This window comes from Bombus fervidus, chromosome 13 (genome assembly GCF_041682495.2).
Source record: "Bombus fervidus isolate BK054 chromosome 13, iyBomFerv1, whole genome shotgun sequence".
NCBI lineage: Eukaryota > Metazoa > Arthropoda > Insecta > Hymenoptera > Apidae > Bombus > Bombus fervidus.
In genome coordinates, this window is record NC_091529.1 from 6,874,601 (window position 1) to 7,122,958 (window position 248,358).

Genomic DNA, 248,358 nt, shown 5'->3' on the forward strand with positions numbered 1-248,358 from the left:
GTCGCGGTCAACTTTGACCTAAGTACGAATTATGTTATTTACCGCAGTAATAACTTTATCGCATCTAAAGTACCAAGTTTAACAGTACACGTAGTAATAAATTCATTATACCAATTAATTAAAACGTTGCAATATATACGATTATGTGATAGATCTTTCTTTTAATAACGAAATAAATTGAATACAACATTTTACAATCAGATATACAGTCGTTTACAGTGGAATCTTACAATAGTCTTCAGGATACTATAGTCTTTTTAAAAATTACCTTGAGATGTACTGTTCCATAAGTTGAAAGAACCTCATTGCACGCTACAAATTTCGATTAGATTTTTCACAGAGAAAAAGAATCTCGTTTGGCTATTTATTAATTGATGCAGAAAATGTAATTAATCCATTCAATGTGTACTCGAACAAAGGGATTACGTTATTATTTTGAGGAACGTGAGAAACAAAGGCAAATTAAGTTTGCAACAATGTTTCATTAGAATGTGACTTCAGTTGCAATTTTTCAGGCCAAGAATTTCTAACTATAAATTATGTATAATTTTTCATCTGAGTGAACAATTAACGTTGCTTTAAATAGCTATCAAAAAAGATTATAAAGCAAGGGATTACATAAAATTGTATGTGGATACTGTGACGTAATAATGGATGATTATTCAACATCATCCCCCGGAACAAGCGAATTTTACAAAACGCCAATTGCAACGCAATTCTCTCATCGATGCAGGCTATTAGTTTCCGCGATCGATCCGTGTCACACGACACCGCCGTTCATGGTACACCATTCATGTATCCCGCTGTAAAAAGAGAATACGTATCCGTTCGTCCACGAAGAAAAGGCTCGACCCTGTCTAGGTACGATGAAACGGTCAGAACCACCACACCTACACAATCTCTGAACCTCGACTAAGACAAAAACAGTATTATCCAAGGAAGGAAGTTAAACAATAGTCGCAGGAAAGAAAATTGGAAGAAAGAAAACGAAAGAAACGTAAGAAAGGCTACATGAAGATGTTTGTCAGTACCACGGAAGGATTTAAGGGAAGAAAGGTAGTAATTATAGTGCGATAAGGATAAAGAGTCTAATCAATCAAGAGAACTAAGAAATTGCAGAGAGGATGTTAAGGAGCAGGTAAGAAAATGAAAATGGTCTAAATTCTAAGGAGAAAAAGAGAGATGAACAAGAGAGCACTAGTCGACGAATTAATGGTAAGAAACGTGTAAAACAATATTAACATGTAACAAGATCTAGAAGGGCAAAGATAGAAGTTACAATGTAAAGGAGAGAGAAAGAGAAAGAGCTGAATGTAAGAAACGAGCGAAACATGATAGAATGTATCTAAGAAACTATCTCAGTCCGAATACAATGGCTGTAAGAAAGTACTGTTACACCAATGTATTTATTATAGCGTTGCTAATTAATTAGATCCAAGTATATTAAATTTCCTATTATTCGTAAGTATCCTGACTTCGACAAATTTAATATTACAGAATGAAACGTATAGAGGTACGATGGAAAAATGTTACACCGAAAGATAAGGCTACGTACTACTGTAAAGAAGAATATCTTAGACAAAAAAAAAAAAGAAAAAAGATACAACACTACGTACAAGAAAAGCAGAACAAAGGAAAGAACAAAAGCAAGCGGCTCGTAAAGATACGTATAATGTAAAGAAGAAACGTAAAGAGATAACAGGAGAGAAAGAAAGAGAGTGCGAGTATAGCAGCGCTTGATGGCACACAGGTCGGCAACGAGGGGGTGGTTTCGAGACGTCGCGTTGCGGGGCATCGATTTCGGGCCAGGCCGATGGCATCGGCGGGGTATCGAGGGGCGTCCCGACGTGCTGTTGGAGCGCGTCGCGGCGCTGCTGTATACCCGAAAGTACGAGTCGACCGACAGAGCCGCGCTTCTCTCCGTTCTCGAGCCATCTCCAACTACCACCAACGATACATACACACTCCAACCTCGAAACTGTCTATCCTGTTTCATCTTACCAAGTCGGAGGGAGAAAGAACGAAAGCTGAGGCGCGCGCGCGCGCTCGTGTTTGCCGCCTGCGCGCGAGTCGAACGTGTGGCCGAAGAGAGCGTTGCGGGCCTCGCACGAGCTCGCCACGGACGTAGCCGAACCGCTTAGCAGTCGCGCGACCAGAGACCACCGCGTCGTGGTGCTGCCAGCCTCGAGTGCCTTGCCTGGCTCAGACAGCGACAGACTTGGCCTTTACTACTGGCTGGTACTGACGTTGCCGCACACGACACGACACGCGGCCAGTGTGTCCACACCGGCTCAGTACACTTGGAAGACTCCGCCAGAACGGATCAGGCATTCGTGTTTCCCTTTCGAGTCACGATTTCGAAGTTCGTCGAATTTCTTTCAATAAAAATATACACGTGTTTATATAAATATAGCTATAAACGTATGAAACAATTGGTATTTCCGAGGCACACGAGCTAAAAAGGAAGATACTATATATAGAGATATTTAGAATAATCGAACGATAATAGGGAATGAAATGGCAAAGTGAAGCGGTTTTGATCAATTAACAAAGTGAAGACGTTAGACACGAGATAGACACGGGTAGACGTGACTTGAGTTTCGTATACGAATGCGTGGTGTATCCGGATGCGCCGGTGCACCACCAGCTGCAGCTGCCAGTGCCGCTACTACCGCCACTGCTACCAGCACCGGCGGTGCTGCCTAGCGCTGCCGCCGTCGTCGTCGCCGCTGTCTCGCTGGTGCTGCTGCCGCTGGCAGAGGCTCGCAGAGGTGTCCACCTCGTGGCAGTCGACACTTCCTGCCGGACGGTGGTAGTGTCCAGGCGCGCTGGACACACGACGAGCCGCAGCCGGTCGCTGCTGCCGTTGTTCGAACGTTGTGCGGATTAAGACGTGGAAGAGCCGGCCGTGGAACAGGAGACGAAGGAAGAAAGAGAGAAAGAAAGGAGGGAATTGATAAGGGAAGAAGGTAGAAGTGTGTGACAGAAGGTGATGCGTGACACACACGGTGCTCTGTGAACCACGGCTCTCAACTGTACGAGAAGAACGTTTTTTTTTTTTGTTAGTGTAACAGAGGAAGAGAGAGGGAGAGAAAAAGAATTCGCGTGGGCAACGAAAAGAAAAGAAAAAAGGAGAGGAAGGAAAAAAGAGGAAAAAGGGTTTGACTAGCGAGTGCGACGAACCCTTTCGCTACTCCCTTACACGCACGGGGCCGCACACTCGTGCACGTATACCGCGAGAGCCGCGACGTGTCGCCGGTAATATAGCGTGTACGCTTTCGTTTAGAGGGTTTCTTCCCTCCGACGTCGACGCGCGTAGGAGTGCCGGGTCGCACGCGGTGCCTCCTCTTCACCGACGTCGAGTCCCGTCGGGGTGTCTACACCTTACTTCCTTCTCCATTCGTGTTTCCACCGATTCTCTAAGTGAAACCAACGTATACGTATACATATACGCGAAAAAATTACAAAAATGAAAGCACCAGTGATCCATCTCGAACACCCATAAGAATACTAAAACTCAATCTATACATATATATGTATATGTATGTATTCCGATTAAAAAACGTATATAAATAACCTACATCAAAGAAGCATCGAATTATTTGAAAAAGCGATTGAAATACAAGTTCACCGATTAGATCCTAAACTGTAAGAACGAAATTCACAACGAAGGAGGAAGGGACAAGCTTCCTGTAAAGATTCTCAAAGGAAAGAAGAGGAAGAGGAAGAGAAAAGGATCACGAGTTGGTGGTTGGTGCCGGGTGTGCTGGTGGTGATTCGGCTTGCGCCAGGTCGTGGTGATGCCTCGCGGCCGCGGATCCTTGAGATCGCTGGGTGTCGTAGGTAAGGACACCGCTGGTGCTTGCGGAGCCGCAGTCCCGGTTTCGTACGGCGTCGTTGCGACGAGGACACGCTGACGAGTGCAGCCCCCGGTGGCACGGCAGTGGTCGCTCCTGCAGGCCATGTATTACGGTCCGGTAATTGACCGTACAATCGGCAGCAGCTGCAGTGCCAGCGACCTTCAGCAGCCGCGATCACCACGGCCACGACGACGTAGACGCGTTGCCGCGGCGCCCGGCGTCGCGGACGACGCCGACAACGAGGACGAACTTCAGTATCACGAGCCGGCGTACGTTGTCCTCGATGTGCAATCGAACGAGAAAAATGGTCATCGGATTGGTTGTCACGCCGCTCCGAGGCCTGGCAGAAGACGAACCGGCGGAAACGCGATTAGGATACTGCTACTCGCCACTGCCGCTGCCTTCTTCGCACTCGCCGTCTCTCCTGGTAAGTTTTAAGATTATTTCAACCACTGGCTCTTTGATTTCGTGGAGACTCGATTGTTTGTTCAGATTGATTCTTAGTAAGTCCTGAGAATATTTGTGGTTCCTTGTTCTATGATAATTTGCTTCTGAAAGATGGAACAGAGAAGAGACCGGATTTGTATTTTATATAGTTAGTGATTAGACGATTACGTTGGATAATTTAGTATCCGTAATTCAGTGAAGAATTTTTGAAATTTTAGTTACTTGTGTTCCTTAAAAGGAATAGTCGTATTGAATTAATTTTGATACAGAGGAATATGAATTTTTATCTCGTTGCTAGAATTTAATGGAGAATTTGAAAAATTCTGGTATTCGAGGATTACAACGAACTCATGCGTAGCGTTAAATAGAGCAGACGAAGTAGCTTGCTAGATACGAAACACGGAGTATCTATAACATGACAATATAGTCAAATTATGAACAATTCTTAAATGTAGATTATTGTAAATTAATTAGGATGAAACGTTGAATGCTACACGAATGGGTTAAAAGGTGTGGAGTAGAGTAGAACGCTTGGAGAATCGGTGAGACTATAGTCTCTGCGGAATCAATCGGTGCTCAAGGCCGTTTCTCCCTCTAGGGGGTCGCGACCCACCTCCAATAAGTTTAACATGTTTTCTGCGAAAGTCTTGCACCGGAGTTGGCATGTACTTTTACGAAATATGTTTGACATCGATTTGGATGTAACTTAGACTTTCAAGAAAGAAACTTTCTTCTTCTTGACAATTGATAATACCATGATCCACAAGAATGAGACTTGCAGGATAATTTACAGATGAATAAATTTTATAAATCTAATAATTTATTACACCACGCACGTGCAATGAATGGTAATATCTAGTTTGTATGATCTTACGAATTATATTTGATAATGTTTTTACAAGATTAAACGATTCTATAATCGTATAACTTTATTCATCTTGTCGTCATATTTGCTCTTCGACACGAAAGTAAAGAAGCTTCAAATATGCTATTTTATATAATTAATCACCGTGTTTATGGAGTTCATTTGAGGAAATTACTTGTTAGAATATAACACTGTGACTAACGAAAATTTAATCAGCAATAAGCATATTAAGATAACAGAAGTTTCTGTCTTTGAAATAAGACTTTTTCAAAGACCGATGAAAGGTATCATTCATTATTACTTTACCACGTTTATCATCTTAAATATCAATTACTTCGAGACGCTTGAGTTTGTCTCGTCAAAATCAATTACTTTAATCTTCGCGAATAATTTATTTCTATTTCTAAACGACGTAAAATACCGAAGGTATTATCAATTATCGTTCACTTAATCTTTATCATTTGAATGAGGATATTTATGCAGATCCATCGCTTTATGAATGTAATTCAAAAAAGTGCAACATATTTATCGCATCAAATATTTTTCGTACCTTCGAATTTCCTGTAAATGCATCAAAATTCTCAATCTATTTATCACGATGTCAATCTATCGAGTTATAATTAATTCCTATCCTATAAGACCGTTTCATTTTTCTTCTGTTTCTCTTACTAACCATCTTCTAATCATCTATCGTCTTATTTCGAATGAACATTGACATGGGAACATACCGATTGTTTCAACTCGAAAATTACATTCGTATTTGTTCCGACTACAATGACTATACAAATACGAAATACACATTTGTACACAGCTTTATTTTCCAATCAGGCTCTTTCTTATCATGCGCATCTAATTTTCATAGCATTAAATACTCGTAGTCATATGAAAGAACTGTCAGGTAATACGAAGCACCATATACTTGGACTTGATTTAATATTAATATTATATAAATGCTATAATAAGTGCAATGGTGCAAAAATACTTCTGCTGTTCACTGTATATAATCTACGTGACAACGTTTTGAAAGTGTCGCGAGACTTGGCGCATTATTGCGGATTATCTAAGGGTAACCTATTAAATCAACGAACTCCTACATAGCTTCATAGTTATTGTCAAAAAGCTCGAAGCACGCTGACCGGCTGGTCGAAATACGAAAAGTAAACAGCACGGCCTGTCCGCCGGGAAAATAAGAGAAATATTCACAGGCATGTTGGCGCCTGCAACGTCTCCACTCGAGCATGCAGATACGTGTATTATTAAAATGCTGCTGCTCCGTTTCGTGATTCGTTACGCGCCTCCCTCTCTTCTCGTTTTTTCGTTCTTTTTTTATCCGGTTTCTCCTCTTCCCTTTTATTTTTTCTCTTCTCTCCTTTCATTCATTCGTCGTGGAAAAAATCGGTGAAAAAAATCGGAGGAAATTAAGGAAGATTAATTGAAAGAGCGAAGGGAAGTGGAAAAAGAGGCGCGGATGGGCCAGAAAGCTAGGTGTGCATTCAGAGCTTTTTAGGTCGACTTTTTCTTCGACGAATAGTCAAGTGGCAAGTGGTGACAGTAAGCATGTGACGCATTGCGTCAAAATCCAGTGTCGAGGAAACTGTTGCACGAGACTCGCCCTCTGCACATTAGTTTTCGCGATTTTCGTCGATCGAATCACTCGACCATCTGCTTATTCAGCGTTCGTCTTAACACAGGGTGGAATTTAAACGTGCAGGAAGCTCGGTCGTTGATTTTAGTCCGGTCTAAGCGAACTTTAACATTACTCTTTCCAACGACGAATTCTTTTTCGACTAGAAGAAACTTCTTTTTATCGACTGTTAATATTTTTATGAATGCAACTGAATAGATAACATTTCCATAGAGATTTGTTTTAAATTGTTAAAAATTATAAGCGGTGTGATCTGTTTTGTATATATTATATATTCTTGCATATTCCGTCGATTTTTACACCTTGAAATTTCTCACAAACGTGATAAAAGTCCGCACTAACGTCTATTAGTCGTTTTAACATATGATCCACGTAAGTAACTGCAAACCATGTTCACAAAAATCATGTTCTAAGGCACTGCACAAGCAACGGAACCGTTTAGATACACACGTTTGGATGCATTGTACGAGACTGGTGAATGCGACAAAAGACGGTGAAAAAGCGATATTTTCCGTGGAAAACGTGCAGGCCGTTCGACGGCCACCTCCGGCTGTGTTTTCCTCGGCTCCCTCTCATTCTCTCGGTCTTCGTGGCTGACGCGTTCCGGTGGAAACGTGGCGTGTGGCCCGTAGACATCGGCGAGCCGCACCCACGCGCGCTATTTATCTCGTCGTCTGCCGAAGCCAAGTGCCAAGAGTATATTTTTTCGCATACCGTTACCTCTTCGTCGCATCTCTTTGCCCTCCTCTTCATCTCGTTGCCCCGCCATCCATCTTCCTTCTGTTCGTCTATCCGTCTATTTCTATCTTAACGCTACAACTACCGACGATTAAAATGCGAGACTCGTATCGAAGAAATCAAAACGGACGATATCCAAGAAAAAGAAAGAAGAAAGAAAAAGCAAGAAGATACATAGTTGAAGGTAAAAGGCAAACTTTTGTTCCGTATAATTTGCAAAAGAATCGTTTGAAATTTCCAAAGCTTATCGCCGTAAATCTATCAAATTATTGCGAAAAATCACGAATCGATCATTCTGGTCATTGTTGCTACCTTTAGCGTTAATCGCCGCCGCCCACCTTTCTTCCTTCTCTTCGTCATCTTCTTCTTTCGAGCTGTTGTCGTGTTTTCCACGATCTAGAAGGAAGCAAACGGTCGTGGTGCACGAATCGTATCGAAGGAAACGGTGGTGGTGCCACTTCTTAAATTTAGATATCGTAGAGAGGAACGATCTATCGCTGTCTCTCTTTTCCGCACGATCCTCGTGAAGACGGATATAATAGATATTCTGCGTCGTTTCTCGCGTCGTCCCCCGCCGACACCTGGCTGCGATAAATTTTTGCTCGTTTCTTGGTGATTACCGCCTTAAGGCGAACCGAGCCGAGTCTGCTCGTTGTTGGGAATAGTCGAGGGAGACGTTGGATCACTGACACGGTTGTGGGCTGCAAATTAAAAGCCTTATTGCGGGATACGAGGCGGAGAAGTTGAGAGAAGTTTTACGTAATGCATCATTTTCTGGACGGCGTCTGATCGATAGCCACACTGTGGCGTGCAAAGTTTGCAAAGCTCTGCTCTGGAGAGGGGATACGTCTATATGGAGGACAAACTAACGTTTCTTGACCGTGTTCTCTTTTCTGCGTTTCTATTGGGCGAGCTTGGCCTCAGGGCGGAATTAATGAAACGAGTTTTTAATTCGTTGTGTTTGCTTACAAGATACTGAATATTAAGATAGAGATTAAAGACCTATTAAATATTCGTTTTTAAGACGTTTTTATTGTCTGAGCTTCTTGCAGGGTGGAATCAACGAGATGAGATATTTCCTTTTTTCTATTTGTCTATGAGCTACTAAGTATCGATTAAATATTTTTTTTTTTTAGGAGTTAGTAGTTGCTAACTTTTCGTTCGTTTACAATGCATTAAAAATGTGTAGAAGCGTTTGATGAAATTATTATACTTTCAAGAAAAATATATCGACAATTGTGATTCTTCCCAATATTCTTTGTTTCATTTAATTCGGCACAGTATCTTCATCGAATACTCTAAGAAAGATCAACGAAAGAGATCTTCGGTATCTAATCTTTATCAATATGGAATGAACAGAAAAAGTTTAAAGAATCTTTCGAATTTATTAGATGCAGCGCAAAGTATAAATAGCTGGTTGTTCCTTCAAATCTGTCATGATTCCTATTAGCATTGCGCAATCGAAGAGAGTCTAAGTAGAGTCCCTTCCGTCTCATGAGCTCCCATGAGACAAACGCGACACGGGTAAATGTAGACTTCTAAGAAAAACTCAGAACTTCTATGAGAGGAGCATTCGATGCTCGTAATTCTTTCTCACCAAGGGTGAGTCAGAGACCATCACCGCTCCCCTATCTTATGAGACACGAGCCGGTTTCCCGATTTTACTTTACCGTAAATTAGATCCGGTCCCTTTTCAGATCGATACCTTTCCATTCCATGTCCCTATACATATCACCGTAATTAACGCATAATTTTTATTTTCGTACTATGCCAACTTATAACAACGTACGTATTAATTTCGTACTCTAGGTATAACGAAAACGAAGATACTTACTATATTTGGAGAGAAGAGTTTCTAATTCGAAGCTTGCAACTACGCCAATTACATCTTTGTCCCTATACGTGTTCCTCTAATCAACACGTAATTATTAATTTCGTACTATGTCAACCTGTAAACGCATAAATATTAATTTTGTAGTTTAAAGGAAATAAAAACAAAGATACTATGTATTTGCAGAGAAGAGTTTCTAATTCGAAGCTTGCAACTACGCCAGTTACATCTTTGTCCCTATACGTGTTCCTCTAATCAACACGTAATTATTAATTTCGTACTATGTCAACCTGTAAACGCATAAATATTAATTTTGTAGTTTAAAGGAAATAAAAACAAAGATACTATGTATTTGCAGAGAAGAGTTTCTAATTCGAAGCTTGCAACTACGCCAATTACATCTTTGTCCCTATACGTGTTCCTCTAATGAACACGTAATTGTTAATTTTGTATTGTGTCAACTTGCGAGCGAATAAATAAAGTACACAGTGAGTGAATAAATAAATAAATAAATACATAGTCTTCGTATGATAAAGAAGGAGATACATTACTTGGAGGATGAATATGTTGCCAACTGCACAGATGACACTTACACTTCGCTATATTTCACTATGAATTCCTATGTATTTTATGTAATGAGTTCCGAGAAATACGACGTTACGAATTATTAACACGAAATTAGGAAATCGAGATGAAACGATGCAACGAACAGTTGACGATGACTTAATTTCTAGATCGGAGGAACGGAGTCGGCAAAGTTCTCGATTGTCAAGGTCGACTAACTGCACGAATAAACTCGGTCGGAATAGATTATTCGTCCATCACTTGTTTTTAGTCGTTTTTAATTAAAATATAATAATATACATTTAGTATATTTCTGCAGGATACTCGAATAAAATTGCATACAAAGTTTCAACGTTTCGACGTTCTCGATTTTCTCTCTCTCTCTCTTTCGAGGTGCTTTACCGCAGTTGTTTTGCATCCATCATCCCGAAAAGTTCAGCGTGGCCTCGTTCTCGGCCAAAATTCGACGTGTTCACGGAAATTCTGTTTTTCCACCGACTGGCTCGATATCATTTCAAAAATGTACGTAAAAGGTGCACACAGTATTTTTACAGATCGTTTACCTGCTGATTTAATATCGTACAAAATTTTATCAGAAAATTGCTGTCCGACGTGAATTAATCCTGGAATTGTTTTCCGAGCTACCACGTAAATTCATATTCAGCTTTGGCGTAATTTTCGCGCACTTTGAATACCCGAAGAACATTGAATAAATTCACTAAAATACCTTCAAGCAATTTAAGAACAGCTATGGGATATTTCTATTTGCAATTATTTTGCGATGCTGTAACCAAAATTACTGTTCCGCTGGAGTGATGAAAGGTTCTGGGTTAATTAAAAATTGGCTATCTAATATGAACGAAGCAGATAAAAATTTACTATCTAATAGAAGGAAGAAAAGAAGGAAAATTTATTATCCAATACGAATAAGAGGAGTAAAAAATATTGAAAAGTACGTCTTCGATTTATCACAGTCATAAAACTGTGAAACGAACTTGGAACAATTATGACACGTCTTCATAACGAAATACACGCCATTAATGTCGTAAACATAACCATAAAACGAGTAAACAAATCCATGTTTTTCGTAAATTATTAGTATGTATATCGTGCAAGTAATTGGACCACGATTACTAGCAGTCGTTAAGTATCTGCGACAGTGGACAAATGTTCCTTGTTCTTGAACTTTTCCCGACAAGCTTAAGGGCGGTCTTTGTGAGACCAGGCGCCAGACACCAGCCAATGGGACCGGTTTATTGTAATGGTTTCGTACATTCACAGTATGATCATTGTACTATTCCGTCTCGCGAGAACAGTAAAATCGGTGAACGAGCATAATTCAGTCGGCAATAATAGGCGCGATTAGATACGAGCTCCAAGTGTGAATACACCTTAATTTCGCATAGAGGCAACTTTTACACAGAGACGAAATGTTAGGTTGGTACAATGCAATATAGAGATACGCTTTATCGTAATATTGTTTCTAGTGATGGGATCTGAAATACTTGGAATCGCTTTGAATCTCAATTGTATAGATGGCGAGAAATTCGGAATCACTTGGAACGTGATTCGAGGCTTAAAATTCTTGAAACTCTTCGCGAGTCTTGGTAGAATCCCGAGTCTTGAAAATCTTAACAGTTTCGATATGTTTCGAATGTTTGCTGAGTATTTACGTATCCTACAATCTTCTCGATCGATCTTGTTCAAAAGGTATCATCGACGTAAAATATCAAAGAAAGTTTAGAACGATCGAGTATCCGCGAAGACATCTCGATCGAGAGAAGACTTTTCAGGACTTTTAAAGATTAAGACAAGATAAAGAATCAAGGTTTATCGAAACTTTCAATAGTTTTAATACTTTGAATCGTGTTGCAAATGCTTCGAATTTTCTGCCATATATATAAATTCGAAACGATTCCAAGTGTTTCAGATTCCATCGCTAATTGCTTCATGGCCCATCAAACGTGCCAATGCGCTCGCTCTCTGTCGAAGTTTCAAAGACAAAGGCGCTGTTTAAAATATTCTTCGCTACGATTGTTTCCACTGTCTCGGAAAATCTGGCGTATAGTTCTAAGTAAATGAATGCCAAAGAATGGTGATAAAGAAACATGTGTGCATATAAACTTAGAGAGTGGAACGTTTGCGAGATCGTTGAGTTGAGAATTGTTTCGTTTGATGATAAAAATCTTGGCTAGGTATCGCGAATTTTTGCTTGTAAAATGGAACAGCGTGATAGTGGTATTGGATATCAAGATGGTGGTGAAATACTGTTTCGCTTTGAACATTTCCGGGGTTGCTGTGCTTCCTCATCCTCTTTCGACCCCATCGTACTCGTACAATCACGTATCACAAGCAACGAAGCACGCACGCTTCCCACGCCAGGATTTCACAATCGCGGTGTCCCTTTTAGTTCTTCATAATGGTATTTTCTTATTTCCCTTTGCGTTTAACTTAACTTTCCTATGTGTTTTATTTATACATTAATAAAAATATAATAATACATTAATGTTTGTAAATATAGACTTCTCTATTTATAAATCAGCTTCATTTGTTAAATAGGTATAATCAATTTATGTAGCGAATATTATATGAAAAATCGAAGATCAGGAGTGAGGAATTTTCTGGCAAAAATGGCCCTCGAAACAAAATGGCTAAATGAGTAGATTATTTTAAGGGTTTTAATTTTAGATTTTTAACGTTAGCCACGTTTAAATTAAAAACAAACCTCGCTTTTTCGAGTGCACAAAACTAATGGAAATTCCGTAATACGAAAATACGCTATGGATCTATAGGAATTTGTTTTTACAAAAAGTGGAAAACTTGTGAAAATTGAAAGAGTATTAAGAGAGGATAAAAGGAATCGTAAAAGTAAATTTGCTAATAAAATTTTTTCATTCGTTACGTTTGATACGAAGGTGAATTAATATCAGCGAACGTGAGGGTTTCACGTGTTTCAGTTACTGCGGATGAGCGAATTTTTGTTGTATAATCAAGCTGATCTGGACGGCACGCGTTTCTCGTTCAGTTACTGTGTCAGCAGGCGTCACTTCAAATTACGTCAGGTCGGCTGGAGCTTAACTTTCAGCGATTTGTCAGCACTGCCAGAAATGTTCGACATGATTAAAATAGCTTTTCCATTGATGATTGAAATATCAGTGTAACGTCTTTCAAAGAAAAATATTCGAAATGTTGCGATTCTGCCTTCTCTCGTTCAAGATAATTTTAATTAATTTTCCACTTTATCGATTTTATTTTATCAACGTCAGTATAACGTGAGAACATAATTTTTGTTGAAAATAATTGAAAGTATATTTGCATTTTATTAGAAAAAATAATCTTGAAAAATAATCAGAAATCTATTAACATATTACGTAATTATAGTACGAGGAAAATAATTAACGACTAGTTGAAAGTACAATTTCATTTTATTAGCATTAGCGCGCCTTTTAAAAAAATAATTTTTTAGTAACCGAAAGTATTGTTAATTTCGAATATATTGAGCGCTAAAGTTGAATGAACGTAACGAATGAAAGTTTTCCCTCGAGACTATCCTAAAAATGAAAATATCTGTGCCTTGGGATCTTTGTGGGTGGAGTAAAAGCGCGTAACTTTTGTGGCACAAATAAGGGCTACCACTCTCTCTTAAAGAGGCATTATCGTACCTGTCATCGCGGTTTTCACTCTATTCGAAAGGGATACGATTCTTCTTCCATTGTCGCGCCGCTCAGGTCTCCTCTGAACTGGTTTCAAAATAATAAGGGGCAACCCTTTTCGCCTATACAAAAGACAGTGACCCAAATTCACCAGTCGAATCGTAGGTTTACGTGGCCTCGAAATGGAAACGCTGCGTGCATCGCTGGCGGGACCTCGAGTTCAGCTCATATTCTAAGAATTCTTCATCGACTCTCGAATTTTTTCTTAATTTACTAACTTCTTCAAGAAATAATCGACAATGTTTAATGGTAGATTTTTTAATCTCTCGTAAGTTTTCAAAATTAATTTAAAAGAAACCTAAGATAAATTTCCCATTGGTGCATAAATATTCTGCTCTACTCATCACAGAAATCTAAAAATCATACCAATCACGTTCTAAAAATCATAACCAATATTTTACATTGCATATTCTGTCTATGTACATTGTCATTTTCTATCAGTGCACAAAATCTTCCAAATCATCTTATTCCAAAACTTTCCATCCACACCATACAATGAAAGCACCAAACAATTTGAAGCAACGATTCAGCCCCACCTCTCCATAAACGGGCCACTTCCCATAAAAACAATCTACTTGAAAAATCGATGACCATAACACTCTCGAATCGTCGAGAATTTTAACGTAGATGCGGTTCGCTGTATCATCAGAATAAACGGGGGTGCGTAGAGCGGCGAGCACATGGTCGAAGCACCAGCCGTGACAGCAGCTGTCATATACCGGTCGTGCCACCGCCATAAACGCTCTCACACACCATACGAAACCCACGATCGCCTTTTCCTCTTGCAAAGCGCTTCTCGTTGTTCGCAGGTGTTGGCCCCCTTGCATATCCGCCCCCTTTGATATGCGCTGCCTTTCTTCCCACCCTATATCGCCTGTGCTGTTCTTTAATTAAAGGTCATTAATTAACGACAATGTGGATACACCTTAATATTGGGTCGGCAACTAAGTGATTGCAGATTTTGTCAATACCACCTAATGACAAAATCCACAATCATTTAGTTGCCAATCCAATAGTTCATACGTACAACCACGCTTGCTGATGCTGATTACAAGTTCATTCACTTTTCAGCGATTTTGTTTTTTAGTTATTTTCATCATAAATCTGTTATTTCGCGTCGTATGTGGTGCAGGTACTTCTTTTAGTTTTGCATTGATAAACAAAAGCAAACGAATAAACATAAACATCCTGACACTGATGGAACTTTAGAATCTTTTGCTATTGGATTCTGGGACAGATTCTAGTAGCGATGTGAAAGAATGTTACTTTTGAGAAAAATAAGTTGTAAGACTGAAGAGTATAGACAATGCAAGAGTTCTGACGACGTACAAGTGTATAACAATATAACAGCGTTGTCAAGATCAGTTCAGTTTTACAATTCCACTTTCTGTACCTGCACGATCATCCTGAATCGAATATTATAATTTGTATGACTTATGTTAGAGTCTTCAGAAAATTTCAAGTTGCCAAACATGTACATCCTTTGATTTTTTGTGAAATTACAAAAGTATTGATCAAACAAAAGAACAAGAACGAGGAGCCGCCGTAGGAGGACGTCACGTAATCCACGTGACATTTCATTTGCATAGACGAAAAGATGTTGCACGTATCGAAACCTTGGTGTCCCATATTCTCACCCTTTTCCTTCTTAAATAAACCAACTGTGTTTGTTATAGTTTACAAACAAAATGTAACGAATTGGTGATCACATACGTATTTACGTATGGTAGTGTACGCGTAAGTTCAAGGCCGTCGCGCGTGAATCACTGGCTAATTGGGAGCGAGAGATACGATGGCCCCTGGGTCGATAAACGCGCTGCGACAATTGGGGTGGAAGATTATTCTTTGGGGGCAACACCGCGGGTAATTAAATGGAAGCGCGTACATGATCCCGGAGATTTATGGTGCCACCGGTGAAAAGTTAGGGGAGGGTTTTTTCTTTCGAATAGCGTGCGCTCGTTGCTTTGGAAGGGTATGAAAGGGGGATGAAGGTGACGCTGCAATGAAGGTGGATGTTTGCGCACAGACTGCGTGTTTGAGTTGGATTAGAGATGGAAAGATTTGTTGTTTGGACAGAGGGTTAGTGGATTTTGGAAGTATTCATGGGGGCGGGTAAATATTGCCAGGTTATAAATTACTGTTTGTCTCCGGAGATAGAGTTTTGGGTTGGAAAAATCCAAAGGGATGTTGGAAATTTATGAAAAATTTTTTCGCAAGCTACGAGGGTTTTCGGCTGAGTTTCTTACAGTGACATTCTGTATGGGTCGTTTATATGGAAAAAGTGGAATTGTGTAAGTAAGTTCGCTCATCCTGTAGGCTTTTCAATTCGAACCTAAGAAATTCTGTGTTCTTTGACACATGTACAGTGGTCTTGCCAAAGTCATCATAGAAAGTCGAGATTTTCTTACTTAGTTTTAACGATAACTTCGATCTAACTACATATACGCAGGTTTAAATCGGATCTGGGCAAAGAATTCGTAAATCTTCTCCAATTCCTAGGTCTCGCGCTACTTTTATTATAAATAGCAAATTCTCCCCTGCGCAGGTTTTTCCAAATTCCAAAACACTGAGCTGCAATAACTTTCCAAACTCTAAACTCTAAACTCTAGCAACTTTTTCAAAGCAACGCTTAAAAATCCATCTCTCGCGATCGGTCGAAGCAAAACGATCCTCCAGAACGAATTCTCACAATGTCACAGATTCCAACGTTGCAACCGAGAAGAAGCAAACCAAGTACTCCTTGTACAACCCTTGTACTCTTCAAAATCCACCCCTCCACTGAAACAACTCCCTAGCGTCAATTTTCACAAATGTCGCAATCACAAACGTCCCGATATTCAAAGCAAAAAGAAGAGAAGTTACAAGCAACCCTTGCGATGGATCAGCGGTTCGAGATGAACGTATTTCGACGAATTTCGAGGATTACTAGGTTGGCCAGGCGATCGCGTCATAGCTAAAGTTGCGGCTGATGGTGGTGATGTTTCCGGTGGAGGCGGTGGTGGCGGTGAAGGGCGGTTCTCGGTGGCCGCTCCGGGAGGGTTGCATAATACACAGCGAGCATCGAGCTACCAGGGCGTTGACTTTGCGAGGCATTACGTTTCTTACGCTATACTTCCTCCCCCATTGCTAATATCGCGCCCGTTGCTCGTCTCTTCGTTCAAACCCTCGGGATTACTCAAGGAACTCGTCCGACCGTGCATCTCGTTCCTCTTCTCCGATTATCGCGTGGTACGATTCAAGTACCACTCCTTTCTCGTGCTCGTACACTATCGTTCATAAGCAGACTACCAACTTTTATGCATTCGCAGAAAATTTGCAAATGTAGAATTGCACAAGATACAGGTAATATTATTCCTCTGTGACCCATGCCTTCTGGCTTCTGATTACATCTTCATTTACGATATCTCTTCTTATTTTACGTACCATTCTCGTCGTAAAACCTACCCTTATGGTCTCGTCAGATTAGGATTCAAACCAAAAGTAAATTTGACATAAATTGTACTTTGAATTTAATTTAACTTGGACATATCAAATATGAACGTGTATATATCTTAAACCTATTCCTTTTGTTGTATTATAATCTAACATATTTTCATTGCAACATGAAAAACATATATAAAATATCCAAAGTATGATAACACATAAAATAATCTTCCACCGAGATTTTGTTTTTTTTAATTTCATTCTCGACGATATGAATTTGTCGGGAAAAATAATATTCGCAAATATCCGTAGTTTATTCACAGGTATCTGCACGCTTTAATTGATCTGCAGAAATAACGTTAATTTTAGGAAAATGTATAAATCAGTGGCAAAATAGTAATTAGGACCAATACTTAAAACCTCCAGTCTACAAATCGAAGGTTTCTATTGAAAATATAACCATAACGAATTTCTTTAGTCGTGTCCGTGAAGATGTAAATTTGCATAAAAATCTGCAGTCATCGAGGTCGATCATAAAGAACAACGTTGTTGTAGTTCGACTCGTATATCCGGAGTTTTCTGATTAAAATCCATCTTGTCAAAGATAAGCAAGTGTTGCAGATACTTTTGAGCGGCAGTGTACGCGCTAGAATGGAAAATTGCTCACAGAGAAAACCTAGAAATTCAAGGGAAATTGCGAGGAACGTGAGACGGTCGGGGGTAGTTCGTGAGCCTGAATTTGCGGCCTCTTGGGTTATTGTTATTTATCGAGGGATGCTGGAGAAATTAATGGAAGCAATATTGTCTGCTTTTGGTAAATTGAAGCTTTTCGTGACTCGAGGGCGTTCAGGGAGCCGAGCGACTGGAAACGTGGTTTCTTTAGGTCCATTTCTCGTGCGTTTGATTCGTTCATGGTAAATAGTGGACGTTGCTTTCTGTTTATTTCCTTTCTCTTTTTGATAGTATTTTCTATACGAGGAATTGTTGGATAATTTGAATAAAACGTGCATAGATATCTTAGAGTTATTGTTCTAATTTGGACAAATTATTCGCGCATCTGTTTCGTATCTATTAGATACTATATTGTGATATTAATATATTTATACTGTAAAAAGTGGATTTTTATAATCTTAATCATAAATAATTTTAATCTAATCGCGCAGTTTTATCTGTAGAAAAATTTCTGTTCACTGAATCGAGGTCAGTTGCTTGTTAATATTACTCTAACGACTTTTGGCATTATTCCTGATGATAACGTCAATCTACTATCATACGTTTTTCAGCTTCAGATCAAGTTTAAGTAAAAACTCTTCGATTTCAACTCGTTTATTAACTTAACCGTAAAAGATCAGTAGACTGCTCGGAGGAATTTTCTCTCTGTCATCAATCTCATTTATTCCTAACGACAATCTCCATCTAATCTCTAGTAAATAGTAAGTAAATTAACTGTAAGTAAATAATAGTAAGTAAATAGTAAAAATGAAGTAAATTTGTTGTAGTAAATGCCAATGTGATCTCATACTTTCAGGAGCTTTTTAAGAAACACAGAACTTAAATAGAAATTGGTTATACTCTCTGAACGTTATAACGAGATATTTTGCACGCTTCAGATACCTTAAACGTTTTTACCTCTTACGTGTATTCTGTATATCTGTACGCTTTAGCAATTTCGCATAAATGCATAAACGTTGCAGTCTACTGATCACAGATACTTAATTTCATATCAAACGTAGGTAAACAGTTTCGCTGTTCCGGTCTTTTACTCTTAATGAGTCCGATGCCATTTTTATTCGTCGCGAAGAATAAAATACGCAGACAATAACCGAGCGTATTTGAATTGCAACGAAGTTACATCAGCAGAGGGTGGCGATAACGTGGCTGTTTGTCGAATAAGGGTTGTATAACGAGCAATGAGCTTTCAGCTATCCGTTTGTTTCCTCTATTCTCCCCGCCGTCGTTTCTTCTGTTTGCACACCCTTAATGCACTTAGCGAACGCAAAGACACGTACATTTATAACTCTTCTACACGGAACCATTTGAATGGTCAGGAAGAAAGGAACGAAATTCATTGCGCATTTACCATTAGGATCGTCTGCTTCTTTCACCTGTTTTACCTCCAAACGATTTTTCCCGACAGGGAACAATTTTTTAGCCTAAAGATGATCGTAAAATAGTAAAAGAGTATAGTATTGTAATTAGACTAAATTTTTACGTATTTATGAGAAAATTCTTAGATATGAAGTAGATTTATTGTTTACAATTTCTTTTATACAGTGCCATTTGAATAGCTACGAAGGTAAAGAGAGGAACGAAATTCGTTGGGCATTTACCATTAGGATCGTCTGCTTCTTTCACCTGTTTCACCTCCAAACGATTTTTCCCGACAGGGAACAATTTTTTAGCTTAAAGATTATCGTAAAATAATAAAAGAGTATAGTATTGTAATTAGACTAAATTTTTACGTATTTATGAGAAAATTCTTAGATATGAAGTAGATTTATTATTTACAATTTCTTTTATACGGTGCCATTTGAATAGCAACGAAGATAAAGAAAGGAAATTCGATCTTCATTTACGATTACAGCTGCTTCCTTCTTTAAACAGTTCCAATTTTGTTCGTTTCGAATTTATTGCAGATAATAATCGATATCGGTAATTTACATTATCGCTGAGAAACTTCTAATACTTCGATCTACCATGGGCAACAGTCGTGGAATCCTGAGCCCAGGCGTATCGATCGACGATGACGCTGTAGTTGCTTTTATAGCACGATAGAACTAAATTTCCCTGGGCCAGGAAATCGGTATGTCCATTGAGCTCGCGTGACCTGTCTCTTTTCCCCGACCTGAACACCGTATCGATGGAACCACTCATTTCATCCCTTTCCAATTGCAATTGGGTGAAAATCGAGTATAATAGTAAATCAAAAATGAAAGGGAGATGAGATTATTATTATACAGTCATATTATACTACCACTTTTGTTTTATATTTGTATATTTGTTTATTTGTCTATTTTGTTCTGTATTTGTATTGTACTAATATACTGACTGTAATAAATGAAAAAAAGTAAAAAAAAAAATAAAAAAATAAAATATCGACTGCACGTGCATATTGTGCAGAATATAGCAATCTTTAAGAAACAAATTTGTACATACTACAGAGTATATTATTAAATATTTAGAGCAAAGATATCTAGAATAAAAGTAAGAATAATATAATTCTGTGGGTAATGGGTTGAACCGATGCAATCGAAGCTGCATCGCCAGTTAACAGGAACTAATCGATTGAATACGTTCGTTTCATCCCTTTGAGGGCGAGCTGGTTTGCGTAGCCGAGTCACGGGTTGCGAAACGTGATATCACACGGTCGATTTACAGGCTCAGAGGCGATTTGCAAGCTCGACGAAGTCAATGCCCTTCCGATTACGTTATACAATCGCGTTCCTTGGAAAGGAAGTTACGTAACTAGGGCGTCATCTATAGTAGAAGATCCTTAATCCTTACGAGCACGATCTGCTGTTTTCTTAACCTCTACGAACTGTCGAGAAACATCTTCTTCGTTCTTTGTATTTTTCGATCTATTATTTTTTTGTACAGTGCTAACAATTTCAGGGGTTAAGAATGTTGCAGTTGAGATTGATTGATTGAAGAACGAGTGGATGCATTTCTAATAGAAAACTTTATTCTTTTAGTGTTATTAGACAATAGAAAGATAGGGAACACATTGACATATTTACAGCAAAAGGATATTACCAAAAAAGGTTAAGCTTGTAGCTTTAGCTAGAGGCTACAGAGGACATAAATAGGAATCTGTTTATTAGTTCCTTTGTTCCTTGACTTTACAACCCAAAACATAATGTATATACAAGGGTATATGTTTCTTTTCTTATTTGGAATATTTCTTCATAATAGCAGTTTCTAGGTCACGGATATACATAAATAAGGATGTAGAGTTTTTCTTGAAGTAGTTCAACGTTTTTTAATATACCACGATATTTATTCTAGAATCGCAAATTTTATTTATTTAACGTATATTTTTGTGCGCGTGATAGATGGAACAAATGTCTATCTAGTCACAGAAGTATGACTTTACACGTAATTAAAAATTAATTCGAATTTCTTTGATTTAATTTTAACGCAGCTATTTATCGGAAACAGGCAGACGGGATACGAGGGAATAATAATTTTGAGTTTCTCAAATTTATTCGACGAGTAGCGTCGCTATTGAACGCGCGGGAATAGCAAAATCACAGAGGAGATTTTAAAGGAATGCCGTATTTCAATTTCCATTACCAAAAAAGTTAAGTTTATAGCTTTGGCTAGACACTACAGAGAACATAAATAGAAATATGTTTATTAGTTTCTTTGTTCCTAGACCTTGGAACCCAAAACATAATGTATACTCAAGGGTACAATAACATACACCTTTCCTTATTTAGAATATTTCTGCGTAAATAGCAGTCTTTAGGTCACGGATATAAGTAAATAAAGACGCGGAGTTTTTCTTGAAGTAGTTACTTCAACAAAGAAGAATTTAACAATTTGCTAAATGAAATATTTAGACGAACAACTTAATTTTTTCACTTCAATTAGATTTAAAAAATTGCTTGCAATTGTGCTTCTTTGTCTTTCAAAGAAGAAATATTTCTTCTAGGTTCTCCCAGGTTCTATAACTTTCGACCACACCCTGTGACTAGAGGGTGTGCTCGAAAGCATATTGAATATGAATTATCGAAAGGAGGTTTAATTACCCAATACTTATCCAAGAATCTACATCCCCGTCTTTGCTATATGTCATCCAGCAAATTTGATTCAACGAGCTGGAAAAGTCAAGATAGAGCGGAAGGTTGTTTGGCCATAGTGAGAAACGATACGGACGGTAAAAGACGAAAGTCATCGATGGTAGCAAAACTAGGGAGAAGAAATTTATTGGTAGGTCAATCCTCTTCCCCTTTACGATAAGAAAGTAAGATTTTCCCCTGTGGTGACTCATCTTCTCGAAAGAAAAAGTATTTTCATCATCGAAATTTGTGGAAAAGTACAACTTTTGTACTTTTCTAGTTTTGTTGAAATTATGCCTAATTTCTTACAATTGTTAGCTTCGATGGAGAAACAGAAAATGATAAAAGAAGACGAAGAAAGTATCTTCTGATCGTTTCGTCGAGGAATAAAATTCTTTCCCTCGATGTTCCATTCCAATACCAACTGTTCTAAATTAAATTAAACTGTCCAACTATCGTACACGTATATTCTTCCATATTATATGCACTGTGTCCAACCTGGTACTTCAAAATGTCCTATAAATGCATAGGAATCGTAGTCTAATCACAAGCAACTCGTAACTGACGAAATGATCGAGACAGTGCAGTGGTTCGAAAGCGTCCGAAATCGAATCGATGATCAATCCAATATACCGGGGCCAGGTCCGCGAACCTTTTGAGGGGGCACGGAACGTGGTGTTGTCGGTTGTTCTCACGGGCTGGCGAAATTGCCAATATAGAAACGCGAGATGACGATGTGACATCATCAGCGGGGAATTCGAATTCGAATCGGGCGGCGACACACGCACAGAAAGGGGGCTTGATTCACCGCCAGGCCGCGTTTGATCTGCTGCCAAATCAACCGGCCAATATTACTTCCATTTAAGCGGGCACCACCGTCATCATGGCCGTTCCACGTTCATCGGATTCCTTCGATATCAATAAGTAATATGACATCCAGGCGAGGACGTATATATACGCCATGGGTCACAGGTCCGACACAAAGGTCGATTGTGCGCGTCTGCCGGCGATTTTTCGATGACCACCGAAGTTTGGCCCTCCTGTTAAGCGGTGCAATTATCGTCTCTTGGCCACACACGTAGATCTCGCCTTCTTCTTTTGTTTCGTCGTCTTTCATACAGAGTCGTTCACCCAAGTATTTGAACGCTTGTCATCGAAAATCTTTTACGTAGATCGTCTGTGTTGTACAAAACGTTCTCATTGGCACCATAATGAGACGATGATGAGGTTAGAGCGAGGATTATCGCATTGATAATATTTGGAAGCAATCTGATAATGAACATACGAGTCACAAGATATTTATTACAAACAGGTGATTGATAAAGAAATTAATATGCGGCAGAGATAGTCACCTGAAACATGTAACAAAAATATGAATTTGCAAATGTTCGTAGGCCAATGATCACTAACAACTAGTGATCTGACAACTCTAAAAAGCAATGTACTAATAATGAAAAGAAGGTTCTTGTTTCTAATTCAAAGATTAATTCGAATAAGAATTTCACCTCCTAAACAAGGGTTAATAATATTCGAGCAGAAACGTCTCGTTCTCAAATGCAAAGATTAATTCGAAGAAGAATCGCAGCCCTTGAAGATAGGTTAACGATACTGGGGCAGAAAGATGTTGTGGTTCCCAAATCAGAGATTAATTCGCAGAAGGGTCTCACTCCTTAAAGGATTAATAGTATTCGAGCAGTAAAGAACTTCTGGTTCCCGAATTAAAATTAATTCGAGAAGCAATCCGATCCTCTAAGGAAGAATTAACGATAGTCGAGCAGAAAGAAATTCTGATTTTCAAGTTAAAGATTAATTCGTGTGAGAACCTCACCCTTTAAAGAAGAGTTAACGATATTCGAGTACAAAATAAATTCCAGTTCCCTAATGGAAATATTAATTGGAATAGGAATCTCATCCTTTAAAGAAGAGTTAACAATAGTCGAGTAGAAAGAAATTCTGATTTTCAAGTTAAAGATTAATTCGTATGAGAATCTCACCCTTTAAAGAAGAGTTAACGATATTCGAGTACAAAATAAATTCCAGTTCCCAAATGGAAATATTAATTGGAATAGGAATCTCATCGTCGTAAAACGAGTTAACAATATTCGAGAAAAGATGTTGTTGCCAAATCAGAAAATTAATTCGGATAAGAATCTCACTTCCTAAAGGAAGGTTAATAATATTCGTGTAGAAAGGAATCGCATAGGCGAGGTGTAGCTAGAGTCGAGTGACCTGCTGCCCCCGGCCTATCACCCCTTACATCCACCGTTCTCCTCGTGGCACCCTCGTGGCACACGCCCCTCTCCACCCCCCGCGGCAACGCCCCCTCCATCCCGATGCCCCCGCCGCAAGCCCAGCTTTTTCTCGGGGGTTCATCGATCGCCCCCAATCACCCACACCTGCCATACACACATACACACACACATATACGTACACCATCTTGCCTCTTTCCATCCCTTAAAACTCCGAATGCTTTCTTACCTCGACACTAGCTCTTCTATCTTCTTCTTATAACTTTTCTTCCTTTCTCTTTTTCGTTTCCTTTTACTCCTTCGCAACGATCCAACGAAGTTTTTCTTCTTTATCGGACTCTTACCACGTCGCGGAAGCTTTCTTTCTCATTTTTTCTTCTTTCCTGTATCTCGTTACCGTGATTTTTCCTCATAGATAAGTTCTCTAATTACTGGAAATGGATATATTCAGAACAAAGTCGAAGCGAAGTAGGAATAGGATAAAATGGTGATTGTCGATGGTGGTAATTTGAATTCTTCTTTAATATGTTTGTAATTAGAGTGAGCGATGGTTTAAGGTTAATTTAGATTTGCTTTTAAGAAAGAAAGTAATAACGTCGATAGGAGAAAATTCCAATTGTTGATTTACGCGGGTATCGCCATAACGTCGGAAAATATTATTTTAAGCCGCGAGAAATTAATATACGGATCGAAGAATATTAACAAATGGATTTGTATTTTAGAAGAATGAATAGATACACGTTGATGAGTATATCAATAGGAACATCCTCTTTTCATAATTTGTGTTACATCGGTCGTGTTAAATGAAATATATTTATTAATATTTTATTGGAAGCTTGAAACTGAAATTTTAGAGTAACAAATAAATTAGAAGAATCTCGTTTGTCACTCTGATTTAATACCTAATGTTACGTTATTTTTAATGTTGTAGGAATTATTACTGAAATGCTTGAATTCACATTCGGTGCAGACTTTTGTCGAAACGCCTTCATTCTCGGCATTCTTTCAGTCCTTTGAACATCCAAAACCTCGGTTTGCCCTTTATCTCGTGCAAACAGCGAGGTTTCATTTCACGGCTTTGTTCTCCCCTCATCCCTTATTCCATTTCCGGTATCTGGCCGAGCGTGAGTCTACCTTACTTTCCATCGAAATTAGTTTTTCTTCCAGATCGTTCACGCTCATTCTCTCTTGGGGTGAGAAAAACAAATGTTTGTTTGCCTTCTTTCGCTCTTCTTCGCTTTAAACCTGTGAAACTCGTTGCAATTACGAAAATTCTAACGAGTCCTTATTCAAGCTTCTAATATTCCAGCCTAATTTACTCTTATAATTTCACAAAATTTTTCGCGAGATCCTTGTAGTTCCAATTTTCAGATATAATTCCTTCTAACAATTCTATAATTTTTTCTTCTTTGCTAAAAAACAATTCTTTCTTAAAGAATTTCATACCGATATTCTACATAGAAGAATTATATTTAAAAATTATATAGACAATCGAATTTGTACATTTGATCTCCATACATGTTCTTCGTACACTGTATCTTCTCTAAAGAAATTTTCCACGAATTTCCAGATTTAAAAGCCTGCCAACCGCTATATGCAATTTTCATCTTACTCACGATTCTTAAATTTCACTCCTCTATTGTTCATCGAATTTTTAAAATTAACCGGTAAACGATAATTTATTCCAACTTATACAAAAGTATGCTGTTGCGCGTCTAGCATTTACTGTCCACGTTTACTGTACACAGAGTCTTCTTAAACCGTATTTCCAGATTAAATATTCCATCGCCAACACCACTTGCCCTCCGAAACCCTTGCGCACGCTTTGATAAATTATAAAAAAAAATTCCTCCCCGAGGAGACGTTCTCAGCATCCCAAAACGAAGATCCATCTATTTAGCAATACCAGGCCGCCATTAGTTTCGCGGGCGCCGTCAAAATTACGATCGATGGGGCTTGTAGAGAGAGCGGGCGATCCCGAAGGGTCACCGGGTCTGATATCGATGAGCGGAATATTAACGTCGGCTGGTCGGTGATGGCAATTGCTGCTAATTAGCGGCACGCATCTTCCTCAATTGAGGCTCGTTTCGGCTGCCACCATTCGCCATCGTGCTTTCAACACGCTGTTCTTCGGCCCACACACGCATTCGGTAAGGTCACGGTCGTCGCGACAAGAGCCTTAGAAATTTCAGCGGCAAAGTATCTACAACCACTCTTGTGCAACTGCTGCCGCTCCATTCCAACCCAATTCCTTTTCTTTCATAAGCTGCTCGCGACCGGCCTGGACGATTTCCAACAGGCCAGCCGGAAATTAATTTTCATGGGGGGATTCGGAAACGCTGACTGCACAAGGAAATGGAAACGTTATCGGGTTGTTTTTATCCGATAAATGGGAAGAAATATTAATCTCATAGGTTTACATTTTCTTTTAATTTTCTCTACAAAGATATATATAACGATCGATTTTATACATTTTCAATATTCGTCTCTTCGATAGAAGGAATAATTGCTTCCGAGGATTTTCTATTAAATCGTTTCCCTTCGTCGGAGAACAGAATGGAAAAATTGAAAATCAGTTTTAGAGATTTTTTATTCTCTTAATTTATAGATTTCCTGCGATTCTCGCTCATTTATTTCACCGTCGTATATAATAGATTGTCGGAAAAGTTTCATTCGTTTTATAAGGAAATAATAGACGCACGACGTTTCTTGTTTTATATTATTTTCTCGAATTACGTACGATCCATTTTGTTCTGTTGAGATATACACCGTGTCATTTCAAACACTTGGTTTCACCTTTGTATTAAGGTGTACTGTTGTAAAAAACACGTCTGCGAAAGAAAGACAGCTTAATATATTCCCCAATAATTTTACCTTTTTCAAACTAATTTTATTTCTTTCTTCTTTCTCAATTATTCCACACCGTTTACAAAGTTTCATCAAAGTTATCAAAGCTTCATTGTCTACATTTTCTATCTCGATTCGATACCGAACGACTTCGATGCCATTGTTACGCGACAATTAGATTTTCCAAGTTTCCTCCGGCGTTTTTCCTAGAAGCGCGCGTATGAATTTATATCAATTCGGCGTATGTCACGATGAATTTCCATCGTATTCACGCTTGCTATACATTATGCAAGCGTGACGTATAAGACGATCGATTCGAAAAGGCTATCGAAACTGGAACATGATCGCATAAAATCGAACGTGAGAAAGATGAGAAGCGGAAACGCCACGGTACCGTGATAACTCCTCGCGTATACACGTACGTAATACACGTAGAACGTTTGCACGGGCTGTCAGCGTATCGTCATATCACGGATGAGGGTGGTGAATCTACATTTGCATACCGGTAAATATCCTGTATCTGTACTACATTTTTCCCCCCTCCCAGTATTGTTAGATATGCAATATGCAAACGATTTTCCAACATATGTTACACGTTTTTATTGTCGCTTATCAGGTTGGAGAACTTCATTATCGACGTCTCTTCCGTTGTTGCTGGTTCTGGTCTTTCGACGATCATGGTTCTATCGTTTTGAAATTTCTTTCACCTTCATATTCATCCACGCTATTTCATAAAATTCGTCGAAGCTTTTATCGATTTTCACTAACCGAAGTTTCATCGTTTTTCTATACAAGTGATCTCATTTCTGTTCTTCATTTATATTAGCTGTACACAATGATGGCTGGAAAAGTTCTTCGATTGGGATGCAGTTTCGTTTCAGTTTATAAATTATGTATCGATAGAATTGTTTGTGTAATAATTTTCACGATATCGTGTTTCGTGTTCGTGGTATCGTCGTTATCAGCTAATCATCAGACTGGATCAGCGATTTTCAAGCAGTGTGCGGCGAGAATTTTGAAAACACTTGACTATAATATTTAATCAGGGGCACTGATCTCATTTCCGTTAGATCGTCAAACAAGAAAATGACGACAGCTGACACAGCAACAATCGTCCGACATGAATGTTCTATTTTGAGCTAAATATAACATATTTTTTGGCCAACTGCAGAATTTTAGTGATTAGTTCGCGTGTTAGCTGTATGTCAAAAACATCCAAGTCGTTGCATTAGACCGAGACTTCTTCTTAAACCGCTGATCGCGCAACGGAATTATGTGAACGGGGATTTTCTATGCAAGTCATTTCATTTCTGTTCTTCCTTCATATAGCTGTACACAACGATGACCGGAAAAATTCTGGAACGACCAGATTTCCACGGACCAGTGAAATGAAAAGCGTGAATTTTTCCAAGGATCAGGAAGAATTCGCCGAGCTATGGTTCTTCATAAATAGAAAACACCAATTTTCTAAAAAATTGTTTAAATGGGATGGGATCAGGGCTTAGAACTCCCAACAGTTTGCATAATGGTCTTAAGCACATTTATAACATTGTCCACTCCGTATCTATTGCAAAACCACGTCATTTGTCACTGACGACTGTAAATATCGATTAACACCAATTAACGTCGAAGATGCTCTGTTAAATATCATATCGAATATTCAGTCGAGACTTTCTTTACATAAAAATAAACAAGCACGTTGTTATCTCATGGAAATTTAGTTTCGTCATCAGCGCACTCGTTTCATCAATATGCAAATTTAATTTTGTCGTAATAAGCGGTAACGAGCGATAAGAATTATAAATATAACCAGGAATTGTTTAAAATTAAGCTTCTTCCATTTATCATTGGTTAATGTTTCATTTATTATACGTAGCTTTTTATATATACAACTGGAGTTGCGTACAATTTTTACAAGCAAAATGGGAAACGTTTAAGAAGCGCTGCGCGCTCCACTATCCACGATCCACGCTAGTAATTACAGATCGTTTATGAATGACGATTGAAGCCTGCGTTAAAAAGCAGAGTGTTAAAGATTCATCTTCTCCTCGTGTTATTAGGGTACTCGAAGCGATATGTCGATCGGAAGAGAAGACGAACGAAGAAGAGAAGCGTTGTTCGATCTCTTTCCAGTGAACGGTCCGCGGAAATTCGCTAATTATAGATCGACTAGCGACGAGGCGAACGCGTAGCCGTCGACGGCCGCGCGACGACCACTCGCTTGGACTTGAACCAATCCTGACCTTCCCTGCTGCGTCGTGTCGACCTAGAAAATTGCGTGCGTCGTATCCGTCTCAGCGTGACGGACGTGAGCCATATATAGGGCCGCGTCCCGCCAAATACTGCGACCGGAAGTGCTAAACGGCGTGCCGCGCGCTGCACCATACGCCAAATCCCGACTACAAATTTCCAAGATATCTAGTTATTCGATTAGAAATTCCAGAGCCTTGAATTTTCCATTCAGGACTCAAGAAACCTGTAATCCTCGTTTCCAAGTTTAAGAGATCTGTCATTTTCGAGAAATCTCTAATCCTTCGCACGAAGTTCTAGAGATTCGTAATTTTCAATCGTCCGTTCAAGAAATTTCTAATTCTCCATTTGACAAGTTCGAAGAAGTTTGACAGATCTTCAAAAAATCTCTAACTCTCTCGGTCGGAATTTTGGGAAACCTTGAACTTCGTATAGTAAATTAAGGGAATCCTTGTCTCTCGGAATCGAAGATTGGAGAAATTTATAATAATAGAAATTCCTGATTCAAGATCCGAGGAATTTCTAAATTTCCAAGAAATCTTTGTTTCTCTACTGTGATTGGTTTATGCGTGTCACGAAATGAAAAAAATTGAGGATCACTGTTATATGATCTTGTTTGCACATGTGACACTTCCTGCCAGTGTACGCGCATGTCTCCCTGATTCTTTTGGGTCTGACAGAAATAACTAAATCAGACCAACATTTCTTTTGTCTTCAGTTTACTGTTGTACTAGTTTCCCCGAGAAAAATCCTGTGTGTATATGTAGTTCTCATCGTCGTTACTATGACACCATATGCATCGATGTGTGCTCGTTCTCGAGAGTTTCGCTCTCAACGCCCCTTCCTCTTGCCCTAGGCAGCCCACGCTCGCGATGAGGCTCCGCAGGTGGCCGGATGCCTCGAAAACGGCGCGATTCTAACGCTTCACCCTCCGATAAACTCGAGTCTTCGTGAAATCGCGCTTTAATCTTGTTGCTTCCAACTGACATTTCCTGAACCGTTTTGGAGATCGTTGCCGAAGATCTGTTGAGGCTGATTGCTTGAAATAAAATGCCTTCTTCGAACATTTTGCTGTAGAAATGCAATGCGTTTTATTTTTCATAATTACGTTAATTTATTAAAACAACGAACTGCTTCTCGAAATGATTTGGTATTCTAGAATCTTGTAATAAACGATAACTTAATGTCTTCTTCTTGAATTATACAGATAATAAGTAATATTTTTCCAACTTAATAATAACGTTGTCGTAATAACAATTTACGAGGAAAATAAATTTCACTTATCAGCGGGATGTATATAATAAATAAAATCGTAGAAATTAAACTAAATCATCCTTTGTTTATTTAAAGTTTAGCCAACAATCTTATTCGTAATACTCGAGTTTACAAATACCTCATTGTGTCTCTAATCTCGGAAGGAAAAAGGTGGAAATATTTGTAAAGGGAGAGGAGTTATTTTAAGCGGCAGTCACGTTAAAAATAGCCTGAAAACCGCAGAACAATTTGAGAGACGCGTCGAATTTCTCTTTTTGCGCTTTTTATCTTTCCTCCTTCTTAAAATAAATATGGAGTAACAGAACTTAAGGAATCATCGAGTACGAGGTTTCGATTTGCGTTTCTAGGTTAGTGTAGTATTTATCATAGCAAAGTATGAAGAATGCAAGTCTTTATGATACGTATTATCATTTTACGATAGTGTCACAGTATCGTATGCAGTATCGTATGTATTCGATTTTATAGGAAGTTTTTTTTCATATTGGTTGAAGTATGAATTACAATAACATTGTCATACCGGAAGTCTCGGTTGTAACCAACAATACGTAAAGTTTTGCGCGAAAATGTCATTTCACCATAACATTCGACTTCTGGCACGGTCGTTTAGCATCGAACATTAGAAAAATCCCGCCTAGCGCTGTTTCAACCCACGTGGTTTCCAGCTAGGCTAATAAAGTACCGGTAATAGAGCTGGCCACCCCGCTACGTTCTTTCAAATACTATTTCTGAGAACTCATTGTTTTCTGGCTTGCTGTTATCGTGTCAAGGTAATCATCGTGTACACGAACGCGATGACACGATAAAAAAGGAAAAATAATGATATACACGAAACAATCAGTTACGATATACAGAAGGAAAGATCAATAACGATATACAAATAATTTAGTTTGTTTTACGAGTGAACATTTCATCTTATAAAGTCAAAAGGTAAGAGACAGTCGAAGGAATATATAGTTACACAATAATAAGTCACAAATAATGTATTTTATTGCACAATTACGAAAATAAATAGGAAAAGGAAATATGTATTTAGATTAGGTTATGTTCGTGTCTCAATTCGTCGTATCAATATGACCAAAACACTATTTTTATGTTTTACTTCAAGATCGTTGAGTTTCGCTCATAAATATGCCCGCGTATTAAATTTACACCCCATGGAAAGTGGAGGGAGCTTTTTCAATTTACTTTTGCTCTTATTTCACTTTTACTTTCGTCGAGCGTTTCAATTTGACGCTGGAGAGGCTGTAACGAGGATTTCGATATCGCTGCGTTGGTGGAGAGCACGGATAATGAATATGAAGCAGCAGAGCTGAGGAAATGTGGGGAAATTATGCCTCTGTTCTTTCCTTTCTTTGTCTAAGCGGCTGTACTTCAATTTGAGGGAAAGAATACATGCAGATTAAAGTTACGCGTGGAAACGAAGTCGGGCTGGTACGTTTAAAATATTGCCTATAGGAAAGAGGGAAGCTAACATGAAGCGAATAGGTGTGAAAATAACTCTCGTTTCAGGAAAAAATGACTACCATAACGGAAAGCAAATTTCAATTATTAAATAGACTTCATTGATTTCTTTGAATGTTGTTGAATTATGAATAATTATTACTAATCTTTTTTATCTTGTTGCGTTTCTAAATTAATTACTAGGATTACTTAGCTTTTGTTCCAATTATGAGACAAAATTTTGATCATTACATTGTCCTTGCAATTAGTTGCTAGGTTGATTACCATTAATTACCAGATATTGTTTGTTTCAATTATGACAGATTAAATTCTTTTTTCAAAATTCTTATATTCAAATCCCTCATAACCTATTAAACATAATCACGAGTCAAATCACGTAGCATAATTGCAATGAACATTGTGCAACAGTAAAACTGAGATCTTGATTCGTAGAAATTGAATGACCATCATTTCGAACCTCCCTGCTGCGAATCCGGCCGTATCCAGCGTGCAATAACTGGTAGACGAGAACGTAAAGTAAGACGAACAACTTACTTCTCGATGTTTCGTACATTCGCAACATCTCGCTATTAGAGCGAATGTCAGTTTCGAAGGATGTGTTTCGAGGTTATGTCTATCGTACTGTAACGTTCTGCAAAGAACGCTGCGACACGCAGAGGACGATTGAAGGACCTCGTGACTTACGTAAAACCCTTCGCGCTCGATCGAATTTCCTGGCCACCCGGCGACGGCATATACGACCGTGTGCGCCTATTACGCCGCTTTTACGATCTACTCGTAAACGTCCGGACCCGCGAAATTGATAGACCACTACGTTACACGCACGTACACACGCGTTCACGCGATAGCCACATCGTGGCAGCACGTTCGATGTCTTCTTCCTACTGGCCACGCCGCAATTTTCGATTTCTTTAGTACAAGATCGATAACCAATCGGACAATCGATTTTTTTTTAACGAATCGAATCCGACTCGTGACAAACATGGCGACTGAAATGACATTTCGCGTTGCAACAAAAGTTCTTGTGGAAGTGTTACATGGATAGATGTTTATTTTATGCATTCTTCGAATGATATTTAAAGAAATATGTATTATGTCAGTTTCTTAACCTATCATTTTATTATTATTGAAATGGCGTTTCGTGTTGCAAAAGTTCTTGCGGAGGTGTTACATAGTTCAATATTAGTAGTTATTTATTTTCCCATTTCAAATAATCTCGAAAGAGACCTTAAGTTACAAAATCTGGTGATTCGTGTAAAATATTTTAGCAGATTCTTCTTAACTTGTCGTTTCTACTACACAAGCGAAAAAGAAGTATAGCTCGATTAGAGAACCGATAATCAATAGGACAATCGACTTTTTTAATGGATCGAATCCAATTCCCGACAAACATGGCGACTGAAATAGCGTTTCGTGTTGCATAGTTCCTGTGGAGATGTTAAATGAATAGATATTCATTTTATGTATTCGTCGATGATATTTGAAGAGATATGTTTTTTATCAGTTTCTTAATCTGTCATTTCTATCGATTTCTTAATGTGTCATTTCTATCGGTCTCTTAATCTGTCACTTTATCGTTAGTGAAATGTCGTTTCGTATTGCAAAAGTTCTTGCGGACATGTTGCATAGTTCATGTTATTTGTTGTTTCTAATTTTAAATTATTTCCAAAGAGAGTTTAAGTTACAAAATTCTGATGCTTTGTATAAAACTTTTTAACAATTTCTCTTTAACTTGCCGTTTTTATTATACAAGCGAAAAAGAGGTGTACACGGTCCATAACTAATAGAACAATCAATTTTTTGAATAGGTCGAATTCGATTCGTGACAAACATGGCAACTGAAATAGCGTTTCGTGTTGCGATAAAAGTTCTTGTGCAAGTGTTATTGATGGCTAGATGTTTGTTTTGTTATTTCGAACGATATTTAAAAAGAGATTAAGATTTCTTGTTAATCCGTCAATTTTATCGTGCAAACAAGAAAGAAGTGAATCATGTAAGAAGAATTATGGTGGTAGCTGTCATCTGGTTTAAGGTAATTTGTTTTTTATGTTATAATAGACGATATGACGTGATCTTTAGATCAATTATATCGAAACCAAATTGACGACAAAACAGTATGAGAGAAAATTCTAATACTTTATGTAAAATATTCTGCTCATTTCATGTTAATCATATATAATACAGATATACATTACAATATCGAATCGAAATTTAAGTAGAAACGAAAAACAAAAATTTCGTTGAGAAATATTGTAACAGTTGATGCAAAATATTCCGTCAGTGCCTCGTTAATCTGTTAGCTTTATCATGCAAACGAAAATTTCGTTTGCCAAGGGAGAAGAACTGTATCATCGATGACAGCGTCATACATCCGACAACGTTACAATGAAGCTCACGAAAATGAGACAACATGAAAGTCGAGTATCGTAAAAAGCGCGTAATCATTTCAACCGGCCAATTCTGTGAGCGACTGATGATTTTACGAGCGAGACGCGACTCCAGACGCCGGCCAGACGCGAATGGTTCAGCGCGAGTAAATCTAACCTCGCCTACGCGAGCTGAAACGGCGCCGGTGTCGCACCGAGTAAAAATTATTTGCTACTAGTAGTCGACTACCGTTGGCTGATTTAAAAATACGACGTACCAACTGACCGATTTCGTGACATGGACCACCCAGTATTTTTCATGGGAATATATATGTAACAGTTTTACAATATAAAACTTCCCATTATGATCATTATGATTATTCTTCGTGCCTTTCTTTCTATTCTTTAACCGAATATTTAGAACTTTTAAATTGCTTCGTGGTTACTTTAATTGTTTATCACATATAACAAACAATATTTTTAATTAGTCAAATTTTACAAATTTACTGAACTTATCATCAGTCATAGAATATATAAAATATATGTAGATAGGATTGCTATAAGTAATATTCTTAATTGATCAAAATAATTTTGATATTCCTATTTTTATCGATAAAAAATTCAAATCTATTCAAATATTTGTATTTCGTTATCTATTAATAACAGTTCAAGAAAGCATTTTAACTATTCGCCAATCGCACGAAAGAACACGGAGTTGCAAATTTTAATTTTAAACTTTACTTACATTGCACATTACGAAGAGTATGTGTAATTGAATTATTAAAATTCTTTATAAACAACTCATCGACATTAATCCGACAATTAATTACATAATAATTCAAATTATATATGGCGTCGGGTATAATGTCAGAAATTATAAAAAGTCACCGATGTCCTAATCGTTCAATAATAATTATCGAGTGGCCCATAGCGATCGCACGCGCGCGAAATTTAAATCCGCCAGACGTTCCGTGGTAAGAAGACAAATAAAAAAAGGTTGAAGAGATGACGGGGAAGCGAATGAAGTGGCAGACGACGCGGACGACAAGAAGGGAATTGTAAAGTCGTCATAATTGATTGCATCTTTCGCGAGTAGAGAGGTGAGGCCCGAAGAGGAGGCTGAAAGGAAGAAGACAGTGGAAGAGGGCGAGTGGCTCTCTAGCTGATACAAGAGCCGTTGACATTACCACGTTGCTCCTCGTCGCGAAACCACGCGCCACCCACCCAGCACCGTGATTTTTATTCCAGCTGGCAATAAACAGATCCATCGTGACTCTTTCTTTTTTCTTTTCGTTTCACTGTTTTATGGTCTTCTCCTCTTCTTCTTTTTCGTTTTACTCTTTCAGAAGGATTGTTCCTCGACGACTGGAGGATTTTATCGATGAAAAGTGTGGTGAAAAATGCTTTATTTGAAATAATTAGAGTATCTCTGCTTATTTGATTATTTCACATATAGTGTTTTATCCGTTTTAAGTTGTATACACTGTGCTTCTAAATCGACACTAATCTCTGCTATTCTTCGTATTAATTTCCTAATTCTTATTGGTCACGTTGCATTCGATGTACTAGTGCATTTCATAAATTTAATATTTAACGAACACTTGAATATGGTATAAGGAAATAAACGACCTAGATCAACGATGAAAGCATTAGAAGGTACAAAATTTTCGAAAGAAATTGCCCACGCCGAAACCAATTTCTATAAATTTTCGTAAAGTCATTATTTCAATTGGTGACGGGGTGCAGCTTAAAATAGTCTCGTCGAACGTTATTTCGATGTATATATATTTCCACCGATTTTCATCCAACAACGTCCGCCGAGGTGAAACACGACGACCGCTGCCTTCGAACGTGCGAATGTCTTCGTGGCGTCGCATCAAGGACGGTTCGTCTCGTTCGAAGTATCTTCGTGAGACGAATTTCTGGAACGTTGTCTCGGTACAATCGCGCGAAAACAAGAATTTTTCTACTCCCAACGATCGACACTTACCAACGTGACATGCTCGTCTTAACACATTCACTGCTACTAAAATACCTATTCTTGGAATTGCATTCTTTTTTGCACCAGAAATGTCTTCATTTTAAGTAACCATCTTTGCTTCAGCACTGTCCGCTGCTTTTACTATGTTATTTCTCCAAGACGTGCAAAAATTAAACGTACCAATTTTAAACGATAAAATACAAACAGTTTGAATATCCATACCTGTAGCTATCTCGAAAAATTGAATATTAATAATCCACTTCGATATAATATTTTATGCGCCTAAGACAACAATGAGAGAATTTTTAAAAAATTCGATTTGTTAAACACTCCGGGTAGTGTACCCCTTTAAATAATTAGATCGACGTAACGCGTACATCTTAAAAATTAAAAATTCCCTAGATCACGAACGACAGAAATCACTAGATACAATATTCAGAAAATGACATGTACTTGCAAACGACAGAAATTATTAGATGCGACATTCAAAAGATAATACTTTCAAATGACAAACGTTCAGTTTATGAGTATTTACCTTGCCTCGTCAAGTATCTGTAATACAAGAACCTTAATCAAAGTCGACAAAGCTGCGATAATATCGGTAGCCTTGACATTCGTATCGTTTTCCCTTATTATGGCCGACTAAAGGAATCGTTGGAAATCGTTGGAACTCGTTGGAAGTTTTTTAAGGCGGAACCCTTCAGAGAAATGGCTATGATTGATGTCAAACACACAACAATCACCCTGGGGGATCGACGATCTCGTTTCACCAGCGACCTCGACTCATCAAGGACGATCCATATCGTGGTAATAGACGCGAAGGTTTTTCGAGATTTTCGCATCCTGGAAGAAAACAAAATATAAGATGAATCGACAGGATCCACCGAGAAAATGGGAGCATCCTCGTCAACCACAATTTTCCATCGAGTTCTTCTTCTTACTGTCAAGGTCGAAGTAGCTTGTTTCAACGAGAACAGATGATTGTCGTGTATTGTGGATGGGATCTGCCGACTACTGGGAAAATCTTCCCGAAGGGACGCCAGATCGTCGCGGTTGTTATTCGAATTATCATACATTTATTAGATGAGGTTTCTCTCATGGAATTATAACGTTTGAAGGTTAGGTTTGCATGTAACATAGGTGAATAAATGTCACAGTATTATTCCAGTTTGTTTTTAATTATTAAGAATGATTTCGTTTGAAAATATTTGACTAGTACTTCGAAGTGTATTCAATGATGAGTTATAGTTACTCTGGTCTCATTTACAAAGATTGTAGGTTAGGTTCGCATGCAGTCTAGACGATTGGATGTTTTAGAATTATTTAAGCTTTCCTTTCATTATTAAGGACTATTTTGAAGAATTTTGCTAGGAATTTTGAAGTGTCCTTAGTGAGTAATTATAATTATTCAACTCTCATTGCTTTGTTACTTTGGCTTGTCCCTTACGGTTGCCATTTTATTATTTCTTTAAATTCTATATAAGTAGAAAACGTTATCCTCTTTTAATATTTCAAGAACTCGCTGATGGTATAGATTCGAAGAAGAAGATCTAAAGAATACCGCCAATCTCGTCGCTTCTTTAACATAACAATTTGCATCTAACATTTGCTGGAATCATCCACAAATCTAAAAGAAACGAAAGCACACAGACTCTCTGGTGATGCGTGGTGAAAGGGGGAAGAGGCCGGTACGAAGGAAGATGGCCGCTAGGCAAATTACGGTCGAACGAAAGCGAATGCAATTACGGGGGCCGTGGAAACGGGAAATAATGAATTCAAGCCCCGTTTCTACCGTGTGCTCCCGGGGGATTACCGTGTTGGCCGTACGATTCGAGGAAAGAGGGAAGGTGAGGATTATTCCGGCCTGCAAAGAGAATCTAGAAGCTATGACCTACTTCAATTTGCCTTCTCCACATTCGTAGGCACTCCACGTTCTTGACTTTCGTCGTAGTCGTTGGTTGTCGTTCGCCTTGTTCCTCTGTTCTTTCCTTCTTCCTTTCCCCGCGGCACTCGCGGCCATTTGCCATCACGAAAGAAGAGAAAACTTTCAACAGAAAGAGATAGAAGAAGAAAAAAGAGACGATGGCATCGAATAAATTCGAGGGAACATTATTTTTGGCTCCCAGTTTCTCTTCGCTTAGTCGAAACTCTCTTTTCGCCGATTGTTGCTTTTAGGCTTGAGGGCTTGCTATATATGCGTTTGATAAATTGAACTCGATCCTCGTCCTTGTCGGCGTTTTCGGTCTACATACTTTAAACTGTTTTTCTCGGGATTCTTATGGGGTGTCTGGAAGTTGCACCGTGGGGTTCCTTAAAATAGCCGAATTTATCTTGTTTCGAGTAAATTGTTGACAGATGTCGGGGACATTCGTTCGAATATCCGAATCTAATTTGTTTTCGTGTTTTTCTTTACGTGGAAAGGAAAGTTCCAGGTTGGGTTTGGAAAATATGCCAACCTACTGCGTTGCTTCGGGCAATTTCGAGTTTTATTTTCTTCTTTAGAAAATTATTCCTTCGGTGCGAGAAAAATACGAAACGATCGTGGAATAATTAGGAAATTATTATTGAGACACGAAATATTTGCGACAAGGTTAGGTTTGTTTGTTTGTTGGTTAGCGGAAACGTCTAATTTATGTGAATTCCGTAAGTAATACCTCCCGCGAGGCAGGTGTTGCAAAAGGAGATCGCGTAGCAACACCTGGTGCCCCATACATTCCCCATATGACAACTTCTCCCCATCCGTTTACCGCTAAATATAACAGGAACTAATATTTCTGCCTCGTTAGAACTCTAATTACGAGGAAGACTCTTATGTCTTGCTGAAAGGTAAATAAAATTTTCGGCTGCCATAATTTGGCCATGTTAGTCCTTAAATCAGGGTGTACGAGTACTTCTATAAATAAAAGCTTTTAAAGCGGGTGTTAGAGGAGAAATATTATTTTGCAAGGTCGGTAGAATAATCGTTTCTATTTAAATCAGCAGAACATCAATAATACACACCACATGTATAACTTGTATCCTATGTATATATTTTGTCTGGGTCCTTTTTAGAGCCAAGATTCATCGTGCTTACATAAGATTTATTATTTTCTCTTTATTATATTACTTCTATAATTCTCTGAAAGTATTCTCCGACGGCCAGGCTTTTTATATATTTTGCAAGCTTCTTCGCCACAAGTTGCTAATTTTGTTCGCAAATATTTATTCACAAGTATTCACTCGTCGTTCGTTTATAGATTCTCTAATCCATTGTGTTACACGCGATCGCAAATTAAATAAGAAGACGATAAGTTAATTCGACGACGATAGTAAACCGATGAAACTGCGAAATTCGTTGATTTAATGTTTCGAAAAGAGGAAGAGTAAGGAGCCAAGATAAGAGAGAAATAAGGCACAATAAATACACGTATAAGGGTGTAAATTTGTCCTCGATCAATTATCCTCGCTATCGACTGTTACAACGAGAACAAAAAGAGAATTCCATTGGCGTAACCGTAACTGGTGCCACGGAAACACTTTCAGTCTGGCTGGAACCGCTGCAGCCGCAACAATCGCACAACGACTGATCCGGTAAAATTGTTTTCGACGCCGTTTTTCAAGAGAAGATGCCCTAAAATCCGGCAACGATCGGTCGCGTTCAACCTGCATCGCTCGAGGAAGTAGGTTGATAGTGCGGAAACGAGGACGAGTCCTGGAGGAGGCTGCATCCGCAACGGAAGAATCGTAATTGCAGCGAAGGAACGAGGTACATTGCGACGTTGATGGATGATGTAATATAAAATCGCTCGTAATAGGGAATTTTTCGTTTTTCCCTGTTACCACGAGGATATGATAAATTTTTGCTGCATTCATCGTTCTACAATGGCCAGCAAAATAGTCAGCAGGATAGAACCACATATATTCGATAAAATAACAATATTCACGGTGCAGAGGTTAAAATATATAACGTAAAGTTACTTGTAACAGGGAATTTTAGTTTTTCATGATATCTGAATAAGTAAAATATATTTGACAAACATATATCCTACATAAATTAGTTTTCGAATTACGAATGATTGAAGGAAATGTTCCAAGTGTCCGCCTCGTGTCTGAACATCGAGTTTCGTACTCGCTCGAAAGTACCAGGTATTCTTCGAATAGCTTAATGTCTATTTTGTATCCCTTCTCATAAATCGTGTACACTGTTCACTTACGTTGAACACACAATGTATCTTGAATGACCCAAAAAGAAAGACCCAATAGATCTGGATCATGATAGCCATGCAACGATCCTATCCCTCCCTGTTAAGGGATGTTCTTACTGCAAAAAGGAAACGAGGCGGAAACTTCAAAGGCTTTTTCTTTACGCATCCGTAACAGGAAAATTAAGGTACGCAGGACGTATGTTCGTTGGACGTTTCCTGCTTATTTTCAGTGTGTAGATTCATCCCATGAAGAATGGCTATGCATTTATCGCATGGCTCACACGGTATCGTTTTCTATGCCACTCGAACGCGCCTAGAACAGCTTGCTATATTTCTTGCATGAAGCATAGAAGAGATAATAGATCTGTGAAAGGGTATTTCAGCGAGTGAAAGATACGGGCGGCCGGGTTGTGTCCGGATTTTGCCGAGTTCACTGGCGCAATGCGGGGCGGCCAGACAACATGGCGCACCCTTCCCCGGCGCGTTGAATCACACGTACGCAGCCGCATACAAACATGTACATAAGCATCCAGTTGGTTTTTAGTCACCGTACATTGTCGATTGGTTTTTGGATTGTTCGAGCGACGACCGATTGTCAAACGCGTTCACGCCTCGCGTCGCTCCGTTTGCCAAGGTTCGGTTGTTAGACTCAAGATTATAGTTAACGAGGCATTTATTAACTAAAAATTTCTATACTTATAGAATTAATAGTTTGTGCACTAATCAACTGTAGTTAAGCCGACTTTAGTCTTTGTACATGATACGATGATGTTTACGTATCTATTTATTTCAGCCAAATGGTCCAGGAATTGGACTTGGTTCTACATATCTATGAACATAAACGAAACTAAAGCTGAACTTATGGATAACTACGTTCACATCAACTATATCGATTCTTTCGTTTCCCCTTCGTTTCGTCTTTAAATACAGCACTTGGAACGACCACAAACCAGTCAGAACGATGGGCTTCAGACTTTGTAATCAATCCTTGCAATCGTTAACAATATGAAGGGATTTTTACCAAATTAACGTTGAATTTTATCGATACGTATATATATGTGTAAACTCCCTAGAGTTCACGTGGGATAGGAACTCTTTTTGTTTTACGGATAGCACGACTTTCTTTGTTTCACGGACAGAGCGACCTTCTTTTGTTTTACGGACAACCATTTTGAGAGACACTCATTTTCCAAACGGACGGACAGAGAGCAACATCAGAGATAGACAAGATCACAGAATAATTATTTAAAATATCGAAGATTGACGGAGAAAGATCGGTAGCTCAGGACGTTGAAAATCGATTCTCGATTTTCAGGCAAACATTGCACAGAACTTGTTATTTATTGTTTATATAATTTATTGTTATAGCTTGATATCAATTGTTGTTTACTTCTGCATTTTATTCAAATATTTTCACAATAAATCTCGATTTTCAGACTTCAGAATCGATCGACATATAATCTGTTATGTATAACATATTTTTGTATCACGATTTTGCCTCTTAAAAAAATGTTAGTACAGGCAAATTAATTACAGCTAGCTATCGTTTAAATTATCTGAAAAAAAAGAGAAGAAAAAGACACTAAAAGAAAGTTCTTTTATCATACTTTTTCAAGTTATACTGCTAAGGAAATTATTTTATTATACTTTTATAAGTTCTTGCAGATATAATAGGTGCTTATATAAAATGTCTGAGGAGAAATGACGCAGAATAAAGTTTTTTTTTCGGGGGTTCCTCAAGAGTCTCTACAGCTATCATTATTATGATCGACGATCTAATGTAATCCGTGATCACGAGTGCCAGGGGATCCAGCTTTACGCACCGTTACCTTTCGAGTACTTTTTTCTCCTTGGCACGTGCCTGATGGGACCCTTCATTCCCTTCCTGTCACGAATCCTCTTCCTTACGCGCCACTGTAATTCGGAACAGGTGTTAAGTCCCTGTAAAACGGGTTACTCACGCGTATTAATTGGCCTCTCCTCCGCTCACGGCGAGTCAACACTGCTACGTGATACGAAACTCGAATTTCGTATTCTGTAGTCTGGTGTATCATTATTTCTATTAGCGTTACAGAGATTTTTGTCAAACTATGACAGGGTAGGGACTTGAGTACGTTTCTGTTGACTTCTTTATTTAATATTTGATATTTTATCTTCTGTGTAACTTTAGGTTTTGTTTACTCGAATTATAAAATAGCAAAAAGAAGAGAGGGAACCTAGACCCTAAAGTCTAAATGTGTGGTTGTCATTTTATAGAAACAGATATTATTACATGGTATGTAATATTTTTTAAGCCACAAGGAGGATAGGAAAATACACGTTTGGCCCTAAAATGAAATAAAAGGACGATTTTGATAACATGGAAATGTTAAAACTGTTTTCATGCAGTCAGATGGAAACTATTCGTTTCCCTGCATTTCTCATTTTAAATCTATGTTGCAATTAGGCTGGGAAATTTTATTGGCAATTTAAATGCGAAAAGATTGTACAAGGTACAGATACATAACGATTATTCACATAGATAGATGCAGACAATCTTCCTGATGAAATTTATATTATTTTCCATCAAACAAATGATTTCTGCTTAAAACTCTTTCGCCATTTAAGTTCTACATAATTATCGTTGCTCGGCTGGAAAGATGTATAAATACCTCAAATAAATCTGAAAACCACGAGGATGAGAACTCTTATAAAAAAAATCAGCGACTTACATTCCGAGGTTTAAGCGCGAAACGGATTTCAGGTTAGGTGGCGAACAAAATTCGCGAGGAGTAGCGTGAAAAATTGAAGAACGCCACTCCGCGTCCAATTCGAGTGCCACTACCCTAAGCCTGGGTCAAGGTCGAGGTAATTGGTTAACACGGGTGTTCGTGATGAAAAGGATTCGAACTGCTCTCGATAATTGCGCGCACAGGCCTTTTCAGCCTCGCAGCAAACGAATTTTCTCGTTAAAAATCTCGTCGATATGGATATATGCACGTGCAAAAGAAACGAACGGGAAACTCGATTTTTACCAGAAGCGAATTATCTTGAAACCAGTTCAATCGTACGCTGCATAACTTTCAACTTTTCTGTCATTTCTAATTACACTTGGACAGGTATTTATGTAAGTACAAATTTTTATGAATACAAATGAAAAAGTAGAATCGAAATGGCGATCGTTTAAACACCGTTATAATAAACACCTTATTTTCAATATTTTTAGTCATTATCAATTTCAATCTATTGACACGTTAATCACGCGTCACAATTAATTGTATACGTTTTTCGTTCGTGTAGAAAATTTCTACTTCTGACGATTACGTAATTTATCACTTCGACTCTTCAACTATGATTATATTGGAATTTATATAAATTGAATGTTCGAATTAAAATAAATATTAGAAATTGCAATCATTACTGCACAACATGTACAACAATTTTATTACAGTCAATTCAACTAATAACCGTCGATCGATTAACGTTACTTTATTATGTGTAAGAACCGTGATATACTTGTGATATTTTAGTAATTCACGATGCAACTCGTCGAGTATCCTTAGTTCAAGTTCGCCAATTGAAAGCAAGCCATTACGATTTCACGCTGACACTTTTAGCACATCAGGGTTAATTCGGTCTCGTTGAACATTTTCTGTGAACGTAACCACCGTGGGGGCGGCATTGATTATTGAAGGGACAGGTTTGTCGATTATTTAAAGGGCGAGTCGCAGTGGCTTCGTCCTCGAGTGTCTCGTCGACTGTCCTCGATCAATTTTGAAGTGTGTAACATCGACTATGATTGACAGCTAATAGAAACCGGAGGAACAAATGAAATAAAGACTATTTAATTGTCGTTGCTCGAATGTAAAATTCGTGTTGAAAGAAGATTTGTGATCATTGAAAGTTAGATTGATGTACATAGATTAAACAGAATGTAGAGAAACGACGTTCTTTTCAGAACTTATTTTATGTCTGTCAGTGATGAGTCTTTCATTGATTTTTATCGGGGATTTACTTGGAAACGGGCCTTAATAGTTGAACACGTTGTTTTCTCTTGAATTGTTTAGTAGATTTATGAAATGTGTATCGAGGGAAAGTAGAATGTGTCACGAGAAACAGAATATTCAAATAAGTTTCTTGGATGCCTATATGTCACTCGATCATACAGTTTATTTTGCTTTACGTTTTAAGGCTTGGATATTTACCATCATTTTATAAACTTCTTTCGTTATAGTCCAGAGAGGAAGAAAATATTTGCGTGGCTGCCGTCACTAAGAAAAAGTATCATTACTCCCTAGAAGCTTTTATCTTACCAGGATAGAACTTTAACGCTATCCATCTAATGGGATTCTCGTTGATTTATCGAGGTTTAGATAGTATCATCTGTAACGAAACCCTACACCTTTTTCCAAAAAATATAAAAAATGCCTAACTCTGTGTAATCTCCAAAACCAGAACACGCGTAATATCCAGTTCTACTAAAAGCTTTGTACGAACGGTTTCTACAGATCCTTCGCTTCAACCGTAAACAAATGTACAGGAGAAAAAGGATGTAAGTGACCCTAACTCCCAGAAACTCTTGCCCCTATCAAATATCTGGCAGGACATAACCTTTAACGTTATGAGCCCACCGGGGATTCCCAACAATTTGCCAAAATTGAGAAAGCCTCATTTCAGAGAAAATTCTACAAATCCTTCGCTTCCTTCCTACCTTCTGAATAAAACGGAAGACAGACAAAGAAACCTAATTCTCTTTAATCCTGAAGTCTCGTTTCTACCAAAAATCTGCCAGAAAATAACCTCTGCCACTATGCATCCACCGGGGATTCCCGCTGATCCGCCGAAATTCAGGCAGCGCCGCCCCAAATGAAACGAAACGAAGCGGGCTAACGAACATACGGCGGTTCCAGGAGGAGCGTCAGAGCGTCACAGGAGGGGTGTGGACACGCGGCACGCGTCAACCAAGGGCGGCACAAAAGGCTGGGAAATGGAGAGCGAATTGCTCATTATCGAGTGGTCAGGGCGCGTCGAGGGGGCGCTCGAGATTTCACCGTTGTTGCTGGAGGAATAAAGAGAGCCTCTGCTGGCGTTCTTTCTCTTACTAGCGGCAAGAGGGGCTGGAGAAGCCGTGGATTCGTCAAGGGAAGGAATGAATCGCGCGAAAATTGTCTCCATCGCTCCCTTTCTCGCGTACGGTTGCTTCTTCCATGGGGATTTTCTTGAAGGGTACCTTTAAGCGACGACTTCCACTTTGTTCATCCTACGGGATCAATCGAGCCACCCCCCTCGAACAAGTCTCACTCCCCTATGTCGTTTCGATACCGTAAATACGAGGGTGGCAAGGCTGCGGAAGTGATTCGTACGAATTTAGGAAAGAAACCGCGTGAATGATGCATCCTGCAGTACATAGTGTAATCATTAATATATTTGAAAACCACGGTGTTGGATAGATTATCATTATTATTATTATTATTGCTCTATCATTTTTTGTTCAGGTTGAGGTTGACTGATTGAAAAACGAGTGGATGAATTTGTAATAGAAAAGTATATTGAAACAATTAAAGGTATAAGTTTATGCTGATTCTGATACTTACTCTCTTAGTGTTACTAGACGATGGAATGATAAGAAGCACGTATATATTTATAGCAAAAGGACATTACCATAAATGTTACGCTTATAGCTTTGGCTAGACACTACAGAGAACATAAATAGAAATATGTTTGTTAGTTTCTTTGTTCCTAGACCTTGCAACCCAAAACATAATATATACTCAGGAGAACCATAATGTGTACATTTTTTTATTCCGAATATTTTTGCGTAATAGCAGTCTCCAGGTCGCGGATATATATAAATAAAGATGTAGAGTTTTTCTTGAAATAGTTCAACATTTTTTAATATACCACGACATTTATTCTAGAATCGCAAATTTTATTTATTTAACGTACATTTTTTTGCGCGTGATAGATGGAACAAATGTCTATCTAGTCACAGAAGTATGACTTTACACGTAATTAAAAATTAATTCGAATTTCTTTGATTTAATTTTAACGCAGCTGTTTATCGGAAACAGGCAGACGGGATACGAGGGAATAATAATTTTGAGTTTCTCAAATTTATTCGACGAGTAGCGTCGCTATTGAACGCGCGGGAATAGCGTAATCACAGAGAAGATTTTAAAGGAATGCTGTACTTCAATTTCCAAGCAGGCTTTTAGCGCGCTTCCGGATTGACTCCTTCCCCGGAAGTGCTTTCCTTTTACGCCACGAACAAGTTCCAAATGGCCGTGCTTCAAGTGAACTGCTTTCGAACACACGTATCTTTTCACGTACGAGTATCGAGTATACTTCTACCCAGAGAGTGTTGCTATCGCGATAGTATATCCCGTTCAGTGTACCCTCACTGAGGAAGAAAGTAATTTGTCATCGTCTAGCTAATTTTGCCAGTGGGAAAAACGCATTTATCAACTTTGTATACTTAATAACGAACTTGATGCTCGAAAACGAAACGAATTTACCTACGAATGAATTTAGGTTGTGTTTCACGCTTTGAAATATATGTACGTGAATTAAGGTTACGCTATTTGTCACCCTATCTACATCAAAGCTGTGTTTCATCGTGATTATCATTCTGGTAATGTCAAACGCAGTGTCTATTGCGTTTGCAGAGGATAACGATGAGCTATGTAGAAGCTAAACTGATCGTTTTCTTTGAAGTTAGCCATTTTGTTTCCTGGAAAGAAAATAATGCGAAATATAAAAGATAATCTTATTAGGCGGATAACATAAAATAGTATATTATTAGTATATATCAGTATACATTGATAGAAACAAATGTAAACTTTGTAGAAGTCTGATACTTATAAAAAATGTTACAATTTATTGCAATTTGTTAATGTAATCTGGAAAATAGGAACTGAAAATTAAAAAAAAAAATCATTTGATACCAACGATAGTACAGTCACGAAATAAAATTTGAAAAAATTCACACATATACTCATATGATGTCATATACTCGCACGACTCTCAAGTTACATAATCTTACAGGAAGTCAACCAACAAATAAAAAATATTTGCAAAGTGAGATTGATCAATTTGATTCGTAATTAGATCGAATAACTCTGATACAAATTATTCAAGAGAACAGAGAAGATTTGATCTCTCATCTTCGTACGAATATCTTCGTCCATTCTGAGTGTTTCCACGTTTCACAATTAATGAGACCGTTCTGTCACTAGAAATCTAGTTACGAGATAGTGTTTCAACGCGAGAATGGCTCTCGTATTTCGTGCAAGGCCGTGGATAAAATCGGCGCAACTGTCGGACTTCCATCGTGGTCGTCGATACGCGTTACGTATGCTGCACGATTAAATATTTGAGAGGCGTTTAAAAATTGACCGATAGAAATCGATCACTGTGACGAACGCTTCGATTCCGTGGCTAGAGGACTATTTAAATGGTTGAAACCGCGAATTTGAAACTCCGCCATCTATACAGAATTCCAAAGCGTCTTTCGAAATATACGAGATATTTAGATTGATTTTTTATCTTTCACGAATGAAGTCAGAGAAATCCTTGTTTAACTTCGATGCCTCTAAAAGTATTTTATCTTTGTTCCCATTGAACATTTTATCTTCTAATATTTGCAAAATAGTAATAAGTCGAGAAATAGCAAGTCGTATGTAATTTATTGACAGATACCGAGAATATTTATTCGTTATCGATTGATCCATTCTAACGTTTGCGAAAAGAAGTCACTATTTTCACGTTCCGACAACGAGTTTCGCTTAATCTCTTATGGGTTGCTATTAATAAGATGCGATAACCTTCGCCACTTTAAATACAATGAACCCGTTATGACCCCATTAAAAGGGGTCTTTTTATATCTTTTTTCTTCTCATTGCTCTCGCATAAGAAACGATTTTTGGTCAATAGCCATCCCTCTTTATGATCGACGCCAATATTAAGTTCCACTTGTCGCCTGTGTAATTCATCGATCTCATAGGAAGTCTAACACGAGTTAAAATCGATGAAATTGTAGCGATTAATCTGATATAAAAGATACGACCATCTGAAAATCAGTGTATAGCTACAAAAGCTATGATCAATTTTTACCTGCTAAAATTCGATTATTATTAATAGATTTTATGACAGCTTAAAATCATTCCCTGTCGTACAAGATTTTATTGATTGACAGTACGATTGGAAGTCAATGTCTTGTTATGGTTCCTCGTCACAAAACCCTATAAAATATTCCCGCGATGTCGATCGTTCGGAAGTGAACGACCTATTTCGAATGCCTAATAAAACCACACGTCTCGATGTCTATCGCCTTCATATTTTTCCTCCTAATTTTATCCTACGCACGCAGTTACCGAACACCTCTATCAAGGAAATCATAAAACCATAAATCACCACTTTACCGTTAATAATCGTAAACTCACATTCCTCGCGTTATGATCTGAGAAATTTGATAAAATTTTATTCATTCTTAAATCGATAAATTCAGCAAATTCTGTTACGTACCTCCAGTAAGAAGAATTTCATTTAAATCTTATCTAAACCTAATTCGAGTCACGACGCGCTATAAATTATTCTTACCAACTAGAATCTCATATTCCGCGTGTTAACAGAAAGAAGTTATTTCATTAAAATTCCTTCGCTTCTAAATTTGCAAATCCAACAAATTCTCTAAAAAAGGTTTTCAATAAGACTAGTTCTACGCTCCATCGACACGTACCAATAACATGCATTCTACATTGTCCAATTAAACGAAACGTCAACGTTGATACAGGGCAGGAAAAAAACGACTGGAGAAATCGCGTACACTGACGGAAATGAGAAACGAGGGAATAAGGAAGGGATTACGGATACAGAGGTGGTTTATTCGTTGTCGGTGACAAGCTGGAATTTACGATATCTCGTTGCTATGCTCGTGACAGAATTGAGATCCTGAGGGTAACGCAGGCCAGCCAATTGCAACGGCACGTGCGCCTGACGCGAATTATGGATCGCTGGTGTGTATGGATCGTTGGGACTCGCCTCTGATCTTGACGGAACAAGAGTACCGATAGAATCGACGCGATATGGTGCCTTTGACATAGTGTAGACATTCGAACGACAGTTAAATCCCTTCAGCGTGCAAAATTCATCGAAGAAATTGTGGTTTCTGGATAATCAGGACCAATTGAGACGCTAACATGGAGAGCTACCTAATGAACCTAACCTCAAAGTTAACTGATGATAAAGTAACTTCTATTTTTGTAAACTTGAAACACATGCTGCCTTATGATATGCCAATCTATCTTCATCAATTACAAGACGATCTTTCAATGTTATGCACACTGACAGCAAAACTAAATACATCTAATAACACTATACAGGGTGTATCATAACATGGGGGACCCACGTCAAAACCGAACAAGAGGCACAGAAGTAACGAAAAAGTTCATAAGAACATGTATCCTTGTTTCAAAGTTGTAGCCACTTTTGTGTTTCAATAATCTGCAACTGCTTACTCTTCATAGAAGGTGCGCGAAATGGCATTGGTCTGTGCATGCAATCCAGTAGTCGTCGTGTCAAAGAATCTCGCAATTTTTCAAAAATTTTAAGCGTATGTCGAATAATACAAATCGTGGGTGGCCATTTCGAGCACCTTTTACGGAAGGTAACCAGTTCCGGATTATTGAAACACAAAAATGGTTATAACTTTGAAACAAGGACACAGGTTCCTATGAATCTTTTTCATTGTTTCTGTACCTCCTGTCTACTGCTGAGGAGATTATGATACAGCCTGTATATCAACATATGTAATGTTAGAAGATTTGACCAACCGAACGAAAAACTTCGGCGTTAATTGATCGAATATGTTAAGAGGCACGGTATTAGCTCAATCGCAATTCAGTTATCAAGATCACGGTCTTATTTACTGGGTTTTCTTTTGAAAAAATCCGACATCCAATGATCGAATTGCGCATCTCTCGATACCGTATTAATTCCAATACAAACTCCATCAATATTCATTGGAAGTGCAAATTGCTCTAATCCTTCAATTCAGACGGTTGAAAACATTTATAAAGAGAAGGAGTTTCATTTATAGAAGGTTAGAAATGTTCTTTCTGTACGATAAATCATGTACGTGTTTATATCGGTGCTACTAAATGCCAAAAGATAATGCATTTGCTCCAGATGTGAATCCATTCTAGAAATATGTAGATCAAAGGTTGCAGGGATCCACAAACTGACAGATTGTACCACGAATAGTAGCAGAATGGGAAAGGGGCGTGCGTTCTCTCGTGTCGGAATGGTTTCATTTTGGGAAATAGGGAGGAAAGAATCGCGACACGGCCGGTGTTCTGTGTCCTCTCGTCAAACGACGCTGTTCGACGCTGGCGCGGTCGCGCACGCTCCTCGAAAATAGTAGTCGGCTCGTAAAGTCTTTTGTTGCGCCTGTGAAACACGCATTCTCATCGTCGTCTCTGTCGCGTCTCGTCGCCTTTCTTTTCTGTCTGACGGCCAGCGTCTCTGCCATTGGCGCCACGGTGACTTTGACCTTTCAACCCCTTCGAGGAACTCGCGACTCTAACCCCTTTATCGACAGAATTTTATTCGTCGTTTTGATTTTGACGATTTTATTAGTGGCACAGTGATTTTCAAAATTATGCCGTGTCAGGGGAATATCGATTAGATTCGTAGAGTCAGTACGATACGATGGTAGCAGTTTATAGGTTAGGGTGCTCCTAATTCGAGTTGGCATATATTTGTACGATATACATATCAGGTTACGTAATAAAAGCAAGAAAATGAAAAAAGAAGCATTGTAACGATGAATCTCTTAGAATAGCCGAACTTATTAACTTTTATAAATTCCTCAATTTTATCAACTCAATGCACGATTAATGTTTAACATTGACAAAATAAAAAAAGTCGCTTCCATAAAATTATCTATCGTAAGAAAGTTGCACGAACAATAGTCGATCCCTAAATAATATTTATAATATCCTTTCTTGTTTCCACTTTTGAGGTTATATAGTTGATCAATATGGCTACCGAACGGATTATCAAAATTTATGGCTCGTGTGAAATTTAATAATGTAGGAATAGATGTTAAATAAAAATCATTTTTTATTCTAGATAGTAAAAAATCATGAAAACAAAAAGATTGTAGTCTCATTTTGTTAATCTATAAATAGTGGAATAGTGGGAAATAAATGTAGATTTGATTCTTGTAGGAGATAAGAATCTAAACTATTACTATGCGATCTTAACGGGGGTTTCGAGGCAAGTTCTTTCCTGTATGGGTATTCCATCGATCGTACAGACAAAAATACACCGCTGATTTACGTAACGACGTGTCATAAATTTTTCACACACAAAGTTTTCGTGTTACTCTTTAACGTAAACGTGGCACGCGACCGCAGAGTGGATTGCGCGATAAAAATTCGACTCTGACACACGATGTTTCTCGAGCAGCCTTGCCATGAATTCAAGTCCAGTTTGAACATTTTTCCAACAATGTTTATGTATTCTGCCGTATTATTAACCACAAATTGCCACCGTTGGGTTACAGGCCGCTGCAATAATTTTGGGACGTGCTTGCCGAATTCTAAAACACGTAGTTTAACTTTTTATTCTGTTCTACACGATAGTTATGATTCGTGGTAGTAACGATATTTGAACAAATTTAATTAGGGCTCCAATTAACATCATCATAGTAAGTAAAGTAAAATTATACTAATGTAAAAGAAAAACCTGTATAACGTATCATTTTTAACTATCTTTTGTCTAGCTCTTTCGTAACGAAATTTTCTAAATTACATATCATTAGTCTCGTTTGAATAGAACTTAAACAGATAATAATTATTTTACGTACTATATATTTTACCAAGTATTACGCTTTGTATATCATTGTTATGTCTCGTTTATTTGCATTTCTACATGTTTTCGCTTTCAAATATTCCATAATCGCGTAAAGATCGACAGTCTATTACTAAACCTTGTTTAAACTTTCGTAATTATCTACGAACCAACGATATCAGTTGAGAGTTAAAGTAAAACAAGCGAACCGAAGCACGCGAGAAATCCACGAATACTTCGGGAAATCTAGTTTCTCATTACCTTAGTCAACAGTTCAGTCAAACATATTTACTCACACGCCATTTGTATGTAACAATTTGTATCGCTTATTCAAGCAAAATAGTTCGCTTGGAAGTAACCATAGAAAATGTTGAGGTTAGGTCGTGCAATGGCTCGAAATGCCATGAAGTCCAACACCAAAGGAACGACAAAGGCTGAATTCCCGCGCGACTGGCCGATCGAGCAACACCTCCATTAAGAATAGCACATGGTGGATTTAAATATACGTGGGGCCTTCGTCGTGGCGCAGCACCTGACTGAAACTCGCGAACACACGTTCGACCACGGGGTAAAATAGCCTAATCTCTTTAGGCAAACGTGTACACAGGTGCCGATTATCGCCAAATATTGACACGTCAAGTTAAATACCGCTCGTCCGACCGCTGCAACGGACCTGTATAACATGTACCTGTTCCCACACCTCTCTTATCTTTCGTTCTAATCTCAAACCTCTGTCTTAAAAATCTGGCATCGAGATCCTTATCGTATTCTGGTGTGGCTTTCGTTAGATAACGAGCCTCGAAGGTTGATAACGTCTTCTAGGTAAAAGCAAGAAGGTCCTTTTCTTTATTATTTGACTGTTAGACTTTTCGTCTTTCAGGCTATTGACCATCGGGCTACCACCTTGTTCGAGGAAACTGGAATTAGGTGCAGGCGTGGGAATTCTTTCTAGGATTTATTTTAGAGGTTTCGTTGAATATTATTGAAAAATGGAGAGCGGAGAATATCATTGAACGTAGGATAATATCTTTTGATTTTTAAAATGTAATTGGAATTATGGAGTAATTAATTTAGTTTGGGAAGGAAGGTGGAATAAAGAGAGAGAGAGAGAGGGAGAGTTGTATTGAAAAGTTTAATGTTCGGTCTTCGATTATGCAACGACGTCTTTTGTTTAAACGTCTTTGAGTTCGACAATTGGTGAAACGGCGTCGACAAGGCCACTACCAACTGGCACAACCCTGTTTAATCGCCTTTGCAGCCTGAAAAAGGCCGCCTTAACGTTAATACTTTCCTCAATCACGGCGCTTTTGTGCGGCGCGGCGCGATCGATCGCCGCCATCGCGGAAACATGATTTCCTTTGTGTTAATTTCACGCGAGCTTGCCAAAACTTCCGAAATTAACGCCGATAATAGTCTTCAGCTGAGAGTATTCGAGTTCCAACTCGCTTAAAATGGTAAAATATCCATCGACAAAATGTACTAAAATACATAAAGTAATTTGAATAACATTCGAATTTTATAAAAATATATCAACATCAAATTATCCTTCCGAGCAAATTTTTATTATTTTTGTCTTTTTATTACTTTGCTTCCATTATGAAAGGGTTAAAATTCACATTTCTTGCCACACTATAAAAGGGTTGATATTGATATTCATGGGGAAAACCATAATGTGTGCACGAAAGTCGTGTGGCGCCGCGACGCGAGTAATATTCCAAGACTATCGACCATGACTAGTTAACCACAACGACCTTGACCCTGGTCACCAATGATCGAACTTCGCTAGTTCTCACGAGGAGGCCGATTTTTGTCAGCATTACGGTATCCTATGGTTAAATTCCATCGACGTTCAAGAATATCTTATATCCACCCTCCTCACGTTGCGCCCTGTTACGAGAAATTTCAATGATCTCGCGTAATCCTACGCGTGAAATCACGCCACGTTAAAAAGAACAACGCGTGGTCTCGAAATCCGATCCTGGCCGCCGCGTGAAACGAAAATGTGGCGCGTGCTGCTAGCAACCTGGGACTCCCCATATTTCGATGCTTGATCAGTGTCGCGTTTGCCACGAGAACGATCGCGCTTTGGTTATGTCGATCTCGTTTGCTTTGGTAATTTGTGCTTCCTCGTGCTGGTTATTATTATTACCAATCGGTTTAACGCTTGGCGGCGCGCAGGGCATTCTTTGGACGGTTAAGGGTAAGTACTTGAAGAATTATAGAATATAGAAGATATATCGCGAATTTTGACGCATTTATAGGAAATTTATAAAAATGAATTTATCGAATTGGCAGAGAAATAGAATTAACAATTAAAAGACTAATACTGAAACTAATTAATTAGGTAACCAATATACTGGAAATGATAGAAAATAGTTAGGAGCTTGGGATGGACGAATTTATAATATTAATTAAATAACTGATATAATAAAAAATGTTCTGTTTAAAACACGACTAAATGATCGAAACGATCAAACAACGAACGCCTATGCGTTTGCTCGATGCATTGAATGGCTCGTCATTGTAACTGAGTACTACTGTACACGCCATAGTTGTGAATAATTGAAAACTATTGAATGAATTGCCATCGTGAATAGGAGTAAACTCGAATCGAACGAATTTCCTCGTAACACGAGCCATTTAACAATTTATCGCCTCAAATAATCGTGCAAACTTTTAACAAATCGTTGTTGCTAAGTAAGTTTTACTCGTACGTTAGGTCTCGTACAATTTTCATGCAATTATCACGTCTGAGAACGATAATCGACTTCTTCAAATTTGCGTGTCGAATATACGGATCGATGCACCTGTACAATTGAACGAATTACGTTTCATCGGTTCTTCCAAGAAATTTCGTGTTCGAATAAATTGTGCTTTCAATTATTATTCCTATCGACTACATGAAACGATAATAGGAAATCGCATAATATGTATACATTGCGCATCTAGTAGTAGTAGCGTAATAAACTATCGAAGACACGGTCAAACATTCAAGAGCTCGATTAAACTTTCGGGAAATTTCATGTCATTTAGAGGTGTATTTCAAATTTTAAAGTTGAAGACGTATCCAATACAGCATTTTCTTATCGAGTATTTCAATCGCAGATATTTTTTTATCGAGGATATTGGAATTTTATTAACATTTACAGAATATTAAATTTTACTGAATTTCGTATGGAAAGTATCAACACTTTGCGTCGAAGAATCATCGCAATCATTGCAATAATCCTCTTATACACACTTCTCGTTTAAGAAAAAGTCTAATCCTCCTCTTCTTCAAACTATACTCCTTTTTCACCTTCCAACACCCAAAGACACCAAAGGACATGAAAATCCCTAGAAACGTCCGCTCACTTTTCCCCTGTTCAGTCGTTTAATTTTCTTATTACACCAAAAATCCATAGTTGCCCGATTCTCCGTCGATACACTGGCGCTAATGACGATAATCACCGACGTCTGGCAGTCGCGTGATCGAGGGTATGAGCCGTAGGTTCTAGGAAACCGTGAGCTTGCCAACGACGAGTTTCAGGAGCGTCCAAGCCGCGTGACGCTCGTATCTAGCAAAATTCATCGACGTTTCCGGGGGCTGCGACCCCCATAGAGTCGGGAACCGCTTTCGACCCGTGGCTGATGGATCGATGAAACAGGTCGTGGAACAGTATCGTCGCCGGACACGATGCTTGACCGCCGTGTGATATCGATTCGACGACGCCAGTCCCTGGCATTCGTCGACGCGTTTCGTTTCCTTATGACCGGTCTACTGTGAATGAAAAATGCGGCGCGCGTTGCACGCAGCCAACTTAAAATAGAATACCACCCCGTGAGATTGATGATTCGAACCTGCCATTAGCCTCTATGGGGATTAGACATTTCGTACATGGTATCGATAATATGGGAATCGCGTGTATTACGTTTGGTATAAAGGTGATGTTGGCTGGGAGTTTGGAGAATTTTTCTATTGTCTTTTAGCGTGTCTTTAAAATGTTGTATAAGACTGCAGCTTTATTGAGTAAAATGAGGATTGTATGCTACCAATCCTGCCAAAGGACACTCATTCGTTTTCAAAGAGTCGTCTAAGTCTGTTATACTTTAAATTCGATAAAGATACACCCTTTATATTAATCAATATGATACTGAAATTAGTTCAAAAGTCATTTAAAAATCTCTACAAATCTCAAGAAATATACTTAACTGCGCGTTTAACGTTTTACTTATAAATGAGATATCGTTGTTTATAAGCTATGTTATACTCATCGGTTTCTTTTCTGTTGCAAGAAAATATAAAATCGAACGCAGCGTATATACATATATATATATATATATACCTGTATAAGTGGGCCTTCAGTCCCATGTAACCAGTTAGTGCCGCTATTCGATAATTTTATTTACGACCTTGCTATATCGTAACCCGTATAGCAGCTATCATCGTTGCGCTACCACTTCATTTATCTAAACTATGGAATTTTAATTAACGAACCTCTGTTCCAATCTACTTACCTGAATGTGAACTAACAGGCTTGGAATTAATTATAAGTACATAGCAGCGCTGAGAATCAGTAGGTAGTAACGATGTATTAGACAGCAGAGAATTATTGTTTGCCTTTCGACAGATTCAAATAAATGGAATTCTATCTTCTTGGGCACAGTACCAATGTAATTGAAACGAGCTATAATGAAAATCCGACAGTTTCGATGTCTTTTCTTAATTGTGTTTCGTTAAACGCGAATGGTACTTCTACAGATTAATTCAACGTAATTCAATATTGAATCCAGTGTTAATTATTTCTAGTTGTATATTTGTCAACGGCGAATGAATCAATATCCAAATTTATACGTTAATCTGGTGATTGGAAACGAAGCTTTAATTTCGATACTAAAATCTCGTTTACACGACGGTTGCTGTATTGGACATTGCAATCGCGATTAAAACGACACGGATTAATTCGCGGCGTGTACCAGTTGGAAAATTCGGTAACGTTAATAACGATTAGGCGCATGGATTGTATCGTAAAGGGAACGTTATGAATGATAAATGTGGGCGTTACGCGCGCGAGAACGTGGTAAGGTCATTATCCTCGCGTGTGGAACATGTTCATTAAAAGGCATTCGCGCGGTTCATTCGGCTCACGTGTTGCAGTATTGTTACAAGTTCTAATAATATATACTCTCGAATAATAACATTAATAACGAAGATGATGATGAAGTAATTTGATAAGCTAACACGTGACTGTAACATTAAGTAAGACGCTTCAGTTTCGATGTATCGTTAATTAATCTAGGGACATTTCGCATTAAATAATTTAAAGATTACATCACAGACCTTTATGTCAAAATTTATTTTACATAATTCTAACTAAAACTTATCAGAAGCTACCTTAACTTTAAATTTAACGAAAGATGATTTTAAGATGATTGAAAAAAAAAAAGGAAGAAACCTATTGTATCTAAATTGAACCTAGCTCACGATTGGATGCATCGTTAATTTGACCGGGGACATTTTACATTCACTTCTCGACGTCCAAGCGACCTAAATAAAAGAATTGACAACAATATTCATCAAAGACAAAGATAAAATTCCATCTAACTACTTGACGCGCGCGAAAGTCCTACAAAACAGAAGTACCACTTGGCCAAAATAATATACGACCCTCGTACCACTTCATCAGCACCTATTCAATCTCAACTACTACCGTTACTCGTTCTAGCAACACTTCTTAACAAAATAAAGAAAAAGGAAGGAAAGTCCTTAACCAAGCAATCCTTAACCAAGCAATCCGTAACCGCGAGAGGATCCTCCAACTCTCTTAACTGACGCCTACAGAAAGTCGCGTGATTTTGACACGGCCGTTAACATCCGCAGCGACATCTACTTAGACAGACGACATCGGTGACGCGGACCGTTAAACGATCTTTCTTCCAATGTCCAAAAAAACCTTTAGTAAAAAGACAGATACCTATAGTACCGAGAGAGTAGCGGCCGAACGGAACGACACACGATCCACGGATGCCCATTCAGACTCATCAGTGCACACTGAACTTGACACCAGCACCACCAATCATTCCCTAGGCTCCGAGTCGATCTTCACACGGAAGTCCCGTGTAAGGTGCACAGTCGTAAATATCGAAGGAATCCGTGTGGCCAGGCTCGTTAATCATCATCACCGGCATCGAGACATTCATACTTGCATCTGGCCTGTGTGTTTGACCGTGTGGGAGTCGGTTTACGAGCTGTGCACATCCTCGTGCTCCACCCTGCTCTCTCGTCCCGTCTCTGTTGCTCGAAGAGAACGATAATGCCGCGTACGGTTCGATAGCGGGCGTCGCGACGCCCGGCAGTCTGCCACCGTCGTTCCATTCCATCCAGTTTCGTTCGGCGTCGGGTTATCGCGCGAGCGCGCGCACGTACACACATGCACACTTATATGTATGTATATAGATGTATAAGGGCGTACAGACACGTACACAGGCGCACGATAGCGCGTGTTTTCGGACGCAAGAAAGCGTCGTCGCTCTTAGATGAGCATTGGCGTCGCCCCACAGAAATTCGCTCGGTTCGTTAACCCTTTGCGACAAATCGATGGGGCTTGCACCACTTTTCTGTTTGCCACGTCTTTATGCGCCCTACCAGTGGGTTGTAGGGGAATTCGCGAGCTTTGGAAGTTTTCGCGTCGGGATTGTTACGAGCGATAGTTGGCAGGAACGTTCTCCGCATTTATTTCTCGCCGTGGTACTTGAGAAATGTAGTGGGAGACAGGTTATGAAAATTAATTGCATTCGTAGGATATATTTAGTTTTTTTTTTTTTTTTTTTTTTTTTTTTTGGTGGTTAAGTCGATTTTCTAATGATCAAGTTGGGTCGAAGAATCTTGGAAAGGTGGTATCCCTCTGGTGACGAATTTTGGAAACTAACGTGTAGATTACCTTCTAGGTTGTTCGTAGTTTAAGGACATGTAGTAAATTACCTTTTTGTTGCCAATTTCGAGAAAGTAATTTATTTTAATTATTGACAGTAAAAATGTGTATGAATTTTGATTTTTAGAAACGAAATTACTAAGGAAAATCATTAGAGAAGGAATACGAAACATTCTAACCCTAAAATAGAAAATGATTGACTGTCACGATCTCCAGTCAGCACGCTTCTAAATTTCTAACCCAAAATGAAAAAAAAAAAAAAGAACAACAATGGAAAGACTTTCAGTTTTGAAGTTCAGGATTTCTGTAGGATTAATGACGAATTCACACAAGTCAAAGGGACTTTTTAGTCTGGAAACGCAAAGTAAAGCGTGACAAAGAGAGATACGCCAATGGATCAAAGACGCAGGAGGCATGCGTTTGGCGAATCGGGCCGCTTTTAGACACGAATGCTGCCGTACCAGCAGCGCCATTAATTTAGCGGACGATTTGCCCCGATTAATGTCTGCGGCAGTGTGTCTCGCGCGCAAAATCCTCCGATTGTGTTTCCTACGCGGATGAAAGGGAAATGCTGATTTTCCACGGCGTCTCTTTTCACCGTCCCTCTCGTTACGCAATTAAAAAAGTGTTCCTCCACTGAGCAAACCGATTCACGGACCGTTTTAGAAGCATTCGCCGGGTGTTGTTTACGTTTTGTTGGTCCCGTTCCTCGCAACTCTTCAATGGTCCCGTTGATTCGTCACTGAGTCTTCCCAGTCAATTAGCGAACGAGCCTTTAGAATTCGAGTTGGAATTTTTAAGTAGCTCGTTTTCTTCGTCTCTTTGTATGCTTTTTCCCTTCCTCTTTCGTGCTCTTTTACTTTTTATCGGATTTTCCTTATCGAAGAGGTTGATCGAAAGTATTTGATGCTTTTTGAGGTTGGAATGCAAATGAGAGCTCATCCTTCTGTTTCACGGTGGAATTAGCGGAAAATGAAAGAATGATCTTCGTATATTGTAAATTTTAATAACTGTTTTTTATATCAAGTTCCTCTCTAAACCTAAGTCTCTTATTACAGCAGATAAATAAATAAATAAAAAAAGCAAGAAAGGGTGAGAGTAACAGAGAAATTAGTCTTTATTTTGGACCACGCATAATTTTGTGTCAGTTAAAGTTGACTTAAAAGTTATGTAATTATAATCGTAGACACTATTTCGTAAATATAAATGTCAACATACAGGAATCGAATTGGACTCTAAGATGGAAGGTAATTTAATGCGAACTTCCCAGATTTGTTTACGATCCAACGATACAAATCCGAAACTGGAGAACTTGGAAAACTGCATAGAACTACCGAGGAAGTATAATGTGAGAACAAAAGATTGTAAACAACAAACAAAAGTGACAATCATAGCACGGCGCTCTAAACGATTATATTCTTAGTTTCATCAAGTTAGTTGGGTAGATTGTCGTCGTTGATAGGTTAGCATCGCAAGCGCCTGTGCTATAACCCATGTGGCGCCAACTTTCCGGTCGTACATTGAGCATCTATAAAATAGTCGCTGTGTTGCTCGACTTCGAGTAAGAATTTTCTTTTATCAAAATTGCCGTACCCTGTCTGAAATATTCTTTTATGCGAAATAGTCCCCCCTTTATTATATTTATCCACCACTCTCCTATGTATACTTTCTTCAAATTTATTTTCCTACTTTTATTTTATTTCTGTCCTACTTACTTGTATCCTAATACTTCTTACTCCTAAATTATCTCTTTGAATTTGACGTGGCATGTCTATTAAATTATTTAATGTCTCAGTCGTAAATGGCTATTTTCCCCAACTTTCTATACTGTTTCTACTAAATTACTATTCTCCTAACCTTCCATTTTACTTATGCTTGTTGTACCACTCTTCAACTCTAAATTACTATTTTTCGCAACATTCTATGACCATCTTTACCGAACTACCATTCTCCCAACCCTACTTTACCTCTACCCTATCTTCTTTCAACGTACAATTTACCTAGCCTTAAATCAAACCTACGTTACCCTCCATTTCCTGCATGTCAAACACAAAGCAGCCGGAAAGACTTTCCCGATTTCTCTCGAGCAACATCTCATCAAAGTTAGAACACGACGAATCGACAGCCGAATGCAAGATTTCAATAACTCCGCCTCTTAAATGCTCCATTTCCCGGTTGCTTTGTAAAACTACAGAGAACAGTTCGATATTCCCTCGCCATTTCGTCTGGAGAAACGAGCCACGTTTCCGCGGACTCCTCCACTCGAACAGCAATAAAGTTCAATGGTGTATTTCCACTCACTGTCCTCTGAATAATGTTGAGAGCCGTTCGTCGAGCATCCATTCTCGAGGCGAGAGAATACTAAAGAGACGTGGAAAGAGAAAAGGAGACAGACGAGAACCGATCGAACGGAAGAAGCTGAAAGATAAGGAAAGGATAGGGAAAAGAGGCGGCGAGGTAACCTCTCGAAGTAGCGTGCTGGTATCGATCGACTCTTCACGGTCGACGCTCGTTATCGGTGTTTCTACGCTTTTTCCCGTTCCCTTCGGCTCCCCATCCTCGATCTCCTCTCGCCAAACTCATCTCCTCCTCGTTCTCGTTCTACCACTCGTAAACAGCGGATCGTTTCGCTCGAGCTTTATATGAAAAATCCATTTTGCTGAACTATGACAGAATCCTCTGTGGAAAAGCCTTTCACAAGTTGATTCTTTTCCTCTCTCTGTCTTTCTCTTTTGGTTGACGTTTTTGGTAGACCTGTCGATATCCTTTTCCCTCGATCATGGGGAATGGCTAATAAAAGTGTCCTTTTTCCATGACTGACCGTCAGAGGGCAGGAGGAGCGGCTCGTTTGGGGAATTGAAAGTTCTGGCAGGTGGCTGACGGGTGGTTATTTTCTTTTTCTCCCTGATGGTTTCCTCGTTTGACCAGCCACATGAAAGGTTGTTGCACGGCGCGTGTGCTGGTACTGTACTGGGTGTTTCAATCGCGTCGTTTAGATCTGCGGTTTTCGATGTGAATGGAGCATCGGTTTCGTTTGAGGGATTGTTTTTTTTTTTTTTTTTTGAAGCTTTATAAAAGGATTATAAAGTTTCGTGCTGCTGGGATAGGATTTTTTGCGGGTTCTACAAACGATGAACGTTGCTTTCTTTGCAAACGGTTTTCAGGGTTCTTGAAGTTATCGGTATTTCTTTTAGAAGATATCGAACACTCTTCTTCTTGGAATTGGTTCTCTCTAAGAACAAGTTTTAAAAGGATATCTTTCCTTTGTAGAGGATTCCTGTGCGGAAACACTTCGTTATTATACTTTAGGACAGATTATTCAAAGTTTCTGATGTTATATCTAATAATCCTTTTCGCAATCACTTATTAATTTTCTCTTTAGGGATTGATATCTTAAACATTCCACAATTATCTTCCTTTCTCACAATCACCGCTCGCTTTATAAACCCCTTTTGCAAACAATCCTGAACATACGATGGCTATCAAAAATCCCCCACCCCTAACTTCCAAAGGCCTATTCATCAGTGGCTTTATAAACGATTATATACAAACGATCAATTCGTTCTGTATGCACAGCGAACAGCGATGAATTCGTTCATAAATCAATTCCATGTTATGACTTGCCTTTGTGAAGTGTTGGAAAACGTTTAACGATCGGTTTGTTTTACAGTGTCTGGCACGACAAACAAGAAAGAGGAAGAGACGGCGGTGGCCACTGTTGGTGTCACAGAGGAGACTACCGATGTCCTCGGGACGAGATCCAGGACACGAAGCGAATCTGCTGGAGGCATAGACCTCTTGGAAGCGTTACAGCTGCACAATACAACGCGGCAGGGTGTTACACAGGTGCCAGGACTGGTTAGGTTAAAGCCAGCCTATTATCTTCAGGGTGAGTGTCGTTTACAAATTGTTTTGTCATTCGTGACAGTTTCTTGGATAGAATCGTTTCAATGGTTTCAAAGATTGTTTGTCAACATGTTTTGTATTGACTATGATCTTTATGTATCATTCACTGTAAACTGTAATCTTTGAACGAAATTGTTTGAAGAAAACAATTTATAATTATTTGAAATTAAAATATTCTTTTACGTAAATTGCAATGTGAATGTGTATAGTCAACGTCTTGATGTCATGCAACATTGTATACTTCAGTATAAGAAATATATGACGAGCCAGAGACGTTATTTAATGCCAACGGGTTAACAGTCTATTCCGTTTACGTCAAGAGATCAATTTGAGAATCACAGTTTAAAGGTCTAGCGGAAAATCTCTAGGAGAAAGATAATTTTTAAGGTTAAATGACACTTTTAACACGTCGTTGTACTGAGAATCGCATGACGTATCAGATAAATCTTTTATTGTCCAAAGGTTAAATATGTTGGAACTTTAAGTATTATTTTCATATTTATCTTAATTTTCTCCAATATACTATACAAACAACATACATTACTCCATTAGAGAAATAAAAAAGACCATCAACTATTTTTAACTCGATTTTACTTCGAACCAACAGTAACCTAATTTCGTCCAAAATATTCCACTTGTCTCAATGTTTATCATATATAAACAACATACATGCTTTCATTAGACAAATAAAAAACGCCTGTCCATTTTTTAAAAGCAATTTTTATTTCTTCCGAAGAAAAACTTAAGCGAAGAATTTGACGACTTGTGTCAATATTTGGGACATGGCAGCTCGAAATATGGGTGAAACGAGCATAAATCATATCGCGCAATTTACACTGGCGCACGGTATTGCGTGCAGATTGCACGGGACGCAGTAAATTTCACGAGTGGTGCAGGAACCGAAACGGGTATCTGTAGAAGGTTCTCTTAACCCGAATATAGCCCTGTTTGCATATCGGAGAGCCGTTTTGTCCGCGTGCTATCTTCCTATAGAGTTTTGCGACTGGTAATCATCGTCAGTCATAAAGTCGATTATTACTTCTTGCGTATCGCGTGTTACCTCGCCCTCCTTTTTTGTATTCGCCATTGAGAATATATGTAGGTGCTTTGCGATTTTATGTATATATCATTGAAGGTTAGAATTATATTTGTGGAGGGTCAGAGTTATTAATGTGTTACCGTGAGGTATAATAAAGTTACAGTCCTTTTATCATTATTTTGTGATCGAAGATGAACGATCGATGATTAGAGGTCACAAAAATGTAAGATCATATCCTTTTAATGTCAAGAAGTTATCGAGGTTCAAGAACATAAGGTAAATTCTCGATTAAACTTTGATCAAAATTGAAATATGTTACGTTAATAACAAAAATTAATTTTAGTGCCTAGGTAATATAAATTACGTTTTTTCCGATCACCGTGTACATGGAGACTTGAATGGAATTAAATAGCGATTATACAGGAAATTTCGTTAAATTTAATCATGTGTTCATTAAGGAGCTATTTTCAGTAAAAGTATCTAAAAAAAATGAAAAAATTTCAAAATCCAGAATTAAAACGATTTGCGAACAAGTCGGAACAGAGTAAAGGGTGTAGCCGTATATGATCTTTGAGGTTATGTAATGAGTTAATATCGCAAATAAAAATGCTACATTCGAAATAACACGGTATTTAATTGAATCAGATTTAGTTAAGGGAAACTCATGAATTTTCTATTCTTTTCAAGTTTTATCTCGCCAATGAAGTTTTTTAATGTATGAAATTTTTCCAATTACTTTCGAAAAAGCGTTTTAATCGCTCGGAACGGAACGAATTCGTGCTATACAATGATCAACTGGAAAAACAATTGGCCCTGATCAGTTGAATCGTGATGGTTACATAACGACTGATTAATCGATATTGTGAAAGGTCAGTTTCATAGCCGCGTCGTCTCCATTGGCAGACCTCCGGAGGGAATTCCCTCGTGGTCTACGAGTATCGATTGTCCTTTCAAGTTTCGAGCGAATTGACCCGGCATTTTCGCGGCATTTCCGGCTTTTAACTCTATGAACATGGAACAGCAATTCTCTTCTTTCCATCATGCGATAATCCTTTTTAAGGTTATGTAACAGTTTTTAATCAGTTAATGTATACGTTTGGTCCGCAGGCTCACGATATTAGATAATATAATCTATCTATCATATTTCTAATATAACATATCTTACGCTATTGTTATTGTAATATTTTTCATATTGATACGACATTTGATCCCATGATTGCCTTCGTTTAAAACTGACGTGTTTGAGTTCTATGAGTCAAAAGGAAATAGGAAAGAAAATAAGTCAATTTAAAGTCCCCTAAAACGAAGTTTAGTTCCACGTTCTACATGAAATCGAGAATATGCTGACACCCTGTATAGCGAATAAATACCCGACCTCCCCTTCCCCCGAACATCCGACGTCAGAGAAACGTGCACACAGCCGTGGCTAAAAGCGTGGGCGACGGTGCAACGTCCGCGAAAAGCGAGCATAGAATGGGGGGTGGTTGGCCCAAGGGCGACAGCAGGGGTTTCCCCGAAAGAAATTTCAATTACCGGCCCGGTCTGCACCCTCAGTCGATGGTTTCGCGGAAGTAACTGAACGTTCTTTGCGGTTTGCAACGTCGAACCAAAGGGAACCCTCTTTTTCTCTTGCTTTCCTTTCGTCACTGCAACCCCTTGCACAACCCTATTTTCGCTCGTTTCTCTGTCTTCGCGTGTGAGCGTTTTTACGAGTCGAAATCGTTCATGTTATTCGACTGAGACGTTCCTTGCCTCAGTATGAGTTCTTGGCAGGCGATCATGATTGTTTTTGAAGTTCGCTTGCATTGGGATCCACAAGATGGTTTATGGAATTGCGAGTGGTTGTAACGGAGAATCTTAAAGAATGATGAATCATTTGATTATTCTGCTTGAGTCAGGAGTGTTTGGTTATAGTAGTTGTTCTTGGCACAGCTGAATCTGAGGTACAGTTATCACAGTTGATATATGGGACGAATGAATCATTTTAGTGTTTTGATTAAACCAATATGGCATCAATGAACTACTTTATTATCTAATTTGAATCGGAATAGATAATTGGTAGTACATATTTCTGAGGTTCAGATACGATATGAAGAAATTGTATAGTTACTTAGTTTGAGCCAGAGAAATTAGGATTGAATGAGGTATGAAGCAACTATTTCGTTTAGTTTGATTATAAAAATGAGGTTATGATACTGAATTTAGCAATACAATTATGATTGATATACAGGATAAATGACCTTTCTGTTAGTAATCAATTTTATGGTATAGTTAAGATTAGGTATTATATGTCCAATTGCTTTGATATTGACTATCGACTTCAGTTATATATTTCTGTTTCAAATGCAAGGTGAATTAGTCATTTTACTATTTACTTTAGGTCATAAATATTTGTTCATAATAATTAATTTTCCTGTACAGTTAAGGTTAGGTTCTTCGTGAAGATTTTAAATAATATCATATGGTAAAATCGATACTTCATCGATGTTTTATTATTTTTCCATTACACACGTGTTTGTTCACTTAATTCTTATTTTTCTTGTCACGCGTTAACCCTCGATAAATATTCTTTTGGGCAGTGGATTGAGGAAGAGGAAGCATCCCCGAAATTCAGTTCATTCAGTTCGTATTGGGAGACCATTGTAATCACTGAACAAAGGATTCGAACGATATACACTGACACGTGTCAGAGTTTTCTCTGAACATGGAAAACAAGATTTCATGATCCCCCTTTTGTAGTTCGATGGGGAACCAGAACCACTCTGGTCCTAAAATTGCTCGACCCCATGTCTATCCCATCTAAGGGGAATACCCGATCTAATCTATACGTTGTTTATTTGCGAAACGAATAACTTTCTCGCCGAGTATCTTCGCAGATGCTAAATTATTGCTGGCTACTGGTTTAGGATTCCTCTTTGATCATTCTTCTGTGTTATCGATTTCGGATATGGGAATCTAGCTGAATTAGATTTGTATTGGCGAATTGTATTTTCATCTTAACGTGGAACATTTCGTAAATTCTTCACGAATTTTGTATTTATAGACGATGTTTGGTCTTGAGTAAATTTAAGTGAAGTAGCATTTAGTTAGAGGTTAGGAATTTCTATAGGTTTGAGTTGCCTAATTGAAACAATCACGCTGTTCCAATCACAAACATTTTGAAAACCAGTGAGATGAAACATTGCATGAACACTCGTATAAACATTGCAGCTTTCATTTTTCGTGTTCAACATAGATGAATCACCTGCCATGCACGTCCAGAGTATAATAGTGTAAATTCGCCTTAATCTACCTTCATCTTCTACATCGCCCGTTCAGTGTCACCGACCAGAAGTCATCGATACGTGTGCCAGTTGGTGCAAAACGATTACGTACGGCTTAAAAGGGTCTGTTACGTGCACTTACCCGTTAACAAACCATGGACTTGGATAATTGAACGTGGTATAGCGTTCGATGGCCCTCGGGTGTACATTATAGGCCCTTGGTGTCTGGTTACTTTTTATTAAGGCTCGCGCGCCGCGTCTGAAACTCGAGGCCCATGCGAGAAGCCTGGCGCATGCGCGCTGCATTCATGCGTGGCGACACACCGATCCTTAGGGCAGACGCGCAATCGCCGCGGGCCCCGTCCGATTACACGGTTCGCTGGCGAGGCCCACGCGAACAATTAATTCTGCCAGTGCGCTTAATCGAACAACGAAGGATCAGCTTTGCACAGGAACCACGCTTTATCCCGCTTCCAGCGAAACTTTATCGCTCGTGCCTTGTTCCAGCTAATGAGCCATCGTACCGTGCAAAAGGTGTCGTCTTACAGCCGGTGTAGATGGCGTGACTAGGGTATAACTCTAGTGGAATTAATGGGCGAATATGTACACGCGATATGACCTTTTTCTCTTCTATTTATATCATGATTAGAAACTTATGAGAAGTATTATAGAATTTGAAGTTTAATGTTAGGTTAGAATTTAATCAAAGTTTCTTAAATGTTTTAGATATGTAGAATAGTAAAATTAAATTTGCAAGTTAAAGACCGACTTTCTATTGGTTTTCGATTATAAATTTCAGATTATATAGGATTAAATAAGATAATTGATATAATATTGCGTATATTATCTGATTTCTATGAGAGGGATCGTACAGAAATCTTTGAGATAGAGATATTAAAGTTTGTTGGAATTTTCCTGGACGTAACGGATGAAGCAATTGTGAGCAATCGAATTCCCATGTCCACGGGATTACGTAACTATGCGAGCAGGAACCGTGAATGAGACTAATCGATGCAACCCACCAAAAATTTCGGTTGACCTACATACGAGGTCTGTGAATCCTTCCCTTGTCGAGCCGAACAATGTTCGCGAACTTCTACCAGTCCTATTCTATGATGGATCGTATCTAGCAGACTTTACAAGTAGTTTTATCCATTGTTGCCAACTTGCAAAACTCTACTTAGGCGGCAGCACTGGCAAACTTGGCCAAATCCTTACTATAATCAATATCAATCATTCCGGTTTCCTTTATTTCTTATTCCGTTATTTTACCACTATATTTACCACTATATATTAATTACAAACTTTTTGTCTTTGAATGTGCACATCACTCGCGCTGCAATATATTATATTATACTAGAGACAAAAGAAAAATTGTTATTAAGTAAAATAATTTTACTTAATAAATCAAAAGTTATATTTTATTTCCTGTAGCAAAATACAGAAATTATAATTATGAAAATGTCTACTACAAAAGTTACTAGCACTTGCTTTAAACTTTTCTTTATCTAACATATTTACTTTCAGAATTTAATTCTATTTGAATTACAAACTTTCTTACAAGCCTATATTCGTGCATAATCGTTTTCTTGAAATGAAATTACATTGTCGGAGTTATTAGTAGCGATATCACAGAATGGCAGAGTGGGTCGCAGGAATGATTGAGTTTTACTACTTCAGGCGAGGAGAGGGAGCTCCGACTGAACGAGGCGAGTTTCAAACAAGCGGCCACGCTACTCCGGCAGGTTCCGGAATTCACTATAGCCGCCGCTCTGCGACAAGAGGAGGCCAATTCCGGGACGATCGTCGCCTTTTCACATGGGAACAATAGGTAGGGATCACGTGTAATTTCGTTCCTCTCATTTCATTCGCGATTCAAAGCGACCCCATCGTGGTGGCGTTCATGCGATGCATAAACAGAGTATGGCGTTAAATCCTTTTATTTCGCTTATTGACGCTTTTATTCCGCTTCTTTTCACTTTTTCTGTTTCTCTTTATGGAAAAATTAAATGTTATCAATTCAAATGATGATCCGAATTTACATCGATCAATATTCTTTTCTTTTTACGAATCAGGTTAGATACAGATAAATTATTTAAGAGAAATTTATTTATTTTCATATATGTGTACAGTTTTCATTGTTTCGATGTATATGTAACCCTTATATATTTTGGTGCATTCTATACATATACCTTCTATCTTTTTTTATTATTTTATATTTCTTCTAATCTTCTCTTTCGTTTATTTTTGGAACGAACAGCTCTAATTTGAAATAGTCAGTTACTTTTCATCAGGATTAAAAATATCTTAGTTAAAGAACTAACTTTATTTTTAATAACATAACTCGCCTTACTTTTAATAGAATCTTTTAATAAACTGGAAGCGAGTCTTCTGAATACTATTTTGTCCTGCCTACTATATTTTTACTCTCTTAAAATAACGAAATAAAATGAGCGAAGGATGTTAGCCAGAAATGGCTGAACCTTCCATTTTGTTCAAGTCGATTGAAGACGTATTTACGATAGGAAAACGAGTTAGCGGCGTCTAATAGAATCGACCAACTGAAAAAGGTAGGAAGACACATTCTTAAGGAAATTACTGTGTCAATTGTTGAGCCGGGAACGAAGGAGAGCACTTAACCTCAAAGTAGTTGCACCCTCTGTTGGAACGCGAGTAGCGCAGTCTAGTCGTTTTGACCTGGCTGACACAAATTGGATGCATGCACCTACGTGTCTGCGTATTTAGACAGTAATTAACACACTTCGTCAAGCAGAAACCACTGTCAGAATTTAAGCGGAATTAATTGTTGATTTGATGCCCCTACGATTCGTAAATCTGATCTAGGGATTTTCATGAATCAGAGTTTAACCTAAATCTATAATCTTTTACATATTTTATATGATATTAAATATTTCCTAGAACTGGATTGTCGATTACATTTATTATCAGGGACAGTGTGCTAATGTCGATGTGTTCCACATTAGAGAGCCCGTTATAGACGATAAGCGTGAAACAGAAATTGCGGTACACACACGCTATCAACTCCATTCTGATTCAATCACGTATAATCTATTTAATTCCGTGTACACGTTTCAATTAAGAGGCTGCAGCTGATTTTAATCGACCTACAGACGCGGCTCGTGTACCACATTCTGTAATTGCATTATTGAACCGCTTGGTCTGCTAGGTTGCTATTAAACAATTTCATGCGATTAAGTAACCAGTATCTAGTAAATTTCTAGTGACAGAGATTTAATCTCATAACCCGAGCCAAATCCAATTATACTATAGCCACACACAATTTATACCAAATCCTAACCTAAATCAGAAAAAATATCAAAACACGAAGTATCGCTTTAATGAATGTTAAAATAATAAAATATCCCCAGTGAAAATTCATTTGAAATTATTCTCATAATCGCTCGATAATATATATGACTAACTACTTAAATATTTACTATTAGAATAAAATAGAATGGCCAGTAACTTCAATGACTTGGGATTCGATCAAACTGTTTTCTATGAACTCGCAGATATTTGGAGCTGCAGAGCAGCGGCCGTAAGGACGAGCTTCGACTTCACTACGTATCGCGCCGGGACGGTAGCGTCCACGTGGAGGCGTTTCCTTTCCGTCTGGCTGACGCCGCCTGGCACAAGGTCGCCCTCAGTGTAAGCGGCTCGCAGGTCGAGCTGCTCGTCGACTGTCATCCCTTGTACAGGCGGCTGCTTAGGCCTGGACCACCTGACACCAATTTCACTCTGCCACAGCTTCAACTTTGGGTTGGACAGAGAAACGCCAGGCACTTTCTCTTTAAGGTACGGCCTCCTCTTCTTCTTAATTCTGTTTCTCTTACCCACATTCCCGTCCTAAAATCTCAAGACTTAAAAGTCTTATCTTTTATTTTTAGCAAGACTCAATAAAATACAAATATAACCTTCCTAAGATCCTTCAGCGAGGTTATACTTTCCTTCGATACAATTCTAATTACTATTCTAATTGATTAGAGATGAAAAATAAAAAACGGAATGTAATTATACTCTTTTAAGAATTTGAAATTTCAATCAACTGAGATAAATTCGTACGATTGTCGCGCCACAGGGTGCTTTGCAAGATGTGCAGCTGATACCAGGCCCCCATGGCTACCTGTCACAGTGTCCTCAGCTTGATTCATCATGTCCCACTTGCGGTCAATTTTCTATATTACAAAACACGGTGGAACAGCTGATGCATAACCTTAACGAGCTGACGCATAGGGTGAGTAGTCAGCAGTGGTCTGGTTAAATTTGTTACAATCATGACTGGACTGCGGATCTTTATACGCCTTAACATTACTGAATATAATTGAGGATCTTTCTGGTCAAAGAAATCCTCCTATCCAAAGGATCTCCTATCAGAGAAAGTAGGAAAAGTTGAGTCAGTTACAGATTTAGTTTTAATTAGTAGGTTGGCTTTTAAAACTTTTCTATAGATATTTAAATATCTACCTAATTTAGGGGTTTACTTGAAAAGTCCCTAGACAATCGTTGTATTCGCTTATTCACGTCCTTCCTTTTAGCTAGCCGCTGCAGAGGGCAGGATAAGCAGAGTGGAGGAGTGCGAGTGCCAAAAATCATGCAGGGCAAACGGCACCGTCCACGAGGATGGTGCGACCTGGGAGAAGGGCTGCCAACAGTGTTCCTGCGTCCATGGGGAGATCGAGTGCAGACCGACACCCTGTGCACCTGTCACCTGCAAGAATCCTGTCATTTCTCAGGGACAGTGCTGTCCCACTTGCTTAAGTATGTATTCTACTACACTCAAATGGTAATTCTAATCTCTGCATAATTTTTAAATTTTAATTAGCAAATTTTTAAAGATTAATTTAATTGCGTAATTACGAAAGTTCAATTCCGTATAATTGTCAAATCTTAATTTTCGTATTATCTAAATTGTGGAAAAAGCTTCAGAGTAGTTTGCAAATTTATTTTTCGCCTATTATTTACTAATGTTCTCTGATTAATTATTATCCTTAGAACAATGTTATTTGCACGGAGTTATTTACGATCACGGTGAGAAAGTCTCGCCGAAACAGTGCGTAGAATGTGACTGTTTCGACGGCAGCTTCACCTGTCAGAGGTTCGATACGGAAACAAGATGTCCGCCACTGCCCTGTCCACCGAGCGAGCAGATTAGTGTGGCCGAAGAATGTTGCAAGTTCTGCCCAGGTACAGTTATCCAAACAAGCATATTTCGAATAACTAAATATTTTATGGTACTTATTATATTGATCAATATTCTTCGCTGTTTATGACAATTCATGAACGTCCAGCTGACAGTAAATCACGATCGTACATGTTTAGCGGACGATGATAATATTTAATTACTCAGTGACGTTTATTTTAACATTTTAATAAAAATCAGTTATAAAATTTCGCTTGTACCATACAGTATTCGATTAACCTACTAATCGTACAATCCGTGGAGAAAACATTGATAGTATTAAAAATATTGAAAGATACTAGTTCTAGTAATATAATGGAATTAAAAACGATAATAAATTAATTAATGCCAGAAATTTCTTACTTTTCACGCTTCCTTAATTTAAATGTTTTTTACGTAGTCATAAATCAATTAAAATTTTGCCAAGGATTGTACTCAATGCTGTAATCCAATCATAAAATAACACTAAAACCCCATAACTACTAGTAAACAAAACGCTGCATGTCATTCCATGGTACTCACATTATATACGAAAATATCCCTAGAAGAAAATTTCGCTATATTCTGCTTTCATATAGAAGCATGTCGAATGGCATGTAAGGCGAGCGAACTAAACTGAGCCTGAGGCCGAAAAGTATCTGATCCAATGCCAATAATCGAATGTTCTAACTGTCTTTGCATCCGCCTGGCTAACCCAATTTAACCAGGGGTGGACTACTGCGCGAAGGGCCACAAGTGTCACGCTAACGCGTCCTGCCTGAACCTGCAGACAACGTACGCCTGCCACTGCGATATTGGTTTCCAGGGGGATGGTCATAACTGTCACGGTATCTAATGCTTTTCTAACTTCTCTCTCTCTCTCTCTTCATGTTTCTATTTCTCATGCTCCTTTTCTTTATGTCAACGTTTGAAGCAACGTTCAAATTAGTTAAGTTGCTCGAATTCAAGCTATTTGATTCGAGTTGATTGACTAATCTGAACGGTGCTTGAAAACCTTCAGTTCGATCGAACTTACCGAGATGGCAGGTTGATCGCGATGCCTCGCGTCGATCGATCCTCTGCCGTAAAATATGTAGAGGATCGATGTTGGTGCACACGTGGCCAATCCCAACATGTTTGCTTACTCGTGGCTTTGTCGATGGTCACGTCGAACAGCCAGGTCGTCGACGATTGCGGTTACAGAATTGCGGTAACATGGTTGCGTTCATGTCTCTGTTACAGTCAGATTAGAATCGTCTTTCGCCTTATTGTCCATAGATAACTACTCGCAATTCGTGTTGATAGGCGGTTTAATGAGTTTCAAAAGAGCATCGTGCGACAACGTGTATTCATAGTTTACGTACGCATTAAAATAAAGTACACGCAAACGTCTTCGCAATTCTATAATAAAAATAAATATATCCATCTCTCAAAGCTATTTTTTGGTCCTTGGAAGGTTATCACCATCGCTTTGAACTTTAAGTGATCTTGAAGAAAATGTTCACAAAATTACTAAATTAAAGTTGTTTATAAGAGTCCATCACTCAGATGGTTTATTAAGTTACAAAGTTACTACTAAATTCGTTTATAAGCTATATTTGCTCAAGATCATCTGAAAGTCCACCTAACAGAGGAAATTAATTTAGAATAATTAAATAAATACTTTGGCACCACAGATATAGATGAATGCAAGCAGCAAGGTGGTTCTGAGGGGCATCACTGTAACGCGAACACAAAATGCGTGAACGTAATCGGTTCTTATACGTGCGAGTGTCTTCCGGGTTATCACAGAGTAGACAAGTTCAACTGTGCCGAGTTGGATGAGTGTGCGACTGGTCATCATGCGTGCGACGAACACGCCACCTGCGTCAACACTGCGGGAAGTTACTATTGCATCTGCAAGGATGGCTACACTGGCGATGGTTACACGTGCAAACGTATGTTTGTTTCTTTAACCTCCTTCTCATTTTTCTGTGTTATGTTATCCTAAAGATTTTCCCAGTTTTTACTGCAACTGATTTTGGTCAAATATGATTAAGCAAAGAAAAGGAGATAGGAAAATAAGGCAAAAAAAGAAAGGCAAAATAATTCTTATACATCATTATAAGAATTCTTTGTTCTTTTCAGCTGTCTGCAATCAGACCTGTCAAAATGGTGGCGAGTGCGTGGCGCCAGGAAGGTGTTCTTGTCGACGTGGTTATATCGGCAACAGTTGTGAACTAGATCTTGACGAGTGTGCGAGTGATTTGCATCGATGCCATCAGTCGTCGACTTGTTTCAATATGCCCGGTTGGTACTACTGTCGTTGCAAGCCAGGTTACAGAAGCGCCCTCCACGATAGTACTCAGGGTACGCAATGTGTCGATATCGACGAGTGCAATGATCAAACGATCGAAAGGAGGCACACCTGTCATCCTAGTGCTAAATGTGTCAATACCGAAGGAGGTTATGAATGTGTTTGTCCAGTTCAGGAAGACAATCGCACTATGGAGGAATGCAGGCTGAGTAAGTGTATATTTTCGCGTAGAAATGTAATATTACATCTTAATTTATTTTACCGTCTTATTTTAAGAATAGCTTACTTTTCGTCAAGTATGCAAAATACTCGTTGTTCATTGAACTTCAATGAGAAGAGTTCAAGAAATATTTTAAATAGAATAAAAATGCTTGTATCTTTAACAGGTTGCTGGTTCGAGAATCGAGAGGTGAGAAACGCAGAGACTCTAGCGCCAGCTGGGAATCCCTGCAGAAGATGCACTTGTAAAGATGGCGTCATCACATGTAAAGATCCTATATGCGACTGCAGCGCCCCTGGAAGTCATAGGGACAAATGTTGTCCGCAATGTGATCCTGCAGCCTCTTGCAGACATCAAGAGCTTCATCACCTAGTCTTCAGAAGTGGCGAACGATGGATATACCAGTGTCAGACTTGCGAATGCCTGGTAACAGCGCTAACCTCAAAAATTGCTAACCTAACCCCTTATTCTTTATAGAACAATTATTATCAAATACAATACATATTGCTCAAACAATAGATAAAAGCGGATCCCAAATGATCACGAAATTCCATCTTTTGTAGTGTAATTAAATTCAGTGTCATTTGTTTTCGTTGACGATCATCTCAAATGAACATGAATCTTGACAAAATCACTATCTGATATGTTACAGTATGGCGAAATAGACTGCTGGCAGATGGAGTGTCCACCAGTGACCTGCTCGAACCCTGTGACAGAAGATGGGGATTGTTGTCCTCGTTGCGAAGATGATCCCTGCGCGAGAGAATTGCCTGGAAATGGCACTTCCGTCTCAGTACTAACCAGACCACGACCCTGTAGCTACTCCGGAATTATCCATGACAGTGGCAGCTCCTGGCAGGATCCCAATGACAAGTGCACCACGTGCGAGTGCAAGGTAAGGAGGACGTTTGGCCTCGGTCACATCGGGGGAACGAAGAATCATCAGTATCGCAGGATAGAATAGGGGGGTCCGTGAGGAAAGAGATTCGCGAATTATAATGGAGGAACTATGGCCTAGATGATATAGCGATGAAATTGTTGATTTATATTAAATTTTCGTAGGAGTATTCTTTCTTCTTTTACTTTTTTTTTTAATACACTAATGTCTCCTATATTCAATAAAAATTGGTAGTTTATAACAAGATACTGTTCAGTGAATTCTCTTCTGGTAACATATAGAGGACGTTTCAAATATGGCGCTTTAGACAAGCATCGTGGCCAGAAGTTTCTATTTACCGCGCTCTCTTTTCCCGCGAAATCAAGAGCTCAAGGTCAGTAAATAACCAAAAAACTAAATGTCGCCTTCATTTAGCCGTGATTCTGTCATGCGTTTAATCAATTACGTTCACTATGTTACGACGAGGCGCGACCAGTTGCTGTGCGGCAGGCGATCATTCTAAAAACATTGATGTACATAACACACGTGGCGGATTAACATTTTCTTTAATATAATATTCTTCTTTTTTTCTTATCTCTATTTCTGCTTCAGTTGCAGTAAACTCAAACGCTGAACTAACATCGCTTGCATTTTGCATGAACGGTCATCAGTATTGATGTGATTAATTTAAGATACATGTAAACCATGAAATAATTGTAAATATATTTACTAATATTTTTTAATTAACTAGAAAGTATTATTTTATTAACTTTGTGTGCAAAGTATATAAAAGAATAATCGTAGCTGATAATTTTAATTGATTCAGAGATTCGAGCTTCGCAATATAACATCCGCCACGTGTTTAATTAGAGTCACACGTGTCAGCATATATATATATATATATTTATTTTTCTCTCACTCTTTTGTTTCTCTGTTTTCGTCTCGCTGTCATTTATTTACAGTGTCAGTAGGTAACCCTATAATACAAGGTACCTATATACTGACTGTCATTTATTTCCAGTATGCCATTTATTTTTGCGGTGTGTATAACGCGAATCAACTTCTTGCAAGGCTATCTGCGCTAATAAAATCTTGCTCTTTCGTACGCTGAGAGAAAAAAATTTCATTAAAAATATTCCACTAATTTTCGTTAAAGTCTTTGAAGTATAAGTATAATCTACGAGTTCATGAGTCCCATAACCTCACTTTGTCATAGATATAGTACAGTCCTAGCTCACACAAGACTTAGATTAATCCAGCTTAGTCACACACTTAGACTAAATCCAACTAATATTCAATTACAGCTTAGTTAAAACGTAAATTAACTGTTATATTTAGATCTAACTTGGAATTAGTCTAGATGTAAGCTGGATTTAGAGTACTTAACTGGATTTAAAATTTCTTTGAAGCTAGCAATTAGTCTAATCTAGAATTTAAAAGGAGAAAGATTCGACCTTAATGTAACGTAACTTAGGTCTAAGGCTAACATAATCTAGAGTAGATGAAAGTATGGATTATCGACACCCTGACTTCAAAGGCTGAACGAAGTCTCTCTTGAACAAAATTTCAATTCTTTAAATATAAGTTCTCTCGGCGTGAGCTAACTATTGCGTCGTGCTATAGTTCTTGCCATTATGTGAATTGTTTAAAGCTGTGTTCACCATATGTAAATTACTTCAATTGGATCTGTCTGTTCTGGCAATACCAGCGTACGAGACACGTTCAGGGGCGTCCCTAAGTTAGCCTAGACTATTCTTATGTGTAATGTTTTTTCGTTGGCTGCCTTGCACGCGGCAGTGTTCATTATTATTATTACTAGTCCTTCACTTTAAATAAGAAAGACGAGATTCCTAATTCGGCACCGTATATACATAAATGTATTTACTATGCATGTTTATTTAATGATCAGAGTAATCACGTGCTGTACGTAACGTAGAAACGAGAATCATTATTAATGTTAATGTTATCGTTGTTATATACTGATATATATATATACATATATATATATATATATTTATTTTTGTAGTAACAGTTGATTTGATCAATTGTATAATTATTCTTTTTTTTTTTTTTTTTTTCGTTTAACCCTCGCTCACTGTATAAACCAGATGCTAAATAGCTTGAATTATTATAAATATATACAAATATGTATAGCTTAAAAATTGTTTAAGAAATCTATGGAATAGATTTCGTTAAATAAACAGTTAGCTTGCGTTGAACTTTAGCGATGGTGTTTTAGGTCTCACACAAATTGAACACTGCCGCGAGAAATAATTCAAATCGCGCGCGCAAAATGTTAAGCTCTGATCCAACTTTCGTCCGATTCTCGTGAGATTCGAACTGAAAACTTTCACTGCTTCGGGTCGGCCCTGCATGGATTCAATACATATTCAATGCGTATTCAATACATATTCGCCTGACAACGACTAATCGAGAGTGGATCCTATATCTCATTGCGACCGAGTGTAGCATGACCTCGACCTCGTCGATTCATTAGAATTTATCTTATTAAAAAAGCAAAACTAACAACATTATAATACCACAGTCCTTAATATAAAATATATTTAACGTAATATTTAATATAGCTTGATAACCTATAATTACAAAAAAAAAAAAAGGGAAAAGGAAGAATCAGTAAAAGTAACTAGAGTGATATATGGAGCTTTTCAAAGAGAATTCGTGGTTAGGTTGGTTATGTTTAAAATGAATCGGCGAGGAGAGATGAGCTGATGTGTTGAGCAGACACCTATAAATTAACATGGAAAGAACGAAAATGTATGCTGTGTAATCATGCTGCGAAAATTCTTAATATCCCATGCCATTTCATAACATACGTAAATACACACATCGGCCGTGAATGACTAACCTGACTAGCCTAACGATGGGTATCCTTGCAGGTGCCGTACTGCGCCCAATTGGTGAGCAATAGCGCGTGTTGTGTGCATCGGTAATCACGTCACTTCTACCTCACCTATAATCTTCTCTACCCGCCTCTTCTTTTTCTTTTTTATTTATTGTTAATATCTTTTTCTCTCTATCTTCTTTTTTCTGTTTCTTACTTATCACTTATTTAAGCGCCCACGAGCTCTCTCAAATGCTTTCGTTTTCCTTCTGCCTGCTTTATCGAATAGCACATTAGTAACTTTATTTCTCCTCTTCCACTCTAGCTGTCGCTGCCCCAACCCCACTCGCTTCTTATTTGTATCTTCGTTTGAAACTTTACATTTCTCTGTGTTGTAACGTTCGTTTAGAATCCACTAGAGGGAGTAATCTGGTTCATTCGTTCATAGAGGTCTCTTGCGTTCGTTGATCGCCGCACGCTGGTCACCAGGCTTCCAATTTCTCAACTTTTTCTTGCGTTGGGTTACACCCACTCTGGTCGTCTATGCCACGTGTAGACTTGCAACTCTTTAGAGATGTGAATCAAGTTGAAATCAGAATAATTGTGTGACGATGTTTCTATTGGTTATTCGATGACTTTGCATTAGTACTTTTCTGGGCAAAGTTGGTACAGCTGATAAAGCACTCGCAGATGAGTATACTTGGATGATCTATATGACAGCGTGTGGCATAGACGTGTGGCAAGAATTTCTAATTCTCAGGGTGAATCGCGAGCACGTACGCATGTTTTGTATTAAAAATTGTAATCAGAATTACTCTTGATCGATCTGAGGACCATTTATTATAAATATGAAATTGCCTTTGACATGAATAAAAATACTATATTATTATCTCGTAATGTTTATAAACATCAATGCCAAATATTGTAAAATTACGAACTCAACCAAAGTTAAATTTATTCGTTACAAAAAAAAAAAAAAAAAAGAAAAAAATGAAAATTAGTTACTCTGAATGATAAAAATATACAAGAATAAATATACAGAGTTTTAGCTACATTTGAGTTAACTTTAGTATTATTCAACTGCATATTTTACGAGCAAAGAAGAATATTCAAGCTATTATGTCATAATTGTCGTAATTAAAAAATTTATTGTTGCGTCGATCGGTCGATCAAGAAATGTACGATCCTCGAGGTTAATTAAGGTAGTCAAATGCACGTTTACAATGGATACGCATGCACCGACTCACCCCATGTTATTTTCTAACTAATTATAATTCAGTTAACGTCAAAATCACTCGATTCAAAGAGCGCACATTTGAAGATGCATTATCGTTAAATTGAAGAGAAAGAAATCGAAGTTACCTACATATTTGGTATCGGTCGGGCGCACGACACACGTGGTGACAGACACACGCGCACACACATACAGATACATGCACGTACACACATGCGGACGCACACACACACATACACACACAGATTGCATTTTGATTCGTTTTTGTCTTTCTGTTGTTGTTGTTATTATTATTACTATTATTATTATTATTATTATTATTATATTATTATTATTACTATTATTTATTATTATTATTGTTTCGTTACACTTGAGCCTCTTTTGCACCCTTCTCTGATCTGCATTCGAAATTCGATAGAAGCACCAAGAGTCTCTTTCTCTCTGTCTATCGAGTGTTGTCCTGTAACGATTCTGACAAACAAGAAAACGAAATTAAGAATTAAGAAATTGAAAAAAGGATGTAAGAATAAAGAAGGTCATATATGATGGTTTAGGACAAACTAAATTTATAAGTTTCACGCGACCGAACCTATAATTTTCGAATGATATCTTCAAAACTATTTCTCTTGATAAGCACATTTTAACAAATTTCAGATTTATTTTGAAACCTCTTACAGTGTACGAAAAATGATAAAACGTAAGATTTGACAATAAAATTGATTTCTGTCAGAATCGTAGCTGGAAGTAGTGGTAACCTAGACACGATGTCGTCAAGGTGTCAGATACATACTATGGAAATTCATTGTTTTGACCCCCGAATGTCAGAGCATGATTGTCATGAGTCGAGTCCTTGTAATTTGTGCTCGTAAAATCCAACATTTTTACCGATCGTGCACGGTCGAGAGGAAAGGGCTGTCGAACCTGGGTCATCTGCGAATGGAGGACGTGGATTTTCACCACAACAGAACGACGTATGCGGTTTCAATTAAACAATGAATTACATATTATGTGGAGGATTACCTGAGTATCCCCCCAAGCGACGCGAAAAGTCTTGGATCAACGTCGTAAGTCGACCAGGGTGACATCTGTAACGACTTCTCTCAACTCGCGCATTCATTCGTTATACGCTTCTTTCATGAGAAATTGATGACGAATATTCTCTTATCGATCTATAAAGTTACTTCTAGCTGCGTAACATTTTAACATCATGACGTAGCTGTGCACACGTTCACAAACTCAGATTCACGCCGAAAATAGTGCACCGTCTTTCAAAATCTGCAAAAGACACTTGCTAATCAGACGAAAATGCAACCACAACGCAGGTAGCAGAATCCCCTTGCTCAATTTGAATTTCCCGCTTCTGGTCATCCTTTACACCGCACCGCGCACCTGACAGATGGCAGCACGCACGCGCGTGCCAAGACTTTTCACGCGGACGGGGGAATACCCATGTACGGATACTGTGTAAAAATGAGAAAAAAAAGGAAAAAATAAAAAAAAAAGAAAAAAAAATGAAAAAGAAACGGAAGAGGGCGAAAGTCAGGCGAACACGATACAGTCGCTTGGTTCGTTCCGCCGTTGGCTAACCCAGTATCCAACGAACCTCTCCGTAGGACGGGCAGCTATGCTGCAGCTACGATTACGGCTGCGCTGGCGATCTGGGCAGCAACGGGCAGCAGCAACGTCCTCCAGTCGTTGTTCCTGAGCCTGTCATACGCGGTCTACCGAGCCCTGCGGGGTCACCGATGGCTGACGGTACACCGGAAGCAGCTCTATCAGCGGTTACCGCTTCCACCTCCGCTGGTGCAACATCAGTCACCAGCACCTACCTTCTGTCGGCCTCGTCTTCTTCCTCGTCTGTCAACAACGTCGCCACTGGTGGGTCTACCATCAGAAAAGATCACTGGGCTTTGCAGAACAGCCTGCCAAGTCCATCCCAACAACACAGGGACGATCATCGCGCCAGAGCGCAAGTACAGCAACAACAAGTTCTACCGACAGCCAGGTACCAGCTGGCCTCTGGAGCAGCGACGACGTCGTCGACACCTGAACGCGTTACACCCACGTCGACGTCGTCGACGACGACGATTAAGGCTTCGGTCAAGCACGAGGCCAAGCCACAGGCGTCTACGTTGCGACGTCAACGTACCAAGTCGTCCAAAGGTCTCGGGAGCTTGCGTCAACGTACCAATGCGTCCTCCACTTCCACCTCCTCCTCCTCCTCACCCTCGTTGTCGTCGCCTTCGTCGTCCTCGCCATCTCTCGCGATGCTGGCTCCTTCTAGCGCCAGCCTCGACCCACAAGCGGACAGTGTCTCGACTAGCAGCAGCGCCACCAACGAGAGCGTGGTCGCGAATAGTGGTTACCGTCAACCGCCGCCGACGGCAGGACGCCACCGGCGCAGCGAGGCCAGGCAGCCTATGGCGCGCGACAGTGACGCCACCTGAGGCTGACGTTTCTGTGAACAGCTAGAAGAGAAAGAAATAAACACTGGCAACGCATTCCAGATGGTGTAGCACGGCAAATGTGGGCTGTGGCCCGACGTAGGAGCGAGTTCGGAGAAGTGTTCTCTATGGTCACCTGATCGCCTGATTGAGGGTGTCGTCGAGGGAAACGAGCGCACTAAACGGGACAAGAGAAAACCGACTACGAGACGAAGTAACACAGAGGAGCATAACAAACGGATTCTAGTTCTAAATCCGTTTGATTTGTCGACGATCGTAGACAACGAAGATGACGATATTAGGGAAGAAAACGTCCAGTTTCCTCGACGAGATCGATCCTCGTCCAGCTTCCAGGGATCGCCGCGTATCATTGGATCGTCTATTAATGGACATTTCCCATCATCCGTGATCTGTGGTTGGCTGATCTTAGTCACGACAGAAAGAGGCTATACTCGAGCTTCGATAGGTCTAGGTTAGGTCTGCCAAGCTCGACGCTTCGAGGACACGGTGTTCAGCGAGGAAAACGATCGACCGATTGCATTTTTGGGGAATGTTAGGTGTGCCAAAATCATGAGCTTGCCAACATCAGAAAACTTGTCGGATCTTCTGTTAGTAATGACATACGTGGACCCGACTCGCGCTCCCTCTGCTTGGTTTCTTTATGTTTGTCCTCGAAAGAGATCGAACGACAACATAGGGTGAGTCCATCGTTGTCGTTGGTCGTAGATCGGACGAAGCGTCTTTCCTCGCATCTGACTAAATGGGTCAAGCATAACACATAAGTGAGAGAGAATCGAGAAACTGAACCCATGACGCGCGGTGTCCTCCGGGGCGTTCTCTCAACACAAAGCAGCACCGAATCACACGCTTTCGTGATTCCTTTTCTTTTCTCCTTTTTCATTTTTTTCTTTTTTTTTTTTTTTGCGTAATTTCCATGTTGAACAGGTAGCGCACAATATTTGGGCCTTATAAAAGTTATAAACAGGAAAAAGGAAAAAAAAAAGAGAAAAACGAAGAGATCTTGTCGTCGTTTCGCCAGCGGGAGATCTAATCTGTAATTACGTAATTAATGTAATTTAAATATCGTGTTTCTGCTTCCACGGCGAAGCGAAAGACGAGGAAAATGTAAAATGATAGAAATTAGTACTTTATCGTAAGGAATTGAATTATCCCAATGAGAAGAGCAAGGATATAATAATTGAACTAAATATAGAAGAGCTCCGTAATATACTTATTAAGATATACTAATATATATGTATATGTATGTATATATACTATATATTGCTATTAATATATACAAATATATATATATATATACGTGATGTATATTCGATATACGGAATCACGCGTGAAATATTGACGATTCTATTTATAGAGTGATGTGAATCGAGATCGATCTTGTCGATTATAAAAATGCACGTACGTATACACGTAATAAAAAAAAAAAAAAGAATATTCTATGGATCATATCTCGTGACGCGATATACAACCGTGGGTTGTTGTAAAGCTATCGCATGGATATTATAGAGCTCCTGTTTTCTTCGCGAGGATGAAGACGATTAATTAAAGGTAAATGAAATGGACATAAGGAACGTCGTATAGTCTTTACGCTTGAAACGTTATCATTTAAGAGTCATCGTTATGTATTAGGGTAATTCTGAGATTCCGATTCTCGCGGAGAGAGAGAGAGATAGCGATGTCATTTTTTCTAAACAACCATTACAGGCCGGTTCAGTTTCTCTGGTTCTAAAACGCTGATTGGTTTATGCCTGATCCACACGCATTGAGTCATATAGAGCGCAACCTGTGCCTCCGCGGATTCACTATCCATTCAACTTTGGCTCTATTAACGCGATGAAAGATTAGACGTGTTTATCTACTTCTTCCAGTTTTAAATTCTTTCACTTAATACTTGATGATTAAATTTCGTATGAAACAATTTTCATGCTACGTCTGTGTTATTCAATAATTTTTAATAATTTTGAGTCAAATGAAATAAGTTCATAGACTTCTTAAATGAGACAAAAGGCGGATTAGATTATCTTAAGCTACAATCTTTCATTATTAAATTTTTTACTTACGCATTCGTTATTTTAATATGTCGTTTCATTTCCACTGAAAATAAATTACAACACATTTCTGTTTCGCAGAATTAAAATTAGAAATTGGATACTTTCTCTATATCAACTACTTATTTCATGACTACAGGACTCTCTGATTAAGGCATGATCCGGTTAACAGGTTAGAAACGTTCGAGGTTAGGTTACTAGTGACAAATCGAAGTCAGGTCGATTTAGATCTATTTCAAATAGTCCAATATATGTAGGCATTTTCGCACATATTTTGGAATTAAAATGGAGAATACATGTCTAATTTTTCATTGATGCAATTGGGTTTCTTGTTCAACTATTAGTTTTACACCGGACGATGAACGTGCCGGCTCCCTCGAACGATTCTTTAGCTCGCTCAATCCAACGCGACCACTACGACTACATTCCTCCTTGATTAACAATAAGTAGGCACTAAAATGAGAGAAACACAAATATATATATAAATATATAAATATATATAAATAAACGAACAAAGAAAGATGTGGATAAATAATTAATTAAAGAAGCAAGAAACGAATGAAAAAATAAATAATTAAAATAAATATACAAATATATATACAGTATTGTGCAAAAGTCTTAGATCATCTATCAATTAGAAGTGTTTTGTTTCTGTGAATGAATATAAGAATATTTGCTATTATTTTAATTTTTTGTTAAGTTATTTAAATTAAGAATTAGTAATAGTAATTATTAGCAATTAAGTTTCAGATTATTCCCATAACAATAATAGTTATTTTTAAAAAATTAATTCTCACTTTTATATATACATAATGTCATTTTTGGTGTTTTGAAATTGTGCAAAATATGTATGTTCTGTAATATTCTAAATTTAAGACAGAATCATTAACTAGCAATGTCATGAAATAAATATCTAAAAATCCATTTTCATGTAACAACATATATAGGAATTACTTCAAGGTCAATAACATAGATGGTCTAAAACTCCTGTATGGTACAGTATGAAGAGGAGGCAGGAATATACATATATACACATGTACGTATACATATGAAAATGAGAGAAAAAAAGTGAAGCACTCGTGTAAATTAATTAATTAATAAATAAACTCCTGGCGAAGTATAAAGCGTGCTGAGAGGAACTCATATAACGTGCATTCGTAATCGTTTGTTCAATGTGCAATAACATATGGCTTAATTTGTGAAGAAGGCTCCTATTAGTCGCGCGGTATCAGTGCTGCTCCACGTTTGAAGGAGGATTCTCATTAACCTAAAACTTACACGAGTCGCGTGGCCGCTGCCCTCTGTCATTCTATTTATCTGTCATTCATTAATACGGATTTCCTCTGATTTTCCTTTTAGAGTAGATATCCTCAGCGAAAATTTTAAAGAATATTTGCAATCATAACAATGAAATTTAATTGAATAAGGTGGCCATTTTGTATCTCATTGATCACGTGACACAACGAACTCGTCGACACAAAATGGTGGCTAGCCACGCGACGTCAAAGCTCCGAGCACGTGTACGAAGTGGCGACGATTCGTTCCAACTTTTTGTACACAAGAATGTATAGTTTCTCCATCGTGGTGCCGAAATGAAAATGAGAAGATCGCTATTAGTTCCTCGAGATAAAAAGAACTGGACAACGAGCTTCGTGCGCTTCGTCGCGTGCTATATAGAGGGGTACATAATACTATACACTTGCATAAACGATAAATGAACGGAGAAGCGTGCATTGGGTCGAGCAAATCGTAAATTAATCGTCATTGTCGAGCAACTGATCGATGAACACACTGCGTTGCTCTCATTGTATATAGGATGTGTATTGTTAGAGTGACAAACCTATTAGTGAGACGTATTATACATACATGCATACACAATATACACAAACAAGTATTATACAACCGAGGCTATTCGCCGTGCGATTTCAATTACTATGAATTAACATCTTAATGACACCAGTACTAACATTTTTGACATGAATCTATTAATGAACGACGAAAGGATGATAAAGGATGATGAACGTCGAAGAGAGAGAGAGAGATTCGAGGCATTAGTCCCCAATTATTTCAATCGAAATTCATAACTATTATCAACTTTTCCAAAATCTAGACCAAAATTGTATTTTCTGCCTTCCGTCTCTCTCTTTCTTTCTCTTTGAATCGGTCCAGAAATTATTATATACATACAAACACACACACACTTACTCTTTCTCTCTCTCTGTCTCTGTCTGTCTCTGTCTCTTTGTCTCTCTCTCTCTCTCTCTCTCTCTCTCCCGTTTGCTTCGTAACGTTCCTCAGAGTTTCGAAGTGAGAACGGGACGAAGAGATCGGCGCGTCGTATCGTAAACTAGCATACAATTAATTGATAAATAAATAGAATCGTATTACCTATTGTATTATCGATAAATAATTGTGTTAAGCATTTAATGACGAATTAATATCGAGGAGCGGGGAGAACACGGGGAAGGACGAGCCTAAATATTACATATAAGATGGAAATGCGTTTGGCACAAAAGATGGTGAAAAATATCCGAAGGGGATCGTCGATTATTACAGACGATACTAGTTATTAAAGATGTAACTTCGTTAGATGTAATCCCGCGTGGCCAGAAGAGGAGAAGAGGAGAAGAGAAGACGAGCAGGATGCCACGTTGCCAGTATTTGTTCCAATGATATTTTCGTATCCTGGTGTATCGTAGTCTAAGATCGTTCGAGAAAGTCTGCTTGGCCCGATAGATCGCAAACTCTAAGTTTCAGCACTTTGGAAATTTCTTCTTTAACCGTGCAATGCTACATAACCGCTCTAACGTTAAATATGGCGTGACTAGAAACCAATATTTCGATCTTGAGAATCAATAAAAATAGAGGTTAGACGTAAAATATTACGGGCAATGTTTCAAACTAAGTTCAGATTATGGAACCGAATAAAAATAGAGATTAGGTTTACAAGATTACAGCATTCATTTGAAACAAATCTATTACAAAATAGTTTTAGTCCTCCTACTTTAGAAAATTATACGCATGACATAAGTAACAAAGAGGTTAGAATCTTTTTAGGAATAGCTGAAATAAAAATGAGTGGGAATGCAGTATTTCATTATAGTATTTCAGGGTTAACTGACAGGTTAGCTCACTTCGTCTTTTACATTTCACCTTCATATGATGGAGAAGAACAAAATCAGTTTGGCCTAATTCATCAAATAACATCTATTTTACAAAAGTGTTCTGAGGTATCTCCAAGTTCTAAGAAAGAGTATTTTTAAAATCACTGAACGCCATAACGTAATCATAAGTATCTCCTGAGGAATTGACATTAAATCTGGCAACGTGGTATTTGTACACCATTATCCGCGCGTTGTCCTTCGTTCGATTAGGCAAGATAGCCAAGAAAGACAGGCCAGGTTTCGTAATGAGGTAGATAGGATAAGTAGAAGATATAAGTCGGTAGATAGGTAGATATCCGAAAGCAGGGCGGCGATAAGCAGCGTTAATATCGCGTGCCATAGTGAATCTAATTATATAGTGTTCACTCGTTGCTCTTCGTACTTTGAATGAACTCGACCCCCCGCCCCACACAAAAAAAAAAAGAAAAACACAAAAAAAGAATTGAAGCGAAAGATCAGCAAGTGGTAACGATGGTATGTAATTAGACCTACCTTCAGTGGACAGGATATAAAGGGAAGTAAAGAAGAAAAAAGAAGCTCTAAAATGAACTACGGATATCCTCATGGAAAGAAGAAGAGGAAAAAAGTAGTTAAAAAAAAAAAAAAAAAAAAAGAACAGCGAGAGAAACCAGCCAGTGGACTTCTTTTATAGTGTTACCTAATTATTAATAACAGTTTACCATGTTACTCCTGACTATCGTTAGTTAACGCCTAATTACTTATTACCGAAGTAACTAACTACACAACGACTAACTAGTAAGCGCTTTTAAATTAAAGGAGAATTAACGAGGATCTAAACTACAGCCAGCCTAGTCCCAGTTTTAATCTGTGCTAACACGTAGAATGTTACTCTACCGTTACTACCTACTGGCACTAATTGTTACCGTCATCGTCACTATTTCGTTCGATTTCGTCGTGTGCGATCGGTAGCATCTGCATCGCCTTCCGTGGCCTGTATAAAACCTACGTAAAAGTAAGTCAAACGTGACTTACTAGAAGTATCCACCTGGATACTTTCCAAGAAAAGTTTCAAACAAGTCGCTTCGAGAAGCTGATTACGTCGAAGCAGCATTTTTTTGAACTTCACATCTTTCAAAGTATTTTCTCTATAGAATGAAACATTTTTTTTTTGTAACTTTCGCCTTTCGTATAATCGCACAGATTTATAATTACCGCGTTTCGCGGCCATTGGAGCGATCGCAGCGCCGCCGAGCGCCAGTCGAGTGCAACCACACGCGACACCGAATCAGATGAGCCAAGCGAACGGCTGCTAGTGTTACCTTTCTCGATACACGTGCTAGTGGCTGGCGCAATCGTCACTGCCGGGACTATCATCGTCATCTTCGTTCATTCGATCATCCGATCAGGAAACAGGCGACCGACACGTCGAGTGGACGTCAAGTTTCTAATTATTAACTACAAGCTCTCTACTAACTAACATTGTAACTCGTCTATTTACTACAAAAAAAAAAAAAAAAATCTTGTTGCTGTCGTTTAGACGGGCACAATGCGATATCGAATGGGGTCCGGTTATTTTAGTTGACATTTCTGTTCATCGTACACATCGATCGAGATCGTGGATCGCGGATCGAGAGACAGGCATCGAAAGGGAACGAAATCGAAAGCTTGCGCCTGCGCCGCCCTTTGCATATAGGTGTACGCTACCTGGTGATGTGACGTCGGTAAACGAAGTCGAACTATACGAATGGGAAACGTAGAACCTCGTTCTTCCAGTGTGTACCGATCACCCTTCGACTGCCGTACATTCGAGTCCGCTGTTTTCATCGAGTCGACTTAGACAAACGTGTTAGGGGTGGACACAATCTCTGAGTTACTTTCTGAACGTTACTTTGGCTTTACTTGGCTATATGGAATTGTGAATATGTACGTCACAATGGTACGATCCTTTATACTCCATTGATTGATCTACATATGTATATTTCATTTGGTGGAATAATTATAGGAATCGTTGTGGACGAAATTTGTGTGAAATATAGATTAGATCGATGTAAGTTTATAGACGAGTATAAAGGATCAGAGAGGTTATCCTAAGACGATAGTCTCAAAGATCTCTGACATTCTACCGACTTCACGAAGTCATGTCACTAACATTAGGCTCATCATCTCTACCTATTTTGTCCTTCCTCCCCCTTCCCCCTATTCTTCCTTCAGTCGCCAGTATCGAGTCTCCTCGACGAAACGTTCTCTGGCCGAACTGAAGAACATTCGTTTCTACCCATTGCTCACGATTAACCCACGTATAATCATGAGACTGCTCTGACCAATGCGAAACCGATCGTGTCGTCCAAGGTGATCGACTGACTGAAAATTCTTGTTGGCCCTCTATAGACCATAGTTCCTAGCTCAACTTAATCCCAAACTTAAAGACACCACACTTAGTCTAAGTTTCTCATTCAGACTCGAAACGAAAAAGGTAAACGAAGACTTAACTCAGGCCTAAACTTAATCCTATCGCGATTATATACATAGCCTAAAAGAGAGAAATGAAACTTAATTCACCCTAGAGTTCAGATGAAATTTCACTTATAGTTCGGTATATAACATAACCTTAATATTAAACGAAAGTGTTAACCTCGGTGACTTATTAAACGGTCCTGTGCTAGTACAGGGCCTAGCTTTAGTCTCGATTATTATAGCGTTGATCTAACATTTAACGACTGTAAATTAAACCTATAAAGGGTTAAAGAAAATACGATCAAGGGTTAACGGAACAACGATTCTTGGGCCCGATTCGTTTCCTGTTGGTCGTGAAATCGCTTGTAACAGCGTGTAACGATTATCTCGAGCGTTTTACGTCGGTCGTGGACTGAGGCTTGGTGCAGAAAGGAAGTGTAAACGAACATTATGTGTAAATCTCGGATTCTTGGAATCTAGAAAGCTATATGGTAAAAAGAAAAAGAAAAAAAAAAAAAAGAAAAAACGTGTTTCGAGCGTCGCCCGGACAAATAAAAAGCAGTTACTATAACCACAGCTTTGTTTTCTTTTTATCTTATTGATGGCTCACCAAATTCTTTTATCCTCTCGAAAATCACTATGTATCAGTCTAAACGTTGAACATTTTCATTTCTAAAAGATAGTTTCATAAAAATTTGATTAGTGGGTCATCCAAGTCACGTTTAATCAAAAGAAGAAAAATGAGGGCGAAGAAATACGAAACGACCTGTATTAGCTTATCAAAATAGTTGGAAATATTCCATGGCGACGTCCATCACGTGTTCCCATGCTTGTTGTGCGACGAATGTTTCTATGTACGTGTACAACTTTAACTTGATAGCCTACGAAATAGGGACGGATCCAATTTCGTGATGACAAAGGCTGGAGGGAATGGTAACTTAATTTTTCAATTTCTACCGTTATACCATCGCTGAGTCGCCATTGACGCAATACAGTCCCGATTATACAGAGTAATTAAATTTAATTAGTTTTAGCCAATAAATCTTATTATCATTTTGAATACGCCAGCGTTTCCCGCCATTTCTCTCCACCATCGAATGGATCCGCCCTCGCCTACGAATTATTGTACGGTAACGCCGTGTTAAGAGCGCAAGGAAGTTGATTTTCTAGTCAGGTTATGATTATACACAATTTTACGTTGACAGATATCATATTTCATCGTTGTGAATATGTAAGATGGTTTTCCTCTTCTCTACTTCGTATCTATCTCTACCTTCGTTTCGATCCATTCTTCCTATATTTGGCTTTTCGAGTCGAGCGTGGCTCGCCATCGTACGATCAACATCTAATCATTAACAACGTGTCAAGAAATGACAAAGACGACGATTATAAGATACGATTTCGAATTAATATATTAATTATTATTATTATTGTAATTCTTATGTTATTAATTATTATTATGTATTCTTATTATTATTATTATGATTACGGTTATCGAATTGATTGCTACCATCGTCGATTTATTAGTAAAACTACCACTACAGTCATATAATACCTTTGTAAATGAGAATCAAGACACCGACGGCTAGGGAAAAAAACTTAATAAATTGAAATTCTATTAACCCAAACGTGTTCAATTGTTATTCCAATCCTCCTCTTGTGGGTGTTTCGTCTTCTATGCAAGTACATAAATTTTCTTACGTTTTAATTTCGTTCGTTTTTCTCTACGGTTAACGATAGTAGAACGAGGTGCTTAAATTTTGTCCCTCGAAAGTTCTTCTACCATTTGTCCAAGACTAAATAAATTTTTTCATTTAGAAACATTTGTATAATTACCTTGAAAGTTTAGTAACAAGTACATATAATCAATGTTTTATAAAAGTTCATACAAACAAAGCAAAAGATACATATACGATGAACGACCAGAAAGCATGTGTATATATAGAAGTCATATGGAATTATAGAATGTATTTATAGAAGTTCACCTAGTTCCATTCATGTATTGACATATGTCACACAAAATTTTGTGCTTAAATATTCAATATTGTTGTTGTATCTAAACTGACAATGCGAATTGAAAATCTCGCCGATAACGCTTTTACACTTTCCGAACGCTGGAAAAATTCTACATTTATTAGTGTATGCACACGTTACAAGTTACAAGTTAAGAAATCATTTTAAAACGCATTCGTATTGTTCTTATTTCAAACCCGGTATTACTTTCTGGTAGATCCTCGTAGAATGATTTTGTCCCCTAAAATAAATATCACGTTTCATATTCTCTCTATGTTTCTCTCAGATTTCATAGGTTTAGATTTTGTAAGTTGGATTAAGGACTATGACTAATTTAAAATATATATTGCATCGCATACGTGATCATCAGCGCGAGCGGTGGCGTGATCCGAGCGCGGTGTGGGTCGTCTCCCCGAGAGGACAAGAAATTTATGCTAGGGCAGTGAGTCTTTCTTCAAAAATTACACCGCATACATCTTAAACCCTAACGAATAAAATCGTGAATTCAACGAACATTGATAAACATCAAAAGTTAAGATCTCGGCGTTCTATCCATTAATCTTCGGATTAATCGATTATTGTATCTTCCGACACGATGTAGTCCAACACTATCTGTCGACGCAATAAGTATTGTAGGCTGGTTAAATACATAGATATAGATTATATAACTGTGGATTCCAGTTATATTAAAAACCAATTATCCCAAAAGAAATAAGGGGATCGCCCTGCTCGTGGTGTCGATTCGTGCAATCGTAAGGGGAATTTACGACTCCCGTTGACGCGCTACAACGCGACCGTGTTTCCCCGCAACTGGACGAAAATACAATATAGAAGCATATATTTGATGATAAAATTTGAAATTTTCGAGGTATGTTAACTTTTGCCCCATAATTTTTGATATCCAAGCTGTTGTAAGTTCGTGACAAAAGATCGCACATCAATTATTATCGAATCAATAAATATTTGTCGAGTTCAAACACAGCACAGATATTGACAAATATTTTTCAGGATCCAAATCACCATAGATTTAAAGATGGAAGACAACGTCCTTTACAACGACAATAACACTGCTGCATTAACAATAACGGCAATAACTAACACTGGTTTGTTTACATGCCAGTTTAAATATCAAAGTAATTTAACAGTAATTTAACATGAAATAACTCATCGCTTTAAAATAAATAGCTTTAAAATCGAATATTATATTTTCTTTATCCGGAATATATTAATAAATTTTAGTTTCTTTGTGACTATGACTAGGTAACACGTGTCATGGCCTTATTCAATTTGTGAATTCGCGTCTTTTGACTGTCGAACAACGGACAAGAACGCAAACTAGACGCTAACTCGAATCAATGACAGCTGAAGTCAATATAAATTTGTATTTAAAGATCATAGTATCTACATAAAGTTATAAAACTTAAATTGACTGTTAATGTTTTAATAATCGTTACTATAAATAATAAATGCTAAAAAATAAAATACTAAAAAATACTAATAAATTACGAATTGACTAATTGCTAATTATCAATTACTAATTAAAATACTAAAAAATAACAATAAATTAGCAAAAGAAGACTTTCTATTTACATCAAACCTTTGCGATAATTTAATAATATTTTATTTTTAGTATTTTTATTTAGGCTAATAGATCCAAATTTCCTTTCTCGATCATTCTTTGTCGTTAAATACTGCAGCCTGTAAGTTGCAATTGAGATTTGAATTAGATATGCAGCTACTTAAATGGTAGCAAAGTGGAAAAAATTCGTCATTTCCAGTAATGCGCACTATTTTCCTTCGTATATTCTTATTACGTTAAATACATGCTTCGATATTTTGAATGATATACGTTACTTAGTTGATTATACTTGCCAAGCTTAGGAAACCAACATTAAGTCATGATTTGTCATTATTCATGCATATTTTTTTCTTTGCTTTATTCAGAAATTTTCCATGTGTACAAAAACGTTAAAAATACATGTAAAAAGTCATGTACGGTATGAGTATTATGTACTGGTGCCACGTGTGGCACGAACATTTTACATATTTGGGTTTTGGTGGTGGCTTGCTGATAGTAGATTGTTTTCTCAGTAGAGTCACAGCGAGCATTCGACACAGTCCACGGCGAAGCTCTAAACTTAGCGTGATACACAATCACAACTAGTTGTCAGTCACAGTCACAGTCAGCAACCAGTGTCCAAGAGATTGTCATGGCAACCAGCACAATAAACTTGGAAAACGGGAGCGTAGAGCAAACGCGCGAGTTTTTAGATTCATTCGACATCGTTTTATCGGATTGCGATGGCGAGTTCCCACTGTTTATCTGTCTCATAAGTATTTTACATTGACATTTGTTTTTCAAGTTTTTCCAATATTTGTCGTTTACAAGATTCGTTACGATGCAACGGTTCCTAAATTCTGTTGGCTTTGTAGCTTTGCGAAAGAGACTGTGCACCCTCATGCACTAACATTAATACGTCTCGTATTAATTGTCGTCAGCATCGGAAATTACGTATCTATGTATATTCTTGTCACGAGAAATACATCCGCATACATACACATGCACAAGGTGCTAAGTATCATTTCCATAAAAATATTCGAGTATTTCGAGACGAAGAATTTGACAACCACCTGTTTACCAATATGGCGAATCACAGACGGTTATATTAACTTGACGTGTATCATTAGGTGTCCTTTGGTATCTTGATAAACCGATCCCTGGTTCGGCGCATGCGCTTCGAAAACTACAGGAGCTAGGCAAGCAGCTGTATCTCATAAGCAACAACAGCACCATAAGCATAGACGAATACCGCAAGCGACTAGATTCATGCGGACTAGATATCAAAGCGGTGAGTGTTGTTTTCAATACTATTGACGGCAATTTCTATTTGCCAGTGCGCGAAGAAATCGTTTATCGAAGATACGTACACGGAGTATACGGATTTGTAGGTAAAATAGATGTACGGGAATATAGTAGGTACATTCAGTATCGAGGGCGGGCATTGTAGATAACTAATTTATGTATGTATGCACATATTTGAATACCTATAGAAACTTTTTCTGGATATGTTCGGTATGTTATACGAAACAATTGTACAATAGAAATGCAACGAAACTCTTACTCTCGAATAAATTATTTCCCCTTTAGAATTTTCTGTTCTGTTGCATCCTGTATTCCGTTTCATGGCGAATGTTTTACAGAAAGAAATAATAAACACCGCGAAAACGATCAGCTGGTATCTGAAGAAGATTCAGTTCACGGGCGAAGCTTTCGTGATTGCTACGACACAATTCCGACAAGTTTTAATCGACGATGGATTTAAACTCGTACCACAGGATGTGAGTAACATTATCAAAGCTTACGATTAAGATATACATTTCTTCGAATTATTTAGAAGGAAATTTACGAAAAATATATCTCACTACCTATCGAATTGCAGATTTTTATGTATTTATAGGATATACGAACGTGTTTTGTACAATGCAGTCACGAAAGTTAATCTTTAAAATTCACTTGCAGAAAACTCAGATCCTAGAGCATAAACGATACGAAGGACTAAAGTGTATCGAGGATGATCCAGCTATTAAAGCAGTGATAATCGATTTCTGTTTCCTCTGTGATTGGACAAGATTAGCATTAGCCATTTCTTGCTTGGATAGAAAGGATGTTCTTTATATATGCGGCTGTAGAGAGGAATGGCTCCTTTACCATGGCGATAAGAAAATTTTAGGTATTTGCGTACATGTTTGAGCAAATTTCATTGACATCTTTCCTATTATTTGCTTATTCATCTTTTTTTTTTCAGCTGTAAATATTAAGATAAATATCTAGAATATAAATCGAACGTTTTTAACTGTTTTTAATTACTAATTATTTTATTGCGATTTTGTTATTCCATTTACATCACGCGCACCTTTTAATAAAGTAGCATCTATTAGGTATAAACATAGGTAACAAATTAATTAACAAACATAACGGATTTACAACAATTACTTTATTCGCAGGTTCTGGTCCCTTGATCGATCTAATTAGCAGACAGAGCAGACGAACACCGTTAGAATTTGCCAAGCCTAGTGAAAATCTAAAAAATTACATTTTTGATATATGCAGCATAAAAGATCCAAGCAGATGTTTAATGATCGGCGACTCGTAAGTATACTTTCGTATAATCCGTGTCGATACAAAGTTAATTCATTAAGAGGCAACGTTGCGTTAACATTTTGCACAACATTTCATTTGGACACTTGTTCAATTAATTCGTGTCATCGAATTCTGCTTTTAATATCACAAAAGGGAAGTCCACGAAAGGGAATTCCAAGAAATCGATTAATATCCTTCCCCGTCTTTGTTTCTTCAATCTAGTTTTTACAATTTTCCAAAGGAAATTTATGTTGCTTCTAACGTTATGATGAATCATTGCTCGGCCTTTAATCGCCTAATATGAATCGTTCTCTTTCCTGTTTCAGGATAAACACAGACATGAAATTCGGTGCTATGTGTGGATTTAAAAAATTGTTCGTCAACACGGGCGCAGACAAAATAAACGAAGCGACGATGAACAACGAGTGTTGCCCAGATTTCTATATTCCGAGTCTGGCGTTGTTAAACCCCCTTATCGATTCGCTGCAAAACGAATCAGCCAACTAGAAAAGTCGAGTTTCTCATGTTTGTGAATAATTGTAAATATGATGCTAATACCCAATGAAACGAAATTTTATTTAATCGGTTTAATTTGCATTTCTGCGGAGAATTATTGACAAGGCGAAGATTAAATGAAATATGCTAACTTTTATCATTTCTGATGTATATATTATTCAGCGAAAATTGATGGCACGTTCGTGTACCTCTATATTCAAATTAGTATCATTATCATAATTGCTGTATTAGGTCATATATCTAGAAACTGAAGTTTCGTGAAGTTTTTATATTAACAGTTCCTGACGTGTAACACTTATATAAAGTATATCAAATTGTATCAACTATGGGATCAATTCAAATAAAGTGAAATTATATATCGTGAATTTTTTATAAATTTTTGCCATAAAAGTTACAGTAGAACCTCGATTATCCGCAATGATGCGGCTATCTCGGAAAATACGATAATGTTTATCAGTGTTCGTAAATTGCACAATAAAATAATAGAAAACATTTTGATAACGTCATATTGTACACGAGTTTAGGTTTAATTAATCGTTTAATCGATTGAAAGTTTAATCGATTGCTTTTACATTATCAGACTATCTTTGCTTTCTCTTAATCTTTGTATTAATATTTCGGAAGAAGAAAAAAAGAAAAAGCAAGTTATGGTAAAAATTAAAGAACTTCGGTTAAACGGATTTCCGACAACCGAGATTCCATTTTCCATCTTGCTATGTAATTTCTGTTTCCAAATTTAGCATAAAATTTGCATACATATTAGATAAATGAGAATACACTATATATCACATAAATATGTAAGACAAACCTTTTTAAGTTTCGCGATATAATTATCGTATTGGTTTAGCATTATTCTAATTCATACTAAAATGATTGAAACGCATTGAGTCATCGATGCCAATGTAGCGTCACTCGCGCTGCAATCTCAACGTTACGTCGTTACTAGTCGATGTATTAATCTCGATGTTATATCATCATTGGACTATGGATTTTTATATATTTCTAGTTAATTAACAAATGCAAAAATACAGTATATAAAATATCCTAAGTATGGCAACTCGTTACGATGTTCAACGAGCGAAAGAAATCTCTATTGAGATTCTATTTCTCGTATTCATAAAAATCTAAATTTAAATCGATATTTGTAACTCTAACGACATGCTAATTCTAACCTAAATATAACCTAACGCTAGTCGGAGCGCTTTTGGGAAATGTAAGGTTTTAAATATCTACAAAAGCCACATAACATATAGAAATATATAAAATATCTAAAGTGAAGTACCTATTGCGATATTTAAAGAATGAAACAAATTCCTATTTAGATTTCGTTCATAAATCGTTCATAAATTTAGATTCTTTCTTCAGTCTCGTTCATAAATATCTAAAGTTCCATAAACATCCGACAGTATATTACTGTCACGGTAATTCAAACAGGTGTATCGGGTTAAGAGGTGGTTTCAAGAAAAATAACTTTTAACACCAGTCATCGATTTCACATACATCACATTTATGATGATGATGATTTATGATATCTTCCGTTTCGAGAGGAAAAATTTCTTCTTTAATATATATATATATAGATAGATCTTGTAAAGATATATATGCATAACAAATAACAATAATTAATATAAATGAAATAATTAAAAAATATAATAAATAATAATGATATACATATAATACATTTTATTATAAAATAATTTATTACTAATATAATAAAAATATAACAATATATATATAAAAATAAACTATTTTCCTATTATTTGGTAGCAATGACTGAATTTAAGCGAAAGTTGTAGATACGCCCTTTCGATTTAACATGGCGGAATAAGCACAGCTAAAATTTTTTGTCTCTTGATTCAGGCTGTTCTCCCATGGAAAAAGTTATCGGTCGACTCATGAATTGCAGTAAAAAAAAAAAAAAAAAAAAAAAAAGAAAAGAATAAAGGAAGACATTCGTCACGTACGAATCGCCTTTGATGCTTCCTGGTCAACGACTGACGCGTTCACAGCGCACAATCGGCGACACCATAGACCTGCGCCGATAAGAAGTGGAGAAGGGGAACACGCAGCCGGGCCATTGCATAATACAATCAGCAGCGACGCGGCACGGATACTCCGGAATGAAGAAAATACGCCTGTGAGACCGAAACGACGGTTTGCACGAGTGCCAGAACCGCGAGGATCATGCAACAACACCCGGTATGTACTTATTGTGATAAAACACCTTTCTTTATTCCATACGAACACATTGTTGATGAAAATCGAGGTTTTTCATTTCGTAAGCATCAGCACATTCTCCAAAAATGTTTGAGAATCGTATAAATTTCTTTCGCACTATACAATGTGTTAATGTAGAAACTGTAATAAGCTTCTCGTTGATTAAAGTAGAATTTATTTTCAAATAAACATGAACGCAGCGAATTGCTCACGCGATGCATATTTCAGTTTTTCATTCGACGATAAGAGAAGACGTGAATCAACGCTTTCGTAATAAACGTTAACATATTTTATATAAACATAGCAAAACATATTTTACAATGTATAACGTGTTAACATAAAAGCTAATAAATTTCCATCGATTAAAATAAAATTTGCATTCGAATGTGATTAAGCATAGCGCATGGATTATACGATGCAGATGTTTCTCATTTGACGACGAGAGACGTGAGTCGATGTTTTTCAAAAAGTATCGGAAAATTATAAAATCGATTCCACAGACACCTGCTACTAACAACGTGTCAACGTAGCAACTCTGATAAAGATTTTCGTTGATTAAGATTGAATTTGTTCTCACATTGAAGAGAATATATATATATAGAGTGAGTGATACCTGTGATGCAGACACCAAGTTAGAGAATTTGAATACGATATTTGAAGGCCACGGGTCGAGCTGAATTAGAAGAATTGATCTTTTCGATTGATTGTGAGTATGGCCTTGTTTGAACCGATAATTGTATTTTGATCTCTGATGAAAGCAATGTTTGAAAGTGAGTAACATAGATGAATTTTAAGCGATATCTTTGAGAATGTTAGTAGATGAGAATTGTCTGGGACGATCAAAAACTACGGGGAAACACACCGCGCTAAGCCTCTTTGTAGTAGGAATTCGATTAAGAAACAATGGCATTATGTGCTCGATTGTTACTGCACGTGTTCGACGTAGCTTCGACTTTTCGGATGACGAGCATTGTTTTTAGACGGCCGCGTGACTCTAACAGCTACGTGAATTTTGGATATAACTTGTTACATAGGCCAATTGTAAAGTGATTCGAGAGAGGTTGACGATTAGTCGATGCTTATCTAATCTCGTCGAGGAAAATTACTGATGCTCTTCTTGTTACAATAAGTCTTTAGATAAACATAACATAAAACAGTGACTAAAGCACGATGCCAGAATCGTAAAAAAAAATGTTATGTTCGTAGACAGCAGATAACAAGAAAATGAATATTTTACTGAAACGAATTAGCGGACTTTAGGAATATGGAAGCGAGTTAAAAATCTAGAAATTTGTGTTTCATACGAGGTGATAAAATCTAAATTATTATGACGAGCTAAGATATAATAATAGAATTACACCGAGCCTTTGAGTATATGGAAAGGGAAGTTCATAAATTTAATAGATAATGAAATGGATTAAGGATTCTGGATTTTTTTTAGCATAGTTTCAATCGAAGTGGAATTGTCGTTTGAGCTCTACTAAAAATCGTTGATAAAAAGATTTCAATCAAAATTCAAACCTTCAAACCTTCGACAAATTCTTATCATTCTAATTACATTTCAATTATTATTTCTATTCTATGAAAAATTATGCAAGAAAAGATTTTGATCGAAATTTAAGTCAACATTTTAAATTATACAAAATAACTTCAATCAAAATTCAAAATTCCAAGGCTTCAAAAAATGTCTATTCCAAATTTTAGAGTATTTTATCCAAAAGTATTACAACTAAATTTAAACTATTATTTTTCTTCTACTAAAAACATCCTTGAAAAAATTGTTTTCTTATCAAAATGCAGAGCTTCGTGCCACGAGCACTTTTTAGCAGCCATCCGATTAGACCCTGTTCCATTTTAACTCAAGGTCGTATCTCTTTCTAGTACTGGCGCTCAACCATCGCGATAACGTGCAGTGTCGTGGTCATCCTCGCGGCTGCTGTTTGGACTATAAGGAAAACTTCTCATGAAAAACGGAAGCGGTCTCGAACAAATGATTCAAAAGAGCCAGACAAAGTGAACGCGAATGTTAATAGCGAGAATAACATAAATAACAAGAACGAAGTAACTCGCGAAGAAAATGTAAATGTGGAGGAAAATGAAGAAAGAAACGACAAACAATCTCCAAACGACAAGGAATATCCGAACGATGAGGAACGTCCAAACGACGAGGAACGTCCAAACGATGAGGAACGCCCAAACGATGAGGAACGTCCAAACGATGAAGAACGTCCAAACGATGAGGAATGTCCAAAAGACGATACGATTGCCGAATTACCAGATCCAAAATGGGAGAAGGTTGGCCAGATTCAAGAGCTATATATGTATCCATTGAAGTCTGGACGTGGAAAGAATGTAAGGGAATGTGACTTCACCGAGTATGGAATGAAATTGGACGATGCAGGAAAGTTCACCCTCAGGGACAGGTAAGCAAACTTTTTATGATAGTTCTCCTAGATATGATCTTCAATTCTAGGGAAAATTTTATTTGTCAGTAATTTTCTTAATGGTTTCATGTACCTTAGTTTTGGTTTTAATATTAAACACGATATATCCATGGATATAGTAAAAATATTATTTATCGTGTTTCAGATTAGTTACGCTGTATTATATTAAGTTTTTTTTTAGGTTTTTTAGTTCTTACATTTGCTTAAGTGCATTTTGGTTTTGATAAACGATGAATTTTTTGTGTAGAAAATTTGTTTGTCATTTATTGAGAATTAATTCTATTATAGCAATTGCATTGTCGGATAAATATGTCAAAGCTTTTGTAAAAAGATAATGTCCAGTATTAGGATCATTCTTCAGTCATAAAACTCATCCTAATTCACGTTCTCCAGTGATTATCCCACAGAACCTTTAACACGTATACTATGAAAATATTAAAAAACAAGGAAGCATGCATTATTTTCATTATATCATTAACATTTATACTTCTTTCTTCAATGAAACTTCATCAAACATCTTCAAACTCCCTTCACAATATTCTATTAACATTTTCAACTCTTTCAGCTCCGTTTTAATAAAATTATAAAATTCAATCATGTACTTCCACTGAAACATCATTTATATTCACTATACAGAAATTTCACTGCACTACAATAAATTAGCTTCGCTATACGAGAACATTGTATTACAATACATATAACTAACAACAACGACATATAACTAAATCCTACAGACCCCTTCCCAAAGGAACCAAAGATGAATCCCCTGCTGTTCATCAGAATGTTTCTAGTGTACAACGAGGAAACTGGACGCTTCCAAACCGGAAGACAATACCCAACCTTGATCCTAGTGAGTTTATCGGCGGTGGATGAGAACAAGGTGAAGTTGGAGGCCGTAGGGATGCCCAGTGTGATCTTCGAGGTTCCAAAGGACTTGAAGAACGCGTCTGAAGCCGTACAGTGCAAAATGTGGTGGGGAGAGCCGGTGAAGTGTATCGATTGTGGCACGGAACCCGCCGAATGGATATCGAGGTTCGTATTTGCATCTCTTCCCTTTCTACTTCGTAAATAGGCCACGAATTTTTACGTACTTGTAGGAAATTTGAAAACGTGAAATTGTTGCTCTTAATACGAAGAAATATAAATATTACTAAATATAACATAAAATATTACCAAAATAGAATGGTGTCTGCAATACTTGGAAGATGAAACAATATCTTGAAAAATATAAATTCGCACAGAAATTTCTCGATAAATCTTATTTGCCCCCATTCCTCCATGATAAATGCGTTCTATTGATTTTTAGTCGGATAAATTAATTCTGACTTGGCTTCGAAATTGATAGAGATGAAATATGGAAATTTGAAAAATTAAATTGATGGATTTCTAAATTTTTATTAACTTTCATTATTGACATTGATTTGTAATTAATTCATACTGATTTTCATTAATAAGACTCACGCTTCTTTGAAGATTTCTGACTGGAACGACTTCTGGTCTTCGATTGGGGTACACGATGATGGATAGAAGAAACGTTTTCGTCGAACCGTGGAAAAAATTCACTCAAGTATATCGGACACTTAGAAGCGAAGATACCGTAATTATCTCAATTTTTGTCTTCCTTTTATCGAGAAATTCATACATTTTGCTGACCAAAGGGATGTTTCCTAGGGGTTGTTCAGTGACCTGGCCAGTTATATGTTAATGACCACAAGCTCCGTTGAACAACTGAACGAGAAATTAGAGACACCAGTGTCTTCTCTACAATTCCGTCCAAATATTTTGGTCTCCACGCAACAACCATTCGAGGAAGATGAATGGGAATGGATTAAAATCGGTGAACGCGTCGTGATCAGGAACGTCAAGCCGTGCTCACGGTATGGTAAACATATTTTAATTATCATGCGCCCTTGAGTGGTTAATTTTATGTGTCCCTGATATCATCAAAATATTACAATTTAAAAGAAATATTTAGAAGAACGACGAGTAAATTTGTAAAATACAGGACGTTTCAAAGTTACATATTCCGTGAATGATTCATTTAGAACGCTATAACAGCGAGTTTCTGTTATGTTTCTAGGCGAAGATTCTTCAAAGATTCTTACCCGAAGAAATATGTACAGTTTGCATTAATAGTTAACACATATAACACGCTAATATACTCTGCTAATGATGTACGATCCATAAGATCCTTAACATCTTAACAATTTTAAATGTAACATTTATCTACTGTTTCTCGAAATGGAGAATTCAAGTTACCGATTAATTGAATAATGCAATTCATATTTCAGGTGCAAACTAGTGGGCGTGAATCCAGAAAACGGTGTGATGGACACGGAGGAGCCGTTGAAGACTTTGAAATCGTACGACCAGATACACTATCTTCATCGAGCACGTGGATAAACCAAGAGAACTCACGACTACACTGGTTGACAAAAGTCTTTGTACATATAATTGGTTTTTTCTGTATATTGTGTGTGTCATATAAAACATTTTGAAATTGCAAAATGTTTCACGTAGCACGCGTAACACGTTGATTGAAAGTGTCCATAAGTGTACAAACAACTTTCGTGAGCCACTGTACGTCAGAGATTCGCCTTTATTGAATCAATTTCTAATCTTCTTCAGTTTCAGGGAACCAACTGACCCGGAACGAATCTCGCTGGAGGGCAAGGCGCCAGTTATGGGGATATATTGTGGACTGTACGTTACTGGAAGAGTGAAGATCGGCGACGAGGTGTTCATTCATCGATCCAATGATTCGTCGGTAGAATTGAATCATCGGGAAGCAGAAAATCCTAGATAGATAAGAAATATATTGAAAACTAACTCGCTTTCGATGGCCTTTCCATTTCAAAATAGATAAAGTTCGTGCGTTAAAAAAGATACCGATATATGTACGTTCACGTTCGACGAACAATTATGGAATATAGTATTTTCAGGCGAACGATTCAATCGAGTAATTCCTAGAAGATTCGAAAGACTTGAAGACAATATAAATGCGCCATTTGTACCATCAATTCTTGTCAATTCAAAGCTATGTAATTGTTATACATTGTACATGTATGTTAGGTGTCCTAAAATAAGTGGCACTGGTTTGCATCCTCGATTCATGTATTTTAGGGCACTTCAGAGATAATGTTTAAAAAACGTTATGCTAAATAAAGTTTCGATTGTTATACAAAGTCCATGTCTATTATTTGCTTCTTTTTTTTCTTTTTTTATGAAACCCAAGCTAAGTTTGAAAATGATTTTACTTGTGATTTTACCTTAAAGAAGAATTATCTATTTTAGGAAGGAAATTAATACAGAGATATAAATTAATTTCCTATTAAAGACAATACAGTACATACTAAGAAGCTGAAGATTTAGAGAAACAGCAGTTAACGTTCACAAATTTCACACAACACCATCACCTTTGAAACAACTAAGCGAGCATTTTTTCATTTACTTTCTTCGTTACTCTTCTTTGTTTTTAAAAAGTGTATACAATTTTTCATACTTATATCTTCCAAGTAGAGAGATCTTGTAACAGTTTGTAGGTCAGCTGAAAGCTTATTTCGCGAGTGATACGAACGAAGACTCCGAGACGAATGGCGTATGGTCGCGAGAGTAATTGCATAGCAGATAAATGGTAATCGGAGGCCATGTTAGATAAAGAGAAATGGTAGAAGAGTAGGGAGACTATAAATAGTAATACGTTCACAAGTACCATCTCTTTCAATAGTTCCAGTCTTTCAGACACGACACGTTCATGCATCATGTTGATCCATTCGTTACTCGCGTCCATCGTTTTTCTTTCCGGATCTCTGACAGTTTTCTGTCGCGATCCAAAGCCAGACGGTAAGCAGAATCTTTCTTCATTCTCCTATTCCTATAATCGTCATATAATATGTAAAATATAATTACAGTATAAAAAGATTAAAAAATGAAAATTTGAACAGCGTTTCAGAACACTTTGGGTCACATTAAGCCTCAAACTTCACCGGAAGTGCAGGCTAAGGCTGCCAGAGGTGTTGCTGAAAGATTATTGGGACACGAACGTGCTGCAAAATTCCTAATGTCGGTGAATCCTGATCTTGGTCCTACTGGATTAGATACCTTCTCGGTAACTCGTACATCACGTTATAATTGTGTACAGATAAGCACAGTGCCGTGAATAATTGTAAATACAATTGTGTTCCTAGACTTTTCACAATATCGAAACAACAGTTGACAGGATCGTTCGTATAATTTCATGTTGCGATACAAACCGAATCTGAAGATACGATAAGCGAAAATTTTCTTCTTTCGAACTCTGGAAGAAATCACATTTTCTTTTAAACTTGCGTTCTCGGCTATATAAACTCTCTGTTAATTTCACTACCTTCTCATTCAATATTTAGAGCATTTTTCTTTATTTCTCATTGCTTTTGTTAATCACAGTGTTAGGCACACTATCCAATAATCTTTTTATCCGGTTAACTGCGGAATTTAGTTTTAAAAATCTCTCGTGGTATTAGGTCGTGGAGTGCGTAGATAAATACAAGTGACGACTAGTATACTCGTCAAACGCAGTTAACCGGTCAAAGTTTCGTTTTGAATATCCACCTACCCGGGTTTTATTCTTTTTTTTTTTCTTTTACGTTCAACGATATTTTCTATAGGTAGCTTCTTCTGATCGTAAACTTTTTTGCTAGAATTCTCCGCAGGATTGAACGATGACCATGATAATAATCCTATTTCAAAATCTTGAAACCATATTTTTGTAGCAGCTGCCTTCTTGAATAGGGGCATGGTCTTGTTGAAAAATTACCTTTTTGCCGTCTACTTCAGTTACAGAAGGGCAATAAGATCGCAATGTAAGATCTTCTGATCTATAGTGTACAATTTACATTCACAAAAGCGAGTTCACGTAACGTATCCAGGCACGAGCAATGTTTTCTTGGAAATATTGAAGAAATAATGCAAAATACTCGTTTTGGTTTATAATTATTCACAGCACTAGATACGGATAGATATTTGAGTCCGCAAGCTTCCAACCTACGCTCCCAAGTTTGATAAAGACCACGACCTTGCACTTGATACTGTATGGCCTTATTAGTATAGATATATAGATATATATCTATTATATATAGACATACAGACTATATAATATGGAATTGATATAATAATGGTAATTCCAGAGTTATGAATAGTTTGTTCTACTATAAGTGTTTGAAACAGCAAAGAATTGCAATTCTTTGGTATCCTTGTGCCTTCAAAATTCCCATAAATGCGTAAAAATCAGTAGTCTACTTGTTGCGCAACCGCAAATTCAACTTAATTGCCAGATCAAGAAAAACTCTTTGGATCAAGTGGAGATCTTTGGCAGTTCCGGCGTGGCTGTAGCTTGGGGCTTGCACTACTACCTGAAGACTTATTGCAACGTTCACATTTCATGGGAGGGGAATCAAATCGAACTTCCTCAGAGTTTACCAGATGTTCGAGTAAAAGTCACGTCCAATGATAGGTACAAAGTTTCAAGCAAAGAAGATGAAACCACTCGTAAACCGCAAGGGAAGAATACGATAAGTCATATTTTGTATGAAGCAGCAATTGCTCAATTCACTGCAACGTCAATGAAACCTATATTATCAAACTATGTTGCAATTTGGTTTCCGGATAAAATATATAATCAACATTTTAAGAACATCGACATAAATACATTTGTCAAATCCATTTGCTCCTGTGTAATCTTCATCTGTCTTTCTCTTCGACACTATTTAATTATTGAATTAGGCTTGGTAGAATTATTTATATATTATTAGATTTAGAATTATCTAGTATTATACGTATTGCACATTTTAAGAACATCTGAATGTCACAAAGCTAGTCGTCAGACTATTAAAATTAAAATTATTCATTAAATTATATAACAGATTGCTCTTGTTTCAACCATGTCACGCTAAATGTAACATGAGAATTCGAAAATCGACAAAAATTGATTTATCTGGTCCTTCTCGTGTAATCGACAATTGTTTCTTTCCTATGCTACTTAATCCATGAATCGCACAGGTTTAGGTACTATCAGAACGTATGCACTCTGGGTTACTCTTTCGCATGGTGGCAATGGGATCACTGGGAAAGAAACATCGACTGGATGGCCCTTAATGGAATCAATTTGGCTCTTGCTTTTAACGGGCAAGAGGCAATCTGGCAGAGAGTATACCTCCAATTGAATTTCACTTCAGACGAGATTAATGAGCACTTTGCCGGGCCAGCATTTTTGCCTTGGTAACCCTTACAATGCTTTTCGTTACAATAATCCTGACATTCATAACGTAATTCCGAGTATACTTCTCAAGTATATAATGAATTCTGCAGGTGTTCATTTAGAGGTAGACAGCGTGTCTTTATGCAAATTTATATCTTTGTGAACATACCTAAAGATATGAAAATTGAATGGCAGCTTATTTCATTCATAAATTTTATTAATTCAGATTTAATGGAAGTTGTAACTATTACTATAATGAATAATTTTGCATATTTTATATTTTTATAGTTTCTGAATTTTCAGATTTTCTATAAATCCATCAATATCTGCAGTATATTGATGAAACATTTCTTTATCTGTTTGTTTATCTCACTTAGAACATCTGCTCTAGTTATGAAACTGTTTGTATTTAACTGTTGATTTCCCCGGAACAGAAAACATTGTAGAATTATCGATAACTTTCTGGTATTTTGGAAGATTATCTATTTGACGAATCATTGAAGAGACACTTTCTCCGTTTACCTTGACTTAGCGCAATCAATAGGTCCAAAGTTTCATTTGTAATTTTCAATATCTTATGGTTACTATACAATTTCTTCAATCATGGAAATTATTAAGTTCTCAATTATTTGTTGGTTTCTGAAACTTGGTTCTTCATTCAAGATTAATTGTGCTAAATTTGTCAACCACCAAGTCTGAAACTTGATTTTGTAAAAAAAAATGAGCCGAGATCAACTTTGCTAAATCTATAAAAATTTAAAATTAGCAGAGAAATGGAGAAGACTTGACATCTTAATGTTTTAGAATTAGCTTCTAATTCTTCTTGTTGAAACTTAATCTTTGTATCAAAAAATTGATTTAAAAATTGTAGTGAAAAGAAGATTTCAAAGTCTTCAATCTTCGGAATTACTTCATTTAGGAATTCTATAAGTCAAAAGAGAATTAAATGTGAGAAACTGATCCACCGCAATTTTTTAAACGACTGGTTAGTTGTTCTTCCATGCAATTTTCATTCTAATCCTCTAATTAGGTCTAGAATGGGTAACATTCGAGGTTTTGGCGGTCCTCTAACCTCAAGCTGGCACGAAAGATCGCTTCGACTGCAGCACAGAATCCTTCAAAGGATGAGGGAATTAGGAATAATCCCTGTTCTTCCTGCTTTCAATGGGCACGTTCCTAGAGCTTTCCCCAGACTATTTCCAGGAGCCAACGTGACAAAAAGTGTGACATGGAATTCGTTTTCAGACAAATATTGTTGGTAAGAAAAAAAGAATTTCTTATTAATATAATCTTATGTTACATATCTATCATCGTATTATTGAATTTTACAATTATTGATAGTATTTACTTGATCTTTAATTTTTCAGATCGCAATAAAAAATTGCGATAAACTGTCATTTTTTCTTTCTTCCAAGCAAACGAAATTTTGATAATAAAATAGTTAAGAAACAATGTATACTTTCTTTGTGATATTTTGGATATAGATGTACATAATATTAATTAATCAATGATAAGATGTATTGATACGTTACTCAATTTGTATCACCGATTAAATCTTGCTTGCTTGCAGCTTTATCGTTCAGAGATAACGGATTGCTATTATTTAGAGAAAATGATAAGCTAAGCCTCCACTGTTGTTGCACTTTAAACATTGTCAAGATTATCATTTCTTACTTTTATGCTATATCTTACTATTTCTGAATGAAGATACAAATCTATTTTCAGCCCTTATCTTTTGGAACCTACAGATCCCCTGTTTCATAAAATTGGAGAACAATTTTTGAGAACGGTAGGTGAAATCTAAAATTCTTCCAAAGGATATTTCCACCTCTGTGTTCGTGGTTTCCAGTATATCAAGGAATTTGGAACCGATCACATATATAATTGCGATACTTTCAATGAAAACGAACCCCCCACCAGCGAGCTGAAATTTTTGAGGAACGTAGGACATTCGATTTTTCAAACGATGCTCAGTGTTGATCCACAAGCGATATGGTATTACGATATATTATATTAATATTATATACTAACGTATATTAACATATATTAATAATCTGTTAATAAGTTTATTAGTGTAATCATTTATTAATCTAATAATAATAATTGGTAATTTACAGCTTCGATGGAAAATTTGAAATAGCTTCCTCCATTTTACTGATATCTTATTTCTCCTAATTATTAATTGGAAATTAATTTTGCAGATGTTAGGCTGCCAAGAGTCTGAGTTGAAATTTTGTAAATTGTTTTAAATCTTTGGAAGATATAATAATTCCAATCTTTTAGTCAGTAGCATGTGTAGATATATATTACATTAATAATCTTTTTTATGGGATAATTTGCAGAAAATGCAAAGTAGTATTATAACGAAATTGGAAACTATTTTCCGATACACAAAAGTGAAATTATTTTTCAAGGTTGATGCAAGGATGGCTCTTTGTTCACGATGCTGTCTTTTGGACAGAACCGAGAATAAAGACTTTCTTAACCTCGGTTCCATTGGTGAATATGCTTAAAACAGACATTTGAATGAATCTTTTAAAAGCTCATACAATACTTATCTTTTTTCTGATCCTCGTTTTTTAACTTAGGGAAGACTGATAGTATTGGACCTTCAATCAGAACAATTCCCGCTATACGGTAAACTAAAGTCCTATTATGGCCAGCCATTTATTTGGTGCATGTTGCACAATTTTGGTGGGACTCTTGGAATGTTTGGTTCTGCTCAAATTATTAATCGCGTAAGTTTTCTACAAAAATGTACTCTCTACAATCTTCTACTCTCAAATTTCATCACTGGCGCGCACGTACGCCATGTTCTGAACGTTCGTTCACAAAATGGCGCTCTCTTTTACCACCTTACATAACCTCAACACGCGTAAAAAGAAGATTCGAATTATATAGCGATACAACACTATAAGATATTTAACATTTGAAAAGAGTGGAAGATTTCTTCAGTCTTGACTTGCCAAAATTAATTTGTAATAGTTTTTTAATTATCTAAAATTGAATTTTTCATTAAAAAAATTCAATCGCGATTAACTAACAATGAAATAATTTTGTTGCGTGATTACCGATTGTTTTTCAGCGAGTTTTCGAAGGAAGAAACATGGAAGGAAGTACAATGATCGGGACAGGTCTGACACCAGAAGGCATAAATCAAAATTATGTTATTTACGAGTTGATGAACGAGATGGCTTATCGTCGAGAACCTGTCAACTTGGATAATTGGTGGACAAATATCTATTAATTTTTCCATTAGAAAAATAATTGCGTACAAAATTACATATTCATAAATTGTAACATTCACTGTTTCAGGTTCGAAGATTATGCTACTCGAAGATATGGAGCATGGAATGAGTATGCGGTTGCAGCATGGAAGAATTTGGGTAGTACTGTATACAATTTCCGAGGCATTTCGAAAATTAGAGGGAAATACGTGATTACCAGGCGACCGAGTTTGAATCTCGCTCGACTGGTGAGCTTAATTACTATTCTCTTTGAAGTTCTACCAGATTTTTCCCTATACTATTCCAAAGCTGCAGCTATCGTAATTTAAAAGAGAACAAAGTTCTGCTAACATAAAGGCAATCATTATTTCATGTATACAATTTCGATAAAAGTTTATCTAATAACCAGAACCGGTTAGAAAATTAATATAATGTTCAATCAACCCATTAAGAGTCAACGTTGTGTTAACTCTGATAAAAATGATCTAGTCTTTTAAATGATTTATTAAATGTGTATAATATGGTACATTGCACAGACTTGGTATGATCCGGAGAAGTTCTATTCTACTTGGTACATATTCCTTCAAGCGAGGCTCGGAAGACGAAACAGCACCCTCTACCGACATGATGTGGTTGATATAACTAGACAAGCTCTTCAACTAAAAGCGGATAAAATTTACTCTACTTTAGTCGAATCGTTTAATCAAAAGAATGTGACAGCATTCAAGTAAGTTCTGGATTTGAGATTACTGAGTGGATTAAAAGTTCTATTATCTGCGGTAGATCATAGGTTGAAAGTTCTATTACCTACAACAGATAGTACATGACACCTACCTACAATAGGTATTAGATAAATTCTAGCAATTTCATAATTCATTAAATTTCAAAGAGATATATTATTATTATTATTATTATTATAATCTTCGTATCATTTCAATATTATTAATTATTAGATTGAGGATTTTTATGCGTTTATGCGTTATTTAAAGATGTAAAAATAGAATTTGCATAATATGCAGAAATACACATGGAAACTATCTAAGGTAAAACAGTTTTGGGGATCTATAAAATATTCATAAAAAAATGTTAAAGAATAAATTTACTTAAAAAAGTATAAATTTGCATAAAAATCCCTAGCCTGAAAATGTGTTTGATTTATTCTAAAATTATAACTGGTCATACATATAGATTGCAAGCTGATCGTCTATTGGAACTGTTCGATGACCTCGAAGCCATCTTAGCATCCAGTGAAGACTTTTTATTGGGAACATGGCTAGAAATGGCGAAAAATCTGGCTACTGACGATGCGGAGTCGAAATTGTATGAGTACAACGCGAGGAATCAGATTACTTTGTGGGGACCACGAGGAGAGATTAGAGATTACGCGAACAAACAGTGGTCAGGAATTGTCTCGGATTATTTTAAACCTCGCTGGGCTATTTTCCTGGATGGGCTTAGTACTAGTCTAACAAAAGGAACGAGCTTGAATATCACGAGGATCAACGAAAGGATTTTCAAAGAAGTTGAAAAACCGTTTACGCTTTCCAGAAAAATTTATCCAACAAATGCGACAGGTATAAGATAATTTGCAATCCGGAAATTTTTATAGTTTTCTTCTTATTGAAATTGTTCAGTTAGAGCTTTATAACATTAAATATTAAAATCTAAGTTTCTTAATATAGAAAATTTAAGGGTCAAGCTTATACTGTGCTTTTGAATGTAGAAATTTTTGGCTCTGAAATATTGAAATCGCTAATTTTTGATACCGGAAGTTTGGAATCAGAATTTTTGGCCATCTCGAATTTACAGTACTTTAATTTTGACTTAGAAACGTTTTGTTCACAGGAGATTGCATCGACATAGCAATGCGAATTTTATCCAAATGGTGTCAACCGTCCATATTTGATTTATTCAGATTCATGAAATATTTAAATGTTAGGAAAGACAAAGGAAGAATGTAATATTTCAATTATTATCGTTCAAAGTGATTTAGCTTGTTACTGGTCACATTCATCGTAAAAGTTGTTAAAAGTTGTTAGTAAAAATTAATATTGTTGTAAATGATAAAACGCTGTGAATAAAATGCAGAGATTCATAAAGAAAACATAGAAACTTAATACCATATGCAACTAATAGTTAAAAGAAATGTATGTATATATGTATGCAGGATGTTTAAAAAATTGTACATAAAATATTCATTATGAATATCAATGAATCGTTCATTTCATATTCATTAGAACATTGGTTAAAATATGGGAGCATGAACTTTATAAAGATCGTTATTATTGACAAAAGGACACTCTACAACAGTCGAATAAAATTACAGAATTGGAAACAACAACGACAGATTCGAGCCGAGAGCAAAAAGGGGGAGAATCGTAAATTCGCCTAAGAATTATATAAAAAGGAGTTACACACGATTCACAAATACCTGTCCACTGTACCAAGTACATCGGCTAGACCCGTGAATTATCGATAAAAGTACTACATAGATACATACTTCGCTCCTTGCTCGTCTTCACTGGTCAATATTATGGCAGTAGACGACTAAACGTAATCACTTCCGACCGACCGACTGTTTTTTCTTTCGTCTATTAAAAATAACGAACCAAAATCGCCTGTGAGATTGATTGTCGAGAAAATCAATACACTAGTCGAAAATGTTAGCCAACTCTCGCTTCACTTGAATCGCCATGTTGGATTTGGTCACAGCGTCAGTTAACGACCTCTCGCGGTTTCAACGATCGATTTTTCTTTCGTTTCGCGTTAGATATCGATCACCAACACGATCGCCTATAATCGATCCCTCAATTGGCCAATTTATGACGATCGTTTGAAATATTCTCGTTCTCAAATGGAAAATTTACGATTTACTCTATTTATAATAGACTTTCAAAGATTTCGAAATTTATCTGTTTTAGATTATAAGCTATTTAGCTGTCTCTAAATGAATTACTGGGTATTTTCATTGCTTTTGTTTGGGTATCTAACTCGTCGAGTGAAATTGACTGTCAATTGAGGGCCAATCCTACTTTACACGTGATTTGGTTTATTTTATTACAAGTAGATTAAGAAACATAGTGCGCATCTAATACGAAGTACAAAATATCTTGTGCATTTCGTAAGAATATTTGTAACGTGTGAGATACATCCATTATCATACACGAAAGTGTACCGCCGTGGGTAAAAATGTCATCGAAACCTGAGCCATTGAATAACGTTTAGGAGATTTTTATCGACGACGGAAGAAATATTTCTGGGGATACGTAATATTTTTATTCGAGATCAGTGGAAAATTTTTAAATATTCTTAATAGTAATCTAAATCGAAATTCTCTAAGCTCGAGGAGATAATGATAAAAATTCGTATCTTTTTTTTTGTGTGTTTTTTTGTTTCGCTTTTAGATTATTACATCATGCTTCGAGGTAAAATTTCAAAAATTTTTTAGGGTAGAATCAAGATGGAAGAAAGTGTAAGCTTTGATACATAGAAAGCAAATTATGTTTAGAGTAAGATTGGATGAAATTTTTCAGCTCAAAATATTACATACCATCAGAAATATCGTAAATATAAGATTCTAGTCTTTTTATGATACACATACCCGTAACAATTAGACGCAGAAGGCCTACCGATGCACCACATGTCTTTCTTTGAGATCTTCTTAGTGCGAATGCAGCGCGATCTGAAGTTTAACTCTTTAAATACAAACAATTCGTCGTTCATGTTGCCTCACAGTTAAGAAACATCCTCTATACCAACCAATATCATCGAAACAGGTATTTTACAATTTTAAGTGGCTTTACTTTCTTCATTACATTCTTCTATCTATTTATAAAAATATATACTGCACTACAGATTATTTCAAAATTTGACGAATAAATGAAATATTAGCCATCGGTAGACGATCTATTGACGTCGTTTTGCTCTTACAGCTACTGTTACTTGCTAATAAATAGACTGCGAATATTTATACAAATTCATATTTTTATAAATATCATTGAAAAAATGGGAGCTAAGAGTTCCAGCAGAATTGTTTTTTTTTCCTCTTTTATTAAACAACGGGTATTATTATTAACGGCTATTTAAATATTTTCTATATTATATGTATTTTTGTATATTTTACGTGCATTCTGCGCATTTTTGTATGTTCGCGTTGCCCATAAATGCATAAAAATCCGCAGCCTACTGATAAACGTTGATAACACCAGGAAACGGATGTCTAGTCGCCAACGTGGGCATGTTTGTGAATCCTGTCGTTTCAGGAGAATTCGTGAGATCAGGACATGATATGATCATCGAATGTATCCGGTCGTGAGGTTCGACGGTTATCGATTAAATTCAAATACACATTTGTGGTCCCCCGGATATCAGTAAAGTCCAACGAAATCACGAATCTGACTTTGGTTATGTTCGCTTGGTCGCGTGCTTCGCACTATCCGCGAGACTTAAGTTTCTTTTTATATACAGGTCACATCAATTTGTTCGTGGCTTCGTTTTACTTGGGCTAGGAAAGACGATCTTGCGATTCGAGGTTAGAACTTACGATCAGCTGATTACATTAGGTAAAGTGGTATAATTTTAAGGGGTACTTTCAATTTCATTAAATTTAATATTATTATGCTATATGATCATGCTTCAGAGACATTCTGTGTATTAATCCTACCGCAATCATCGAATTCTTCCACGTATTAATAATGATTCCATCTCAATTTTCTTAAAATCAAACATTTCTTAACGATAGAAGAACACAATGTTCGGTCGAAAATGGCCCAAAGAACACAGGAGGGTTAACGTGCTATGATTTTCGTTAAAAGATCGCACGATCGTTCTTCCCGATTCCGCGTTGAATTTTTCGAGGATACGTATATAAACAAAGGCAAACCACATATTATAGAGCTTAAATAAGAATACGTAAAGGAACTGACATCCTCGTAACGAATAGAGGTTAAAACGAACATAAAATTACAATTTTTTTGGAAACGTTGATACCTAAACCGTGTGTTACGAAAAAGACTTTTATCGAATCGCTTAAATCACGTAGAAGTACGAAAATTGCACGATTGCATCACAGAAGAATAGAAATAAAAAAGCTCGTCGAGAATCAATGTTCCATTCTCGCGATAACGTGAGTGTAAAACGATGTCGTTGTCTCAACAGGCTATTCTTTCGAGCCCCTTACGTTCTAACGTGGATAGAAAATACGGTTAATTCTATCAGCATTCAGCTGGCAAAGTTCGCCCTCTACCTAACGCTACTTACAATTAGTTAAAGTTCGTAAGTAAAACGCCATCTGGCTTCCAAGTGTCTCATTAACCTCTTCAGACCAAATCCTTTACAATTTAAACGAACTTCCTATTTTTTAAATTGGAAGTATAAATGAGAAAAACTTTTTCTATTTTAGAAATCTCTTGTATCGTTGGGTTAATTTTCTTATTTTAAAAATTAGTTTAATGAAGTATGGTGTGTCAATTGATTTGTTAAAATAAACTAATTATTACATCCAATTGTAGTCCTCAAACTCAGTCGATTAAGATCATCGGAAAATACAAAACAAAATTTAGAAAATTTTAATTTAAATCGCAATGAAGTATCAGTGATTCAGATTTTTAAAAAATGTAACTTTGTAAATATTTCCAATAATATTTCAAATACATACATATTCATATAAGAATATTTTGTAGTATCCTAGTTATTTGCTATTTATTAAACCAAACAGAAATAATTTTGTAAATATTTTATAACATTCGAAGAGTACACAGGATATAATTAGTATTTTAAAAATGTTCTACAATACCATATTTATTTAAAGACTAGAAATGAACGTCATCTGAAGAGGTTAGCAGACAATTGAAAATATATTTATCATATATTTAAGTTCCTTCTTACATCTACGTTCGAAAATTTGGTTCAGCCGAGAATAGTCCAACCTAGTTTTTATTCTCGTTAATTTGACCGTCTACGCTGACAGTTTCATAGCGTTTCCTTAAATTAATTTCAGCTTGTCTTTTCTCCAGCTGTTTTCGAACTGTAGCAACGAGTTATTTCTAAATTCGTTACTTTCAGGTTTCACAAATCGAGGAAGTACCGTCTGGCGAGTTTAAGGCGAATTCGCAAATGAACGCCGCCTCTAAACAGGCCGTCTGTCGACTCTAAATCGTACAGCCGAGTAATCGGCTTTGGTACATGATCGACAAATTATTTTATAATTTTTAATATTCGCGACACGTTGTTTTTGAAACTAACTGTCCTCGCGAAAAGTAGCCGTTTCCAAGCTATTTCAAGACTTTCGCTGTTTTTTTTTTTTTAAATTTATGTAAAATTGTGCCATTAAAATATTTTGGAACAACGACTATCGAAAGAAATTTTTAAAACAATTTTTAGCTGTTCAAAATCCTAAAGAAACGTTCCAAGTCGAAAATATAATATGAATCTTGCACTAGTTAATTTTACTACATCATCGAATGTTAAGTCGGCTCATACCGTGTTCACCAACCGATTGGTTGAACGTGATTTCCTTCGACGTGTTGATCCGATTTGTTTAAAGATATCACCGTTTTTCGACCTCCGTTTCTTGGCTGGATGCTTCCGTCACCGGAGGCAGAGGACTGTCTATGGATATTTGTCTGAAACTTTTTTCAAAAACACAGACGAGAAAATAAGAATAATAAATTGTCATACATTTCAATGAAATTAGGACAATGATTTTATAAATAGAGGCAGTTTTATTTTAAACTAAACGAATAAATGATAATTAGAGAGATCGAGAACCACTGTTTCAACTATAACCTTTTCAATTATGAGATACATTACGGGCGTAAATTAGTACAACCACGAAATTTTCCCCGAAAATTATGAAATATATCCAGTATCGATCGATAAAACAGAACAGTCATTAAATAAGAAATATATAGATAGGAAACATTGATATAAAATACCATTATTCAAGAACAATCAATTAATTTTGGATCACAATCAATCAGGTTTGGAGAACTTGGAGCTAAGATATCGAAAAGATTGAATCGTGAATAATTTACCTGCCGTTTGTTTGCCAATCGTAAGAATCTGGCGCGGAATTGCTTCTACCCGTTCTCTGAAATCGTTCCGACTTTGCATTTCTTATGGCTTTCCTCCCTGGTGAGGTCTCCTCAGCTCTTCCTGATGAGGATAGTTCTATGCTATCCACCGTTGCATCGGTACCCGCTGTTTTCCCACTTTTTTTCGGCAGGAAGGGATTCTAAACATCAGAAAACAATCCCTGACAATTTGAAAATGACATTATTCAAAAATATATTCTTCAGAACGATCAATTCTATCGATCAATATCTATCAAGCGTCCGGATACTTCTGAGCGCTAGTGTACCAGAAATAAAGTCGTGACAATTTATAGAAACAGCGAGAAAATCAGAGAAAAACGTCACACGCGAATAGATAATCTTTTCATGCTTCGATCCTTTCGCAACTTCACTGAACAACAACGTTTACGAAACGTGAGCAGAAATAAAAAGGATCTCTCGAGGAGCAGATAATCCTTCGAACGTTTAATTCTGAATACCATTGCTCGAACATTGTTCTCGATTCTAAGGGTAGGATTTCAAAGGATCTCTTGTGAAATTTTCGCGAATTTCCGACCTATTTTCGCGAGATCGCTTGAACCTTTGGTGAAAGCTGATAAGAGAAGAGGAGAAAAAACAAAAAAGAAAGATAAGAGGAGGGAGAAAAATAAAGCGAGAAAAACGCTTTACGCTTTTATGACATCGACACTCCACCGGCGTTATTGCCGTGTTTACGGAGCCGTCAACCTTCCTTGAACTCGGCTGATATCGACTGACTGTGCTCGTCAAATAATAAGGCCAGAGACGTGGCGCCGTGGCAAGAGCAGGAGGTAACTTTTCCACGCTACGGGAGCGGCCAGTATCGCGTCATAAACAGAGAAACAGAGAGGCTTGACCTCCCGTTGCTCGCCGCCCCAAGCGCAAGATCAAATGTCGGTCGCAATTGAAATTCAATGGCCGATTCTTTTATCCTAACGGAGACCGAACTGCTCCGAACGATTCTATGATACTCGATGCACAGTCTATTTGTGAGAAAGAACTCATGTTCTGGTACAACAAGGTCTGATTCAATTGCCTAATCGCCAATTTGCACTGATCCTATAGCTGGTAACGAAGTTTCAGGCACTCAAAGTCGCCAAGCCATCACTAGAGATTAGATTCCCATATCTCTTGTGTAACTGTTTATTGCTGAGCTTTTGTGATGATTAGGACTGAATTGATCCGAATGACTTCATAGTACTCAAACTGAGTTCCCTATAAAAAAAGAAACTAGTTTCTAGATTTAACAGATCGAAGTCACTGAACTACTGTCTTCACCACACTTCATATTTCATAGATTTCTACTAACAGTTTTCTATTATGATCGCGATTGACTGTTCCAAATGGCTTAATGTGCTCGATGAAAAGTCTCTATGGGAGAAAAATTTCATTTTCATGCCTATCTGAATCTGGCAGTTGCCTAATCGACGACGTCTATCTATAGCTCGCGACAAAGTTTCAATCGTTCAAGATCGTCGAGCATTTGCTATCCCCACCACATAGAATTCTATACGCCCTTTCATAACTTTTCACTGACGACCATAAAATAGGGAGTTCGGAGGCAATAAAAAGATTTGGTACTTACAATAACCTGACTATTGCAGAATTCGCAAGTTTCTGTAAGTCGAGATTCGAGTTTTCATAGTTATTTAATAAAAACATTAAAAATCGATTTTTATTATTTTCTAGCGGGGAATCGTACATATCTTCGAAATCTTTCATTCGTTAAAGTTAATCGCAAATGGAAAAATAAGGTCTCACAGTGTTCGGACGATGTCTACCACTTTTTTTCGTATTTTCTTTTTATCGCTTCATTTGCAGCCACGAAGGATCTATGTATTTAGTCGACGCGGGATATTCGAAGAATCACGAACAGTCAAGTGAATTTTTACGGTTGGCTACACTTTAACGGCGAGGTCTACGTTATTCCGACTTTTATCGCATCGACGTACAGTTGGCCATGGTGAAGGGCGAACAATCTCACGCGAACGTAAAGGATCCATTTCCCTTTAATACAATTATACGGGACAAGCTGGCAATAACTAGCGCTTCGTCCTAATATCACCCAAACTACGGTGAAGAGATAACCAAGGAGGGGTAAGAAAACTGCCACGGTATATAGAACGGCACCTTAACGACCTCGAGCATTAAAGTGAAAGGAAAGAATGGCAAAAAAAGTTTTACAAGTTGAATAGAAAAGTTCGTCAATTGGGATCATCAATAATAATTCACCTTCTAACCTTATCCTCTTAGAGAAATTAGCTAATAGTCGAGCATTTGTCAGGACCAATTTATGTGCGCGTCTCTCTACTGATATGAGAGTTTAAAACTAAGTAAGAAACAGTTTCAAAGTAAGAAACAGCTAAAAGATTCGTCATAACTCTTTTATTGAAAAAAAGAGAAGAAAAGAAAAATAGTTTCAATAACATCATAAAATATATTATATTAATGAATTCTATGATATTATACAGACGACATCTATGTTAGAATGTTATAGTTTAACATATAAGTACCTTATAATAGTGAATATAATTGAATATCAATTCTTTGTACTTTTAAAAGAGAGAAATGTTTATAGATGATTTAATACGAAGTTTAAATAAATGAACAAATGCATAAAAAGTTTTTAAATTTACATGAAAAGGTATATGAGACTTATGGACGATCTCTACTTTACCGATAGGCACGAGTTAGATGATATTTAGACAGAACACTCGTGGAAACAAAGGGTATTATAGTGCGTCAGATAAATGCAATTTATTGCATGATTTTGTGTTCGAGTAAAGCGGAGCATATATAAACTATAATTGGATTGTCAAAGGCCAAATCAGTAGCATAATACTTCAAACTAGTTGTGGGATTTATTAATTAAAGAGTGGTACTGGTTGCCAGGTCCGCGCCACAGCAGTTTTCACTTTACGAGCTAGAACTAATCTACAATTTATCGAATATCGATAATTGCTATTCACAAATTGCGAGCCAAATTATTTTAATAGTGTATTAATGGCGCCAAATATAAAATACTAACCCCCTCTTACTATTTTTGTAAACGTTAATTATCGAATTAAATTATTTTCTTTTTCTCAATCATACTAAGCAAAGTCAGCTATACCACGAATAATTCATACATAATCGTGAAATTTATTTTTATTTACATACAATAAATAACGTTAACAAGTTACAAATGGCGGCAAATTTAAACGATAGAATTCCACTTACCTGGAAACTGTGCTGTTTCAACATAGTTTTGATAAGAATCAACGTGTCGAGTTTGGGTATCCTTGTGACCACTCGTTCTACTTCTTCGTCTGTAACGGTAACCGGAAGTCGACAGTTGTCAGCCTCGCTTGGCAGTGGTTCAGCGCCACAATTGGTCAGCCAGGCATGTTCCTTGATATCTGATAACTTGATTCTCTCAGCTGGGTTTTTCGCCAGCATTTTCGCGATCAATTCACGAAGATTTTCCGAAACGACGGGTTTTTCCGGAAATTTTAACGGCTCGCTGCGTACCGCCGCTTGGACACCAATTATACTCCCAGCACCATCCCAAGGGATTTTTCCGGTCACTAAACAGTAGAGTGTCACGCCCATTGACCATACGTCGCATAACTGAAACACATGAAATATTCGTTTTTAATGGAAAATTATCTTAAACGCTTCCAATTTTTAATTCCACTTTTATTTTACTTTACATTTATTTTTCAGTTTTTAGAGAGGAAGATTAATGTTGGTATCCCCACTAATTTATTATCTGGAAGCTTTCCATGTTAGAGACTCATAAAATATTTTCACTGGCTCTTTTTACGACAGACTTGGTAAAGTTTCAACAAAATGTGGATTATAAATTGTTCCGGGACAGCGTGTCATAAAATATATATTTCATGCTTAAATATTCGTAACTTTCGAAAGAATTGCCTATCGTATGGTTGATTAAGCTTTTTTCTTCAAATATTACAATTCTTCCTGATTGCTCGAAGAAAACATAAAATGTGAATTCAATTTTTATCAAACCATTGAAATTCTCTCTTATCTTTAGGACGAAAGAAAAATTCCAAGATCGTCAGTTAAGAAACTGATTAGTAATTACAGCTCTTGAACAGCTAATGAACTGGGTAACGCGTCACTCTCGTGGACATTGAATTTTCCACAACTCCACTAGCTAAATCGATCGACTTGTCGATAAGGTCACGCGATACGTCCCCGTTGTAATCATGGAAATACACATGAAAGGGATGAAATTACTCTAGTCTACGTCAAATTACACGTTCGGTCGTCTGTATGACAGACGGCGTAATAATGTGTTGTGATCGTTAATCCTATCTTACTGTTTAAATTGAATCAGATATATATCGTTCTCTTGTATCACTACCGTTCTGATTTTAGCCAAAGATTAACAACCCGTAGCTAGTTTAAGTACGCCTACACTGCTTCAAATTAGGTTAATTATTGGTTATTAAAGAGATTCGAAGATCTTAATTCCACTTAAGTTCGTGGACCTGATCTGGACGAGTCAATGGTATTAAAGACGTTAGAATTAAAGTTAATACTTTTGTAGGCGGTGATTTATCCGTTTCTTGAAAATTCGATAGGTTTTCAAGAGAAATATTATGTTGTATTTAATAACAATATCGATAATATTTTATTACGTTTCGTTATATTTAATACGATTTTAATACAATAATTTATGATATTATAATTTTTATGTTACACGGGAGAATGTTACAAAAACCTATCAATGTTTCAATTTATAGTAACTCGAAGTTTGATCGTCGAATGTAGGTGGAATGAAAAATTAATCGAGTTAAAAATACTATATCAACCGAACTGGACTCGACTTATCAACTAGACTCAAAGTTAATCCAGGCACGATTCAGCATAAAAGAAAGTTAAATTAAACTCCATGTCACAGTTGTTACGTCGAACGTGTCACGGTCAATCTAAGTAAAATGGCGTGGCCCTATGTGACCCAACTTTCTTATCAAAAAGTTTCAGGGTACGTGTAACGTGGCCACACATATACAAACGGCGAGTCAACTATATATTTACTACGTGTGTGTACATCGTTGCTTGTGCAATAAAGAATGCCATCTTTTTTATTTTATGCACGGTTACTATTTTTTGCTTTTTTTTTTTTTTTGAACCAATATTTTTTATACATTTTTCAAAATCCTTTACTGACCGCAGCGTTTTCTTTTAACATGTTAGAAATCATTTCATTTTCCTTCAAAAAACTTTGTCCCGTTTACGTAAACCTTCCCGAGTTCACGTTTAAAGGACCGTACTTTGGAGGGGTGAACCGTAGTTTCACCCCTTAAATTTGAGCTACCACAGCTATAAAAAAAAAAAAAAAGAAAAAAATACAAATCTACTATCTATGATTGTTTGGTAGCATATCTATGATTGTTAGGTAGCACGAGTGACATCGATCTTTTATACTGTTCGTAAAATATGCAAGTGAACTTGAAGTACAAAGAAACGTTTCCGGTTGGACAATTAGGCCAAAGCTTGATCATGCGTTTCAGCCTATGCATTTAACGTGGTATCGAGCTATAAACCTATGAATAATTTAACATTTCTTTTTTCGCATTTTCTGACAGTGTATATGATAATTTTAGAAATATACACATACACAGAATCCTATGTTCGAACATGTTATATTAAAGAAATGATATCTGTATGAATTAAAAATTTAAGATCGTGCTCCTGTTAAACTACATTTTACAAATTGGTTTTTCGCAATATCTTGAAATTTAGTTGTTGCTTACGATCGATAAATTTTGTTGACGAGTTCCAAATGATGATGACCCAGCAGAAGACTTATGACACGTCTATGGAAGATTCTATTCTTTCTTATTTAAGCAGTTAAGCGAATTCACTTGAGATTCGCGTGTTCGCTGTTGCAGTTGTATTATGTAAATTACGTTACATAATCAGATTCCGAGAGTCACTTTCCTCGTATGCGAGGAAAAAGTATTCCTAGTTTTTTTTTTTTTTTTTTTTACAAATTACACATTTGCATAAGCACGTGCACCGTATCATTTGTAAAACAAATTTCGTCTCTTCTTTTCAGATTTAGTTTGCGTACACTCGTGCATTTATGTCAAACGTTCTTAATTAAAGTTGGTTTGTCTTCATTAACCGTTAATTCCGCGATCATACAAGTTTTTTGCTAATACGCTAATAGGTAATATGGCATAATCGATATCGCTGTTAGCGTCATAATCTAATTATGTCAATGCAATTAAAAAAAGGAATAATTTTAGATCAGTTACACAAAGATAAAGGTTTATTTTAAAACTGGACAGTAGATGTACGGAATTTTACAAAAAGACACAAACATTATAAACATATTTTTGAGATGTAATCAACAGGACGATAAAAATGCTTAACTCCAAAAGTAAATGTTTGCTTCATCGATCAATTTGATGCTCAACGACAGAGATCGTTAAGTTTTATTTGAGGAAGAGATAAAGTGTAACCATTTGAAACAATGAATCATTTTAACCGCACAACTTGTTGTATGTTTATCTTAAAAAGTCGTATCAACTATGAGCAAATGGAAAGAAAACAATTTTGAGAGCAAGCGTTGTCGTATTGCGAAAAAAATGTTTGTTATTCAAATGCGTGCGAAATACGACATTTAAAATGCAAATTATTTGTTATTTTACTTAAAACAGGCAATTCTCTGCATAACAGTAGCCTTTATTTCAAATAAAATTTGCACGGACAATTCATTTCAAAACTCATTTGTCTCATTTCAAATAGAGTATCGCACTTCGCACTTAATTTTTAAAATTTACTACAAAACCAATTTTAACAGCTATTTAATAAAAATCGTGCTAGAAGGCCTCTCGAACGACCCAATGAAATTACACCAAATCCTACTACGAACAACCGAAAATGTGACTTATCATATCCTTTTTCCTATGTTCACTTGCTAAAGAAGATCGGCTATGGATGTCCTCCATTTACGATCACAATTGGCATCGCAAAATTCAAGTGGAACAATGGCACCCAAGAATACCGACACGACTGAACTGAGAGAAAGAAAGAGAGAGAAACAGAGCCGGCGTCATAATTCTCCGCCGCCTATAAATACGGGGCGAAATTGAAAATCGATCAGACGATAGCCTCGTACGCCGATGGTACTTACCGTTCCAGAATAATGGGCGCCAGGCGTGGTTGTTTCGGGTGCCGCGAACGCTGGAGTCCCGGCTGGTCCGGACAATAATTCTCCGGATGCTCTCAGTTCCGCGCTGACACCTAAATCCGCGATCTTGATGCGACCGTCGCTATCTACCAACAGGTTGCTCGGCTTTATGTCACGATGGACTATCCTCTGGTAGTGCACTAAACAGCAACAGCAACAGTGACAATGCAAGGTCAATGAACTTTAAAAACACCCACGCGATATATTAAATATAATTATTAAGCTAATTATAACTATTATAATTATTAAACATAATTATTAACCCACTGTCCACGAAGCGTCGCCTCACAGAAGTCTATTCGAAGTTTATTAGTGTTGAGGTTGTTGGATGTATTTGGATACGAATTGTATATATATATATATATATATTGAATATTAAAGCGAAGGTACAAAGTTTGGAATACGATGTGAGCTGGTCCAGATCCGCGCGCTAGCAGTGTTACCCTAAGACTGAGAAAACCCTGAAGCCAACGTTGCATGTGTACCGAATATGGTTTGCCTTCGACGCGGTCTTTTGTCTATGCGCTGTCGATGGCTTCGGTGCTTGAGAAAACTAAAGACCAGATGTAGAGTTCTCTTAGAAGTGGCGACCGCTTCAACAACTAGACACGGCGATACGTTTACGCCACAATTGTATTCCAATTGCTGATGTACAAAGCGTGAAGTAAAATACATTTTGTATCGCTGTGAAAATATCAAACGATGACGAGGAAGCATTGACTCATCACCACGTTTCATTGTATCGCTGTAGCCTGCGTCTCGCCACTGACGTCGTGTTATGACGCGAGGTTACAACGTACTGACGTAATGTTTAAGTCACGATGAAGACGGTTTCGCTGTGGTTTCGTGGACAGGTGTGCGTTAGAATGACCGCTGAATGGAAGCGTGTCTACTCTCAGCATCGTTGCATCTAATACGCGTGTACGAAGCTTAGCCTCGTGGACTGTGGGCCTGAGCCTCGTTTCTATTGAACCGACACCGAGCAACTTTCTGTTGTTGCTTCTATTTCTTGAGAAGATAGCCGCTTGCTCGTTGCTTCGGTGTGGACAAAATGTCTCTGTAGGTTGCTGTTCGTTGGAAATTTCTTGCAACTTGACACGGGCAGTAACAAGAGGCGACGAAAGGTTGCTCGATGTTGCTTCGGTGGAGACGAGGCTTTAGATTGCAGATTTGTATGCATCCATGAATAATTTGAATGTGTAAAAATATTCAGAGAATGTATTCTGTAAAAGAGCAGACAAAACATGCAACGCAAACTTCCGACTGTAATATGTACACGTGAAAGAAATCCTCGCTTAGGTTTCGCTTCGTTAGTATTCGTAACAATGTAAATTTGCATAAGAATTCGTAATCTAGTAATTATACTGGGTGTCACAAGATAATTAGGTGGTCGATTTGAAACATTGAAACAATGAAAATAATTCTTATACGAAACTATCTTTCGAGGATTATTTTTCAAGTTACAAATAATTGTGTTTCACGCTAGAAATTCGCGTGCTAAGGTTAAAGTATTTGATAAAGTAAGAATGTGACATATTTGAATAAATAAGAAAATAAAACACTTGAAGCATTTTTACCAAATTTACTTAAATTTAAATAGTTTCTTAGATTCTCTGTCGTTAGCCAACGTATTTAATTAAGTCTTCATAAATGACTTACGATACTCGACGCCCATTACAACGTCACGAAAATTCTTCCTGGCAGTTTCCTCGTCGAGTGGTTTATCGGTAGGTACCTGAAGTACCTCGCCCCTCTGGACCAATTCGAAAACAAGGTAAAGGTTGTCCTCGTCCGGGTCGTCGAGAACCTCCACCAGTTTCACGACATTTAGGTGATCCAATTTCTTCAACAACGCGATCTCCCTGTAGACCTTCGCCAAAGGGTTAGCCGCACCCTTCTTCCCCGGAGCCATTCTACCGAAGATTCCCGCCTTCTTCATCAGTTTCTTCTTGCTGAGAATCTTCATCGCGTAGTGAGTCTCGTCCTCCTCGTTGTAAACTAGTTTTACGATCCCGTAGGAACCCTATAACATGAGAAATAAAATAAAATAAAAAAAAAAAAAAAAAAAAGAGGAAGGATATGAGATCGTCGGCGCTAAAAAATACATGGAAACGAAAGAATTTAAATTTAGTGGAATTTCTTTTTATTTGACACGATTTTGCTGTTGCAGAGGATCGTACGCTGTTCTGTGCTACGAAAAGACACGTTCTTTTTATTTTAGCCAATCGATGGATTAAAATTTTAAAAGAATCTTAAAGAACTGATACAGTTTTTTATTATTGCAGATACGATTATGGTTCTGTGTTTCGATAATCGTTTGTCTTTTTAGTAAATTGACATGTAAATATTAGAAATTCCTGGAACAAATTTCTCCTGGTTTGACACAGTTTTATTGTTGCGAAGAATTATACAATTCCGTGTTCCGAAAAAATTTGTTCCTTTTTCTTTTAGTAGACTGATAGGAAATTATTAAAAACTTCTGCAAATGACAGGATTCAAATTTATAGGAATTTGAATGTTTTCGCGTCTCCGGGAGTTTAAAGAAAATATTTACGGTTAGTAAATTGAAAGACGATTATTGCGAGTACTTTAACTAATTATTTGTTAATTTCTTGGGACGAAAGGATTAGAATTTAAACGAATTTTCTCTTCGTTTTGTTTTTAAACGAAATCCAAAGAAAGTATCAAAATTACTGAATTACAAGATAGCTCCTGAAAATTTGGTAATTTACTCTTTCAAAATTCCTGAAAGAGGAGGGACTTTCATTTAAACGAATGTCATTTCGCTTTCGCTTCACACAGCAGTTCATACTTTTCCGCGAGAAATCTAAGGAAATTACATTTCTTTAACAGGTTGACAGTTAATTATACAAAATTCTTAATTAAAAAAAAAAAACAATCTTCCCTATTTGAATGTCGCATTCACGAAATAAAAAAAAAGAAAAAAAAAAAGAAAACGTAGTTTACAAGACAATACGAGTTCATTAAAGTTAAATCCTCGTCTTGTCGACGTCCACAGAAACTTTCTTTTCACACCATCTTTCTTTTACCCTTCGTTATTTCTTCTCCCATGGGAATATCAAAAGAAACAAACTTAAAAAAAAAAAAAGAAAAAAAAAAGAAAGAAGGAGAAACAAGATACATCTTCCGGCAGAAGTGCTGCTTCTAATGGAAAACACACGATGTACCTACACGTTCCGTAAATTTTGTACAATATTTTTTCATTTCGTTTATTTCACGGTTTAGAAAAACAGCGGTTGCAACCTCAAAAGTAGATGTCGACGAAAAACGAACATTGGACAGAAAAAAAAAAAAAGAACGACAAAACACAATTGTTTTGCATGGACCTGCATCAAATTACAAGTAACGTTGTTGCTTAACTTCCACGGTATCGTGGCTGTTGTCTCGCAAGATTTTTATTCGCCGCTACCTTTTCTAGTTGGCTGTTGCCTCTCCGGTTCGACTTCTATGGCGCAGAAAACCATGGTACGTTCGAAACAGTGGCTTTCAATCTTCGATATTAATTACAGTCGCAATTAACGATTTCTGGAAGTGCTGCCACAAGTGCAGTCCTTCTTAAAGTCACAGGGTAACCAAAAATTGGATTTTAGTGATAATCGTAGCTCGACGTCTTCAACGCATCGGAGAAGCTCGAATGCTTTTGATTGCTTTGAAAATTCTTTTTTTTTTTTTTTGGAGGGGGATGATAAGAAATTGAAGATTTTTAAATTTACAGATTCCAATTTTCAACACTTAGAACGAGCAGTTCTTGGAAATTTCAAAGCCATTGTTAACTAAAAATTATATTGTAAGTTCTTCCCTTCAGAATCCTTTTTACTCCTTTTGGAAATTTTCGATAACAAAGAATCGCAGCTTTATATTTACACGGAGCATCCAGTTTCAAATTCTAATTACGTCCAGAGCGACCAGTTCTTGGAAATGGAGCCACTGTTAAGTAAAAATTAGATTTAACTGACGATCTTCCTTTGACAATTCTTCTCGTCGTCTCGAAAATTTCTTTGTCGGATAAAGACGAATTGGCGGTGCGTGTTGAAACACAGTGTTTCGATTTTCAACGTTGATTAATTGAACGAATGATTATCGATTCTTGGAAATTCTATAACTCGTCGTGAAGCCATAGATCAACAAAAATTAGATTTCGTTAGCAATCTTCGATCCTAATGGAGAATCCTTTCCATTGCTTAGGAAAATTTCGCGTCTGCTGGACAGGAGTTGATGCTCGAAGGTTTCAATTTCCGATATCAATCGCATCCGTATGATTATCGATTTTCAGATATTTTCTGACATATACGAAATAAATAATCGATCGCAAACTATTAAATTTCATTAGTGACTTTCGCTTAAAAAACCCTTTTTCATTAACCTAAACAATTTATTGTCGAATAAAATATACACGTAGGCAAATTTAATAAATATAAATAAATAGAAACAAAACGGTACGAATAATACGAGAAATAATCTTTGAAAGCGTTCTGTGCAGATTTTCTGTGAACTCAGTTATTTATCCGCATCTCTTGAAAGTGATATCATTGATATATACTACTGGTTTCCGAGAACTCGCAAATTGTATATCGTGTTCCACGAAACGTTCGTAGGAATGAAAAAAATTTCATGAAAATATTCAGATAAATTAATTAAAAAGTTTCACGTATTTTATTCTTCTCGGCGATGCTTTACTGCTTGTGGAATAAAAAAATTTCACTTCTGTTTAGTCTCGCTAAATACGCAGTAGTATTTTATATTAATTGTCGGACATGTTACGAATATTTCAGACAATCTAATAATTCGTGAAAATCTGTAAAAGCAACGGGAAAATCATATGTATTTTATAAATTTATTTTTCATTGCTTTAACTAATTATTTTTTATCAATATACTTCTTCATTCGACATGCCGAAATTGTTATTATTATTCTCTTAAAAAACAAGACGATCAATCGATCTTTTCGAACAATGTCTAACTCAAAGTTGCAATTTTCTTTCATCATTGTACTTTTATCATTCTCGTCGGTCTTGTTAGTGATATAATTGACGTTACTTCGATCGTCATTAGCAGCTTTATTATTTCTCGTTGTCGTTAGAAATTCCTCTGAATTAATAATTTTTATCATTGTTCGTATCAACATTCCCAATATCGTCACAAAATAGACCAACGTCGCATAAATATCGCTCCATCAAACTCGACAAGCTCCATCGTACAATGTACACTTGAAATATAAAATTTCCAATTTGCCAGGTTACAGTTGGCCGAGTATCTGGCAGAAATTTGATCTCGATCTGCACTTTGTAGCTGAAAAAGAGCAGTAAAGTGACCGAGGCGGAGATCGAATCGAAACCGACGTTCAGCTTAAGAGCGTGAAACGACGTTTCTCCCCACAGAGCAAACTCTCCTTGCCACCTCCTTTCTACTTTCTTACCTCGATCCTAGGGATTCCTGGCATTCACCTCGCTACACCGACGAACGAAATTTTCCAACTTCTAACCAAACCACGCCCCGTTCTGTCCACTTCCGTCTAATTTTCGCGACTTTCGTGTCGTACGAAGGATCGCGCACGAATGAAATTCTACGTTCGATCCATGAAAATCAGTTTTTCGTCGTGAGGCAAACGACGGCTACTTGTCGATCGTCACTGACTACTTAGGATCCAGCATAAATATGTATATGGAGGGAGCATTGTTTGGAGGGGCAGAAAATTGAGGAGTAGGAGCGAAGCGTGCAATTTGAAAATGGTGAAAATTCTCATTGAAACTGGGCGCTAAGAAACTATTAGAATATAGATGCAATAAAAGTGTAGGATCTACGAAGGTGATAGGTCGCAGATTTTTTGTTCTTCCATTTACTCAACCCTTTTCCTGTGCTGAATTGTGTTATTTTTATTTTATTTGAAAAATGAAAGAACGCACAATACGTGCACTTTGGACATGGTGAAAATTCTCATTGAAACTGGATGCCAAGAAACTTAGCAATGAAAGTGTAGAATCTACGGAGATGATACGTCGCAGATCTTTTATTCTTCCACTTGCTCAACTCTATTTTTGTGCTGAATTGTGTGGTTTTTATTTTATTTGAAAAATGAAAGAACGCAGGAAACATGCAATTTGGAAATGGTAAAAATTCACATACAAACTGGGCGCCAAGAAACTGTTAGAATGTAGGTGCAATAAAAGTGTAGGATCTACGAAGGTGATAGGTCGCAGATTTTTTGTTCTTCCATTTACTCAACCCTTTTCCTGTGCTGAATTGTGTTATTTTTATTTTATTTGAAAAATGAAAGAACGCACAATATGTGCACTTTGGAAATGGTGAAAATTCTCATTGAAACTGGGCGCCAAGGAACTGTTAGCAATAAAAGTGTAGAATCTACGGAGATGATACGTCGCAGATTTTTTATTCTTCTACTTGCTCAACTCTATTTTTGTGCTAAATTGTGTTGTTTTTATTTTATTTGAAAAATGAAAGAACGCAGGAAACATGCAATTTGGAAATGGTAAAAATTCACATACAAACTGGGCGCCAAGAAACTGTTAGAATGTAGGTGCAATAAAAGTGTAGGATCTACGAAGGTGATAGGTCGCAGATTTTTTGTTCTTCCATTTACTCAACCCTTTTCCTGTGCTGAATTGTGTTATTTTTATTTTATTTAAAAAATGAAAGAACGCACAATACGTGCACTTTGGAAATGGTGGAAATTCTCATTGAAACTGGACGCCAAGAAACTTAGCAATGAAAGTGTAGAATCTACGGAGATGATACGTCGCAGATCTTTTATTCTTCCACTTGCTCAACCCTTTTTCTGTGCTGAATTGTTATTTTTATTTTATTTGAAAAATGAAAGAACGCACAATACGTGCACTTTGGACATGGTGAAAATTCTCATTGAAACTGGACGCCAAGAAACTTAGCAATGAAAGTGTAGAATCTACGGAGATGATACGTCGCAGATCTTTTATTCTTCCACTTGCTCAACCCTTTTTCTGTGCTGAATTGTTATTTTTATTTTATTTGAAAAATGAAAGAACGCACAATACGTGCACTTTGGACATGGTGAAAATTCTCATTGAAACTGGACGCCAAGAAACTTAGCAATGAAAGTGTAGAATCTACGGAGATGATACGTCGCAGATCTTTTATTCTTCTACTTGCTCAACTCTATTTTTGTGCTGAATTGTGTGGTTTTTTTTTATTTGAAAAATGAAAGAACGCACAATACGTGCACTTTGGACATGGTGAAAATTCTCATTGAAACTGGACGCCAAGAAACTTAGCAATGAAAGTGTAGAATCTACGGAGATGATACGTCGCAGATCTTTTATTCTTCTACTTGCTCAACTCTATTTTTGTGCTGAATTGTGTGGTTTTTATTTTATTTGGAAAGTGAGATATTTTTATTCTGCCTGGCAAGCGATAGAACGAGCAATTTGGCAAAAATGAAAATTCAAACTGGATGCCAAGAATCTTTTTAGATGTAGGTGTAATATAGGATGATTTTGTATTTCTCCACTTATTCGATTCTACTACGACCTTCGAATCTTAACGAGATAACATTGAAACGAGAATACGCATCAACAATTTTTGTCATTTTGTCCGAAATGAAGATACTTTTTAACGCTAGAAAAATATAAATAGGTCGAAAATGACCGAAAAATCTGCGTGTAACGCAACATTCTTACTAGAGCTAAAACAATCAATTAACTGAAGCAATTTCTATTGACGTAATGGCAAGTTCAAGTAAGAAAATCTAAGCTCTGTGGCAATATATTCATCGGCTGTTTCTTATGCAGAGAAAGAATTTTATCACGAAGCAAAAGCAAGTGTAATGGAAGGGAGAACGAATGGTAATTTAGGGAATTGGAGCAATTTATGCGATGTCGCGACACCATCTCGAAGTGAAGAAGAGGAAAAAGAAACAGAAAGTAAAAGAAGAAGAAAACAGATCAAACCACGATCCTCTCTGTCTTTACCATGTTTCTTCTACGTCTATCATCAATTAAAAATCATTTGATAATTACATTTATCACGTTCGGCAATCAGCCTTTTCAATGATTTCGAGTGAAATAAATGTAACAAATGTCATAATTAATTTTTGATTAATGTGCAATAATATCGAATAATAATCGTAACAACACAGCGCGACGTTATTGAAAATAATAAATCACGCTGCAAAGTAATCTCGTGTGATCGATCAGAATATTTAATCGGTTTCGATGGCAAATAATACGCTAACACGTGATTTTCCACGCACCCGCGGCACAGTTCCCGATACTGTTCAATTAAACGCGATTAAAGCGAATCGCCGTGCATCGAAACTGGCCTCAAAATTTCTCGCGATTAATGAGTTTCACCGGACTAAACTCCCGTGGGAAACGGAACACGTTTTGCCAGGGAAGAATAAAAATTACGACCGATCCCGTTGGAGAATATTTCATTTATGGTTGCCTCTCATTTACATATTCAGTTTCGTTCTATTACAGGTACTTTACGTGGGTAGCTCGCGATAAGGGCAAAAAGTAGAATTTCCTTTGGTGAATATTAAGGAAGGTATTCGTCTGGTTGTTCTACTAACGAGATATGTATAAGTGAGGTTGAATTAAAAATTCCAAACTGCAAGATTGCATAAAATGCATATTATTTTTAAAAAATGTATGAAAAAGTAGCCAAAGAGTAGTGTTTCTATAGGTAAAACAAATTTTCCATGACGTTCTACTTTCTTAATTATATTCTCACAAATATAAATTGGTATTACATACGTGAATTCCCATTTACCCTCAATGTTAATAAAAGCGAAACATATTGGTGTTTTTTTAAAGCGATGAACTTGGAAAATTAAAGAATTAAATTGGTAGACTTTTGGAAAATATTTTAATTAATTACCAATCTCGTGGATATTTCTATGTTACGTTTGTAATTCATTTGGTGACGCGAAGACAAATCTATATCTGTGTTTGTTAATTGGTTACATGAATTAATTCAGAGTTGACTTTGAGATTAATAAAAACGAACTATATCATAAAGCTTCGAGGTGCAGTGAACTTTGAAAATCTTACAAATCATAGAAACAGTCGCATAATGGATAGAAACTTACCTGGCCGATATTATCCAATAATTTATACTGATTCAGCTGAAGAGCTCCCTGCCTGTTATCGATAGAAACTCTCCTACTCTCTCTCAAAGGTCTCCTCTTATTTCTGGGACTTCCTTGAGGACTCCCATAGGGCGAGTAAGGACAGTACGGATAAATAGGTCTCGCAGACACGTTTCCACTATCCCCAAGGAACCTTTGACTCGTCCCAATTTCTCCAGGAGAAACTGCCTTCTTCGCGTTGCAGCTGTCAACAGCTTCACCGGATGTCTGATTATCTCCAGAAACGCTGCTTTTCAACGTGAAGACGCTCGAAGACTTGTTCAGAGACGCGTTCATTGATACCGCCGATGACATCATTGTTGCAGCCACGTCTTCCTGCTTTGAGATTTGAAACGATATCCTTCTGTCCAAATGCAACTCGCCATCAGATCTATCTTCAGATTGGGTGGATAACAATTGATACATCTTGATCGATCGTGGAAGAACATCGAATTGGACGTCGTTTTTCACAGATTGTTGTACCATCTCCTCTCTGGTTTGAAGAGCGGCGAGCTTATTTTGAGATTCTACGTTGACTTTGGACGCGCCAGTTTTGTGTCTTTCAGCGTTCGCGTCTTTTGATTTATCAAAAGACTCGTCGGATTTATTGGCGAGCCTGTTGATGTCTCGTGGACTGGAACTGAGAAACGCTGGTGTTGTGGAACGTGCGACTGGTTTAGTCGGACTCTTCGAGGTTGGAGATATCGAGAGACGGTTGATCGAGTCGCTGAGAGAAGAATCGAAGGGGGCTGACGAGTCTTGGTGTTTGATGGTTGATATGCCTGACGTGTCTTTTGGGCAGATACGTTGATCCGCAGAATCTCCGAGAAGGCGACAGCGCATGGAGAAGTCTTCTGATGAACAGAAAAGAAGATGTAACTTCAGATGTAACTTATTTTTGTACGATATAAACACATAAAATATTACAACTTAATAAGTTATCGCGAAAAACTATAAAAATATAAAAGTACGAAAATTCTATAAGCCAAGCAATCGTTATGCACCGCTACTTACCCGAGCTAACCCTCTTCACAAGACTACAAAGATTATCCAAGCTCTCCTGTCTGGAAGGGATCTCATCCCTAAGAACCTCCCTAACCTCCTCGATATTCGGCATCTCGAGTCCAGCCCCAGATAGCTTCCTGTGAACTTCGGTCGTAGGCATCCTTCCAACTTCACCGTCTTTAGTCAAACTCTCCTCGGCTCTGCCCAAAATCACCCTCGAGTTCAACCGTTTAGGACCGGTAGAAGATCTTCGTCTCTCTTTCAAAAACGACGACAAATCTTGCAAAACATCCGCGGACGACGAGTTTCTTCTATCCTCGTCAAAAGTTCCCAAATTGCTTCCGTATCCGCTACTCTCTCTTCTAGGTCTGACGATCTTTGGACTCTTAGACTTAAGGATCTCTCGAAGAGTGGGCAGACCTTCAGGTTCCTCCAGGAACAGAGCACTGTCCTTTCTAACCTCGACGATTTCCTGCTCAGAAATATCTTCGGGGCTTGATGGAATTCTGAAGGAATCTTCGCGATCTATAGACCTCAATGTGGCTTCTTCCGAAGGTAACTTGATGGTCACTTTGTTTTCCAAATCTGCGAATCCTTCTGGTAGTTGTTTGTCCAGGTCATTTAATTTGTCTAGATGTGGCGATTTTTTTAGTAGACCTAAGTTGTCGATTGGTAGAGTGGTCTGTTCCGGGGAACAAGAGGATTTCTTGACAGTGTTTAGAGATTGAGAGTCTCGTTTTATCTGTGGGCATTGAAGCCTAATAGGGTCGTTGGCTTTTGTTTCGAATCTTCGGATCGAAGAATATTGGTCGGTCGAAGCGCTGGAGTGTAATGGGAAAATTTGTTTGATGTTTGTAGATGTACCCAGAGGAACGTCGAGCGAGGCGTCCCTTGGAGACGGCGTGGCCACTGTCAACGACTTGGTGATCGAGCTTGGGGATTCTTCGTCGATCGCGCTGTGTCTGAAAAATGAAAATCTCTTTGAAGCTCGTTTTTGTTGGCGATTATATTTTTTTGAAGAATGAGATGGATTTCAATGAATCGAATTATGTTGCATTTTTTCTATTCTCTTGGTAGTTTCCTTCTATTCGTTGAAATAATTAATTACATCAGAATTTTTATCTTTTGTACCTTTCGATTAAAGATGGCATCATTGAGTACTAAGTCTCATTAACATAATGAATAACTGATCGTTTAAATAATCTTACAACGTATGCACTTCCGTCAAATATCTTGCAATTTCTTCTATGTACTCGAATTTGTCTCAAATCTTACAAATACGATTATGACTGTCATTAGAGTATTAATGAAATTGTAAAATATTTCGTCCAACGCATATAATATATTCGCAAAAGCTGTGTACGACTATTCTTTCAATGCTTCCGCGAACCTGTGTATATTTCTAATACTTATGAATCGAGGTGTATATATTCGAGCAAATAACGTTGAACGATCAGTGGCAAATACATATAAACGACACGCGTGGGTTCGACGATTTCAATCGGTTCGAGACCTCTCGTTTTACACGATCGAGAGAAGCAGATCGCGTTTTGAACCTGTGACGAGACTGTCAACGATAGGTACTAGGTTGAATTGAATTTTCCTCGAAAACCAGCCTGGCCAACTTTTTCGAGCATTCGCTCCAAAGTCCACCGAAACAACAATCCGATCTGCGTTTGACATTTAATCGCCGCTTCGAGCCCGGCCTCGCCTCGTTTCTCAACGCTATCCTACTGATGGAAATGCTCTCGCAGCAAATTTTTACCGACCATTTCCTTTTTCCTTTCTCTTTTACTGTTTTTAGATGCGAGAAACCATAACAGTGATTTTTCTTCGTTATCTATTTGCATTATATTATTTGTGCTATATATTAGATTATCTACTCTGTTATAAAATCACTGAATTGCTTTCCTAACTCAAATAAATAACATTTTTATCATTTTTCTCTTCTAGCTTTTCTATTCTTTTTTTCTCTCTTTTTTTTTTTAATGAGTTAGTTATTTTATAAAGAATCACAAAGAGGCGAGTGAAAGAATAATTATTCGATGGAAACTTTCAAATTTGATTATTTTGTATCAAATAGAAAAATATATATAGAGAATATATGGAAGCAAAAGTTCCGCAAGTTCTCTGTACAGCTTTTCTCTGAAAACCATTTCACAACATAGCGTTTCCAAGCGACCGGACATAGAAAGAAAATAAAATTCTAAAAAAGGCAACGCTCTTCTATCAAAACCGTGAAAATATAACAAAAATATCAAGTTTCTGATAGAATTGTACCGTATGTCCGAAAAGCAACGATCATACCATTGGTTTCTCTAACAATCCAAAGAAGTTTCAGTCTCCGGGGAGTGTGAAGCTCATTAAATCCGCAACGAGAAGATTTGTGTCGCCCCGGCGTATGTTCCTTAGAGGGTCGGCGATTTGCAATTGAGATCGTACCGGTTAAAATGACGAAAATATGAAATTTAAATGACGCTCTATACTATTGGCGACGGAATTGTTTGAAGCTCGACGTACGACGAGCTTCGAGAGCAAAAGACATTCTCCCTTTGTCTGAGACGAATTAATGTAGTTCTTCAAAGACTCGCTACGCTCCAATAGCTATGTTTTTCAATTTACTTTGAATTTTTAGACATCCCGAATTTTACATTTTAATTCTTACAATACTTTTTCCTTTCACAATTGCTCGCTTGAACGAGTATTTCGTACATTTTTAAATACATCAACCAACAAGCTTCGTCTATCTCCTAAACAGCGGACCGACTTTACTTTCAATTTTAAACGGCAAAAGTGTTGAGCGACTGCTTTAAGAGACGATGAACCAGAAAAACCCCGTTCTTTTTTTTCCACCCTACACGTACAAAAGCTCGATCTGACTTGGAAATAACGTCCGCAAGGCGAATCAATTGTTCGGTTCGAACTAGGCCAATGAATACGACTGACAACGAGATCTGCATTCGCGGAGGATCGCACGGTTATATATCAGCTTGCTCGTTCATCACGCCGCGTATCTAGTTGAATTAGAACAGCTTTGAACTCGCTGACAATTAGTTACGGCCACTTCTCCATAGCCAATTGACATCTCAATCGCGTCAAATACTTTGAGAAGCTGTATTTCCACGATTTGGATAATTCAAATTTCAGGCTGCCGCCAAATGTACGTAATTTAGAAGGCAGGACTTGGTTTTGTAGGTCTTGGATTTGTAGCTTGGCTTTTGTAGCGTAGTAGATACCATGAAATCCGATTCATTTTGCTGATGTGCGAGCGTGAATGATGGATGTATGAAGTGAATGGAAGGAAGATGTTAGGAATATTAATATTTAGTAGTATTTTATATGTTGTATGGTGAATAGATTTTGAAAGACGGTTATTATATTAAATTGAGTTTCTTCCGTATAATATTACGGTATAATATTAACACATTGTTATCGGCTTATATAAAGCGCTTTTTCTTCTCATTTGACCCTGTCAATACACAACTATATTGTGCAATGTATAGCATGTTAAAATACAAGTAATACACTGTTGTGTATAATAATAATAATGTTTAGTACAGTAGAAATATGTATTTCATGTATGAGAAGCTTAAGAAATGCTGCGATGATTTTTACGAAGCTTTCGATTCGACAACAAACTTGAAAATTGAAATGGAATAACCGACGAAACAAGCGAAATCGAATAACAAATAAACGAATGAGAAATTGAAATTCGATAACGAAAGATTGAATCAACAACTAAAATTTCGTTCTTTACTTTTACAAAGATTTATTCGGCCAAACTGAAACACAGCGAACGAGATCAGAAACGAAAAAGATTCGATCGGCTACGCGACGCACGTATGTCTCGCGTAACTGCATTCCGTTGTAACATGAAATGCGCCAGTCGTTTCGCGGTTTTTGCACAGTTACGACATATAGCTTGCTAAGGTAAATAATACACTGTCGCGATCAAAAAATCATCACGTTGCCTAAGCAAGAAACGCGGTTAATACGAGGGAGAAATCGAGACGTTAATTTGCCGACAAGTTATCGACGATCGACACGAGAATACACGACGATCTTCCTCTTTACTGTTCCACATTTCTTTTTTCATTCGCTTTTAATTGCTGTAACGAGGCTTTTTCTTCGTTAGATCCGCGTACATGCGAATGGTATTCATAAATCAGACAGGTGCAAAGAAGTCGTGATGCACATTCCGTGTCCGTTACGTGCTCGTCGTACGTAAGTACAAGCTCGACCAGACGTTTACGCTCCTTTGTTCTTGCGACCGACGTTGTCTTTCTCTTGGAAAATTTTTCGCAATGACGTATAGTACCGATGAAAAGTTTCGTGACGCTGCCGGATTTTTTTTGTATTTTTTCATTGTATTAGGTCGTCCGAAAAGTTTCTTTCGTTTTATAAAGAAATAATGGATGCACAACATTTTTCCTTTTACATTATTTTATCGAATGACGTATGATCCATTTTGTTTTATCGAAATAAAGATCACAGCGTTCGACAGATCAGGTTTCACGTTTGTACAAAGATGCGTCGTTGTAAGAGACGTGTCTGTAAAAGAAAGACACTTTTCGGACAACCCTATACATATTCTATGTATATATATTGGGTTGGCAACTAAGTGATTGCGGGTTTTGTCATTACCACCTAATGACAAAATCCGCAATCACTTAGTCGCCAACTAGTTTCTCAAGGGAATTTTTTATACATCCAATGGACGATAGTTGCAAGTTTCGTATCGTACACCTTTGAAGCATAACATTTTTTGTTGACATTGACGAAATACTCGTTGAGGAAGTTAACAAAGTATGTAAAATTATACTAACGCGTTCATTGCAATTCCATCTTTCAAATTCAAGAATAAGAAATCATGCAAGAAATAGTGCACGAATATCATTGTGCATCGCTGTTCGCTCGAAGAAATAAGAAACAGGAGGAACTTTTTCCTAGGGAAATCCTCTTCGAACTATATCTATATATAAAACTGTTTCCATTCCATCGTTCAAAGCCAAAAATAAAAAATTATTCAGAAGAAACTGTTCTGCTTGTTTTTATATATTATTTTATCGAATTGCGTACGATCCATTTTGTTCTATCAGGATAAAGATTATAACGTTTGACAGATTAGGTTTCATATTTGTATAAATATGCGCCGTTGTAAAAGACGTGTCGGTAAAAGAAAGACACTTTTCGGACAACCTAATAATTGTTGGATTTTTCCTTCTGCTCGTATCTTTTATTATAATTTTTATCGTATGTAGATATGGAATAATTATACAGCCATTTTATTTCATTTGTAACTACGACTACTTAAGATCAATTAAAAACAGCCGCATCTAAAACACGTCCGTGTAAAATTCACGAGAAGATACATAACTTTTTACAAAAGCAACAAAGTCGTTTGAACAAAAAGCAACGAATAAACTGGACGCGTTCGGATAGTAACTCATTAGTTCGACTAATTAGCGTTAACAAGTTTCTTTGTACATCGCTCATGGATTGATCCAATCGATTAACGTTTCTGCTGTAAATCATCTTCCATTTGCAGCGTTTGTCAAGGAGGCGAGTGAAACGTGCTGCAAACGAAGACCTCGAAACAGGCGCGCAAACGTCTTGTAGCGGGCAATTCCCTTTGGGGAATTGGTTCCGTGTAAGTACTGTATATATAACGATAATTTACGAAGCCCCTTAGGAAATTCGACGGTGAGTTCGATGCCTGTGCTTACGATATCCGCCGCGAAATACGATCCGATCGGTTCCGAGTATCTGACAAACGTGATCTTAACAAGCTCGTAGTATTCGAAACGAAGGTGACATAAGTATCGAATAGTACGGCGGATAAGATAGAAAATCGTTAAAGAGGATCGTTAAAAATAAATGGCGTAGAGATTGAAATTACATAGGAAATATGGAAGGTGAAGACTGTAAGGGAAGAACGCGATGACTACAGCTTGCGTATCTTATCATTTTCACTCTGCTAACCTTTGTAAACGTCGAGCTTCGTGACATTTTCCATAGCAATAAATTTCTATTACCGTGTATCAGCCTACAACTTCGTACGTACGACTATAAATAAAATTCTAATTGCGAGTTGTCAGCGTTTATTTCACGCAACACATAATTCAAAAAGTTTCCACTATGGCGAGGCGAAGCATGTCGTAAAGTGACGTCGCTTTTCTGACCTCGTTCACGCCTGCCAGAAGCTTCTGCCGCGTCACCGACACGTAACCGAGATAATTTCTAACGATGGAATAATAATTAACATCGACGTCAACAGTGCAGATACGTTCGGACGTGTCGAATAATTTAGTCGAGCGACGAGTAGCCAATTGCTGTTGCTAACTAAACAGTTCAAGTACATAGAAAGTGAATTAGTACATAGTTTAATTACGAGTTTAGTTGGTTAGTGATAAGGTAAAAGAAGAAGCCTGGTGAGGTAGAAAAATTTAATGAAATCCAACTATCCGATTAAATTGTTTTACTACAAACTACTCGATTCGATTTTCACGTTCATGGCAAATTTCTAAATCGATCGTCTTTAAGCGATCTCGTTCAGACGCCGAACCACCATCGATTGATCCGATCGAGTGACGAGCCAATTACAATTATAAACCAACTACTATTAAAGTTTAGTTAGGTACTGGAGTTTAGTACGTAGAAAGTAACTGGAATTAGCAGAGTTTAGTAACAAGTTTAGTCGGTTAGTAGCGAGTATGATGGAAACACCCCATACAACCAGGCAAATCTAATCAAATGGATCTACTCGATTAAGTCGTTTTATCGATCTACTCGACTGAATTTCAGCGCCCACACACAACAAGTTAGCAAATTACTCGCCACTCGACTAAACGATTGCACGCGTTTAAACGAGCCTTAACGTTTGACGTTTGAATTTGACCTCCTGCCTCGTGTGGACGTGTACAGACAAACGAGACAAACAAGGCGATATCGTTGCATGCGTGGGATTACGCGTAAACATGTCGCAATTTCGATTAAAAAGAATGTCCGCCACGGCCTTGTCAGCCGTCTGGAAATATCACCGTTTAATTAATCGACGTGCTCGTGGGTGGTGACGCCGTGATCAGAAAGCTGGATCACTCGCAAGGAATACCAATTGCAGGATGTTCGAGTCGTTCTAAACTGGACACTTCGATGATCTTAGCGTAGAAGAACATCTATTTCGTTTGCTATTTAATTTATTATTTAATCCTTCAACACCTACGTTTCGTTTTATAGCTACAGATAGTAAAATGTGGTAATAAAATATAAACAGTAAAATAGACTGCGGATAGTTACGCAAATTCTTATTTTCATAAATGCAATTAATTAATAAAAATTGAAGTTAGGTAAACGATTTATGTCATAAAGGAAATGTATATAGGAACTTTGCACGCAATATGAAAAAATACATAGAATATCCAAAGTGCAGTGTAATACCAGGTGAAAATAGGTATATAACAAGGTGAAATAATTTTCTACCGAGACACCACTTTTTTGTATCCTTCGAGATATGAATTTGCATAAAAATCCGCAGTCTATCGATTATAGTGCTAATGAAATTTCAAAAGTTCCCTACGACACATCGTACGTAAAAATTCTATTGGATTGGCAACTAGGTGATTACGGATTTTGTCAATACCACCTAATGATAAAATCAGCGATCACTTAGTTGCCAATCCAATAACTTCTGACTGCTCAAATACTATCGTGACGTAATGCACACGAAGCTACTGTATGGCAAATACGCAAACACTTTCACGAGCTGCTGCATAAAGATAATGGGGAATAGAAAATTCTGCTCGATTCTCATCGACCAGTCATGTTTACCAAGTCCAAGTGGATCGCTTTATTTATACAAATTGTTCGAGCCTAAGGGACAATTTTCCTAAAACGTTCCAAGAATTCAGACGATATTTTCTTTTCTTATTCGCACTTCGGCTCGAGAACGCCCACGAACGTATGGAAATTTCAGTATTCATAAGCACGGTCACGATCGATCTTTTCTCCAACGAACACGTGTAACGTCCATGAGGCACTTACTCGATTCATTTCTCCGATGTTTCTTTTCCTGCACTGACTCAAGTTTAAGTACTATCGTGACATGAAATATCGAATTTGAAGAGAAAGCCGAGGGTCGCGCTAATTGCGCGTGTTTCCGCCGGAAACTGCACGACCTGGTGCGCCAACTATGCGAGGAATCATGCAATATAAGGCTGTACGTGATCCATTATGTCCGTAGAAATAGAGTTCTTCTTACGATAAAACGTCTCGTCCGTGGTTTTCGCTATCGCGTTATTACAAGTGTATTCGAATAATCTTGTTCTTGCGAGGAGAAGAAAAATTATGAGGTTTACGTGATTATCTCTTTCTTCGTCGGAGAAGAAGGGAACTAATTCTACGCGAGCACGAGCTACGACTCCTTTGGAAGATGAAAAATGGATTTGAAAAAATTAGAGAAACAATTATTCTGTGTGATTACAAATTGCATTTAAATGTAATCTTCTTGCGAAAAAGAAGCGAGTCGTTTTGTGCGATTATAGGTGGCACTTAAGTAATTCTTCCAAGCGAAAAAGGAAATCGATTTTAATCCTCTTTCTTTGAAAAAAGGCGACATGCTGCCATAATGACCGAGATTTCAATAATCTTTTTGCGCAGAAAAATAGACAGAATTTTGTGGGTACAACCGTGATCGAAGATTCAAATAAGAATTAGAAATTAGATTATTCGTAATACGGAACATTGCCGATTTAAAAAATTGTATTTTCTAACTAAATATTCATTTTCAGAAGCGTCGTTAAACATTATGCCTAATAGAAACGGTACGAATAACACGACAAACGATAACCTCGAAGCTGTAAGTTTATTATACGGGACGTCGATAGCGCTTACGAAATATTGGCAAAGGAAAGCGTGTCTTTCGACGACGTTGACATCAGGGAATGTCAAATAACGTCCATCCTCGATTGGACACATTTTGGCGATATTACGTCATTAGTGACCTTGATGCTTGGTAGATTGATTAATGTCGCGTCGCTCCAAATAATGGAAGGCGGCCGGTGATCCAGCAAAAATGATAACGTTAATGGTCTTCGGCATGTAATAGTCTTGAGGATTATTATTAACATAAGCGTTAAATATTCCAGTATTATTAAAATTAAATAAATATTAAAAATATTGGAATATTAAAGTAATTAATAAAATGTTAAAATTCAACGAGAACGATAAATAACTACAATAGTTAAGATTTAAACGTTGGTAAAGTTGACGTGTCGTGAGGTGTTTAAATACAAGACGATAAATTATGCATATTGTCCTAATTATACTAAATTAAATGAATTAACGAGTAACTGCCAAATTAAAGGTTAAGTGTTAACAAAGTGAAACAGCATCAAATAGAGATAAGATTGAAATTCTCGAAATCTTGATGACATTTATGCTACGTGTATATAATAATTATTCATTCTGACATACAGGAATTAGCCACTGTTGCTGTTAACCACAGCTAGCTACTAATAGTAACAACTATTAATTATGATATACACACAATCGTGTTTCCACTTGACATCAATTTTCAGCTTAAAAATCGCTGGTATATTTTTATCAATTGCCAAAATTAAAATAAAAAATCCATTACTCTTACTACATACGTAGTTTGGAAATCTAGCGACGAATGATACTGTTGATTCGAATACTTTGGTCCACGCTTATGCCCTGAGAAAACAAATTTCGAGGAACGCTATTGGTTTAGAACAATCTGTCAAAAAAGAACAAAGAATTTGAAGAAAAAGACGATGCCGTCTCGTCGCGTACGGTTCTTGTGAACGCGACACAAACGTGAAAACGTGCAAACATGACCGTTTTTCTTTAAACCCCCCATCCAACCCTTTCGTTTCTCTCCGGCCGGCTGTCGCATACAGGGAGAACTCCTGGTGCTCCTGTCCCGGGAAAAGATTTCTCTATCCGAGCCACTAAACGTCCTGCGCAATACTTTCAAATTGAGACTTCGATATTTTGGAGCCAGTTTTGGTTCTGATAACCGTAGTTAACACTTTGACTGCCACGTTGATCATTGATGACCAGAGCGCTTGAACTTCTTACGATTGTAAAGATTGTATGAAAATTGACAGTTGGGGCATTTTGAATATAACCGATAAATAGAAAATACTTTGAAATAAAAAGTGCCCCATTGAATGATTAAACATATTTATTAGAACATGAATAAAAAAGAAAGAGATCAAATCTTGCACCTAAAGGTGCACTGTGTTTGCATCCATATCTTTGAGAGGTAATCTACGAATATCATTATAAACACACCTTAGAAAATAATCGTAAATGCTGCTTTATAATCATATCATTGAAGTTACAAGTGTGCACATATCTTACTATTATATATACAACGAGCAAATATCGTTTACTAATATCTTCTACACGTTTCAACAATATATTCTGCACGTTTTGCTTACGACGAAATAACGAATGCGAATGGTTCGTTGAAATAAACGAAGCCTTGTTATAATATGTCGCTATCAACCGTTACCAAGGCGCCACGATGGTCACCCGTAACCACCAATAAGATAAACGATCCATTGGGGAAGAATGTTGTCTTAGATCATCGATTTATTATTATTTTGCCATTATATGCTTCGAATAATAAAAATACTCCCGTGGCGTCCTCAGCGAAACATGTGATTTTAGCGTGGCAGTCAAAGTGTTAATAACGTTCAAAATCTAAACGAACTATTGGGTTGGCAACATTAGGTGGTAATGACAAAATCCGCAATCACTTAGTTGCCAACCCAATAGAAATTTTAAGCTTCTTATGATTTTAAATTTGGATAAAAATTAATAAAGGAAAGGAAATCTCTAAACGCGTGTATTGTAGAAAAAGAACAACCTATATCGTGATAATAATTGCAACAAAAGATGCCATTATGTGCTTTGAATAATAAAAATACTCCCGTGGCCTCCTCAGAAAAACATGTGATTTTAGCGTTGCAGTCAAAGTGTTAACGTTAAAAATGTGAACGAACTATTGGGTTGCCAACCCAATAGAAATTTTAAGCTTCTTATGATTTTAAATTTGGATAAAAATTAATAAAGGAAAGGAAATCTCTAAACGCGTGTATTATAGAAAAAGAACTGCCTATATCGTGATAATAATTGTAGCAAAAGATGCCATTATAGGCTTTGAATAATAAAAATACTCCCGTGACTTCCTCAGCGAAACATGTTATTTCGGCGTGATAGTCAAAGTGTTCATATATAAATATACAGAGTTAATACAAGGCAAAAGTGTCCATAAAACGTAACGAATTATAAATAAATAAACAAACAAATGTACATATGAATAACTCTGTATACCGCATATATAGATATATGAATAACTTAAGAATCCTTTTCAATATCGAGGCTGCGGAACACAGGCTGCTTCCGCATATATGAGAAGCGTGTCCCGATATGTGTCTGGTATAACTGCGAACGTGGCCTGAAAACTTGCAAACGTGCCCTTTTGTCCCGAATCCTCATTCAAATGCCGTACAATGGAACGTGAAAATGTGCGAATATGGCCCCGTGAACGTGCGAATCTGTCCTGCGAACGTGGTCTGCCAACGTAGCCCGCGAATTTTGACTTCCGTCGCGAATCCTCGTTCGAATACCGCGCTGTGAGACGCGCCATCAACGTCGAGTTACTAGAATATTGCGACAGATACTGACGCAAGAGCGGCCCCTATGGGACACGCGTTTTATGGCGTCGCATAAATTCCAACGGTCGCTTGTAACGTCTGAAAACGCTGACGGGAAAATTGATTCCAAAGGAAACCGTAGATAGCCGGGTTTACACTTGCCAAACGGTTTACTAAACAGACAACTAGATAGATAGAGCACCGTTTAAAGTTCTGACTTATACCCGTGGGAATAATAATACCGTCAAGCCTTAAAGGCGTTAGCCTTGGTGTACTTAAGCGCGTTTAAACATTTACGACACGAACTCTATCGCCGTAAAGGAACAGACAATTGGACGAGAAGTTTTTCATTTAATAATATTCCTTTGACCATGTTGAAATCTTAGGCTGCAGTTAAGTCGATATACAATGACTCACCAATGTATTTGAACAGTTACGGTAGAAAATTTTCGCGTATAGATCGCACGTGTTATAGAAAACATCTTTGAAATTTCATTGGACTTGTAATGAGATACGTCTGTCATGATTATGTTGCTCGAATTTCAAACAAATCTGAAAATCTACATAGAAGCTACAAGATATTTGCTCCGCAAACGTACACGACGCCTTGTCTTATCCTTATGTTCCACTTACAGCGTTTTTCCATCGGGTTCTATACACTTCATTTTCATAATGTCAAACCTTCATAGTTGCATAAAAGTACTACCAGAAAATACGAAACTTAACACTGGTCCTGTTCAATTACTATATAAATGTTCTAATAGGTACAACGTTGTGCTAATATTTTTCTTAAGCACTATACATAACGATTGTTAAAGATGATCTCGTTGAATATCGAGACTTACCAGTATAACGGGTCATCGACAGTTGAGACGCATTAACAATCTTGCAGCTTTGACGTTCATCCTCGCACTAGTTCCAAACTTTACCGCTACGATAAACACGAGAGTGCTAACAAAATCTCAAAAACGCGAAGCTACAACACATCGTGATACATTCGTGAAAGATTTCATGTATCCTCATGATCCATTGTGAAACAGTACGTGAACCTATAGCAGGATGGAGGACAGGAAGGCGAGAAGAAATTATAAGAGCACGTTGATCAAACTTAACACGCGGCCCCTATAGGCATTAAAACCCATTCCGATAGTAAGAGAGCTAATTGCCATCAGTCAGTGTTACCAATGGCAGCCTTGGAAAAGCACGCACGTGGAAGTTCGCGGCCAGCCAACCCATTATCCGACATCCCCGGCACCGAGAGAATTCCTGTCCTCCTATTGTTAAGAACTTGATATACGGCCACTCGGTGGAAGTGGTGCAGCTGTTCCAGCTATTTAGACCGTCTAAACGGCGGGATCCCACCGAGCGTTCAGTTGCAACCAACTTCCGTAACTCTCTCTGCTTGGCAATAAACATTACTCTTTACTATGGTCTGTGTAGCGGCAGCGCTACTATTCTCTAAATAAACGAATTTCTTATCCTTAACAGTTTCTTATCCGAGCGAACTTCACCGAGTTTGACTTGCGATTGCTGAAACCAGACCTCGGATGACGGCCACTGGGACTTGTTGTCTGCACGGTTTATGGAGTGTTTCTGTCGTTGTTCTATTGGATTATACGGGATGCTGTATGCGATTGGGTTAAGCCATGATTTGCAGCTGTGAATTATGCTGAAATTTAAGCCTCGCCACCATTCTTCACGCTTTGTGCTTCGATCTTATTTTAGCAGACGAAAAGTACTTGGTAATAAGACAGACGAGTAAATGTAAAGAAGGAGATTTATTCGAACGCGTCCTTTTCTGAATATTTCTGAAACTCAGTCCGTGAAATCCAATTTATGTATGTAAAATTCAACTGGAATCTATGGAATGATATAGAATTTCGATAAAGATTTGACAATTCTTGCGTTGATGTTGCCGCGATCTTGTAATTTTAATATTCCGACCTCGCTCTCATTTTATGAAAGGAATTCGTAACGTTTCGAGGATGTTTAAGATCGAAGCGATAGATCGTGTACACCAATAACATCTTTTTTATATTTTGTTCCGGTGGAAGATATTTTTTAATGTTAGAAAATAAGCGAGAGAACATGGCAGGATGAAGAAAAGTAAGGAGATCGATATCGGTAGAAAGAGTATGGACGAATGTACTTTCTCTCGCGGTTTCAGCAGTTCTTATTCCTGTTTCCAAAATTAAACTCTGTGCATCTGTTTCAGGCCTGCATCTCAGCGAACACTTATCCATGTTACGATACAAGCGATCAAACGCATTAAGACGAATCATCGCGCACTTATCGACCGCTCAACTTGAGATCCAGATTTAGAGCCGACATACAAACGCACTCGAGAGTATATCCGCTGTCTACAAGGATGAAATTCCGTGCGCACTCGAAGACGTACAATTTCTGAGTTCTATTTCAGCGCTATAAGTAGCTTCTATTTCTGTATTGCACTGTTTATCGCTCGAGTTTCGTGAAAATAATTTTGCATTATTTTCTGATATTCACCTATTCGGATTAGCTGTTAGAATAATCTTCGTTACACACGCACAAGAAATTTTCTTTGTGTATGTATTACGATACGATTGATTTACTGCTATTACGTTTAACATTAAAATATACGTCAAAATTATCGCAAAAAAGACGATAAGCTCTACTGAAAAATTTAATTCTGCTGAAATATAGAAGAATATTCGACCAATTTCATCGCTGATAATGGTAAAAAAGAAAATAGAAGCAGATTTGAGAAATACCTTCAGAGATGTTATACGACGTACGTACAATATCAGACGTAATTTGTGAGCTCTAGAATTATTAAATTCCACTTTCGTTTATATAAATACTCTGCATTGTGAAAGTTTCTGTATACCTACGGAAGAAATAAGATAAACTTATGCCGCAATTTCACGAGAAGCGTTCCGCCAAGGATCATCACATTCGGTATAATATTCGAGTGAAATTTTCCACCAGCATGATCATTTCAATTCTCTTCGCATTCATCGTTGAACAATTCCATCAAAATATCGTTCTCTCTGTGCAAGAGATATTTTTGTCGTCAGCGATCTTCTTCGTCTGACAAAGAACCAAGTATTATATCGTTTTCTATCTGAATTTAAAAGCGAGATGCATAGATGCGAACGCTAATTAGCAGTGTTAATTGATCCGGTTTCCAACAATTAATATCACGAAGTGAAGAAAAAGCGTAATAGAACCGCGACGCATTCGCCATTTCTCCTCTATCTTACACTAATGAATTATCGATCTGATTGTTACCGAAGAGGCGCCGATGTTAATTAGTTTTGGTGATTAATCGCGTCGCGGTCAATTTGTCGTTCGTTGGTAGACTATGGGAACTTTAGAATCATAAATCTTGAATTCTGAAGGTAGATAATATTACACAGAATTCTAAAATTCTCGAAATTTACGACGTACGAATACGTAAATTTTAGAAATCTGATATTGGGAACTCGAGAACTCGAATTTTATAACCATAGAGTGCTCTGGACGATCAAACTCGATAAGTTACCTCGGAACTCGGGAACTCGAACTTTGGAACTCTAGAGTGCTCTCATCTATCGAACTCGAAAGTTCAGAACCTTAGAACACGAGCTTCGCAATTCTAAAGTGGCCTACATTCTCGAATTCTGAAATCCAGCACTTTAGAACTCGAATAACAAAGTTCTGTACCGTAAAGAGCCGGAACTTTGGAACATTGAAATCTTCTAAATTTGGAATGCGAAGAGTTTAAAAATCAGAACTCTAAACATTGTTGTTTGGGAATATTAAAGTTCTAGACTTTGAGAACTCTAACAACCAAGTCGCGATATCTCGGAAGTCGGGAACTCTAGAACCGTAAAACGTCTAAACTCTAAAATTCGAGCGTTCTACAACTTTAGAATTGAACATTCTAAAATCCGAGAATTTTCTGCGATTAGAAAATCCTGAGACTCGAAAAATATTAATTAAACTCTAGAATTATAAAGCTACGAAACTGCAGAACTTCAGAATTCTAGAGTAAACCATTTGAACTTTCGAATACGATAATTCTGGAACTCCAGATTAGTTGGTCACTAACCCGTCGACTGTCACACGCATTATGCTCCGATTTATTGGTGCCGTAATAAATCACGGAATGGCGATAACTAGCATAGGCAGACCGACGCGTATCAATTAAGTATGTACGTGTGACACCATTTGTCTTCCCTAGCGGCATCGTGCCCGGTATGCGACGCATTGAATAACGTTCAGTCAGTGAACCGATTAGATTGATATCGATGCACACGCTACTTACCATTTCCATGTATTATGCATGAAATTTCACCTCGCAAGAACATCTTCTTTCATACAAAATGCCATACTTAAACCAACGTTTCCTAGAATAATGTTCGAATGCTGAAATGTAGAACAGATTCGTTTCATTTATTTTTGCGCCTGTCGTAAATATTTCACAAACATGTAAAACGGATGAAACGGAGGATATCTTTGCATTTCAAAATATTTCTAAAATCCAAATAAATTGTTGCTAAGTTTCGATAAAGTTCGAAGAAAAGGAAATTCATTGCGATTGCGAGTTGTTCAGAGACTCGTAAAAAGTCGAATGTTACTTTGTCCGTTCGAGTTGCATCTAAATCTCGTCGAATTAAAATATCGGTTTGCTTTATAATTGGAAGACTTTTTCTATAAAAACATGATTTATTCGTCGCAACAGACGACTCTGTTTCATAGTCTAATCGAAAGATTCGCGAGAGGACTAATCAACGCGGCGGGTTCGCCGGAAGAATTCCTCGAGAAGATATCGTATTATCTCGCGATCACGTTTTCGTTTTCTACATTAATTAAAGTCGGAGAGCGCGTCTGAAGGATCCACGGCTGGTGACGCTAATTTATCTCGTCTTATTTATATGTATACCATCGATTTATATGCAAAGATGTTTTCCGTCCTTTCAGGCCGTTCAACCTTCCGGCAATGGAAATTTCGCGTCACCATCTTCCTACAACGTTGAATACTCTTTAAGGTAATATGTAAGCTATGAATCTTCCTAATATGAAATTTCATATTTTAAAATCACGGGACACCGAGATTGCAAAACATTCAGATGTAAATCGGCATTTCATTTTGGGCAGCATTTCATGGGTGGAAAAAGAATTCTAAAATTACGAGAATATAAGATCGTTCTGACTCCGTAAAACTTTGAATTATCACATCGATTACAAACCATTTTTCCGTGAACAAACAAAAGCGCGAAAATTAAACAACAAGTGAACTATATAAATAAATCCACCGTGGCAAAGTTCAAAAATCACTAAATTTTCAAGGAAATATTATCCACGTTTAAGCTGTCACAATTTCGTGACGAAGAAAATCATACGACGATCCTCGGGTACAATTTTCACAAAGACGCTTTTCTACGTCGTGTAGCCGATCGGAAAGTGAAAATACTTCTCGAAAGTTGTACAAGTCCAAAGGTCTCTGCGGACATTGAAAAATATTCTTCATCACCGTGAATTCGAAAATCGAAGCCATCCCCTTAGAACGACTTCGTCCAACTTGATGTACGATTTTCTTTCGTCGTTCTATTGGAATTTAAATGAAAAGTCTGCCATCGACAGACTATAATAATCCAAGATACATCGTGATCTTTTTTCACGAAATTCTAACGATCTTCTAGCGATCCTTTAATTTTGCTCGTCGACGTGCAATGATAATAATCCAAAGGTACAAATTCGTCGCGACGACATAGCGATCTCACGTCACGTACACGTCGAATAACGATCTTAATTAACAGTTTCAGAAACAACGATTTAAAAAAACATCTCTGCCAGCGACGAAATTTTCATACCGCGGAAATACCTATTTTTCGATTTACTCGCGCGTAGGAACTCGTCAGTTAGTATCGTACCAATTGCCCACCACATTACCTCGTTTTCGTTCCATTAGGTGGCAAAGTTCGTTTTTCTCTCGCATTCGTACCGGCCATCGATTACACGTGAAATTTGCATCGGTTCGTTGCGAATATCCGCAACACGTGTGTAAACGTTCGCGTTATATGTTAAACACAGCTGGGGAAACTAAACAAACCGACAATATTTCGATATCAATTTAGTGACGTATACGGAGTTTATTTAATCATCGAAAATTAACGTCCAGTCTGACCCAGTCGAATATTTTAAGCCATTCTATCTCTCGTTTCTTTTTTTTTTTTTTTTCGTTCCTTCTTACTCTTTCTTTTCTTTTTTTCCTTTTTTTTTTTTCGTTCCTTCTTACTCTTTCTTTTCTTTTTTTTCAGAATTCGCGATAACTCGACGAGATAAAATTGTTATGACGTTTGACATCTCAAACTGACGTTCAACGTTTCGGATTATCGCAAATATTATTCGTCACGCTTATGAAATAAGCTGACGTTTCTATTGCCAACATCGATCGTGCATTCGACTCGTCAAGAATTTCAAAAGGAACAATAAACACGAAAAGAATAATATACGCGTTTGTGGCTTCGGGCCTTAAGAAATCTCGACGAGTGAATTGAAATTTCAAATCGATGCGAAGATATATATCTGGTGAAAATTAAAATTTTCTGGATACAGAATTCCTAATCGGACTTTTTTTAGTCGCTGAAGTTCAATGGACTGTGAAATTTATAGTAATTATGGAATTCTTTATAGTAATTATCGACGTCTACTCGATAATATTTAAACCAAATATCAGCTCGCCCGTGTTCTAGGAATTATGATGTTTACCTGGCCAAATAAGTTCGGGGAAGAGGAAAGAAATGCCAAAGATCGCGCGCCAATATTCATCTTTCGTTATTTCTAAATCATACTTTATAATCAGGCAAAAACAAAAAATAAAAAAAAAAAGCAGAGAGAGAGACAAATCCAGATCGGACATCAAAGTTCATGATGTTTGTTTGTTTAAATCACTGTGCGCTGTGACACCGTGACTTCGTGATAAACGAGAGTCGACATCGATCACAGAAAACTGACCAGCGTTACTGGACAAAGTTCAAGGTTTATCAGATTAGTCGCATTTTATTTCGACATTTCCATAACATTCCATTCAGATCTGCTATTGTTTTTCTTTGAATATCTATGTATTTTTATCCCAATTATTTTCGAAGAAAGATTCGCTTTCTTTCGACAGTTTCTTTCCTGTCGACTCGAAAAGACGAGTTAATTCGTCGTTTAGATTGCCAATGACTTGATTATGCGATGTATATTGTATTTCACTTAAGTTGAAATTAATTTGCTTTCCTGAATTTCTGATCCTCTATCCAACTATCTCCAAAAGCTATATAATTAAAAGATTATAAAGAATTTTCGATTATTTATACCTTAAAATAACCACGACTGTGTTCTTCTCTGTTTTTCAAATTCGTCAGCTTCTTCTGCAATTTTCACAGTGTATTTTTCATTCTTCTGCCTAAATCACGATACTCGTTTGTTCTTCGAGATTCAAGGTCTGCCGGTATCTGCCTCAAATTAACATAAACAATCTTCTTCGGGGAATCTTCTAATTGTTCAAGATCTGTTTTACAACTTTTCCATGCAACGTTTCAGTATTCGAACATTTCCATCCTTTTTCTTCCAAGGTAAAAGCGTGTACCTCCAAATTGAACACCCACGAGCGATCACATTAAACTAAGTCAAACATTCTCAGACTTCTAGAGAATCCTCTAATTGTTTATATTCTTCCTGTGGAATCTTTTAATTGTTTACATTCTTCCTAGGGAACCTTTCAACTATTCCACGTCTTAAACAAACAGACACTTATTCAAGAAGATCAGTGAGTTGTTTAAACTCCTCTTTCGTCAAATTCTAGCGTTCACATCGAACAAAGTGAAACACTCTTCTTATTAATTCTAAGGAAAGAATTCAGTAACTGCTAATATATTAAAAGATGAGATTCCGTTCCAAGAGAATCCTTGTACCATTCTAAATCCTCTATCAGATGCCAGGCTGTACAAACAAACTCAAACATTCTCCTAGCAACGAAAAGAATCCACTTAATGTCCAGTATTTTAAGAGGAAAGATTCTCAAATTATCCAAAGTTTGACTTGGTTGAAAAATCCACTTCGAACAAACTCAAACACTGTTCTCCAAGAGTCCACTAACTGTTCAATATCTTTCGGAAAACGATTCTCACGCAAGGAGATGCTCCAACTGCCGGAAATTCCTCGTCGGCAATCAAATTCCAGCGTCCACCTCAAACAATTTCAAACGTTCTCTTCACAAAGGGAAAACGTTCACCGACTGTTCAGTATCTTAAGAGAAATAAAATCCTCCAGCTGTCTGAAATTCGTCGTCGTCTGTCAAACTCCGATGTTCACTTCAAACAACTCCAAACGTCTTTCTCGCGAAGAAAACGATCCACTAACCGCTCAACGTCTGAAGAAAATCGTCGACTGTCTGGCTGATACCGGTGAAAACACGATACACGTATCGTCGACGTCGAGTGACCGGATCCACAGTGGCCACTTCCGGCCAGCAGTCGCATCGGAGGCAGACTCGTGGTGTTCTTCTCCGTGGACTACGTGCCACCACGCTGTTCGCGTAGCGGCCGCGTGGCTCGTCCCACCACCTCGTTTCTCGATCATTGCCGTCCGTCGAAGCTATCGTCGCGTCTCAACCGAGCCTCCTAGAGGCCGATTACGTAACAACGGAAAGGAAGGAGCGGATGATACAGCCTCGACGATCTTTCTCTGCGTTTAAGTAAGGTCATCCTATCGACCTGCGCTCCCTCTCTCTTTTTTTTCTTTTCTTACTAAGATGGAACGGCCGTGGAACCCACCGTGGACCATCTACCGGTCGGGGACAGACTGTGATCAGGGTCTCGACGTTAGGAGAGTTGGATCATAGAGATTTAGAGATTCTCCTAGAGATACTGATGAATGGTTAAAACATGACGTTTTCTTTCCAAGATTTGGCAAGTAGAATGTGTCTATGAGAAGACGATAGGTGGCACAGGGGCGAGCGGACTATTTCCCTTCCTCACGGGATTAACTAAAGCGTTTAGCTTCGCTGTTTGACATTTTAATGCTGAAACTTGTTTTATACGATTTTATCAATCGTCTCTGCTTCTTGTTGCGTGGGGCTAATAATTCTTGCAGCTAGACGAGTCGTGTGTGGTAAAAGGGGGCTAATACATAGAACGTCGCGTGGGCTTTCCATTCAGAACCATTGTAGAACAAAACTCGATCGTGAAATGTTTCGGAATATCATAGGTCGATGTATAATCTTCCTATATAAACCATGGCTTACACAGCCTGAATGAAAGAAAGCCACCAGAAAATGATTTGGTATTTGACGGGTTAAAGCGCAGAAAAATCGATTTCACACTTTGACTGCTCTGTTATGGGCGAAAATATGTCGTTTGAAATGAGACTAAAGTCAATTTCCTGGAATAATTATTATCGACGTGACAGTTAGAATCGAAGAAGAAGAATTTTCTCTTCAACTTGATCTAATATTTGAATTTCTAGCTTCTATTCTTTCAAATTTTCGCGTGAAAAGGAACATGTATTTTTATTGTCGATGCTCCTTAAAATGTGACTTTAGCGGTGATTTTTGTGAAAATGTAGGAACTTCGATAGGAAACAGGGTTTTGTGCCAAGTCGACCGGATCCAGCTGCCATTCTCGCTATTCACGAGCCGCGCCATAAGCTCCGCCGACGTCAGATTCGAAATATAGGATTTGCAAAAGCTGATTCCCTTCGAACATCTTTAGAAAATTCTGGAAAAACACCTACTTACTCTAGGCAGAAAAGTGACTTTTCTTGTTATATGTATATAAATATGTAGAACTTGGATGGAAAACGAAGATAATCTAAAATTTGCTAACAATGTTTGTTTCCACGAAAAATGTCCACCGAGGATTTAAGGAAAATATAGAGTCTTGAAGCTATGGAACACGCACTATATTTCTTCTATTCTACGGATAGAAAAGCGTTATACATTAAGAAGATTAGGGAACGAAAGCTTTTACTAGTCTAAGGATCTTTTGCTTCCTTTTAACGCTTTCAGATGCTACAAGTATTTCGTATAAGTACAGGAATAGTATAGAATAATTAGTAATGTTTTTAACAAACGTAATATAGCGGGCAAAAATTTTAATAATTCCATAAAGGCGATTAATTATATTTTCTGAAAATACAGCGAACGTAGGAAGCATGTGTAGGTGTGGCATATCTATTCTGTGAATTGAAATTCTTATTTACATTATAGAAAAATGAGAAACGAGCTAATTATAAAATACAAACCACTGCAATCTTCGGTATATCGCATATTATTATGGCTCCTTCTAACTCGTCTTGCATGTATCTTATAATTATATTTAATCAGATTAAATTATGTTTATAGTTACATTCATAACTATTGATATATGATATCGTTTATAATTATATTTGAAGCTTAATTAAATCGGATTGTGTCTTATACCATTTCATTTACGACTATAGTTTTTCTAGTATTTCTAAATAGAAATATGCGTCATATTAACTGGAAAAGACAAAAGGAAATTTTAACACACAATAGCGGCCAGCACATCAGCTTATTTTCTTAAATACACACATCGATGTTTACGTTCTAATTATCCAAACGGTGCTAACTACGATTCCCACGAAGTGAATAGCGAGAGCTTTTCGTGAAACGCTGCTCGAAAGCTTTTAGCTACAAAGGAACCGTAAATCTGCTTCACGATTTACCGCCAGTACTTTGAAGTAGTCGTATCACTACACTGTCAGACGTTGTCTTCGTTGAAGACCCGTAGGGAATTAAAGTCACGTCCAAGAAATGAATCGCGTGGCGCGATCGTAAATCGTGGAAAAGGTTCGTCGTCGGTGAAAAAAAAAGGAGAAGAATTTACAACTTCGACCCTGCTGGCCACGTGCCATTGCACCAAAGCAACGTCCATCTACCAACTTACTGGACCATGACGCGTTTATTCCAACGGTCTATGCAACTTTATCGGGTATTGTTATTCCTGCAGCTTGTGAGTTATTTTCGAAAAACAATAGGAATTGTTTTAGTTTGTATCAGCATCCACGCAACCTTTCCAATTTATTTTATGTATTTCACTCAGTTACTCTTATTCGTTTGCAGTGGTATCTTGTTGGCCGTTAACAGCTATTGTTTGTTAAATTGGCCAGGCAATCAGTGGAAGCATAGAAAAATCAGCTCTTGGAAAACGATATAAATTGATGAAATTCACGTGTTTTTTTTTTTTATTATAAAATTACCTGTATATACTCGCATATATAACTATCGTATAACTAAGTAACCAAATATAATTATTACTCGCGTACGTTACGATGCTTTTTCTAATCTATCGTTAGTAATTTTTTACTTTACACTTTACTGATCATTAATCGACAGAGCAAACAGGAAAAACACGACACGTAATAAGATCTCTGTCTGGAACACGTGTTCTCTCAACAATTTACGCAATCGGATCGTTTTTAATTAAAATGAAAAAGACAATGTACGAAAGGCTGAATTATAAAATTAATGGTTGGTGTGATTTCAGGGTGCGATACACGGTGCATGGTTTGAATGAGCGTTCATTTGCATAAGGAAGGAAGGAAATTGCGATGGAATTCGCACGAGTGTCACGCAAGATGCAAATTCGCGAAATTTCACGTATTCCGCTCGATCTCGCAGCGTATCTTGATCGGCCACGAGTTCGAGTTTACGGTGGCTCGTAAATTTTACTGAATTATCCGGCAGCGTCGTATTATTCACTTAGACGAACGTGTGGCTAGCCGTGAAGGGTGTTTAAATTTCTTTTAGGCCATTTTATCGCAGCCAACGAGCCAACCAGTCGATTTATCGACGCTTTTATGCGTTTTATGGCTTCATATACACGGCAGCGTTTTAATAAATTCCTCGTAATTTTTATTGCTTTTAATATTGCGTATCGGCATCTAGTGGTTGGTTTCTTCTTATTTGCGCGAGCATATTAGTTGGCAGATATTATGGCAAGTGGCGCGTATCTGTGTCACTTTACTTCTCTTAAATACCTGATCTTTGAAATATAATAATAAGTTTTTGTTATACATCGAGGAACTTCACATTGAACAAAGAAAATCAGAAATTTATGAAAAATGAGTTAATGTATTCATTATAATTAAATAATAACACGATATTCTAGTAAATGTAATTGATATAATTAGGATAACAATAAAGAGTATTAATGCAGTAGTAACCAAAGCAAAATAAGTTTTTTCCACGTTACTCGTCGCGTTAACCACCAATCATAATATAAACGTCGTTCTTGCATATAAAATTCTCCGGATTTCATTCGAAATCACATTTTAGAAGGTTGCTACGATATCGAAACATTACATCAACACGCGAAGAAGCCACGTACAAATATTGCTTTGTCATGCAAAATTCTTCTGACATAATTTGAAATCGCGTTTAAAAAAAGTCTGCCACAATATATGGAACTATGGACGGTGTTGCACAGCAAACAGTAACCTGATAACCAGGGGAAAAATATTGTTACGTACGTAACAAAAATGACTGACAGAAAATGCATTATCCAATTAACTTCTCCTCTGTCCTGCAACGTTACGCTTCAAACTTCAAACCCTTGGTCGCTATTACAGAAATTCATGATACGATAACAGGGAATTTGATCGCACGAGTGTAACCTATCGATTCGTCTCGATCAAACGGAAAGACAAGCTGCATGTGACAACTCGTGAATACAAGGAAAAGAGATGGTGAAAGACAGAAACGATGCATCCAACGTAGCTGGAACAGGATTTACTTCGCGTATGAATGAACAGGTCGGTGAAAAGCTCCCTTTAACGCGGTCCAGCGAGCTGGAAGCATCACGAGAGCCAATGCAGGGTCGACCAAGCGCACCTTCACCAAGCTTTCAGCTGACAGAAAGAGAGAAGAATACTTACAGTGGAATGGTACGATGATTAAATAGATATACCGACGAAAGTATCGGGTGGCGATGTTAGAAATAAGAAGATAGGAAAAATAGAGACATATCAGGACGATGAGAGCTTATATGGAAGAGGAGATTACGATATATTAGGTTGTCCTAAAAGCTTCCTTCGTTTCATAAGTGAAATAATAGATGCACAACGTTTTTTATTTTATATTATTTTATAGATTTATGTACGATCGATTTTGTGGTAATAGAATAAAATGGATCAAACGTAATTCAATAAAATAACATAAAACAAAAAATGCTGTGCATCTACTATAATTCCCTATAAAACTGTAAAAATATAGCAGGCATTCGGAAATACAAATAATTTACTTTATTCAGCATACAACAGTTATACATATATCTTATACTCTGAAGACCTCGTAAACCTACTCGCACGCACGCTTGTTGTCAACCGACTCTTTCAGATGCTTCTAAACGACTGACTATCGTCTTTTGTCCCAACTAAGGCCTGGACGCCCTCTGACGCTTACACACACATTCACATGTACAGTGTAAATGTATCATTTTCCTAACAAGACCGAAAGGAACTTTTCGAGCACATAACTTTTATTATCAGCGTGAATATTGTTGAACTGGTCGCCACTTCTAAGAAAACTCTACATCTGGTCTTTAGTTTTCTCAAGCACCGAAGCCATCGACAGCGCACAGACAAAAGACCGCGTCGAAGGCAAACCATATTCGGTACACATGCAACGTTGGCTTCAGGGTTTTTTCAGTCTTAGGGTAACACTGCTAGCGTGCGGATCTGCACCAGCTCACACTTTTTACTTTAATATTCAATATATATATATATATATTTTTTTTTTCTACCTTACAATTTATCCACGCGTTTCTTTGTATCCACATACATCCAGTAACCTTAACAAATATAAAGTGTAAAGAGAAAGGTCAGAAGATTCGCTGAGACGTGTGGATTCCAACTGAATCAGTCAGGATCCACTTAGGGGTATGTATTTGCCTCGGGATAGACGAAATGGGCACGTTTTACGTTAAGCCGAATTTACACTGTTTCAGTTTGCAGAAACAGGGCGGATAAACACACTGCTTTCGTCCGAGTATGAAACGAGAACGAAAGCGGCGTTTATCCGGCGTGTTCCTGCAAAGTGAAACAGTGTAAATTCGGCTTTACGCAGTGCAGGCCTCGTGAGGGTCTCCACTGTCCCTATATTCCCAGAGAGGCTAATTGGGGAAGTCGTAAACTAATCGTCTACGATAGATATATTAGGACATATATCGCTGCTTCACATCGACAGTGGCACAGCTTGAAGAATTTCAAATTTCTCTTTTATCGGATAAAAGCTGTACATTGTGCTTCTATCGTTATCGTGTGAAACGGTACGTTTGTAATTAGCTTGTCTTTCGTTTTATAAGGAAATAACAGACGCACGATGTTTTTTGTTTTATATTAGTTTCTTGAATTATGCAGGAACGTAATAATAAAAGTAGAACGAAATGAATCATACTTAATTCAATAAAATAATGTCAAACAGAAATTGTTCTTCATCTATTATCACCGTATCAAACGAAAAAGAAACTTTTCGGACAACTGAATAATTCTATCGGGATTTAAAGGGTCAGAAGGAAGCTGGAGACTGCAGGAAATTCCATGAAATTCCATGCCAAGTACAGATAGTTTATAATTGAAGAAATGGCAAACGTAGAAGTTGCGAAGATAAAAGTAGAGGAGTTTCGAAATCCATCGATACAAATGAAAGTTAGCGAATCGACAGAAGGGAAGTTCTACAAAATTTAAGAAATACGCGCGAGCTTGACAATGCACGATAAACTGAGAACCTTAAAAAGTTCCTGAAACCTATTACAACGGTGCAATCAAGGGACAAATGAAACACATAGAAAGAAGTAAATGGCTGCAAAAATAAAAAGGTCAAGAGTAATGGAAAACCACACGAGAAAAGATAAAAAGAGGGAAATTGGAAAAAAGGAAAAAGACACACGAAACGTATACGGGGTTAAGCTGCGCGTATCTCCTTCTCCCTTCCATTTGTCCCTTCCGGTTGCTGTTCGTTTCCTGATTAAAACCATCGCAACCACACTAACTTCGATAACCGTGTACAATCGCGTAACAACGCGTTATTATCTCTGTCGAGGCTACATTATATGGACGTACGAGGAAGAAGGAAAATCCTTGAGACAGAAATGGAATATACAATCGCTTAGCTATCGAAAACAGCGATGAAAAGCAGGTCGAACGAAGAAATATCTTTGTTCATTCGCCATTAATATTTTTATTCCTTTTCTCTGGTAAAAATAACGATCAACAGAATTAACTACTCCCGATTCTTTGTACTTTTGTCGTTTTGGATTTGACGGTGAGAAGTGACCTTGAGCAGTTTACCGGTTCGCAACTAGGTATGGCAAGTTCTATTCTAGAGAAATTGGTTCATTTATGGATGAAAGATTTCGAAAGATTTTTAAGACTATTTTATCGTCCATAGTACACATTTTTATTAGCTCAATTATCTTTCGTAGCTTTTGTTATCTTTACTAGCGTCACTTTGTTGCTTTATCGCCACTGTGTATTATCCTTATTATCTTTAGTATCTCTGTCGTTTAACTGTTCTCGTCACTACTGTATTATCATTAATATCTTCGGTGTCTTTAGTATCTTACACTATCTATTTAGTATCCAACATATAAATATGCAATTTTTATTTATCTATTTGATTTTTATCCTTCGAACGTCAGATTTCGACCAATTTTTCAATTTAAAACTTGCTCGATACGCTTATCAGAAACGGTGTCCGCTAATTCGATTAAAATTATTCCAAGGTCCCGATTACGGCATATAAATTCCTGGAATTAACCTATTAAAGAAAATACGGGAAAACTGAAAGAGAAATTTCTACGCCGATAAAGCCACGCGTACGCTATAAACAGAGAAACTTTTAAAGAAAATTTCTTAAGCCAAAGAAACCATAGGTAATACTATTGTACTACAAATACGAGAAACATGAAAGAAAAATTCCTGAAGCGAAAGAGCATGGATAGTATACTAAGGGCAAGCAAGCTTCGCCTAAAGCTTCGATTTCTCCGCAACACCCTGAAATCGATACACGAAACAAACCCCATAAACACGCCCCACGCACGGCAACTCGGTTCGTATCGCGAGCAAGTCGCTCGATGGTAAAATTTTGACAAATTTGCCCGCGTTTTAATCGCGTACGACGCGAGATATCGTTTAATCATCGCGAGGTGACAATTCGCTTACTTCTTCCGACAATTTCCCAATAAAAACTCTTTTCTTCTGTCGATGGATTCACCGCGTGAACGTTCGAACGTTGAATTGCAACTGCGATGCATCGCATTTACGAAACGATAATTCAGGGCATCGAGTATCGTCGAACGTTTCATAATTCAGCGTTCGGAGGCGCGCGCTCGCAAGAAGCGGCAATGCTTATAAATGATTTCGCCGTAGCTACGCGATGCATCGCGAGACGCCGAATTATCGATCCTTCGGCTTTCACCGCGTGTTTCATGCTTCGTCGCTGCCGGAAACGGTCGTTGAATAACGATTTCCAGGTTTTCTTACAAATTGTGCTTCCGCTATATAGTCGGTGCATGCACTGGCTAGCGAAAGTATTTGAACATTTATCACGGACAACTGTTACCTTTGATTTTATGGAAAACTTGAAGAAAATTCTCACCGTTTTATGAGAGAATTATACGAATTAATTAGATGAAATAATTATACGAGGAAATTGATCGTAGAGTTTTATCGAAGTTTTATCGCTTAAATTATGAAAGAAAGAAAAATTTCATGGCTAAGTGGTGAAATTATTAACAGTTCCCCATTTTTCAGAAATTTGCTTAAAAATTTACTTTCCCAATTTCTGTGATTCTTCTACGAAACCAGTGATAGATCGATATCCATCAAAATGTAAATTGCCGCAGACATTTGTAGTCTGCGTATAAACACGTTTGTCCCAGATGTATTATTCTTAACTCGCATTTTATTTCCACAAGTATTAGGACGTCCGAAAAAGTTTCTTTCGTTTTATAATAAAATAATGGATGCACATTTTCCGTTTTATATTATTTTATCGAATTATGATTCATTTTATTTTATCAAAATAAAGATCACAATTGGGTTTCACGTTTGTATAAAGATGCATCGTTGTAAAAGACGTGTCTGTAAAGGAAAGACACTTTTCCGACAACCTAATATATTAATAACAATCATTCTCGACGAAGAACGAAAAAATGACAAAATAAATTATCGAAAATTCCAGAGTTTGGCTCTTTTTCCGTCCGAAATCATTTTTCTACGCTCGCCCAAACAATAATTCAGAATTTTCTATCGAACAACGAATCATGATGGATCGAAAGCGACCAGTTTAAACGCCGCTGATCGTGCAACGGGGGTGGCGAAAAAGTACGACAGATTCGGTTGAGGGAAAGTCGTAGAAGAAGGCAGTCACCTACGGAGTTTCCTATCGTCGACGAACGAAGGGGAAGAGAAAATCGTTCCGTGGGTATAAGAAGAGAAGAATATCGGAATCTTCGATGCAATCGTGAAGGAACAGAAGCGTTTCTGCGGTTGACGTGGCATCGGGGTGGAGCAATTATTTAGACGAGTTTCGTGCCGCCTTCGTGGCTATCGATCGCTTTCAAGACAAGGTTAAAAATATCTATTTGCATGTCGAGATGCATTATGGTAGATTAGGCTGTGCGGCTCCTTGACTCTTAGTGTCGCTTTTTTTCGTGTCGTCGTTCCACAGCCACAGGAAGGTTAATGTTAATGGAAGCGAAATTTGTGAATGAAAGGCAGATTGCTGACTGCGATTCGATTACACGGTAGAACTGCATTTACCTGAACCAGAGTTCAACATTATTCGAATTGTTTACAGTAAACGTTTGTCTAAGATAATTACACGAATAAATTTATCGTGGTCGAATATCTTATTCGCATGATAATATCACGCGTGATATTACAGAACCGAATTAACCGAATAAACCGACTAAATTCATTCCGCTGGAATAGTTTATCCACGTAATAAATAAATCTGATGTAGAATAAACTGTTTTATATTTGATGTGAAACTTGATTAAGTGATCTTTAGAAACATGTTATACGATGAAAAAGAAGCAATTATGAGCTAATAATAAGTTAAGCTCGTTTATCCTATTAATACTTTGACTGCTACGTTGGTCATATTGAACTTCTGACGATTATAAAAATTGTACGACAGTTAAAGCATTTTGAATACAACTGATAAATAGAAGATACTTTGAAATAAAAAGTGCCCCATTGAACAATTAAACATTTTTATTAGAACATTAATAAAAAAATGAGAACAAATCTTGCATCTAACGGTGCACTGTGTTTGCATCCATATCTTTGAGGGGTAATCTACGAATATTATTATAAATACACCTTAAAAAATAATCGTAAATGCTGCTTTATAATCATATCATTGAAGTTACAAGTGTGCACATACCTTACTATCATATCTACAACGAGCAAATACCGTTTACTAATATCTTCTACGCGTTTCAACAATATATTCTGCACGTTTTGTTTACGGCGAAATAACGAATGCGAATGGTTCGTTGAAATAAACGAAGCCTTGTTATAATATGTCGCTATCAACCGTTACCAAGGCGCCACGATGGTCACCCGTAACCACCAATAAGATAAACGATCCATTGGGGAAGAATGTTGTCTTAGATCATCGATTTATTATTATTTTGCCATTATATGCTTCGAATAATAAAAATACTCCCGTGGCGTCCTCAGCGAAACATGTGATTTCAGCGTGGCAGTCAAAGTGTTAATAACGTTCAAAATCTAAACGAACTATTGGGTTGGCAACATTAGGTGGTAATGACAAAATCCGCAATCACTTAGTTGCCAACCCAATAGAAATTTTAAGCTTCTTATGATTTTAAATTTGGATAAAAATTAATAAAGGAAAGGAAATCTCTAAACGCGAGTATTATAGAAAAAGAACTGCCCATATCGTGATAATAATATAGTAAAAGATGCCATTATATGCTTTGAATAATAAATATACTCCCGTGGCCTCCTCAGAAAAACATGTGATTTCAGCGTTGCAGTCAAAGTGTTAACGTTAAAAATGTGAACGAACCATTGGGTTGCCAACCCAATAGAAATTTTAAGCTTCTTATGATTTTAAATTTGGATAAAAATTAATAAAGGAAATGAAATCTCTAAACGCGTGTATTGTAGAAAAAGAACAACCTATATCGTGATAATAATTGCAGCAAAAGATGCCATTATGTGCTTTGAATAATAAAAATACTCCCGTGGCGTCCTCAGCGAAACATGTGATTTTAGCGTGGCAGTCAAAGTGTTAATAACGTTCAAAATCTAAACGAACTATTGGGTTGGCAACATTAGGTGGTAATGACAAAATCCGCAATCACTTAGTTGCCAATCCAATAGAAATTTTAAGCTTCTTATGATTTTAAATTTGGATAAAAATTAATAAAGGAAAGGAAATCTCTAAACGCGTGTATTATAGAAAAAGAACTGCCCATATCGTGATAATAATTGTAGCAAAAGATGCCATTATGTGCTTTGAATAATAAATATACTCCCGTGGCCTCCTCAGAAAAACATGTGATTTCAGCGTTGCAGTCAAAGTGTTAACGTTAAAAATGTGAACGAACTATTGGGTTGTCAACCCAATAGAAATTTTAAGCTTCCTATGATTTTAAATTTGGATAAAAATTAATAAAGGAAAGGAAATCTCTAAACGCGTGTATTATAGAAAAAGAACTGCCTATATCGTGATAATAATTGTAATAAAAGATGTACGTTTTAATAATGATGCGAGTAATACGCTCAACGCTTTTCAAAGGCTAAAAGCCGAGTTCCGATCTTGATTTCCAGTGGCATATCGTGATACGCGAAGACTGCATGCTTTTTCCGGGATCAACGTCGATAATTCTCGTTAAGCGAAAAATAAATCGTCGGTGTAGGTGTAGGAGAGAAATCAGATATCCAGGTAACGCAGAGCTGGTTTTCCAAATTTATCGGACTTCGATCCGATCTTTAAACGATTTGTAGACGAATCGACAGTTTTGTACGCCCAAAGGATTCCGAAATCGACGCGCAATTTCAATTTCAATTCTGTGTTTTCTCGTTGAAAGAGAATATTCGCTTAAAATAGCGATTACCGTATTGCTATTTCTATCGCAAATTTTTATTCTAAATATTAGTTGGAATGAGAATTTCTAAATGCTAGTTACAGTGAGAATTCATTTTTATAATTGAAAATAGTTTTGACGTGCGTGCATCTGAAAATCTGCGTTTTCCTTCTTATGTTTAGTTTAAAAAACGAGAGATGGAGCTTTTTAGGATTTTTTTTTTGGAAAAAAGTTAGAGTACTCACTTTGGGATGTCGCCGATCTTCGGTGGCCGACATTTTCGCGCAGGAACGTCGCCCCATATGTTGTACGCTGCAAAAAAAAAAAAACAATATTTTTTAACATTATATCCGCATGTCTATTCATAATATTCTACTAAAATTAAAATTAATTGGGACTGCAAAACTATAGTATTTATAATACGCTATTTGTGTCCTTATTTATTTATCTATTTCCATTTTGCTATTTTTATAACTAACTACGATACTCGAATGAAAATGAGGCAATTGAAATTGTAAAAATATATCTATTTTTAATTTGTAACATCAAACAATTTCTAACAATGAGAAAAGTCGATTGGAACTGTACGACTACAATATTTTACCTCTTTGCTTTTCATCAAATTTTCTACAAGAATTTCAAGCACAAATTGGAACAAATAAGCTATCTGAAACAATTTAGAAAAGAAGCTGAAATTCTAAAATGGGTTCGAATTAGCTTTCGTTATGGAGTGAAGTTTCGATAATCGAGCGGCTCAGCCTTAACGAGTTCTCAGCTTCTGAATTAACACGCGGACTTTTCAACTTTGCAAAACTTCAAAGTTCCTGTCAAAGTCTCCAAGGTATGCGAAAGTTAGACGTGCAGACGTGTCAGCAGCTTGAAGGGATTTCGAGACACAGCCGAACGAAATTTCGAAGATATCCAAATTCAGCGAATTTCCAAAATTCAATTGCGCCAAGTTTCAACATTCTACCGATCCAGAAATTGCCTTGAAATTAACATCGCGCCGTAATCAACTGCGATAGATTTCTCGCTAAAAAGTATTCTCTGATGAATGAATTCTAAACGAGAGAAGTTTGGTCGTTAAAATTTCGTACACACTGTATATACCTGTACAAGGTATCTATTTATTTAAAACTAGAACTACCGATCGTTAACACGAAGCTATTTCTACCAAAGCCAATCAAAATGACTGGTCTTTAAAAGATACGTAATAATAGAATATTTGTATATTTATTGATTTATTACTTTCTTGCAGAAGGAATTCCATGTTATGTAGTACATTTTTGGTATTATTAATCCATCTGGGATCATCATCCCTGAACGAGGATTGGCACATGTATAAAATTGTCCAGATATTTCTAGTGGTATCATCTAGCGATCGATCCGGAATTTTCCTGATAACTGATATCATCATATCGAATGATACGCAATAAAAATGTTAAAAACGTGTGGCGAGTTTTGTACAAAACGAGGAATTTTGGCTAATTGGGGTTCGATAAACAAATTGCAGGACCCTTTTACACTTTGACAAGTACCAGTCATTTTGAATAGCTTTGATACAAAATTATTTTGAATTTAAATACATAAAAAGCAAAATAAAATTCATTATATTATTCTTTTATTTTAATTTTAAAATAAATTAAAATAAAATTGTAAACCCAGCCAATTTCACTGGTATGGTAGTTCTAGTGTTAGTATTCTCTAGATGTTAATACAATTATGGGAGATTAGAATGTACAGGTATAAAATATACAAAATATTCAATATTAAGAACTCGTTTGAATAATTAAGGATGGACGAGATCACTATTCCACACTATAACATGAAGTAGGAATTTTAAAATAAAATTGTAAAGCCAGTCGATTTGATTAATGTGGTAGTTCTAGTGTTAAACAAGGCGAATTTGTTGCTACGAGACGGAATCAAACATACCCTGGTATATAGATATATAAAATTAACACTGGTGTTATTAATCCTTATTTTATATAAATAAATAAAAATGACCATTCAATAAACCTTCCTATGGGAATTGAAAGATAAAAGAAAGCTACTTGTTTGTGGTGATGAATTTTTTAAAATAACGCTACGGTCCAGTTATTTCCCGATCGGCTCTTTCAACGTAGGATAATTGCTTGTTTGTTGTCGATGCCATTGAAAATAGGATGAAAATCGAGGCGGACGTTGACGTTGAAAGCGTTCGATTCGAAAAACTGATATATCCGTGTTAATTGTGCTTCGTTGTTACACATCAGCCCTCTCATTCCCTCGTCCCCTACTCGCTTGTTCAACTTTTATTCCTTTCATCGATCGTTCATCTCGAAAGACATTTACTAATTATAAAGTTGCCTGTTCGCTTTGAACACATTTGCGATGCACGATGTCCACTGTCCGAGCTTCAAACTCTAAACTCTGATTAAACTGCAACCCTTCATTTTTGATGCTTTAACTCCTCCATGAAGAGTTAAACATCGCATCCGGTCAATTTATTTCCACTGCAAATTAACTTGGCGATGCTGCACGGTGCAATATTTTTCTTCAGCAAGGTATTCACGAATTAATTTGTACACATTTCTGTGGAAATGCTACAAATGGGAAAGTATATGAAAATTAAAGCAAAGCGCGTACAATATGAGCAAATATACGAAACGTATGAGAATTGGAATTTTTAGAAAGTTTCTATTAATTAAAAGATAGCTTTCTTACGTCTATATATGTTTCTTCATTTTAAATATGGGATTAATATAAAATGATGTAAAATTTAAAAGATAAAAAGGTAAACACCGCAAAGTTTATCAAACAGAATGGGTGGTTATTAAAATTAAAGAAAAAATGAGACTAAAGTTAATTACGGTGAAACTAAGAGAAAGTTCAAGTAAAATTATTTTCTGGAAACTGTACGCGACACATACGTCCCGTCAGGGATGAGAGGATTAACGCAAAATGTACTCGTCACTGCGACAAAATTTCTTCTTTTGTCATTTGAAAAAGTCTCATATCCCTTTAAATTATGCTGTGCAAGCGTAAGCTATGTCACGCACAAAATGTTCTTCACCGTGGAAATATTCGATGAAAAGGGAAAAGGTTAGGCGTGATTCAAAGAAAAGCTCGCAAACAACACGAAATAAAATTTACACTAATTATAAAGTTAACCTAAATTCGAAATAAACTCTTGCATTTAATCTAGAATATTAAATATTGCTTACAATAAAAGAAGAAGATAAAAATTCAACGACTGAAGAAAATTAGCTGATGCAAATCACATTTTTGTTTAAGCTTAATTGTTGCTTGTTTTAAGCAGAAATCGTGAGATTTAATCTGATTCTCGGCTGCGTATCATCTTTTCGACTAGTAGAGCATTTCCAGTTATTTCGAATTTCGTCGAGGTAAAACACGATTTATTGCTAGAAGTTGGAAAGTTTGGCTTTCCGCTCCGTCGATGGAAAGCAGAGGTATCGTAAACTCAAAAGTTTCTTACAGGGCACAGAAGGCGAATCAAGTTATGGCGATTCTTGGAAACCGATCTTGGAACGAATCCAATCGTCACGAATCTGCTCGTTATCGTACGTAAAATCCAACTGGCGTACGAAAAATCGCGAACGAGCCGGCTTCCATTTAGATGAAATTCCATAGGCTTGAAAAACAGCCAAAAAATGGTAAATACTCGATAACTCGAGTTTAACAGGGTTACGTAAGGGAAACATGTTATCGATAACAATTGATTGATTTTTTAATATGTACCAAGGAAATGTCAATAGACACGTTTTAGAAACGTGTTAAAACATTTCGTCGGTTCAATGTTCACCCGAAAAAAAAAAAAAAAAAAAAAAAATAATACCTGTACATAACGTGCACACGTGTACATAACGACCATGTATATTAATAAAAACAATTGCGTTGCGTTCTTTATTGGAAAAATAACAGTGTACATATGCGGAGTGTAGAGAAAGGTTGGGAGTAAACTTTAGGAACGCGAGTACTTGGATAGTTTTGACCAGGTTTCCAAAAATACGAAACATAGTGAAACGATTTTGATACTTCCATTTCTCGTCACTCTTTCCGATCTACCAATTTCATTACATTCGCATTCCATTTCAACAAAATTCGTATTTCTTGCCTGTGAATTTTACTTTTTACTTTTAGGAAGAGCAAAAAAAAAAAAAAAAGAAAGAGAACATTGAGACTTGTATTACGTCTCGCAATTGAGGTCCTGGGCTCCTTATTAACTGGCCACCGTCACACTTCTCCGCTATCGCTAAGTTTCGTGCCCTTAAGGCCTCTTCTCTAACTGACCGCTGCATCGTAATTCAGGTAGCTAAGAGGCTGCTTTTCTATATATATCCCGAGGATGCCTCGGGAATTAATCGAAAAAATTCTATTCTCTTGACAAATTGAGCGTGAAATCGCGTCAACATTAGCCACACAACATCGGCCACATACCTCATCACCAGCTTTCAACATTACGCTCAACCAACACACCATAACCTTACGCACATTTTCAGAAAAACCTTCAACCGAACAGCTTCTCCGAATAGTCGCACATTGACGAAACAGAGTCGTATCTCTTTAGGTTTTGTAAAAAAAAAAAAATTTATTTTATTTGTGATAATAAGCTTTTGTTTTTTATATGCGGGGAAATCTTCATGGACAACCACCTCACCCACTCTTGGAAGCGGCGGGGTAGTGTCGGAATTTATGACAGTAATCTAATAATGTTTTATTTAAAATAATTCATCTTGTGATAAAATTTGAAAGAATATTCTCCTCGTATATAAAACACAATATGAACGTCTTGCAAGTGCGAATGGTTATTGATCAATAAGTTTGAAAGCTCCAAGTGGAAAATGAATGTCGATGAGATTGGGGTTCGTTGGCCACGATTAGTATCTGTTTTCAATCATCGGCTTGATTTCATCCGTGATTTGATTACTTCCGATAAATTGACTTAATAACGCGACAAAGCATCTTGCCACGCTTGGATTACTGATCCGTTGTCGATTTTTAATGAGCAGGGGAATTGGAACCGTGGTTGTTTTTACGCGAACTTTACCATCTGTCGTTTTTATTTCCTCTCTGTTTTCCTTATTTCTTCCTTTTGCCTCTTTACGTTTTACGCGAAATATCGAACATCTTTTTTAGCAAATGAAAAAAGGTGGTGAATTATTCGAATGGAAGGAACACGATGTCAGGTGACTTGACTAATGAGAAAACTCGATAAACTCCAACTTTTTCCTATTAATATTGAGCTTTTCAACGCAGATTATTTACTTCCACAAATTTATTTAATGCAAGAAAATTACATAAATAAACGTAAATTCGGTAGAAATCCTTAAAGAATCGTAATATTCAATTTTCTCTACTTCTTAATTTATCCAGTTAATCAATATGGCTTTTGAGCAATTCATGCTTCCAGTAAATAACAGATTACTTGATTAATTTGAGAACTATTAGTCCTGGATTGATTTACAAGATAGAAAACAAGAATATTTTAAGATTACAGTCGTTCGAAGGTGATACATCATCGAAGTGCATTACAAATCGAACAGAAAATTATTAGGTTGGCAACTAAGTGATCATGGCTTTTATCAATAGGTGGTATTGACAAAATCCGCGATCACTTAGTTGTCAATCTAATATTTGTGTTTTAGTTCTATTGAAAGTCTTCAATTTTCATATTAACGTAGTTTCGATTTCTCAATTTCCCTAGCCACATAGACATGGAGATTCGGCACCTAAGAATCGCTCATTTCCTCCTTTTATCCGCGGTTTCGTCGCCCTCTGTGCACCGATAAACTTCGTTACCCCGTTATTGCACTCGGCGAGCGATAATTAATTGAAAGGTCGGTGATCAAAGCCGGACAGCTTTTCGTCCGATTGGAAAGAGGCGATGGATCTAAAGGAAGCGAAGGAAATTAGATGAAGCACACGATGATAGATAAGAATCGACTTCGAACTTAATTACTTTCTCCCAGGACAGCTTCGGAATATTTTGACAATATCAATTTATGTCATCATAAAACTGTTTTCTACGCTTTTCTATACGTACAGCTTCCGTTCTACAACTTGATTTTATAAAGTCATTAAAACTTCTAACGCTACTCGCTGCAGAGGCAATTAAAATTTAAAAGACCAGGGGCAAAAAGGTTATATCTCTTCAAGCTCTAATTACAAATACCTAAAGTGACATGGATTAAACGAAATTAAAAAGTTAATACAATTATAGCAAGAAATTAGAATAAACGAGATAATTAAAGGAAAGATTGGATGCGAGGAAAAGCGACATTCTATTAATCGTTTAAATAATAATACTTTAATTCAAAAGTCAATTTTTCTAGCAAGTTTGTGCGATAACGAAATGAAGGGGCAAGACAGGTGTGAATTTGAATTCACACTTTGCTCGTTAATATGACTCGACTGGTTGCTAATTCGATTGATAGCCATCGGCTTCTCAGACGACGCCATCCGACTCAAACAAAATTAACCTTCCGCTGAGATTCATTAACTAACTGTATTAAAAAAAATTGCCATCGTCTCTGGTCGGCGTCCTTCCTCCTGCCCCTAAGGCTAACCTGTTGCCCCGTTTCCCGTGAGAAATTTCGTTACCGCGCTGATGCACCCGCTAGACGATAATTAAACGATAATTAATCCCTCCGCTGCTAGATTCGACCGAGCATGGAGTCATCGTATTTTCCGTTATCAAGAATTCTGTTGGATTTTCTCGTCGACAAGAGGGATATCTAGAAGCTAGAAGGACATACTCGTTTTCCAGGTATAATATTGCGCAATTTCGCCAAAGAAATTGCAATCTATCTTTTTATATTTTCTTATTGCGATCAAACAATAATTCAAATGTTTCTAACGTTGATTTCAGTGGTTTATTTCAAGATCGATTCTGAATGTTATATTTGTCTATAATTATCGTTTGTATAAAGCTGCTGTATTTGTTTTTTGATAGACCCGCGAGATAATAACGAGAATATTAACGTTTTGTTAACGCGAAACCTTCTTACATTTTCCAATGAAACCCTGGGAAATTGCTAATGTTGACTTTAGCCACAATTGGCAGTTTCTTAAATTAATCCAAACGTTCAATCGACGACTATTGAAATAGAAGGTATAAATTAAATAGAAAATTGCAAAATTCACATCAGAAACCTTCTTACATTTTCCAATGAAATCCTAGGAAATTGCTAATGTTGATTTTAACCACAATTGGCAATTTCTTAAATTAATGCCAATGTTCAATCTTCCTCTATGTTTTTCAATCAACGACTATTCAAATAGAAGGTATAAACAATTAAATAGAAAATTGCAAAATTCACATCAGAAATCTTCTTACATTTTCCAATGAAATCCTAGGAAATTGCTAATGTTGATTTTAACCACAATTGGCAATTTCTTAAATTAATGCCAATGTTCAATCTTCCTCTACGTTTTTCAATCAACGACTATTGAAATAGAAGGTATAAACAATTAAATAGAAAATTGCAAAATTCACATCAGAAATCTTCTTACATTTTCCAATGAAATCCTAGGAAATTGCTAATGTTGATTTTAACCACAATTGGCAATTTCTTAAATTAATGCCAATGTTCAATCTTCCTCTACGTTTTACAATCGACGACTATTGAAATAGAAGGTATAAACAATTAAATAGAAAATTGCAAATTCACATCAGAAATCTTCTTACATTTTCCAATGAAATCCTAGGAAATTGCTAATGTTGATTTTAACCACAATTGGCAATTTCTTAAATTAATGCCAATGTTCAATCTTCCTCTACGTTTTTCAATCAACGACTATTCAAATAGAAGGTATAAACAATTAAATAGAAAATTGCAAAATTCACATCAGAAATCTCCTTACATTTTCCAATGAAATCCTAGGAAATTGCTAATGTTGATTTTAACCACAATTGGCAATTTCTTAAATTAATGCCAATGTTCAATCTTCCTCTATGTTTTTCAATCAACGACTATTCAAATAGAAGGTATAAACAATTAAATAGAAAATTGCAAAATTCACATCAGAAATCTTCTTACATTTTCCAATGAAATCCTAGGAAATTGCTAATGTTGATTTTAACCACAATTGGCAATTTCTTAAATTAATGCCAATGTTCAATCTTCCTCTATGTTTTTCAATCAACGACTATTCAAATAGAAGGTATAAACAATTAAATAGAAAATTGCAAAATTCACATCAGAAATCTTCTTACATTTTCCAATGAAATCCTAGGAAATTGCTAATGTTGATTTTAACCACAATTGGCAATTTCTTAAATTAATGCCAATGTTCAATCTTCCTCTACGTTTTTCAATCAACGACTATTGAAATAGAAGGTATAAACAATTAAATAGAAAATTGCAAAATTCACATCAGAAATCTTCTTACATTTTCCAATGAAATCCTAGGAAATTGCTAATGTTGATTTTAACCACAATTGGCAATTTCTTAAATTAATGCCAATGTTCAATCTTCCTCTACGTTTTTCAATCAACGACTATTCAAATAAAAGGTATAAACAATTAAATAGAAAATTGCAAAATTCACATCAGAAATCTCCTTACATTTTCCAATGAAATCCTAGGAAATTGCTAATGTTGATTTTAACCACAATTGACAATTTTTTAAATTAATGCCAATGTTCAATCTTCCTCTACGTTTTTCAATCAACGACTATTCAAATAGAAGGAATAAACAATTAAATGGAAAATTGCAAATTCACATCAGAAATCTTTTTACATTTTCCAATGAAATCCTAGGAAATTGCTAATGTTGATTTTAACCACAATTGGCAATTTCTTAAATTAATGCCAATGTTCAATCTTCCTCTACGTTTTTCAATCAACGACTATTCAAATAGAAGGAATAAACAATTAAATGGAAAATTGCAAATTCACATCAGAAATCTTTTTACATTTTCCAATGAAATCCTAGGAAATTGCTAATGTTGATTTTAACCACAATTGGCAATTTCTTAAATTAATGCCAATGTTCAATCTTCCTCTACGTTTTTCAATCAACGACTATTCAAATAGAAGGTATAAACAATTAAATAGAAAATTGGAAAATTCACGTCAGAACGTTTCATTCGACTTCTCAAAGATCTAACCACAGCACTGGCTGTTTATCGACGAGTAAAGGATTCCCAATAAACCTTAGAACGTTAATCGTTGGCGAAAATTTGAAAGGAAGGAATTTAACGTTAAACGCCGCAAGGAATTTGAAAGGTGGAAATTGCTGGTCTTCTCTCGATCGGGCAAGCGAACAATACGATCGGCGATCGTCCGTCGAAGGAAGAATTGAATGGGGAAAAGCGGTATGAAGAGCGGAGAACGAGTCGCGGGTCATTTCCAATTACTCCGCTAGACGACTCGTAGGCACAAGTCAATTGTTAAATCGCCAAGGGTCCACGAATCGCTTGGAGCCGGATCTGTGTTCGTATTATCTCGGTCATATCCTCTTTTCCGTCCATAACTAGTCCCGGCTAACTCTCTGGCTGCTCTTAGCTGGAATCGTTCCAGTCACACACACACACATCTATATACTACACACGTGCAGAGATATCGATCGCGATGACGATGGAAAAATAATTGTCAAGATTGCGATCGCTCTACTTCACGTGCACGGCTTCTGCTCGAGACGTTTGTTCGTTTCGTTCGTTCACTGAAATGGGCAAACAACAAATCTCATCAGTTTTCTCTTGATATACTTATGTCACTTATTTATCTTGCCTGTTGCGGGGAATAAAAAGATAGCGAATGGATTTAAATCAATCATCATTAATCTGTGGATTTTTGTGCACTTCGGGGAAACTTAAAGGTGCGTAAATCCACCTGAGACACAAAAATATATAAAATATCCGAAATAGAATATACTCGTTATGATATTTAATGGACAAAACAAATTTTTTACCTAGGTTTCTTTTTTTTTTCAATGATAATATAATTTATGTTATATGAATATTAATTTGCATAAATATACGTACTCTGGTTACGTACGGTGTATCAACGAAATGAAAAAATGAGAAGATCTCCCTCTTGATATATTTGCTTCATGCATTTATCTTGCTATTGGCGAAACAGTAGATTAGATAACAAGAATTGTTTTAGTTATGATATATGAACCAAGCGAGTAAATAATAAATTTAAATACTGTTGCGAAAATAAATGACGAACAACGAAAGAAATAACCTAAATACTGTTGATATATTTTTTTTTTTTTTTCTTTCTTACGTACTTGGTATCTGTAAAAATATTTAGTAAATAAGATAAGGAAGAGAATTTGGCTCGATCATGGTGTATCGAACGAAATGAGCAAATAAGAAATTTGAATAATATCGATGTAGATATTCGTGTGAAGAAATGGACAGTTTGAAACGTTCGTAAATCATCTGCTCGCCATTAAGTTTATCGTCGACTCGGCACGTGGACTTTTCCAAATCGAACGCCAGAGCATTTGCGCGAGTACGTGTGCACAGCACACACATCACCTTGACACACTTACGGAATTAAAGGGATGCGTGTACGGCAACGAATACGCGAGCTCGTTTATCATCCATCCTACCGGATGAAATATTTTCGCAATTATACAGAGGCATAACTGCATCTCATCCGAGATTTCGTTGCTTCAAATTATCCGATTGATATACCCACGATACGAAACGTCGTTTCTGTGAACAGATATCGTCCATCTAATTTCGCCTTACTATCAAAACTTTCGTCAACTATGTCGAGAAGGAGAAATTTGATACAATTTACGTGTATTGAATATTGATAAGATTAAACGTTAATTTTGATTCAATGAATGAATTAATTTTAAAAAATAAATGAAATAATTAATTTATGTAGTTTCATTAATGTAAATATTAATTATTAAGAATTCACTATTAGTTGTTGTGAACAATTCGGATATAAGACATTCCTGTATTCTTAAATTAATTTTGTTTATACTACTATTGTACTAAATCCCTACTTTACTGCATTCCTATATTCTTAAATATCATAAATACATTACTATGTTTCTATTAGATTGTCTGAAAAGTTTCTTTCGTTTCACAAGGAAACAATAGATGCGCAACATTTTTTCTTTTATATTATTTTGATTCATTACTTTTTTTATTTTACAATTTACATCGTATGATCCATTTTGCATTACGTGCAGTATATTAGTACGTGTAATGAAATATAATATAAAAATATTTCACATCTATTGTTTCCTTCTAAGACGAAAGAAACTTTCCAGACAACCTGATATTATTCTTGAATTCTATATTCCTAAATTGATATACTATTCACACATTAGTAAGTTTCTATGTCTTTAAATTCCTAAATCGTCAAATTTCTAAATTCCAATATTTTTATACTTACCATATTACTCTCATGAAATTTATATGTTTCCAAATTCCTATATTTCTAAGTTTCTAAATTTCTACACTTTTATGTCCCTAGATTCTTAAATTCCTGCATTTTCAAATCCCTAGATCCCTAAATCCCTGCACTTCTAAGTCCTTGGATTCCTAAATGAGTGTATCTCTAAATCCCTAGATTCCTAAATTCCTACATTAGTAAGTTTCTATGTCTTTAAATTCCTAAATCGTCAAATTTCTAAATTCCAATATTTTTATACTTGCCACGTCTCTCTCTTGAAATTCATATTTTTCCAAATTCCTATATTTCTAAGTGTCTAAATTTCTACATTTCTATGTCCCTAGATTCTTAAATTCCTGCATCTCCAAGTCCCTAGATCCCTAAATCCCTGCACTTCTAAGTCCTTGGATTCCTAAATGCGTGCATCTCTAAATCCCTAGATGCCTAAATTCCTACATTAGTAAGTTTCTATGTCTTTAAATTCCTAAATCGTCAAATTTCTAGATTTTTAAATTCCTGCATTTCCAAGTCCCTAGATCCCTAAATCCCTGCACTTCCAAGTCCTTGGATTCCCAAATGCGTGCATCTCTAAATCCCTAGATGCCTAAATTCCTACATCCCTATATTGCTATACACATCTCTATGTTTGAAATCCCTAAATTTCTACATTTCCACGTTTCTACATTTCTGCTTTCTTGCATAACCAAATTCCTACATCTCTGAGTTTCTACATTCCTGTATTCTCCAATTCCCATATTTCTACATGCCTAGATCTCTCCAAATCCCTAAACTCGTACATTTTGCAATTCCTATATTCCTATGTTCCTCTATTTTTCAAGTTTCTACGTTCGAAAAATGCATCGACGCAATAGTGGGATAATTCCATGGAAACACGAGCATCGAATCGTCATCGATATCGGTGTTTACGTGCTTAGGGCGAGTTTATCGTGGCGCTTATATCAAGGCCTGGCTGTGATCGACAGTCAGCTCCATTAATCAACGTAAACTCGATTAAGAGTCACGAAGCAACCCTCTTTCGACCCTCTGCGACCCTCCTGCTGGTCGAACCCCGAGGGCACGCTGCGTTTAGGGGTTGAAACCAACGGCCACAGCTGCTATAATTGAAATCTACGAATTTGCTGAGGTTTAAGTTGTATATAGGAAGGTTTAGAATATATCGGGTGAAATTGATCGAGAGATTACTCTTGGCACAGCAATTTTCAGTTCATCGGGATACCTAAAATTCACTAAAATTGTCCATCCCTTCATTTTTCTTTTTACTGAAATTCTCTGATAGCCAGGAAATTCGTTTTTGCATAAATGTAGAAATTGTTGATCGTAAACTAATTAAGGATATTAACTAAATAAGAATTTCGTTCGTAAAATACATCAGGATGTCCAAAAATTAGACGAAATCGGAGAAAATCTTTCTTTACTGATTTTTAGAGAAATCCTTTGATGATTAGAATACCAGCTTTACAGAGGTGTAGATCCTACTGATTTAAAATCAATCAGAAAGTTATTTTCATTTTAGTAAGGAAGTTTGAGAGAAATAATGAAAAATGTAGAATTTTTTTATATTTTCAATCGAATTCAATTTGATGTGTAAACGATCGATGATTAATATCGATATTATTGGAAGACGGACGAATAACGAACAAAGAAAGAAAGTAAATTTCTTTCCATCTTATTTGCATATTAAATCCTCGTCATAATTTTTATTCGAAATGAGAATCGCTGATATGCGACAGTGAACGCCGTTATTATTTTACCAGAGGAATGATAGAACAGATACATAATAAGTAGGCAAAAGCATGCGAATATCGTTTCTGTTTCGAATCGAACTCGATTTGAAAGGATATAGGATAATGGACATTAGGTTATTCAAATGTTAGTAGGAAATTGTGTATTTCTAGGAAATGGTTAGAGGGAATCACGTACTTCCGTTTCCATTTCGCGAAATTATCAGAAAATAATCAACTGCGACCGGTTGGATCCGCATTGCGTTGGTTCATGAATGTGCATGAACTCGTACGTAATGAAACGTCGTTATTGATTACTGATAATCCAATCAACGGCGTGTATTACTCCTCGGCATGTCGATTAAATGGTATTAATTAATCCAAAGATAGAAAGAGAAACCGAGATGATCTTAACGAACCCGGTTCTCTGCTTTCGAAATCTCCTGCTCTCTTTTAAAACATACGCACGATAAACTTTTGAGTAAATAGAAAAATATCAAAACAACTTGTTTGATTATGTTAACTAAAATCATAAAACTCGATTACTTGCTCCAGGATAATTAAACAAGAAGATAGGAAATGTATAAAAAAAGAATTAGAAGACGGTAGAGGCGACTTCTCTGGAATATTTTCAAATATTTTCATTCAATTGTTTTTTTTTTTTCTTTTTTTAATAGCAAAGATGGAAAAAATAATAAAATTTCTTCGACGTCAAAAAACGAAGGCAGACGGAGAATGAGAAATCGCTGTAGTTGAATAATTCCGTTTGCAGGAAAAATTGTGTAGAATTCTCGAGCGAAGGAAATCAAGACAAACGGTAGAAAACAAGGGAACGTTGAAGTTGGAATCGTATCATCTGATCTCGAAACAGTAGTCACGTCTCGTATGTTTCTGCCAACGTTTCGTAAACAGAGGAGTTTGCTTCATCGGAGTTTGCCTGAATATTTGGCTAACGAGCGAGAGTATGTCAACGAAGTCTGATGAGGCAAACTGCGACGATCGTAGCCTGTCGACGAGGAAACGTGGCCACATTCCGGAAATCAATAACAGCGAAACAATTAAGAACGAGTTGAATAGCAAGCAACCGCGCGTCCTTTTCTCAATTTAAAATTGATCAAAAAAGAAAAAGAAAAAAAAAAGGAAAAAGATATAATATGATTGTCCTTGTCGCTAACAATGTCACTTTAAATAAAATAAATAATAAGAGTAACGATTGTCCCTTTTATCTTTGTGTATTCTGTCGTTGTAATTCTTGCACTCGACGTCCAAGGGATTTTTTGTTTTTTTAATTAAAGATAAAAATTATTACAAGTAAAGGAGAATAATTGAAGTATAAAACGTTAAAGAAAAAAATGTTTCCAAATAAGAAACATATGCAAAAATATGTAATTCAAGGAAGAAACAAACTGTTGTTTGAATATTTAACAAAATACCGTAGAAATAAAAAAAACAAAGGTTCTATGAATTTTTTGAAACTCTTCATAAACACGAAATTCCAAAATGAAAAATTACATTACACTGGTAGTTTCACGTACATCTCTACATCTATCTATATATATATATTTTTTTTAACGTTCTATTAATCAATGCCTTTGCATTCCACGACTACGTGTTAGTTATTGTCTACGCTTGTGTTTCCACTCGCCATCAGAAGGCAACCTGACTACCAATCCACATTTAAATTCAAACAAATTAGCTTTGACAATAAATCTTTCCAAAAAACAACTATACATATTCTGATGACATTTTCCAACAAATAATTATAATTTTATCTTTATCGTTGCTTACTTTATCCCAAAAACCAATCACTCGACAATAATTTATGACAAAATTTATGACAAAAGAAGAAATTAGAATTTTTACATCATATCCTCCTTCATATTATTTCCATCTATGATATATCTTCCGTTTGACATTTAAAATATCATTTCCACGTTCTGTCAAACTATTCTCTACTCTTTGCGACCGTTGCCACGCGACCATCACCTGGTCAAAAGAACACGATCCAACTCACCTTCCATCGTTATATTATCCCCGAGCTTCATTTCGGTGCTCAGTGTGCTCACTGTTCCGGATGGTCCCACGTTGTTCCAGCCGACTAGCCGTCAATCGAAGCTTCCCAAATCGCTCGATGGAGACACGAGACGATTATTCTCTGGAAATGTCACTTTCTCTCCCTCTCTATCTCTCCCTTTTTCTCTCTATTTCTGTTGCCTGTAAATCGCAGGTATCCAATTACCAGGGACCTCTAGACAATCCCTTTTTTCCCTCGACGAGCTTTCTTCGTCCTCGTTAAGCGACCAACCAACGTGCCGACGATCGCACGCCTTTCCCACGTCATGGTCAACGTGTCGTTGCGCGATTAGACAATCGAATTATCAAAGGTTTCGACAACCTGCTGATGCACGGACCAGTCGATGAGTCGCGAGATCCCTCGATCACCATCGATCGCGAGCCTTCCGCTTCTTGCAAGGTCATCGTATCTTCTTCCAAATGCAAAATCTTCCCTTTGATTCTGTCGATGGAGCCACGATGGATCTTTGATTCGGTTGTCGTGCAAGAGCCAGAGCAGAGTTTACGGACACTTGGTGGAACTGTTCATTGTGGACCTGCGAAAGAAAGAAACGATTTATTATTATACAGTGTTATAGTATAGTTATTACATTGTATTTATATTAAAATTACTGGTTGTTTTTCATTGGAAAGAAGAAATACGTATAGCAAGTGGAAAAAATATTCTGACGTAGAATGGAGACCAGCATGAATGGAGGAAGCATGATCGCTCAATGTCGAGGTCACCTATTTCAAGCTTCTGCATTTGAATCGGTTTTTTGACAATCTGCTTTTCATCATCGTTTAGTATTTTATCAGCAAGTATCTTAATATTTAGTAAATAAATACGTACACGAGTCTATCGGAAGATCAACTTTAGTTTCTCTTTGCAAGAAGATAGTAAATTTTGAAATATATTTAAAGAATGTCCGAGTCTTAAAAAGGACACGTTCGCGTACGTAAAAGTTAAGAAATGAAATTACAGAGTGAAATTTAAAATTTGAGAATGCAATTTAATTTACTTTTTATTCGTCTTACGCATATCAGACGAGTTAGATGGTTTTGATGAAAACACCTTTTCCCATCAGCTACAGTTAAAGTACACGAATAAACCATGTCCTCGACACACTTCAGAAAATTTCCTCAAAGGAAGAATATTAGTTTTATTTAAGCATTAAGACAGCAGCAAGCCACTAGAACGTCTGGTCCAAATTGATATTCACAGGAGCGTCAAAACTTTGAATGTTCCGCGAGACACGCGTTCCCGAAGAACGTACGAGTTCCATAGAATTTTAATACTTCGCCTAGACTTTGTGTAGCGACAATAACGTTAAAGCAGTGCTTAAAAGATCATCTTGTAAACTTTCTTGCGTGCAATCGCGAATCAAGCCGTTTAAGGGTGCAAAAGCTTAAAAAAGTAGGGTAAATCTAACATTTTTTCTCGCCTACAAATATTTGCTAAAGGATCAAGATTTTTATAGCAAATTTCCAACGACATTTGAACTCTGTATTCGTATTTTTTCGTATTACATAAAATTAGAGAACGACGGTGGTGAAAAACAGATTATCCACGATGTAGCGCAAAACTTTTTCATAGCTTGGAAAAATAAAGAAATGGCGGCTTGTTAAGGAAAACATTTGATTTCACGCCGAGGAAAAGCAACTTTAAACGTTTGAAAAAATTCAGAGAAAAACGTTTAAAAATTTCGTGTTAATCCAATGGAAAGTTTCGGAGATCTACTGGCAGCAAGGTCGAAAAACATAGTTTAGAGAAAAACGTGTTTGAAGTTTTAAGTTAAGCTTCCTCTAAAGTAAAAGAATGCGTTCGTATTCAGCGTTGCAGCCTCGCCATTTTTCAAAATTTCAAAGTATCCTTTTACCACGGTATTCCAGATATACCCAGCTTTAAAAAGGTATAAAAAAGATTTAGACTTCTTGAAGCCGATATGGTTGCATGGCTTCTTAACTGAAAATTCCTAAATGTGGTAGTATTGCCAGAGAAACTTTGACAATATTTGCAGGAGACGTTAGGATGACGATATTACGTGAACGTATGCAAGTTAGTAAATAGTTTAAATTTATAAAGAAACCTGAGAGACATTCTATCAATGAAATCCCTAGAATCCCAAGGTTCTTAGTTAATTAAGCTTCTATAACCAGAAGCTTGCTCGTTTATGAAGGAAGAAAGGAAGAATTGATCTCAGTTCCTTTTTATTTTTTTTTATATACGAAAGATGTTTTCAAACTGCTACTAGTACAATGAAACGTTACTAAAAGTATCGATAGAAATAGGCCTGTGGTAAATAAACGAAACAAGACATTGAAAAATCCGCCACGGTAAAATTTCATTTATCTGAATCGTGTTTGAATATAATTTGTCTGGTTTATCGTTTGAACCGAGTACAATTTATCTGGCAAACGGAACAGAACTAACTCAAAGACCACGCGTCGAGCGTTCGCTAAAACTTTGCTCCAATAAACACAGCTCTGCCGTATTTTATTTAAAAAGCATAGAAAATTGAAAGCACCGTGTCTGGAAAAAACTTTAAGAATTTTAGATGAAAATTCATCTAAATCCGATGGAGGTCGTAGGTATTACGTTACACCGGCCTTTTATTCATTTCTCATCGATGAGTATCCAGGCAACTGGGCCACAGGAATCCAATGGACTCTCGGTTCGACCAAAAGGCACGGAACCATGATCCAGGCGCTTTGTTCCAAAGGAATTCCGGGAATTTAGTTCGTTCGTCGTGTATATCGACGGGATAAGGTGAATCTGTCCAGGTTTACGTCACGTATCATGCACATATAATTTCTGATGCGTTAGATTGTGCGCACCGCGATGTGCATAATGTTGATTGACGAGGATCGATGCGGCTATTAATACAAGGGACTTGTCAACGCTTCAACATCGAAAGAGACTTCGTGATACTGCGTCAAATTCTAGTAATTCTCGTTTGCCTACGAAACTTGTAAGAAACTCTTACGAATATTCTGTGTTTTATGCCGGAAGCCTAAAAATTGCATTGACGATATAACGAGACTCAGCTATCATGATTTTATTCGTAAAGCTTGAAACAAATATGAAAATGCTTACGACAAACTGCAAGATACATATTCGTTGTATATATTTGGTAGAAATTATAAAAATAGTTAATTATAAATTACATTAACAAACCTCAATATTCATCGAGGCTAATAGTATACAGGATTAAGCTGGCTACTCATGTTGTATACTAATTTTATACTAAATACCTTATCATTTCCGTACATATGTTCAGATTGATTTCAAACGATCGATATAATCACGACAGTGTGTTTCTACAGAGCAAATGAAATTTCCAAATCTTCTGTGCAATACATACGACATGGACATAACACTTTTCTGTGATAAGCGCTCAAATACAAATTAGATGCGATAGAAAAATTATGCGAAAAATTCTCAAACTCCAAGCACATTTCCTATAATTACCTATCCTTGCACATTCGTTATAATATTGCGCTAAGCATATGCACGACTACAACAACCATCAAATCATCGCTCGATTGTAAGATCGCTGTAATTTTAGTTTCGTCGAAAGGAAGCAATTGTGATCAAACGCTTCTATCGTAAATTTTCTATCTATTTTCTTCGATACACGAAACGAGATTTTCCTATAAAACAAGTCCATTTTTTGTTTTCATTGATCGTTTGAAAGGTGAAAAAGCAGAAAAACCAGAGGCAAAAAGTAACATTTACAGACTATATTTCGCTTTAGGAAATAAGGGAGAAGGAAAGAGCGACATTTACGGTGATATTTTCAGTATTCTGTGTACATTTCAACGAACGAGGATCCGAAGCGCGTGTCGCGTAAAATTGGAAAGGCTTTTTCGAGTCGTTAAGTAAATCCTGATAAGCGGAACATCTAACGTGGCTCGTTAAAAGTGTTCCGCCGGTGTTCGAACGATGCTCATCGTTTATTATTTCCGGACGTGACTTCGCTTCCGCTATCGGTTCTCAATGAAAGCGGTTAAAAATATACATTTTGAACCGCTATCGCTTAACGATGATACACGTTTTGCTGTAAGCCGTTGAAGAAAATAAAATATTTAAAAAATTTGTAAATTCCGGGGATCGACGCTGCTACGTTCTTTGAATTTTTATGTCTCGATAATTCGTAATTTTTGTAAGAGGAATATTATTATCATTGAGAGAAATTTGTTTCGTTAAACGAACTTACAAATTTCCAAAATGAACCCCGTTACTTTCTTTGAATTTCTATATCGGAATCTGTATCTCGTTTTAAGAAACAAAAAGATTTTTGATATTTCGAAACACAACGAAAAATTACTTTATATTATTAACTTTATATTGACGTAATAATTGTTTTATTTTTCCCTAAATCTGAGATATTTGTTAGTGATAAAAAAAAAAAAAAAAAAAATGATTCGAGAAACACAGGAGAGCGAAGAATTTTACAACAAATGTATTTATATGTTAGAATTATTGGAACGAAAGATTTGTAAACTAATATTCTAACAATGTTTCTGATATTTTATTTCGTTCTTCTTGATAGAAAGAAAATTCCAGGGACTTTTCTTTAAATTCAACAATAATTCAGACGTAAAATATAGGGCTAGTATTTCAATGAAATTCCTTACATTCTATTCTTCGTATCGATTTGATGTCCCCAGAATTTGGATACTTTTTTTTTTTTTTATTAAAAAAATCAGAATAAAGATTTGAAAGGTTTGGCAAACGACGAGCATTTCATCTTTTTTTCTCCCTTGTTTTGGAACGTCCTTTGCAGAATGATAAATATGTTGAATTTCCAGCAGACGGTAAAAGCGCTGGAAAATTATGTGATTTTATATCCGACTCTCAAAAATGCTGCCGCAAACCGGCATACATCTCCGTATCGCATAAAATTCGAGGCTATCTTCGCTCGATATCCAATTTTTTGAGCCTTTATACATTGACCCAATTCCTCCTCAATACAGTAAAAGCATGGTGATACAATAAAATATTGCAATAAAAATATAAGCAACAGGAGTTAAGAGAATGAAAAGAAAATAGCAATGGAATATAATATTCAAGATCTTCTCGTTAGAAAATCGCCAATTAACACAAAAATTCATCGAAGCTCGATCTTCGCTCGATGTCTCCAATTTTTGAGCCTTTACACATTGACCCAATTCTTCCTCAATACAGTAAAAGCATGGTGATACAATAAAATAGTGTAATAAAAATATAAGCAGCAGGAGTTAAAGAAAAAAGAAAAGAAAATAGCGATGGAATATAATATTCAAGATCTCATTGAAAAATCGCCAATTAACACAAAAATTCATCGAAGCTGGTGCTATCGAAGCAGGCTCAAACTAACCCGGATTGGGTCGCGTTAATTGAGCCAATATTTATTTTTAATCGACCCCGATAATACGAATCGTCCTACCATGCAAATCCCTTTAGTGAAACTAACCAAACCTCGATTTCCGCAACACCAACTTTCAAAAATGTTAATCCCGCATAAAATATAGAATTTCGACAATAACTTTTATTTTATCCATAGACAATCCTACGTTGAAGTTGATGAAATAATGCAATTTTTTAGATGCGTTTTTTTTTCGATCAGACCATCGGCTGATTGTTCTACGGAAACGTTTAAAGAGATAGAAAGAAAACGAGTTATAGGTTTCACAAATGTCTGTTTGCAGGGGGGGTTTTTCTGTCGAGGTTACGACGGTTAGTCGATGAAATTTTCAGCGTGTGTATAACTGTCATAAATCTTCGAAATGTGTTGCTTGAATTTTCATTACAGGCTGAAATAAAAAAAAGCTATAAAGAATGAACTATGCTTTTACCGACCAATTGCAATTTCCTGAGCAAGTACACGACATCTGGTAAACTAATCCTTTTAATTCCTCAAAGAAAGTTTGGCCCAACCTCGAAGAAGTTGTTCCATATTGAAGAGTATAATATATTGTACGTATGCGTATTAATATCAGCTACCGTGTCTTGCTTCTATTTTTTCTAGGAGAAAATTCTGTTGCATAAATTTCGACAACTGCTTAGATAATCCTGTGCCATGCTGTAAGAAGTTCCAATGTATTTACAAAGTCGAGATATTAATATCTAAAGTTACGTTTAAAAAATTCAAATTTGTTGTTTCAAATCTCTTTTCTAACACAAAACTGGTGAATCAAAGCTCATGTTATTTTACATATTCCATGTTGACTTTGGTATTTTGCAGGCAAAGTTTATTGTATGAAAAACGTGGACATTTGTCTTATCGTCGTTTCTACATACAACTTAAAATTGTCAACTCTATATCAGATTTAGCTCACTTTTGCAAAGCTACGACGTTGCTACCTCTTACACCAAGTCACAGAATCCTACGACTCTTATTATACCGATCGACGTAAAACCATTAAAACAAATTTAACGCTCGTTTTTCATTCCATTTAAACATCGCGATCATATTGCTCGATCCGCCCTCGACAGTTTCATTTTCTACCACTGATCGGTGTATCGAAATTCTCAGCTTCCCAATAGACGTACTCCGCGTCCATTGCTCGGGGATCAGAGCTACGAGCACTCTCGCTGTCGTATTCTATGGAACAGGACCACGAGGACGAGTGGGAATGGTCGTACGGACGGTTGGAGAAGGAAACAAAATTTCACAAATGTGTTTCCATCTGAAATTTTTTCCACGACCGGCATCAGCCAGCTATTCGCGATACTCGTTCGTGGCATAAGTCGTTAAATAAATCTCTAAATCACCAGCGTCGAGTCTACAGGCATCCCTCGTATTATCAGCGATCCTCGAGCCATCAGCAAGCGTTTGAGACGCGTGTATGTTCACGCACAGAGCGGACCTAGGCATTTCGTGTACTTTAGGGAAGCTTCCCCTGGCTATTTAACCGAAGCTCGTCGAAATTTACGGCCAACTTGGAACATTTGCGGAATACGAAAAGCGTTCCGCGATATTAGGAGCTACATACATAATAGAAGATGCCGGCAGCTGAATGGAAGACGCTGCTGATACACCGTGTTGGAACTTACGTAGTGATTTTACCTCGAAACTTAATCCCAAGGGATAGTTATCGACCAGGGTTATTCTCGATGGATGCACGTACGCGACTTTTGCAAGAGTTTCCCGTGAGATATGGACACCGCCGTGTCTTAGGTTTTATTCGGCGTCTATTAGTACGGATACAATTTTGTACACATATTTGTCAGAAAGTCCTAAGTACGAAGATGGTGAATTTTAAATTGCACCTTGGTATATTGGTACTTTCTATTACGTACTTGATATTTCCCAAGTCTGAATCTGATTTGCTGTAGCCGTGCTAAGATCTTTGGAGTTGGAATAAACGAGCATTGCAAATATTGTCATTGCCACCTAATGATAAAATCCGTAACCACATAGTTGCCAACCCAATAGCAGTGTGATGTTGCGGGGAGAATTTGAATTTGAAATGGGCGGGATACTTAACGTTTTCCAGCTCTGAAGCTAATTTGTTATAACCGTGCTGAGATCTTTGAACTCGAAATAAATCAGCATTGTAAATGGCAGTGCGAGGTTGCGGGCAGAATTTGAATTTGAAATGAGAGGAATTTTAGAGTATAATTTTGAGATTAAGGAAGTTCAGATGTTTGGAAATAATAATTAGTGGATCGTGGATTTTTAAATGAACAGAGGTATAGAAAATATCGAAAGTACAATACTCGTTATAATTTTCATAGGATGAAACAAATCTCCGGGTAGATTCCATCTCTTTAGTTGTATACATAAAGATACAAATTTATACAAATATCTACAACGTAGAAATGAATCATGCTACAGAATCAAAGATAGGAATAAAGCGATAACAAGTAATAATTAGACCGTAAATTCTTCGTAGAAATTTACATTTTGATGAACGAGAGACAATAACACATCGAATCGAGTTTCGTTCGATTCCAGTACAACATGGCAAATATCGAGTAATTAACGCTCGGTATTCAGAAGTATAACGCATAAAATAACTCCAATATGCTAATTAATTAATATGTTGCATTTTAATATTCTAGCAACGTGAAATGATTATTCATTATACACTCAGTGTGAAAATTAAATGTCCTCTCATTATCATAGAATTCCACGAATCTTTAATGACCTGAAACCAGCTTGAAAAACAAATCTCAATGATAATTTGTATTTATTAAAACGAATGTAAAGGAAGAATGTCAACAAGTGTATAAGCTCAAACCTTTCATCTTGACGCAAACTGATCTTTTCAATCAAATCTCTCTGTTTTTAGCTGTATCCACGACACCTACGAGCGAGATTCTTTTAACTAGATTTTGTTATTACTTTCGACGTAAATGAAATCCTACAGGAAAGGATTTCAATGATCCGTAACAATACGCTGTTTCAATCTCGAAATGCCTGACCCGTGACATTAATACAATGAAACTTCAAATTCACGTGCTTACTGTTTCACGACCGTCAAACTCGTGGAATTGAACGCTTTGTTTCTATCGAAATATCACAGAAGAATAGAATAAATATTAGGTTGTCCGAAAAGTTTCTTTCGTTTCATAAGGTGAAGAATTAGATTAATAGATGAACAATTTATATTATTTTATTGAATTAGGTATGATCCATTTCGTTATATTTCTTGTTAGAATTTAATCTTAAAGTTAAGATTAATAATCTGTGGGAGACACAATGTTTATGTTAAAATAATATTCAGTGATATTTATTAAACAGAACTACAGAACCAAATGTATATAAACGAGTGGACATAATTAACAACGTATGGAAATTATTGATTTTTAGCCAGTTACACTTAGACTAGACTTAGGTAGTGACCCATGATCCCTTAAATATTTTGAATCCCACTCTCTATACAATAATGAGTATGACCTGTGTAAGTGTCCTGTTCAAATGCCTGTGTGGGTGTCTGTGTAAGAGTGTGCCTATGCGTGAAATATCATTATATTGCAACATTTCTATTATTACGTTCGTGCAGAATTCAATAAACTAATATAAAACAAAAAACATTGTGCGTCTATTATTTCCTTATAAAACGAAAGAAACTTTTCGGACAACCTAATAATAAAGAGCCACATGATCTGTTATTTGTCGTCAGGGAAGAACGAAACAACAATGAAATCTTCACAATACGTTGATATCTTTACAATTTGTAGTTTTCAAAATCAAATATATTTCGCTCTGTGAAGAAAAGATTTTTTTTCGTTAATTAATAATAATATGTTTCTTCGGATAATTCTGTAAAGAAAACACAGACATAAAATTGTCAACTATTTTTACTAAAAATATATCTATTGTTTAGTCAATTAAAAAATTTATTCAAATGTAGCGTTGTGTATAATGAGTCGAGTTAAAAATTCCAAAAAATTAAACTTTCTCTGCAAAATTTCCATCGAGGATTGAATATTTGTTCTTTACTACTTTTTTTTTAGAAGCAACGATTCTCAGGTTAAGAGAATTCTTTTCGACATGCAAATTCCTTCTGCTTTAAAAATCTCTCGAGTTAATATGCCCATCGCTGGTATCCAAAAAATTCCGACAGAAAATTCCTATATAAAGTGTTGATTAAAAATTGACTACTTACATCCTACGTTCTTCCTAAAAGCAAAATTCTCAGGATAAAAGAATTCTTCGTAATATGCAAATTCCTTTTCCCTTTGAAAATCTCTCGAATTAAAATCTCCGCTACTAATTTCCAGGAATTGCCGTGAAATTTCTATCAAAAATTCAGTCCGTTGATATTGTATCTTTGTTTATACGAATATTCGTTTTTTTTTTTTATTTCTCTTGAACAAAATTCTTAATTACAAACCATACTGTACACAAAAATTTATTTAAATGCGATATTTATTAGATTCTACTAAACATATCCTAATCGCCTAAATACAATACTAAAATGGTACAACAGTACAGCATGACCTAATTAATTCGTTCAACGTGCTACAAAAAGAGGACTCCGGCAATGAAGCTGCAGATTTTCTAAGCTCTGCAATTCTGATATTGGTTCGTACGATCTATTCTGTTAGGTTGTTTAAAAAATGTCTTTCGTTTTATGAGGAAATAATAGACGCACAACGTTTTTTTATTTTATATTATTTTGTCGAATTACGTACGATCCATTTTGTTCTGTTGAGATAAACACCGCGACATTTCACACACCTGGTTTCACGTTTGTACGAAGGTGCACCGTTGTAAAAAACACGTTTGCGAAAGAAAAACACTTTTCGGACAACCTAATAATTCGATAGGTTCTGTTCCATCGATCATTCTCGCCGTGGACATCGATAACCATGAAAGCTGCACGTGACCTTAAACACGAGATAAAAATGGAAAAAGATACTCTTAACTGGCGAAAATCCATCACGGTATATAAATTTCTTCTGTTTTAAGAATCTGCCAGCCTTAGGAAACCCTTCGTTGGCCCCGAAAAATTTCGTTTAACCCATTTCTTGGCTTGGCTCGCGAAACCCTGAGAAGTTCCTTTCTCGCTCGCGTGGTAATAACCTCACGGCCGAACAAAGAGTACGAATGGTCGACGTGAAAGGGAAGAAAGGACCTCGATAAAAGTCGCCAAGTATCAAAGAGGAGAAAAGAGGGGAAAAAAAGAGAGAAGGAAAGAAAAAATTGTGAGACACGTGTGGTTGAAAAGGCGTGGCCTTGAACCACGACCTCGTTGCTATTCCTTGCGTTTCACGATATTGTACGCGGTAAAAAGGATACCACGGGTCAGAGTAGATAAGGAGGGACCTGCTGGCGTAGGAAACCAGTTGGTCTGAGTGAGAACGAAAGAAGAAGAAAGAGATCAGCCAGGGAAGACAGAAGGGAATGAAGCAACCGTAGAAAAAGTAAAGGTTGGAGGATCAAAGTGAGATATTCGGAAACAAAGGTAGATGGAAAGGAAACTAAACGAGAAAAATCGTGACATACGAAAGAGATAAAAGCGGCTGATATATATCACGAACGAAGGTACAACTTTGTTCCGCAATTCTTACGGAAAACATAGGCAAATCTGGTTCTACCGCACCAATAATTTATTTATTGTAAGTAAGTAAGATCAGACTGCATTTCGTGTAATTTCATATTTTTATTAGCGCAACTATGGCAATGGGACGTTACTTTAAAATTTATGTCGCCCATCAAAGATTATAACAGCTGCTGTCTTTTTTTTTTTTTTTTATTACATTCTTTATTATCGCTTTTTATTATCACTTCTTATTACGCGTATTTTTTTCTTTTTCTTTTTTTTGACACGCTGTACGTTTCTACCGTTTCAGATTTTCCATAAACGCAGTCTACTAATGATATTCGCAAATTAGAACCAGTTAGAAGTACGTGACATAACGACCACTATAGTAATTGCAGGTTAAATAATACGAGTTTGGATGTGCAGATTTCATCTATCGAGGGTTGTTTAACGAAGCATTGAGTTAAATTTTGTTCTAACACGCGGAATCCTGCTATATCTCACTTGGATTTGTCGACCATGTATGAGAAATATGCATCATATATGTAATGTTCTGGTAAAAATGTTCACGAATTGTACGACATGGAAAATACGTAACTGACTGACTTAAATTTTTCAGATGAAATACGAGGCAAGGGTCTTTCCAGTACAAATCTTTTAATGAAACTTGAAAAATTACGGTTGGAATATATTATGAATGTAAATGAAAATGCAAATGAAAATGCAAATGCAGATCCTTTCTTAACTCGTATATAAAATTCAACGATATATATCCACTTTACAAGAACGATGATTCGTAGAGGTCTCGGTATTTTTAACTACAATTTCATAAACTTCCGCAATACTTTTTAATACGCGGACAATTCAAACACAAACGCATTTTACTTCTTATATCGTCACGTTGTACAAATATAGTTCTTAATTCGGAAATAATTTTAATACGAAATATTCACGCAATTTCTATAAAGCAACAGATCGGCAACGTTCACCAACGACACAGAATACGATTATAACAGATTATTAAATTATTTGCAATAAAAAAAGTGAATAAAAAAACTGCATCTTTCATAAATAGTTCGTTCCAATCGCATACATAATGTTCATATTTGTATAACATATGTGTGTCACTCGTATAATACGAAGAATATTTTCAGTGTTATATAAGGAATCGACTATACTTTACTGCGAACAGAAGTGTAGATGTTACATCTGCAGGCAGCCTTTGTTTTCCTGATTCGGCTTTTCCTTCCAGACGATACCATGGAATCCATCCTAGCGGCCTCGAAATTGGCCTTTTTCTACGGTTTAAAGACGCCAGGTGTGAGAAATATTAAATTAAAAATGACTCAAGAGAGAGAGAGAGAGAGGAAGGGAGAAAGAATGGAAGTTGTAAAAAGTTCGAAGATGAATCTTTTGGGTGAGAATGGAATAATTGTTTGCCTTTAAAATTTCTTCCTCTCTGTTCTGCCTTTTATAACATAAAATGAAGTTCTGAGAATTGGATACACAGATTATTCTTGTGAGACACTGGTGGAACTTTCCAAACGAGTACTATACTTCGCTTTTCCTTAACCCATTAAGAATCCACGTTTTGCTTTCCAATCTTTTCCAATCGATTTACGCTATCGTTATTATATATATATATATATATATCGATCGTTAATTAACATCGTGGCTATGAAGGAGAGTTTCAAGGATTCGCTCAATATTTTCCTCGTGGCTGTTCTTTCTATCTACATTTTACAATTTTATAAAATTTGCGATATTAGGATAAATCCTTGGTTGATCCTTATATGAGTGGAACAAACGTATATCCGAACAATACTCAAATTCAGTTTCCAAGAAAACGAAAAATCGCGTAAAAATATTTTCTTTCACATTCTTGGCTGATTTAAGTAGAATCGGACGCTTTCCAGGCTGACTTTGATTACAGTTGCGTACGCGTGAATGGGTGAAAAACACGAGGAGAGGACGGTCGTGTTCGCGTGAGATCGTACGTGGCGCGTGAAAATCACTGCGCGTGGAAATTTATAGGCAGAAGCCGAGTGTAAGCCACTTCGCCACAGGCACTCGTTTGTTTGAATTTCTTTTGACGGGCATACGCGCAAAGACGAGCAGCCAAGCGTGGCCACTCCAGGGGTTTTCATGAATTTTAATGCTGTTTAGCACTGCAAATCGGACCAGTTATACCAGTGGCAATCGTGCTACCAACGAAAACGGGATTGCCTGACAAGCAGCACTATTTCCTACCTTTTTTTCCCCCTTGCAATTTTTGTCTCCATAGAAAACCAAACGTTACGTTTAAGCATACGTTCCTTTCTGAGTAATGTGTTTAGTCGCTGATGTTTGAAGGTTTTATGGAGTAATTTTTCCTTTGGAAAATCGCTCGTGTTTTATTTCGAGAAAGAAAATGTCAAATATTACGTAAAGAGGAGAAATTAAGCGAGCGTTTTATTTATCGAACAGGTTTACGAATCTATGTCGAGAATGATAGTTAGTGTTTAGTAAAGGTAAGTGCAAGTAAAAGGATAATTGTAGAAACAAGTGTACTTATTAAAGTTATTATATAACTTTATTATACTTTCTAATTAATTTTCGCCTCGTTATTTTATGAGTTTTATCGTTTGCTTTTTAATCTACCAAAATACACGCTATCTTTGTTTTCACATTTTTTACATTTATCCTAAAAATCTCTTCTACGTAATTCCTATTTTTTCCATCATTTTTACTTCCTTAATTTTCCTCTGGTCTTAAAACGGACATTTTACGGCTTCGTGAAACGATGAAAGCGACAACTTATATAATAACATTGGCAACGCGGTTGAGATACGCGCGATCGCCTAATATTTGCTGAACAAGGTTGATAAACGCCAATGAAACGTTATTAGAATCGCGAGTCGGTGCTACGTATCGCAAACACATATCAAACAAATTGCGAATAAAATTGACCGCGGCCACAGTTCAGACAATTAAATAGAAGCAAACATACCAACAATTAACGTCAATTTCCATGCAAATTTGCGATATTCTCAAACATTTCATAGCGTCGCGTATTCATAAAGGTTCATAGGAAACATACATATGTACATAATAATTACAGCGAGGATATTTATTGAAATTCAGCTTCCCTTGACTTATTAAATGTTATGAACTGTGGTTTACTTTGAATACGTTTGATATTTTTTCATATTACGTGCATTCTGTATTTTTTGTATTATCGTATATATAGTAAAGTATAGTAACACATAATAAATATATATATATATAATACTTATTTTATATTACTTTTATATTCATATAAATGCATAAAAATACCAGGTCTAGTAATAACCGTAACTGCGTGTATCTAGAGCTGACGAAATTATTTTATGTGCATAGGATACGTATGTTATACGAAACATCTTGAAATTTCATAATGTCGTAATAAAACACGACTCTCTTAAATTTGTAACGACGCAATTTATCAGAAATACGTGATGGCCTTAGACGTTGAGAATTTCGAACCAGAGTTACGGATGTCTGAAGCTGCCAAAGATATCCCGTTGCAAGTTGAAACACACCCGATAATACCAAGAGCTACACAAAACCAAAATTTGCATTTCTCAGTTATTCTCCGCTCTCATAACTTTGGATTAATTTCTAATTACCGCATCTCCATAATTCCGTTATCCCTAAAATGCAAGTCAACTTCATCCTGATAAGTGAAGATGATGTCTGTAATGCTTCGTTTGGAAAAACAGAATGTGTCCTTGGATATAGTCGAGGCGTATATTAAACGTGTCAATTCGTTAATAATAAAGATACGGTTAATTAATTTAAATAAAAATTGTAATAGTCGGTTATATTAAAATCACTCTGACTATCAGGTTGTCCGAGAAGTTTCTTTCGTTTTATGAGGAAATAATAGAAGCACTACGTTTTTCGTTTTTTATTATTTTGTCGAATTATGTACGAATCATTTTATTCTGTTGAGATAAACACCGCGACACACAGACTTGGTTTTACGTTTATCCTAATACTCGCCAATTACTCTACTATCGAACTGTCCTAGACAGCACGTTCGTCTATTTATACCTACAGTTGTTATTATAAAAAGTAACTCCGGTTGACGATCACAAATAACGGCGATAATATTTTGTCCGAAGTTCATTTACCTTCGAACCTAGCAAACGAAAACAACGTTGATATTCCAAGGCACAATAATATTCAAATCTTCCATTGACTCATGTGCCGCTACATAGAATTTTATAACATTTTTTATAGCATTTTATAGTAACCTATAAATATAACCAATAATTTTTGTGAGTATTTTTAGAATAAATTTTGTGATACACGATAATTATGGATATATACATATTGAATAAATGAAATCTTCATAATCCTTCGTAAGTGCATCGACAATTATGAACAGAGTTGTGTATATAAAAATATAGTATTAATATTTAATAGTATGTGCAAAATAAGAAACATTGTTGGTGTAACGGGAAAAGCTAAGAGTAAGGAGAAAATTCTGAGAAATCGTAATTTCCTAGAAACCTAATTTTCAAACGTAAAAAGATGTTCGACAAAGAAGCCAGAAGGCGCCTCGAGTGGCTGCCTCAAGTGTGTGGAGTGAAACGTAAGTAGCAAAGGCTTGTATCTATCCCTTTGTTAGTGATCTAGTTAGAAAGTTATCTTCACCTTCTTTCGTGTATCATTTTCTCTGGTTCAAATATATGAATTTCTTTTCCTCTAAATATACGTACGAACTTCTTTCAAGTTCGAGATACGCGTGTTCTCTTTTCCGATTTATCTATCCACATGTGCACATTCCTGCGACAAAAGCAATAATGCTTCACATATTGCCAACTGCTTCCAAGAAATCTTCCAGTTTCCTTCCTACAGCATTCATTCGCAAGAGATAATATTACAATCTTAGGAAACTTCTTTTCGTAGTATTAGGTCGTCCGAAAAGTTTCTTTCGTTCTGTAAGGAAATAATGGATGCACAACATTTTCCCTTTTACATTATTTTACCGAAAGACGTATGATCCATTTTGTTTTATCAAAATAAAGATCACAATGTTCGACAGATCAGGCTTCACGTTTGTACAAAGATGCGTCGTTGTAAGAGACGTGTCTGTAAAAGAAAGACACTTTTCGGACAACCCTATACATATTCTATGTACATATATTGGGTTGGCAACTAAGCGATTGCGGGTTTTGTCATTACCACCTAATGACAAAATCCGCAATCACTTAGTCGCCAACTAGTTTCTCAAGGGAATTTTTTATACATCCAATGTAGATAGTTGCAAGCTTCGTATCGTACACCTTTCAAGCATAACATTTTTTTGTTGACATTGACGAAATACTCGTTGAGGAAGTTAACAAAGTATGTAAAATTATACTAACGCGTTCATTGCAATTCCATCTTTCAAATTCAAGAATAAGAAATCATGCAAGAAATAGTGCACGAATATCATTGTGCATCGCTGTTCGCTCGAAGAAATAAGAAACAGGAGGAACTTTTTCCTAGGGAAATACTCTTCGAACTATATGTATATCTATATATAAAACTGTTTCTATTCCATCGTTCAAAACCAAAAGTAAAAAATTATTCAGAAGGAACTGTTCTGCTTGTGTGCAACCATCCTCAACGACAGAAAAAGAAGAAGAGGGACAATGAACAGAAGAAACTCTTTCTCTCTGCAGACTTGAGAATACTGCGCTTAAATTCCCAGAGAAGAACAAAGTGTAACGAATGACAAATTAAGGAAAGTTATCGAGTTGCATGGAGTTGCTTGATCTCGTCATCGGTGTTGCACGTCTCATGCATCTCAGAGTACGTATATTACTTCGTCATTTGCATCCAGCAAAGGTATGGATCGTAACGCTGTGTCACGAAACGCGGAAGAATACCGTGGATGGAATTTCTAAGCGAAATTCTCGACCAACCCAACTCTCTCTCTCTCTCTATCTATCTATCTATCTATCTATTTATCTATCTATCTATCTCTATCTCTATCTCGTTCTATTTGTTTCTCCTGCTCGATGCTGCGCATGATACTGTGATAATACAGCTACTCCTTTAACTCGAGAGAAAAACATCCGCTCGATCCAACTTTTCTCCGGTTAACGTTATCTTCGGGATCCATCGTTCAGGTAGAACGATGGACTAGTCGAGCTTCTGAAATGGGAATTCGATACGCTGGAATTCCGTCATTTGAGGCACCATTAACAACTATCCAAACATTTTATCAGTTCGATGAGTTCTCTTCTGTTTCTTCGTTATCTTTGTCCTTTTTTCCTCTTCTTCTTTAAACGAAATAAAAAAAAAAAAAACACTGCACTTTTTCTATTATTTTAAGATTGGCTTTCCATGAATATTATCGGATGATTAAATTTACGATAACGCTGATAATTAGATAATTAATTAGTAGATTTTGATGCATTTATGGGAAAATGCAGAAATGCATAGAATGATATGAAAAAGTATACAAGATATCTAAAATATAGCACATATTATAAACGAATATTGAAAAACGACGTGCGAGATATTTTCAAGGAGATAGACACATAAGCAGATAGTATATTAAAATAATATTCTTGGAAAAGACATTGCTGAGAAGTTCAGACTAAAGAAAATTCTACATTGATCAGTAATTGATTGGAAATCAATTTTTCTAACTAAACTAAAATAAGGTGAAGATTAATTTAAAAAGATTAGAAAAATCTCTCACGCGCGGTTACGGATTAATTTATAAATTATTCAACAATTTAAAAGAATTTTTCTTGCACTATATCAATGATGCATCAAGCGTATCGATGTCATCCTATGTATATCGACCGACGTTCTACCTTTTTAATTATATTCTTGAAAATATGCATTTACATAAAAGTCCGCAGTCCACTAATGATTTATTAAAAAAGAAAATTTCCACTCCTTCAACGAAGAAAGTTTAGTTAATCCAATTACAGAAAGAGGTTCCAAACACTCGACCTTGAGCCGAGCGCATATCCGTCGGAGACTTATCGAGCCACGTCTGACCTCGCACGGATCAAACTACTAGCCTCGAGGATCCTTCACCGTCACGTCGAGCTTTTCATCTTTCGCGTCTTATTGTTAATCTCTAAAGGCTGGTTCAGACACGACCAGTACAGCAGACGAGTAGCAAGGAATTTAGTAACTTGCCGTGACTGAACACCAAGATTTTAATCCGATAGTCGAGTAAGACATTCCAGTAGTTAAGGCAAGAAGCAATTAACGTTAGTGAATTGTCGCGTGTAAACGCTAAATTTAGTCGGACAGTTTAGAGAAACGTCGTCCCAAATTTTAAGATTTCTTGGTCAAATAGGCCAACAGCTGATCGCCGATTGGAATTTATTTTAAACCAGAATGCTCGATCATCGTATGGAATAGTACACAGATTATTTTTCAGGTAACTTTGAATATTTTTTGAAAACAACGAAGAGGAAGATTTTCGCAAGGATTGAAGAACATAAATAAAATCGTTGAATTCTCCGTTTCTGTTATATAATATTAATTTATATTAACGCGGCATTTAATTTATATTAATCCAGACATCACAGCTATGCTGTGACAAATTTTACAAGTTCCGGTACAATGGATCATATCTTTGGGTAAAAAATTGCTATTGGGAATAACAATTATAAAAGATAAAAATTTCTTTCATTATCGGTAATCATTATCAATGAAAGGAGTCTTAGTTTGGTTATCAGTAACCAATATAAATGTCTGCAATTTTTTTTCTTTTTTATTTATTTAGTAACTATTATCGATGATCCGAATTTTATTTTGGTTACCGATAATCATTATCGATAAGGACAAATTTGTTTGGTTATCGCTAAACAATATCGATGATATTGGCCATACCAGTTTTAAAAGAAAGTACAGTCACTCTCTCGCGAAACAAAATTACATCGTAGAGTAGACGCATGTACACGATGCTTGCGTCAAAGAACGAATAGTTTTTTTTCTTTGTTTTGACATTTGCCACTGGCAAATAGGCGGCCGACTGACGTAATTCATTGATAATTGAACGGAATTCGATCGACTGCCCCCTGTAGAGCGTCATACTAACAGCGGATTACATTCTCTCGTTCGTCGTTTTATTTTTCATCCGATCGAACAGAGATTGTCTCTGGAATTAAAAGAAACGTAGATTGATGAAAGTCAATCGCGGACTGTTCTATTTTCGAACGAGAGTTTGTATCTATGCGTCTACGCGGAATTTCAAAATGCATAAATTCTACAGAAAATATACGATATTCTTAGATTTCATTCCTTTACAAACGTTTCTTTAGCAATTTTCCGCGATCTTATTTCTTCGGGAATTTCTCTTCAGAAGCCCGTCTGTTCAAAAAAAAAAAATTTGAAATTGCGTAAAAAGATCGGAGATTAAATAGTCTGCTCGAATAGTTGTGAATCGAAAAGCTCGGTAGGATATTTTCGCAAATTTGTGACCTTGAATGGGAAGAGAAAAATTGCTAAATCCTACTGGAAAAATATTGCTAATTGGATGGCTGTGTAGATAAACTTTAGATTAGTATTTTTAATCTGGAAATAGCTGGAGAAAAAAGAAGAATTCTTAATTTGTCGAATTAAGAAAATACTGGATGAATTATTATTTCCGAATGCTTTATCATAATTCCCTTCTGTTCGTTATAATTCCAGGCAATTTTAAAATAATTTTTATTCTACGTTAACTTATAAATTCGTTCATACTCGTCCAGGCTTTGCGATATTTTCGCTGACAGTGGAATTTCTCTCATAGCTTCCTAAAATGCGTTCATTATCCAGGGAAACAGTAATTACGTATAAACAAAGGATACCGTCTGATTAAAGGATGACTTTAATATTCATAAATCTAACAGGCAAAAATAGTCTCTGCGTGATTATTCAATTAGAAGTTTGAGAGCTCCGTTTTAATCCGAATTGCTTGCACATAAAATTGGATTAAACGGAAAAGACAAAGAAAAAAGAAAAAGTACAGTGAAAAATATGAAAGGAAGAATTAATGAAAATGATCGCTAGCATATCATATCGCAAGGAAACTCTATTCGATCGTAATGCAAGACTTCCAAGTTAATTAAAGTGATCAATTAATATAAGAAATATAAAAATATATCAGAAGAAAAATACATTTTTTGCTTCGCTGTGAAGACGACATTTCTAATTCTGAACAATCACCCTTTATTCCTTTTCACTGCAGAGAAAAATCCACATCAACTGTCTATTGACTATGTTTCGAACGAAATCAAATAGACGATTTCTACCCTTTTCTATCTAAAAATGATCTTCCTGTCTTCTTTAGAAAAAGATTCCTAAGAAAAGGCCGCAACAAATATCAAAGTAAAATTTTATTAGAATCTTCCACCAAGACATAAATTTGTCAAACGTAGAATACAATCTTCTCTTAAAATACACGCGTTTAATTAAAAAAAAGAATCAACGTCCATTAAATTTCAAAAGGAAGATTACTGTATTTTGTGTACGGAGTATGCAAGACACTAATCAGTGTCCCGTGTTATCAAACCACACATTTCCGCATAGAAAAATGCAATTTCTAGAAAAAAAAAAAAAAGAAGCTTCCAGTTCTAAAAAACCTACCCCAATTCTGCTTCATCTCGGCGAAGAAGTGACACCGACGTTCCATCCAATAAATTTCAAAGAAGACCGAGAAAACAATATCATTCCTCTTCCATTCTCAAAGATAGTCATTCCATTTCCTCGAAACCAACGGAAATGAGAATAGATAAAAATGTCGTGTCATCGATCAGCCCCCGTTCTCGACTATAGCCACTTTTATTATAAATCGATACGTCATACAAAGGACACGAAAGACGACGATGAAGAAGAAACGCGAAAGATGTTGGAGATGGATGAGCTGCTTCCTTTCGAGGGCTCTAACATATCTCCGTAAGATCGTCGCCACTACAAACAATCCTTTGGTTACGCAAACGAAAGCCGAAAGGATGGCGAGATAAATCACGACGACGTAATATTCCGACCGATTCAGCACAGTCAGTAAAATATTATGTAAAATGTAAGCGACGTTGCTCGACATGATCGAGAAGATCACGGAAAATGTAAGAGAAATTCTTCCCTATGATTCTTGTTCTACGAGATACGAGGTTCGAACGACTTTCGTGAAATGAAAATTTATGGAAAATTAGGAATATTTTAATAATTGGAAAATAGTTCTCGACTTATTCTTCGCGTCACGGAAAATCCAAGGAAGATTGAGAGAAGTTCTTCCCTAAGATTCTTGTCTACTTTCATCGGATTACGAGATACGAGGTTCGCGGAACGACTTTCGTGAAATAAAAATTTATGGAAAATTAGAAATATTTTGACAATTAGAAAGTATCTTCTAGTTTTTTGCAAGTCTTCATTTCCTATCACTCTTTGTAATTTTATAGCATTACTGCCTTCTATAAGAGATCAATTTCTTATCGATTACTTGTAATTATATGTTGTAAACATGTAAATTAGAAATCCTGCTTTTTAATTTATAGAAATAAGATTCTTTGTGTCAAAGAAATAAAAATGAAACGTACCTTCTTCTATATGTATCAAGAAATATTAAGAATTGCTTAAAACACTGGTCGAGATACACAGTGGACATAAACAAACAAAATTTAATTTTGTTACAATATTGAATCTGTATAATATACTATATAGCTTACAAAATTCTATATACTTAAATTATAAAATTCTATTCCAATACATAAATTATGAATTATACAATTACATACATATATATATATAGATTCTTTATTTATATAGAATTTTATAATTTCTGTTTCTTTCTGTCTCACTTTATATCAATTTATACATCGTATACGTATGATATTTCAAGAATATCTTACGAACTATTTACTATCTTCTCTGGATTTACCTCTAAACTATATCAACGCTCTTAAAAAAAATTGCAAAAGAATTTGCACGAATAAAAGGATAAGAAGATTCATTTCATCGCAAAACGTTTCTTCGAATTTCAATTCTCAGAAGATATTCACACGTGTAACTATGTATCGCTGCTTAAGGTTTTGCTGTAACACGAACTTGTTATCTCGAGGTCTGGATATAGCGTGTCTGAAAAAAGTCTTTCAAGGAACGATAATTCGCGGTTGGGGATCACAAAATGCCGCTCCTTTCGACCGCGACTTATTTCCCTCGGTCACGCTATACGTAGATAAAAATAATTCGAGGTTCAGGATTAATTCACTGTAAATTGATAAAAAAAAAAAAAAAGGTTCCACGTTAACCGACTTATCCATTTTTACGCTATGCGTTATTAGCGATAGTCAAACGTTAGTCCATCGGCCGTGGATACCTGTAGCTCACGCACCACTTTTGGTTCTCCGACACGATAACCTTCGCCAAACTCGCAGATTTTCATCGTGTCCAGCATGAAACGAAATTTTTCTATTTTTATCCTGTTTTTTTTTAGTTGGTCAGGAAACTTCATATAAAGTAGCTAGTCGGAGTTACGAGATCGTTGTTTATTTTTGGGTAATCTTGTCTGTTAATCTTCAATGTACGAAGCGGTGGAGGAATTTTAAGTATCGTTTAGCTGAGAATTAATTTGACGAAGGCTAGATAAGCAGGGCTGAGATATAATTCTTTTTAGAATTATGGGTTAATTAATTTAAAATTTTTTTATAGTCCTTGAGACTTTAATGAAAAGATGGATATATTAGTTTGCTGGGTTGCTGATTATTGAACGAAGGTTAGGTAAGTAGTGGATCGACTCGTAATATTTTAATTAAAAGTCGTGAGATAATTAATCAGTTTTCGAACACTCGAAAAATTTTACGTATCATTTTCAAAAATATGTAATATATTTCTACCATTTTGGAAACTTTCTGACGTTATATTTCTTTAGAAAATCTTCTTCGGAAACCTTACCCTTTCTATATATAAATATCAACTTAATGTAAAACACTGTATTTCTTATTTATTCTACAACGCTACTAGGCCAGAACAAAAATAATTTCGTTGAATCTAAAATCGTAAATACGTATCTTACGAGATTTCAGGTTTTCTACATATTTCCATTGATAATCTTCGTTTCGGTCATTCAAATCCTTTAATATTTCAGCTTCTCGGTTCCAAAGGAATCGTCCGTGGCTCCAGACTCGGAAAAATTCGACACCCACGTTGCCAAAATATATGCAGGAAGGCGCATCAAACGCATCGTTGAACGAGTACAGGAAGTTATACACCCACGTTCCACTTTGGAAAAGTTCTTCACGCGAGAAACCAATCCGTGTTCCATGCATTTTTAATTAAATAACCAAATAACGCGATACCGTGTGCCCGGATAACGTGACTCGAAGAAGAAAGTTTGCTTCTAAAGAAAACTTCGTTTCTCTTGGAAGCTCGTGTCGATACTTCCAAGATTCGATAGTAGCTCTAAGTTTATGGGATTGAAGGAGGTGAATCGATGGAAATGGGAAATCGAAGACAAGCCGTCGATAAGTGTTTAATTTTTTTAGCAGAGTTGGACGTTGATCGGGTTACTCGATTATAGGTTTCTCCTCGTGTTTTATTGGGTCAGTTTATTGGGGTGAAAGTACGGTTTGGATCAACTAAAGTCTTCGTTAAATGTATTACGCTTTCTTTTTCTTTCGACAATATATTGCTATTTATTAGACGTTAGTATCAAACCGCTCATTTTTTATGCATTTAAGGAAAATTCATAATATAAGTGCAAGAATGTACAGAATGCACACGTAATACGCAAAAATAGGACAAATGAAACGATTATTGTAGTCTTCGACGGATAAACTGAATGAATTACATCTCGACAGTTATGTGGAGAATTAAATGAAACTGATTTTATTTGGACGATATTACGATGCAGAGATTTCATTGTTTCGTTAGAAATTTTATAATTCTGTATAATATTAATTATTAGAAGTTGCATCTCTCTATTAAAGATGGGAAAAGACAATGGGAAGAAGGCAACTACAAATACGTATATTAGTTTTCTGTATGAAACTGCCTGACATAAAAATTGATTTATTTATTTATTTATTTCAACAAATGCAAGTGCAGGAATCGAAAGAAATATGAGATAAGAGAAATGTTGTAAGGTAAAAAAAGCTAGGGAAATAAAACAGAATGCAATTATGCTGTTCACCAATCTGGAAAATACAGGCACCTAACAAAAATTCGTCACATTTGCGTCAGATTATTTACCGAGTTTCTATTGCACATCCATTTTAATCAAATTCATACGCATCAGGGAGAACCGTGCCGTTCCTTCGGCTGTCAACGAGAAACGAATCGAAAACAGATCGATCGAAAAATTGTTTTTCTCTTGCCGGGAATGCGAAACTCGTCGGACATCGAAATAAACGAAATAATTGATAGATCGTCGCGCGTCGGATATACGATCGCAATTTGTACTATTTCTCTGTTGGCGTATCGTAACGTGTGTCACGGAACGTGAAAATATTCGCACCGATAACCGATGAATGGAAACGTTTCGCAGCAGAAGCTCGGGAAAAGCGCTTAAATATACGGTCGAATCGATATTTATTTAAAAATTCACGCAACGTCTCTTTCACCGGAATAAAATTTCTGCAATTACAAAGCAGAATGACAAATGAAACTGAAGTATTTTTAAAATATGCATATTTCCTAATGATTTTTATCAACAAACAATATATTACGATGCTTGTCATGCTTTTCGCGACTTCTGGCGAAACGAGAGGGTAAAAAATGATGAGTTTGAAAACATTCGAGAGAAATAAGAGACGAACAGAACCTGGCATCGTAACAGCCTTAATCCTTTCACATTTGACACTGCGTATATACGACAGTGTATTTCAACAAGCTATTACATCGCTATTATAAGCTATTCGTAAGCAGTGTTTTCGCTACAAACAATAATTTTATTAAAAGTACCTGTTGCAAATTGAAATTTTCTGAATTTTAATTTTGAATTTTCTATATCAACGTCTTGGTCTTGTTTTTACAAGCCAAGGGTTTTAAACATACGTTAAATATTCAATACGACTGAAACAAACAGATATGAAGGAGAGAGATGAAACAAGAAGGCACAAAGGGGAAAATCGAAATACGTGAATCGATAAAGATTCTCTTGCTATCCTTTAACTAGTTAGTACGATATACAAATACAACAATAAACATAGTGGTGTAGAAGTACTTCTTACACCAACTGTATATATAATCTCTCTGCTTATAGTTTGAAAAATAAACCAAAAATTACCTACGTTCAATTCATCAATTATATTTATTTCTTCGACATCGTCGTTAATTTCCAATTTTTCAACGACCCTTACACAGAACCCATTGCCACAGCTTTGTAACGTCGGTGTTAACGAGTTTCCTTGTGCGTTCAACGAGGTAACACCCGTGAACACCCATCGCAAAAGATCTTCAAGCTCTGTCTATGTTCCAAGGTTTCCTGTTGGCAAATAGAATCTGTACAAGAGTACATCGAAGGCGTCATCCGAGGTAAAGGTATTTAGCCGGTCACGCGAGACATCGTGTCATCAAACAGCCAATTAAATAGTAAAACGCGACGAAAGTACTCGACGAATCGATCTTTCCGCGAGTAACACGATCTTCCACGTGATTCCTCGATAATTCGTTTGTACGTGTATTTAAGTAATTAGATTTTCAGTTAATCGTCCATTAGTGTTGTAATCTGTGACACGAGTCTCAAGTATCTATTTCGATAATTTATTTCGTTCCGTTTTCTACAAAATTGATAAACAACCTGCCACAACTACGATCCACTTTTAACATTTCTCGCAATGTTTAGATTAGAAGAGCGTAGGCTCGTTGCCGATGTTTGCTTATTCGCCTTCAACTTCGTAAACTGCTATATATTATATTGGTCGGAAATTTCCCAGTTATTAACACTAGAACTACCGATAGTTAACACGAAGCTATTTCTACCAAAACCAGTGAAAATCACTGGTTTTTAAACAATACGTAATAATAGAATATTTTTATATTTATTGATTTATTGCTTTCTTACAAAAGGAATTCCATGTTATGTAGTACATTTTTGGTATTATTAATCCATCTGCGACCATGATCCCTGAACGAGGGTTGGCACATTTATAAAATTAAATAACCAATCATTCTTAACTGGTGTGGTATTTCTAGTGTTAAAACTCGATGCTCGTCCGAGAACTCTCGCACGATTTCTCTCGTTCCGTACATCCACCCACAGAACCAACGATGCCCCTAACAGTTGTATTAATCAAATACGTACATGTGAACACGCCAACTCACTCATATACCAGTTGGACTTTTTGTAAATCGTTGCCTACGTTTAAAAAACATACGAAAAACGCTTTACATTCGTCTTCATTTCCATGGCACGTATGACTAGTGTTATATTTTTGTTACATGTTGATATATTCGTTTAGTCAATGACGGTTGTATCTAAAGTAAAAGGTTTATTTTCAAAACGCCTACAAACGAACGATCGAATAAATCAATAATTTTACTTCGATGGTATTTATTTACTATCGAGTAATCAATGCTATTTTATTTTATTTTAGTTACTTTCTAATATTAGGTTGGCAACTAAGTGCCAACTCAGTTAGTGCCAACCCAATAATTATCTTCCAATAAGAGTTTTCGTATGTTTTGACGTACCGAAGTGAAGGTTAATTTAGAAAATAAAAAATATTCTTTAACGCGATTGAAAATTGTTTGCAATACGTTCTTTTCTTCTTTTTGTGATATTTCACTTTTTTAGATAGCCCTTTTCGATGTATCGAAGTTTGAAAATAATCGCAGATTCCGACTAAATCGTGAAGTATTACCAATTATAGAATAATTTCAAGGAAATTTTATTTCTGATATTTGTACATTTGTGCATTTTGGCATGCCGTTCTATATTTTTGTACATTTATACGTGCCATAAATGCAGAAATGTCAACAAGTATAATTCTCGGAAGCCTTTTCGTAAATCGTAACTCCCCGTTTCTTGAGATAAATCCACGAAATGTCGTACGTTCGATTTGTACACGAAACTTGTTCCGCCATTTCTTCCGAGAAAAATTCCCAATGCATATTGCGGTAAAAAGGAAGGAAAAAACCGAGTCGCAAAATTCCAGCGAATAGCTTTGATGAATTTTTGCTTTTTTATAATACTTTTATGTTACGCTTGCAAAACCGTCCTTTTGGTACTCAGAATTTTATCATGAGGTTTTCCTTTCCTTTTTTCTTTTTTTTTTTTTTTTATGAAAGAAACGAGTAAAAAGAATTTGATTACGACAGTGATCGGGATTAAAAGGATTTTTATTGGAACAGAGAGATATAAATTTGTCATGGGAAGACGGATGGTTTTTCAATTGTGATAAAATGGAATGAAAATTGAGAAAACGGCCAAATTTCTAGCGAACGTAAAGTAATAACACTCGTTGTATATTCTCGAAGGCTGCGAGTTATTCAATTTTTATAACGAATTTTCAATCATTGGGAGAAAATTATATGTAAAATAATTCCTTTTCTAACTGTTATTTGTTATGCATATCTGAACGTTTATTAATATTAAATAAACCGTAATGTTAAATACGTCGACCAATGAAAAAGATCTCATTGTGTGGAATTACATACGCGTAATTCAATCTCATAATTCCTCCTAATACCTACATATTCGTTTTTATATCGAATACCAAAATCTCATTTATGATCCTCTCTCTTTTGTTTCATTTGCAATTTCATTTCGAAAAATGAATTCTTATCCTATACCTACGTATTTATCTTTATTGTTCAAAATAAACTACCATATACATCATAATATTATTACGACGTGTATGGTTGCCCTGCTGACGTAATATTATGCTTTTTTCCAGGATAGAACACGGCTGAGTGTCTCTTGCATGACGTTATTACCGAAATTTTCCGAACATTCTGTCACAAAATAGGATCAGTCAAATAAATAAAATTTCGAAGTAATGGAAATTTCGTAAATAGAATAAATTTTGCAAATTGCTAATCTACTAATTACTAATCTAATCTGATCTATTAATAATATATGATATAATATGTACATTTATATAACACTGAATTTACTAAAAATAATAGTTATTATTTCCATTTAATGGAATTCTTACTCGAGACCTTTAACGTATTAAGACTTGTAAGCGGAAAACTTCCCTTTATGCATATATATACAATCATAATCTCAATGATAATTATATTAAAACGACATCAATCTTAATCAACTCACTGCTTTTCGAAGAATCTTCTAAAAAAGACTTATTATTCCATATTATCAATTTTTATTATTTCTCTGCATAAAAAACACGTCCCCCTAGCGGGTACGCACTTAACTAAAAAACACAAGCAGATACAAAAACGCGCGCTTTTTGTCAGCCGCCATATTTACTTCCTAAATCAAATTCAATAATCAAATTGAAGTCAATTGGAACCAAGGATACAAGCGTTGGAAAAAAATTTGTCAACAAAGGAAAGGAAAACAGACGGGACAGGATCACACGACAAAGACGAGCGAACGTGCGTTGTACAATTGTTAAACCGTTATAGACTCGAACATAGAGAAACATAGTCGTACATTATTAATATAAGTTGTTGATTTATTGCTGAAATCCGTATAATTGTTTTCCCCATTGTCAACCAAATATATGTTGTTATTAATAATTACGTTGTTAATTTGTTAAAATACAAGTTATATTGGTTTGTCAATGAGGATCTTAAATCTAGAAAATATGTGCGAAATACGTATAATTCTTTCGCCTTTCGTTGATTTAAGAGCATTGTGCGTTTTCGCTAATATAAACACGGTATGCGTGCTAGGCGCACGTGTTCCGGGGAAAACAATAACAAACACGGTTTCGACTAGTTTCGAGCATCAAACTACAAAGTAAAACGTTATCACTTACCACATACGATACGTTCGGCGTCACACGCGCTGTTTTCCTTCCATCCTTCTTCCCACTAGACCAAAGAAGCTAGTCTCTTCTTCTCCGATCGAAAAGCCTCCTTCTTCGATCAAAAAGGAAGCGAATTATATTCAAAAAGCACGGTCATTCGTCAAGTACAGTCTTCATTCGAGCGAGATATCACACGAAATATGCATGTATATAAACGATACAAACGATACGAAAAAACACACGCGTACGAAATCACGGAGAAACTTCGAACTAAAATTAATGTTAAAAATTTCCAACTATTAAAGTATTGATTTTCACGGAGCGTTACACGGTTATGTTCGTTGTTTTATGTTTTGATTCGCGGTTATTGGACCGTACACGTTGTTCGTCGCGCGTTTATACCGACGACGATCACCGTATCACGTGTTACTTGGTCGACTGACGAACCTCGACTGCCGCCCCAAAGCCAGGATCGCTTCGTGCTATCCCCACCTATGCGCGCTTCCCCCACGCCAAGGGCCCATGGCTTCAAACATTTACATATCTAAGGTAGTAAGCTTCCTTGAGTTTGGCTGCCCTTTGAACCTTCAGGGTGGAATAAAGTTTAACTGTCGAAACGTAACTCGTAAACGTGGAATCGTTTTTCTGTGCTTGACTATCTAGCTTTTTTCAGCGACTTTGATCTCGTGGACTATTAAAATATATTTTTTCAAGCACGTGAATTTTTACAAGTGAAGTACCTATGCATGTTCTATACTAACAGATAGATCATACTCCGTAGTAAAAATATTAAATTATAAAAAGGTTCGATTTCAGAACAGATACAACGTGAACTACCATTGCATGACCTCTGTTAAACATGAAAGCGCGTACAATTCAGATGCCCGGCTATTTTTCAGCTTTTGTAAAACAGATCGAGATGAAACATACCCTGTTTTCTTCCCCGGACACTAAAGTATGCAATAGAGAAAACCAAACAAAAATTCCAAAAATTAGATTTTTCCACTCCATAGCTTATGAACTATTTCTAGACGACTATTGTGTTCCTTTTTATTCAATGCACAAATACAACCCTTCTATTGTTTTATTACAGTATTAGATAGATATTCGATATTCAATACATCAGCCTTATACCGTCTTATTGTGCGTATAGATGTCTTGGTTTATCATTTCTTTGCCAATTTTCTTTTTTCCCTTTTAGGTGAGAAGCTTGTGGTTAGTAGTTTCTGTAGTTTAAATTACGGACGACTCTGAATTACGGACAGATGATACTATCAAGAACTATTACAGAGTGTTATTATATGACTACTATAGAATACTTCTAGCATTAGAGATGGGTGGTCATGTCAGAAAAAGATATCAAAAACCTGGTAATTTATGGTTTCTTTAGTAATTACACAGTGTGCGGATATCGTATATAATTAAATTAATTCTATAACTCAATTAATCTTGGTGAATGTTAATAATACTCTGCTGTAATAATATGTGAGATGGCAATATTATGAAATACATAATGGCAATATTATGGTAGTATTATAATCAAAGGTAAATTGCACAATTTCTAATCTTCGGTTTAAGCAACAGCTGATATCATATAATAGTGACATTTATAAATATCCTACAAGTTTCTTAAATCTGTTGAAATCCCAGAAGATTAAAAAAATTGGTCTTAGAATTGAAAGTGAAATTGAAATTCAAATTAAACTTCATTACGAAAATAATTTTCCTTTGCTGAACTGAAACTATAGTCCCAACATTTTAATAATGATTTACTATGATACTACATATTTTCATTCAAGAGCGATTCAACTGTTAAAATTGAAGAGACCTGTTCTGATCAAATTTTCTGCGCAAAATATTATTTCTGTGAAATAAATCCAATGCCAAGAGATTGAAATTATTCATTTTTCTACATCATCCACGAACAATGTACAAAATACATCATGGTAAAAAATTAACTATAAAATTTCACGGTAGAGAAAACAACGGAATAATTACAATGCCAATCAGTTAACCGGGTCATGTTAGAATTTCCATCGTACACAGAATTAATACTTTACAGGAATACACAGATTTTAATGAAATCGATATTAATTTTAAGAAATATAATAATTATATCACTATTAACTTTGGCTTTCTGATAATCTCTTATAATAATTATTGTATCTGTAAACACTCGATTAAAGAAACATCCAGCATATAATAATAAGTAATTAACAAGCAAAATAAAAATCATACAAAAACAGCGATCGCTAGCTTTCATTTAATTACAAAGAAGTCGATAATCAATCATTATTGGCATCATACGAAACGTTCTGCAGTACCATTAATCGAATTGAATTCCAATCGAAGGGAGAAGATATTCCTTTTGAATGTTGCGATACCCGGAAACAATTCAGTAAATTGACGACTATTAACCAAAACGAGCATACATCTGATGATTTTCCGATGATCAAAGGCCTCCTCTGTCCCGATTCGCGTTTTCCACGATGCAACATCAACGATAACTATTCTAGGGAAATTCAGTGACGCGTGTGCATTATGCAACGCATTTCCGGATGTGGCACTTTCAAACCGCAGATAGCTTGTTAAAACTTTCATGTGGAACCGTTTCACCTCTGTAAAATTATTTTAACGCGTTTGATACGTTCGTCGTTGAAGCTGCGAAATAAAATGTTAAATGAAACACACGCTGCTTTTAAACTGTAGCAGGATAGATACTCGTTCTTGACGGCATGTCAAATCTTCGATTACGAAAATTACAAAGATAAGAACGAGAGCCTGGAATGACATCGTCTTCTATTGTCAAAATACCTAGTTGAAGTCAGCTTTAACAGCGTACGGGAAAAAGTCAGCTGTCGATATTTTGTAAATCGTAGAAACTTCGTAATTTGCTATTTATTGTGATGAAAACTTTTCATACTGTTACTGTAAATCGACCAAATACCAAGTATACGAGAAGAATTCATTGATTAACCCTGTTCTTTCAGACATGTTCAGCCCAGTAGTATCTTTCAATATTGAAAGCATTTCAAATTCGAGCGAGACATGAAAAGATGACTCTTCGTCTCAATTTTACGTTAAACATTTTCTTAAGACGTTACAAATCCTTTTTGTTACTGGAATAAGAGCAAGATCGAAGTATCAAAATTCCACATTAATTTCCATAATATCCTATCTCTGTAGAATTCTCCGTCTCTCTGGAATTTCCAACTCAAGTTCATTTATTATATGATCTACCTTAAATTTGTGTTTAAAACGTACGAAAACAGTTTACCTAGAATCCCCATTTAAAATGCCTGCTCGGTTTACATGGACTTCAAATAAATCGATACCCTCGGCAAATTCTGCGAACGGAAGGTTCGTAATATCGTAGATAGAACAAGGAATTCCGCAAATTTGGAAAATCAAAATTCCTCATTTAGTAACTTGGAGAGCGAAAAAAGCCGGAAGGTTATTGATTCGTTGAAGCATCGCGCAGAAACTGTAAAGCTTCTGTACAAAAAGAGTTGGATGTCACCGAAGGGGAATGCTACCAAAGGAATTTCTTCGTCTCGCGAAAGCTGCTTATTTATCGGAAGCTTTCTCCACGGTCTTCATCGTCGATCTAAGAACCACCAGTTATCAGAAGAATTCCTGCCTCTTTCTCGCGCACGTTCCACCAGAATTATCTAAGTACTTTAATTTATTTGCTCTCAATACCTTTTAGTCCTCCTCGTTTCGTTTCCTTCGTATTTCGATCATAGAGAAATGTCACTTAACTTCGTTTAATATCAAACATTTACCTTCCTCGTTCTTACTTCAAATCGGACAATTTTTCTTTTTCACTCGGCGCCCAGTATTTGCTTAACTGAGTATGCTGCAAAGAGTAAAAATGTTGTACAGGGTGTAACAATACACGTGCGGCCCACTTCGGCAGCTGAGTGTACATTTAAAAAAAAAAAAAAAAAGAAAGAAGATGCTCAGAAGACGATCTGACGTTTCGAGGCAAATCTGTGGGCGTCTTATCATGACTCCAATTATACTGCGAATGATTCCTGGTGTTTCCCGAATTCGTTGAAAAGCTTGTTCTATTCTGAATCTTAGTATTTCTTAAATGTTGCGTTTATCGCGAGCATATGATTTATGGACCTTTTTCATTACAATCATCTCCTCAAGCGGATTGCACACGTTCCGTTACACGCTGTATATAGAATATTCGTGGAAAGTGGGCCAAAGCATAGCCTTAAAACCAGATAGAAAATTGGTGAAAATTTTATCAGATGGAATTGAATGGTTTCGAGTGATGTATCGTTCGATGAATACCGCCATTTATATGTTTTAGGAATTAGGACATGTTAGAAGAGAGAAAAATTTCAGAAATAATCAAAGAATTATAAAATTTGTATTTAACAATGGTTACTGATACTATATATATATATATGTTCATACTATCTTACAGATCTAAGATCTTCCTCTAGTATAAAAAACAATATAAAACTACTATCTTTTCGCACTATTCTCTTAGCGCACATGCGTCTACTATCCTTCCAGGAACGTGATTATGTAGAATTATACGATTATAGAGAAGACAATTTTATCTAATAATTTATAAAAGTATCTATTGTTCAGACTACAACAATCTTGCAGTAGAGTGACTATTTCTTTAGAAATTAGAATATTACATTTACAGTATATAAAATGTAAAAATCGGGTTAATCATTCCGCCGTGTTACGTCGAAAGAACGTATCTGCAATTTTCGCTTAAATCGAATCATTGTTGTCGGATAGCGCAAAAATCATTTATCTATGTGCATATTCGATAAGAAAGCGGTATCTGTATTGAAGATATAACGGTTCGTATTTTGGACGTATGCGAAATCGATGGCTGATTGTCAAACATTTAAAAGTCATTTTTCCCCAAACCACTTTTTGAACAGATACGCCTATTTCAATAAATCTTATCTTTAATTTCCAAATAAATGAGAAATAACGTTACATTAAAGACCATGGCAGAAAACGTTTGCACATAACTCATCTATGTTAATTTCCCTCGATCAAATATAAAATAAAATATGCTGCGATCTTCTCTCTCTCTCTCTCTCTCTCTCTCTCTCTCTCTCTCTCTCTCTCTCTCTCTCTCTCTCTCTCTCTCTCTGGTGTGCTACGAAGTCCACTAATCCCTCATCAAACTCGAAGGAATATCTTTCTGAAAATTGGTCTATTTTCTTCGATACGCCGATGGATAATCTGTGAGAATGCTACCAGTAGAGAGGATCGCTCCAGGACGACCTAAGATCCCACCTTTATTCGCCAGCCAGCCATTTCCACCGAAGAATCCAGCTGGTTCCAATCTATCCGTGTAAAAGCCAGAATCGCTTACACTCGCGACATGTAGCAAATTGTTTGCGTTATTCAATTGCTTTCCTTTCGAGTCGTTACGATTTCCAAGCCCAAGATTCTTCAACGCTTCCTTGAGCTGAATGACGCGGTTCTGCAGAGTTTGGGGGTTGATCTGCAGATTCTGAGTCAATGGCGTGAGGAACCAGGCGAGTAGGCTTGGTTTTGACGTGCTGTTGCTGTCAGACTGAAAATTAATATCAGCTAGACTGTTCATTGGGATAGCGAAACTCGATTCGATGATCGCAGCGAAGAATTTGGAATGCAATGTATTTGCTTGAGATATGATAATTTGTTTTTTCGAATGCTGGAATTTAGCTTTCAAGGCTGAACATCTTTTGGGTCGCTAACAGCAATTTGCTTATCGATTATTAATAGCGATATATGGCAATTTCGATTGAAACAAAATACTATGCATAGAATAAAGTCGAAAGATAAGTTTCTGGTAACAAGTTAAAAATAAAAATTCATATATAACGAAGACTTGTATTAATCGATTGCAACGCCAGCTAAGATCAGATTTGATTCCTTACTTCGCAAGAAAAACTACTTTTACTTTACAATTTCCAATTAGATTTGGATCACATCTTAACGTGAAACGAGAAATTTACGATCGTTGCTGAAGAAACTTTTTATATTCCTCTTAGTTTTTGGGTTCCGTTTTAAGGATGTACGCCAGAAGTAGAAAAACTCAAGGTAACAACCGTAGATCTTTTTAAGCGTATAAAGAACTTCTGTTGCTCTCGTTTCATAGTCTGCGTTATATAGAGCATAAAATACGATTTATAGTTCTGCCGGAAGTGTTTTACTTTATTGTTACGAACAAGGAGCTATAAAGTCGGGTGCGCTTTATCGTGCAAATCCCATCCGGAATTATCCTACGGTACGTGCTGTGTTATTCTTAAATCTGTACTATCCGGGTCATCAACTATTATCTCTGGTACTTACATTTTCAACTACGTGTTCGAAAACTGGCGGGTCACCTGAGTCATCATTCGCGATCTTTTCTTCTCTTATCGTCCCTTGATCGATTTTATTAACCGAATCCTCAGATAGCGTTACAGGCATCGCGTGTGTTCCAGCGATCTAAATATATTTGACAAAGGAAATAGAAAAATAAATATGACAATATTTTATTACCAAAATAGAGGTGTATAGACAATTATCTATAACACTTTATTGTTTAACTAACATTTTATGTACATTAGGTGTTTAAAAGTAATATTTGAAATATATTGAATATATTATATGCATAAAAAATACATTTAAAAAATCCGGAATATAACACGTGAACACCAATAATTGAATAATTCATGAGTAAGAGTGAATGTTAATTAGTCGGAAAATCAATATTAAGTTTGCTAAGGATTCCACATTTTCAATAATTAGGAAAATAAAATATCCGAAATCTGCCATTTCTGCCGTTTCGATATTTATTTTTAATAGGCATCAACAATTTTAAGAAAATTCGTAATGGTCGATTTAAATGAAGAAAGAAATTCTGTAAGTATATATACATATATTTGATATGATTTATTCAATATTATCAGACGAGTTAACTCGTCTTCATCAAACAAGATAGTACGAAATGCCATCTTGCTGATGGTTAGATTAAAATTGAAGAAAAATCTCGACAAAATCCTTTATATATTAAATAAAGATGTTAATATTATATTAAATAAAGAAAAATGTTAGAAAATTTCCACGATAACGATAACAGCCTAATACATAAGTAATTTTGGTTATAAGAAAAAGAAACTGATCGACGTGTATCTTACCACTACGATCAAGAGCAAAATAGGCGACATCGTTTCGAAAATCGATTTCCACGATAATCCCAACTTCCGTCGAGGGAAAACACGTTCCAACGGTTCACAGGAGTTTCCACGATGCGCAATAATCGAAATGCAACTGCATGAAGCGATGCCGCAACTGAGAGTCTGAATATATAACGCTTCCCGTACATAGGATTCCTCTTATCGAATGGAGGTACCCTCATACCTTCTAGATAACACTACTATTACTAAATTATACATGCTTCGCGTGTTTGAAACTTCCAGCCGTATTTTCCATCCTGTTCAAATCTGTTAACTCACGAAGACGAGTTAGCTTCTCCTTTTAAATTACTACAATACATACGTGCTATCTTGTTTGGTGAAGACGAGTTAACTCGTCTGGTAATATTGAATAAATCATATCAAATATACGTATATATATATTTACAGAATCTCTTTTTTCATTTAAATCGATCATTACGAATTTTCTTAAAATTATTGATACATATTAAAAATAAATATCCAATATATAATGTGAGCATGGGGGTAATTTGATGTGATTAATTCCTTGATAATATTGAATAAATCATATCAAATGTACGTATATATATATTTACAGAATCTCTTTTTTCATTTAAATCGATCATTACGAATTTTCTTAAAATTGTTGACGCGTATTAAAAATAAATATCGAATATATAATGTGAGCATGGGGGTAATTCGATGTGATTAATTTCTTGATAATATTGAATAAATCATGTCAAATATACGTATATATATATTTACAGAATTTCTTTTTTCATTTAAATCGATCATTACGAATTTTCTTAAAATTGTTGACGCGTATTAAAAATAAATATCGAATATATAATGTGAGTATGGGGGTAATTCGATGTGATTAATTCCTTGATAATATTGAATAAATCATGTCAAATATACGTATATATATATCTACAGAATCTCTTTTTTCATTTAAATCGATCATTACGAATTTTCTTAAAATTGTTGACGCGTATTAAAAATAAATATCGAATATATAATGTGAGCATGGGGGTAATTCGATGTGATTAATTCCTTGATAATATTGAATAAATCATGTCAAATATACGTATATATATATATTTACAGAATCTCTTTTTTCATTTAAATCGATCATTACGAATTTTTTTAAAATTGTTGATACGTATTAAAAATAAATATCCAATATATAATGTGAGTATGGGGGTAATTCGATGTGATTAATTCCTTGAGGGTAGATACATAGAAAATGCACGAAGACTAAATTTGTTTTTGTACATCTAATCTGTTAAGAATTTTATTGAAATTCTCTAATCTATTTATTCGAAAAGATCAATATTGTAAAATGTCCCTATTGTTTTATTGTTTTGGAGATAATATTAAAATAATCTATTGACATTGAAACCTAATAATACAATTTTTATTTACTAAAATTCACTCTCCGATTTAAGTACATTTATCTACTGGCAAGTTTCGTTCCTCTATTTGCGTCCTATTTGTATGAGAAACAATTTTAATATTCACAAGCGTTATCGAAAAGACGAGCAAACTCGTCGTTTGTTATCAGTCACTACCCAACTAAAAAGTGAAAACTCCACTTCCTCCTTTCTGTCGTAATATTCAATTCGATTTCTTACCTTTGCCACGTTTGCCAAATGGGCTTCGTTCGCTGCAACAAACTTCTCGGAATCGAAGGAATCTTTAGTGAAGCGGAAAGCTGGGCTAAAGCTAAAAGTTCATTAAGACGGATTCTACGAACTTGCATGATCTGTTAAACGTGGGCGGTATGATTTTACAACCAGCTTTATGTCTTTGTTTATCTGCTAATTAAGTAAAAGCTACATATTAATTAGCTAGATTTCGAAAGCTAAATATCAAAAGACTGTGTTTCTTAAGGAGCTTTCTAGAGAAGAATATCTCGTATTCCTACGAAGGAAAACGAAAGGAACATAGTAATTCTCGAAAGTAATTTTGAAAGAAATTCTCGAAACGGATGAAACGTTGTAAATAAAAATGGTTTTCTAAATTCCAGATTTTTAGCCAAAACACATAAACAATTAACAATCATAAATACATATTATAAAATATAATCATATAAAACTCACAATACATATCACAATTAACGATCGATAAGAAACGTCATATTTCGCATATCATTCGCGATCTTTTCTTCTCTTATCGTCCCTTGATCGATTTTATTAATCGAATCGTCAGATAGCGTTACAGGCATCGCGTGTGTTCCAACAATCTAAATATATTTGACAAAAGGAATAGAAAAATAATAAAAAAAAATAAAATTTCACATATCTGTAAATTTAATAGATATAAGTTAATAGATATAATATATTCGAATGTAATAAATACAATAGATCGAATGAAATAAATTCCTAAATTCCAAGAGGAATCTCGTAAAAGAGAAACGAATAATGGATCCACAAATAGAGATCCAGTCACATGTCGGGAACCAGTTGTCCTTTTCACGATCGCGTTCAACCGGGATCCATAACCCAATCGCCTTGAAGGTGCAGTCATCGAACAATGTTCGCTTGTTCCCGTCTTTTTTACTCTGCGCCTCCGTGAAATTGCCGCAACGGCCTTGTCCAAGGTCGTAGCCTTCCGAGAACGAAAGTCACGATCATTGGGATCGTTCTTCTGTGATTTACTTTCGCCCAGACACGTTCTACGAGCGGCAACGCGATCTCGAAATACAGCGTTGGCTGTTAAAGGAAATGGGGAAAAAAGAAAGAAGCGGAGAGGTTCCAGATACGAAGGACGTCGAGGTAAGATAAATCATGGAAGATAAATGTTTGGGATTTGATATTGTGCGTTAAAGATTCACGTTTTCATAGGTATAATTTTTCATAAATTGATGCTCCAGTTTGATACTATAATTTGAATAAAAATAAATGATGTACACTTAATCACGATGGTGCTTCTATTAACCGGATTGAAGTATCTTTTTCATACAATTGTAATTCTAAGGAGCATTTCCGTTCTCAGATATATAACCGTAGATTATTATGTAATTATTTATTTATAAATTATATTACTTATTATCGTAATAGATAACGTACAGAAAAATGAAGGAATTGCTAATGGAAAATGATCCGTTTCGATTTCTATCCTTTTCGAGGAGAACGAAGAAATAAAATATCGAAAATCTTCAACCTTTTTATCCAACAAATGTTAATATATTTTAAGGAAATATTCGTCGCGTAACACAATTATTGGGATAATTTTTCAAACGAAATTTCCTCGCGATGAATTTTAGAAACGTACAAATGCGATTTAAAATATGCAAAAATATAATATGCATTCAAAGTATAAAAACAAAATATTTTTATCGTTCCTTTCCTTTCAACTCACTAAGTGGAACACACCCAAAGTTCACGAGAGCCGCCCATCGAGCGGTCGAAACGAGTCATCGTTCGCGCACTATCCGAACCGGAAACCGGAGGAGAACGATCCTCGAAGGCGGTTGCATAGCGGGAAACCGAGGCTCGGTTCACGAACACGCGACGCATACCGAGTGCAACTTAATTCAAGTGTCACGCGTTCACGTTCGCGAACGAACCGACGACTCTCGTTCTCTTCCTCCTCCGATTAACACTTCTGCTTGCTTTACTCGCGGCTTAGAATGTACAAGTGCGACGATGGAACCGTTACAAGCCTTTTTCGAGACCAGTCCGGCGGTGACGCTCGGCCGCGAACCTTGATCCAAAGTGTGGAAAATCGAAGAATCGGACGAAACGAGCTCTCGTCTGGACCGGTTCGATCCTCCAGTTGCTCTTCGACGACGCTCTGACGCGGATTCACAAACTTTTTCAACGAATAAGACACGATAGCCTGAAAACAGTGAAACATCTCAGACGTTCGCGAACCATTTTTGCAGTATTTTTGGAGTATTTTTTAAGTATTCCTCGAGTACTTTTGGAGTCTGACGAATTTGGCAGAAGTTTGAGAGTGGAGATCTCTTCCGCAGTTTGAAAATTTAAGGAGGCAACATGAAGACTATTGGCTGCTTTTTGGTGGTTCTACTGGCTCGACAGGTGATTCGAATATTTTGTTATAAATCTATTGTTTCATTCGTATTTGTTTGATCCACTTTACCGGCTTAATCTATCAACTTGTATTTTGTAAGGTAGAATATTCAGCGAAGTAACGTCTGTTCGAGTTTACTGATAAACGTAAGGAGGCCTTTTGATAAGGAATTTTTTATACATTTTTCAAGATTGTTCGTTGGTCACAGCGTTTTCTTTCAACATGTTGGAAGCCATTCGATCTTTGTCGACAAAATCTTCTTCCATCTGTAACCGTTTTCGAATTACCTCTTAAGGGATGTTTTCACCCTCTAAATCTTGCGTTACCGCAACTAAAAGGGATACTATTCTACTATTTTTGTCTGTTTTTCGCGCCTACGTAATTTCATCCCAATCGTCTCGCTTACGTATCGCTGACGATCTATTCTAACGATTCATGCGACTGCAAACAATCTATCGAGAAGAAATTCTAGTATGAAAAAGAACGTCGATATTTCCCATTACGAAGACAATCAGCGGAAACTGTGAAACAGATTCTATAACAGGTCCTTATTAAATTTTAATTAGATTCTCAAAGGCAAGTTTGTTTCAATCGACTGAAGCTTGCAAATTGGCAGAATTAACGTCAAGCACAAGGTTCTCGTTAAATTTTCATTGGCCAGTCCGTGACGCGCTAATCGACCGATTCCGCCATTTCCCAAAAATCCAGCGCTACGATAAGAAGGGTAAACCGAAAGTTACTTGCTCAGAGGCAGATAAAAGGTCGGCTTTTAATTAACCAACTCACGAACAAGTTTCACCGGAGTTTAAGCCGTTTCTCGTGTCGTTTCGTCGTTTCTCCAGGAATCGTCGCTGACGATTTTCAGAAGCCGGAACTTTTCCCTCGCTCCTCCCTCTTAATTATCCCTCAAAGTAACCGTGAAGTCGTTCATTCCATTCCAAACATAGTTTCCGATATATTTTCACGAATTTCTTCGTTCGTTGATAGCCAGATCTTCGCGGTTATTTGCTGCTTAAAATTATTCTTCACAGCGTCAGATACATTTAATTGCCTTTATCGCTGTACTATTGTACTTTATAATCATACCGCGGATATTTCTAGATTTACGGAAAATTTAAAGGTGGAAAAATTTTCAAAGAACGTGATAAAATATGTTTAATAAGATATGTCCAAAGTAGAACACGGGTTACGATATGATAAACCTGTGCACGAATCTCCTTTGACCTTTGCGTCAAGGCTTCTGCTTATATTTTTTGACGATACATTTGTGATAATTATAACTGCTCCTTTTAGGCTATTTGCGGAATCCTTAGGAATCCACCAGCCTTCTCGAAGCCGGATTACTCGGATTCCTATCTTCCGGCAGCCATGCAGGTGAGAATCATCGTTAATTATATCAAGTAGCGCTGGTTAATGAAGAAATATTTTCATACGAAGCATCTCCACTAAACAGAGATATTGTTATTAGTTTATACATTAATACAGAACTAAGTTGTTATAAAATTAAATGTTAGTTAATAACTTATTATATAATAATTTACAGTCATCTCGCAGGCTAATTATTAATTTACTATTAATATTTATAAAGAGGTATATATAATATATGTATAATAATACGTGCTAATTGTCAATTCGATATTAATATCAGAAGAATATATTAAAACACATGTGGAGGTTCAAAATTTCCACAATTATCAAATCGATCGAATTCCCGTTAAAACGATCTGCTTCTCTAACGCAGGTGATATTTTACGCCGTCGAACAATTAAAACTTCTGCAATCAGAAGAAGCTATGCAGAGTTCCACCTCCACAGAAAGCCCCTCCACTTCACCCATTAGCTTCATAGCCGAAGATCAACAGACTGCTTCTCAAGATCCTTCCACCATATGCAGTATCGCGATATCCCAATCCTTGGACGAGTCAAAGGGGGAGGAGGACGAATCCAAGTCGGAAAACCCGTCGAACGACAAAACAGGAGCATCGGTGATTAAGGAAACTTCGAAAAATAAAACCGAAGATTCGGCAGTCGAGGTAGAACAAACAACGAACGACAAGTTGAAAGAACCAAGTGCAGAAAAGACACAGGAAGGCGAAACGGGCGAATCAAACGCGCAAGAAACGGAAAAAGACAAAGTGGAGGGGTCGAAGGTCGAAGAAGTGTTCGACGATAAGACGGAAGAATCCAAAGCTCAAGAAACGTCGACCGACGAAATGGACGAATCGAAGACGCAAGAAATCGTGAAACACAAAGCGGACGAGGCTGCTAAAAACAAAGTCGAACAGACGTTAAACGCGAAAATGGAAGAAACATCGACGAGCATAACGGAGCAATCGAAAACGCAAGAAATCGCGACAGACAAAGAGGAAGAATCGAAGACGCAAGAGGCGTCAAAGGACAGAACAGGTGACTCCAAGGCAGAAGAATCGTCGAAAGACAGCGCGGAGACTCTGGTGGCGCTGGAGACGTCGAAGCCAGGTGAAATTGACCAGCAATCGATGGAGGATCCCTCGACGCAGCCAGAGTCGCCAGAGGTGAACGAGGAAACGCCAGAAACCAACTACGCGACGCCGGAGACGAATTACGAGGAACCGGAACGTGTGCACGTCGTGCAAGAAACGAATCAAGAAGTCCCCGAGGAGAATCACGAATGGATCTCCTGGTCTCCTACGAGCACGGAAACGAAGCTGGAAACGACGGCTGCGTCGAGCGATCCTGATGATTCCACGAGACCCGAATCGATCGTTGCGAACGTCGACAAGAAGAAAGAACCGACTATCGATAGCGTGGTGCAGGATGTCTATCAGATCTTGAAACCTAAACCGTCCAAGTTCGCAGACGCGGATCATTTCGAGGAATCGAAAAGCGTGGCGGGGATTCCCATGGAGAACGTGGAAGAGGAGGACGACGAGACAAGGTGAAGCCTTTCGTTGGAAAGTTTATTTGCTTTTTGACGGAGAAATAGATGGTAGGGTTTAAGAAGGGGATTTGCCGAGCGTTTGTTAGGCACTTGATTAACAGACTGCGGATATTTCTAGAAATTCACATTTTCACGTAGAGAAGATCTTCATCTAGCGAATATTATACCGAACAATGTACTTTTTGCTATTTTCTATATCCTCGTTTAGGTTCTTGATTGTCCTATCTCCGCGAGCTTTTAATACGAGAAAACCGAGTTTAAAGTTTAAGAAGTTTAACATTATTACGTGGAGTTAGGAGCTAAAAGGACTGAATATTCGCTGCTGCCCAAGCAGAATTTTCATCGTTGAGAGATACAGTTAGAAGAGTTAAGAACTAGGGCAACGGTATCTTCTATCACGCGTACCCTATGCATTTTTGTATATTTTAATTTTTCATAAATGTATAAAAATTCTCGGTTTGATTACGAGGCAATTTATCGCATTTTAGAAGGTTGGATGTTAAAAATGGCCATTTTTTCACCTTTCTCAGGGCGGAAAGTTCTCGCAGGATATTTGAAAGCATCTGTCAAGGGAAAGATACGTTATTAGCATTTATCCGGAACGTGAAAGCTGAAAAAAAATGAGTGCAAAGATGAAGAAGTGACAGCGATCAAACTTACCCTACGCTTAAACTTCATCTTCTCAAGATGCTGAACTATTTATGAAATATTTCCTTGAAAATTCTGTCGATAAATCAATTGAAACTTGGAATCGAGCAAATCCAAAGTACAACAAGATTATTGTTGCCCATTGTTCTCACATAGCAACGATCTGGTGCTACTTCGGATTTACTCGATTTCAAACTGTAATTGATTTATTAGCAGAATCGTCGAGGAATTATTATGTCGATACAGATGAATAATTATTCTGTAACTGGATCAGAATTCGATGAAAATTATGATTAAACGTATTATACGGATAAGTTTCAGCGCTGCCACTTTTTCATCTCTCGCAGTCATTTTTTTTTTTTTCAACTTTCTCATCACATTTCAGGTAAAATAACATTTTTCGTCCCTTGAGAGACGCTTTTAAATATCCTGCGGGAAATTTTCGTTCGCAAGGAGGTCCAAAAATTGCTATCTTTCAACATCTTCGTTTACAATCTCATCTTATTTTGAAGAAACGTTCAGTTTGGTTTATTTAAAAATGATTATAAATAATAAGAAATGGAAGAGATTGTTGGATAGAGAAGACACATTTGATACAGAGATGAAGCAGCTTGGTATTTTAAAAATTTGCAATTTGGTATGCAACAGGTACACACAGTTTGATTTAATGAGAAATAGAGCTAACTAGAAAGTAATAATTATCGTAAACAAATAATAAATGACGATGGTGCAAAGATTTACTAATAAAATAGAATGCAACAAAGTGCTAAGGATAAAACCAGAATGAAATAAATTAAATTCGTAATTCGTTTTTAAAAATCGAGATGTATTTGTAGCCTGTGTATTTTTTTTTTATCAAACTTCGTTTCGTATTATTAGCAGTCATAAGTTCCGAGAAAAATTTGAATACTTCGATATTGGAACAGCATTGATATCTCAGAAACGTCTAGCAAATGTGCTACGTTTATAGATCGAACGGGTGCCCATTCGAGTTTGAAATTTACTTTGGCAAACTTAATGCAGAATAAACATAGTGTAATGCAGCAGCCGTAACAAGGCTGTCACTGCTCGACGTTCGGTTGCTGGGATCAATTCAAATTTCATTGAAAAGTCTGCTTAACTAAATGTAGATACAAGCATGCTTCGAGTACAAATACTCGTTACGAAACTGAAAGGTATATCCTCGATGGAAAATTTTATTACGTTACATCTGAGATTTCGACGATAATTCAATCAAATAATTTACCGCTTCGTGTCCATATTTGACGTTTCAAATACTATGAGAATTTAAAAACTGACGAAATAATCGAGAAGAGACGAGATCGATAGCATCTTCCATCTCTGATAGAAAATTGAAAAGCAAAATGAAATTTGACGAAAGAAATTTGTAACAATGGAAGTATTATTTAAAAATAAGTAATACATCCGATTTTTTAATAGATCGTTAAAAATCCTATGATGTTTTAAAAACATTCGCGAGAAAAAAGAAATAAGATATACGAGAGAAATTTAATTAATCAAAGTAGAAGACCGGGTAAGAAAATTAATTAACAATTCAAAGGTGACCCAAGACCAAGGAAAATTTCAATCTCTTGATAAAGAATATATCGTAAAATAAACTATCAAGAATTCAATATTAATCAATACTGCGCTCCGACAACTCCTAGCGTAAAATTACAAAATAAGCTGGACTGAACGCGTTAAAAAATCCAAGTCAATATTGAATTATATTTACCGAATATATTAACTTTCTAATCTTTCCAATTCAACCAATTCCTCGACAGATTCACACGTTTAGGCGAGAAGGTGACGCAAGTGCCAAGGCCAAGCCTAAGCAGTTACCTAAGACGTTCAAAGGTGCCACCGAGTGCGACTCTTCAGCAACTCGCCAACCTGTACGACTCGTTGAGCAAAGATGCCAGGAAGCAGGGATTCGGGAAATACACAGGTTTCTCTGACGATGTTCTCAATACTCTACAAAGTTCCGCGGAGGGTGGTATCGGACCACAGCTGAAGAAGATTCTGTCGAAGCTGCTGGAACGAAACGAGTTGACGAGAGAAGACGCAAGAATGAGGACATCGCTGGCTGTTCGAGATCTCGACAACCCTTCGAGCATGCTGAACAAAGACCTGAGACCCTTGTTACCCTTGCGTTATTCCCCATAATGCTCGACATTAACGTAACATGACATTATGACACGTGTCGATAAATGATTAATCGACCGCGAATTTTTACGCAATTATGGGAAACTTAAAGGTGTAAAGATATAGAAAATGCATGCATAATATGTAAAAATGCACGAAACTCGCGTAAGATTTATATGAAATGGCGGATCTAACATGAAATATCGAAAATAGAATAGATGTCAGCGGTTACAATTAGACTGCGGATTTTTATGCGTTTGTGGGATATTTGAAATGCAAAAAATTGCACAGAATGCATACGTTATGAGGAAACATATAAAATGTCCAAGGTAAATAATAGCGCTTTCCATAATTACTTAACGGGTAAAACACGATTTTCTACCGAGGTTCTACGTTTTTAATTATGCTTTCAAAAATATGAATTTCCGTAGTTGTTGTCTAGTTATAATTAGATCGCGGATTTTCGTGCATTTGTGAATTAGAATGGAAATTGAAAAGGAAATTCAAATCGCTAAAAACACACGAACTGCGCGAGATTATACGTAGAATAGAAAATATTAAATACCACTTATGGGATTTTCAAAGATCCGAAAACGCACAGAATGTACATAATATGCAAAAATATACAACATATATAAAATAAAGTACTCGTTATAATATATTTGATCAAATTATTAAAACAAATCTCCCTTTAGATCCCATTTTCTTAATAATATTTAAGAAGATACTATTTTCGAGTGCAACTAACGTAAGTACATCAAAGTATCAAAGTTTCAAGAGTGCAGTGTACGTTTGCAAGCTAAAAAGGATGCAAAACCACAAGAATCCGTTGTATGACTCAATAATTCCGAATACAATGAAGTTGATTCACGTCCGATTTTTTGGTAAAGCGTTGTTACGACGTTGACTCATACGTATCAACTAATGTAACACATACGTACCTATAATCTACATAATACATACATATTAAGTACCCAAATCAAAGCTCGATGTAATCCATCAAACGAAGATCAAATCCACATCTATACATCATGAAACAAATTATTTCTAAACAATATACATATTATATATGTATAGCATGTACTCCTACCAAACATCTATTAATACTTATCTATATGTATATCTACCTGAACAACCATAGAATCATATTTTACTATCCGCTTTCAAATACTATCAAATCAAACCGATGAATATTAAACTAAAATCTTCGCCTGAACGCCAGAGAACTAATTGATGCCAATAACATCCGTGTGCAACTTCTACCAACCACCTATTATGTCCACCTAAACATCATGGAATCGTGTTTCGTTATCGATCTTCCAATACTACCAAATCATACTGATCAATATTAAATTCAAATTCACGCCTACATACGTATGCGACGAACGTGGATTATTTTCAGATGCTTTTCTCAAAATTATAATATTCTTATTTCTCGGAAAAATATACGGAGAAGTTCGTTTCATCTAAAGAGCAAAGGTTGCTGCAAAATTTTAAGCGGCGGTGTTTATTCTGATTAATTAAGTCCAAGTATGTATATTTACTCTCGTACGGTTAGAAAAATTCGCTACTATGTATGAAAATGGAATGCAGATTTGATAAAAGAAAAAAAAAAGAAGAAAACGCTTCGTTGGAAAATAAAGGTTCGTGCCAATACTTTTTATAGCCACTGTATATATACCTGTCCTAGTATCTGTATGTACTTTTATCTACCCAATATAGAGTCGTGTTCTACGATCCATCCATCGACACCATCGAACCCATACCACAGATCCCATGAATTTTTTCGATCCACCTTGACCCGCGGCACGATATTGTTTATTGGTTGAACAATATGAGTTGGCAGAGTCCACGGAGCGCATTACGTGTGTCGAATAGCGATTTCCATTAGGCAACACCGTGTCAATGGTTTGTCCAGCAGGCAGAGGCGCGGACAGAAAACAATAGCCTCGCTGCTATGATCGAATTAGACGCGACGAGACGCTACGCCGCTGCATTGCACGTCCGTATAAATGGATTTTGAAATCAATGGGTCCTTCAGTTGTTGCCTCGCTTTCGACCAAAGGAATCATCGAAAGGGAACACTTGACCCAGCTTAAGACGATATGAAGATTCTACTTCTTGGATTTTTCCTTCTTTCTGTAAGTAAAATTCACATTTTTATGAATATAATTAAAACAATGGAATCTAGATAGGAAATTGGTTTATCCATTAAATATTATAGAGATTACTATACCCTGGACATTTTCTACATTTTTCTGAATTATTCGCACCCTGCGTGTTTCTGCATTTTCAAACTTTCCACAAATCCATCAAAATGCACAGTGTAGTAATTAGCTTGTTTCTTCCTTTTTCTGTCTCTTTTTTTTTTTTTTTAATATCTTCTTTTGAAATTGCAATCTGTCTTGAAAACATTCGACAATTTTATATAGCTTAATTGCATTGGTAACACGTAGATATTTTCCTGGGATTCCATACCTTTTCTCATCGTTAGATTCTTAGATCGTTCGAGTATTAATAATTAGTAGATTACAAGTACTTAAGCATTTATGACAGGTGTAAGTGTGCAAAGATGCATACAAATACAAAATGCAAAGTACAGTTAGAAAATGAAACTTGCGTGAAGGAACGTTGCTCTTTCATTATAGTTATTGGATTTAATTAAATGTGACATTCAAAGGGTGGAATATTATAAAGGGAGAAGTTTGATTTTCTTTGAATTTTTTTGGTGGATCTTGTGCAAGTTTTGGTTCATTGAACAAAGTGATAGTTGTAGCTTTGATTTCGACAAGGGATTAATTTCCGAACGTTCGATTAAAGTAATGAAAGTAGATGAAGAAGTTCAAAGAGAAGAAGGAAAGAAATCTGAGAGGCAATCTGTTTGCAACATTCGCAACCTTCCTATCGTTTAATCGCGAGACTTCCCTGCTTCCGTCATAACGAACATCGTTTATATTTTAAAACTCTGAGTAATCGTTCTGGAAAATTTTATTGAGCAAGGATTTTAAAAAATTGTTAGGTCCTTCGAATAATCTTTTCAAAAAATGTCTCCACCTGATAATTTACGAGAGTTATCTAATTTTTCAACAAAATTTTTCAAAAAATGTTCTTCCAGATGAGAAATTCCAATGATTTAATTACATCTCAAATAAGTATTGTGCCAAAAGTTTCTTTCGTTTTATAAGGAAATAATAGATGCACATTTTTTGCTTTATATTATTTCATTGAATTATGTATGATCCATTTTATAGTAATAGAACAAACAAAATCAACAAAAAACACTCAAAAGTAGTAGTTTTCCAAAAATCAAACGCATTTCACGTGCATCTCTTTCTCTTTTTTTACACGAGGTATCATCGGCGTTTCAATTAGACACCCTGTATACAATATGGCCGATAGAAATGGATACATAACCTTGAAGTAACCATAAAGTAAAAAAGTAACAAAATGAAGTCATCGCACATTCTTGTCAAATTTCATGAAACTCGCGTGAAACAAGTGTTCGATAATTATGTCGCATTTAGTATCCGATCTCCTCTTCGATCTCTCTTGAGATAAGCGAACGTGATGCTGCTCGATCTTTGGTACGTACAAGATGTTTCAAAATGGAGATGAAAGTATGTATATAATTGTACATCGACTTTTATCTATCTGATATATTTTATTTTAATTGGGATAAAAGAACAGAATTAACAGAATATTCGTGCAAATATATTACTACGATGTATAGGGCGTTCCAAAATCCCGACTGTACTATATTTTATTCTACTCCTGATAAAAGTCATAGAGAAAGTAAATTATTAGAATTTTCTAAAAGTATAGGTATGTTATATATATATATATATATATATAGGACGTTTCCAAATCTCGATTTTACATTTTTCATCTCAGTAAACTCTTGTACGACAGCTTCCCCGTATGAAATCAGAGCCGGACGGGCATCTGTTGGGTACTATAATTAATTGCCTGTTAGTCAGTTCAAAATCATCTTCTTCCATTGTCATAGTACTCATATCTGTAGTCGTGTGTGTCGTTAAATCAAACACAGTGTTGTGCATTTTGGCATCTCCTATTTTAAGGCTTTGCTCCATTCTCTCCAAGAGCAAGGGTAACTCTGTTGTGGTCTCTCCCTGAGAGAAATGCATCAGTGCAATGAGCACGAAGATAGCAAGGAAAAAGCGAGAAAATCGCAACATCTTTCTTGTGGTATCTTCTTAGACCTGTGGAAGTGGAAGTAAATTAACATGAAAAAAAAAGAAGAAAAGGTATTATTTTCACGGTGTTTTTATTTATGTAACTACCTGTATAGTAACGAGGATCTTAAACCTTGCTTTACTTTCTCAATCAGGAATCTTCCTTTAGTATGGAGCGTAATTGACTGTCTTTAATGTACAAATTGGCGACCGCTTTTAGTGAAATAACCTGTACACAAAATTTTTGTAATTAATAAGTCGTCTTTATTAGAAAAGAAGAAAAAATCTTCTTCCATTAAAAAGCTTGTAAATGAATACTTTTATACTTTACCATCACTTCTAAATCATATAATGTTGTGGTTGATTAATTTAGACCTAACTTAATTAAAAAAAAAAAAAAATAATAACTTACCTTGAAATGTGTCTGTTCAATTTCTGTATACTGAACTCGGCTTCAAATTTTATATTCACCTCCTCTGAAACAGCCTCTACTGCAACATTAATGCAACGTTGCATAGAATGAAAACATCATATCAATGAGAAACATCAGTGACCGTAACCGTCTATAATTATCGTTATTTAACCATTACTAGTTACCCAACAGTCTATAATCGTAGATTATTTCCGGCAGATTAACGCGATACGTGCATTTTTACGATCTCCGAAATGCATGTACGCGTTAGTGAAAGACAAACGAATTTATTATTCGATCCAATACAATTACACTTCGGAAATTGTATCTATTTCTATTTATTGTATGCACTGTATGTATGTTTAAATTTTTCATAGGAGCATAAAAATCTACGACCTAATATTATAAATATATATATATATAAAATATATAAAATCCCAATGTCTCCCTATTTTTTTAGAAAATCAAGCCACTAATGTTACATCGTTCAGAAAATTCGTAGCAAGATTTAAGAAGAAACGAAAAATAGTCTACTTCCGTAGAATCAGCGCTTTTTCTTCGAAAAACTTAATTTTCTCTTCCCTTGAAATTATATCTTTGGAATATGTATCAGCAGCAATTTATGCCGAATAACTAAACGCCATGAATTTTCCAATCAACTCAATAAGAATCACACTATTTAAATAAAAGATTTAACATTCAAGATCCGCACCTTATGAAATGATCTATCGCGTCAAACCAGATCCAGAACAAGACCAACACTATTGGTGAATTCTAGATGGTATAAACAACTGCGTTGTCGAACAATTATTCGACGATTTATTGGCAGAAATCGTTTATCTCCCCAACACGTCGACGACAAACACAACAACTGTCCGCTACGACACCCGCGAGACTATAGGATTCACACCTCCTAGCTTTTCAGCGTGTGAACTGAAATAAAACAAAGCTTAATAATACGTAGTACAGCGTTCACGAGCTGTGTAAACCGCGTAAAAGCTACGGTCACTCTGAGAGATTACGATTAAAGAACGATGATTAAAAGATGGTAACCAGTCTCCCAGTTCGTCGAGACGATTCTGATTGGGTCAAGAGTGCACTCCGTTATCTGCAAATGTAAACTTGTATCGCAATAAATTATTTTCTCAGATATGTTTCTGTTCTCGTTTCTCAATCACACGCTTATCGATCACCAATTCTATTTCCTTTTCATCTCTTGCTTTTTTTCACCTATCAGGTTATTTATTTATACATTGGCTAATGAGATTGCATTGAAACTACGCACATTTACCATATACGAATGGAAAATACATGCGAGATGCAAAAATATGTAAAATATTCAAAGTTATAGTATATCATCCATCATGATATTTAGTGCGCAGAATAAATGTCTGTTTAGGTTTCATCTTTCCAGATAACGGATACATTTGTGTTTCGTACGTTTTAAAATTAGAAATTCAGTGGTGAAATTTTTGTAAGTTGTGATACAAAGTTTGCGGCTGTAGCTGAGGATGATAAGAAATGTAAATCTGGTCAACAAAATTGCTTTATAATTTTCCATCATCCGCTCTGTATGAAGGCTCGATAAATATTAGATTGCCGCGGCGAAGAAACGTTAAATTCAATTATGAATGATCCATTTTGTAGTAATAGAACAATAATGGAACAAAATGTATCATGCGTAATTCGATAAAGTAATATAAAACGAAAAATGTTGTGCGTCTATTGTTTCCTTATAAAACGAAAGAAACTTCTTGGACAACCTAATACTTCAGAAACACTAACTCTTTGTAGCAAAATTAATGTATCAGTTTTCCAAAAATAAATTAGTCGAGGTAGAAAAATACTTTAATCTTCTGAAGAAGAAAGAAAGAGAATCTAAAAAAGAAAACATTAATCTCTCCGCCAATATTAATTTGTCAAGGTTTCTGTAAGAATAAAAGTAAAAATCTGTATTTCAGCTCTCCACGTTGAGAGTGCAATCGAAGCCACAAATCACGAGACTGTTCCCGATCCCAGAAGAAACGAGCACTGCGAGGCAAGAAACTAACACCGAGGCAAAACCACTGGATAAGTTGCTCGGGAAATTGCGAGCCACGTACAACTTCGTGTTTCGAAAGCCAGAGAACACGAGTAACGTGGAGAAAATTTTGGCCAAGGATACACCGAATCCAGACGTCGAAGCGCTTAAATTAATCTGGTCCAATCGAATGCAACAGAACTCGAAGGACAAAGAAGATAAAGGAAAGAAGTCTGAATTAAAAGTCACGTATTTAGGATCATCGGACGATGATTGGGTAAACGATATTCGACCTTTGGAAGACTTAGAACCATTGGAACCGTTGGAACTGCAGGATGAAGTGGAAAATGACAGAGACCGAGAAGTGGAGATCATTACACCGAGAACAGCTTTCCAGTTTCCGGTGACGCTCAGTCGTCATCTTGTTGATTGGCTTGGATCACTTTTAGGAATCACTTACGGTGTCTATTCTAAATTGGCTAGAGCTATTTACACTAATAACACGATACGTGTTAATTGATTATAATTAACGATGGCTTATTAATTATAAGAAACATGTATTATACCGCTTAATGGACTTTCATTTGTATTAAAAGATTATTGAGAAGTAAAAGGAGATGTAGATGATTATCCCAGGAGCTGAAATAATATACAGACACAGTAGAATTTCATTTATCTGACTCTGTTGAGAAAAGAAATATGATTCATTGTCATTTGTCAAAGTAAATAGATTCAATTCTAAATCTTCTGTCTTGTGATTGTTATTTGCTAGCTATTCAAGTAAGAATTGGCTATTGGGATATTATATATAATTTAAAATATTGTCAATTTATTGCATATAATGTAAAACATATTAGGATATATTGTATGTAGTACACAATTTATTATATATAACATAAAAGTATTACACGTATATAATTTATTCTTACATTAATCTTTAACTTAAAGAATTGAAATTAGATTAAACTAAAGTTCAATCCCTGTCGAATAGGAATCGAATTACTTGATATAAAAATATCATTCCAATAAATGGAAAGTTCAGATAAATGAAATTCTATCGCAGATAATACAAGTAAACATTTTCTTTACACTTATTTTATTCAAAAATATCTTGGTCTGAAAAATACATGTGTTACTTTTTCTTCATTCACCTTCTTTCTTTTTTTTTTTTTTTTTTTTTTTTTTTGGCAATCATCGTATTACTATACATAACAATCGATCGAAGAGTAACACCTTGCCGCAAACGCGTATCTATTTTAAAATACTTCGTTATTGTATCATCTTACGTGCGATGTCCACGAGAAATGGCCACAAACGTGGACATCGAAAACTTACGTACTATTTCATTAACTTTAGTGGAAAGATTAGCGCTGTTTTCGTAACACAGGACAGTGAATTCTATTGATAGATTTTTGACAACGCATTATTCCTTTTTTTTTTTTTTTTTTTTTTACGAATTATATAACTTATCACTGTATCATAAGTAAAACTGCATCAGAATTTAGGAGAATATTTGTCTGTTTACCATCCAGGGCTAAGTAAAACAGAAAGTCGAAAGAAGTTTAGGAGGAAGAGACAAAATACTGCTATTCTCGCGAACATCTTTGGTTCTATTACAACGGGGTATTAGTCTTATCTTTAGCGCCATCCGCAGTTACTCACTCTAATCTCATGTGCATCTAGCACACATTTCAAAGGTGTTAGTCATTAAATTGTAATCACATATTCCAAAACCTACAGCGTGTGGAAGTATTTAAAAGCATGTTCCACCATAGATAGTTCAGTAAATTGCCAAAAAACTAGTCAATGTTAAAAAAAAAAAAAAGAAACTAGATCAAAATGTATTTGAAATTTATCTAACAAATAATGGAAAAGATATAGAATTTATAGTTAAACTATATTATTATATTATTAAAAGACTGCCTCATTATAAAAGTTGTCTTTTTGTCAAAGTTTTAAGACGAATTAAAATCGGTTTCGTAAAACTTCACTCACTTTAGTTTTTCGACAATTTACCGTTTCCATTCCAAAATTATTCTTGAGCAATTTTTTATCATATCCTTTCTATTACATAGTTAAAACATGATCGAATAAATATAGAAGATCCATCGTGCAACAAACACGTTTTTTTTTTTTTTTGGAAATTTGTTCTGTATGAAATGAAGAATGTGGCTAAACTCTTTCATGGATAATGGTGTGTGTTTCAGTAAAAATGAGTCGCGAGTGAGTCAAAAGTAATGGGAACTTCTCCGAATCTAAAATAAAAAAAAACAAGAAAAAGTCTATCAAACATTGTTACTTAAGCAATAATATATTGCTTTCGTTCGAGAGCACTATTCAAGGGATATATATTCTTTGGTACAAGAAAACAAAAAACCTTAAAACATTGAGCAAAGTAATCTTCCTTTCCTCTAAATCACTTCTTAAACTTTTGCAAAAAGTGATACATAATTGCAACGCGAGATATAAGATACGTTACTAGAAAATTTCTTAGAAGATAAAGTCATATTTTTTAAATTAAAAATAAAAAATACTTTCAGTTAAAAATTCCTATTGCTTTTGCTTTAAAAAATCCATCTGTAAAAGGAAGGAATAAAAAATGGTCATGTGGTAAAGATATTTCTTACTGAAAGGTAGGTAAATATTTATATGTATAAAAAATATCTGTTTGCCCAATTCGTGCATGAGAAAGTAGAGAGAAAAATAAAAGGTTAATTATAGTGATGATGAATGTTTATGTAAAATATATATGCATATGTATATATATACATATATATACATATATATTTATATTTATATATATACATATATATTTATATTTATATATATATATTTTCCTATCATATATATATATATATACACATACTTGATAAAGATGAACACGGACGAATCAGAGATCAAACAACATATATACCTACTGAGTCTCCATCAGGTAAAATTTGTATAGCACTTATATACACAATTATTCTACAAACTTTTATAACCATATTTATTGGCAGTATGTTATTACCTGCTATTGGTACTCGCTTTGAAATTAACCTAACGACAGATTGGCAATTTCGATGCTACTGATTGCTGATTATCATTTAAACATACTCCATTCTAGGTCACAAACATATACAAGAAACTCGACTTCATTTAAAGAAAAAAAAGCTAAAAAAAGATTTTCTATTGCAAGTCACAATAAAAAGTTCAAGTTCATCGACCTACGTTCGGCTTTCATCTGTGATCGTAGACTAGAATCAGTAAACAAACTATTTGCTTTAAAACTAATTTAAATAAGACGGTTAGTGTGCTCTTACATAGGTTGCTCATTTCTTTTTAAATTAACGTCGTATTTTTTTTTTATTTAATTTGTCTAAACTTATTATTAGACTCATTCAGGCTTCATGGTAGACTATTGTTAAGTGTTACTATTTCATGCAAATAACGGAACTTATTTATGGTTCATAATGTGTCCACTAAAAGTGGAAACATAAGGTACTGTTCATAAGAGTAAAAAAAATGGGTGAACGTCTCAAGTTCATCCAGAATCTAGTTGTAGTTCAATGATCCGATCACCGCCGATTTTTATGAAAATTTACAATCTACCACTGATGAATATTCATTTGTTAATTGCACCTCAGTTTCCTAGTGCTGCCTTCTCAAAAGATTTTACAATTCGAATTCTAGAATACGTTTTCAATTCCTAACATATGCCTAACGAATTTTCTATTTTGTGCTAACCCCGACGCCTCACGTGAACAGCCTTTATTGCTTTGGATTAGACAAGCTCATTTACGACTAAGACGGCATTAAGTACCTTGTATTCTGAGGCAGAATCTCGTTCATGTTTACTGCCTGTTGCTGCAATACGGTCGTTGCTTGCTCCTTAAACGAGGAGAATGTTTGGATCAGATTTTGATCCTTTTGAAGATTCTGTATATATTGCAGAAAATTAGGCTCTTGCTTCATAAAGCCCCCATCTTTTAGAACAAAGCTCACTTCCTGTTTAGGCGTCGTGGAAACCTCAGTAGCTTTTTCAAAGGACTCCTTTTGCTCCACGAAGAACGAATCCTTCTTCGTTCGGTTTCTCCTAATTCCTAGGTGCGTTTGAGTGTGTTTGTTCAGATGATCCTTCCTAGAGAAGGCTTTCTGACATACTGAACACGAGAAATTCTTATCACCAGAATGAATAACGTAATGCCTCGTTAGGTGTTCGTTTCTTTTAAACGCTTTGTGGCACACTGGACACTTAAATGGCCTCTCGTCTGAATGACCACGCATGTGTTGATCGAGATGCTCCTTCCGTTTCAACATGGCGCCACATTCTTTGCATTGATACTTGCGTTCCTATAAAAAGAAGTTGACACTGGTATACTACATTTATTTTCATGATCAGAAATACTAGAACACTTTAACACATACTTGTATATGAGCTTGTATATGTTGTTCAATTTCTGTTTTATCCGGAAATGCTAAATTACATTCTGGACAACAGTAAAGTGTCGAACCATCCAAGGCAACACTGATTTTTATTTCTCCTGTTTTCGCCCGGAATTTCATTTTTTTCTCGGTTTTTGGCGAGTCGGTTTGTATTTGCTGTTCAACCTTAACAGTCTGTACTGCATTCTCAGTCTCCTGCTGATTTTCTACTTGAATATTTAGGTCATTAGGATTTATGGACACTATCAATTGATCTGAATTTATGAAGGTGTTATTTCCATTTTGTATATGAGAATTTCTGAATACTGGAACACTAGGAATGTTGAGGATATTATTCTGTGTGTGCTCCACTTTCTCCTCTTCAGTCTTTTCTTTTTTCACCTGCTCTGTTTGAAGTTTAATCAATTGCTGCAATGTTAATGGAAGAGTAGTAGCTTGCAACTTTTGAAAATACTCTGCCATGGCACTTTGTTGCTGAAGTTGGACTTGCGAATCTTGCTGCAATATTAATATTTCATTACATAGAATTATATAAATCTCTCAATAGACATTCTAATTGGTTAAAGAAAAATTGGTAATTAAAATTGGTAAATTGGTAAAAGAAAAATTCTGTACCATTATAGACGTTTGTTTTTCATTCTCAGTCCTTGTATCCAACTCCTGTTTTATAACATCCGATTGTGAAGTTGATGGCAAGTACACGTTAGGTATAATCCTTACTGGTAAACTATTCGATTGGACACTAAGTATTGTGTTATTTTGATTGTAATTAGGAATGTTAATCGTTTGAATGCCTTGCTTCTCGCAAAGTTGTATCAAAGTATTTGGATCTGGCCATGCTAATATCGGTGCTGCATACTTGTTCGTTGAATTCACCTTTAGAAAAATACATAATTAAGTAAGAAAGCTCTAAACGAAGATGAAACAATGATAAATCTTACCAATAAACTTTGTTTTGTTTGATTTTGGCCAGCAGCGGTTGTATAAACAGTGGTTTGCTCTGCTTGAGTATTATCACTGCTGGTGAATTTCGATGTGGAAACCGTGCTCGATCGAGAAGTTAATTCCGAAAATTGCGGGAGCGCACCGTGGATCGTGTTGTTTCCGGAGAAATCCATTTTACCGCGAATGGACTCGAAAGGTACGCGCGTTTCCAATTAAAACACGCGAACGTTTATAACCTATAGTATTTCGTCGTGAGCGACGAACCAACAGTTCAATTATTATGTTTTTAGTTTCATATTTCGTACATGTGGAAACGTAAACTAATATCCGGACGAGACATCGACAAAAAACACGAGACGGCTAATTAAATTAGATAATACTTGTCGAACGACGACACATTCTAACGTACGCCGCGTCCTATGCCTCGCTCCAACATGGCTGCATTAAAGCACTATCTTCAAAATTCAATCACATCTCTCGAACAGCTAAAATTTACAACAAAAAATATATTTGGGACACGTTCTTTATTATATAATGTAAGAAGATTTCCATCCTTCAATATGTGCGATATGTGTGAAATATTAAATAGTTTCTACTTAATTTGAAAGAAATGTAGAAAGAAAAAATGGTATTTATTATCATGGCAAGCCTGGTTGCATCACTCTGTTTACAGTGGACGCTCGGTAAACTTCAATTGATAAAATAAAAATAAACATTTTGTTTGTGATAGCTTGAAGTCAAAACGAGAGCGTACTGTTCATGATTTCGAGAAGTTAAAAATGTAAAGATAAATAATTAATGGTCTGGAGAAGGATTTGAACGTGACCAAGAAATTCTAATCAGAATACTCGATTCTTCTTAATTTGTTATTGTTTATTAATTCATCTCCGAGAATGTTATAAAAAAATATTTTATCAAATATAAAATGAATCATAAATCCTTTATGGGAAATCTTTGAATATATCGATTAAAAAATCTCCTTTTAATTAATAAATAAACATGTAATCATATGGGTGAAAACTTAAACGAGCGTATAGAGAATTTACGTAAACAAAGCAGGCATTTATTAGCTCAAGTAGATAAGAGTTCTAAAAAAGTTAAAGACGAAATTAAGAAATTATATTCTGAAAATTTGTAAGTATTTCGCATATTATATTTTATATGATAATCCTGTATAAACTTATATAATTTGATCTTCATAACCTGATTTTTCAATGTAGGACATTCAGAGATAATTTTAAAAATCATGTTGGCAAGGCAAATGCATCAAGCGTGTCTTATAAGAAAGACAGGAAATCATGGAAATTGAGAAATGATTCTAGTGGAGTTGGTGAAGTCTTGCGATCAGATTATTTCTGTAATAGCCCTAAACAGACACCTGCATCAATGCCTAATACATCAACAGCAAAGAGGATATTAATATCTTCAAAAAAACACTCTGAAAATCAGCATTGCTTGGGAAACATTCACAGAAAACCTGTCAAAGAATGTTACTGTAATCCTGAAGTTAAAAAAGCACAGCTAAGATCCACAAGGACACAGTATAAACCGCGTTCTCCCAATAAAAGATGCAAGAGTCATACCTTCTCTCCTGCTATAACGATAGAAGATACTTGTGAAAAGTCAGCATTATCATCACCTATTAGTTGTGAAACATTGAGAAGAGTTCAGAAAATAGATTATGCACCTAGATCTCAATTCTTACGCAATGTCAGAAGCAGAATTTCTCTCTTGCAAGCAGGAGGAGGAGACTGTCCAGAGACATGTTACAGATCACCACGTTATCATGATCTCATGGCCAAGAAGGATATATATAAAGCTGATTCCATACATCAGTTGAAAGCTCATGATAAGAAATCGGAAACTAGCTATCACTTAGCAAGATCTGTCCCTACAAAATCAGAAACCAGTGAAGAATGTTCAGATTTTGAAGCTGAAGATATAGAGAAATGTAGCACAGGAGTTCAAGTATCTTTGAAGAAACACTTGAAGCCAAAAGTAGTAGTAAAAAGAACTCTTACCTCTAAAACATCTGTACCTGATATAAAAAAGTCTAAATCTAGTTCAAAAGTAGCAACTAAGGGTAAAAAGATAATACCTGGCACACCATGCCAGTGTTGTCAGAAGGATAAGTTAGAACATTCCAAATCTATACTAGAAAGGGATACTTACATTGATTCAGAGAAGTATCAAGACACAGTCTGTACAAACAAATTACCAGATGAAACTAGTAGGAAATACCTCTCTGATAGAGAAATGAGAGAATTGGAGATATTTCGTGAACAAAACTATTTTGACACCCATGGATCCAGCCATACTTTAGCGTCATCTAAATCTTCTGGTTCTTTAGAGCAGTATCTACTAAATGACAGACTGTTCCCTGAACCAGCAAGAAGGATACACAAGAAGGACTTAGTCGTAACAATGCCAGCTTGTGCCACGATACAACGAAAACGAATCCACTATTTCCCTAGATACATCGTTCGTCAAGAGAAGGGTAATTGTAACGCAAATAACAAAAAGAAGCGATGTCAGACCTGTCCTTTAACCGGCCATGCCATTGATCTTGGCATCACGAAAATAAGACCTCCCTTGAACAGTTTAGCCCTTAAGTACCAAAAACGATTGCCTTAACTAAAACTAATTTTATTTTTGTTAATATTTTAATTAAATAAAGCTATATCTCTAAGAGGAAACAAAGTAAATGAAAGTTCTGATAATTAATTCTGGTTTAGACATTTACATTTTTTAGCATTGCCACAAGGATTTCTAAAGAATTAGTTTCATTTACTTTGCTCTATTTTTTCAGCTACTATAAATTTTCAAATGTAAAACAATAAAATTCTGTCACATACTTTCATCGGAAACTAGTACAACGATATGATCACGTTAATGTCCTCGGAAAAGCACATTTTCCAGAAGCCGTGGCTTTCAATATGATTCAGTGTTTAGTAATGCAATCGTAGCTGAATGAAACATTAGCCTCGACAATAGAAGTACAATACAGAATATAGTATATTCATGATGGACTACGTGATCTCGCACAAGAACATAAAATCTCATAAATCAAATCTCTTCTGCGACCATAATGAGTCGGCAATCTTTGACAAATTCAAGTCTACCAGATGGAAATTTCTATTGAATAAAAGATGCGTAACCATGAAGCATGTATTAATACGATTAACTAAGATCGTTTGACATATTTTTCAATGAACAAACGATGAAATTATAGAACATTCATCATCAGATTTTTATTCTACAACTTTACAGCACATATACAATTCTAATAATATTTATTTGTAATATTATTTTACTGTGGCCCATATGCTTTAAAACAGACCAATAAAATTTTATTTATTTAATAATTTACATAAGATACGTATTATTTATTATTGGATTGAAAATGATTATGTAACTTCATACTTTTATAAATAAAAATAAAACCTCAAGAATTTAAAGGAAGAAGATCAGACAGAATCATTCTGTAAATTATGAGCACGCGATTACAATGATTGACGAATTTAACCAATGCGTACACCTTTCGCGTCCTTCATTATTTTTCCAAGATGCTGTCTCGACGATAAGTAGATGTTCCCGTGCAAATTGACGAAAATTTTATAAGCTTCTAATTTGATGAATTAATCATAGAAACTTAAAAGATATAGTTCCTTATTATTTACAAATTCTCGTAGAAATTAAAATACGAAAAAGAAGATAAATAAGGGAAATTTAATGAATTAGAAGTTACAAGGTCCAATGTGAAAGGTGAACAGTTTCGATATTTATGGATTGTAAAATTGCAAAGAGTAATTCAATCTATAAGAATTATAGCTGTTTACAAGGTTGCTCGGTCGAACAAAAAATCGAAGTTTTTTCAACCCAGCGAACAATTTTCTTCATTGATTACTGCATAATTAAGTGACATGCAACTGCAAGCGATTACAAAATCTGTGTGGCATTTTAATTACTCACAAGCGGAGTTACTTAGATTGTAGAAGCTTCAATATATTTTTGTCACGGTATGCGCCTAACCCAGAAAATCGAGAAAATCTTGTAAACAATTCTTTTTTTAATTGTTTAGATATTCTAATTTGAGACCATGTAAAAATTGAATGAAATAAAATATTTTCTCGGAATTTATATCTAATAAAATACAATGATACAATGAGTAATTAGGATAGAAAATTTGTATAACGACGAAAGTAATTAAATATTCGTTCGAAGAACATTGAACCTGACAAGCATTACTAGACTCATTAAATATCGATTTCACCGAAAGATTAACGCCATCGAGGAAAAATATCTCTTACCCATGAAACTCGTTTCTCGATTTCTCAACGGACAAAGAAGTTGAGAAATAATCGCGTGCTTATCCCAGGAGCCGATAGAAGAAAAAAGACTATTCTTCGGGCCATGTTTACGAAGCGAAGTTCAATAATTAGTAACTTCGTGCGTCTGTACGTAATACACAATGAGCCTATTTTTATCGTGAAAATTTCATTTCTAAACGAAGGTTCAAAGTTTAGGAACTGGCGAACGAAGGTAGGATGCGTTATCGTATATTAAACGATTAATTTTCGAGTTCATTATCTACTATTAAGAGTTTTGAGCTCTAACGATATTTAAAAATTTGAATCGATGATATTAGAGAGTTAGAAATTTAAAATCTTGAATTTTACAATCCATTTTAAGTTTATATCGAAAATTATCTAATTTGCAATTACATAACAAATTTTCAACTTTGAAGCCTTTGAAATACAAATTTTTGGTGCCACGGTTTCCTAAATACAAATTGATGCATGTAATAATTACACGCAATTGGACAGAAATCACAAGCAGAAGAAGAAGACGTAGCCAATAATTAATTAATTTAATGCATCAAAAACATGGAAGGAGGATGAAAAAAATTCGCCATTTTATACTAACAGTAGTTCCACGTGATTAACCGCATCATGAATACTTTAACGATTACTTTGTCTCGTTAAACGGCAGCAAAACATAAAACGAGAAGTGCACTTTAAACTCATTAACCTTGTGGGTATTTATTATTGGATATTTTGTGTCTGAAAAAAATCCAAATGTTTTTTATATCTCGTATAAACCTTTCGCGGGTTCACGCGGTTGTTTTCGTTAATGAAAACATACAAGCTAATTAGGAGATGGATCAAAAAACTTAGAATTTTATTTATAAACATTTTTAAATGAAGGTTCAGGACCACAGAGCCACAAATTTAATTATGAAGAAAGAGGGCTATTAGCGAAGTAAAATAAATTAAAGATGTTCTTCTTTCAGAAGTTTCCAGTTCTTCCTCCTTTTCTAACATAGAAACGGTACATATTGGAGAAGTAACGAATACGCATAATATTAAATCAGATGTCGTATTTCTCACGGAATGTTTCTATCTCTGCTGTGTCTTCTTTTTGTCTCATGAATATCTAAACAACAATCATTAAAGAAATAACGGATATTTAGAGTGGTAAATCAAATATTCGTTTTTTTTTTTTTTTCAGAACTTGTCTGTTCTTTGCTCGTTTCCTTTTTTTCTTTTGAATGCACAAAGAGCGTGCATTATAAAAGTAAGGAAGACATTATTATTGCATAACAACTGGACTCGAGTAAATCACGAATTGTGTTTTTAAATTGCAAATTTCTTTTCAGTAAATTGGTTACGATTACGCATACAAATTGCCTATCGTCTTTCGCGTTTATTCTAAAGCAGTTGATTTTTCATATTCATGTAAATGGCTACAAGTTTCATGTTATCGAATGATTCGAGACGAATGTAAATTCGTTATAAACATTGATTATTATGATACTATATGCTGACAATCGATCACACGAAACAAAATGTTAATCGGTCGAATAAAGGTAGAAGAGATTACGACATAGTTCATTTAACATATATAAATACATCAACGAGTCGAATCACGTTTACATCGAATAATTTATTTATAAAATATATCCTACTCTTATTATTATTATTATTATATTATATATTATTATATTATTATTATTATTATAATTATATTATTCCCTTGTGTTATTACGCAAGACACATCCGTCGAATTTTCTGTACCTGACTTAACAAAGAAACTAAAAATGCGCTTTCTCGGAAAATTATTTACACTTTCGTTACAATACAATCATTATTAATGTGTTCCTGGAAGAAATGAAAACAATTAAAATTTTAGATCGAACTATAGTTTCAGATCTTCGACATTTTTAACTCGCAGAGATCTTGGGATAAAATTACATTAAAAATTACGAAACGAAAATAGCAATTTAACGGTTTCTTTTTAAACGTCATAAAGTAGTCAAATCTAATCAAGATTCGTAAAGAAGAAAGAGAAGAAAATAACTGTAAAAACGTATGAATGTATTTGTCTGTCTTGACGAATTATAAATTACATAAAAATTTGCGTTAACTAATTATATGCAGTCGTTCAGTTCTTCGTCGGCTCTGTCGTTACTTGAACAAACAATCGAACATGCTAAGCATCGTTCAAAATTTACAATTTACAGCGTTATTAATAGTTGCTGATGTATGTAACGTAGTTTATTTGCTGCTATTATAATCTTTGTTCTTTTTGCTCGTTTTTTTTTCTTTTTTTTTTTTTTAAATAGATGAACGTCAAAGCCTTCAAAATATTATTAAATATTATCGCTGCACGGAGATTACTTATTCGTTGGCATAAGCAAACATTAAATTGACCATGACAATATCTAGCAGGTGAAGCAAGTTCTTGCTCAGATTCTATTTTTTTTCTTTTTTTTTTTTTCGTGTCAATATTTTTAAATATTTCTGTCGAATTATAAAGTCACTGGATGAAATTCTAGGTATCTTCCCATTAAATAGATCATAGTCTTATAGTCGGATAAGTCGGTAATATCAGTCGGTAGTTTAATGATTACTGATTAAATGTATCAAATGTTCCACATATTTCGTATTCAACGAAAATAAAAACTTGCTCTCGAACGAAAATTGTGCCAGTTTCGAGATCAGTGAACCTCGGAGCAGTGGACCTCGATGACCGTGAACGCGTAACCTTAGTCGTCTTTGAGTATAAATCATGTGCATTTTTAATCGATCGTTCACATCTTATCAAGGACGTATTTTACGAACGCGGATGTTATCGATTTAGGTCTTGGTTGACGATATCCAGCCAATGTCACGTGAATATTAACAAAATCGACAATTCCATCGCAAAAAGAGGAGATTAATAATGGAAAAGTGTAAAGAATAAGTAGCGGGGCGATGATTTTATCATTAGATCAAAGAATTATCTTCTTAGGAGAAGAATAAAGTAGAGTTAAGTAGTGAAGAAATAATCTATGATTTAATTTTTTATTTATTTTTATATAAACTTTCGAATAAGAAATTAAGATTGCCTGAGAAAAACAGATATTAAAATTCAATTAATATCTACCCATCTCTTGAACTTTAAACAAAGATCATCTTTACTATTTTTAGAAGGAAATACTTAAATACCTCATTATCGATTTTCACATATACTCCTTAATGTGTCTAGCTATTGAAAATACATTTTACCTAAATGAATTACCAAAGCTAATATAGCTAATTCAGAGTAATTTGTAATGATAACTTGAATTTTTCAGAATGTTAAAAGATTTACAATATTTAACAAATACATTTCTGGCTATGTTTGTCGCCAAATATTGCTCTTTTTCAGATCAACATAGTTGCATACGGTTGTTTTCTTCTGATTCGATGGCAGGCGTACAGGATAACTGTTAATGGCGATGCGAGCTTTCCAGAATCCCTTTGTTGTTCCCTTTGTTGCCTCTAAATGGCCACTGTTCACTTCGAGCAGTTCCGTCTCTGCCATCCGCGAGACTTTTTTCTCGAGTTTTCTATTCGAGATGCAGATGAAAGGAAAATTTTAACGTCCACCGAGTGTGTCGACGCTCCATATAAGACATTTATCGCGCTGGAGAACTGAGATTAGAAATATTGCAAAAGTTTTTATAAACCATGGTTGTTTGCGACTTTCTGGTACTTCATTACCATAAAAAAGTTTGCTGATGATACTAATAAAAATAGTTATCGATTAGTAGTAAGATAGCATTCTAGTAAATAAACAACTTTTTATGATTGCTTAAAAGCAAAGAGAGATAAACTTGTTTCTAAATAGATGTAATATATTCTGCATGTAAAATCGATAGAAAATTATGT

General features: G+C 36.3%; 10 protein-coding genes and 5 long non-coding RNA genes across 30 annotated transcripts; 7 read left to right on the forward strand and 8 right to left on the reverse strand.

Annotated features, from left to right (window-relative positions):
* Positions 1–521: 521 nt before the first annotated feature.
* On the forward strand, positions 522–88,372 carry LOC139993632 (protein kinase C-binding protein NELL1). 5 transcript variants are annotated; one of them, XM_072015538.1, is made up of 14 exons: positions 522–4,287; positions 62,894–63,112; positions 69,112–69,262; positions 70,965–71,247; positions 71,531–71,686; positions 71,988–72,210; positions 72,445–72,636; positions 73,339–73,458; positions 74,287–74,547; positions 74,738–75,115; positions 75,293–75,552; positions 75,779–76,021; positions 78,901–78,950; positions 81,693–88,372. In XM_072015538.1, exons 1-14 carry the CDS (start codon positions 3,963–3,965, stop codon positions 82,549–82,551), a joined length of 3,720 nt encoding a protein of 1,239 aa, XP_071871639.1. In that variant the 5' UTR covers positions 522–3,962; the 3' UTR covers positions 82,552–88,372. The 5 variants fall into 5 exon arrangements, with proteins under 5 accessions (XP_071871639.1, XP_071871640.1, XP_071871642.1 ...); XM_072015539.1 differs by having other exon boundaries at positions 523–4,287; positions 78,901–78,921; XM_072015542.1 differs by lacking the exon at positions 522–4,287 and adding an exon at positions 54,369–54,512.
* LOC139993719 (uncharacterized) lies at positions 31,454–32,929 on the reverse strand. 2 transcript variants are annotated; one of them, XR_011801439.1, is made up of 3 exons: positions 32,407–32,929; positions 32,224–32,296; positions 31,454–31,857 (listed from the first exon to the last, which is right to left on the reverse strand). It is a non-coding gene; the product is annotated as an uncharacterized lncRNA (long non-coding RNA). The 2 variants fall into 2 exon arrangements; XR_011801438.1 differs by having other exon boundaries at positions 32,224–32,929.
* LOC139993647 (uncharacterized) lies at positions 42,097–79,818 on the reverse strand. 2 transcript variants are annotated; one of them, XR_011801424.1, is made up of 2 exons: positions 78,870–79,818; positions 42,097–42,394 (listed from the first exon to the last, which is right to left on the reverse strand). It is a non-coding gene; the product is annotated as an uncharacterized lncRNA (long non-coding RNA). The 2 variants fall into 2 exon arrangements; XR_011801425.1 differs by lacking the exon at positions 78,870–79,818 and adding an exon at positions 67,574–67,729.
* Positions 88,373–94,862: 6,490 nt separating the features above from the next.
* On the forward strand, positions 94,863–97,195 carry LOC139993843 (uncharacterized; the record flags this gene model as incomplete). Its single annotated transcript, XM_072015926.1, has 5 exons — positions 94,863–95,033; positions 95,386–95,523; positions 95,705–95,915; positions 96,190–96,334; positions 96,652–97,195. Coding segments are annotated over 5 exons (846 nt in total), but the record flags the coding sequence as incomplete, so codon positions are not given.
* Positions 97,196–98,843: 1,648 nt separating this feature from the next.
* LOC139993640 (mitochondrial amidoxime-reducing component 1) lies at positions 98,844–104,687 on the forward strand. Of its 5 annotated transcripts, none has more exons than XM_072015559.1 (8): positions 98,847–99,040; positions 100,940–101,200; positions 101,255–101,481; positions 102,283–102,534; positions 102,976–103,099; positions 103,174–103,379; positions 103,794–103,865; positions 104,131–104,687. In XM_072015559.1, exons 1-8 carry the CDS (start codon positions 99,026–99,028, stop codon positions 104,306–104,308), a joined length of 1,335 nt encoding a protein of 444 aa, XP_071871660.1. In that variant the 5' UTR covers positions 98,847–99,025; the 3' UTR covers positions 104,309–104,687. The 5 variants fall into 5 exon arrangements, with proteins under 5 accessions (XP_071871662.1, XP_071871660.1, XP_071871661.1 ...); XM_072015560.1 differs by having other exon boundaries at positions 100,940–101,177; positions 101,232–101,481; XM_072015561.1 differs by having other exon boundaries at positions 98,844–99,040; positions 100,940–101,481; positions 103,794–103,946; positions 104,131–104,370.
* On the reverse strand, positions 101,076–104,870 carry LOC141445874 (uncharacterized). Its single transcript, XR_012453401.1, has 3 exons — positions 104,856–104,870; positions 101,232–104,771; positions 101,076–101,177 (listed from the first exon to the last, which is right to left on the reverse strand). It is a non-coding gene; the product is annotated as an uncharacterized lncRNA (long non-coding RNA).
* A 353-nt stretch (positions 104,871–105,223) lies between these two features.
* On the forward strand, positions 105,224–113,628 carry Naglu (N-acetyl-alpha-glucosaminidase). The gene is made up of 14 exons (XM_072015548.1): positions 105,224–105,345; positions 105,447–105,610; positions 106,815–106,993; positions 107,539–107,757; positions 108,768–108,995; positions 109,463–109,526; positions 109,587–109,732; positions 110,152–110,236; positions 110,326–110,475; positions 110,823–110,965; positions 111,053–111,212; positions 111,501–111,691; positions 112,153–112,538; positions 112,810–113,628. Exons 1-14 carry the CDS (start codon positions 105,264–105,266, stop codon positions 112,923–112,925), a joined length of 2,313 nt encoding a protein of 770 aa, XP_071871649.1. The 5' UTR covers positions 105,224–105,263; the 3' UTR covers positions 112,926–113,628.
* Positions 113,228–211,697, reverse strand: LOC139993634 (uncharacterized). 4 transcript variants are annotated; one of them, XM_072015544.1, is made up of 11 exons: positions 211,253–211,697; positions 194,527–194,641; positions 182,323–182,917; positions 167,440–167,506; positions 135,421–136,373; positions 134,368–135,260; positions 126,925–127,288; positions 125,209–125,405; positions 121,275–121,664; positions 117,999–118,198; positions 113,228–117,593 (listed from the first exon to the last, which is right to left on the reverse strand). In XM_072015544.1, exons 3-11 carry the CDS (start codon positions 182,351–182,353, stop codon positions 117,512–117,514), a joined length of 3,177 nt encoding a protein of 1,058 aa, XP_071871645.1. In that variant the 5' UTR covers positions 182,354–182,917; positions 194,527–194,641; positions 211,253–211,697; the 3' UTR covers positions 113,228–117,511. The 4 variants fall into 4 exon arrangements, with proteins under 4 accessions (XP_071871645.1, XP_071871647.1, XP_071871644.1 ...); XM_072015546.1 differs by lacking the exon at positions 194,527–194,641 and having other exon boundaries at positions 134,368–135,257; XM_072015543.1 differs by lacking the exon at positions 194,527–194,641.
* Positions 211,698–215,638: 3,941 nt separating this feature from the next.
* On the reverse strand, positions 215,639–218,621 carry LOC139993558 (uncharacterized). The gene is made up of 3 exons (XM_072015391.1): positions 218,401–218,621; positions 217,571–217,708; positions 215,639–216,809 (listed from the first exon to the last, which is right to left on the reverse strand). Exons 1-3 carry the CDS (start codon positions 218,428–218,430, stop codon positions 216,444–216,446), a joined length of 534 nt encoding a protein of 177 aa, XP_071871492.1. The 5' UTR covers positions 218,431–218,621; the 3' UTR covers positions 215,639–216,443.
* A 3,357-nt stretch (positions 218,622–221,978) lies between these two features.
* On the forward strand, positions 221,979–228,829 carry Impe3 (Ecdysone-inducible gene E3). Its single transcript, XM_072015565.1, has 5 exons — positions 221,979–222,464; positions 223,750–223,830; positions 224,198–224,695; positions 224,975–225,372; positions 227,808–228,829. Exons 1-5 carry the CDS (start codon positions 222,420–222,422, stop codon positions 228,187–228,189), a joined length of 1,404 nt encoding a protein of 467 aa, XP_071871666.1. The 5' UTR covers positions 221,979–222,419; the 3' UTR covers positions 228,190–228,829.
* Positions 228,809–231,939, reverse strand: LOC139993646 (uncharacterized). Of its 2 annotated transcripts, XR_011801423.1 has the most exons (3): positions 230,405–231,939; positions 229,539–230,307; positions 228,809–229,451 (listed from the first exon to the last, which is right to left on the reverse strand). It is a non-coding gene; the product is annotated as an uncharacterized lncRNA (long non-coding RNA). The 2 variants fall into 2 exon arrangements; XR_011801422.1 differs by having other exon boundaries at positions 228,809–230,307.
* LOC139993643 (uncharacterized) lies at positions 230,183–235,406 on the forward strand. The gene is made up of 2 exons (XM_072015564.1): positions 230,183–230,309; positions 234,735–235,406. The coding sequence occupies exons 1-2, from the start codon at positions 230,274–230,276 to the stop codon at positions 235,311–235,313; spliced, it is 615 nt and encodes a 204-aa protein (XP_071871665.1). The 5' UTR covers positions 230,183–230,273; the 3' UTR covers positions 235,314–235,406.
* On the reverse strand, positions 232,011–233,798 carry LOC139993645 (uncharacterized). The gene is made up of 4 exons (XR_011801421.1): positions 233,486–233,798; positions 232,774–232,852; positions 232,505–232,590; positions 232,011–232,388 (listed from the first exon to the last, which is right to left on the reverse strand). It is a non-coding gene; the product is annotated as an uncharacterized lncRNA (long non-coding RNA).
* Positions 235,407–235,944: 538 nt separating the features above from the next.
* On the reverse strand, positions 235,945–240,590 carry LOC139993639 (uncharacterized). 2 transcript variants are annotated; one of them, XM_072015554.1, is made up of 5 exons: positions 240,160–240,590; positions 239,834–240,094; positions 239,201–239,716; positions 238,596–239,125; positions 235,945–237,048 (listed from the first exon to the last, which is right to left on the reverse strand). In XM_072015554.1, exons 1-5 carry the CDS (start codon positions 240,334–240,336, stop codon positions 236,997–236,999), a joined length of 1,536 nt encoding a protein of 511 aa, XP_071871655.1. In that variant the 5' UTR covers positions 240,337–240,590; the 3' UTR covers positions 235,945–236,996. The 2 variants fall into 2 exon arrangements, with proteins under 2 accessions (XP_071871655.1, XP_071871656.1); XM_072015555.1 differs by lacking the exon at positions 235,945–237,048 and having other exon boundaries at positions 238,208–239,125.
* A 270-nt stretch (positions 240,591–240,860) lies between these two features.
* Positions 240,861–243,023, forward strand: LOC139993637 (uncharacterized). The gene is made up of 2 exons (XM_072015553.1): positions 240,861–241,297; positions 241,384–243,023. Exons 1-2 carry the CDS (start codon positions 241,173–241,175, stop codon positions 242,795–242,797), a joined length of 1,539 nt encoding a protein of 512 aa, XP_071871654.1. The 5' UTR covers positions 240,861–241,172; the 3' UTR covers positions 242,798–243,023.
* The last annotated feature ends 5,335 nt before the right edge of the window (positions 243,024–248,358 follow it).

What these genes read in the sequence shown, in the direction of transcription:
- LOC139993632 (XM_072015538.1), top strand. Translation starts at nt 3,963, where the DNA reads ATGTATTACGGTCCGGTAATTGACCGTACAATCGGCAGCAGCTGCAGT. An exon ending in CCAGGCACTTTCTCTTTAAG is followed by an intron (nt 71,248 to 71,530) that starts GTACGGCCTCCT and finishes GTCGCGCCACAG; the next exon opens with GGTGCTTTGCAAGATGTGCA. An exon ending in ATGTTGCAAGTTCTGCCCAG is followed by an intron (nt 72,637 to 73,338) that starts GTACAGTTATCC and finishes CAATTTAACCAG; the next exon opens with GGGTGGACTACTGCGCGAAG.
- LOC139993640 (XM_072015556.1), top strand. An exon ending in CCCGCCGAATGGATATCGAG is followed by an intron (nt 102,535 to 102,975) that starts GTTCGTATTTGC and finishes GCTTCTTTGAAG; the next exon opens with ATTTCTGACTGGAACGACTT. An exon ending in AACGTCAAGCCGTGCTCACG is followed by an intron (nt 103,380 to 103,793) that starts GTATGGTAAACA and finishes TTCATATTTCAG; the next exon opens with GTGCAAACTAGTGGGCGTGA.
- Naglu (XM_072015548.1), top strand. Translation starts at nt 105,264, where the DNA reads ATGTTGATCCATTCGTTACTCGCGTCCATCGTTTTTCTTTCCGGATCT. An exon ending in CTGGATTAGATACCTTCTCG is followed by an intron (nt 105,611 to 106,814) that starts GTAACTCGTACA and finishes CTTAATTGCCAG; the next exon opens with ATCAAGAAAAACTCTTTGGA. An exon ending in AAAGTCACGTCCAATGATAG is followed by an intron (nt 106,994 to 107,538) that starts GTACAAAGTTTC and finishes TGAATCGCACAG; the next exon opens with GTTTAGGTACTATCAGAACG.
- LOC139993634 (XM_072015543.1), bottom strand. Translation starts at nt 182,353, where the DNA reads ATGAAGCTCGGGGATAATATAACGATGGAAG. An exon ending in GGATAATATAACGATGGAAG is followed by an intron (nt 167,507 to 182,322) that starts GTGAGTTGGATC and finishes TTTTTTTTGCAG; the next exon opens with CGTACAACATATGGGGCGAC. An exon ending in TATTGGATAATATCGGCCAG is followed by an intron (nt 127,289 to 134,367) that starts GTAAGTTTCTAT and finishes CTCATGTTATAG; the next exon opens with GGTTCCTACGGGATCGTAAA.
- LOC139993558 (XM_072015391.1), bottom strand. Translation starts at nt 218,430, where the DNA reads ATGTCGCCTATTTTGCTCTTGATCGTAGTG. An exon ending in TTTTGCTCTTGATCGTAGTG is followed by an intron (nt 217,709 to 218,400) that starts GTAAGATACACG and finishes AAATATATTTAG; the next exon opens with ATCGCTGGAACACACGCGAT. An exon ending in TCGAACACGTAGTTGAAAAT is followed by an intron (nt 216,810 to 217,570) that starts GTAAGTACCAGA and finishes ATTAATTTTCAG; the next exon opens with TCTGACAGCAACAGCACGTC.
- Impe3 (XM_072015565.1), top strand. Translation starts at nt 222,420, where the DNA reads ATGAAGACTATTGGCTGCTTTTTGGTGGTTCTACTGGCTCGACAG. An exon ending in TGGTTCTACTGGCTCGACAG is followed by an intron (nt 222,465 to 223,749) that starts GTGATTCGAATA and finishes TGCTCCTTTTAG; the next exon opens with GCTATTTGCGGAATCCTTAG. An exon ending in GAGGAGGACGACGAGACAAG is followed by an intron (nt 225,373 to 227,807) that starts GTGAAGCCTTTC and finishes ATTCCTCGACAG; the next exon opens with ATTCACACGTTTAGGCGAGA.
- LOC139993643 (XM_072015564.1), top strand. Translation starts at nt 230,274, where the DNA reads ATGAAGATTCTACTTCTTGGATTTTTCCTTCTTTCT. An exon ending in TTGGATTTTTCCTTCTTTCT is followed by an intron (nt 230,310 to 234,734) that starts GTAAGTAAAATT and finishes TCTGTATTTCAG; the next exon opens with CTCTCCACGTTGAGAGTGCA.
- LOC139993639 (XM_072015554.1), bottom strand. Translation starts at nt 240,336, where the DNA reads ATGGATTTCTCCGGAAACAACACGATCCACGGTGCGCTCCCGCAATTT. An exon ending in AAAAACAAACGTCTATAATG is followed by an intron (nt 239,717 to 239,833) that starts GTACAGAATTTT and finishes TTAATATTGCAG; the next exon opens with CAAGATTCGCAAGTCCAACT. An exon ending in ATTCTGCCTCAGAATACAAG is followed by an intron (nt 237,049 to 238,595) that starts GTACTTAATGCC and finishes TTTTTATTTTAG; the next exon opens with ATTCGGAGAAGTTCCCATTA.
- LOC139993637 (XM_072015553.1), top strand. Translation starts at nt 241,173, where the DNA reads ATGGGTGAAAACTTAAACGAGCGTATAGAGAATTTACGTAAACAAAGC. An exon ending in AAATTATATTCTGAAAATTT is followed by an intron (nt 241,298 to 241,383) that starts GTAAGTATTTCG and finishes TTTTCAATGTAG; the next exon opens with GACATTCAGAGATAATTTTA.